This window comes from Rhea pennata, chromosome 1 (genome assembly GCF_028389875.1).
Source record: "Rhea pennata isolate bPtePen1 chromosome 1, bPtePen1.pri, whole genome shotgun sequence".
In the NCBI taxonomy this organism is placed as follows: domain Eukaryota; kingdom Metazoa; phylum Chordata; class Aves; order Rheiformes; family Rheidae; genus Rhea; species Rhea pennata.
In genome coordinates, this window is record NC_084663.1 from 69,256,887 (window position 1) to 69,545,244 (window position 288,358).

General features: G+C 40.4%; 2 protein-coding genes across 14 annotated transcripts; one reads left to right on the forward strand and one right to left on the reverse strand.

Moving 5' to 3' along the window:
* Window positions 1-470: 470 nt before the first annotated feature.
* Window positions 471-197,690, forward strand: CALD1 (caldesmon 1). Of its 13 annotated transcripts, XM_062591030.1 has the most exons (17): window positions 472-661; window positions 43,295-43,383; window positions 79,486-79,579; window positions 101,693-101,804; window positions 165,206-165,352; window positions 167,011-168,205; window positions 168,863-168,946; window positions 174,033-174,181; window positions 178,542-178,794; window positions 180,676-180,816; window positions 188,648-188,691; window positions 188,815-188,893; window positions 189,784-189,921; window positions 190,904-190,999; window positions 194,010-194,087; window positions 194,396-194,429; window positions 196,013-197,690. In XM_062591030.1, exons 4-17 carry the CDS (start codon window positions 101,734-101,736, stop codon window positions 196,042-196,044), a joined length of 2,541 nt encoding a protein of 846 aa, XP_062447014.1. In that variant the 5' UTR covers window positions 472-661; window positions 43,295-43,383; window positions 79,486-79,579; window positions 101,693-101,733; the 3' UTR covers window positions 196,045-197,690. The 13 variants fall into 13 exon arrangements, 12 of the variants coding, with proteins under 12 accessions (XP_062447014.1, XP_062447038.1, XP_062447000.1 ...); XR_009960259.1 differs by lacking the exons at window positions 43,295-43,383; window positions 196,013-197,690 and adding an exon at window positions 191,972-192,090 and having other exon boundaries at window positions 471-661; window positions 194,396-194,417; XM_062591054.1 differs by lacking the exon at window positions 79,486-79,579.
* A 1,677-nt stretch (window positions 197,691-199,367) lies between these two features.
* On the reverse strand, window positions 199,368-210,927 carry LOC134137420 (aldo-keto reductase family 1 member B1-like). The gene is made up of 10 exons (XM_062570353.1): window positions 210,799-210,927; window positions 209,795-209,962; window positions 208,587-208,703; window positions 207,791-207,868; window positions 206,715-206,837; window positions 202,583-202,689; window positions 202,297-202,378; window positions 201,179-201,262; window positions 200,157-200,239; window positions 199,368-199,799 (listed from the first exon to the last, which is right to left on the reverse strand). The coding sequence occupies exons 1-10, from the start codon at window positions 210,865-210,867 to the stop codon at window positions 199,757-199,759; spliced, it is 954 nt and encodes a 317-aa protein (XP_062426337.1). The 5' UTR covers window positions 210,868-210,927; the 3' UTR covers window positions 199,368-199,756.
* Window positions 210,928-288,358: the final 77,431 nt, after the last annotated feature.

Genomic DNA, 288,358 nt, shown 5'->3' on the forward strand with positions numbered 1-288,358 from the left:
GAGCGTTTCTGTGTTCCCTTGTACATGTGGTGCTCATTAAAAAAAAAACACAATGAAGTTTAGCTGTGGTGAAATTATTTATTTGATTTTTCCTTTTTTTTTAACTAGTGCAAAAAGTAAATATGTTTACCGTGTTCCTTTCCATTCAGTGTATTTCCTTTTTTTAAGCTCCATTTGTGTTCAACAAGACAGCCTCTTTCTCCAAGATTAACATTTCTTATGATTGTTCCTGACAGAGGATTTACTTTCAGAGGCCCTGCTAAGGATAACCAAAAAAGGGCATGTAGCAAGACAGTTTTGGCAGCTTGCATGAATTTTCGGAGCTTTTTAGGTCTTGGTTTTCTGATGAGTGGCTTCCTGAGCATGCCTAGGGAATGACAGGCATCTCTGCAGGCAGGCTGAACCCACCTTGGCTTGCGCGCACTCATTGGCTGCCTATTAGAATAAATTGAGGACAATGCATACCGCCGCCTGCCAATTGTAAACATAAGGGATATGTGTTCGCTTAGCATCGCCTTTTGGGAGGGGCCAGGGAAAGGCTGTCGTTTTATTGAATAGGGCTGTGTGCGAGGCTGCTCGTGTGCCTTTCTCGCTGCGCTCCTGCCCGGGCAGCCGGTTATTCATTTCCTTCCTACTAGTCGAGAACTCTGCAGCCGCCGAGGTAAGGGCTCGAGCTGCGTGTTCGTCTGGGCCGCCCGCGTTTGCGTTACGGCTAGCGATTAAGCAGCATGTTGAATCTAACGAGACTGGAAATAATCCCAGAGCATCGGATGCCGTTTCCCCCCTCTCCTCTCGTCCTCCCCCCCTGCCCCATGTGGATGTCCGGCATGGACCAAGGGAGATGGGCTCCTGCGCCGGAGGTGGGGGCGTGCGACTTGGGGCACAGGGCAGCACCCAGCGCCAGCCCGGGTCCCGCTCCCCCAGCGGGCTTCTTCACGGGGCTAAAACCTCTGTCCTTTCTTTAATTCTTTTTTAAAAAAGAAAAAGCGATAAAAGTGCTTTTTTTTGGTGCAGTGATGGCTGGTGAACTGCTTCTTATTTTGCAACCTGAGACCTGGGCTTTCAGGGCAGCGCAACCGTAAAGGCAGCGTAACTGAGACAGATACAGGAAAGCTCTGGCTGATGCAGCCGAGCCGATCCTTGCTGCAGCAGCTGTCTGTCATGGCAGCCTCGCGTAGAAGTCATGTTGACAATAGACCGCATCCGTTTTTGTTTGCAGCCTTCGAGCTGCACAGCAGCGTACTGCCAGAGCGCTTCTTGCGAAGTTGTCTTCCCTGTTAACAGGGAAAAACAAATGCGCTTGGGTGGAACCGGAGCTCTTAAAACTCTCAGTCTGGGCGTGCGTCAGGCTGCAGCTCCAGAAAGGAGCGAGCAGACTTATTTCGAGCTCCTTTGACATGCTCAGGCAGTTTGAAAGCGTCGTGCGAGGCTGGCTGCCGGTAGCATGATATTCTGTGTAACTGGGAACTTCTCCGAGAAAGAGCTGGGAGCATGAGGGGAGGAATGGAGTTAGCTGTAGATCAATGCCTCTGTCAAGGGAGACAGGCAGAGACTGACTAAACTAATACGAACTGACCCACCTGGCAGCTATGAGAGTGATTATTCTCACATGTCCTATTTCACATATTGTTTGGAAGAACAGGCAGGGTAACTCTTATAAAATGACTTTTATTTTATTTTATTTTTTTTGGTGGAGTATTTATTGCCAGTGTGCAGTTTTTTTTTCGGACAGTTTTGCCTATCAGAGAAACTTTCTATTGCTAAAAGGCATAAGGGAGAATAATATTTTTAAATAATGCATTCTCTCCTTGGCAGCAACTCAAAGAAAATAAGGAGGCAGAGTGTTTCTTTTGTGAAAAATGTCTTTATTATAATTTGTCTGTTTTAGATACCATACTGTGAAAGTCTGTGCTTGTATGGTTTGGCATCGAGGAGGTCTGAGATCCCGCATCCATTCTTTTTTTCTCTCATTAAATGTAGCAGTAGATTGCTGTGTGAGTCTATGCATCTGTAAACAAGTTTCATACTGGTTTCTCTTGCAATTGCGAGACAGTATGGGATCCTGCAACTACATACACCGAACCGAATCAAATGGACTTTTGTCTTGACATAAATTACAATGGCACGATCCTTCAAGAAAGTGAACAGTCCATTTGCTTAAATAAGATTGCCTTAAAGACAAAGTGGGACAGGACTATTCTCAGTATACTTGAGGAAAGTGCAGGTCTACCTTTCCTTGTGCGGCTCTCTGATGAGGTACCTTAGGTATCTTAGGCACAGGTATCTTAGTCAATCAAACCTGTGCAGGTTAATGTAACATCTAACAGTCTGGCCATCCTGACGGTGGGAGAAACACTGGGCAGGTTGGCTGTGAACAGGAGACAGAACTGTCACCGTTTGTGTTTCCTGAAAACTCCCCTTAGTTGCAGCCCGCAGTGGCAAGGGATCGGTTCCACAGCCTTCATTCACAGGATTAGTCTTGGTGAAATCAATCCCGTCATTAATGAATGACAGAGCTGGTGTAAGGAGTCAGAATACACTTCAGCGTAGTCTGAATACACTTTGACAACGAGCAACGCGAGCATATATAAAGAGATTATAAGAGAGTTTCTGCAAATGCTATGTCGTACACCCCCAGAAGTATTCTGGCACAGAGCAGCCTAAGGAAGGGACAACATCCCTTGTAACTTTATTTCTTGCCCAGCCGTGATGCAGAGTGCAGTAGCGGTAATGAAAACTAACTAACTCCTTTGAAAGGGAAAAGGGGGAGGAGAGGCTCTAAGTCCCTTTGGCTGGTGCTAGAGGGAAAATTAAAGTGCATGGAGATGAGAGGGTTTCTAATTCCTCCAAGTCTCGTTTGCTGGGCCACGCCACGTGCGGCATGGAGGCATGCTGGCCTGCAGCCATTCAGACCTGTACAAGTTTAGGGGCAGCACTACTAATTGCTTGAGATGCCCCTGTTAGTACTGGGGACCCAAAAGAGGGTGAAGCGGCAGTAATGGTGTATGGAGGCAGCCCTGCTGCTGCCGGGACCCTACTGCAAGTAGAGAGAGTAGAAAGATAGGGCAAGGCTCTTTTTGTCATCTGGGATGACAACTTTTATTGTATGAAGAGATGGACAACAGGGAGATACTGCCAAAAGCCTGGCTAGAAGCCCTTCCAGGTTTCCCATCCCTGTGAACACCTGGGGTGGCTCTGCTTCCCGGGGTGGTTGTTGCACAGCCTGGTGCAGGAGCGCAGTGGCAGGGTTGGAGGGCACCAGGCTTAGCCAGCCGGGCAAGCAGGGCTGCACACTGCTTCTGCCTGTTTGCTGGTGCTGGGAGTTGAAGGCTGCTGGGCAAACACCAGAATTTACCCCAAGTGCTGCATGTTAGAGCATCTCTAGATTGTTGTGGCTATGGTGCTGGTGGCTTTGATTGGCTTGTATGGCTGGGAGGAAGCAGTGCAACTCCTTCTGCGAACATTGGCACTGGTTCTCCTTTTCTTACCTGACTGGTGGGAATCTTTGCTCTGTCGCATGTAAAACCTCCCTGTTCTCACGGAGCCTTAAAATGCCTGTTGTCCTGGAGGGCTTCTGTTTCCCCGAGAGGATCTATGCCACTGCAGAAGAGCAAAAGCCTGCAGGACTTCCCTCCTAGAGGACAGATAGGATTTGAATGCCCTAGGTCTGTTTAAAGTACACCGCTTTGTAAATAGTTGCTTCTACAAAACCTATTCTGTTGATTGCCTGAGTTGTAATTTGTATTAAAGATCAGTGGAGTTGTGTTAACTCCTGTCTGCTAAGAGTCTGACCTGGTACATTTGATCACTGCATATGAACAAAGAGGAGCAGGAAACCATATATGCATAAGAAAGAGAAGGCCAAGCTCTGTTAGCTCTCCATCTGCAGTGCTTGTCTGGACTCTCTTGGGTGTCAGAGAAAGCACCAAAAAAGGTAACAGGGCAGAGTGTGCAATCCTGTGAATCTTTCTTTGCCTTTGAGGAGAGCTTTATGTATGTGGAGTTTGCAGGATTGGGCTCTAGGTGTATAAAGCCTGAAGGAGACAGGCCTGTGACTGCAAAGACTGAGAGTGTATCTTCAAAGCAGGTTTTCATTCTTAAAAAATTCTCTCTTCTTAGCAACTACGCCCTGGCAGCTTGTAACAAGAAAGCTGATTCTGTGCTGGAGCTCCCACCTTCAGTAATGCTTATGTGCAAAGACAGGTTTGCTGGTTTTGTTCATACCTCCTGGGTGGTTTAAAGCCTTTCCTTTTCCCCATGATGCGGTGAGAATGGATTTTAGGCATACCTGTACTGGAAACAAGTCACCTATCTATATGCTGTCACTTACTCTTTGGGTGCTAGTGGTTTGCAAGAAGCCGTAGCTGTTGCATGCCTCCAAATGGGTTGTAAAGGATTCAGCTGAAGCTGAAATTTGACTCAAAGGCATTTGAAGATCAGATTAGATTTGACCTTTCTGGATGAAACACTGAGGTCATACAAAAGTTGAACTATACGACAATTTCTTTTTGCCTTTCCTAAGGCTTTGCTATAGTTCAACCAGCCAAAGCTCACTGAGGACACTCAGTATATTATAATTTGAGATCCCCCCTGAGTTTGCTCCTACTTTTCTTGAAATAGGATTTGATTAACCAAAAAGCTTAGGGCATGTAACACTGTCAAGTAGCTGCTAGCTGTGGTATGTTGTGGTTTGCATCCTGAGTAAGGAAGTGCTGCTTTTCATGTGCTTTTTCTCTGGAACTGTGTTTAGCGCTGATAAATGGCGTGGGACTGGCAGCGTGGCTGCCAAGCAGATATCAGAATTAGCAGCACAGGCCCTACCACATCCCTCTCCCAGCACATCACTCGCTGGCTCCGAGGAATGCAGCCTTCTGGACTTCTTCACTTGCGAACCTCCCGACTTCTGCTTTTGTCTTGCAGCAAGGGCTGGGTATGCAGCTGCAGTAGTGCCCAGCTGCAAGCCCCTGCTTCTTACTGAGCTCCCCGGAGGCGAGGTGGGGAGGCTCTGAGCGGGGTATCTACCTCCTCTGCTTCTGGCCAAGCATCACCACTGCCAACAGCTGGCATCTTCCCCCCTCCCTTGAACCTGCTTTTCCCCTTCTGCCCATGAACCATAGGGAGATTTCCTGATCAGAAAATCCCGCCTATAGTTTTCATGGGACTTTGCGTTGAAGCCAGGAACTTCGGCTCCTGTGAACCGCCCTGCTGATTTGCAGTGGGGGCAGCTGCAAATAATTGAGGAAGCAGAGGGAAGAGAGAAAGGAAAAAGAAAGCCGTATCTTAAACTGCTGCAGTCATTTCTTCTTTGAATTTTCTTCCTGTGGTCATAAATACCTGGTGATTCACTTAATGTCTGAGTATCTGTTTCTGTATCTTTAAGTAAGGGATAATTTGTGCCATTTTGTATTTAGACCATGGGACTACTGAGGCTTAATTCATTAAAGCATTTGTAATCCTGAAACGTCAAGTTTAAGCATTGGCTTAATCCTTGTTTTTGATTGATATCCCAGCAAGAATATATCATTTTTTTTGCTTGTTTACAAATTTTTGTGTTCCACTAGAATTTAACTGTTTGTCTAGGTTAAAGGCATAGGAACCCAGAAGACCAGTGAATAAACTGCAAAATGGAACAGACTCAGTATTGACAATGAGTGGAAATGTTTGACTGGATTTTCTTGGGTGACTGCAGATTTACCTGCACTGATTTAAAAATGCATTGGTACACGCGGGTAAGGTTTGCACTTGCTTCATCTGAGATGATCTTCTGAAAAGTTGTCATGTATATACCAAAAATCAGGGCTCTCTGAGGAAAACGACAGTTTTTACTGGAAGTTAAAAAGTAGTGTTGTAAGTCTGGAAGAGAAGTGAGTCTGACAAGCTGACAAGCTGTTGAACCTTATCTGCTTGTCCCGTTTCGTGTTGACACAAAAGCATTTGAAATTGGAACTCCTGAGGCCAGGCCAGGTTGCATCCGGGAAAATAGGAGAGATTTCAGGCAATGGAAATGTTACATGTTTCCACACCCTCTTGTGTACAGAATACAAATAATGAGCATTTCCCTTGAGACTTGCTGTGGAGGGTGTGAAGCAAAGTGGAACCCACCCGTTTGCACATTTTCTGCTTTATATCCTTAAATGGAAAAAAAAAAAATCTTTGGAATTTAGCTCGTAGAAGGTTTATAAATAGATTTGTGGAGATAAAGTTTTGTTGTAAATGCTCTGTTCTTGGATCTATTCCGGAGAGTAACCCTGTAGGCCCACAGATAGGAAGAAGCAGAGGAGTATTGCCAAATGCAGCAAGGCAATTTCATTAAAGATAGACATGCACGTACATGCGTGTGTGTGCATGCTCGCACAGCCCTCCATCTGCACTGACCCTCGCATACGTGGTGATCTAAAGGACATGGAAATCACTGCATGCACTTTTGAAAAATTAAGTAACTTGGGGTGAAGGAGGATTAGTGTTCATGATTCATCAGATTGCTAAGGACCTATGACAGCACTTTAAATAAAGGTTCTGAGATTTGTTGGAAGCTTTTGGTACCTCCTTCTCGGAAGCAGCTGGTCCTGGCTCGGGGGAAGCTGCTGGGCTGGATGAGCCCTTGCTCTGCGTTTGAATGGCAGTGCCTACGCTCCCTTAGAAGTCAAGGTTCAGCTCTGCAGCCCCGTGCGAGGCGGATTGCAGTCAGCTTCAAAGGGGATTTTGCCCATGTGAAGGAGTGTGTGATCAGGCCCTTGTTTGTTTCTTATTTGCAAGGCTTTGATGTTCCCCTTGTCTTTCTGGGACTGCCACAGGGCATGTTACTACCCTTTTCCCACTTCATTCTTTTCTTTGACAGAGAGCGCTCTAATGGTGAAATGGTCCACCTCCCTTCCTTGACTTTTTTTTTTCTTTTTTAAAATCACTGTGTTCACCCTGGTAAAATCTCTCTTTCTCCCCAGAAGCAAAGGGAGGACCTCTGTTAATTCCTCACCATTTCAGAGGACCTAGCAGTGCTTGTTTGATTACCCAGATCATCACCTTCTAATACAAGCAACCATACCATGAATAATTTCTTTATGATCTTCTGGGATGAGCTGCAGATCTCTGCCTGCATTTTCCATTCAACAATGAACCAATGATAACCTGCTTTCTCTCAGCAATTTCAAAAACCATTGAACTTGGAGAGAATTGTGGCCTCTTCCCTAGTTAAAACTAGGTGTGGAAAAAAAATTTCTTAGGATTTGGCTGCAACACATGGAAGTGGGAGTGAGCTGGGTGAGACCTGAGGACACCTTTGGTCAGCTCTCGGAGATCTGGATATCTCAGCAGAGCTCAGCCCCTCCGTCACCTTCGGGACGCTGCATCCCAAGGTGCTGAGGATGGCAAGGAGAGAGCTGGCTGTGGCGTGTGGCTCCGGGAGCGGTTAAAGCCCATCTAGAGCACCCCGCCCCTGCTCAGAAAATTAAAGGTTTTGCGCAGATGCCTGATAGGCCCCAGCTGTCGCTTTGCCACTTCAAACAAATTTGGATTATAAAGACTGAAGTGCAGCATTTTAATTGCTGTAAATATGAATGAGAGTGTTTAGGCAATGCAGATGATACTGAGCCAAGCATTTCTGTGGCTAACATGTATTACACTAACAAAAGGAGCCCAGCTGAGCATTTCCCTGCCACTATCCCTAGTAACTTAAAATGTCAATTGTCTGCATTTTGCTGTCACTGTACTGCTGAAAATGGGGGAGTAGTTTTATCCTGGACACCAGCTAACCTGAATCTGATCTTGCTTTTTACAGCTGTATAGTGGTATACACTGTTAGTTTTTAAAAAATATATATCGTGTCTGATCTCAGTTATTTTAGTGTAAATCTGCTTGATTTCCGTAAGCTACTTGGAATTCACAGTGGGCTGTTTGGTGTCAGAAGCTGGCCCATTTTGTTTTCCTTTCAATACATCCCCTAAAGGATGAGAGCAGCAGGCAATTGTGTCAAAATACCAATAACGAGTGTTCCTTGGGAAATGATATTTCATACAAGAGAGGGCACTGCAAAACCAGAAAGCCAGTAAAATTCCATTGCTCATTTGTTCCCTGGTGATTAAAAGGCCCTGCCATATATGGGAAAGGTCTGAGCTTCATTCACTGCAACCGCGGTAGTAAATGACTTATTCACTGGACACTGTGCAAGCAAGGAGCAGTGGTTTCTGACAATGAAAAGGAAAAGCAGCAACTTCTGCTTGCAGTTCATTTGCAGATTTCTCCACTGTGTATTATTAAAAGTTTAGTGACTAGTTTTTTGTTCCTTTATTTAGATCCATGTAAACTGCAGTCGGTTTGTTTTGCTATTTAACCCCTTTCCCCCATAAACCCAGACACATCAGCCTATTTCCTTCCCCCCCCCCATACAACTCAAACAACTAAAAGAGATTTCCTCTACTAGTATAAATACACTGAAGACAGAGGAGCTACATTTCTCTCATGTGGATTTATATGAGCTAAAGGCTGGATGAAATCTTATTCTCACCCCTAGGTTTAGCAAACACTAACTTCAACACAAGCAATGATAAATGCTAGTTTTACAGAGGCAGTGATGGGACCACAGGAGTGAAAGAAGCTTCCTTTCTTAGGTTATGTATCAATAGAGATGAGTTTTGGGGCAGGAAAGGATCAATGTATTCCCCTCCCAGAGAAGCATCTGCCTCATGTTTGGAGGGGGGCTGCAGAACAGCTCCCCAGTGCCTCCAGCCCTTTGGGGATCTTCCTGCCACAATGTCAGGTTCTGCAGTGAAACCCTACACAGACACCATTAAGATGCTAAGTCGTTGGAGCATAGTCGTGTTTACATTCTTGCTTTTCAGTTTATTTTGTTTAGGGATCAGTACTCACTCAGCCATCGAGATTGTGGGGATAAAATAGTCAGACTAGTTGCATTTTTATTTCACAAGGAGAAAGACAGTTAAGTGATTCCAGCACTGCAACTATATCAAGTTCTCTCTGAGCTGCAGACTTTTCCTGAGTTTTTGTTGTTTGTGTTATATGAAATGAGTACCTCAGAGTATGTTTCTGTCATATGGGGAGATTTAAAGCTTACAGACAGGATCCTTATTCCTCTGACATTTTGATGCAAAGCTTCAGATCATTGTGGCCAGATGGGCTGATTGATCAGTCTGATCTCCCAAATCACAGGCATCATTGGGCATTGTCCAGTGACTCATCTTTTTGAGGCCAGCAGTGAAACATCTTAAGCTGGCATGGTTGAAATGGGCATCTGCCCTTCAACTGTTACAGCAGGCCACAGGACAAACAGCTGGATTTTGAAGTTTCTCCTTTGCTAGTCCAAAATGTTGCTGTGACTCCTCTGAAAGGGGCACAGCCTGTGTCAGAGGAGTGGTTCAGCTTCTCTATTTGTATGCATCCACGTCTCTCCACAATTTCTGGAAAGGGTAACTGGCAACAGGAATTTTTGTCCATATTAAGAAAGCAGAGTTTCTTATAGGTGACCAGCCACGGGATGGTAAAAGATTTACCCCTAGCAGTCTAGGCTGGCTATTGACTGGCAGCCTGCAAGTGGCTTGGCATCTCATTACCAACCTTTTGACACACAGCACTGCTACTCTTTCTAGTCTTAAGGAAAATACACCTTTGATAGTTATTTACAATAGTTAATGTTTCTGATACCCCTCTCAAATGAGAAGAGGGTTGTTTTGTCCTTTGTTTGTTTTTTAATGTGAAACTGGCTCCCTCCACTTCATCTGATGGCTCAGATGCTCTTAAGGAGAAGGAGAGTGTAAAGCAGAGCCTGCTTTGAGATGGTGTTGCTTTTCATCTCTAGATTGCAGTACTTCCAAGAAGGCACCATTTGATCATTATTGTGAAGCTATGCTTTCTAAGTCTGCTGCTTGCTGAAGCCCTACAGGAACTCTAATTCGGCCAAAAAAAGCATTGTCAGGTTGTGAAAACTGAAAACAGCCTGATAATGAGGTAGTAACACATGAATGCTTCTGTTTTCTGGCTGTTGAAAGGTTTGGAGAGCCAATTTGGAGACCAAAATAACTAGATATCTAGTCTCCTTCAAATTTCTCCATTTAGGAGCTGGATTGTGAGAAACTTTGCATTATGTCAGCTTCTTGAATGGTTTCTGGAACCTCTGGAAAAAGCCTGTGAATAACAAGCAAATTGCGTGCAGTAAGTATTAGTGTATGGTTGAATTAACAGTGTATTTCTTCCATATCTACTGTCTTCAGTCTTCCTGAGCCCAAATGTAGGATGTGAGACTGTTTTGTGTTTCTTTCCTTTTTAAAGAGGCAGCGTAAATGATGCATGATTTGGAGTGACTTTTACTCCCCCCGCCTCCACCTCTCCATCCTTCCCTCCCCCACTTAAATGACTTGTGGCTGAGTTTGGTGTTTGTACAGTCTCGTACTGGCTACCTGTAGAGAAGCTTTAGAGAAGTTCTTCTACTCTGCTGCTCTGCCCTGGTCCCTGACTGGGGGTTCTCCTTCCCTGCGTTTGTTGGTGCCTTTTAGTAAAGGCTGTCAGTCATCATTGTACAAGATGAATTTTTTGATCTGCACTGATGTTTTTTATCATAACGCCCAACCTTGTGGTGTTGCTTGCTGCCTTGAAGCTTTTGTTCATTGCCTAGTGGAGGACTTCCACGTTTAGTAAAGATGTTTATTGCTTCATCTATCAAACCAGAAAGTTAATGTGATGTTCTTGGGCCATCTGCTCTAAGCTTCTATTTACTACCATCTGTAATAGATGTGAACTCATTTCTTGGAGTCTGTATGTAGCTAACTTAGTATTAACAAGAAGAGAGGGAATAACAGTGTGTTTGTCTTCTGTATCAGGATATTTGATAAAAATCAGTTCACGTTAGTAAAAAAAAAAAAACAAAAGGAATTTGCTATATGTGTAAGAAATATGTTTCTTTATAATGAACACATTGAACTGGTGACAGACTATGAATCTGACTTATATGACAAAATACAGTTATACGCTCCTGAAAGCCTGGAGACTGGTGTGATGAACTGGAAAAAACATTATAATCTGAGTATATTATTTCTCTCTCTCTCTCTCTCTCTCTCTCCTGTGAGCCTTCAAGTCAATGGAAAGGCATTGATGGAAAGACTGTTGGCGTTAGCAGGCAGGGAGCTGGTTTCATCGATCTCGGTTCAGTGCTTACAAGTCGCTGAGGCTGAATTTAAATCTTTATGTTCAAGTTTTTCCTTGCTATAGAATTAAATACCAGAGGCTACAGGCATTAAAAAAAAAAAAAAAAAACCATCACCACACACATACAACCTGGGAAACATATTAGGTCATCTTGTCCCTTTTCTCTCAGCAGTGCAGGATGGCTCCCTAAAGTATATTCACACGTGTTTTGTCCATAAACACCTCTGTTTATTAACAAAATACAATAGCCGTAGTTTTTCAGTGAAGATTGGGATAGTTTGCTGTACTTTCTAGTTTTTAGCAGGGGGAAATAGCTATCATTCTAAAATGTATTTCTTGGCCTTTGGATATTGCTCGTGTGAATTCAAGCAAAAACCCCTAATGAATGGAAACTTGTAGAAGAGTTCACAGCAGCTGGTTTTATTATGGACCATGGCTCTGACATGATCTCACGCTAGTTTAACACAAGTGTTACCTCACTGACTTCAATGGAACTGCTTTTCATTTGCAAGAGAGTAAATGAGGCCAGAATCAGTCAGAGACCAAGTGAGACTTTCTGGGAGAGAGGTTTAGTTTGGGGAATGTACTTTTACGTACATATAAACGACATGGGCATTCTTGCATCATCACAGTAAATTTGTCAGGCCATCTGGGAAAAAGGGCAGATTCTGCTTGGAATAGCATGAGTGTAAATTCAGAATGAGACTAAGGTAATTTGCCAGGGCAGGCTGAAGAAGTAGCTCATTATTCAGAGTGCTATGCCTAGTCACCTTCATACTTGAATTCTGACATTTCCTTGATGAGATGGTTGGGAAATATGGCAGAATACGTGTGATCTTCAAGGATCTTTTGTTTTTTTGGCTTCTTAATTTCAACCATATCAAATTAAAAGAGAAGTTATGCTGACTATTATGGATCCAGCTCAGACAAAAGCAGCACATGTGCAGTCATTCTGCCTTGAAACTATCAAAGCAAACAGTGAAATAAGAACCAGTTACTTTTTTTTTTTTTTTTTTTTTTTTTGTCAAACCTCTCTTCAGAATTGTGCAATGGTACATCCTACTTAAAGTTCAGTCTTCAACTAGCTGAATCTCGCATAGTCCTAGGAAGGCTGCTGTGCTCTACTGAAAATATCCCTAAAAGGGGTAAGAAACTTTAAACTTCTTAAAGTCCAGCAGATATGTTACTTTACAAGCAGGATTTAGGGTACTATAGTAAGTCTGCAACTGTGAAATAATCTTTGCTTTCACCCTGTGTATGAGGAAGGAGCTGAAAAAGTGACACATATTGATTAAGAATGAAGACAGGCCAGGGGCAGAGGTTTTATGTTCTCAGTTAATTAGTTGTGTTATTGGCTTCTTGTGTTCTGGTTCATTGCTGTCAAACCCCCCCAAAAAGTGTCTGGCAAACATGCACATTTGGAACCAAAGTCTACAGTGTCTTCAGTGAGAGCTTTGAGAAGCTGTGTTTTGTTTTTGTTTTTCCACCAGTAAATGATGATGATGAAGCTTGATCTTCAGGTCAGAATTGAGGGGAGAAAGCAAAAAAGTACGGGAAATTCTTTGAATCATCTTATCTGCTTCTGGAAAGAGGAGCTCTTCTGGAGAGAGTTAAAGTCATCCCTGTTTGTTATAGGGTTCCCACTGTTCACTGTCTGAACCAAAGCTAATTATGTAGGCAATAGGAAATGTGCCGCAAAAGCTAGCATCCCTGTGGTTCATGCAAGTGCTAATTATTCCCAGTGGTGATGCAGAAATATGTCCTTACAGAACTGGACTGAAATTACCAACTTGTTTCACGTAGGGTGCTATTCTGTCATCCAACAGAAATGACTTCTGTAAGCGGCAGTGTTCTGCCAGATTCACACCGGTAGGCGTGAAACAAAGGTCCTGTGGCTCAGAGGATTTGTACTGAGATAACTCTGAGGAGAGTCTCATCTGAATACGGCACATACGAATAGTTTATCTGATCGCTTCTAATGCACTTCTGCCCTGACAAACGATATCCCTGCTATATTCATACTGTCTTTTGCGTAAATGAAAATTGATCTAAAAAATATTGTGCACATCATAGGTGTCCCTGTTAAGACAAAATTGGCTGAGGCTGCATGGAAAGCCAGTGAAAGAGGTGAAGCAGAAACCAGGTTTTCTCATTCCTAGAAAAAGACACCGACAGCTAAATTATGTTCACATTCTAAGACATTCTCTTAGGCCTACTCTTTATTTACCATTTTTCTCATAGCTCATAGGACTTCCATGTTGACCACAAAAGAAGAGATAAGTAAACAGCAAAGTTTTTTTCTGTGAAGAATGATTAAAATTTTGATACATTTACAGACACTAGGAAAGCCAAAAAAACTCAATGTATTGGATACAGTCATCTACTGAACATTCTTCTTGAAGATTTTTATTGGCAAAAATGTAGATAGGTATTGTCTAGTGACTTGAATGTTGTGAGAGGCAATGTGTTTTATTTGATACCTAATTCCCCCATCACTAACTAGTTAAGTCCAAAGTTAGTATGGAGTGTTATGATATTCCGTCCAAACTAGTCTGGCCACCCGTGATCAATTTAATTTTTGATCAGTAAAATTCATGGTAAGAGATGTTGAATCTGACTCCTGCTGCTGAATACTTGCTGCTGCCAAGAATACTAAGATGGTCTACATCTGTGGAATTGTGTAGTGTCTGCCTTACTGGATTGTTTTTTAAGGAATCAACTGGGATTCCATCTCAGAGCCTGTCTGAGGCACAGATGGACAAGAGCCTATATAGAAAGAGTTGCATACATAATAGTTCCTCATACAACTTTGGTGCTGCTTGCTCTGCTAGGAGCATAAACATACCTCTCTGAAATATCAGAAAGAAAAGCTTTATGTACCAGATGTGACTTTGCATTTATACAGGTGCAGCTTGTTTCAACCGAAAGGCCATTTTGAAGAGAGATGGAATGTCTCATTTATATCATTGATATAAATTACCTTTTGACGTTTACGTGAGTGGTGGAAAACAAACACACCCCACTTGTGTTGGTGCTCTTGTTGTGTGCATGAAAGAAGACCTGTCTTCCTACCCGTATGCATTTTCTACAAGGATATAATGACCCCATTCAGTATTCATACTGAATGTAGTAGGTACCCAGCTTGGCTGCTTGATGAAGACAGGCAGTTGCAGAATTACGCCCACCTGAAATTGCTGATTTTTGCAAATGAAAATTATTTATACATTTTTCTTCATTAAAAAGAAAAGTAAATAGTGATTTACAACATTTAGATGGATAGCATCAAGTGAATCTTGTTCCTATTCACTGCATGCTTTTTTAGTAAGAACTATTTACAGTGTGCATCATACAAACATTTGACTGAAATGTCCAATGTTAAGTGCAAGTTCCCAATGCAAATATGAAGTTTTGCCAAGCTGAATTAAGCTCTTTAGGTGATGTCAGGAGGGTTTCTGTTGGTTTGTTTATCTTTTTGCAAGGGTAGGGATGGATGAAACTCTAAACTGAAATAAGATACAGTTCTTTAACTCTGCAAGATTAGGCCTTGAATTACACTGTTGTATTAAGCATCTAAAGACTGAATTTAAATCACTATTCAACGTTCACCTTTTCAGTCCAGTGATGTCTAGAAACTATTTTGGGAACCAGACAAATTCTTAGCAAATTGCTTCCTAACAAGGCAAGGGTATCAAGTCAAAACTTGGGGTTTGCCAACAGTACTGAAAGTGCATCATGTCTCAGACATGCTGGCTTGTGCTAAACTGAGTCACAACATTAAAACTGCTTTTTTAAAAAATTGCCTTTTTTCTTACCCGATTGCTTTATTTTGTATGTGGTTTGCTTCACTTGAGCTTTATTGATAAGGCATTACTTCTGGTTTAATAATATCACAGCAGCATAAAGCTTCTGGACAATTTCTTTAAGTAGCTGTTGGACAATTATTCTGTAGTCTTTTACTACTTTTTACAAGCAAATGAAAAATGTCTGGCCTAGCAATTACAGACCAGGTTTACGTTGGTTGAAAAGTTTGTTCCATTTCTGACCAATTGTGGTACTGCAGAATATATCTCTGGAAGTGACACAGAAAGAACAATTGTTCCCCATCTCTCTCAAGCGATTAAAACAAGCTCATGTGTGTAGTAGAGTACTAGAATAAAAGTTTAACAGAAAAATGCCCATTCTGAAAACCTCCCTGAACAATATTCAGGGATAACACTTGCAGTTTGTGAATTACCGTACTAGAAGTGTTGCACATGAGAAGTGGTGTGTACTCTCCTCGCCTATTTATACTTTGAAGCATGACATTTCCAACAGGTTTTGAAAGCAATCATTCTGATATTGGAGTGTCTCATGACAGAAGCACAATAAAATTGCCCCAATACCGCACTTTTAGGATCTCTTAAGTGTCATGGTTTAGGTTGTTGCTTACTTGCTCTCTTAAAAGAACAGTTGGTTGCTGGCTGTTGTGGGGTTTTTTTATCAGTGTCTGTTTAATTTTGTTTCACTTTATTAATATCTGATACAGGCCCCTCAAAGAAACATGTGCCTGGTTTTGATTTTTACTCATCTGAGTGTGGTCAGTTGCTTTAATGCCAAGTTCGTGGTAGTGCTCCACATTAATGACTAAAGGGGAAGAAGGTCTGAAATTTGATTTTGAGTGCTGCTTAGCCATGAGGCTGTTTAGTCATGCTGTTTTGCTAGAAGTACCAGATTTTGTTAGGAACCTCAGGTGTTGACTCAGAATATTGTCATTCTTGTGCATAAAATGATGTAGATGGAAAAGGCTTCATTTGGAGGAGCACAGATGTATATTAAGCTAATTGCTCTCTGATTATTGTAGCCTTGGTAATGTCATGAGAACAGAGAGAAAGGAAAATGAGGTACTTCAAGCTACAAGGTAAGAAATATGGATCCTGTAGTATGCTAAGTACAGTATTACATTTGTTAAATGTGTATATGGTTAGCGGCTTTAAGCACTGGATGCTGTATTTGATTATAACAGTGCTGAACTTTATCTGCAAAATTGAAACCTCTGATTCTCTAGTACATCAGTAAGTGAAACCTAAGCACATGTAATCTGTAAAAATAAATGTAATTACTTTAGCAAATGTATTACAGCTGGCCAGGTTTAATGTTGAGATACCTGTTTCTCATAGCTGACTAGTGTCAGAAGACAGAGGTGATGGCTTGAGCTGTGTGATGCAGACAGAATGGAGGAGGAGAATTATTGCCCCACATTCTTCTGACTGTGCATTAAAGTGAATTGAACTGAGCTGCAGTTCTGGCCTTTGACACTTCTTCCCACTGTTTTCTTCTGTTTAAAGCATCTTGGTGAGGATAGCTTTTTAATTTCAAAAGCTCTGGTAAAATTGTAGTTAAATGGACTGCTTCAGAATTGAATGCTTGATTAAAATCTTCAAGAACACCTGAGGTAGATGAAAGCCTGATCTTTTCTAAGGCATAAGGAGCAGCAGATGGGACTCTGCACTTTATTTTGGTGCTGCTTTGGTTTTGCTTGGTGACCTCAGCAGATTTTTTAGCCTTGTTTTACTTACCTTTAAAACAGATCCTTTGGATTTCTGTAGTAGCACTAGGGCAAAAGACGGATAGCAGCAAAAGCACCTCAGTGTGGTTCAGCATTTGATGTGGTGATAGCTCTTGAAAGAGTGCAGAAGCTCTTCTGGGGGTAGGGACACTGACACAAATCCCAGCATAGATGGGTGTAGCACTCACTCTTCATTATTCTCCCTAGTCTCACAAACAGACTTTGGGGGCATTTCCTGTTACAGGTAGGATCTCACTTGTCTGCTACCGTAATGCACAGGGGTGTGCTTATTCCTCGATCTTTCACAAATTTCTACTAGAGATCCTATTTCTTACAGGAGCGTTCTGTTTTGAGACTTAGTGTTTATAGAGCACTTAGGGATCCTTTAATGAAAGGTGCTCTGGAAGTGTTAGGTGCATTGTCATATTGTTGACTAAAGTGATGCCCACAAGAATTAGTGACTAGATAAGGCTATCGTCAACTGCTGAGCTTTTTCTGTTCCTGCTCTTTGATCTTGCAGGTTTCTAATTCCTTCTTTTCAGCGTAGTTTTACATCTCCCTCGCTCCTTCAAAGAATGTATGTTCCTGAAGTGATGCAGGCCAACTCATTTGGGTGACTAATCCAAACAATCAGGGTAAATTATTAGGTTTACAATTTCAATCTCGATTTAGTGCGCCAAATTTTTAGAATTTAACTCTGTGAGGTATAACAATATTTAGAAATAATGCATCGAGTGGCTAGTGTAGGTTACGGGACGAGACTACTAATAAATAACTAGAAGTTAGCTCATGGATCAGTTAAAGTACTTCTCTCCCTTTTAGGAAAAAAAATGTCAGATTTAAAGCAGTCAAGGATCTTGGTATTACAGCCAGCCCAGCAGAGGTGTGACAGCTACAGGAAGAGAAGGCTCAAAGAGGCTTCCTGTGCATTTCAGACACTGCAAGGAGCAGCTGTAATCTTAGTGTTTGCAATCCTGCAGACAGATGCGTAATCATCCCTCATCATTGCCCAGAGAGGGGGAAGCATCATTCCCAGTGTGTGGTCCATACTGAGGCATAGGTGCAACGAGTTGCAGCCAGCGCATCTCGTATCCCTGCACTAATTCTGTTCTCCAAGCAGGCTTACATGGCACTCACCACAATCCTTAGGGATGCCCTAGCTTGTGCTGGGGCCACCTGGGCTGCTCTGTCTCTGATTTAGGGGTGCTTAACCTGCTGCTTCTCTGTCTTGGCTCTAGTTTTGTCTCTGGGACCAGCCTGAACCTGGCTGCTGGTACATTAGGGTAGAGGCATGTGGCGTGTCCTTCTTTGCGTCTACTCCATGGGGAGTTAGCAGAGAGAGAGTACACACTGGACCTTTTCTAGGAGTTGCCCTCTTTCTCATACTGACATGTCCTGGACTTCCCAAGAGATGTTTTCTTCCTGTGAGATGTTACTGGGAGTTCCTTGTGGAGTTGATAGTAACTCTGTAGCCTGATCTTATCCTTCTTGCCTCTCATGCTGCATCTGGAAGGAAAAACAGCAGTAGTGGCCTAAACACTGTGCTTTTTTTAAAGAAGGAAAATTGCAGCTTTGGCGTGACCTGCAGATGTTACATGGGGAAAATTCCTGCTCAGAATGGTTCTCAGGGCAGTCTGTGTTGTGTATGGCCCCTAAGCAAGCCCAAGCAACTCATAGCTGAGATTTGTTTTGTTTGCTTGCAGAAGAAAATTAATATATCATGATGGGCAATGCATGGCATATAAGTCAAACTACACAAGCAACTGAGGGTTTTTGTGTTCTTATATCTGTCCATGGATAATATTTAGAAAACAAAGTCTTTTGAAAAACTTAAGGAATTTTGGCTGCCTTTCAGAAATGGTAGAGTTAAGTCAATAAAATGCTTGGTAGAGATTGTATGTCTCCAAACATATTTTATCTTGACAGGTTATATACTATTGAGAGCTGAACCCATGATTTGAAGCCAAGTTAGGAAAAGAACACTTCTGTTACAGGGCTGTATTTGATGGGAATCAGAGGAGAGGAAGGGAGAGAATAGTGCGTGTTCTGAGAATGCCAAATGCCGAAAGCTTCCCTAAGTCAAGTTCTTGGGTTGTATAAATCATTGTAACTCGACTGTCATCAATAGGTCTTTACTGATTTACACCTTCTGGGCATCTGGTTGGTTTCGGTTTTACACAAGCCTAATTGCTCTGGATCCGTGAAGGCATGAGTTTTAATAGAGGTTATATTGATGGGCAGCAGCTTGTAGTTTAAGTAGAAAGGTTTCTGGTCTTTATAATTTTGAGGCCATTTTTGCAGGTGCCTTTAAAAAAAAATGAGCAAATGGGTAATGTCTGGCCTACTGGATCTCTGTCTGAGTAAAATCTGTATACTTTGTTCCTCTGTGCTGATGTGGAAGTTTGCTCATTCAAGAACTTGCTTTTTATGCAAAAATATGACTGGGAAGAATAGGCTGTTTGGGTAGGAAACAGGATGTTACTCGAGTTATGTGACATTTGAGCAGATATTTTATTATCCTTTGGGTCCTTCCCATCTGAGAGGAACCTGAAGAATTTATCCTAGTAGAAGGAAGGATAAAATCTGGCTCTCAGTGATACCTGTTGAATGAGTCTATGTATCCAGTCATGCTATGGCATGGTTGTAACTCTTGTGATGTATGGAGGGAGAAACCTGGGGCTGTTTAACAATAAGTTACCTAATATCTGTTACCTTATCTCCAGCCTCCAAATTAATGTGAAGGTTAGCTCTTCTTTTTCAGTAAGAGGTTTAATGTAAAGGGTATAGTTTGGCAATGGGTATTGACAGAAGATATTTTGCTAAGGTTATGCTAACCTCTTCTTTAGGAGCCTTGAATTCTCTTTGCAGATCGTACAGGAAAACTATACATAGGAAACAGAATGCATCTGGGCTGTAACAGCTTAATATCAGGGTATGGAAGAGTAGGTTTAAGGGAAGCTGCAGGTTACATTTGACTCAATTAAAAGAAAATGGGATGGGTTAGGGGTTAAAGTTGTGGAAGTTCTACGTCATCGTGTATGCACTTTGGCAAGACTTTCAGGAAAGTCTTTCTTTTTTTAAAAAGAAAATTTTAGAAGAGGATTGTGCTCCTAAAACCCTTTGGTGCTTGGGTAAATCTTTACTATTTTAGAATGTGGAAGAAGATACAGTTGACCAGTGGTGGTTGATGACTTCCATTTCCAACTCTCTCAGAAGCCTGTCTCCTAGAAAAAGCACTCTTAATGGAAGAAGGAGCTAGACTGTCAATGTTTGTTGACTTAAAAAAGGAGTATGAACATAAGTCACACAGGAGTATGTGCTCTCCCAAAGCCCTATAGAGTTATATGCAAATCGTCATATTCCAAAATGAATCAAATTATCTTTGCAAGTATAGGCTAAGTGTGTGTTCTTTGATAGACATACTTGAGAAAATGGTGTTTAGTGTTGCTACTGTTAAATTAGATATTTTTATAACCATTATTATACTTTTTGCTTTTCAAAAACTGGAGAGATGTTTATTTTTCCTCCTTAGATGTTCTGTCCTTGAGGCAAGGAACAGTAGTTTAAAGCTGATAAGGGATGTAGCTGAAAATACAGCTGCTGGCTACAGCATGGAAGCAGCTGTTCAGAATTAAAAACCTTCAAGGGTCAGTGCTTCAGCTGGCATAAGTTGGTGTTAGTTTGTGGTGACTTTGCAATGCAAGTCCAGAGCTTGCTAGATAGCCCTATATTTTAGGTTCTCTCATATTTTCATTTTTCAAAAAACCTTACAATTTATATATTTGGAGGAACTTGGTCTTTTCTGCAATCTGCTGGGGAGAAAGACCTTAAACTAGAAATGCCTTCTCTATCAGTTGTGGATTTCCCATTAAGTGACCTGAAGCACTATTCAAGTGTAAGTCTTTTTTCTTTTTTGTTTCCCTATCCACGTGGGGCTGATGGAAGGTTTTTGTCTTTCCCTAGAAGTCTTCTATCCATTCAGGATAGAACTATGACATTAACACTATTACATTATTTCTGTGTTATGCAAGAGGAAAAAACAATACACATGACTTGAAAATGTATCTGAATTAAATACAACACCTTGCATTCAGTATTTTAGGGGAGGAGCAGAGTGGAGATGGATCTGAAGCTAGTACTGAGAGTGCTTGTAGGGAGATTTTTAACAGGCTGCGTAGGTGTTACCTTCCCCCTTCCTCCCTAAACTCAGCTAGTTCTGCCTGATGTCCTGTATGCTCTCTGTAACATGATGGAAGATGTGAGAGGGTCTTATTTTCTTCCTATCAAACATGTTTACACAATGGGGGGAAAATCTGACTCTGCTGAAGCTGTTTATTTTATAAGGGCTGAAGTATTGTCTTGACATTTTAAGACCTGCTGCTAATTATACAATTGTATTGATTTCAGTGAAAGCAGGACTGATCCCTTAACTTCTAGGAAAAGCAATTATAAAGCATAGGATTTTTCAGTAAAGTGGAAGCTATTCATTTGCTTCCTTGAGAGAGTCCAAATTTGAATTAAAAGAGCTCTCACTTGCTAAAGCCTTTATTGACTCTTCACTGATTTTTTTCTGAAGGCTCTAGATCTTGAAAAATGTTTAATTGAATTGCATAATTAAAAAAATGCTAAAATACTCCAGGAGCTTTTTAACTATATGCTCCCTTTGAAGTGAGTTCCTGAGTTCTGCTTGGTGGCTCATTTTTAGAGAGGCATCTGCTGAATGAGACTACCTGGTTTGAAGATCTGGGAGACTGAATGATATAGTGCGATGTAGAATTGTAAGGTCAGATCCAGCTAATGTCAGTGTAGTTACCAAAAGTTGTTGCTGTCTGACAGCTTTGCCATGATTTAAGGCATGCAAAATGATATATTCCAGCAATAGTCAGGAAACACTTTTCAGTAGAGTATTTTTAGACATGTTCTTACCCTGTCCCCATTTTTAGTCATCCTAATCATTAGTAGGTTATAGCTCAGAATATAGTTATGTTTTTAGGGAAGTATAATGAAATCTATATTGCTTAGCCTCTGCCATAAATGTTTCTAAATAGAGGACTACACCTTCAGGTCTGTCTATTCAGCGTATTTCATCAGCACTGTATTCACTCAGTTTGTCATGCTGCAATATTCTCTGAAGTATACATGTTCAGTAAGGTTGTTTTCAGCATTGTGCTGAAAGAATGAAACCTATGGTGCTATGAAACAGTGATACAGAATCAGGCAGGTCCCAGAGAGAGAAAAGAGTTTACTGTAACACGATTGCTTATTTAGTTCAGGTTGCATAGGACATATCTGGCTGCTTTTCTTGTGAAGCAACTTCTTAATTTTTATGTTTTTACAGTGTTATTAGGAGTATTCACTCTAAATACAGAACCTTCCTTTGCTGGACTAACTTTTCCCCTCGGTTAAAACTGTCTAAGTGATATTTGAGGCTTTAATTTCTTCACATTTACTCTTTTGTTTAATCTCAGAGAAACTGTGCTATAGGGGCTGGCAAGATAAAGACAATTGAAAGCAAAAAGGCTGCAATGAATGATTGATACGTGATTGATACGGATTTTTAAACCTGAAAATTGCTATTACGAGCACCTGCAGATGCTGCTGTTGTTTCTGAAAGTACTGCTGAAATTACGACCCAGTGTAAGTGAAGTGGCGACCTGGGAGTGGCATCAGTCCTTTTCAGAAGTTGCACCTCCCAGGAAGCACACGCGCTTTTCTTGCTTTCGCTGGTAGGAATCCAGATGCATATTTTACAATTCAGTTTACTCTGGATCTGTACTCATGTAAGCGAAGGCAGAATATTGGTCCAGATGGGGATGCTTAAATCGCCAGCCCGCATCTTTGTTTCTCTTCTTTCCCTACAGTTTGTCCTCCCTTTGAAATCCTGGCCACCCAAGAAAGTTTCTGAACACTGATCTGGAATATTCTCTTAAAACAATACCTGCAAAGTTATTTCAGCTCGGTGATTCATTGCCATCCTTCCTAGGATTTTTCACTTTCCACTTCTTTCTACAATGATCCTTGATTTGGCAAGCCGGAGGCAGTAATAAAAAGACGCGGCTAGTCTTTCACTTGCTGCGTGGTTGTCCTATATCCTTTGATTTCCCTCGTGGCTGACTGTGTAAGGTACCCCATGCTCAGCACTGTCATTCGTATCATATTTCTTTAAAATATAATTTTGTTCATGCCTGCTTATGAGACGTGCTGGATGAGCTGCGTTGAAATGAAATTGAGTTTCTTTGTAGAAGATGATAGCCTAAACAGAAGCTTTTATCAGACTTCCCTCCTGCCCTGAAAGAGCCCAGCTGTTAGGAAGAAGGGCGGGCTGTATGCAGACTTCATACTCATGCAACTGTTGGCCTTCTCTGTGGAGACTGGCAGTAGAGCTGCTCATTTATAACAACTCTAGTTGTTTTCTTTGTCAGCTAAAAAACTGTCAGGGTCATGCCTAAGGAAATCACTTTCCATTGGTGCTGAACATCACCAGGTGTCACGAGGTAGGCTAGAAAAAATACATTTGCAAATCTTTCCAGCCATTTAGCCCTTGACTGTTATTGTAGAAAGACTAAAAATACTCAAAATACACATTCCTGGATTTTCTTTCCAAATCTGAAAAAACAAATAGTCCATCTAAAGCCTTTTTAATGGAAAATGATTCCCAAGGGAATAGAGAGCTTCTGGTTCTTTTCCAGTAACTAAAAAGTTAGCATTGAAACAGGAAGTGCATATAAATATCTACTCAGCAAATATGCTACACATTTAAGAGCATAGTGGTTAAGAGTGTCCAGTTGGCACTGGGAATGTTCCAAGTTCTCCAGGGTTACAGTTTCATTTTTGTATTTAAAACCTTAGGGAAAAATGTAAGTACTTATCAAATATTTGCATTTATCCACCCACTTGCAAATCATTTGCAATAATGATATTTTTAAAGATTTCCTTGGGCTGGCTGAGTGGTTGTGGAAATTCTGTACTCTGCCCTGTCCCATACCTACAATTTTTTGGTTTGCTTAGATGTTACTTTTTTAATCTCCAAAATAATGCATTAGATAAAGACAGAAAAAACATACTGGAACTAAGGGAAAGAACATTTTTCTTACCCTGTCCCCTACTGAAAAAGAATTGGAAGGTTTTCAGTGATTGGTGTGTGGGGAGAAGTAGGCCTTGGAAGCCTTGTACCTAAAATCAATGGTGGGATATATTCCAAGGTCAACAAAATATACTGTGGATCTGCTTCTGTAACCCGTAACTCCCATAAACACTCCTTTCCAATATGAAAAGTACCACAGCTCCGGTGGGATTATTCAAGTGAAATGGGTTAGCAGGAGAAGCTTGGCTCTTACTGACAGTAGTTCTGTTCTGTAATCTGAAAGTAGATGGTCCCTCTGGATTTCGGACATGATTTTGGGCAACGTGTATAATACATGCTAGTCTTTCTTGAACAGTTGTTACGATAACACACCAGAACTAGAAACCTCTGGAAAAAGTGAAATGAGGAGCAAAAGTTAAGAACTACTACTACTGGGAGATACTACAGCTGCTACTACTTATAGTTCAGATAAAACACGCAGATGATACAAAGATTGGGTCTAGGGGATAGTGAGCAGTGATGAAGATAAGGCAGCTGTACAGTGCAATATGTATCACTCAAAGTGGGTCTGTTGAGATGAACTGTTGTAATACAGCCAAATGCAAAATCATATATCCAGGAACAAGGAAAACAGAAAGAAGGATTGTATCTTCTATGTATGAACAATGTCAAAGACTCTAATAAAAATCAAATCTAGGCACCTCCTTGGGGAGAAATATTGGCTACTAACAGACTCTATGATTCTAGCAGAGAAAATCCTCTCGAATAACTGGAATCTGAAGCCAGACAAGTCAGGCACACGTTTTTACACTCAGGGTGATGAACCGCTGGATGAATAAAGTTTGGTTGATTCTTCATCTCTTGATGCTGTTAACAAAATGAGACATCCACAGTCTGTTGCATTGTCCCACTGTTCATTTAATCTTTCTTGCAGTTCAAAATTCCCTTCAAGTGTTCTATGTAAAAACTGAGTTTGGGAATTCATGTACTAGATTTGTGAATCCTGCCAGACACATTAGAATCTTTCTGATCATGTCTGAAGTGTGTGCTGTAACAAGAGTGTTAAAACTTTTTAAACTCCCGATAAGAATACTTTCTTATGATGAATTGTAACTGTGCAATAGTCTGTCTGGAGGAGTTCTCGTAGAAAAGTTATCCAGAGATATCTGGAAAGAAAAACAAAAAAGGCTATTTATGGGATATAGTAAGTTCTTACAGAAGAAATGTGAAGGCTAATATGGGCCTATCCCAAAATGTCTTGGAGGCTCTGTGCATTAGAGAGCAAGAGACTGGAAATGATCAGCGAGGTGCACTGTTAGGGGCCATTCTGAATGAGGGCTTTCATGGAAGTTTTCAGGCTGGAATTTAGCATAGATGTAACTGCTATGTTAATGATTCACTAACATAAATCAAAGCGAGATAACATCGTATAAGAGAGTTGTGTTGCTCTGCTGGGTCTGCAGAACCAGAGCAAGTTATTTTAATAACTAGTGATGTAATTCTGAATTATGACATGTCGCAATAAACAGTAGGTACCTCAGTAAAATAACAGAACAAGTAAAATATTATTTGATAATTATTTTAATCTACAACTTATTCAGAATGGAAGAAATTCACTTTGAGCTATCTGTGCATTTCATATGAATTGTGCTTTTATTGCTTTAGGAATAAAGTATTAGAGTTTTGTGCTGTATATTTATCACAAGAACCAATTAGAGACTGCTGATTAACATTGTGAGTGTGACTTAAAGAACAACAAAAGATTATTTTTAAAAGCTCATATATGTTCAAAGGCAGACACATTTTTTTCATAGCTTTTTTCATGACACCTTCAAACAGCTAGGGTGAAATACCTAACCTAACTTTAGATGTCTTTTTCTCAGCTAGTTACCTTTTGAGGCTCCTTTTATATAATCAGGTGAAAGAAATGGGCAGTTCAAAACATAGTTCTTCACATCCTAGATACTGCTTATGGTGCTTATTCATTTTTTGTCTGTAGAATCCAGACGACTAGCTCAGAGGAAGGTGCACAAACAATCAATGTCTGATCAGGGACATCTCACCTTGAATATTTAGGCTTTACTTTTGCTGAATTTCAAAGTATTTGGCACCACTCAAACAAGCAATTATGTTATAAACAAAATTCCCCAGTGGACGTTTTAAAGCTCATCTTGGTGTTACTCTCACAGTGTGGCATGGGTAATATATGGGGGTAACATATGATGGTGCAAAACCAGGTGCAGATAGACCAATTAAGGAGAAAAAAGAACAAATGACCATTTGAATGATTCTGAAGATGAGAGGAATTAAGCAAATGTTTGCTCAGGCTGCTCCAGTCTGGGCAGGCTCACAACTGTAGCTGAGGAAGGTGGGCATCAGGAAGCCCCTCTCCTTCCTGGACCCTTGGGAGAAGCTGCATGGTGGAGAATGCAACTGCAAGAGTTACCTGTCTGCTAAACTCCTAGCCACTCATTTTGAGGTCTGTGGAATTGCAACCGCTCTGGAGAAGTGAGTAGGGCTCAAGGGAATTGCTGTGTCGCTTTTTTTCCCTTCATGTTATGGACAGAGGAGAGGGGTCCTAACTGGCTGAGGGGAGATTGTATGAGGATGTTGCAAGAAGATTGAGATGGAGGACTGAAGGAGACTAAAAGGACTGAAAGAAATTAAAAAAAAAAAAAAGAGAGAGAGGAAAAGAGCTTTAATTTTGTGTCAGCAGGAGATGGAAAGCCTGTGAGAGGATTAAAGGAGTATGTGTGTGATGTGGCCAGAAAACAGAAAAAAAAGAAGACTTATTTCAGCTGTGGTATTTAATATCTGAAGTAATGGGGAAGATTGGAAAGAAAGGCAGCTATAAAGGAGAACTGGAAAAAATTTTTGTTTTGTTTATATTTCTACTGCTGAGGGGGACTATGAGAAAATAAATGTAAGAAATAGCAGCGGAATTTAGCAAGAAGCTGTTGAATTTGGGAAGAAAGGTAAAAAATTAAGATAGCATTGGATCTTGAAGTTTGGGAGACAGAATAGAGAGCAGAGCTGTCAGGAATGATAGAGGAGAGAGGCAAAACCAAGGAAAATGAGTGCAGATTTGGAAAGAATCAGTGTGAAATAATGCTGTGGCTGACAGTATATGAAGGAATGAACACAAGATGAGCAGGTGAATGGAGTGATGCAGTCATGGAGCTGAGCTCAGAAATACCAGCTCTTGGCACTACTGGAGGTGACTAATTGTGACATATTTTGAAGGCTGTTGTATTTGCATTTAGATGTGATAATCTTTAGTATGTTATAACCTACTAGGGATAATTTTGTTAATTGTGTGACTCTTCCATCTGGTGGAAAATACGTATTTCATTTTTAGCATGGATGTTTCACATATTTGATGGTCAATAGTGATGCTGAGTGAAAAAAAGAGCTTGTTTTAATGGACCAAAAGCAAGTGATATAATGTTTACTAGAGATGGAAAAAATAATGCAAGACACTTGCATGATGTTAACTGTATGTTTGTATATAAATTCCCTTTCTTTTTCAAAAGTTCTTTGAGATGATTACACACACTATCTTCCAATTCATTATTAGTCTTCTAGTAGTGTAGGCTTGTGTCCTGTACGTTTCTGTGAACTCCATTATATTGCCAGTGCGTTTACCTATGTGATTTGGCAGGATGGAGGAAATCCAAAAGTCAGGACAGTCTTTGTCCAGGGGAACGAGTTATTATTTGAATGTCAGAATTCCCTTTAGTATCAGTTACATAGGTTGAATCTTCAGTCTGACACAGTGGGCTCGCATTGCAATTACCATCTCCAATTCCTGCCTGATAGTTTGCGTGCAGGAGAAGTTGGAATAGTTTTGCTTTGCATGATAAAAGCAGGATATCATCAGTTTTGTCTATACCAGCATAAAATAGTTGATCGTGGCATTCAGTGTTACCAGTTTCTGCATGCTAGTTGTATGTAGGCAGCATGAAGACTTTTGCTATGCTTTGTAATAGGTCTAGTAGTTGCTTCGTGTTTCTCCAAACTCAGAGAAGATATGCTGATAACACTCTCTTTAGAAAATTGTAGGGCTTCTAAATATTTCTTTCCTCCAAAAGCACTAAAAAATTACAGACTAAAATGTTTAATTGATCTTTATGAATCTTTCTGTGGTCAGTGCTCAACATAGCTGATGCACTGGATGAGACATGTCGTGACAGAGTATCTGTCTTCAGCTGCTGTCGTGGCCATCTATAATTCTGGAGTGCATGTGGAGTAACAGGTGGGTCTGCCAAGTCAAGAGACTTGAGGAGGAGGCTCTCCTGAAACTGGTTATTGATTAACTTGAAAGAGAGAGATCTACACGTGGTGTAGAGGAATTTGTCATCTTGTTTGTATCTTCAGTATTTTTTTTCCTTTCTCTGCTTGATGAGCTGGAGTTGTTGATAGGACTGTGTGACATATTTTTTCATTATTGTCTTGTGACTTGAAGCTGTATTTTTAAACAAGTGCTTATGTAGGCTTTTCCATCACATCTTTCATCACCTTTTCTTGATGTCTCCCAGTAAATATCAAGCACTCCATCGGTTCTGTGGCTTTATGCACTTTCATGCAGGGCTAGTGATCAGGGACATTCCACAAGTTTGCATATGTCTTGACAACACCAGTCGTGATTTGGACTGGACCTGCTCCCAAGTAAAGCAGACGAATGGCTGGGAAGAATTTCAACAGGGCCCTTGTTCTGTGCCTAAACTTGCCTTGTTGTGTCTGCTGTTGCAGTGGCAGTGTTGTTGTCCTGGGAACAAGAACAGGGGAAATACTGGGACTCTGTGACTGTTAATTGAATAACAGGTCTCCTCATAAATTTCTGACCACTTCAAGTATGATTTGCTTTCTTGACATCTTTGCGAGGCCTTTTCTTCTGTTGAAACTTGCAACATTTTCAAGTCTTTTTGGATGTCTTTGCTTAAAATGTCTGTTTAGGAGGATCCTTATCAAGGTGATTCATCACAAAGTCATTGTCTGTTTACTCCTCTGTGTGCTTTCTGTAGGTCATCACAGAGTGATGGCAGGATGACCTGAGCAGTTAGCACTATCTGAAGGTCTACCTGATCAGCACTCCTTGGGTTTATGTGGTCACTCGCAGCACTTCTAGCAAATATCTGCTTGCTTTTTTGAATCTTAGGTAGCTTCATAAGTTTAACTAGTTGTTAAGATAGTTGCTTTACTCAGTTGTACATCAGGTTTTCTTGTTCTCTTCATGTATTGCCAGGCAAAACATACAAATTTGATGTCATCTTCCAGTTCATGTAATATGTCTGGGTCTATGTACTATGTTATATTACAGTATATATGACAGATATATAGTATTATCTAACTTCCTAGCAGAAACAATACTGTGATGTTGACTGATTGGAGGTTTGCTGGGTTGGATGCAATGAATGGAAATTGCCTGTTCAATTTGTATGAGGTGATGGTTCTTCTCCATGTATTTTCAGTCAGATTTAAGTGTCATCTCAAGTTAGGAGTGGACAAATATTTGCTGGACTAGGAGTGAGTACCTGACACTGTAGTGTCTCCCATGATTAATGAATGGCATTTTTAACTGTAAGGGGTGAAATGGAGAAAGTAGTAAGCGTAAAAGAAGTGATTCCTCCTGCTGTGGTGGTTTTCAGTTCGAGTAGAAACACTACTTGATGCTGCTTGGAGTTAAGCCTGGATTAAAATTTGGACGCTAGCTCCACTCCACATGAGTGGAAATAAAGAGAGAAATAAATTCCTTCTTGATAACTGATTTTTGCAGAAATGCCTTTTGGTTGAAGTACTACATGCGTTTTACAAAGTTCATGTACCTCTGCAGTTTATTTTAAGAGATCAGAATTTATTTGGTGTAGATTTATTTCAATTATCTAATCAGAAGCAGACACATAACTTCTTAGGCTGTCAAAGGTATTCAGGAATGTATGACAAACTTCAAAGGAATGCATAAGATCTTGCTACACATCTTGCTATACATTTTTATAGAAAAGAGTTAATTAAATTTACTCTTTCTGCCCAGAAATTATTTGTAGGCTATATTAAATATATGGGGTTATAAGGCTTTTGAGTGTTCTCTTTTTCTACTTAAGCTTAGTGACTGATTAAACAGCAAATCCTTATCTGGATCAAAGTAGTAATAAGCAAAGGGGCATCTTTAGGCCAGTTATCAGTTGAAAACAATCTTAACTGTCACATATCCAAGTTTCAAAGCACATACTTCACTGAATGGATTAAGGAATAGGAATATGTATGATACTGTTTACTTGTGATGAAGAAACTTCTAAGAAAGAAGAAGTACTGTTTCCTAGTGGTGTTTTCTTCAGGTGTGGATTTATTGGGGAACAGAAGGACTGCAGCACCGTTGTGAGCCATGCCTGATGTGGCATGCTGTTCCTGTCAGGTAAGACATGAGTCTCCCTGTTATGGTGCAGCCTTCTTTTGTGCCTCCAAACTGGGGCTGCAGCTTGTTCTTGGGTTAATTCCTATGGAGACTTAATTTATGTTCACTCACTGGGAGGGAAAAGGAAAAGACCTCTAGTTATCTGAACATATAGCATTCAAGTACATTTTGCAGGGACAATATTTCAAGTTATTAGTCTCAGCAATTTAGATAAGAACATGTACTTTCCTACAAATGACTAGGAATAGTGTCTTAACATTAATACATGACACAGAGTAACCCTATGTGATGAAGTACCTAGATAGCTCAATGAAGGGTGAATTAGGAATGTCTGGGAAGATGTGTGATGCCATTAGTAAAACATAGATTTATATGTGACATGAACATCTCTAGGGCAGCAGAGGCAGTACTGTACTACCAAAGCTGCATAAATATTTTGCTTCCCCACAGAAGCAACTGCAGAGCATTGTGAGATCTCAGAGACAATGTTATCCGATGGGTAAAATACTGCCTGTGGTTTGGCAGAGCTACTTTTCCCCTCAAGTTTTCCTGTGTATCCTTTGGCAAATGACTAGGGTCCAAAATTTTATAATCCATGGCTGATACCCATGAAGATAGTGGCTGTGTGGGTGTTACTGAATAGAGGACCTGGATTGCTCTTTCCTGACATTTAGGTCCCTCAGTTTCTGATGGGAATGCCTATATACAACATGGGAAGAGTTAAGCAGATAGGGTAGCCCCAAAAGAGCAGGATCGGCTGACAGCATGCACCAAGGACAGAGATTTGTCTGGAGTCTGCTTCTTTTTGGGAGCTTATGTGCCAGTGTCAGGAAATACAAGCATTTTCAGTCTCAGGATTCAGAACCTGAAATCTTCTCCCTCATGGGCTTACCTCCTCTTTTATCAGAAGGGTCTTTTGCCCCTTTTTTTGAAAGATTGGTGATTTTTGTAGAACAGCTTGGTGGCTGGCTCGCTGAGGAAATGGGAGCCTTGGGTTCTGTCTCTCCTTGGGTGATGTTCACCTCGTGAGGCAGCAGCCTCCCTGCGAGGCCATGGACAAGAAGCTTGGAGATCATTGCTCTGCTCCTCCCACACTGTGCAGCGAATGTGGCCACACAGAAGTAAAAAATTTGCAGAAGCAGGCAGAAGGAGTACAACATTAAGGAGGACTCAGTTATCTAAAGGGATGTTAACCAGGGAGTGCAATTAGGGGGGGAAAAAGGCATGGGAATGGAAGAGTGGGAAACTCCTCTCTGGCTGAGCCCTTTGCTGTTTTATATTGACTGCTGCTGTGAATTATTTGTGCTCTTTTTGTCATGCACGATCAGTCTCCGTTTTGCATACATACGGATTGAGGAGTGGGTCAGCAGTGATGCATGGTCAGCCATGGGGCAAGCCTGTTCTTGGAGTAAAGCTTGCCAAGAAGGAGGATTCATCGTCTTGCATAAATTAGAATTTAGAGAGCTGTATCCTGAATTATAATCCTCCTACAAGCCTGGAGTTTTAAAATCTTCCTTTCCAACTGGGAATTTTTTGTTGTGAAGAATGAATTCAGTTGAGCAACAATTTATTAAAAGCAAAACAACCCCCCCCACACACACACTTTACTGCAGTGCAGTCTAGGGTTGTATTTCCTCCTTGCTGAAGGCTAGCTCAGAAACCAGCTGTCAATCTGTTTTTGTCCTAAAAACAGAAAAGTATGAAAAACTGTCATGTTGCTTTGAATATAGAAAGTTCCAGGAATAGCTTTGTTTCCAAAAGGAGGAAGCAGCTTTCTCTGAAGCAGATCATCGATGTCTGGTAAATGAGGCAGTAATTCTCTATTGAAATTGATTTTCTTTTCCTCCTCTTTGCATCAGCTATTATATACAAATAGAAGTTCTGCTGGTTTTGAAGTGTAAGGCTGTTTTGGATAGTTACTGGGTGTTTGCCACGTGGGGAATGTAGATACTATGGTAGGGAGGCAGCATATTGAAGAGCTTTGTGAAACAGTTAGTAAATATCCCCATAAACTTGAGGATCAGAAGTTGTGGGTGACCATAACTGTCTTGCAGGCAGACTGTTAATTTGCTGAAGATTAAAAATAATAATAACAAAAAATGTAGCTGCTTTTAATAAGAATAATCTGGCATTCAAATATTGAGTCATTTTGTGTCTGGTCATTAATAATGCATTCTGTGTAAAAACACGTTTCATCTAGAACGTCTCAGAGACTGCAAAAGTGAATAGTGCAAAACTTCAAAGAAAGTATCATTCAGATTTCACAGAAGAGACTGAGACATAATGAGCCTGAGGATTTTAACCAGATTTACTTATGAAACAGAGAAGGAAACATTAAAAGCCTGATTCACAACTAATAAAGATGTGGCAGTCTTTCTTTTGCTATGACCTGAACAAAAAAACGAATGTCTGTCTCTACTGCATGCAGAAAAGGTATAGGGAAGTTGACAAATATGACAAATGCTGACTTTGCTCATTTCTGATGTATTTTGCATTTTTTTTAATGAGGAAAGTTGACCAGAAACACAGCTCCATGGAGCATAACCATTTATTAGTTAGGGGTTTGTAAGTTCCATTTGATTGTCCATGGCATAAATTTTTAATCTTGTAGTCTGAAATGGAACAAACCCTTGCTTTTATGATGTGTAGGAATATATGTTACATGTATTTTCATAACTTCCACCATAAAGAAATCCCTTGGAGGAGCTATAGTTGGATTAGTAGAGCTGGAGGCTTAGGCTGCATGGTGCGAGGAAGCCCTTGAGCTCTGTTCTGTAGAATGGACAGTTCTGACTGCCTGTCAGAAACAAAGATGCAAGGGTGCAACTTGGCAGCGCTCGTCCTCGGTAGTCACAAGATGAAGGGCCTGATGGAAGATCTTCAGTGAGTTTTGGATCAGATAGTGAAATAGTTTGTCTGTGAAACATCAAGGAATTCAGATTTAAAAATAGACTTTATTGGAGATCAGGCTTTTATATATATATATATATATATATATATATTATGTATATGTATATATAAACTTAAAATATATGATCAGGATAAGTGTTCATGGTTCCTTTAAAGTTAAGAAATAAAACTGTTCTAGTGATTTCTAAGAAAAGTGAAAGTTAGGATGTAAGAAAAAGACGTTGAATTTTTGGCCCCATTGAAGCTGATGATGAAGCTTCTCCCTTATCCATCTGTAGTCCATTCTCAAATTTGGCAGCCTTACTGATTTTTGGCTGTTTACTGTTTTTAGCAATAATTTATGGTTATAATGCACCAGGTTTCTGGATGTCTAGTACCCTGGGCTAGTAGAGATCTGTAAATCTTGTGCAAGTGCTTACTGCATACATGCAGAACACTTCCATTGCATGTACTAGTATGGCCAATGCTTTACCTGCATTCAAGTTCAACACAATGCCAAATAGTGCAGCAGAGAGTAAATCTAATATGGAAATATCTCAGACTGACTTACTTGGACTTGTCATTGTTGGCAGATTTGAGAACTCTGCTCAGAAATTGCTATGGTTTAATCAAAAGTCACCATCCTTCTAAAGTAGGGTGGACCAATGCCATGTAAAAACAATAGTCTGGCTCTTGTGATGGGTCAAAGTTCTGCTTGCTCTTTCATATTTGTTCTCACTTAATTTGGAAAATGGACACTCTTTCTTTCAAAGAAAAGAGGGCAAAACAAAGGGTAGTTTTTTTCCAAGTTATTTTTGAAATGCTTTAATTCTTGGATGTCCTCTCAGGACTGTCATTACCTTGGAAGTCAAGTCCCTGTATAGCAGCTTAGCATCGGCAGCCGAAACCATTAACAACTTTTGAAAAAATTCATCTAAACACACTCAGTTGTGGTTCAAGTGCATAAAAGAACAAGGCACTAATTAAAAACTTAACAGAGGATTGATATCTTCTCTCTTACATTTTAGCTTTAAGTGAAATTAAAAAGTTTGTCCTTTGAAGAGCTGAGGATGGGATCTACAGTGTTCTCTTTTCAGCTGTCCTCATGCACACTCTTTCATCTTTGAGTTTGGGTTCTGTGGTCATGTCCACTTTTCTGTGTACATGCAATAAACCAAGTTACAAAGAACAGTGTTCTATGCTTACTTATTATTCACACTAAACAGGCTGTGGGAGCTTGAATTGTAGCCTTTGGCCCATTGTAGCAAGCTAAGTTGCGTGCTCCCCCAACCAGCCCAGTGATGGAGAATATTCCTACTGAGTAGAAGGCCCTTATTTTGTGAAAATCTAGTTAGCACTGTCAGGACTCTAGTGCAATAAATTGCTGTGTGAGCAGCTCTGTCTGATGCCTGGACTATCACCACAGCACTGATGATTGAGTGATCATGAGGAGCATTGTTGTATCCAAAAGATGAGACTTTGAACAGCTCATTCATTCATTTTTTTTTAAATGCCTTGAACATCAGCCTGGGACTATTAATGACTTGTCACAGATCTGAAACCATAATCCCTTGCTATGTTTTAAAGCAAAAGTTGTCCTTTGTCCTCTGATTATATTACTCTGTAGGCATTTTTCTCAGTATTTCTACAATGCTTTTCTTTCTTTCTCTGCACTTGGACATAAAAATATGAAACTAAACAAATCTTTCTAATCAGAGTTACTCTTGGGGGAACTGACAAAATAACAATTTATTTAAGATATGGTCTAAAACTTTCTTTCAATCCTAAACCTAATTAGCAAGAGCATCATTACAGGGAATGTCTTTTCCTATGCACTTTTGTTACCAATATGTTATCCCACTCTGGAGTCTGATATGTAATCTTTCCCTGACTCAGGTTATCTAACTGCAGAGAATGGGCAGTTATTCTTAGTGACTTTTAGCCCTAGTAGGTGTAGGATGTTAAATATGTATTTTTTCCTCTTAAGGAATCTTTAAATCAAACTTTTCTTCTCTAATATAAGATGGTATTAAGGTCAAGCTGTTAGGCAGTGCTTTTTATGTGCTCGTGTTGTTCTCAAAGATCTTTGTGAAGGAGCTAGATACTGTTTTCTGTTTTGTCAGAAAAACTGAAGCACAAAAAAGACAAATGATTCCAGTAACAGCACCAGAGGGGAGCTGAGATCCCTGCCAAGGGCTCTGTCTGCTGTGCCATGCTGTCCTTGGAAGGATTCTAATCTGAGTTTCTAAGTAGTATCAAACATGGTACTAGAACAACTGAAATGGGATGCAAAGACAGAGATAGAGAGAGAAAAAAGGACTTTTTATAATACTCCCTTGTCCATAAGTAGAGTTGTAGCAAATGATAAATCCTTTGAAAAATCCATTAAAGGACAGGATGAAATTAACTTCTTACAAAAAGATTCAAGTAATAGCATAACTTGTATTCTGTCACATGACATTTTAACTCACACGAGTGAGCCAGACAACTATGTTGTTTTAACCCACATTCAACATTCCTATCGGTAAATCTGCACTAGGGGCCCCATATCCATATCTTATGGAGTTCTATCATTAAATCTCTTTTTTGCTACTGCCTAGAATTTCATTATGAACCATTAGTGATGTAATACTAAACCTACGGAATCTTAAACATGTCTTAAAATCTATGGAATAAAGTAGGGTCCTACCAAATCAAAAATGCAGCACCAATAGAAAATACTGCATTTTTTTCAAATGATTCATTTCATTTTTTCACCAATGTTTTAACCAGAATGTCTCAAAATAAACTTGCTTCAGTATTATTGGTTTTCCTTTTTTTTTTTTTATTTTCTTCTCTTTCCCATTCCCAAGACACTATTTATGGATTCATTTAAATACAAAAAGTCTGTTATATGCTGCCCTCTTTTGCATGATTAGTGTTTGACTTGCTTGTGTTTGCTGTAGGAGCCTCCCACTGGATTTTTTCTGGAACTGTGGGATTCTGCAAGAGGCTTTCTCACCTTTTTATTCTGAGATCTCCCAATGTTTCATTAATAGGCTATGTAAACTATAGCAGTCTGAAGCAAACAGCGAGTGGAATTTGCGCCTTTGAAAAGCTCATCAGCTCACAAACGAGGATATAGTTTGCACTGTAGTCACTGTTATGACCTAAAATAGCTCTAGACTCTAAAAACGTACCTTAAGTTGTGTGGGGAGTGATTCGGGGATGTTTTGGCTCCTCTGTGAAATGTTTAGCTGACACAGAATGGTGCTTCTAGTAGAAATACGAGCAAAAATTAAAGGGTGTGCTTTAAAAGCAGCAGATACTCAGCTGCCAAACAAGGAAAGTGCAGCCTGCTTCTGACCTTTAGTCTATAGAAAGGCATGCACAGGCCTTTTCTGGAAGCATTGCAGGAGCCCTCTGCAGCTGGAGGTGTTTGGCACTGAAGGAGGGCTGCCCATGGGGAGAGGACCAGGCACGAGCGGGAGTGCAGTGTGCACAGGGGTGCCGCGGTCCTGCTGCCTGGGGGAGAAGCTGCCCCATAGGCCTTGGTACTTGCAGCATGCAGCAGATGAGAAAGGACGGACGAGAGGCAGGAAGCACGTCCTGCATGCTCGTCTATTTGCCTGGCTGCTAGGATCGATGAGGAACCACGCTTAGGAAAAATGAGTCACTGCTGGCTCTTACCAGAGTATGTGGGAACAAGCCGAGGGCCCGAGTGGTGTTGGCCAGAGTGTAAACATCCATTAATAGTCTCTCCTCAGCATGCTCGCTGTCATCTCTGCTTGTCTAGCTGTCTTCTCCTCCTCACCTCTGAGGAGCAACTTGTAAGTCTTTGTCATCAGTTCACCACCTTATCTTGCTTGGGACATGCTCTTATCTCTAGATGCGTGGCTTCAACGCGGCTCTGGGAGAGTGCCGTGCCTCTTCACTGCTGACACAACCTCCGGTCCCATCCAGCTCTCGGCCTGTCTTGACGTATTGGCTGGGTGTCCATGTCAACACAGCATTTGTTAAAGTTGAGTATTTCATGCCTAGTGTGTTCCCCATGTGCAGAATTGTAATTGCCCTACTGATGCCAAAGGCCTTTCTTTTAAAACTGTATGTTTTTAAGAAGACAGACTGAATCTGAGCACTGCAGCAAGCTGCTAGTCCAGAGAAAATCTGGCTTCATTTATTTTATTCTTAACGTCAGCACAGATTGAAACTTTAAAGACTTAAGGAATTAAGAGATAAAGTAAAAACTATGTATGGATTACGATGTAGATTACCAGGGGTTGGTTTAAATGTGCACGGAACACTTACTAGGTGGATGAAACTTTCAGCATGGTGTGACTGGGTGCTGCAGACACTGCAGAGCAGATGGCGCTTTAATGACACTCCTCTTCTGTGAGCCTGGTGACAAACTTGTCAATAATGGCCTTGCGGATTTAAAAACAAACCAGAAACAACTCCCAACACTGTCTTTCTTCAGAACTGTCTTTTCTTCGAGCTATAAAGTCACCGCTGATACTGGCTTAGCAATTGGCAGGCTGCCCAAAACAGTTGTCCCACAAAAATGTACAGAATCTCAATCCTTCCATCTCCTACAAAGAAAAGCATGGAACAAAAATGTCAAGGAAAAATGTGTAAAATGGGACATGATCTTCTTTGGTGTAAACATATGCAAGACTCAGAGGATCCTCAGAAAAGCCATTTTTTTCCATAACGTGTTTCTGTTGATGATTGATTCCATAATTGATAGAGGCAGTAGGATAGATGAGTAGGGGAGGTCGGAGTCAACCAAATGTCTGATCAGATACTGTAAAATAAGGTTCTGTCTATAAGTGTGGCATTCAGGCATTTACTGTGTTCTTGTACTTTGACACAGAAAGAAGAGATAACGTACATCACATTTTTTTCTTCTGTTACGTAGCTGGATGTGCCATACCAAGTTGTCATCAAATTATTGTCCTATTAACACAATTGTCAGAAATTCAGGTTCCCTTTTTGGATATAAAAGGGACTAAAAGCTATACTTTGAGCTAGATTGTTACTAACTCTGTGGCTCTTCACATCAGTAGTAAAAAAATACTGGGGAAAAAAATGTAAATGCTGCTCTAGGTAACCAGAAAAACTGTTTCAGCTGTCTTTTAAATGTTGTTATAGGAAGAATTAAAGGGTCTATTTTAATAGGTAAGACTAAAATGTAAAAGATGATACCTTCCTGAGGCAGGCAGAACTATTGGTTTGTAATTTTAACTACGTCCCTTTAAATAGTCTGAATATCAAGTTTGTGAAAAATGGCATCTTGGGGGAGATCTTCAAAAGCATCTGAGAAATCTGTAAGCAGCAACCTGTTACACCTTTTTATTGTCTTTCTATCTTCAACCTGATCAGATGTAAAAGCTGGGAATTCTCATCCAAGGGTGCTTATCTGAGTGTTTCAAATGTGGCACAGGCTTGTGTATGTACGTGATTCTGCACAGTGAGTTGCTCACTGTTAGGATATCAAAGAGGAGCTACTGCTTTTGGGTTTTGTGCCGTCTCTTAAGGTAATTGTAAGTGGAAGACGGCATCGCTGATTGAACTGAATGAGTTTGCTGCCATTTGTCTCCTTTAAAAAGCCTTCAGCCCAGATCAACTTGGGTTGTGATGTGTTTTTATCTCTGGAGATGAATAAAACCAGGCCAGGTAATCCTAGGGAGCTTCTGCAGCCAGAATTGCTGGAAATCTGAGCAATTCAGCGTATATAAGGCTTTCCTCTGAATTAGTGCCATATGTGCCATACAGTTTCAATGAGGTGCTTTGCTGTTGCTCATGCCATCAGTTTTAATAGCCCTGAACTAATATTCCAGAGATGTTTAGAAATCAAGATCTGATATCTATAGGTATTTAAATGTTTGTGCCGTAGTAGGGAGGAAGTTGTCCTTAGAATTTTAGACAAGCAAGGCTTGTATCTTGAAATTCATTTCAGAGGGTATGGTATTTCATGGATATAGCAATGCAGTATAGTATTTGTTTCATGATATGTATTATGGAACAGCTGATATGTTTCATTCTAGAGTTTCTGTGTTTCAACAGTAGGTTAGATTACTTACTTTTGGAGTGTGATTTTGGGGATGTATTATTTAAAAGCACATCTGTATAGTGCTTTGACGTCCTCCAGGAAGGTGTTGCATGATGTTTTGATTTCTTTAAAAGCTCTTTCCTGGGTGTTACCTTCCTTGATTAGTTGGGTCAGGGCTTAGGGGCAGAGGCAGTATAGCTGATTGTGGTAGACTTTCTCCAGGATATTGGGAATTGGCCTGTGAGAAAAGGTATGCTTATACCCATGCTCCCTCTTGCCTGGTCTTCTAACAAATACAGAAATGATCATGGAAATGCTCTGGGACATTAAATGGTGTGCTGTGCCAAATCTATGGGGATCTAACAAAGAAGATCAGTTCCTTTCCGAAAGAAAGGAAGTGGGTAGCTAGCAGTGCCCTCATGTTTGTTTGCTAATGTAGGATCTACTATGTAAATACTCTTTGTTTAATATCACAGAATAGGCCTGGGGTTGCCCTACTGTGAAGGACTACAGTGTCTCAACCATTTCCAGTAGTCATGTAACCCGCTAACACTATTACGTAGTGATGCGGAAGGGATCAGTCTGTAGACTAAGTAAAATGGGAGCGTGTAGCCCTGCAGCTCAGACCGGTTCTCCATTGCTGTAACCCTACTAACATAAGCTGGGTTGTGCTGAGATAAAACAAGCAGCAGTGTAACCGTGAATTGGCTCTTTTTTTTTTTTTCATGTAGCTAAAAAGGCCTAATCCATTAGAGAGGGAAAGTCATTTGTGCTCTACATTGGTTTGGACAACTTACTGACACTCCAGATTTTAAGGACAGGCTCTGAGAGCTTAAATATAATTTTTTTTTAGTATGCCATTAATTTTTTTGAGGTAGGGGAGGGGTAGACAACGTATACTTGGCTGTTTTGCTTGGCATATGAAGATTCATGGTACTATACCATGTTTACACAAAACTGGCTACAGTATGCCAAAATAACCCACAGTATCCAGCTTGCATGTCATAGTGGTCAAGTTAAATTGAAGGAACGGAATTTTTCAAAAATATTAGTCTAATGCATTGCGATCTAAGCAGTAATGACTTTATTTTCTGAAAATGATCATTTCCCTCTTCCTGCAGAGAACAGAATTTCTACTTGGAAAGGAGCAATGGAAAAACAAGATTTAGCTTGCCTATAAAAATGTAAATGGTCTGTTTCTCTATTTAGAAGTAGCCATCGCTAGCTATAAAATTATGAAAGGAAGACAGTACTGGCAATTTTAAGAGGAAGTTTGTATTTTTACAACAGTTTTACAACAGTTTGGGTTTTGTACCCATACCTCCATTTCCCCAGTCTGGTAACTTCAGTTTTTTTCTCAGCTGATCAATAGGTAAGTAAGCATAATCGTCAGATGAACTATAGGAAAGGAAAAGGATTTAAAAAAGTAAAGCTTATCTGATCTATTAATTTATAATACATTTGTACCATGCTTTGGTCTCCTTTAGGAAAGAACTGAAAAATAATTAAGTCTATAAGCCTTCTAAGTGTTTTTTTGTTTTGTTTTATTTTTAAGGTGTGGCATCCTGAGATTGCCAGTAAGTCAAATAAATCAGTTTTATACAATCTTATTAGTTGTTGATCTCCAGTTACTTATTTTGCAGGCTATGTAGTATAAAGGAGGGTAAAAAAATATTGACTTGCGTCAAATGATCATCTGGCTTAGATCCTGTCAAATCACGAGTATTCCCTCATTTGTAAAGTCTTTCAGATGGATGTTTCAGTATTGTCTCCTCTTAGGAGAAAATTTTGATTTGATAGCTGCGAGGACACAAATGCAGACTTCTTGCATTGAAAATTACATGATCATTAGGAAATAAATATTGTGAAATACATCCATTAATTTTATATGACTGAGTTTCACTACGGAATTCTTGAAGACACATGGCATAATGTTTTTTTTTTCTACCGTGCTTTGAATTGCAAAATAACACCAGCCTATGAGAGAATATCATGTACTTGATCAGGAATATTATGCACGTATATATTGGCTGTGCTTCAGCAAACATGCTTAGCTTTAACTATGTGAATAATCTTGTTTAGTTGGTTAGGAACATACTGAAGTACTTCATGAATCTGGACACTTAAGAAAAATGATGTGTTGATTTTAGTGTATCACACAAAACAAGGCTAAATGAAAGCAATGGAAATGAGATGATGCTCTGATTAAGACTATTATCTACCTTTGGTGGAGCTTTATCTCTAAAATATCTCAGCAATAAGGAAGTTTCAGAAGTTAATAATGTTTAGCTCTGCTATATTGCATTTTTTTTCTCTTATTTTCCTCATCATATGTAAATGTTAGCATATGTTTGTTTTTCATGACCACTGCAAGCTAGGTAGAGTGGGTAGTGTAAGAGCCGAATTCTGCTTGAAAGAACTGTGTTACCTAGTAAAGTTGCATGACTTCTCAATGACGCTTCAGCCATTGGATTGTATTAACTGCTGGAGTGCAGGATAGATCTAGATTAGTTGGTGGACTAGAACATTCAACTGCTATTGATTTTTGTAGTAGTTTTATTGAGGCCGAAGTATTCCTGAAGCTTGGACCTCTTGTCATGTTCAGTGGGAATCTGCATTCCTGTAGCTAGCTGTCCTGGATGTGGCACACCTCTGAAAACGGGGAGCTCTTCAGCAGAGTAGAGTTCCTTTTAGGAACTGCCACCTCAGCTGGACAGAGCTATGATTTTCCTTTGAGGTAGTTCTTGGAGCAATTAAGGTGTTTTTTGTTTTTGTAAAGCAACAAGTTTCAAGTTACATTTAGCCATAATGGAGCTACTACTATATATATTGTGGAGACTGACTGTTTTACCCTCCCATCATATGCTATCCTTGGTAAGGATTCATCTGGCAGGCAGTATAGAATTAAAAACCCCAAACCACCCCCCAGAATAAACATCCTCTCTCAAAACCACTGTTTAGAGATTAAGAAAAGATGGAACAAAATTGCATAGTGTCACTTGCAAAAGCATGACATTTTCCAGAGGTTTTGCGGAGCTTTGTCATATCTCCTGCTCAAGCCAGTAAATCGAATGAATACTCTTAAACACATATGCTGATTGTGTTGATTAGAGGGTGAACAGGAGAGTACAAGTCCAGTTTACTGTGTATTTGTCTAATTAAATATAGCTTGCAAAGCCAACTGCTCTGTGTGTGATCTCTGCATTCACCTGGTTTAATAGATATAAAGGTGTTTGGGGCCTTAAGACACCAGCCTTTCATCTTCTGGGTGTGTAGACATTAGGAAGTCTTGTATTTTCCATACCACCATAAATAAAAGAGAACTGGAGCCCTAGAGCTCCTGAGTGGTTTCTCAATTGTGTCACTCCAAGTGGGATTTCTGAGCCTATTCCCTAGGCAACTCTCCAGTGATCCTGCTGAGGCATCTCTTGGAGGGAATTACCAATCTCACTGCCCGCTGCCCAAGCTGCTACCATTTATCCAGCTACTACTCAGAGGTGGTTGTTCTATCACAGTCACAAAGTGGCTTAGTACCTGTAAAGATGAACAAACAACCTACCACCAAAAGCTAGGTAAATGCATTCCAGCAGCTATGCAGAAATAGCCAAACATTTTTGCATCTTTGACTAGAGGCAGCCGGCAATTAAGGAATCATATTGGTCTACAGCCAAAAAAATATGAAATTCCTGCAGATACTTTTTGTCAAGTGAATCATGGGAGCATAATCGTATTTGGTTCCACATTAATCATTCTAGTTTGTTTTTTCTCTAAAATTCTCGGGTCTGTGGCTGATGCTTTCCAAGCTATTCTTCAGCTTCACCAGAGACATTCTCAGGATTGCATTATGTATCCCATTGGGATACAGTGATGGCAGCAGGCTCAGGTGAATGAAGCAGTTTCCTCTGGGGGCAGAAGTAGCTCTTTTCCTCAGGCAGGACCCCCGATTCCTGCAGACTCTACCAGAACTGCCCCTTCCCCGTTGGGAACTCCTCCTCCCTGCTGGAACAATCACTAGAGAAAGTAGAGCAGCTGCAAGTCAGCTTAGTCAACAGCACAGCAGTACCTAGCCAGCTGCAGAGAGGATCATGATCTGGATGTCTTCACTCAAAATCATCCTTGTTGTAAAGCTCCTCTGCCTTTGCTGCCCTCTTCGTTCCTCCATAAACACTTTTGTCTTTCCAGCACCTGTGGTAACCCTTCGGTTACTCAAAGAGTTCCTTGGGAGCTGAAGAGATAGCATCTTCCAGCCAGGCTCGGGGGCATCACAACTGGTGAGATATGTTATTAATGCTTGTGTTAGGGTTTCGTTTGTTTGTTTTTCTGAAGATATTTTCTGTTCAGTTCAGGCTGTTGTTATCATGAGCAGCACTTTGGGTTTATCTTAGTCTTGATCAGTGCTTAAGGTCTGATGTGAAAAGATACTCTTCTAGGCTGGTTAGCATCCAACTTAATTTAACATGTTGGGAAGATATTTCATGGTAGCCCTTGGCTGAACTGACTGTCAGAAATTGGTTATTTGCGAGCAGAGACTTCCACCTTGATATTTTCTTTTGTTAGTGTGTTTTTTGGAATAAGGGTTGTGAGTAAATATGTGTACAACAGTCTAGCTTTCTGGAATGCTGGAGAAACTGTTCTACATTGTGGCTCTCATGCGGTCCCTAGATACTACCAGAATGGGAAGGGAGCATTGCTTCCCTTGACAAGGCCTAACTCTCATTTATCTTTGTCATTAAAACTATGCGCTGTCATGAGAGAATCTCTGCACATACACTTTTCCCCTCCACCCCCAGCTGTACATGCAGGTACAGACTGAGATAATTATTTCAGCTCAACAGCCACACTAGCCTTTCTCCTAAGTAAAGGTTGTGATTATGGAGACTATTATATGTCATTAAGATAATAATATTGCTGAATATATAGCAATGCCAACGACTGTATATTCCCTAGGTCTTCTGGTTTTAGTTTGGTTAGGGATATGTAAAACAATTCTACTTGCCAGGTGGGAGAAAATTTGCCTGGCTTTCAAAAGATTGTTGTGTCAGCACTTGATAGGAGTCTTGCTAACCAATAATAATAATAAATGTTCCCAGGCTATGCTTGTTTTATAATTGTGCTTTAGCACAAATTGCTGCAAGTGAGGGAGCTCCATCATTGTAAGTACACAGGTGGAGGCTATAATGCCATATGTTGCAAATGGTATACCACACTGTTCTAAAAGGGTGGAACATTTATGCAAAATAATGACCAAATACAGAGTTATAAAAGTGAAGACTAGGGAAAACAATAAAAAAGGATTTAAAAAATCTGTGAGGAAGACTTTTTAATCAGGAACTAAGGAAGAGACTGGCCTTGAATCGTTACTTGCCTCACAGTGGAGCTTGCTGAGCAGCTCCCTGAAGTGACTGATGCTGGGCACTGTCAAGGCCTGTTGTCTTAGGGATATCACATATCTGATCCTTCTTGACTTTTCCTGTGACAGCAATATTTGCAAATGTCCCAGGAAGTCGCAGTGATATGCATGGCAGAACTGATGGCTGCATGTCTGCATTAGCCCTCAGCGAGTGAGCAGCAGGCAGAGCCTTGCCTTTGACCAGTGATGCCTCTCTCATGCTATTTTCTAATCAGCCTTTTATGATAACTAGAGTTCATCAGGCAGATCATTATATCCCTCACCCACTCATGCTTTGTCAGTCTTTTAGAACATTTGCAAAGCCCCAAGCATGGCAAAATCCGGAGAACATATTGAGTTTGTGTGGTCAGCCGTAACTTGCCTGTTCTGCGCGCTGGCTGTCACAGCCTTTGTCAGGAGATGAGGGCAGTGAGAGACAGAGCGAGCTGGTATGAAGCCAGGAGTAACAGAAACCTAAAAGTGATAGTCTGTTGGACAATATTGGCTTCCAAATACTTTTTTATTTGGATGTGGAAGTGTAAAGGCTCAAGTTTCAGTCCTTGGGAATAATTAATCCCTAAACAGTGGAAAGCAATACAACATGCAGTGGGTGAGCTGTGCTGATGAAGGCAAGTAAGAGCAGAATTGTGTTGGGGGCTGTTAACTATGCTGACTAACAGAGAGTTGGTTAATTCTGAAGGAGAGTGTTTTGGGCAAATTCCCAGCCTTCAAACGCCTGCAGGCAGACTTGTCCATATTTGTGGTATACTTGAGGTCTGGTGTTCCTCCTTTGGGCCATATATTTTAAGAGGAAATGTTACTGGAAGGAAACATTGTTGCAGAGTAACAGTCTTCTCTGAAGCACTTTCCAAAGAAATTTAAAGGCCAAAGGTCTTATTTTTTCAGGGCAAAAGACAAGCATCTTTGAACTTTTGCTGTTATAAATAGCAATTGGCAAGGCAAGGCAAGGCACTAAGGATGGATGCCTGTGAGATTATATCAGAAATTATTATTCCCCAAACCAAGTGAAGGCAACAGTCACCAAAAAACCCCCATGGCAAATAATTGTAATAAAACTTGTGAGTTTTTCCTTTCTCTGCTCAGGTGCTGCTAATTTCTCCTCCATCCTAAAACGAGCAAAAAATGTGTCTTATTCCTAATAATGGATGACAGTTTGACACTAGGGGAATCTCTTCTAAATACATTGTTTTTAGTCATATTAGCAGCGATGCTGATTAAATACACACTAGACGAGTGCAGATGATGGGAGAAAGTGCAGGCTGCTGGGGGGATAGCCACTTAACTGGGACTTGGGAGGTTCTGCTGTTGGATGACTAGCAAGGTTTGGGCAAAAACCTGCAATTATCCATGCCTCTCTTTCCCCAGCTATAAACAGAAGGAAGGATTGTTGCATTTCTTTGAGAGCTACTGTTTAAAAATGTTGTATTACCTTCAGCTGAGGACAAAATTTGGTCGTGATATTGGTGCTACATAAATGAGTGTTAGCTAGTCTAATAAATTAACAGATTAGTTTGCTTCGCACAGTGAAATTCAGCCTCTCACAGCACAGGCGTTACGAAGCTCAGCATGCAGTTTTTGCATCACCACAGACTTAACATGAAACTGAAGTAATGCAAAAGCCCTGCGTTGCCTCTCTAGAGAGGCTGAAGGGCAGAGTGTTAGTAATAACCTGGCATTTCCAAACAGTAACTGCATACATAAACCCAGGGGTCTGCTCAGACTTGCAGGGCACCTCTGCTGCATGCTATGGGGCATCTGTCCTGCTCATATGCATCTACAGTGTAATACCTGAATGTGAAATTAAAAAAAAAAAAAAAAAAGAACATTCACTGCATTAATTCTTAGGAGGGGGGAGGGCAGTTGCTGATTTGCTTTCTAATTTTCTGTTTCAGGCTAGTAATAAAAGTGTGTGGAAAATGTGGTAGTAATTATATTAGCTAAGACCTCAATTACTCAGGAAATCTAAAATAGTCTTTTTCAGACACTATTGATGTGCCTTTGTGTAGATGTATATTTTTCTATTAGTACTGTAGAGGAAAAAGCAAATTAACCCTCTAATGGTATTCTAAAATCTTATTTTTCCCTACCTATGCAAGATAGGCATTTAACTTTTTTCAAGGTTATGGCTAAACTCTAAGATGCTTTAAGGTCTGAGGAATCTAATAGATATCCCATTGTAAACTAGTCAAAACCACTGTGTTATTTATTAATTCCCACAATCTTTTTTTTTTGTCCTGAGCTATATTATTTTACAAATAGTTCGAATAGTTTAAGAAGTCTACATTTTTACTGAATGCTCTCCACACCTCAAAACCTGTAATTAATACTCAGCACTGAAAAAAAAAAATCCCCCCAAACCCACCCTCTGGGTATTAAATGACAAGGGAATTGCTGCCTATTTTTGGTGGTTGTTGGTACTATCATGTATGCTAAAGTCATTCCAGCCAAGGGCATGTGGCAATAATGGAATTTGATGTACAATCATTTTTAAGGAACAGCCTGTGCCTTGTTAATATAATCCATAAAAGGCTTCCAAACTTCCTGAAATCAGTCCTTTCTGTTTCCAAGTCTGCGTATGATCTCATAGGAAATGATCTGGGAGAGGCCGGCTAACCCTTTTGCATAATCAAGGTGGTATTGTTTTTGTAATGCCTAAAGTTATGTATATCCGTGATACAAGTTCAGCGATCCACTTTTCCTCTGTAGCCAAATCCCTGTTATCAGACTTTGCAGTGATTGCGGTGGCATTAGATAAAAGAGTAACTGAGAGGACTGAAGTGAGACTTAAAGACTGGCCGTGATAATGTCGTTCGTTTGCTTTGTCACCCTTTTTCCTCTTAAATGTTTAAAAAAATCCTCAGCCATGTGCTGCCAAGTGAAATCTGAAAGAGGGGAAAAAAACAAATAGCGAATACAAATGGACAAGGTTTATTTTGCGGTAGACTCAGAGATAGAGTGGCAGGTAAGCAATCTGTGCATTGCTAAGTTTTATAAGCTACAGTAATAGCAAGAAGGATGGTGAGGAAAATATCTGCCCTGTGTATGGATGTGATATTATATAACTTCTCGGGAAAATTAGCAGCAGATACAGAACGTGTGTTGTACTGGAGCCCTTTAAACAGCCCCAGAGAGATGTTTTACATAAATGCAGAATACCTCATGCAGTGCGTGTTGAAGTTTCTTTTATATCCTTGGGATGCCCAGGGTTTCCTTAATATATTTAGCCCAAGAAGGGAAACACTCCAAGGAACTTCTATCTCTGAAAGCCTTGTATGGCAGCTAGCGTTAATCTTTGTTGGCTGGGGAACAAGAACAAAAAGATCTGTGTTTTGTAACTGTGTAGAAGTACAATTATGGTCTAGCTAATGTGAATGGATAGTAATGGCACTGAACTGAAATTGCAGTGAGCCTAAGCAGAGGGCTCTGTGGCACTCTGCTTACTGCAGAGCTGTTAAGTTTGGCACTCCGCTCTGGGCTCCAGTCAAACATTTTCTTAACCATATTAGGTTATATGGAAATTGGCCAAAAAGCAATGGGCTTTTGATGTACTTACTGTTTGTGCACATATCTTATGGTGTAGGTAGCCACTGCTTTTCTTAAGAACTGGTGGGTTTAATAAAAGAAGATGAATGGAACCCTTTAAGCATGGTCACTGAAGTTTGATAGCCAAAAAAAAAAAAAAAAAAAAAAAAAAAAAAAAAAAAAAAGGCATTTTCTAGGACGAAGGAACCAAAATTTAACATTATGAAAACAAAAGTTAGTGTTTATCTACAGATTGAATCCCAATTGCCCACCTTGGAAATTAGACCCCAAAGCTTGGTAGTTGAATATTATGCTGTTAGATGAAAAACAGACTGCAGTGAACCTGAGTGGCTAAGGCAAAAGCATATGTTCCCTTTGGCAGACTCATCAAGGCCATGATAGCTTCCAGCAGAGGAATAGGGTGAGCAAGTGAATCAGTGATTCTTGAAACTGTTGCAGTTTGTTGCTTGAGGTTTCTTTTCTCTCTCTCCCCCCCCCCTTTTTTAAAGGAGGGGAGGGAAAGAAAGCAAAGATGAAGAGGAGAAGCAGATAATATTGAGTTCCCGTATCCTTTCAGATCATCCCAAAGCCAAAAAGAATGGACGCAACATTTATTTTCGGGAGCACCTTAGGAGAGTGCCCCTGAGAGACTGGAGCATCTGGTGGATGTCCCTCACAGGACATTGTGCTATGGTATGCACAGGGCTAGCCTGTGTGTGTCAAGGAGATCCTGATCAGAAACATAGCCAGGGTAGTACAAAAGCAATGAGCTTGACACATCTGTGACCCCTCAGTTACTGGATGCCTGAAGTTCCACTAACCAGGGCGCAAATATTTAATTTTGGAAATTTCAAAATGTGTTTTCACCCAAAACTTTCAAAATGGAGTGTTCTCAGGATTTAGCTGACAATTTCTATGTTCTTAAGAAGAACCAAAATTTGAGAAGTATGAATGCTGAAGCATATTATTTAGTCAGGTCTAATCTGCAGTCCAGTAGATTTTGCTATTAAAAATGACTTTCTTGACCAGTATATCTGTTTCCATTATTTTATTATTATACTACTACCTGTAGCTATAAACTCTAGCTTCTCTGAAATGATTTTGTCCTTGCTAATACTGTTCTAATAGTTGCTGAGATTTTTCTCATCCTCTTCTTAGGATTTAGTCAGTGGATGCATCCTTAGCTCTTTTAATATTTCTTTGTCAGTCCCTCTGCTTGCTTAGTGTTTTTATGGCTCACCTGTGATCTTCCTCTGGATTATCATCATCATTCAGGAAGTGAGTTCTTCAGAGTTGAATGAAGTATTCCAGGAGTGACCATCACAGAGCTGTATTAGGGATATTACCTTTCTGCCCTGTGTTGTTGCCTTTTGTAACTCATTTAATATTGCTTGGAGTCTTTCTCCTACCACATCGTGCAGTGATTTGATGCATACATCCAAAAAATTGGAATAACATGTCCAACTTTAAACCCTTTGAGCTTTCTGATTGTGAATTTTAATGGCATTTTTCAAAGATGCAAATTTGGCGGAAAACATGTCCTTGGCTTTTAGCTAAAGGCAACAAACAATGTGTTTTCAGGAAGCTGGGATCATTTGAGGAGTTCTGACCCTGGTTTTGCTGCTGAAGTGTGTGACAAGTCACTTAATGTCTCAGCCCTTTGTCTTTATGGGTTAGAAAATGATGACTACGTAGTAGCTACATTTTGTAAGGCTGCTGTCAGGGTCAGTTCAAGTTTGTACGTTAGTGGAAAAACATAAAGACCTGCAAATGTAAAGTATTTGGGCAAAAGGCTGCAGCAAAGCACATTACATGACCTGTAAGCTTATGCTGTCCAGGCTTGTGGAAATCAAGGAGGACCATCGTGTTTGTGTATAATCATTTATCACCTTGTTTGCTGAAAAGAAAAGAAGAACTAAATCAAACAAAAAAGGGTGAACTTTATATTGGGTGTAACTCCTGCAAAGTTCACCAGAGACCTGTTAAGAATATATTCTTAACAGGTTCAAATGTGCTTTGTTGTTTTGCCCAGCTGTTGATTTTTATTTTAAGAGATCTGCACAAGCAAGCATATAATCAGCTGAAAGTCTTAGAAAGGGAAGTGAACCTGTCTTTTATTTAGGTATGTTTATTATCAGCACAATATCAATGCAATATTATCAAAATAAAAAAAATACTGAACAATTGGGAGTGGGGCATGGAAAGAATAAAACAGTATTTTTACATGTACTCTGAGCATGTGTAAATGATGAGATGTCGTAAATGCTGCCTCTGGACCAGGCTGGTGATCCACTCACTGGCACAGCATCTGGATTAAAGATGTGTGTCATGCCCTGCTGCATGGAACAGGCGCACCCAGAGAGCTTGTCTAATTCTCTCTGCTCATCATCTTTATGAGATACAATGCTAGTGAGCATTTACGCAGAAATCACTGCAGAAATATCCAGTTGATGTGAATTTGTGAGGAGCCGGTGTCTATTGATGCTATATACTCGTAGAGGGGCTTTTCCAAGTCTTGCAATAGCTCTGACAGCCAGGCTGACTCCTGGGCAGAGTCTTTTTAATCAGGTCCAGTTCTGCCTCTATGACTTGGGAGTTTTGCAGCAGTGGTCCCTGAGACATTTAGATACATCCATGATTTTTAGTTTTTTAATCTACGTTTATATTTGGAAGTGAATGCTTTGAGGTGGCTGAAAATAAACCTAATAGAAGAAAGGAATTTTCTCAGAGACAGTCCATTGTAAATGGACTCGTGTTAGAGTTAGGTTATTGATAGATTACAAAACAACTTGTGTGAAAATACTGCTCAGGTGAAGGCTATTGCTCTGTGTTTCGTAGAGACCAGAACTGTAGATGAAGACTGAAAGGATGGTGGATGAAAGGCTTGAAGAATGCAAAGAGGACATTGTTCGTGACTATTTCTGTTCTTCTGCAACCTCCAGAACCAGTCAGACTGAGGCAAAATAATTTGAAATGCAACCTCAGTGCTGTATTCACTCAAAGCAAATGGGAGAGGGGTGATGAGTGAAACACACTTGTTTGTTCTCATTTTAGATCCAGGGAGGAAAGGAGCCCTGTTGCAGGGCTCTAGTTTAATTCTTGCAAAAAACATTTCTATGGAATTTAGGGCCAAGGTGGACCCTCTCAAAAAAAGCTACTGTCTAAAAGACTTGCCTGCAAAATTTTCTGAGGACAGTTTGTAAATGTCGGCCCTGTTTCATCTGAGTCCTGGTTCACCTTTAAATACAAGAGGAACGTGGTCCTGATTTGGATCTAAAAATGCTTCCTCTCTATCCTGTCCAGCTTGCACGTTAAAATGAATGAACCATGCTACACTTGCTGAAAGTGTACCCTGAGTTTCTATGGAGTCTGAGCAGCCTTTGCAGAAATACTGCCTGTCACAGTATTGCTGTTGTCAGTAGCACAGCTAACTCAGTTGTTACTGGCATCTGCATGTGGGCCTCTACTTGGCTTCATCCCAAACCATCAAAACTGGCCTAGTGGATTGAACTGTGAGAGCAGAAGCAGGAATTAAGCAAAAATTCTTGTTTTTCTATACTTAGGTTGTTTCAAATAGGAAAACTAGACATGGAAGAACCAGATTAGGCAAAATATGCTTCATCAGGAGTATCTGCATGCCAGTGATACTATAAAGCTCTGTTCAAACTATGTGGATATTCAGGGAGATAAAATTCCTGCCTGAAGTGTTTCCAACTTAAAATAGACATATGCAGAGGAGGAGGGGAGATGGGGACTGATTGGTCATAGAATTAGGGTTATAGTGTCTGTTTAGAAGAGGGCTGGATTTGGAGCCTGGTCCCCAGAAATGTCTTCCAGTAGAACATGCTATCGCCTCGCTGTTTAGCTGAACTCCCCTGATATAAGCAAAAGAGTTCTGCTTCAAGCTAAGGGTGGCTTGGAGCCTTAGACCCAATCCCTTTTAAGGTCAGATGACTTTGCTAAAGATATGCCTGTATAAAATGAATAAGCCTGTGAAAACAGAAAGGTTTGGGTGGCATGGCCAATGGAGAATGCAGATCTTTCCCAAGCTGCACACAAGTCTGGTTGGCAAAGCTGGCTACAGCCTGGCTCAAGCATCAAGTGAACTTCTAAATACAACAGTAGGAAATTTTTGGTTTCGATTTGTTTTCCTAGAGGTGAGCCAGCACTAATGAAGCTGAGATTTGGATGTGCTCTGGATCCAACCTCCTTTTATATGTGTGCATAATAGGGAGCTATTCTGAAGAAATGATTAACTCTGGCCCACCTATATTCAGAATATAATTCAGAATTTATGATACTGTTTTGGGTGGTTTGTTTCTATATGCCTCCTTCTATATGCTTCATTGCAACCTGTAACGTAGAGGGCTGAAGAATTACTGCTATGCTTTTTTGTGATCCGGAGAGAAAAGTCTTCCTATTTCTGTTTCTTTTCCCTTCTCTATCAAAATCTAAGTTAATCAAATTCTTGGCAAGATGATTAAGTAGCTCAGATGTAAAAGAAGATTTTCCTTTATAACTTTTACTAAAATGTGTAGTTGTGCCTGTGAAGAGAGCTCATGCTCCAGGGTGTAAGCTGAATGCTAAGGGATTCAGAAAAGAATTCACCTGTCTTATCATGCTTGTTATTGCACAGTTTGATAGGTGGATTGTGTCTTTGCTTCATCTTCTTCTGAATTTCTCATGCACACTCAGCAGGATACTGAGGTTGGTAGGGTAGCAGCCAGAGTGGGTATAGTTGATGTTATGATTGATCTAAACAGAAAACACAACAGAGGTCTGTAATAATAGGAGTAGGAATAATATAAGCAAAATTAAATATGTGGAGGAATGCAAGTGAAAGTAGTAGTGGTTGGGGGGAAGTTTCAAGGGCAGGAAATAGATATTCAGTAAAATTTAAGGTTAGTAACTGTCCATTGTCTCTCTTTAAAATCTCTCTTTAAATTTTCAGATTCAGTTTTTTTAAAAGGAAAAAAAACTGAATTAACAGACTTTAAAACTGTATGTTTTGCAAAAAAAAAAAAAAAAATCTGCATCTTGAGTTCATTACACTTCTATAGTTGTACGAGTCTGGCTTTAGACTGAAGTCTTGTATGTTGATTTGATTGTTATCTGTGGTTAACAATACAGTGTCTATCGGGTATCTTGGGTTCTGGTTTTGTTACATCTGTCATCAATATTTGATACCTTTTGGCTACAAGGCTATGTTGACTTGCCAGTTGAATCTTGGGAATCTTTTTCTGCAAGAGCTTCTGTGGAGGAGGTAGCACAACTGTATTCTTCCTCTGCCTTCCCATGGTCTTTTGAAGGGCTCCAGCTTACTGCTGTTCTTGTTCAAGTTATATATATATATATATACACATATACACATATACACACACATATATATACGTGTGTGTGTTTGTATATATACACACGTCCCTACATATATAAATATATATATATATATATATGTATGTATATGTATATATATACACACACACATAGGGCTTAGAGTGAAACTCTGGCTGATAGTATTACCAGTCATAGATGGTAGGCTAGAAAAATATTGGTAATTATTCTAGTCCGTCCCATTGATGCAAAGCAGAGATTATTACTTAAGTATTTTCTGAGTGATGTTTTCTGTTCTGAAAGCTTTCCCTGTAGAGCTTTGCAGTTTGCCTCAGTTGATCTGTTACTGTGCTTAATTATCCTTCTCTTTAGACAAGTTTTTCCTAGTGTTTCAATCACTTGGGAAACCTCTAGTGTCAAGGGGTGTGGGGGGGAAATCAATCTCTCTTGCTTCATGTTAAGCACCCTGTGTCTTTTCCTGTCCTCCTCAGTGGATATGAAGAATTTATCACTCTTCTCATTGGACTACCTGAGAACTGTGACCATGTTTTTAGCTCAGCAAACTCAGCTCTTCCAACCTTTCCATGGAGGCCCTGTTTCCTTGATATCTAACTTCTCTTGTCCTCTTCTGAACTCTCTCCAACTGGTCCACATTTTCCTGAGTGAATGCACCTGTGGAGAGACTCAGTACTGCAGAAGGGAACTGGACGGTTCTCAGTGTAAGGGGAATGCTGTTTTTATTTGCTTTATTTGCCACTATATGGTATTGTTCCTACAGTGGGATTCATTATCAGCCCCAAGTGTTTGGAGGATTTTTTTGTTTGGTTTTCTTTGTTTTTATTTATTTATTTTTTCAGAACTGAGAACTACTACCTAATTTATTAGTTTCCTATCTAATGCTTGTGCAGCCAGTTACCAAATCAATATCTTGATTTTTGGAGAGATGTAGCCTGCAAGTTTAGAAATCTCAAAGCTGGAAAGTGCCTGTTTTTGCATATTTTGATACTCTTAGATATTGCTTTCAGTTGTAATTCCCAGCTTTTATAGTTCTTTAAAGCTATTAATACCAAAATATAAATCAAAAAAAATCTTGATCTTTTTGATCAGCTGACTTGTGGCTGCCTAATATTATATTCAGCCACATCGTGACCCAGTGGCTTCACTGGATAGGTCAAGCTGAAAAAACAAAATAGCCTGAAAAACAAAATAGAGCAATAAGGGAAAATGGAAATGCATTCATGGAATGTTTCAACAAGATTTAGAAAGTGGTTAGGAGAACAGCAATTAAAGAAATACTGTATGAAGAGCAGGGTAGGTCTGGAGCCAAGCTTATTCAGCACCTCTGTGCACTTCATTTCTAGAATATGGATTTAGAAATCTTGAGAAGGAAGATGCAATGCTGTGATAGAAGAACAAACATGTTTTATTGAAAGTGGAGTGAGTCTTTTGGAAGATGTCATGTTGTCAATGTAGAAGCCATGCTCCCTCCATATAAAATGAACAGCTTAAGGCAAGAAGGTGCTTGCTCCTCTTACCTTCCTTGCCAACCCAGGAGTGAAAGACTTGAATCTTCAAAGCTGAATGAAGCCAACAAACTCAGAATAATAGTCTTACTAAAGGGTTAAACTTTCTTCAGTTGGTGAATGCTTAGCTACAGTTCAGTGTTGGAAATATCAACATTTACCTCTTAGAGTGATAACTGGTAAACTCTAGGATTTTACTGTGAGAGGAATAAGAAACTGCTGTTTCAAACTTTTCCATGCACTAAGTCAGTAAGGATGTATGTTTTTAAGCTCACGCTTGTCTTTATTTTTGAAAATGTGCTGAAAGTTTTCTTTCTGAACCTAGGAATGCCTTGTGCACATTACTATAGTATGCAAGTAGGCCTCAACTGAGTGCTAGATATTGTTGATAAAATTCTATTTGTGTATTATGGGCTTTTACAAAATGTTAATTGAAATCTGTTGAAAAATTAAACAGGTTTCAGGTCAGGCTCTGAATTATAGTAAGCATACTGAAAACTTTCAAAGTTGTGCAAAGGTAAATACTTGTTTTCTTCTTCACAGTGTTAAAAGATTGTAAACACATCAAGCATTTACTTAGTAATATAGTATCTGATTTGTATAGACTTAGGAAGAAAATTAAGCATTTTCCTTTTCCCTCCCCACCCTTTCCTCTAGGGCATTGTTAGTGTGTGTGCATATTTGATATGATCCAAACCCAAGGAACTGAAACAAATGTTTTCCACTGACTTGATAGATTTTGGTCATTTCCCTAGGGCTCTGGCATGGTAGTCCTGTCACTTTTCTTCCCTTAAAACTATCTTTAAGAGCTAACTGTCTCTGTTACAAAGGCTACAATGGATATTCAAGAAATGTCTAAGAAAAGCCATGCAAGTTGAAGTCCTCATCTCACTTGTAGGTCATGGTTCAGTGATAGTGTAAATTGTGCATTGGGGCTTGTAGTAAGTGATAAGAGACTTTGTAGCTGGATAGGGTAATGCAATGCTGATATAAACTCTCGGTGCTGATTCATATTAATAGCAAGTAAACTGACAGATTAACTTTGTACTGTCAGGAATTTTGGTGGATTAGGTATTGCCTTTGCTTGTAAAGCTGTCCCAAAGTTGATATCGAAGCATAGTGGTAGTGTAAACTGCCATTTCTTACCAGTTCTGAGGACTGGCTAATAGGACCGAAATGTGATCACAGATGATCAGATTTGCAGTGTTTGGTAATATGTTTGTGCACAAAGCTAATGACTGCAAAACCTCAGTCTAAGTATAACTCTGTAGCCACAGTCTTGAATTTGAACTACTTCAGTTATTTTTAGAATTATAGATAAATTAATGTACTTTCAAGTGAGAATATCTGAATGAACAGCATTACAAGACAGGAATTAACTGCTTGCAGTTACCATTTTTTATATGGGCCGATTCAATCTCTGCCCTTCATGGTACTATAAACAACCATTAAAATCATGCTGTGTGACAACAATAGGATATTTTTAGTGTTATTTTTAAGTATAACAATTGAAACATGGTTCAGATAATGACTAAAATACACATGTAGAAATGGAAAAAGAGAGAATCGCTTCAGATATCTCATGAATGTATAACAATGAGACCTCAGATTAGCGTCCCTATATTTACGGTCTTGAAGTTTCTAGGAATGTCTGTTAGATTAGGACCTCACAATGTTAACAGAAGTGATTTCTCTTGTCGTAGTGGAAGTTGTGTCTGTAGTTTCAATAATAAGATTGGTGCTGGCAAAAACAAGATGCCTTGCTTAATGATATTTAGGTAAAGTTGACATTAGGCTTGAATGTCATGGCTTCTGTAACAGTGCCTTGGCCACAGGATTGTCCTGTTTATCTAAATACAAACACAATAAAATCAACTAAAATAAATTGTCAATTACAAAGCCTCTGCAATGGAGTTCACCCTGGCAAATGGAAGACTGGATTGGATCTCTTGTACCAGGAGTACCAAAGTTATCTTGGACAAGTCATTTCCTCTCACCGTCTTAGACCTCCTCCATCTCGCAGGTGTGAGGACTTGAACAGTTTGCATTAATTCCTTGAATTTTGATCCTGTAAAGTGTTTCACTGAGGCTCAATATGCAGCAGCTTGAGGTGGATTTCAGCACTTTACTGAGCTCTTCATTTCTAGGTGGGTTGTACAGTGCAGCCTTGATTCATTCTGAAGCTTATGCCACAGTGAGGCAACCTTTTGGTTAGTATGTTGGATGCTGCATATTTCATGGTTGATTTAGCTGTGTTCATAGAGCTTTCCATAAACCATGCAATTCTAGAAAGAAATTTATGGATTTGAATGAGTAACCAGTTACATAGGGCAAATGGCACTGTCTCCAATTACCGTATGAAAGGAAGTTTGGGTTTACCACTAATTGCAGATAAAAATTAATATTTGCAAAGGAGACACGTATGATTTATTTATAAGTGTGTTCTGTTTCCATAATGAAATTTCCTTTGGGTTTAAGTATAATCATTTGGAGGAAAAAGTGGAGGTCTGTGGCTCATTAGTTTCTGGTGGTTGTCAGAAATCATTTATCAATTGCCCCTTTTACCAACATAGGTCCTAATTCAGCAAAGCATTTAAGCCCAAGCTTAACTGTAAGCATGTGTTTCAAAGCACTTTGCTAAATCAGGGCTTTAATGTGGTTCAAGCTTGCCACATTTCTTTCAAAGTCTAAGGTTACCCTGAAATGACAGGAGTAGCTATTACATCAGCTAAGGTGCCGTGTACCTTCTTCACCTGTCTTTTTAGAAAGTGGCATGCAAAGGGGAAAAAATGGGTTAATTTCCCCTTTTTCCTCACACCCTTCAGGATGTGCAATTCAAGTCAAATGGAAGCTTCTGTACTGAATAAAAAGACATATGAAATGGTAGCAAGAGAGGAGTGAGGAGAGCGAAATGAGCTGGAAGCAGTTTCTAACTGACTATTTTGAACTTTCTGATCTCTGCATGTTTTTGCTAAAACTCGCTTGACTACATGGAGGAAGGGGTAAAGTAGCAGCGCTCTGTTCTGCTATGGCCAGGTGATACTTGGTATGCAGCCTTTTAAGTCTAGGTAGGATGTACAAACATCTTAGTCTACAGAACAGCCATATTCAGAGTGAGGGGGACTTGAATTCAGTTCTCCCAAGCACTTCTACTTTTGTGAAGATTGCCGTGGGACTTCCAGCGAGGATGAGAGGGGAGGACTTGAGCATTAAGTTCTTGGTTCCAGTCTTGTCCATTTTGACTGGTGCAAAAAGGATGTAAGGCAACCACAGCTAGCCTGGTGAGAGTTTCCCTGGCAGAAAAGGCATCCCAACTGGTGTAAAGCCAGCGTAACTGGCCCATGTCCACCCTTCCCATTGTTACTTTGGTAAAAAGAGTCTGAAGATCCAAGGCAGCTGAGTTTTTTTTCCCCTTATGTTGATTCTTAGATGATTTATAATTCAGTGGAGATCACTGAGAGTTTTCAGAAATTAGAGCAGTTACGAGACTAATGTTATTTTTATGCATCAGCAGGAGGTTGGATGACTTGAGAATCAAGGCAGCCAGCCTTACAATCCCTTCAGGATTTGTTTGGCATGGGAGAAAATATGGCCTTTACATATTTTCCTCCCCCCCCCCCCTTTCTAATGAAAGCTGAATTCCCCGGCAGTGAAGGCCTCATATCATACAAAGACACCGATTCATTACAGACTCTGAGGGACGGGTGGTCCTGTTGAATCATCATCATGACTTTCAGATAGACATAGGTTTTCTTTGGATTTCTTCCTCTCAAACACTAGTGCCACTCAAACTCGTTTAGCCTGTGAATTTGACATCATTGGAGCCGGAGGTTGTATGTGGGAAGCAAAATGACTTCATTGACTCATGTTTCCATTTTCTTCCCTTTCCATATTTGAAAGTAATAAGAACATACGATGGAACATTGCACATAAACCTTTGCCATGCACATTATATGCATGGCAATGACAGCTGAGGTCTGCCTCCTGCTTTTCAGACTGGAGCAAAGCTTTCATTGCTCATAATTGGCCCCTTTCTTACCTCTGTAGCGCACAGTCAGTAGTCTAGTATGGAAAATCTTGCATGCTTCCTTTGACTTTCTATCCATATTTCTCTAGCTCTATCATGAAGAAAAGAAACTGAAACGCTTTCTATTTTCTCTACTGAGTAATATTTTTATGCCTGCCTTGGGACAGGCTCATGCCTATTTATGCTGGAGACATCCCATGGCCTAAAAGACTTGTAATCTAACTAGATAAGAATCTAAGGAGAGCGGAGGAAGAAGTACTGAGGCAATCCTCCCTACCCTCACCCCAAACCGTTTGCCCAAATTGCATTCCAGACCCTGAACAGAGGCATCTTGTCTTATGAATCTTGGATCACAGCTTTCTCTTTGGTTGATAACAGGGTGTCTTTCAATGGTTCAAACTGTTTTCTGTAGCTTGAGTGGTAATGGTGGCAGTGGCTGTCTCAGTGTGCTTTCCCTCTGGGACCCTAAATAAAATTCTTATCATGTTGACAGTGGTGGAAGATTTTTGATAAAGGCAGGTAAAAGCAGACACTCTTTCTGTGTAGTTTTTTTTTTTTTGAACATAAAAGTAATGACTGTGAAAGTTTTAAGACAGCTCTCAGTTTCCTTTCACGCATTGATCACGTTCTTGTTAGAATTCCTAGTTGCCACATATATTTTTTTTTAATGTGTACAAGAGGCTTAGGAGTCTTCATGTATAATATCTCTGCTTTGAGGGTTGCCAAACGCTGTGTGTTTGGGTACCACAAATCTAGCAGGAGCAGAAGCTGTGGACTTTGTGCAAGACTGTGTTCACAGGACAAAGAGCTCAGTGTTTCAGCCTGTTTGTATACTGCTCTGAAGCAGTCACAAGTTGCTTCCTCTGTGTGCTGCTCTAGAGGAGACAACACATCTGAGGAAAGAGATCATTGATAGAAAATTGATTACTTATTGGTCTAGATAATCCATCCAGCCTGGACAAGTTCTAAGCAACTGTAGCTGCCTGTGGAAACTGAGAGTCCCTGACCATCTAGAGAAATCACTCAGTAACAGAAATTTGGTCTTGAATTAAATAAAATGCCTGTGTCTGTTTCTAGGCCATGAAGTTTAACCAAAAAAAAAAGAAAAAAAAAAATGGGAAAGGGTGGGTGGAATACCAAAAGAAGAATGGTGGGCTACATGTGATTAATACATATTTAACTTTGCTGTCTGTGAAGACAGTATGCAGTGATGAAGGGGATGTGTTCTGTGATTTATTTTCTTCTACTTTAAAGTAGTGGAGCTCTAAAAATGACTAATGAATCTCCTTTCAAGGTTCATATCTATGACCTAATTCATATGTGTAGGAATCTTGTCTTGCCCTGAACTGCAGCAGAAAGCTGAGGATTGCTCATCCAAAGAGAGTTGAAGGCCAAAGCAGAGACCCTGGCTAAGATCCAACAAAAATAGCCACATTCCAGTGAAAACAGGAATCAGATGTACAGTGCACATGATAGTCTAATTGGCTGATGCTATTTACCATATGTTAATTGCAAGTTATATTGTAAGTCATGATGTTGATTACTGTAATGATTAAAGCAGCTTCACGCAAGATGCTGAGTTGTTAAAAGTCATTGTCCCGATAGAGACATTTTTATCTGGGTACCACTGAAGTACATTTTTTCAAACAAAACCACTTTAACCAGTTTGTTCATATCCTCAGCTGCTACATACTGAAATGAATAGGACTAGGTTCCATAGGTTGGGTATTACTTAAGGAACTGGCCTGCTCTACTTTCATCCTATTGAAGGTACCTCCTCACAATATTTATATGTTTGTACACTCTATTTTTGTGCGATATGTATTGCAAAATGCATCTGAGTTTGTGTATAGTTATTATCACAAAACTCTACTGTTATCATGGAATTATCTAATTGTGGTTGGACTAATTGTGTTTGGATCTAATTGTGGTTGGAAGGGACTTCTGGAGATCATCTGGTCCAACCCCCCTGCTCAAAGCAGTCAACTCCAGAGCAGGCTGCCTGGGACTGTGTCCAGTTGGGTTTTGAATATCTCCAAGGATGGAGACTCCACAGTCTCTCTGGGCAAGCTGTTAGTGTTCAATCATCCAGAACTTCCTATGTTTCAGTTTGTATCCATTGCCTCTTGTTCTGTCACTAGGCTCCACTAAGAAGAATCTGCCTTCCTCTTCTTTAACCTCTTACATCAGGTATTTATACACATTAATAAGACTCCCTGAGCTTTCTCTTCTCCTGGCTAAACAGTCCTGGCACTCCCACTAGTATTTTAGATGCTCCAAACCCTTAATCATGTTTATGGCCCTTCACTGGACCTGCTTTAGCATGTCCATGTCTCTGTCGTACTGGGGAGCCCAGAACCTGACCCATCACTCTGGAAGCAGCCTCACTAGTGCTTGGCAGAGGGGATGGATCATCTCCCTTGACCTGCTGGCAATGTGCCTAATACAGTCCTGGACACCGTTGGCCATCTTTACAATGAGGGCACTTTGCTGGCTCATAGTCAACTTGTCCACCAGGACCCTATTTGCTGAAGGGGATGCTAATATACAAATGGAACTCAGGTTATGTCTTCTAGACCAATTTTATCTGTAGGATGAAAATCAGTCTTTTGTCTGTGCAAAGCACATGACAAGTCTTGAGCCTTGCCCAGACGTTTTGGTTGGGTATTTCATAGTAGAGGGAAGAGCAGAGAAAATCTTTTGTAAGAAAAAGAAACAATGTGCTCATCCTGCAGACCAAGCCAGTAGGCGCAATGCTTTAGTTCCCTTTCTATTACAAAGTGGTCCCAGGATTACTCCTGCTTGAAGACCAACCGCTGTTAGACCATGATAGTAGTTTGGATTATTAAGGCTGAGCCATGCTTCAGCTATACCACATTGCTCACATTCTGTGTATGATCTTTGTGCAAGGGGCTGGGCTGGCTGCATTCACATGGGACATGCAAAGATACCCCAAAGTGAACAAAGTTAATCATCCAGTTGCGCTAATGTGCATGATGGGCAGGGAGCAGAAAGTGCACAGGCAGAAATCTCCTGTGACTTTCCTATTAACATGCAGTATTCTTCTCAAAAATGTGATGAAAAAACACTGTTGGTGCATGGTTGTGGGCACAAGAATACTTGTCGTGTGTTACCACACTTCATTTATAATGCAGTACTGAGGTTTGCCTTTGTATTTAAATTCAAATGAAGCTAACTCTATGACTATTTTCTACAGTCAGGTAATCATGCAGCACCATGTCATCGTAACAGGCTGCTTCTCCCTCTCTCTCCCTCTCTCATAGGGCAATACTTCACGCAGTGTAGTAGGTAGTGTGTGTTGCTTCGAAAGAAACTGGTTTATATCCATTTTCTCAAAATAGAAGGGACTTCAGCTAGGAGAAATTGCTATGCTGAGGAGCACTGAACATTCAAATGTGGAAGAGGCAACTGATGATTTACATCATCCTCAAAGTGCTTGGACTTCCAGTTACACTCTAAGCTTTTTAACTGAAATAACTATGTCTGCCCAGGGATTTGTACAGGCTTAGCTGCATCTGTTCAAAATTGTATCTCTCATTGAAGTACTGTGGCTTTCTCTTCCTAGAAGAGAGTGTTTGCACACCAGGCCGAGGCTGCAGATGTAACGGGAAGCTTCAGCTTGCGTAATTTGCTATGGGTTTTGTTGCATTTCTGCTTTAGTAAAGACGTTTACTTAGATAGTATGGTCTATAGTTACTTGGGTATGTACATGTTACCACAGAGGTGAGGCTTGAGGCACCAAATAGAGCAAACAACACTGTGGCTGCTGTGTATGACCAGCCAGCTTCTGTACTGGGGCAGGTGTTTGAAACTGTGACAAATTGATCCATAGGGCAATTTTTACTTGTGGGAAGAGGCCTGAGTCATTTTTATGAGTGTTTGTCCTGGCACTAGGATAGCTTAGTTTGCAGTTGCTTGGCCTGCTCATGAGTCTTAGGCTGTGGGCATCTCAGTGGAAGACATGCAAATAGTTCAAAGAATATATGAGGATTTCATCTTAAAGTGTACATACACATAAGTGGAACTTAAGGAATATCTTCCTCTTTCAAAAGAATGAAGCGAATGCTTTTAAACTTTGTCTCCTGATTAATATTTCATGTGTCCCAACGAGGTGAAAACCTTAAAGACTATGGGATATAGGTAATAAAATTTGATTTTTCCTTCTCTGTTTCCTTTTCTTTTTCCTTCTCCTGTTATTTTAGTGGTTTGGATGTAATTAATGGTTGGATAAAGAGGCCCTTTGATCTGTGTAAAGACTGTACTTTGGTTCTGGTTTGAACAAGGAACTCAATAGCAACAGAGCTGCTATTTCTTTGTGAAGATAGCAGTTTATCATCTTCTGCCATGTTGTGGACTGCCCTCTCTCCCTTTCCAGAGCATACCACTGAAGAATTTCACAGAAACTAGGTCTGTGTTTCTAGAAATTGAAGCATTCGTGTCTTTCAGAGAAAGTTGCCTCTTTTTGGTAAAGAAAACCAGATGAAAAAAAGGCTAGTCCACTGACCTTGATGCACTGGTAGAGCTCCTTGTAATGTGTTCGTTCACAGAACGTGTCTGTGACTGCACACAATGCATAGGTTATTTATTTTCCCTGTGTTAGAATCAGCCTATTGTAAAACGGGAATAGAAATTATTCCTTTCTACATACAGCTGTTTTGAGATTGAAAACTGTGAATTACTCAGCTAGAATTGCAATGGAAATCATATGAATGCCGCAAACAGAAATGAAAATTTTACTGTGGTTGAACACTGACTAAAACTGATTAGAGATTTGGTTTTCCCTGTGTATTTTCAAGGGACCATACAAACTTATCCAAGGAAAGAGATGATATATTACCTGAAGGTCTTCCTTCATGGAATTTCAGCCATGTACCTCTCATCATGCTGGGATGTAGCTCTTTTGATTTCCCACACTAATGCAGACAGTAAAGTGTGTATGGAATCCGTGATTTGCCCTCTGTCATGGAAAATACAGAGTATTAATGGGAACATTAATGGGAGTCAGGGTTGGTCAATCTGTCCCTTAGTGGACTGGCATAACTGTTGCCAGTACTGTCTATCAGTTTCGCAGATTGGTGAAAGACTGTCCTATGAGACTGCTAATCCAACATCAACATTGAAATCACTTAGAAAACCTCATAAATACTTGTTTGGTTGTCCTGCCCCAAACACACCCCTTTTCCTCTCCAAATAGAGCCTAGCAACTAGTTATCGCTCAAATACAGAAGTGGGAGCATGTTATTAGTTTTCACAGTCTTACTGCCAACTGAATGAATTTGACACATTGTCACATAGAAGCATAATTTTTGCAGCTCAGAGCTAGCATTCTAAGTATTTCACTGCAATATTGAGGACTATGGGAAAAAGTCAAGGAGCACTGTTTGGAGGAATTATGTTTGCCATTCCAAATTCCAGCTAAGGAATCCCTAGATGATAATTATTTAGAAGACTTCAGCTCTCCAGTGGGTAAAAGTCAAAATTAGAAAAATATGGAGATGATGAATAGCTCAGAGGAGAACAATGTAATTGTTCTGCTGAAAGCTGTTTTGTAGATTAAGCTCAGAACTACAGCACTAGCCATCTTACTTCTCAAACCATCTTTCTTCTCTTTCCCCCCTCTGATTCTCTCTAATGTTCTGTTTCTGCCAAGATAGGTAGAATGAGCCCTGCTTCATGAAATCCTTGTTATCATAAGCCATTTTGTGCAGTCCTTCCATCTGACAGTAAGTCAACACTGATTCCTTCCCCATTGGTGTGTGGAGCTTTTTTCTAGATGCAAAATCAAGTAGTGCCGATCAACTGTCTTTTTGGTGTTTACAGAGTGGACAAGCACCACTGAGGATGCTATAAAGATAAAAGAATAAGTCATAATGTCTTGAACACAACACATGCAGTTTCAACAAGCACCAGCCTTGAGCTGGAGGAGCTGTAAGAGTCGCTATGGGCCTCCAGATGTCATGGTCCAGCTCTAGTTCTATTGCTAAACTTCTACCTGCAAACTTGGTCTTGGGGCTCTCCTTCCCTCTGAGCCAACTGTGTTCCCCGTTTTTTACGTCTTTTTTTTTTTTTTTTTTTTTTTTTTGTTGCTTCTGCTTCCATGCTGCACTTCCTCTGTTTTTTATGTCTTCTTTTCCCATCACTTTAATTTTCCGTGTTGTGTGTTTAGATTTTTGTTTTGGTTTATGTGTGTGTCTGTGTGTGTGTGTGTGTTTTTTTTTTTTTTTTTCCCAAGCATAGGCTTCTATTCTTCTTCTTCTTCTGTCTGCTTCTTGCACACAACCACCACTTGGGAATGCTATTTCTTGTCTGAATGTAGCACATATATATGCAATACATAACAGGTAGGATTGTCTAATAGGTAAAGCACAGGGACTACAGAGACCAGAGTTCTTCCCTCTGACTTGTATTCTGTCAAAACAAATGACACAAAACTGATGCTGACTGCAGGTCCTTGTCACGATGTGACATTTATTCTGACAATACGGGCCTCTGCTACTTCAGAAAAAGTAGTTTCCCTCTGAACTAGGAGATATTGTAACTTACCATTCATTGAATGGATGATGCTAGGCATCATCACTTTATGTAAGAATGGTTTTATTTCTAGATTTCCAACAGGACCAGGAAAGGAAGATGGAGCATGTTCGAATAGGAATGTATTTTAAACTGTGATGTTTTATATTGTGTATTACAGAAAATTAGTGAATTGGGAGACTTTTGTTTATTTTTGTATATTTTATAATCTACATTGTGAGCAAGGAAATCCTGAGACTGACAAGGGGGTTTTGTTTTAAAATGAAAAATACGTAAAATTTCAGCTTTAGTCTTGAGTTCTACCTAATGAATGGAGCCTGATGTCCATATGCCACTTGGCTGTTTATTGGTCTAATGTGACCCTTATAGAAAGTTGCTTTGGACAAATGGCATCAAGTCATAAGATTAACAGACTCTCTCTACGTGTTGTTAACAATGAGAACAATAGACGACAACAACTAGTTTCCCATGAGAAACAAAGAAGTATCAAAGGGCTGTAAACAGCATTCCATTTTCTGTTTGCCAGATGAAGATGGGACACATGAATGCTTGCATTTTTAGTGGCCTAGGTACTAGTCTGAGATTTAAAAGATAAAGCAGTGCCATTATTATATGACAAGGGGAGACTGTCATTTAAAACATGGCAGGTCTATTGAATTATTCTTCACTGATATGAAGCTCTTCTGAAGAAAAGGTTGATAGCATTTCTATGTGACTTTTTAAAACAGTTTTCTTCTAGCCAGATCTCTTATCCTCATTTTGTACTTTTTAGTTTCACTTCGATACACCCATCCTCTTCAGTATCGTGTGATTGTACGCATCCCCTGCCATTATATGGAGAATAGATTGAGCCTTTTACTTTGGTTTATTATTTTTGATTGAGCTGTTGCAAATCTTGAAGAAAAAACAAAATGCTGTTGAAATGATAGTAGAATCCTCTGTAGGAGTCAGAACTGGGCAGTTCCTATTTTGATACTAAAATACTCACTATACCTGGAAAAGCAGGTGTATAACAGAGAAGTCTCTCTCTCACAGACCTCTCTTTTTTGCATAACCCTTAGACTGAAACAGCAAATCACCATCTGAAAGGCAAACTGTCCCTCTGATCATGTTTAATTCAAATAAATCCTATTCTTACATGGAAATCTGTGTAAAACCCAAGAAGACTTAGGCATAGCATGTTTATGTCCTGCCAGAGTGAACTATTCTTTTTTTCTTCCTTTATTTTCTAATGCTGAATCCAATTTTATTTCACCGCAAAAGAGAATTAATGTTTTCAGAATTAGTTTCAGCTCAGCTTCCATGCTTAATTATCCAGAAAAGTCATTTTCCATTGTATACTGTTGGTCACTAAACTGTTGAATTATTTACATTTGGTTGGGAGGAGGACTAACATTTGAGTTCCAAAAGCTTTTTAGTGTGTGTTTTATATGGTTTGGGTAACAATGACTTGAACTCTCACTTGTTGCAGCAACATTTCTTTGTAAGCCAATGTCCTTAAGACAAAACAAATATATTGCTTTGCCTAATGTGGTTTTCTTTCCTCTTCCAAAAATATGCAAAAAATAAAGAAAACTGTTTTGTAACACAGTGTCCTCTTTCTCTTGAGCTTACTGTTGCATCGCAAATAATATGCGTTATCGTGCTATTTAGTAAGCTAACCTCATGTATTCTGGTTAATCTCAAATTTTCTCTGGAATCAGGGGAAGATTCATGCACTAGGAGAATCTGAATGTGAGTCAGCAAATAGTGACCAGAGTTGGGGAAAAATGATTTCTGTGTTGATGTTTTCACAAATTCAGAATCTTTCCTGAAATGCAGTAGGAGGCATAGAAAGACCTGATGAGACAGAAGAGCAGACAGAAAAATGCTTCCAGGCTAATCCAATGGCAAGGGCTTCTCACCACACTGAAGGTTCAAATACCAATCTGTATGGCTGGGATGAAGGCTGGGTCTTTGTCTCCTTTGTGAAAGTGCACATAGACTACCCGGTAGTGTGCTATTCTTGTTCAGGCCTCTTTCTATTTAGAGCTATTCTGTGTGTAATGAAAAAGATTTATTTATTTAAATGCATAAATAAATAAAATTTCCTTTGTCAGTGAACTTTTTTTTAAATGGAACAATTCCAACTAGATACAAACCAATCCTACTCCAGAACAGCCATTAGCTTGGTGGTTTGCTATGTATGATAGTACTCGGTTGAGGTGGAAGAGATAGATTTAAGTATTTTTTATTTTCTTCTTCAGCTGAATTTTGTTTTCCCACCGGCTGAATGACTAATCATTAGGTTGATCTTTCTTTGATTCAGCCAGAAATTATATCCTTGTTCAACTGAAAATGAATAGTTTTGTAGACAATTTGGATTTAAGTGTTCTAGTTTGTGGAGTCTTCCTCCATCAGCTCTTCCACAGTATCTTTTCAGAACAACTGCCTCTAGTGATATATTTCATATGAATTACAACCTTTAACATCTTAAAATTTAAATAAGTAGTAAAACAGATGGTGAAAGAAAGTAAAAGTTGTAAACAAGGTAAGATTTTGAAATGGGGTGTGGAATTAGTGTGATGAAATAGTTAAGATGATGCTGTTTTGTGGCTAAGACCTTGGTAGGAGAAAGCTTCTTGGAGGTCAGATATAATGAAAGCACACCAAAAAGGTGTAAGCTAGGGGACTGAAAAACGTGGTGGGGAGAGACTGAGGAGGTAGTCAGCCTTTAAAAGCAGTTAATCTTTATGTCCTTGGAATGTATGAAAAGCCTGAACCCAGCCTTTGGATCCTTCAATTTTTCTCTGCTACTGGAATAACTCTTGTTGTCTTCAAAGAGCATTTGTGTAGTAAAAACTACAAGAAACAGTATAAGACCTTTAGTGGCCAATTTTCTTCTGCTTTTAGATAGAATTAAATTGTACTGATAATAAAATGCATCTCCTATCCAGGTGTGAATAACCTCAGCCTCAGAGTTTGATCCAAGGCTGAGCTTGGAAGGATTAATGTGAATCTGCTGAAACCTTCCTTAACGTGTCTGTCCAATGAGGGCCTCTATCAGTTACATACAAACTATTGCAGTCTCAGTACAGTCATGCATGCTTGCATAGCTAGCAAGAAGGACAGCAGAGAGGATGAAATAATTAACCAAGAAGTAAAAATGATAGTCTCTGGCTTTTTTTTAATCAAGGAAGCATTCATGTGAGAGAATGAGAATGCCTTAAAAATAAGTAGCTCTGGTGGTGCTGCATACTGACTTGAATTTTATGACCATTTTTTTTCTGCAAAATCTATAAATACTTCTTTGGGAGGGAAAGGGGGGAAGAAGAGGGGAGAGAGGTGAGAAGGAGAATGAGAATGAAGTAAAATAAAATTCCTTTTTTTTTTTTTCTTTTTAAATGGAATGCTAACCAATCCCTTGGCAACAAAGCCCATGTTTATTTTTAATTAAAAAATAACATAGCTGGGTTGACTTCAGTTTTCCCAGCTGCTATTCTTCCATCACAACAGCTTTCTGGCCTGTTTTCCCTAGCTGATTTCTTTCATTATTTGCACTTAGCTTGTATGTGTTACATGGATTTTACGTAATATTTCCTACCATTGAAAGTAAGGCTAACAGTCTAAACAAGTAGCCGGGGCTCAGTCATCTCCCAGATTCTCATCTACAATACCTGAACTTGCCTTTCCCTTTGGAAAAGTAGTAGGTGTGACAAGAATAACTTTTTATGTGCACATTCCATGCTGTTTATATGACTGCCAAGCAAGAAAAGATTTAAACTGCATACAGAATTTATGAGTTATAGTTCATTAAAATAAATGGACTGGGTTTGGCAAAGTCCAGGTATCACTGGGTGCTCAGGTAGTGTTTGAAGGCTGAAAGGCAGCCTTGGTTAGTTTTTTTTGAGATGATCTATTGCTAACTGCCAGTTTTTGTGTTTGCACATTAGGTAAAAGCGTGGCAAGTAGGTCTGTTTGCCATGCCTTGTCCAAGAACTTTGTCTTCCCCTTCCATGGGGCAGAACTGGAAGTGTTCAGGGTAATGGACACTTTTCTCACCATCTAATGAAAAAGCTGATGACTTGCCTAGTGGAGAAGATGGTGTCTATCCTTAAAAATCAACCTGGTTTCTCAAATGGACTGAAATTTAAATTTTTGTGTGGACATTTAAGGTCCTTGAGTATTTGGAAGTATCTACCACTTTCTGTAGGGGTTCTTAAGCTAATGAAAGTTGAGATATTAATGCTGTGGCCTAGAAGGTATGTGTACATGTGTCAGTCAGTCATAGCAAACAATGCCATCAGCAGTGGGACCTGACAGCATCAAAGCTACAACTATTCCTGGATAGAGATCTACTAGCTGGAGTATAAGCAGTGGTTTCCTGGAACCAGTCCATGGAAGAAGACAGAACTGTATGTGTTAATGACCAATAACATTACTGCTGGGACTCTGTCCCTGTGCTGCATGATTTGCAGGCTTTACGTGTATAATGTAGTCATTTAGAAAGCCAACTATTTCCATCACTTGTCCTTGAATAAGTGGCAGCATTCTGGTGCACAGTGATATTTTACCTTTGTGGAAGTTTATCTGCGCTCATCTTGCCTCAGTTAGAAGCCAGGATAAGGGCCAGAATGAATGAATATGAAAGATTATAATCTGAAGAAATAATGTTATGCAAACATTTTTTTAAGCCCAAGAGAGATTTGAGAGATTGGAGATTTCTGGAGAAAGTTCTATGCTGACTTTTATTTTATCAGGATCAGTTTTTCCCTGCCTTACTGTAGTCTTCCTGAATTAAACTGACATGCATTAACAGGTAAAAGAAGATAAAATGGCATATGTCAGTCCATGTTAAAGTGGACCTGCCATAATACATGGAACTGTTGACATCTGTTAATGATGTTACTCTGACATTTGACACTAATGTCTCATGAGATTTTTTCTTCGAGTTCTTAAGAAATGATTTAATATTTCTCATTAATTTCTGATTTCTGCCTCATAGTATTTGCAGATTATTTCTCTGATCCAAAATGATGACTATGGTGGGACTGAATGTATGTGTTACTTGGAGAATGGTGTTTGCCATGTTAATCTTTGGCAGGTGACTGAGTTTGCTGTCATGGTGAACACTTGGGATCAGGACAGGAAACGGAGAGGGAACAGATATCAGGAGGTAACAGGGAGGAGTAGGAGGCAGTGCAGTAGGATACAGGGCAAGAGATAGGTTAAGGCTGATGTAGGAGAATGTGAGCAGGAGCATGAGACAAAAGAGTTGAGAACAGTCTGGTGGAGAGGGCATGGTGGACATGATAGGTAAGAGCCTGAAGGAAAAGAGAGGGAAATAAGGGGCAAGAAAGTGAAGATAAGATGTAAATGAGGTGTCTGAAAATTGCAGAGAGGAAATCACTGCTTGTGAATTACTTCATTAACCTTTCTGAGCAAGGTGATTGAAAGGGATGGAATAACAGGAAAGAATCACTTTTAAGAGTTTAGAGCAGTGAAATCATGTGATTTGGGCTGTGTCTTACTAACAGAATACCAGAAGAATGTCTTATTAGGAGAGTAGTGTGAATTGGAAAACTGAAAGGAAATGGTATTCAGAAAAAATCTGAAATAAATCTGTAAGTATAGAAAGTGGAACTAAATGTTCCCCCCAAGTTTGGGAACATTAATTCCTAGAGTTTCATTTTGACTCATTATAGGAATGTTCCCCAGGGACCAACCTAGAAAACTGGAATCAGAACTTTTGTACCCAAGGGAGGGTGTTCTTCTCCAGGGATTTTCTGCTATCCCATCTCCAGTGAAAAATCCATGTGAAGGGAAGGCACAGAAGATGTTCACATGAACCTTCCCTGCTGAGGGAATGTCTTCATTTGCACAAAGCTCTTTTCTGAACTGCTTTATTTTGATGGGAGCTGTGAGCTGCAGGATCCACAAACAGTAACTTTTAGCACAAACACTAATCCAGTGAATCAGAATTCTTTTCAGAAATTTCATCAATTAAAATGCCCTGAAAGGATGTAACTTGCAAAATGTGCACTACAGTTTTGTCTTTCCTAATACTCATCCCAGACATGTGTTCATGTTCAATAACTAAATAAGACATAGGAAAACAGCTTTCTCCAGAGACTTTTTTTTTTTTTAACTATAGCCATATATTAGCTGTGCTTTTCTGCCTGTTTTGAGCAAATTCTTTCATTTGTCATGTTGATTGATGCCATCAGCTGTTAAAAGATGCTTTATATCTGTCCACTTGCTGTCTGTTGCAAGTGACTATTTTCTGAATCATTATGCATTAATTCTTTATGGATTATTAACATTTGAATCAGAGCTCTGAGCATTCTGAAACCTTTTCCCAAAAGGGACAATGAACCCCCCAATGAACATCTTGCAGTTGTTACAGCAGTTGGTAGCAGATACTTTGAAAGTTTTGCTGTAGCCAGTTGACTTAATATCTCAGGAGATGTAGATTTGCAAGGAATTTGGGACTTATTATCAGTAAATGATGTCGCTTGGTAGCATGTTCTATAGCAGACACACTTGTATACATGGTCAGTGATGAAGGAGAGCTTATGTTCAATTTGGAGATCCTCAGAAAGGAACATGGCAATTTTTGACTTTCAAATGTAAAAGCGTTTGTCCTTCCAACTCTTCCTGAGTTGGCTATTCGTTGGTGCACATGTTGCTGCTCTGCTGGGGAGACAGGCTTACATGAAAACAAATGTTTATTCTGAAACAAACTTGACTTGTTCTTGTTGTTACTGATATCCATGGGATCTTGAGTGCTGTCTGTCTATTCCTGCAACCCTCTGTCTATTCCTGTGGGCAGTAAGTGCTGAAAAAAACAGGAGGAGACGAGGAAGCTGATTTTCTGCTAATGTGAATGTCAGTGCTCTGTGGTTACCAAATGGCTTCTGCTTAGTAGCATGAACATGGCCAAAGAAGGAAGCAAGTACTATATTTGTGTGGTTGAGGATGACATTCCAGCCACATCTGCTCAGATATACACATACCTCATTTATTTGTTAGCTTGTTCTTTCAAGAATAACCACGCAACCATTGCAATGTCGGTATCATAAGCTGCATCTAGTCTTGGTTTTTGGTTGTGTTTAACCTCATGAAGCAGTTCTCTTGCCTTTCCTGTCTCATGCCAGGACATGTTAAATAAAAGCCTGTATCTAGGCAATTGTTATATCAGCCATTGCTCACTTCTGTTGAGGTAGAGTTGCTGAAGGGGGATGATTGTTCTTGAAACGCTTATGGTGCTCCACTGCCGAGATTATAGAATCATAGAATCAGTAAGGTTGAAAGGGACCTCTGGAGATCATCTAGTCCAACCTCCCTGCTCAGCAGGGTCACCTAGAGCATGGTAGACAGGGTTGCATCCAGGTAGGCCTTGAAGATCTCCAGAGAAGGAGACTCCACAACCTCTCTGGGCAACCTGTTCCAGTGCTCTGTCACTCTCACAGGGAAGAAATTCCCCCTCACGGTCAGGCAGAACTTCCTGTGCTTCAATTTCTGCCCATTGCCTCTTGTCCTGCCACACAGGACAACTGAAAAGAGTTTGTCCCAATCCCCTTGACACCCTCCCTTCAGGTACTTGTACACATTGATAAGATCCCCCCTCAGTCTTCTCTTCCCCAGGCTGAAGAGGCCCAGCTCTCGCAGCCGTTCCTCGTAGGGCAGGTGCTCCAGCCCTCTGATCATCTTTGCAGCCCTATGCTGGACTCTCTCCAGTAGCTCCATGTCTCTCTTGTACTGGGAGGCCCAGAACTGGACACAGTACTTGAGATGAGGCCTCCCCAGGGCTGAGTAGAGGGGCAGGATCACCTCCCTCGACCTGCTGGCGACAGTCTTCCCAACCTAAGGCATTTCTAAATCAACCTAAGATCAAACTAAGGCATTTCTAAAGAACTGAGAAGCAGCATGCTATCTCCTAAAACTTTGTAGGTCAGATGAGTTGTTATTTACTAAAGTATTAGCAGTTTCATCACAGGGAAGAGACAGATTTTCCTCCTTCACACTCTCCCTAATGTATATTAACCTGCCTTGCATTATTTTAAAGACCCATAGACAGTGATTCAAATTTGTAGTTAAGAACATTCATTGAGCGTCTTAACATACAGAATCGGGTACCCTGGAGTTTGGCTCTGGAGAACTATGTGTTCTGCTATGCCCATGGGGTTGGGAGTGGATTAAACCTGAGGTCCAGAGAGCCTGCAACAAGCTGAATGCCAAAGGGTGGATGTTGGAGAAGGATTTCTTTCCTCCCTGCCCCTCATGTCCAATATAGTCTGCAGCTGGGCTGGAAGAGGCACTGCTGACATCATGCTTTCCCTCTTCTCTGACTCTTTACCTCTAGACCCTGAGCACATCTGGACTATTGAGACCATCAGCCCTGTACATTATGCAGCCTGTGTGGTTCATGAACAAAAAGTAGGATGAGGTGGGGAACCTTTTCCTCCATCTCACTTTTATCCCTCCATCTCACTTTTCCCCTATGCATCTATACTTATTGATACTTTCCTGTGTCACTGAAATCTTCCTCAGATGAGACCATGAAATGATGAAACTGTAATAGGCTAAGTGCTTTATATCATTTGAAAACTAACAGTGGTATATGCACATAGCTACATATTTGAAAGATTAAAGATTTCATAGAAGACCTGTGGGCTTTGTCCTCATGGTCACAGGACCACAGTAAAGCTATCATTTTTCAGCTGAGGTTGAGATGGCACTGGAACTCCCTAATCCTTTTTTAAATAACATAAATCCTTTTTGAAATAATGTATTAACATATATAACATAATAGTATATTAAATTAATTGAGAAGAACTATTAGATCACAGATTTCTACTGTGTCGATTGACCCCTTTTGTACTTGGTTTAGGAGGTCTTCGGGAGTAAGAACTACCTTTTTGTCTTGCTGTTTGTATAGCACCCAGAATGCTGGGGCTTTTCAATACTACTGCAGTCCCAATTGTAACATTAACAAAAAAAATTGCTAACTAAGGAATCACTGCAGCCATCTGGGAAATAGAGCTTAGACAGAGCAAACCATCCATGTTCAACAGAGCATGTAAGTGTGCGCTCAATCTGAAGTCAATGGGCTTTAACTATAGTTTTTAAAATTAAACTTCCTTGTGTATTGTTGCAGGGGAATTAATAGGTGTTTTTATTTACTTTAAATTCTGATGTTGTGTACTGACAAGCTGCGTAAGTGGTTAGGTGAGCAGTTCACAGGAGATGAGGAGACAGACCACCACCCTTTTTTAGGTCATGCTGGAAAATAAATTCCTTGGGCACCTGCCTGATGTTAATGGATGAGTACAAGGCTTCCTGTGCCCCTCTTCTGTTGTTATGGTGGTTCTGCCAAACACCATAATAAAAGCCTCCTTTGTTAAAAATGATTGAATATCTGAGGAAAAGTTGGAAAGGTTTTTAAGTGCTCCCTTGAGGTAAAGTTGGAAAGTCTTTTTTTAAAAAAAAATTAAATACTCCGTCTGTAATGTCTTCCTATATAAATAAACTGCATGGCAATCTTGACATAAGAATTGAAGGGAAAAATAGAAATCTGGAAGAAATGAATAAACAAAGAAATACTTCACCTATACTGTTTTCTTAAAAGATGGTTTTCTTCTCCCATTTTCATAACTTGTGAAAAAATTAATTTGCCCAAGAGCCAATACTGAAATCTATTGGCAAAAATCCCTAGCTTTAACCTAACAGAATGAGATCCCAGGTTAACCTGTGGCTGTAGGGCAGTAAAGATGGTGGAGCCAGATTCTTCTCAGTGGTGCCTAGTGAAAGTACAAGAGGAAATGGACACAAATTGAAATACAGGAAATTTCATTTAATCATAAGAAATTTTTTTTTTACTCTAAGGGTGATCAAACACTGGAACAGGTCCCAGAGAGGTTTTGGAGTCTCTGTCCTTGGAGGTATTAAAAACCTGACTGGAGATGGTCCTGGGCAGTGTGCAGGCCCTGGTCGAACAGGGGGTTTGGACTAGATGACATCCAGAGGTGCCTTCGACCTCAAACAGTTTGTGAGTGTGAAATGCAATACTACATTTAAAGGATGAAGGAGGAATCCTTCTTATTATATAATATGTCACTAACAGAATGCAGGAGATGGATTCTCTCTTTTGCCCAAAGTGCACTGAAATTGTCCTTTATGGTGCTTTTACTCTCCTACTGATATTATTTCACTTTTCTAAATGATTAAGTAAGTGCTTATGACTGAAATCTAGATGTCCTATTTCCAGAAGAGCTTCTTGACCACCTTGCTGTTGGGCAGTTTGGGATTGTTCCATAATGGGTGCTGGAATGAAAAACATTTTCTATTTGCACACCACCTAACTATGCATTAGGTGACTTAGCTGAGAAGTGGCATAACTGAATTCCAGCATTAGTACAAAGGTTTAATTACTTCTCTGAGTGAACTGTTTCTTCCCATAGCACTTCAGTGAGCTGTGGATGTCTCTGCTATGGGATTTTACTGAATGTTTGCAGGTAATGGAAATACTAGTGAAAGAAAGCTGCCATGGAGAACAGTAAATATGCATGTTCCGCCTTTCAGGCGTTCTGGAAGTCCCAAACTGTGACTGGGAGGCTGAGAGTGTTCATGGGAAACAACATTGTATGCTTTTCCTGTTCTTATACTCTACCCTAAACATCTGATATCAGCTATTGTCAGAGACAGGATATTAAGCTGGTTGGGCACTTATGCTGCTGTGATCTAGTCCCTCTTTTACTCTTAGATAGGAAGGAATGTAGAATATCCTAGAGTTAGGGCACCCCTTGGGAAGATGTAGGCTGAAATCCCTTCCGGAAGAGACGAGATCTGAACCCTGTCGAGGTCCTAACCACTGAACTAGTGGATAAAATGGGCCAGCTAGAGCATGTAACTTTGTTAATTAGACTCTCTAAACTTTATTTCTGTTCAAAACTACCTGGTGAAATGGACTCAAATTCACTAACAGAGTAAGAAGGAACCATACTTTTTGTGTGTGTGTGTGTGCGTATGCATATATCATTCATCTGAAAGACCTGATTAAGTGTCAGAGGTCACCTTCTGAAGGCCTTGGATGTGCTTTGGTTTCCCTAGCTACACAGACAAGGTAGTAAAAATTCCCTCACTTCTTAGGCCACAAAGAACTTTTGATTAAGCCATTTATGTTTTTAAAATTGTAATTAATGGATACTGGCATCCTAGTTCCACTGTGTGCTTGAATGTGCAGTGCTGGGTGTGTGTCTAGGTTTGCAATGCTATTAATGCCATTGCTTGAATGATAGCAGAATATGAACCTAATGTTTATGATTGGGGGAATTCTAAGGACAGAAGAATCACTAAAACTTGGGCCAATTTTTACAATTGAAGATTACAAGCCATAATGTGTCCAAACTCTAGTGATGTTTCTTGGATTGGAGGGTTTAGATTTATGAAGTCTGGATTTCGACCCGGACCTGAACTTCCTTCATGCTCAAGTTGTGTGGAAATTTCCTGTTTGGTTCTTAGCCCTTTATAGTCATTTCACAATGGAATTGTGATGTGATGGAAGTTCTTTTGGATAGCAAGTAGTGAGAGAACATATTACAGTCATTTTATTGAGATTATAAATTATGTTGAGCTCAATTCAGAAAAACGTTACTTTAGGACAGAACGAATACAAGGGAAACAGAAGAGGACTGCGCAACTTGAATATTAGCAACAATGTAGGAGAGAAAAGGAGACTCTTTCACAGAGCTGTCTCCAGTTTTAAAAAATCTTGAAGATGTTCAGGGGAGCAAACAGTCTGAAGCAGAAAAAGCCTTCTAGACTTAGAAACCCGTGTAGTGCATGATCAGAATGTCATCAAGCTATTCCTGCTGAGAGTCAAGTAGTAAGCACTAAGCAAATAGAAAAAAGCAAAGTCAACTTTTCAGAGCAGTGCAAAAGTCTGCATGAACTCAGTAACCTGGAAGGGCTTTCAAGCGGTACATGAGTCAGAGCTCTGTGGACTGATAGAGCCCAGTCTGCTCTGTCTATAAGCAGGAGTAACCAGTGAAAGGAAGATGTTGAGAAGCTCCTGGTTGTGCTTTTCAGACCTTGATTATTAGAGATGTCCTCTCACACTGCTCTGCAGTGTGATATATAATGCTTACTAAGCATTAAAATGGGATTCTGATCTCTTTTGAATCTGATGTTAAAACTTATAATGGAATGAATAAAAATGTTGGCTTTGACCACCCCAAAGCTTTCAATAATGTAAACCACAAGCAGGTGTCTATAAAACCTAGTGACCAGACTGTGGAAACCATTTTTGAAGTTGCTGAATAGTCATTTACATCAAGAGTCCCCAAAAGTCAGTGAGAGTGCCCTCTGAATAACCAGATATTAATACAAATACACTCTCATATGCTGATCCTAAATTACTTATAATAAACTTCAGTAACTTAAATAATCTATTTCACCTGCATACCACATTGTCAACAGGATGTGTTATATGGAGATGCTTAGGCACGAAGAGGATGGACCATGCAGGCTCTCTGAAGAAAGCTTGCATTTATTTTTAGTATGGTGAGTCTCTATACTGCCAAGTGGTAGCTGAATGCAGAGTGAATCGTCAAAGAAAAATGAAGCTGCTTTTCACTCTATTCCTAGGTGTCCATTACGAGTTTCCACTACATTGCCCACAAATTATTGTACTATCTTTGTATCAGGGTGGCAGCTCTTCTGTTCTGCTTTAAATTGACATTTATAGAGATGTTGTCATATTGTGTCAGAAAAAAAAAAGCTCTAGGCTAATACCCTATATCTGACCATGATGCTGAGACAACTGCTTATAGTAAAGCAGAAGAGGCAAGGTAAGTTTAGAGTGGCTCCTATTATATGCTCTTGCAGAGGCTTGACCATCTTTCCTTTGAGACTTTCTAATCTAGAGATCACATCCAGATTATCATCTCTCACACCTGATAAAACTGTCCTTCATTTTTTGCTTGTAATTCCTTCTTGAACTCTGATTTTTGCATGACAGGAAACAACATTTAGTGTTTCAAAACCGTTCAGGATTTTAGAGGTCCTTCTCATATCCTGCTTCAATTACCTCTCTCTTCCAAATGAAGAGTCACATTCTACATAGCCTCCTAGCTAGGAACTGTGTCGAAGCTCTGATTGTTATTGGTGTCCTTCCTGGGGTGACTTCTTGAGATAGGGTAACCAGAACTTCACACAAAAATGAGAAAATAGGTATGCCATGTATTTATGTGTGTGACCTAGATAAAACAAAAATTGTGCTCCCCCCTTCCCAATTCTTAACATGCCTTTTGATAATTGCTGACTGATCAGCTGGTATTTTCAGAGAGCAGTTTCTTAGACTCCAAGATCTTTGCTGAGTGATATTGGCTCACTTAGAGTTGATCACTGTGTACGTACAGATTTATCTGGTTATTTTTCACCCCTGTACTTCTGCTTGCAAGCACTCACTAAATGCAGTCTGCCCCAGAAATTCGTTGTGAACAATTTCCCTGGCTCATTGCATTGACTTTAGATTTTATTATAATGAATAATCTTGTATCATATGCAGACTTTGTTCTTCTTACTGTTGCTTTTGCAGAACACTTTTGAACATATTGAACACCACAAGTCCCAGTATAGATCCTTAGGGAGTTGCACTGGAAACTTTGCTCTGTTATGGAAACTCACTAGCTAGTTTGATTCTTTGCTTCATATCTTACTAATCACAAGAGGACGTTGTGCTCAGCCCATATCAGCTTTACTTCTTAAAGAGGTTTTAGTGAGAGACTCTGTTGAGAGCTTTTGGGAATTTCAAGTCTGTTTTGTCAAATGCTAGCTTATAGAGCTTTTAATAGTGTTTTTTTCACTATTTTCACAAAATTTTGCTATGTTGTATTTCATTCTCTAAAAATATCGGGGCTTTGCTAAGGAGGACTTTACCAAAGGCATATGAACAGTGCTTTCCCCCCCAATGTTTGCAATAACTACGCTATTGCTAACCAGTGCTCACTCTTTGATTTCTCCATAGCAATCACCTCTTGTTTCTGGAGTCGTCATTTTGAATTCATCAGCAGCTGGTTTGTTACTGAAACGATCAGATTATTTCCTCTGATTTCCTTCCTGTGAGTATGACTAAAATGCTTGCTTGCTTGCTAAATTCCTTGCTAATGGAATTCAGAGGTGTTTTATATTGCTTTTTTAAATATAGGGGTTGGTTTCTCTCTGTGTGCTTTCTTGTTTCTTTGGGGGCTAATCCAAATCCCTCTGAAAGTCAATGGACAGCTCTGCCTTCAGTGAACAGCGGTTAGACCTCTCACTGATACTCCTTTGGAGTCATTGTCACCACAGATTACTTTCTTCAGAACTGATAGCAAATTTTAAAGATTTTATCTTGAATTTTATTTTCAAGTCAAAATCTTGGAATTTTACAATACTTATTTTGTGGGTGCCTTTTTTCTTTTCCACAGCTGTATCTATTTTTCTATTGGATTTCAGCAAGTTTTCTGCTTGCAGTGTGCACCTGAAATGATACTTACTTCCGTTAAGCTCAAGCGTAGGTGGTGTTTCTGTCCTATTGTATTTTCTGCTGTTTTCAGAGCAAGCAGGCTCTGAGGGGTCTGCATGAGTATGGGAGGTCCAAGTAACCGTGCTTACTATTTAAAACATGTAAGACTTAAGAGACATTTTTTACAAACATTTTTCTCCCACTTCACTTCTAGAACAACAGAACAAGTGAGTGCCCCGAAAGGGCTCACAAACAAGTTAGAAGAAATGTTTCTAATGTCTGTAAACTACAGCCCCTCAGTACAGAAATTCCAGACTGGAGACAAACTGAGGACTCGCTTTAAGTTATAGCAGTGCTTATGACAGCAGTCTGATGGGGTCAGAAATGTTGCACTGAGGTCAAGGCAACTCCCTTCGATACCAGCATCCTCAGTCAACTCAGGGTACAGTGAGCTTCTTATTCCTACCAACAGGTGACCACGCTCTCTGTGTGCCTGAACCTCTTTTGTACCTCTGCCCTGTTACCTTCTTTCTGGCTAGAGCGGTGTGGAGGAAGACAGCGAGTGGGCTGGAGGCTGAGAGCTGGTTGCATTTCTTTCATCTCAAGCAGTCTCCTCCCCCTGGTCAGGAATGCTAGTTCTGGGCCCATTTTTAGCTGTTTTTGTTGTCATCCTTGAGGAAACAAATTTAACTTTGCCTACACTTCTGAGAAGGTCTGTGTAAGTGCTGGATGGACTGATAATTGTTGCAGGCTGTTTTCTGCCTGGGTTGCTCTGAATTCTGTATTACTTTTGAGCTCTTAGGGAGTATTTGAGACTGGAGCCAGATACAGTGTGGGATTTCCAGTTTGTGGAAATTTTGGTATTCCAAAATTATGATTTCTTTCTGATTCAGAACAAGATAAAATTTTCCATAAAACACTTCTTCCAGTGAGATCACTGAATTTACGCTCCTATATGCTTCCTTGGGTACGTTCATGATGTACCTAAATACCTTAAAAATCTGAGCCAAGAAGATTAAGGCCATGGTTTCCAAAAGAGAGTGGGATCAGACATGCAAGTACTCTACCCTGTGCTTAGGATGAGACATTCAGAGATCAGTGACTGCCCTCCAGAGTTCCTCTGACAGCTCGGCAACTGGAGCAGTAGACCTGTCTGAGTGTGCAAACTGTGGCGATTCAGCAAGACTCTTCAGCTGTTCATAGCTGACATCTGCACTTAAGTGTACTTCTGAGCTGGTGCCTTACTTTGATGCATAAAGTGCCTCTGAAAATCTATCCCTCAGTGACTCATTCATCTACTTCTAGTGGAGAGTACAAGGAGAGCTTAATCTGCCTCATGCCAAAGTCCCATTGTGTTTGCATAGCACTCGTCAAAATGGAAGAATAATTCTGTCACAAAGAAAAAAAGGCAAAATATGATAATACATTCCACAGTTCACCTTCTCTTCCCATTGTAAATCTGGCCAGATGGGAAGATGATCTTTAAAGGACATGAAGGAAAATACTACAGGAAGAAAAAAGCCAGTAGTTGTCTTTAGAAAATTATTGAAACAAACTATGTAGGCCAATATACTCATTTTGAAAGGAATAAAAATCAACAAAATATCTGTGAAGAACTAGAAATAAAGCACATGTCTTTACCTTAGTATAAAGTGCATTAATTTAACTTGGTATTGATGTGACAGTCCTGTAAGTCTTCTGTTAGTTAATTCTTGGATACAGCCAAGTCAGAGTTTTGAAGAGAAACTGAGACATGCTCATATAAATTCCTGTCAGCTTATACAGTTAAGGTTCAAAAAGACTAGTTAACAACGGTGGCTTAATCTTCCTTGGAAATGTGTGTTTTGTTAAAAGTCAAGATACTCACTGTTAAGCATTCTGTATGAAAGGGTTTGGTCAGCTCTTCTCTTAAATATTCAGGACTGAAAGTATTTCTGTATAGCCTCTGATGGCTAGTTTTCTGTTATTTTTTTGGTGATGAGTTATACCGAGATGTGTGTAGGGTCTTGCTTCTCTGATCTGTCTTCTCTGCTGCTCAGAAGAGGAGATATAACATCAAATCTTGCCTCAGTTCCATCAGTCAGGATGGGCTGAAACTGGGTATAATTTAGCAGCCTGAGTTTCCCAGTAGGTTCTGGGATTTCAGGTGACCTCTGTTCATGGCCAGGGCATTTTTTGATAAAGGGTCTCTTGTGAGAGATGAGAACCGATTGGTTTTTGTGTAGCGTAACATTCCTGAAGAGGTGTTAAGGCCAACTGTTTGGGGTTTTGTTTAGTTTAATATCAGGAGAGCAAGCTCAAGAAGTAATAGCGTTGTTCTTCCTGCGCAATTCACAGTCCCATGAAAATGTGATGGCTGCCTTTTACTGCTTGCTGAGCCCTGACTGGTGGGTGTCATCTGCTAGAAAAGTCTGCCTGAAAGAAATATGCAGCTAATAGGCAGTTGAAACCAAAAAAAGCAGAGCATCCTTTAGATATAGAAAGTTCTGCTTCATTTAAGGGAGAACCAAAACAAGTAAACCTGCTGTGACTCATCCAAAATTTTGGATGAAGAACATTTTTTATTTTCCAGGAATTACACCACCTAGGAATTGTAAAACTGACACATTGAGTAGCTGAAGAGCAATCTGCTTCTAATAAACCCAGCCCTGCCAGACACAGGTTTAAGAACAAAAAAAAAAAAAAAAAATAAATAAAATAAAAAAAAAAGGAAAAAAAAAATAAGGATAATGTGTAGAGGCAGACTCATTGTTGTGCTTGGAGTGAAGGGAGTGGAGTTGATTATCTGCATTTTCTCAGTAGGTAGAGAGCAGATATAGCTCACTGGAGAGGATATGGCAGGAGCATGCTGTGCTTTGGCTCCGTTAGTTGGCAAGCAGTCCTTCAGAGAGCAGTGCCAAGCACAGCTTAGGCACAGCAGAAGCTGTATCTTATTGTCTTCTGTGCGATATTAACCTTCTCAGGCAGGGAACGTGTGCGCTGAGGGAGAAAGAGGCTGGGCGCCGTGATTCTTCGGTCTTTGACGGCTACTCTTTCTCAGCTCAGTTGGGTTAACCTCTCCCATCACTTTAAAGCTGAAATGCTGATGCTTTGAACTTCCCAGAGATGATGTTCACTTGTAGGAGACACAGTTTATGGAGCAGTCTGAGCTGTTCCAGAGAGATGGGGCCAATTGTTCAGAACCCTGATAAACACTATATTGTGCAGCATTAAAAAGGGGCAATATTTCCCTAATTTCCAGGATGTTGGGAGACTTACCTTTCATACATTACTATGATGTTTTCTGATCCCAGGATTAAAGAGACTTGGTCAAAAACTTTTAGATGATCTGGAAGCAGGAGCTAGCTGGAATCTCAAAAGGACATCTTGTCTCAAACTAATGCTGTAGACTCAGGTGCTGTGGAGGGTAGTCTTAGAAGTGCACCAGCCCAGTTAGATGTTTATTTGAACTGAGTTTGAACTCCCAATTTCTGGAAATTCCCCTATGTCTGTTTTCCAAGAAGAGACTGATCCTTGCAGTTTTTTGCACATGAGTGCTGTGGGTTTGGAGTTGTTAAGTCTTTGGCCTGACTCTCACTTTCACTACAGTCCCTTTACACAGCACATGCATTCTGCTTCGGGGATCTTAAAATAAGAGTAGATGACATTTAGTAGCATAAATGAGAAACAGGTCCCTTAAAAAAGAAAAAAAAAAAGAAGAAAAAATTGAAATTGGCCTTCCCTGACTTGCTTGAGTGCTGACCTTGAAAAAGCCCTTAAAGTCTCTGCAGGCAGACTGACATTTTTTAGGAGAACAGATACCCCAGACTGCAAGAGATTACCTGAGGCAAGTGATTTTTTTCTTCCTTTTTAAGAGAAATTCTTTTCCGCTACACTTGGTACCCACATGTCTGTTTTACAGCTCTATTTTCTTGTCACACAACTTCAGAACTTCTGGTGTAATTTCTTATCCTCCTTCTTTAGAATTTTTTTCTTCAACTTATTAGTTGTTATAAATTTTCTTATATTTTTGTTATATGAAACAAATTAAAGCAATCCACTTGTATTTTGAATATGGGGAGGTTTATGTGGGGGCAATGTTTAAATATATTTTGAGAAGGGAGGTAAGAAAAGCTGTCATCCATCAACTGGTATTAGTCCAACTTTGAAAGTTTGATAGAAACTGAATCTGACTGTTAACGCAGACATGATACAAATTAGCTGTGACTTTATGATACCAGCTGTTTCTCTGACAGGGTAAAAGGGCGCATAGCTAGAATAGCATCTTTTGTTGAAAGTAGTGTTTCCCTTTGTTAAATATGGGAGCCTCAGGGGAAAAATTGTAGTCCTTAGTTATGTGACGTGCAGTCTGCAACATGTTCATGGAGCTTGAGGGCTTTTTGCTGATCTTTTTCAAAGACAGGGTTATCATAAGTATTCCATTTTTGCTAGTTTTATCATTGTAGGACAAATCTCACTGTCATACTTTTGCCTTGTGTTACAACTGGGGACTATTTTCTTTAGAAATACAAAGAAAACATTGAATGGCAAAACCTGAGAAAAGTCTGTGAAAAAGACACCACAGATCTCAAGATAAAATTTAAGTCCATTAATTATTGTTATTCATTGAGTCACACCAGTTATTTTTTTGCTTATTAGAATTTGCTGGAATTTTTATTCCATGCATTTGTCTAATAACCAACAGCTGATTATTTGATAGCATTAACAGAGTGCAGTGTATTGAGGCATTGGATGAATCACAGCGCAGATGCAGGGATGCCAGAGCCAGCTTAGTGCAGCGACATCTTGGGCTGTAACTCTTTCGTGGTGCTATGTGGCTGTTGACAGCTTCCCTGCCAAATCCAGTCTGGTGCTGTGCCCGAGCCAGCCTGGTGCTGGGGAGCCCAGAGCACGGGAAATGCACGACTGATGCACCTGAAGAGCTCTGTGCAGCAGGGGGCTCGCCTCGGTGCCAGAACTAAGAACAGCTACTAGTACACTAAGATGGCTCTAAGCAAAAAAAGCCATTTGGTGACTTTACGTCCCTATATATTTGTGTCCTCGCTGTGTTTCTATGGCCATAACATTACCTCTGACTACCTCAGACTGCACAAACTAGGCTGCAGAATGCAACTAAACTGAAACAATGTGATTTATTGAGCAATTGAATTAATCTTTCTTTTGCTGCTTGACTAAGAGCCGGTAAATCACTAGTTTTAAAAATTTATTACTACGTGTAACAGACATATTCCAATTGAATCATTCAGGGAAGAAGCAATATTAAGAGTGAGAATATGTTATTAGTACACTGGTGTCTAACTACGAATATTAAGAGGCCCTAAGTTTATGCTAGAAGTACTAAGAGAGGCAATATTTAGGCTGAATATCTTACAGACTTTTCAGACTAGCAGTTATCACTGCTAATGCTAAACTGAGAAAGAAAGCATCTAAAAAGAGACCAGCCTTCAGAGCTGTTTTTTTAAGGTGCCATGCACTGACTTTTGAACATGAAGCAAGATGAAGGGCATTGTTCCTTCCCAGTTGTAAGTGGTGCTCCTCAAAGGAAAGAGGACATCACTAGCATGACGGTGGGAAACATGCTGCAGTGCATAATTTCAGACAGGTGTAAGTCAGAATGACTTGAAATGGTATTTTGGCCACAGCAAAAATTATCGTACAAACCCTGCATATCTCTCTACAAGGAGTAGAGAAGCTTCTGTATAAGCTGCTGTGGGAGATGGTATAGTGGAAAAACCCAAATCCTATTGAAGATTCAGAAAAGATAGGCTATATGGACACAGAACATCAGGCACATGAGTGAAACAGTGGAGTTGAGGGTGTTGCAAAATACTAATTTCTAATCGTAAATGTCTTAGAGTAACATATGCTTAAAAATAAATACATTTCTAGATGAAAGTTAGGGTCTGATAGCTGTTGTTTTCTTCATCCATTGCTGGTACTGCAGTGGAGCACAAAATAGAAAATTCCAAGTGCTAGTAAGTAGGTTTTGGCCATTTCTGTTGCAAACGTGCAATTTTACTGTCTAACATCTGTTTCTGAAATTATGTGAAGCATTTATTTAAAAGCTGCTTTACCACGAAAGTCTAAGGGCCTAGACAACATCTTGTTTTCATGAGTGTGTAGTGGTATGTCAACAAACAGAGGACCATAGATGACATTTAAAGAACAAAACCTGACTACAAGAAGTTCTATATTCTGAGTTGATTTTTTGATAACGTAAAAATCCCTCAGACAGCTTTCTGATTTTGGCTGTATCCCTGAAAACCTGGAGTGTCTCCAAAGAGAGTAGACTGTATGAGTATGAAGGCACAGGACTGGTAATAGACACAATCAAAATAAAAATGCACAGGAGATGCTGGAGAATGTGTTTATTGCTAATGTGCGGTAACTATCAACAGGAAAAAGATCACATGGAAAATTTTAACCACTAGCACTGTGGCAAGGAAATGATGTGCTATCACACATAATAGCCACCGAAGTTCTCATCACAGAGAGAGGAATTGTACAGGTGTGATGTCATAACCATAAATTACATCATAGCCTACTACAATGTCATATGCATGAGATCTCATAATAACTTTAATAAGAGATGCTAGCCCTTCAATCTCAGTTTAAGTTTACTTTTTTATTCTCTGTAATTACATTACTTGTAATGGAAATAACATTTCCCCTTATTTTGTATTCTGAACTGTTGAGTTCTATTGTTCTGAACTTTATTAAAGTTGCCATGTTCCACTTCACGATGGCTACATTCAGTGGTGAAATGATGTTGGCTCCTTTGGGCATTTGGGAGAGAGCAGGCCATATATTGTCCTCAGCTTGGCCAGCTGCCTTATGTCCTCTGAGGGAAGAGGAATTTGTGCAGTGACTGAATTACAGTCAAACACTTGGATGTAACTTCAAGAACTCATGGAGGAATGGGAGTGCTGGAGAGCATTCTTCATCCATGTGACAGATAGGAGGGTGAGTTTTCCTCTTGTCAAGTTGCTCAGAGATTTATGGTTTATGATAAGGAAAGTCCCTTTTCTTTAAGTGCCTGCTGTTTTTAGATGCTGATTATGCAAAATGGCTCACAGTCCTTTTCATGCCGTTACCCCTCTGGGTGGCTCATAGCTGCCATCATATTCCTTCTTTGTGTTTCATCTGGCTTAATTCATGAAGGTCAGGAACTGCTTACTTTCTATGGTCATTTAATACCATACTGTGTGAACTCTCTTTGAAGTCTCTGAGGACAAACCCACTATTCAATGTGAGTAGAAAAGGCAAAACTTGGTCTCGAAAGTGAGTAAACATTTAGAACTTCCTTCTGCCAGATGCTGGAACATTGAATGCTAGGTTAGTTCTTAATTAGTTGCGTTGATAGTAGGGGTGAGGTGTTAGTAAGATCTGCTGAAATCCATCTCAAAGCAAAGATTTTCCTACTCTTAAAAAAACAAAAACAAAACAAAACAAAACACCCCCCCCCCCCGCAGATGACCACATTCCCACAAAGACAGGGAAACTAGGATTCATCCCTCACATTGATGGAGGAAAGTCTGTAAGTAATGGTTGTCTTCAGATCTAAGCAGGCTCGAGAACCAACCATATCTAGCCGTGCTTAAGTTTTAAAACTTTGCTTGAGGGGACCAGAATCCCTTTACTTAAATGATTTAATTTTCAAACAATATGAATCATGCAGCAACTGCACAAACTCTGGCTAGAATACCTTATACATATGTTTGTTCTTTAGGCAGTAAGAAGAGAATACAGAACTGGAGGTCATTTGAGTTACAACTACTTTGGGGGATTTTTTTTTTTTTTTAACATTCCTTCTAACAAATGCAGTTTAAATGAGTTTGTTTATATGGTGTGGAATTGGAAAGGCCCAAACTAACCAGGCTTTACACAATGTGGCCTTCTTCCAAATTAATCTAAAATATTTTAATCCCTCTGGAGTTCCTTTATCCTCTGCATCTGTGCTATAGTGGAGACACATTTTTAACATTTCTTTGAGGAAAATTACCTTTCTTTCCCTCCAACTGTACTCAGCAAGGTCAATGGAGCACTGTTATACGCTATTTAAACATCTGAGATTCATCATATATCTGCACACCAGAAAGAATCATCATAAAAGGTCTAATGAATCCCGACTGTTAGCCAAGCAAGGGAGTCCCCTTACGGATATGGTGTATTAGAAACAAAGAACACATGCAAAATACAGTTTTTACACTTTAGCTTTATACAATTAAGAATTAAGCTGCCCCTAAAGAAGAGGGTGAGGAAGGCTTGTAACCCCAAAACCACTTTGGTAAATCAAACTCTGAGCCAAATTCTGAGGTCGTTGTTTGGACTAAGGTTGTTGCTGGATCTGTGAAGGAATGAGGGACCTTCTTGCCTTGTGAGTCCAGACAGGGCCTAAGCAGGAGCCTGGAGGGGCTTATTGCTCCTGGGGAAGGATACGCTCTGAGTCACATTCAAGCTCCAAAACTATTTCAGCCTCTGGCTGTGTGCCTATACTTGTTTTTAAGGCCTTTTTGTTTTCTAGTTCAGTAGCAGTTTATGAGACTGAACTCATTTTACTACCTAGGAATTGTAATACTCAGAGAGGACTAGGTGTTTTTTTTTTTCCTATTTCAAGTTTTATATAATTATTTCCAAGACATTTAACAAGCCAGCACTCCTCCTGCAGCTGCCTGTAGTTCCAGTCAATCTGCAATGCCCACACAGAGCAGATACGGCCCTGAGCTTTTGAAGGTTTCATCTGAAACTCCATTTCAGGTTACTCTGCGAGTGGTTGAACACCACAATTTATTCTACATTCATTCTTCCTTGGATACTGCTAGGTCATGGTGTTCAGATAGTTTTAACAAAATTCAAACAAGCATTTGAACCTCTGAAAGGTAAAGGTTATGCTGAAAGTTGCAGTTCTATGAATTCACAGGATTTTGCCCCAGATTTCAGCACGTCACTGGAGAAGTACCTTGGAGAATGCTGAGCGACTGGAGCTTCTCTGCCCACATATTCCAGGCTGGTGTTGACTTTGTCCTTAATCCCAGTGTTCTCTACTTTTCCCAAATAAAACATGCAAATAATACTACTCGTTTCCTGCACAAGAGGCTGCAGGACATGTGTTATGTGGTAGCATGCAGTGATAATTGTAGTCTAAACTAAATTATCCATTAAGATCAATCCCCTAGATTGCCTCTGCTTGTGAATGAAGCATCCCACCTACCCCAAGCACCCTCTTCCCATCTCTTCATACAGTCAAAGGTTTTTTGGGACCATTGCAAGCCTTATAGTAATGGAATAAATTCCAAGTGCAGCAGGAGACCACATTGGAGGAAAAACTCATTAAGTGCCAAGGGCATTTCTTTTACTTTTCTTACTGGGACTGGAAAATACTCCCTAAATAATACATCTGGATGTAGAGGAATAGCAAGGGAAAAGATGAAAAACAATCCTTTAAATTCAGTAGGAGCCTACTTTAATGGCTTATTTAATCTGCCAGCTGGCACAGTGTTGACTTCTTGCTACACATACTTTAAGGAGATCTATGTAGTTCTTGGAACTGAGTTCATATTAAGTTGTAGAAACTTAAATATTAATAAATTGGCAGGACTGCTTTTTGGTACTTAATCGAAACCAAGAAACTGCTTAGTCATCTCCAAAGATATTTCTAATTTGTTTTATGTACAATGCCAGAAAAATACAGGCTTGCAGGAATAATATAGATGGTATAAAATCAGATCTGCTCCTAGTATGTGCCCTGTCTGATGTATGTGCTTATCTTTCAGGCTGTGTACTCATAGTTGTTCCCTGTGAAATACTTTGCTTTGGATAGACCATTTTGTTTGTAATCACTGCTTGCAAGAAGTATGTTGTTTGTGCTGGTGAAGCTTCTGCAGAACTCCTTTGCCAGGAGAAAAACTGGCACAATCTTTGTGTGGATCTTTGGGGTGTCTTGACAAGGGGTATCATTTAATAGGTGCTTTAGGACATATTGCATATATATTTTATGTGACTTTAAGTGTTCATGTGTTTCTTTTCACCTGGCTTTGTATGAGGGTATACGGATGAGACTGATACGGAGTGCAGACTTCAAGTGTAGTGTCAGCTGCCTATTATTTGCACTGTTCCTTCCTAAAAAGTTAGGGTACATCAGGAAGTATGTCTGGTGTTTTCAATTGCTCTCAGCACTGGAAAAGCAAAAGAGAAAAGCTTTAACTGTTGACTAGGTTATCCTTTCAGAGACTCTGTCTTTTGTTGTACTCTAACTCTTTCTGTCGATTTGAAGGTTAGCCAGCCCCCACTGGGGTTTTGGATCCCTAGGGCAGAGATCTCAGGGAAAGGTAGCAGATAATGCACGATACAGAGCTTTTTTTTCATTTATTTTTTGAAGGAAATTTAAACATTTTCCTTTCTGGACCACACAGACATTGTCTGAGGCACTGTTCCTAAAAAAATTAAACAACGGTAAAATTTATTGGCTTGATACAATGCTTAAATGTAACTTTCCCTTGTCACATTCATACAAAGTAGGTGCGTATGCCTGTGTGCTCTCGGTATTAAGCACACGGGATACTGTTAGGGTCACCTGTCTTATTTAATTGACTCTGAGCCAGGCTCAATTGAAGGTTTTTAGTGATTCTGTTCCCCGGCTGTGCTAAACAATACGCAGTCCCATACAATGCTACTGATAGGCGATGTATTGCTCTTACCATATTTGCTGGCAACAAGTATTTGTGCATGAATGTCTCAACTGTAGTCAGATTATTGTCAAGATTATTTAACAACAGCTCTGCACGAGTCTCACGAGGAGAACTGGAAATACTGTAATTTTGCCGTGTCAGACGTTACGCTGGCTCATGCCCAGGGTGCAAGTGCGTTATGTTGCCAGTCTTGTTTTCTGGTGTAACAAAGCCTCACGGATACTGGGCTTGGTGACACTTGCTCGGGCCAAATTTAGCGTACAGAGGAGTCTGAGATGCAAACTTCAAATAGGCAAATGATTTTATGTGCTTTTGTGGTGCCCAGTTTTGAGTTGCCCTATCGAAAGGGCAGGAGTTTTTGTTGCCCTACTTAACCTGTTTAAAGCTGGCACTGACCTTATGGCTCAGCTCTCAGTGAAAATGACAAAGAGCTGCTGCTCAGTAGAGATTAATTGATCCAGGTACTTGGCTAGAACAAGCTGGCTTTCATTTGCTAAAGCAATTTAGAAAGTGTGAACTGGAAAAGCCCAGCACAAATTTATGTTGCTGGCTTCATTCCTGGTGTAATTCCACAGATTTCCACAATGTTCTTCCAACTTGACTTTCAGCTGCACTGTATCTAGCACGGTAAGGTAAGATGCATTCTGTCTGTGCAAATGGAGAGTACAGGTACTGGGAGGGAAGATTAATGAATTAAAGTTCAAGATCATTAGGACATTCAGAATTTATCATTCATTTCTTCTCAGAATTTATCATTCATATCTTCTTGAGGAACAGGTTGGTTCAAAATGCTTAATATGTCTTTAGGCACAGCTAGTAAGATTAGCAAACTGAAAAACTTTAAGAGTGTTTTTTTTTTTTAATATTCCTTTTTTCATTAAAGAATGTGGGGATGACAACTAAAAATTGGTATCGTTACTTATTGCTGATTCAGCAGAGCAAGCAATGGAGAGCATGCAACTCTCATGTGAATTTATAAAGCATAGTACTATGCAGAGCTGGATCCTAGGACTGCACGTTTTAACAGGAAAAGAAAAAAAGATTGAAAATAAAAAAATGAAGCCACAGTAAGCTGGCTACACTGTATCTTCCTATTATTTTCTATTACTTTTTTATGGCTGACTATATAGCTTAATATATCATAAATTCGTATTTTAAAATGTGTTCCAGAAAACACATGGAGTTTGCAGTCTAGCTGAGTGAATGCTGCTGTTGGAACTTTACCTTAGACTTGTTTGGACATTTTATTATTTTTAATGGTATTACCTTAGCTTTTTAATTCAGAATCAGAGATATGCAGAGTAAGTGTGTGAACAGAGTGGTAAAATGGTAGTAGCCAATTAGGTTTTACGAGTAAGTTTATACAATGTATTGTTGAAATATTGCTTGTGGGTATGCCGGTCAGCAGGGCTGGTCCAAGAGTAGGATGACACGGGAGCACCAAATGAGAGGGACAGGACCATGTAACAGTGGAGATGAGAAGTCAGGGAGGCAGAGAGGTAGCTCTGATATTTCAACTCGTTATGGGTTGCTGGCCCTGATCAGCTCCTCGCCTGGGAAGGGGACACCTTTCTCTTGGTGGAGAGGTGAGGATGGAGAGCTGTGTTGCTGCTGCTGCTGGCTTTCTAACCACTCCTGGAGTGGGAAAAATGCTCCTGTGCTTGGATGGAGCAGCACCTTCCTGGGGTGATGCCTGCCCAGCTCTTAGCCAGGACCCTCTGCCAATTGCCAGGGCTGTGGCTGCTGCTCCCTGCTGGAAACAGGGCTAGGTGTGATGCACACCAGTCCACCCTGCCGGGACTTTCTGCTGCCCATGTCACTGGGCAGCTACCTTGGCATGAGGTGAGCTCCTGCGGGTGTTTCTGTCCCTGGCTGCAGCTCCACTACACCTAGTTCCGGTTTGGGGCTCCCAGATGGACACTTGTGTCACTGAACATCTGTGTCCTGCTGCATGGAGATGCCATCCCTCCTTGGCCCCCCAGGAAGCCTCCCCTTCTTCTCTTGGAGAGGTGGCATCTGTAGCATCTCCTGGCCAAACTCCATCTTGAGGGGACATGAGGTCAGATTAGAAACTAGTGACAAGAATAAGAAAGTTTTTCTTCTTCAGATGAATCTAAAGGCACAAGTTGAGTGGGTGTAATATCACAGTTTTATTTGTGTAGGCCAGAAACCCAAGAACGACTTTGGCTTACTTGTGGCTACTTATGTTGCTTGTATGATATTCTCTCTAATGCTCTGATCTTTCCTTTACTAGAAATCGATGGGAGAATTGGTGTTGCCTTTTATAAGGCAAGAGAAACTACATTTTCCATCTTTAATGTGGCCTTGGTCATGTGAGCTGGAGCTAATCTGTTTTTTGGTGACCCTTGTCTGTCGTTTTTCGTTAGGAAGAAATAAACAGCTGCTAGCTGGAAAGTGCTGGCACAGGCATTAGTTTTCAGTTCTCAGTGATTTCAGTGGGAGATGAAGCTGGCCAACAGCCAGGGTATTGCCAAAAGTTTCAACAGTCAGGCTGCAGATTGGTGACAAAGCCTTCGGGAGGAGTAAATGTATGATGTGGGTATGCTTGTGAGTAGATTAACATGATGAAGCTGAATGTCTTAGTTCGTAAAAGTAGTTAAAAAACCAAGGGTAACTAGTGAATGAATCATAGGTATCCATGCATCTGAATGCAGAGAAAAAGCGAATGTAAGGCAGAGCTTATTTTAGGTCTAAGCACTTCTATAAACTGTTTTGTGGCCCTAAAATCCATTTGATTTCTGAGTATTTTGTCCTTACCAAGTGAGGTCTTATTTTCATTATGTGGAATATTTTTACTCATGATTAAAAAATAGTAAAGGGCATTGCAATTTTCAGCTGCCCTTTATATCTGCAGCAAAGGCTAAATATTTCCTCAGCAATGACAACAAGGAAAGATAATTTGGGGTTTTTGCAAACAAGTCTGCTTTTACGTGTGTGTGTGTGTGTGTGTGTGCATACATGCCCATACAACAAGCAGAGGTCTTGCACAAATATATGAGAAGACAAAATAGCCTATACTGGCCTAATCTGAGAGGAAACCAGATTCTGATATGCAGGGGAGGTTCACTGATACTTTGTAGCATGTATTACAGATGAATTTGGCCTGCTAGGGTGGAATACAGTCCTGATTGACATCTCTGGGAAGTCTGCCAGGGTTTCCAATAGGACCAGGATTTCAACCCTCGTCTGTATACGAATAATATTTCAGTATCTTCTGATCTTTAGGGACAACATATTTGGAATATTTCAAAGGACGCTTGAAGGGGAGAGTCAAAGGTCAATCCTTCTGACATGAGAACCAGTGGCTACGCCAGCAACTTCCAGCTATGTGTAGTTTCTTCCTTTGCCTGCTAATGGGAAACGATAGACAAATGTCACCGAGATCAGGGGTGGGAATACTATATGCAAATCCAGATGTCAAGAGAAAACTCTGCCTGGCCCATATGTCAATGTGCAGTAGGAGAAAGATGAGGAGGGAAGTGGAAGGAGTGGAAATGGCATACCCGCACTCAGCCTGCCCGAGGGAATAAAGACAAACGGGGACTCTCCATTGCAGCTGACTGCCTTGGAGGTGATAAGTCTGCTGCTGCATACTTGGAAGTGTATTGTAGCATTAGCTGCAGCAAGCTATAAACTTGCTGTCACTTCAGAGTTGATGCAGCTCTGTAATGCTTCTTCCCCAGGGCTGACTGAGCCCAAGGGTAAATTAGACTACGCATATGAGAGATAGACCCAAGCTTCTAGCTTCTGGATGTGTTAAAGGCTACCAAAGCAGATTTATTTAAAGATATGAGTCTTTTAGTTGCAGTGACAAGGAGTAAACTCTTTGGCAGTGAAAATGTCCTACAGAAGCTCCAGGTCGACACTTTCTTGTGGTTCACCCTGCAGCAGCAGGAGCTGCTTGCCTAACACCTGCAAGGAGATGTGTGACACTCACTCTGGTAACATACGCTGCCCCCAGAGTGGATGCAACCTGTCAGCATCCATTTGAATGAAAAGCTCGGACCATGACATGGTCATGTGGGCTGCCAGTTGTCTGTGGAGTACCATCTGGGATTCCCTCTTCTATGTAATAACTACATGGATGCCTCAGAGATGTTTACTAACATGTTATTAGGCTTAAAAGTGTCTCAGCAGTGTACATAAACTTTGTTGAAATTTGTGTTTTACTCTAGGGCAAACTGAGATGGAAAGAAGTGACTTAGCTTTTGCCATAGGCAGAGGGAGACTTTAGCAGTCTTGGAGCCTGGAGTTTTTGATTCCCTTTTCTAACTTCTAGGTTGTTCTCTGGCTTCTTCTCATTGAGTGAGCGGTTTGGTCATGTAAATGGAAGTGAAATGTTCTGCGAACAGAAATTTGGACTTTGAACAACCGTCAAAGTTTGATTTTATGGAGCTAAGTATTAACTACATTTATTTGGTTGGTTTGCTGGTGATGAATTTTCCTTGGAAGTTCCAAGCAGCATGGTCAGGGAACAAGGCACAGGCTGGATCAGAAAAAAACTGTATGTTCACATGACCTAATATGTTTATTTTTCCTTGAGTCCCAAATGAGCTATTCTGTTTGGGAAGAAATAAAGCTGCCTGATATGTGTGTGTGTGTGTACAGGAGTTCATTATCTGCAGTGAACACAAATACTCAACCAAGCTTACAGTAACAATTGCAGATGTGGTTACATGAAAGGAACATTAAAAATGAATTTATAGCGCAAAGAAGAGCCTCTTTAAATGTAAGCTTTACTATTGGTAATATATGATTGCCAGCCGTATCCAATATCTCAGATTAAAGAAAGAGCATGCATGGGGTGTGACAAAAGACAAATCAATCAGTTGAATTCCACTTCTCGACTGCCATTGAAGTTGTGCCTGTTCATGAAAGATCTGAAGTGGCCCTGAATGCTTCTAATGCAAAATTGAAAAAGGGAATGAGGAAAATCATTTCCAAACATCTTCTGACAGATTTTAATAGAAAACAGATTTATTTGCTTTGACTGAAGATAGATTAAGGGACTCTAATTCTCCCAGATATTACACTAGAATGCTTGTCCTACCTGCATTTCATGGGTGCTAGATTAAACAAGTTGCAGTTAGGCATAGCCTGCTTCTTGCTAAGTTGGTCTTAACTACAGAAGGGGAAATGAACAGGTACTGTATTCACTTTGGGGGTAAGGGGAGGTAGAAGAAAAGGGCAGTGGTAGTCCTAGTGATATAGTGGATGCCATGGCCTGTAGTCAGCTGAAGCAAAATACTCCATACTAGTCACTAGGCCAGTCCTTTACTGACATTTGCCCTCAAGCCAGGGTCTTGGAATAACTGAAATGGTGACAAATGGGAAAATGTCCTAACGGAGTGCAACTCACAGAGCTACCTGCAGGCTCAGTTTATGCTGAGCTTTACGGAGATGCTTGATGCTTCTTGCAGGAACATTGAAAAGGAAGAGGGCAATGACAGAATAATTGCATTCGGTGTTACTACCTGCCCTTGCAGTGAGTACAGGTTAGAAGTCAGAGGACCCACTGCATGCATGTAGAAGCCCTCTGTGTAGTCAAACTGGATACCTGCCCTTTATTATTCATCTGTAGAAAAGTTTAGAAAAAAATTCCCTTTATCATCTTCATTCAGCTGTTCCCTCCTACAGACATCTCTAGCAGTAGGATCTGGCTCTTTTTAGTGCTGATGTTACAGTTACATCTGGTGGCCATGACTGAAACCAGGGCCTAGTTGTGCTTTAGCGTCTTGCAAACGTGCAGTGAGAATAATTTTCAATTGCTGGAGGTGATAGAAGGAGTAACAGACACAAAAATGGCTAAGGCTCAATCTCTAAGGTCATAAAGTAAATCAGTGGCAGACCTGAACAGCAGCATCCACTGTTGCTGTTGTCCAGCCCAGGACACATGGCAGAGGGCCATATTATCCTGTTAGACTCCCCTTTCTTTGTGTTACTTGAGTTCTCCTGAAAATCTCCAGGCCATCTCTCTTTGCACCATTCCTACCTCTGTGTGCTCAGGACACAAGAGAGAAAGAGGCTAGGAATTGCTCATGATGTCTTTTATGAAGTCCTTGTTTTTACTACTATAGCCCTGCTCTGTGCTTCCTTTGGGTCCTAAAATTTCTACCAGTCACCTGCATGAGAGGCAGGTTGGGTGACGAAAGGAGGAGATGCAGCTGGTGCACAGTGCACACAGATGTCTTTAGCTAGATGAGGAAGGAAACAGCCAAAAATCCCTCCTGTTGCAGAGGAACTTGAGGCCAAGTCCCCTCCCGTCCCTGCAGGCTGGCGAGGGTGTTTTCTGCCCTGATTTCCAGAAGCAGAACGGGCCAAACTGCTGAGAGGGGAGCCTGGCAGAAGAGGTCTCTGAGCTGCGCTCGCTTGCAGGGGCGGGAAGCGCAGCTTGCCGTCTGCCTACCAGCTGTCTGAGTGAAGGCTGCTCCGGGCATTCGTATCGCCGGCGCAGCGAGTGATGCCGGCTGAAGGAAATGGGCCTGGCTCGCCGGCTGTTTGTGTCTGGAGGTCACCGAGAGGAAACCTGCAATTGTTTCATTGTGCTGGGAGGGGAAGCGAAGCGGCCTGCGTTCGCAGGACGCCGTCAGCAGACGCGGCGGGCTGCGAGCCCGCTGCAATACGCAGCCACGCTATATTAGGGAATGTGCTCCGGCTCGACGTTTCTTGGCTCCCCAACGCTGGCGCGGAGGCTCAGCATTCGCGCCGCAGCCTGAGAGCTCAGTCGGTGTGTGGAAAGGTGACCGGCAGGTCTGGAAAGAAGGGCTTCTCCCTTCGTTGAAGACCTGAGCGGCGGTTTGCTTTCCCACCTGCTTGTTACCAATCCTGTTCCCCCACTGTTAAGGCCCGCTGGGTGCTGAGCTGAATCGGAAATCAGTGCTGGAGAGGAGGTGAGGACATCATTAAATCAAAGCCGGAGCAGGACATAATTTTTCTCTCCGTACTGGAGTTACACAGGTGTGTGTTTGTGTGTATATTTCCACTTAGCTGTATTTTTGTGTTTACCTTCCAAGAATGTGTTATTCTAGTGAATATAGAAATATTTTGTTACATATTTTATGATCACTGTGCATTCCTGTGATTCCCACCTTGCTGAAAGCTGTTTATAAGAAGATAAAATTTTGAACTCTTTCAGGAGATGAGAGATAAAGGGAAGTGAGATTTGTGTAAGTGGGATAAAGGAAGCACAGTTTAGGAAGACAGTGAAAAATCAACAAATTTTAACAATAAATCATAGTCGACTGAAGATCAAAGGCACCATGTGAAGTGGAGGGATGAAAAGGAGGGAGACTGTGGTACCACTTTTGAGATGAAGAGGGATTTTGTGGGGATATGGTGTTATTTGTAGGACACACACTTTGCTATGATTCTGATTCAAAGACTGTCTTTGCTGTGGCAATGCTGGCAAATGTAGGAAAGCTGCTTTGCTCATCTGTAATCTGTAATTCACTGTATGTTGCCTTCTCTTTTTTTCCTTTCTTTTTTTTTAAAATTTTTTTTTAGTCTTCTTAGCAGTAATCAGGTCTTTTCAATAAGACCAGAGGGTTAGGTCCTGTGATCTAAAGGCCCATTCTCAGAATCAAAACAGATATAAGGACCTTGAGAAGACCCCATGTGGGCAGCTGTGGAAAAGCTGAGCTCCTAAGCAAGAGGTACCATCAAAAGTTTGATAGGTATTGCAAAAAAAAAAAAAAAAAAAAAAAAAAAAAAAAAAAAAAGGCGAGATCAGACGTAAGTCCCACTTCTGAGTCTGGTGGTGGAAAAACTCATAAGAGTTCACTTCAGATTCTTTCAGTCTGAGCAGTTGTATAAAGGTCAAATAGTGCTGACGGTCTTGTTTTTTTTTAGGTAGAAGCAACAAAATTATCATTCTTGTGATGCATTATTTTACAGTATGAGAATAACTGTATTCCAGCAATTTGCATATGTGTGTAGGCATCAGGAAAGTGGAACTGGTCAAAGGATTTCAGATATCTACTTTCATTTGCAAAAAAAAAAAAGTCTGCTTTGTTAGAAGTTATATATGACTTTTCAGTTTGGTGAACAATATATCTGGAAAGAAATTGGAGAAAGAACTGAGAAGTCGAAACTTTTTCTAACATTTTTAAAAACCAAATGTTCATATTTAAGTAAAAATGAGGTATATCTTTTATTTTCTGAGGCTGAATGGGTTGCTTTTGATCTGAAACAGTTTTCTTAGGGGCAGTTTTCCTGTTGTGAGAAAAATGAAACTTTTTTGGTCTGACACCAAACTATTAAAAATGTCTAACAAAAAAAATGCATGTAATCAATAATTTCTTTACACAGCTTTAACCAGGAAACCTGTTTTTCTCTTTCCTACCCCTCTGTTTTGTGCTGATTTACTCTCAACACTTGGGAAGGTCACGCAGAGAGACATTTTCATGTTTGGCTCTGAGGGCATGCTCTAGAACTGTTTGAAAGATTATGTTTTTGCCCTGGATGTTTTCACTCGCAATCAATTTTCATTAAAAAAAAAATCATCAAAATACACATGCTTCCAAAAACAGGGGGACACAGTGGCTGCAGTCAGATGGAGAAGGACGGAGGGCAGCCTGGTAAGGAGAGGTGGAGAGAGGGATGTACCTGGCTGGGTGAGAAGTGGTGATGGGGCAATTAAATGGGATATCAAAGAATGTCTGTTTTGGGGAGGGAGAAGGCAAAACACTGTGGGAATGGCTGTCGTAGCATGCGAGGCACGAGTCTGACAGCGAGCGGGGAAGTCCCCGGAGAAACCCCAGCCCAGCATCGAGGGATGAAGCTGCTGTGATGCCTGCGCAGGACCCAAGGTCCCTGGTCTTTGCCAAACCGCCCGGGTCTCATCGCACCTGGTGACGTTACGGCCCCAAGCAAAGGCATCACGGCCACATTTAGAGCTGCACACTGCTAACGGGCATGTTTTGCTGGTTTGGTAGAGTTGCCTCGCGGCTCTTTATAACTTCAAGCTGCAACGGGGGGCTCTGCTCCAAGGGGTAAATGCGACTACCCCGTGCAGTCTTAGTTCCCTGTGGGTGCCAACATTTGCCCTCCGTGCATGGAAACCCAGGAAGCTGCTTCGAACTCGCTCTCTGTGGCATTTATCCCTCTTTTGATCCTTGTTTCCAGAGCCTGGTGCAACTGCATCAGTCCTGCAATGCAAGGGCCCTCTAGCAAAGGAATTGAGGCAGGATTTAGCTGCGTATGTAGGTTGAGATGAAAACGCTTCTTGGGAGCAAAATGCAGATCTGGTGTTTAGTGTTTTTCAAGGGGTATGTGGTGGTAAGAGCAAACAAGGGCAAGACTGCAAAAAAAAGTCTTGTTACGACTTGCCTTTTCTATATATTAAGTGTGTGTGTGTGTATTTAAAAAAAATAAAAGGAGCAGCAATTGTAAAGTCACTATCAGATTTGCAGAATTAACATTGCCTCTGAACCTCCAGAAAACAAACCCCAGCCAGTCAAACATGTAGAAAGTCGCAACAACAACAACAAAATTTTTAATCCCCCAATCTAGGAACAAATCAGAAACAAAACCACCCTCAGGGAAAGTAAACTAATAAAATAACCTTTTGCAAAGCCCCTGCCCTCAGCAGTGTTTTAATGCAAAAAAGAGGGCAGGAAAAGCCACAGATTCTCTTAAGTTGTGAGAGGCTTTGCTATTGCTAGTGATTTTATGGGGAGGGTGCTTGGCCGCTGCACTGGCGGGCAGGAATATAAAGCCGCGAGACAGATCCATATCTGCGAACAGAGTGCTTCAAATAATTTACAAATGCACCTTGGCTTTGTCTCCCTTAAATTGCAAGCGGTCAGTGAGACACCTTTTAATTTTCGCCTGCATCTGCACGCTTGCTTTCTTTGCTGGCTAAACGGCCAGTCTTGTAGGAACGGGCTGGAAAATGTTTAGGGGACGGGACGGGACGGCAGCGGGGTGTGTGTGTGTGTGTGTGTGTGTGGAAATCGTCCGAGCGCCGGCGTCTAGGCTGGGACTGCAGAGGAAGCTGAGGCCTCCAGCCCTGCACAGGAAGCAATCTTAGAGCAGGCCTTAAATGCCAGATTCCAGGCAGAGTTTAACTAACCACTGACAGCTCTGTAAACAAAGCAGGGACAAAAAGAGAACAGCTTTCCCTTTTCTGGTAGTCATTTTTGGTTTGGGGGCTGCAGGGGAATTCTGTAATACTCGGCTTGATGGGATATAAACCGAGGCTGAAAAGGCTTTGTATATGAAGAACTATAAAGGGGAAAATATTTCATGGACTAAATCATAAAGGAGAAGGTAGGGCACGGGGAAAATGCGTGGATTAAGCTACAAAAAACTATTGCTACTTTTAGTTCTTTGGGCAGGATTTATGCGTAGCTTGGCTCCTCCTGGGTGGTATTTAAAAGCTCCAGCTTCTTCTTTTTCTTCTTCTTTTTTTCCTTTCCCCCCTTTTTTATTTTTCTTTCTTTTCCTCTTTTTTCTCTTTTTCTTTCTTCCTTTTTCCTTTCTTTTTCATGTCTTTTTTTCTTTTCTTTTCCCTTTCTTTTTTCCTTTCTTTTTTCTTTCTTCTTTTTTTCTCTTTCTTTTTCACTTTTTCTTTTTGAAGGGGGGTGGGGACAGACGGATGGGGACTAGCTTTTGCAGAATGTTTATCTGTGCAACTGGAGAAAACAAGAAAACTCTTGAGCAGCATTTTTACTGCGTCCAGTAAAAACTGGAAGCTTGAAGTTAAAATCCTGCTAAATTCTTGCTATTGTTTGTAGGAAAAGACCTGTGATGTTACAAATAGCTAGTCTGCAGCTAGCAGATGTATACAGTCCTTACTTAAAGCATGTTGATTTAATTTTGACTAGGAAACTAAACTCAGGCATGAGCTATGTTTATCCTACCAGGCATTTCATTAATCTTGTTTATCTCAACAATACTGAGGAAGTTAAATTTCTTGATAGAAAATAGTTGCAGCGAAGATAACTAAGCTAAATGCACTCAGTAGGTTAAACGTATCCATTGTGTTTTCTCTCTCGTCTAAATGGTCATCTCCCTTTCAGATTTGGATCTTTTCAGAGCTCTGAACGCTTGAACACCCACCATGGATGACTTTGAACGCCGCAGAGAACTCAGGAGGCAAAAGCGTGAGGAAATGCGCCTGGAAGCAGAGAGGTGAGGTGTTACGTACGGAAAGTGGGTGCCAGTGGTTTGATTTTTATTAGCAGTGGCTTGGAGGATTTCTGCCTCAGTGTCCAGAGTACATGACAGCTGACCGAAGAGTCCTTGCTAATGATACGTGTTGTAAAGTGCCTCTAGTGAACATTGTGGGAGAGGCTGGAAGGCAGGGCTGTCTGGTGCCTGATTCCCTTAGGCGGTGGTACGTGCCCTGGCTTCTAGTTATTCTGGTACATGGTTGACTGTAAACACTGAAGGTGGACTGTGGCAAGATGAAATTATTCATAGGAAGACTCGTGCTCAGATGCAATGTGAGTGACTGTTCAGTGTACAGAAGGGACTGTGTTTATCTTTTCAGACGTAGTGCTAAAATTATAGGATATCGATTGAAAGCTGAGATGCAACAAACCCCTTGGTTTACATAGCACAGTGTATCTGTGAATTGTGTGCCGTGACTGTGCAATTACTATAGCGTTACTAGTGCCTGTCATATTTATCCATTTATAGCCACTTCATGTGGGCAACACAGGCAGCATTTGCTCTCAGTTGCTGCAGATTTACTTTGGTGCAAATGAGAACAGAACTGGGTATGATGATGTCAATTCATGAAAGAAACAATGTGAAAATATTGGGAGTGACATTTTATAACTTACCCCATTTTACACTGCTGCAGTTCCACTCATTTTAATGGAAGTTCTCATGATTTACACTGAAATAAGTAGGGAGAAAGTCAGGCTCCATATATATTTTTGTAAATCCTTCCTTGATAGAAGGATTTGATGTAGTATATTAAAACTGTAATGATTTTTAAAAATGGAACTTATGTATCACTGTTTGAGCACATTTTGGTTTCATTTTTGCATTTAGTTTTAAATGTGGACTTAATTTTTGTTTCTAGTTTTTTGTGTGCAGTTTCCCGTTGCTGTGGGGTTGAGTTGTGAGTGCTGTTGGAGAAAGCATATTTTTTAAAAACAGCTTTAAATGGAAGTCAGCAGAATGCAGTATCTAATATGTTTTGTTTGCCTATTTTGAGGTTTTTAGTAAAACCTTACTTACATAGCAGGGTTCTCTAATGGACGTTGATGGTATTTGGGGGGAGTCTCAGGTAGGTGAGATGCAGTAGCTGCCTTTCCTTTGAAACAAAGCGTTGCCCCGCTGAACTGAGTACGTGAGCTCTCGTCTGGCTGTAAGACGAATCTGCGAGCTCTGGAAAGCGGCAGAGTTGCCTGCAGATAAACAAACTCGCATGAAGTGCAGTGGCCAAAGGGAAATGAGGCAGGAGCCTTCCTTTGCAAAACTGACCTGGCCGACAACCTCCCCCAAGAGGCAGAGAAGCAAATATGCCATGGCACTAAGTTACCTTCTTCTCCCAGAAGGTTTCCCTCCAGGCCTGGGGCGGTATGTTTTGGTTGGAGCGCACTGGAGGAGTTTCGGGGCCCGTGCCAGCTTACCCTGCTCAGCTGGGTAAGCAGAGAGCTGCTGCACCAGCAGTATCTGGCTGGCACTTCTTATCGCGGCCCTCTTTTAGGCAGAAATGAAATGAGATGAAGTGAGGTGTGTGTGGTAGCTGTAAATGCTGGGCACATGCACCAATTGGAAAGAGGTCTGCTGTTTATCTGAGGAGTCAGAAATGTTCAGATTTATCGCATGCCAGAGGTTTGGACTGAGGCCCATTACACTGAATGTACATTCATTCCATATGCATCCATTTTAGCAGATTTTTAACAGCATGGTATAATGAGAGCACATGCTATTTATATAATTTTAGTCTACTTCTACTTTAGATTTCTTTCTTTTTTTAAGACTGAGACTTTAAGGTTTGTTACTAATACATATGCTTAGGTGCTTGTGGAGGATTCTGGGGGGTGTAGTCTAGGAAGTATTTTGTACTCTGGAAAAATGTCCCTTGAACATTCCCATAAAGTAATTCAAACTCTTTTACGTGTGTGTGGAGCCTGTGGAGCGATCTGGACATAAGTGATGTGGTGTAACCAGCTTGAGGATCCAATGACAGCTGCAGTGGGTTTGGAGCAGCAGAGTCTGCTGTAGAAATCCAGTATTTCCAGTGTACTGGTGAGTTATGGCATAGCCCTGCCACCCAGTGTGACTGATACATGTACCCTCCTGGGGCATCAGGAAGCGAAGTGGGTAGGCAAGACAGTGACAGCCTCTGCCATTGGAAACAACCCCCTTCCCACCCACACACCCATCCTTTTGGAAAATGTTGCAATGTCTTGGGCAAAATCCCTGTGGCAGATCTGCTGGGATTTTTGCTGGTAACCTTTGTGAAGGAGGTGAGATTCGTGGGAGCCCAGCTGGAGGAGCAGGGCTCAGGCTTGTTTCCCTGAATTCTGCTGAATTGCTGCAGGAGCACTCTGTGCCCTTTCCCACACATTTGAAGACTTATAGCAATAAATTGCTGTATGCCAAATCTTGCTGCACTCCCTCTGCTGCTGCCAGCTTCAAGCATTCAAGTATCATGAGTCAGACCCCTTAAAAGTCACAAGACTGCTTGAAAAATCTTGGGATCTTAAAAATAATTTAGTTTTGCCTTTTTATTTTTATTTTGCCTTAACAATAATAGAGCCTGATTCTCAAACGCTAATGTGACTCTTGGAGCTGGGGCTTCAGGAAACCTACCCTGACGGAGTGGAGTATCAGGACTGTTGGAGACGTATGTCTCTGTTGCTTAATACCAGTCAAATCAGAGCTGAGAGCAGCAGGCTTTAGGCAATTATTAGCAAATGAAAATGTCACAAGGAGTTCTTGTTGGTGAATTCATGTTTTTTGGGGCATTATCCTCACCTTTACAATTATGATGGCAAGGTGTCTGTGCACATGTCTTTTTCTCCTGTTGTAAGCCACAGCAGTATGCTTGTCTGGATGCTTTCAGGTGCTTTATAAAGTGAATTGTGTGTTCCTAAAGAATGGCATGGAGGCTGGAAATGTTCCTTTGTGCTGAGTGTTGGTACCTGCTGCAGTTTCAGGATGTTTCCCTGCACCATCCCATCAATGGGCTGTAGCCTTGCTATGAAGAAAGTGTCACTGATGGGAAGCATTTTTGCTGTGAGATGCAGAGCCAGATGATGATGTGTAGGTGGTAACATACTTGCTAAGTCTTCCAGGCACTATTTAGGCTTGTTTGATTCAAACAGTAAACCCAGAAAAAAGCCATAGCCAACAGCAGAATTTGTAATTCAGCTGGCTGCAGTGACACATTTTGCCATTTCTTGGGATAAAGCCCATCTTCTCAGCCTGCTGCCTGCGCTCAAGAGAGATTGAGGGGTGAGGATGTCTTCCAATGTGGACTGGGGCACCACATGCCTAAGAGGCAGTGTCTTGGCCTTGCTGGATCTTGCCCAGGAGGGAGAGACAGTGTGAGGACTGGTGAGGGTACAGGTGTCATCTGCTTCCCTAGTGTCTGTCAGGCTTGAGCTGCTGCAGATTGTTTTGTAAACTGATGGCAGTGACTCTCTTATATCTGATGCCCAGATAACCTTATGGCAAGTCCGATTCTTGAGGGCCGATGCTTAGGTATTGGGTTGTTTTTCCATTAGAAAGCAGTTGAAAATGTTGCTTTGTTGTGGTATGTGGCACTGGCCTTCTGGAGTGATGTGCCTAAGAGTGATCCCAAGGAAAGTGTTTTTCCCTATAAAGAGCAACAGTGTGATGCGCATTTGGCATGAGCTTTAGGTAGGCATTCATGCCGTGGCAAATGGAATATAATTTACTGCAGACTTGGAAATCTGCTGTTTCACAGGCATATTACACTGTTACCATTTCCAAGGTAAGCCACATGGCTTGGATCCCCTACTCAGGGCTACTTTGCCCAGGTGGAATATTTTTGGTTTTCATATTTTTGGGGTCTGTCTGGATGCTGAGCAGCCTGTTTGAAGCAGTAGCACAGACGCGTGTGCAGGGCACGTGCCAGGCAGCAGGCACGCAGCTTTGACCAGCTTTACTCCATGGTGTCAGATTTACTGTGTGTGGTCACTAACTCCAATACCTACTGGAAGAATGAGGCTTGCTGGGCCTAAGCTAGGAAACCCAAGACCAAAGTATGGCAGCTATAACTGTTGCAGTCTGCAAGCACTTTAGGTGTGGGTTGTAATGCGCAGCTGCAAGGTCACAGGAAACCAGACCCTACTGGCTCTACGGGTGATGTGAGGTGCTACATCTATGCAACTGATGTGCAACAGAGCAGAGGCTTTATCCAGCTTTTTAGTAGCAGGAGAAGCACCACACAGGGGCTGGTGATTATATAGGGCCCTGTGGGGCCCAGAGCTAACTGAAGTCAGGGGACGCTTCCTACTGATTTCAGTGGGCTTTGGATTAAGCCTTACCTGAGTGCTCCAGCTGGGAGATTTATGAGACAGTCTCATTGGCAGCCTTGACGAAGCTGGATGAACACCATGCCTGTCCAGCCACAGGGTACATGCTGTACTAGGGTGCTGGGGCCATCAGGGAAATGGGCTTACACTCACTTGACTGGAAAAAGCTCGTGAGTAACCAGAGCGCAGGGGACTGAGTGCTTTTCAGCGAGGGAAAACCAAATGCCATCTACTGCTTTGTGCCTCATTCTGGACAGTAAGAGATATTCTCTGGCCATCGAGTTTTGTCATTTTGATGTTAACATAACCAACACTTGAAGATTTCAGTCTAGGGCTGGGCAGCGTGTGTGCACAAGCATGAGCCTGTATGGGTGAGCCCAGAGGGGTGGTGTTTCTTCACAAATTTCTTGCTGATGCATCTTAGTCTTGCACATCTGTGTGCAGCTGCAGTATTGAGGCGAAATACTTCGTGAAGTGGCAGTGGAATGATTTCTGGATTTCAGGGTAATTGAGAGGAAAAATTGGCCCCTTGAACTCTTTAAAGAATAGCTCTCAGTCAGGTTAGTCTGTTTAGTACTTAAAGGTGTCGTTTTATTATTGGCTTACTCACCATTGCCTCTGCAGTGTATTTTCATCTCTTCCTGGTTTCAGCTATAGCTGAAAGTCGATCAGATAGCTAGCAAGTTGATCCAATTTGCCTCATTGCCATACAATCACTAAGGCAGACATCAGAAAGATCTTAGCGTCAGTGTCTTCGTTTAGCTGAAGCTTAACTTTGATTCTGAACCACAGTTTGCTCTGTGTAATGCTCTCCTGCAAGGATCTGCAGGACATTTCACAGAAAAGGACATGTATTGATCCTCCTGCTGTAGAAATACAGCAGAGAGAAGTGGCTCTTGAAAGTGGGTATTCATTGGAAAGACTCTAAAACCACTGTCTTTGTGGACTGTGTAGGATCTCCTGACTGGGGCAATGCCAATCATGACTACAGGACTAATCTCCTTGCAGATGTTTAGTAAGACATTATTAAATACACTGTAAAAGGGAGAGACTTGAACATCATTCACATTTACAACGTAAAAAGTTACAAAGGGAAGAACTTCTCACGTCATTTATTACATATACATTATTCCGTATTGTATTTGAATTAGTGTTACATGGACTGTAACAGGAAGCTCTTTAACACTCTTGTGGATAGGGTGTTCAGGAAAATACTACCATTAAACTCTGTGGTTCATCCTAACATTAGTTACTAAAGGCAGTTAGGTAAGTTTTTTTTCTTTCCCCTAACCACTCAATTACAAACTCTTTCCAGTCGGTCATTTAAACTGTTTTATAAGGCAATGAATGTGGTTCACTTTCATAGACATATGTTAAGGAATGCTCATAGAAACAACTCAGTTTGCAGAGTGGGGATAGAAGCAGTCTCCAATAGGCTGAAAGTCTCCTGCAGTGGTAGCTCGTTCAAAGTTAAAAGAGTTAATCCCAGATGGTTAATCCCCAAATTTATATTGGCACAACTGAGAAGCCAAGCCTAGAGAATTTCAGTCCAAACACGCAAAAGCAAATGCAGAAACGGAATTTAACATGGCTTGTATTTTGAGAGTGCTCCCACGGAGGCCAGTGTAACTGAGATAAACATACTAAGGACTAATTCACCAAGCTGAGAAGGTAAAACCAGCAGGATCAGACAGGTATGTCTTTGTAGGTCTTAATGAGAAATGCACTGGTTATCTTCTGGACCGGTAAGACAGAAGAGTTTTGTTGCTGGAGTGTCTTAATACTTCTGGAGAGCAATAGAAGTTATCCCTATCAGCCACAGAGAGTGGACAATTTGCATTCTGCTGTCCAGGACAGTTTAGGTGAAGATTAGTAAGCATTAACATTAGATCAACATTGAGTGACCATAGATAGCTTTTCAAATCACTTCTTGTTCCTGAAATGGAGTCATCTCTTGTACAAAGTGTACATCAGAGACAAATGTAGTGGTATCAAGGAGCTGATTGGGAAACATAACCAATTCTTTCCTGTCAGCCATTAAAAACTCAAACTCTCAGAAGGCAGAGATTGTGTGGTTGGTCCTAATAATTCAGAAATCTTAAATGGGTCTTCATTCCTTTCTTTAAAAAAAGACTGTGAGAGTTTAAAGTGAACTTACTTGATTCCCTTTTATTTATCCCCTGCTTTTTAAAACATAGGACTTGCCCAGGTCTTGTTTCAAAATACCTATCTAAATTTTTAAGATGAGTTTTGAGAGACCATGTTTAGATTCAGGCTTGTGTAAGTGAATGAACAATATGGTATTAATGTAAATTTTCAGGGAGTGCATGTTTAAACATAAGAGAAGCTGACTGTACATGCCTAATAGATAATTTTCTAGTGTTCACAATCTGTTTATTTCATAACACTACTTCCAAAAATGTTCAGCCTCTGTCCTCTTGAGGACTGTGCCTTTTTCTGGTCCAAGCCTCTCCTGCTACTTGAAAGAAGAGCTGTAATGCTTTTATCTCTCCATGCTGTCTTCATCTATCCTGAAGTTCTGAATTTTTTAAGGGCTTCTGCTCATTTTTCCATAAAATACTCACCTTTTGGAAGAGCTGAGACATGACATCTTCTGCCTAGGAGTTAAACATTTTTAAAAAATGAATAAATAAGATTAGAAGTCCATGAGGGTTGAGAACAAATTGAGGCAAAGTTGCTCCAGCTGTTAATCTGTCTTCACAGCTACCTTGAATTCCAGGACCGACAGGAAATATTTGGATTGTCAAAGTGAGTTTGGCCCTGCATTTTGCCATGAACATGGTTTCTGGAGTTCTTGGAGCTCATTCTTAACCCAGACAGAAAAGCATGATCCAGTGGCTCATTTAAGGCATTCCCTACTGCTGTCATTCTCAAACAGGGTGGATACTAGACAAATCTTTGCCATTGTAGCATTTCAGATGCCCTGGAGGAAATAACCAAACATACGCAAACCTGAGCAAAGCCTCACAGCTTAGTTTTACAGCCATTGTGTGTTTTGCAGATTATATTTTATTTAAATGTCTTGATGGAGGAATGTTTTATAAAAGAAGCTTTGTTCTTCCAAATAGCTAGACATGCAGAATGTAAACTTAACTGAGCTAACCCCACTGTAATTCCTATGCAGACAACAAAATAAGCTCCTTAGTATTTCAGATATTAATCCCACATGTATGTTAAGATCATTCTTTAATCTTTGTACTACATCTACCATACCAGCCAAGCTTTTAGGAGGAGAGCCCAAATCCAGTACCCAGACAGTTGGCAAAATGCCATGTCTTTCACCTTTTTCAGCAGAGTGGCAGGTTTTCTTTGGAAGCACCAAGGAGTGCTGGAAATTCTTGGGTGAAAAGTGCGCCCTCCAGCCTATAATCAGCTCGCCCACCTACTACCGTAGAGAAGTCTACTTTTGTGTTTCCTACTGTATTTTTATTAACTTTAACTAGACTGAAGTCTTTGATGAACTGGAACTTATTTAAATGCCTAATAGATATGGACATTGAGGCACAGCCTTTGGTGTTTGTTATTTCGAATTTTAGTGTGCTTATTTAAAAGGACATCATTTGAGAAGCAGTACAACATAATATTTTATCATGATTTGAAGAATTGGACTGAGACATAGGCACTGCACAAAGAAAAACATGAGGGTGAAGGAATGTACCTGGTATAGCAAGTATGTGTTAATGGCTGTCCTGCCATATCTATATGAAAAATGACAGCTCTTTAATATCTTATGTGCAAATTGACGGTATACACTCAATTAAGTTAAGGGTAGCCTGAAGCTGCCTTGCAGCTCTGCACATCTGTCATTGTACCTTCAAACAGTATAAATCATATCTATCATCAGAATTCTCTCATACAAAAAACTTCAGAAACATGAAATGTGAAAAGGTATGTTAATTGGTGTAAACTTTGTGAAGGCACAGAGCCTTTGAACTTTGCATAGCAGCCATGGCTGAGCTGTTTGGCATCTCTGACGATAGGTATGTAGTCCCTTGGAGGCAGGTGCAACACCTCAGCTTCCTCTGCAGCATTTTCTGTCCCTTGATGAGGAATACATGAGCCCTACATGCAGGTTACCTTCTGAAAAAGCTCAGTTAACTCAGTATGTCAGAGATAAAAGTAATTGTCCTAAAATAACCCAGAATAAAGGAGAGTCATTTCTTTGTAGCTAGGACTAAGATTTTTTGTTAGATTCTTTCTTAGGTCTCCCCCATTGTCATCTGTCTTGACAGCCAGTGTAAATTGTCAGATAGACTCTCATAAAGCATTGGTGTAGCTTACTAGATTCCTATCCCAGTCTCTCTTTGAAAATGGAAGCAGTTGATCTGTTTTTCTTCCTAGTAAGCATATGATTGACCTCTCAGCTGCTTAGACCCTGCCTGTGTACCTGATGTCCTTGATGCCTTTTCAAATGGAGGGTCAGCAAGTGCTGCTCGTTCCTATTCCTATGGCCTGTTCCTTCTAGCAGCCACTGCCACCACAGGTTGGTTTGCTAGCACAGCCATCCCTGCTGTTGACAAAGAAGGAAGGTGGGAGCAAAGTAAGCAGATTTGCTCCAGACTACCTCCCTGCTGCAGCAGCTGGTTAGCCCCATAGGATGAACAGCTACTTGTGGATAGTGGGATCATGGCTTGGACTTGGATTGGGGCTCCCGAATGCAGATTTGAACTGCCCTGCCTACATGGTAACACGCTGCCCATGTAGTAACACAATATTGCCACTGGAAGAGGTGTTGAGTAGAGGTTGCTGTGGAAGGAGAGCATCAGTGTTTTTTAATTTGTTCTTTTGCCTTAAGAAGTATGGAGTAAATGAAAATGAATCTCTAAAACTTTAAAAATCCAGGCTTGGTTGCATGTGATGTCTCAGCTATAGCATTATAATGCCTTCCTTTTAGTGAGTAAGAACATTATTGAACTTCTTGTTCAGGTGTGTCTGTTCTTCAGGGCATTGTAGGCTTAGAGAGGTAACAGTTATTAGATGGAAGCTCCAATTTTTACCCAACTTTGGGACTCTTGAGAGAGTGATATGAAAATTAGTTAAGCCAGTGAGTTTCTAGGAGCATCTGCTTCTCAGTGTGAGTGTGCATTTTATTAACGTCTTTATGATCTAATATCTGAAATTAATAAAGATAATCAGAAGATTAGATTTTCCTTTAAAAAACTGAGGCCTATTTGTTTGCAGGGATGATAGATTAAATGAAGTCAAATGCTAAAAAGTTTTACAGACGAATAAGCATAGTATGTAAACTTGGCAGCTTGGGCAAAGTTACCCTTTCATAGTTCAGTTGAAAGAGCTGTAGAGGAAAAATGTGATTTGCAAATGAAACTCCAAACGGATTTCAACTTGTACAAGCATCTCATTTGGTCAATTAACTCCTGCAATTTTGGCTTTGTGCCTTTAAACAAACCTGTAATTACTGAACATAACTGTCTATAAGTAGCTTTATTTCTCTCTTCATAACCTGCTTATTAGCTCATGGTAAATAAAGAAAATCCCTCTTGCCGGCAGATTGTCCTTGTGTGTGATCAAGGTCTTTCACAGAGTGAATTGAGATGTCAGATGGATATGATTCTTGGGCAACTTAATTTGTCAATACACAGATCGAAAAATTTTCCTGCCCAGAAATAAGGTCAATGGACAATTGCTTCCTTAGAAAAGAAATCTGGTGACAACACGATCCCCAAGGATAGTGGCATGGAGTGTCACCAGACGGTGAGGTTAACAAAGCCAGACAGCTACAGGTTAGAAAGCACGAGAGTTGTGTCAGCCGTGCGGCTGGGCCTTTCTCTTCCCAGGGAGCAGGGAGGGTGATGGCAAGTAGAAAAGGAAGCGGGATGCTTCTCTTTTGGTTTATTGGAAAGCATTAAATACACCACACACTAATGTATGGTGTATTTAATAGTTAAAGATCAGCTTCATCTCGACTGACATTATGGATGTTGTTTTTCTCCCTTTTATGTCCAAGGCTGTTGGTTTGACTAAACAAACTTGTGTCTTATTAGTCTTAGTTGGACAGAAATTTAGAAGTCTGTTGAAGGAAAGCCAGCAAGTTTGTCATGCTGACATAGAAAATCAAGGGAAGGCCATAATTCAACAGCTATTTGTGACTGTCTTCATTTAAAGAAAAGACTATACACACACACAACAAAACCAAACTTATTCTGTCTAGATCTTTCCACTTTGAAAACTGCTTAAAACATGCCTCAATTTGATTTAAGGTAACTAGTGAACCATTTTACAGAGGGGACAAAAATTAAACCAACAGTGATCACTGCTTTAGTAAGAGGTTATCTTCCAGGCAGACTATATTTTTTCTTGTGATGAAGCCGTAAGCGACTTGCTGGAAACTGGTACTCAAAAATGGGGCTTCTGCAGTGGTTTCATTAAGTTCCTTCTAGTTCTCTTTTCCACTAGCATGAGACCGCATCTTGTCTACCATTGTTTAGACTGATTCACTTGAACAAGTGCTCACTTCTTTGTGAGCCCTCTTCTTATGAATTAAACCTGATATGTATCATGGTAAATTTTTATATGCCAATTAAGTGCACACAGCGGAAAGTAACCAAATTACCGTGACTCAGGTTACTGCTTGTCAGCTGAGCCTTTTGCAAACAGGAGTATCGTATTGTAAAACAGCATGGGAGGGTAAGCCTATTGACATTTAGACTATGAGGTTTACATAGATTAAACTCAGTTAATTTCAAACCACATGTGAGGTAAACTTCTGCAACTTCTGTGTGCAGACAAGGCCTGTGCGACTGTGTTGAGGAGCGCTGGTGTTGGGCCCGAGGTCTGCCTGCTAAGGTGTCAGTGTAGATCTTCACTGTAGCATTTTTCATGCAAATCCTGCCTCTGCCTGCTTACAGCTGCTTGCTGCTTCTGTGAACAAGGCTCTGCAGAGAGATTGGAGGCACAGACACAGACCTACTTGCAATCCTTTCATGCTACTGTATTGTTTGAGGTTAAGTGTAGATTAGGGGAGGCTGATACTAAGTGGGTGGATCAGTTATTTTGCCTGTCCACTAACCATTGCTGCCCACATGGCAAGAGATGGAGAGTTCAAAGACTGCCTGCAAGCCTCTGTGGAATTAGCAGATGGCTACAGATATTCATTGTCATGGCAGTAGGATTCCCGCAAACTCCAGGATTGTCAGCTTGGACTATTGCAACTAGCCATTTCAAAGGAGTATCCTGCAAAGATAAATGGAGAGATAAACTAGAAAGAAAAATCTGAGCAATGTGACTTCTAAAATTTGCAAATGAGCAAAGCACTACAGGAGTGGCTTGAGAACGTATGCACCTAGCTGCTTGCTCACAGGACATACAGCTTCTTACGGCAAAAGGATTTTTCTAACCTGAATCTAATAGCTTAATTCTCAAAAACATGCCTTTTTCTTTTACCTAAGTTAAGCAAAATTGTGCCTTGTACAAGCAAACAGTGCTTACAGGAGAAAGCCAGTTTCATTTATAAAATCACCAGCCCTCCAGTGAAACAGGGAAGATGAAATGCTCTATGTATCAATCCTGAGTATTTCTGAAAAGAGTTGTTATAATACAGTGGTGATAAGCAGTGAAGATGGTCCTAGTGTAGAATGCTAGCATGTCCTCTAATTAAAAGCATCTGTATTTTTGGGCAGAGAAAAGGAAGGAGGAAGGTATTAATGACTTCTAGCACAATAGACTTTTTGGTGACAAAACCACACCTTAGAAAATTTTTCAGTGGCTATCATCTAAGTTCAAAATCTCAGCAAATACTAGTTACCAGATTTTCACAAAAATGCTCACAGTAGAAAGCCAACAACCAAAAAAATCGTCTTTACTCCACCCATTTATAGCTTACAAGCTCACAAAAAGACCAGATCACAGTGGAGACTTGAGTGGCGAGCCCTTTTCCTGATACTCTGTACATAATGATTTCTGTCCTTATGCCCCCTAATGAGATGATTATGCCATTGCATTCAGATGGCAGATCATGCCATTCCTTAAGATGAAGTTCCCAACATCCAGTTGAATACCCTTTTCCCCACGCTGACAACTTCTGTGTCTGGGCTGAAAGGAAAAATCCATGTTGTGCATTTTTTACGGATAAAGTGGTTGAACAGGTATTTTCACAAGTCCATGCTGTCCCTGGCAATAACAGTATTCTAGTTTCTTTAACACTGATTTTATTAGCCTGCACCTGCTAAGCTGAACAATCCCCGCAGCTTCACGAGCTCATTTTCAGTCTGAGCAAAATGACAGCTTTTTCTGGGTCCTCTTATGCAGAACATTCCCGAGATTCTCCAGCCGGCTGTTACTGCAGTGTCTTAATAAGGCAGCGCAATAGCCCTGACAGACAAGTAGGTGGCTTTTTTAAACACTCGCCACACATAGATTCCTTTTATGGTCCAGCTTGCACAGTGGGGTATTCCACTGAAGGGCAGCCATACGGATAGCAAAGTGCAACCCGCTGCAGCACGCGTTTTGAGCACAGGCATCATGTGTCTGGTGTCACAAGTACATGCTGCTCTGAAAAGGAGTTGAAAAACAGCCAGGAAGGGAAATGCAGAAAGAGGGAGACTGCAAAGTGCAGCATTTTCTATGGATGCCATTGCTATTGCTGCGCTCACGCCAGCTGCACAATGTAGTTGCAAATGTTATGTGCAGGATACATGTGCATGTGCTGGATTGGTATTTTGTAAAAAATGCCTCTAGACAGCTCCTCAGCAGGGTTTCCTGGTTCAGGTCACCTCATAGCAATTCCAAGGGCAAATTTTCATGTCATGCCCGTGAATTTGACTTTTCATTCTTGCAACAAATGGGATAAAACGCTAATGACCTTTTCAAATCAGTGAGTTACGATGACCTGAGGGGTTGTCTCTACTGGAATGCCACGAGATGAATTTGTTTAAGCAACAGAGGGTTTTTTTCCCCCTTACTCCCATACAAGTGAGTCTTTTCCCTCATTAATGCATAATTGTCATCTTGCACTGGAGGGTTGCCTAAGTTCCTCAGGGCCTATTGTCTTATTTCTCACCAAAGTGTTTTGTGCAATGAATGAGTCATTTTAATATCCTAAATAGAAGGAATGTATTAGTGATTAATATGAGAAAAACCTCTACTAAACAATGAAAATCTCATCATGTTTTGTCAGAGCTGAATGTATATACAGGATATACCTAAACTGAATGAAGAAAATAAATCTTCAAGGCAAACCAGAAATGTTTAGGCCTATTCAGTTGGTCTGTAATCTAATTTTTCTTTTACTGATTACTGTCAGATGGACTAATACAATACCTAATAAACCATGAAACAATGGCAGACTTTAATTGTGTCATCAGCTCTGACACTGTTTGAGAAGAGAAGCACCTTAAGGTGTTGTTTTGGTGACTCACATCTTAAAAGTCTAACTTTCTTCATCTGTTTCTCTGTTGTTTAGCTGGCTCCATCCTGATTTCACCTATCATGCTCACATCATAGTTATAATGAGATCCTGATGTAGTGACTTTGATATTGTTATAGGTCTTGCATGTTTGTGGTTATGCTGACTTAGGGGAAATGTGACTTTCTCAGTCTGTTGGCTGTATGGTTTTGCTGGATGTAATGTCTTGCTTTGAGAAGATAATGGCATAAATGCACAGAAGTGGAGCAAAGATCACAACACATGCAGTCTGCTTGATGAAAGCTTTTAAATTCTTGTCAATGCTTGCTGATAACAGAGGAATTCTAAAACAGAAACATTTTTTAAATAATACAGTTTAGAGCAAGAAAGGCTTAAGGAAAGTTTTAGCCCTCTAGCTAAACTCAGAGAATCTATTTAACAGGCTGTCATACTGTCATACTGCTTGCATGTTATGCTATGTACAGTGTATTACAACTCATTTCAGCCTGAATCATTTTCTTCATTGGTTGTGTGTGTTTAGCAATTACTCTGTATTTAAGGGATTGGTATAGCTGAGAGCAGAAATCATCTGTCCTGTCCTCATTATAGTACTGGAATAAAATATTGGTAAGATGTCTTGGTGACTAGGAATGACTTTTCTGTCACCAACCCGTCTTCCTTTATTTATTGGTTGTTCTTCCCTCAACTTGCGCTGTACCCTGTCATCAGTTTTTAAGCCAAATTCTTTATGAAAGTCAATAGGGAGTCCTGCGCAAAGGGAAATGACATAATGTTGCCCTTTCGTCCTACCTACAGAGAAGCAGACTTGGGAAAAATGCACATTTTCCTAATTACTAAGCCCTGAATTTACAGCATGTGTTCATTTTCTATCGACATCCGGCAGCTACCCTACATATTGTAAATCGGGCCATTTGTACTCAAGACAATTGTTTTTAATAAAAATATTCTGAATGTTGTCCTTATTTGGATTGCATATGGTAAATGTTGAGGTCTTCACTGCTCTGAGATAAAGAATTTGCCATTTTTATGAGACACATTGAATGTTCGTAGCTAAAATGTCTCCTTGTCCCACTTGACTGCACAATGAATTTGTAGGCTGCCATGTTTTGCTCAAGCAGTAACTGCATTTTATTAGAGATGTATTTCTCCAGAGTTTGTAATGCGCATTTGGTATGAAAGATACTTTTGTACATGTAAGCTATTATTATCTGAACTATCAGCTTCTACAGGAGATGGGTTGCAGGTATTGTACTAAATGGCTCACTTTCGTAGTGTCTTCAAGCTGCTTTTCTGCAGGGCAGGATATACAGAGCTGTGGAAAGAGTTTAAAATGAAAACCTTTTTAATAAGATAATCTCTCTGCTAGTTAGAATTAGGATTCAGACTTTTTAAACCTTAAGTATATAAGTAAATGAATTAAGTATGTAAGTGTAAGGACGTAAACATGAAGAATCATACAATCATAGAATCAGTAAGGTCGGAAGGGACCTCTGGAGATCATCTAGTCCAGCCTTCCTGCTCAGCACGGTCACCTAGAGCATGTTAGGCAGGGTTGCATCCAGGTGGGCCTTGAAGATCTCCAGAGAAGGAGACTCCACAACCTCTCTGGGCAACCTGGTCCAGTGCTCCGTCACTCTCACAGGGAAGAAATTCCCCCTCACGTTCAGGCAGAACTTCCTGTGCTTCAGTTTCTGCCCATTGCCTCTTGTCCTGTCACATGGGACAACTGAAAAGAGTTTGTCCCCGGCCCCTTGACACCCTCCCTTCAGGTACTTGTACACATTGATAAGATCCCCCCTCAGTCTTCTCTTCCCCAGGCTGAAGAGGCCCAGCTATTGCAGCCGTTCCTCATAGGGCAGATGCTCCAGCCCTCTGATCATCTTCGCAGCCCTACACTGGACTCTCTCCAGTAGCTCCATGTCTCTCTTGTACTGGGGAGCCCAGAACTGGACACAGTACTCGAGATGAGGCCTCCCCAGGGCTGAGTAGAGGGGCAGGATCACCTCCCTCCACTTGCTGGCAACACTCTTCCTAATGCATCCCAGGATACCATTGGCCTTCTTGGCCACAAGGGCACATTGCTGGCTCATGGTCAGTCTGTCACCCACCAGCACTCCCAGGTCCCTCTCTGCAGAGCTGCTCTCCAGCAGGTCAGCCCCCAGCCTGTACTGGTGCCTAGGGTTATTTTTCCCTAGGTGCAGGACTCTGCACTTGTCCTTGTTGAACCTCATGATGTTCCTCTCCGCCCAGCTCTCCAGCCTGTCCAGGTCTCTCTGAATGGCAGCACAGCCCTCAGGTGTGTCAGCCACTCCTCCCAGCCTGGTAGCATCAGCAAACTTGCTGAGGAGGCACTCCGTCCCCTCATCCAGGTCATTGATGAACAGGATGGGACCCAGTACTGAGCTCTGGCGGAAAACTTGGCCAGAGGAGACTACTTCAAAAGGAACCACAAGTGATCCCTTTCCTGGGAAGAATAAGGCCATTTTAACTCTTTTTGCTCCTTCCTTTTAACACTACTATGCCTGTCTTTTGATATAAACTGCTTGCATAGCCTCATAACCATAGCCTCTGAGGTCTCATCAATTATTTACTTTGTGTATATATCCCCGCATCATCCAGGTAATGTGGTAGTGCTGTTCCCTTTGCTTTCCTGGTAGGGAACTGAGAGAGACTCCATATCATAGCTAAAACCTAGCAGAGGGAATGGATGAATCCTTTTGCTTTGCTCTTTGTTTATTAAATTATTCTCCAAGCTACAGAATTTGGAGAATGATGTTGAAATCACCAACACCCAGAAGTTTCCAGGGCCATCCACTTGGTTCAGGGCTTTTTTAGGAAGAAAAACCATGGAAAAAGAGATTTGGGGGTAGGCAGTAAGAATCCATCTCCACAAGTTTTAAGGTCTTTTGATTGGAAGTTGGCTCACCTCTGCTAATTACATTTAATAACAACTCTACGTACATTTTATTGCATGGAAATTTGGATTCGGAGCCATTGTTTATCTTTGCCACTTACTGACTGTTGACTCTTGGATGTTGATGTAGAGATGTCATGGAAAAGGCTTTAAGTGTGTTGACTGGTGATTTCCTCTGGCAAGGGATGAAGACTAGATTGATAACCTGATAATACTGGAGCTATTAGCTGTTCTATGGTCGGCTCTGAGATGGCATGAGCTGATTTGCACAGCCTAAAAAGTGCTTGTGAGGCAACTCTATTCTTATTTCCACAAACACTTCCAGCAGTTGGAGGAGGGTAACAGCACTTCTTGTAGCTCCTTTTCACAGTTGTGTGTGGCATTTCATCTGCTATACCTTTTGTTTAAGGACAGGTTACAGTATCTGCTACATGTTGATTCAAACTTTTAGTCACGACTTGAATGGTCAGTGGATAGGGCACTTTAATGCAATGCAGTGTGTCTGTGTGAGAGAAGGATGTGGAAGACATCTGGAGACTTGTTCTGGCCAAAACTAACAAACATGATGTTGATTTTTTTTTTCTTTGGAGGGGGAAAGAAATCAGAAAATAGGGCAAGAGTAATACCAGACCCTTTGACTGAAGATACATTTCTGCCATTTGTGAACTGGATTCACCATCTGGGATAGCATCTAAGGCAATTATCAGATTGTTACTTCTACTCTGTTTCTTCTTTTTTTTTCTATTTTTTTTAAGCCAGAACCATGTTCCTGTTTCTTGTAAATGTGCCTTTGTCATCACAGGTTTAGGTTGTCATAACACATTTTACCTCAAGCTCCATCTTTAATCACTTAGTGGCAGACCTGGGAATAGAACCCACGTTGCAGATGCTGGACCACATTGTCTAAGTATAGCAGGGAACAGCTGTGAGCTTTCTTGCAGAGTAGCCTGGTTGCCTGCAAGCTGCATTTTGGGCATCTCATAACCAAGGGCAAATGCAACTTCACCTTTTAATAAAAAGCAGTGTGAATTTCAAAAGACAGAACTGCTTGCAACTTTGTGCAGAACAGAACATGGCAGTTCAGACTGTACTTAGTGAATGTTGTGAGCAGGTAATAAATTAAGACTTTCAGGAAAAAAAATAAGCCACCTATATAACTTGACTCCATTTGCTAGACTTCCTCCTCCCAATCTCCACTCCCCATTATTTATCGATTAAATATGCTGAGTAGTGAGCTGCTGACCACAGAATTGGGGAGGGGGTGGGATAGCAGTTATTATCCTGTTCCAGCAACCATAATACTAGATACCAGAAAGAATGCGAGTCAGATGTAGATGATGCTGTTGAGTTGCTATTGGTGGAACAGAACATACTGTACTATCCAGCTATGGTCTTTGCTTTGTCTAAAACCATATACTACGACTGAAATGTGGATGTCAGTCTGTAGCATTTGTGTGGTTTATAGGCTCCACATTACGTCGCTGAACTGCTTGCAATAGATTAAACTACCCTTAAAATTCCATGTCTCAAGACAGTTTATTTTGCTGTGCTAACTTTCCTCTGCTTCCACATAGAGTTACATACAAGCAAAGAGAGTCTTATTATTCAGGCAGATGAAGATTCCTATTTGTTGTTCCTTTTGTGAGAAAAGTTGTATTGTCTTCATCCTTACAAAAAATGGATGAAAATGTGTTTGTTTTTCAAGAAAGCCTATGCTGGTAGGAGATTTCAGTGAGTGTCTGGGAGCTAGGAAGGAATGTTGAAGACTAGAGAAGTTATCCTGTATCATTTTTTACCAATAAAAATGGGGAGGAGGGAAAGTTCTACATTTCCTGCAAGATGACGATGAGCAGCTCTAGTTTTCTCCGGATGAAGAAAATTCTCTGAAGTGGGAAAATTGTTCCATTAAGAAATAAAGTTAGTGGCCTTGCTTACTAGTACTGAGCTCTGAACAGCAAATTCTGAGGGCAAATAACGAACAGGGCAAATGTTTTTGGAGGGGAAGGGGTAGATGTTATCAGTGTGAAACGTTCACTGCTGCAGTTTGAATCACTTGGCTGTTCACATTCTTTCCTTTGCAGAAGCTAAAGCATCCTTAGCAGCCTCTCTTTTTTTGATTAGGTACACTTAACTTCAAATCAGTGGTGTTTCAAGTCTATCTGGAGTTACAAATTAGAGAATAGCAACAAAAATTTGAACTGACTCTGAACTCAAAATGAGTTTAAACTGTTCTTTTCTTGGACGGAAACAATCAAAATCATTACTTTAAAGTCTCTAATTCAAATCTTAACTTTATTTGAAGTAGCCAAACACAAGCCACATGCAAGCTGAGCTAAAAAATATGTATTACTTGAATCTGATGATCAGAACTTGCATTTTGTGATCAGAGCTGTACTGTAAAGGTGAGGGACTTAGGCACTAAAGAGAAGGGTCTTTACTCCTAAATTCTTGCAGTTTAATGAATTAGCACTGGGTGAATACGGCTAATAGAAAGACAATACATACAGTAAAAGTCAGGTAATTACAACTAGCATAATCAAACTATGCAATTAACTGTGTAGTCATTAGAAAATGGGATCCAAGCATTATACTGAAAGAAGGGCTTTATAGGGAGATCTGAAAAGAGATCTTTCTCAAATACTTGTGCACTCCAAGATGCACATACTGAGACCTGAAGCCAAAAAAGAAAGGATATATTTCTTGAGTGGGATTAAAGTGGATTCTCCCATTCCTATCACAGGTGTACCCTGCCCTAAAACCTTGTCTGCAGTACCTGCAGTCCAGTACTATGCAGTATCTCAGTGAAGTCTTGCATAGATTTAAACAATATTATTTTCAAATGATTCTTTAAAATTCGTTTTGCCTTGTTTAAAGCCGAAGGCAACAAAGACACAGAAATAGTAAGAATATAAACTGACAGCCACTGGAGTTTATCAGACCCTCTTTCTTTCAAGGCCTACAGGTGATCCCTGTCTTTTTCCTCTTTGTTCACGTTTTCTTTTGAATGTCAAGTGCCTCAAGACTGACAAAGTTTTCTATGTGATGCAGCGATTGCTTCTTGAAATCTTACTTTGAAACCTCCACCAGGTCTAATGGCCTTCGAAGAAGCTGATTTGTGTCTTCTTTTGAAAAAGTCACCCAAGGTTCCTATTACTGCCAGTGGCTGCAGGGTATCCTTACTTACACTATGTTTTTCCTTCCCCCAAAGACCAGCACTAGCAAAAAGATTTCAAAGTAGAATGAGCTAGGAAAAAACGTAGAGCCTCCTCTCCAATGAGTTCTGGGCAAACTGTTCCTTGTGACTTCTGCTGGAGCTTGGGCAAGCCCCAGTTGGTTTCCCAGCGTTGTGTGGCATGCGTGGGGCCCCAGCACGTTCTTCCCCTGCTTCCCTTAGCTGCTCCCAGCTTGGGGCGCTTGGCTGCACAGGAGCCCCAGGGCTGCCGTAGAGGTGCTGAGCACCTCTGCGTTCTGTGTTTCAGCTCAGCACCTCGCCTTCCAGACATTCAGATGTCGGCCTTTATGACAATGGGTCATTTGGCTTGTGATAAACACCAAGAGGGGTGTCCCGCCCCCCTTCAGCATTTAATGCTTAATTGTCAGCATCCAGGAAAGCAATGTTTAGACTGTGCTGGAAACAGATACCGATATAGCTAGCTGACGCAAGAGTGGTTTATTTTCCATTTTAATAGTTCTTTAAACAGGTCCTGCATTCATATACAGCTCCTTTGTTGGAATAAAAATCTTTGTCATAGGCTACCAGACAGCTATAAATAGTCATGGAGAGTATTAATGCTGAAGATAATCTCAGGAGAAGGTATTTTTAACTTTGCACATTGTTTAGAATAGGAAATTCTTTTAATGCCCACATTTTCCATTCCTGGTGCCATTAGGTTTTCCCCACCCCCTCTTATGATGTGTGCTTTGCTCTTTCTTTCTCTTCTCATTTCCTTGAGGGTTCAAGGTTACAGCCAGTCTGCTCTAGAGGCAGACTTGAGTTTATTTATTTATTTTTTTTAAGAAAATGCTAACTTTGGCCTTTTGTGACTGTGTGGGAATTCAGTTCATTTCATAGGGCTATCAGAATGTAAACGAGATATCTCACTAGGCTGTCACCACAAATTGGGTAATGAATGAGCACTTTATTTCTCTAGCACATGGAATTAATGCGCTTGTTAGAATAACAGTGGCCAATCTATTTTATACTCCCACAGAAAGTATTCCACTTTTTTGGCAAGTTTGTGTGAATTGCTACTTGTACCAGTACTCATGTTAATGCTGGGCAAAAAGAAAAAAAGCATGCTGAAATGTACCTGCAACTTAAAAATATGGCCTCCAGCAAACCACATTCCCACACAAATCAATAAATAATTGTACTCCATGTTTATAGTCAAGTATTGTGTTAGCCTGAGAGAGAGTGTTGCGTAGACCGCAGGCTAAAATCACAGCAGGTATAAGCTGCCACAATTTAATGTACAGCCTTTGAGAGAAGTTAAGAGAAGTTGTGCTTTACAGTTACCTGTAAACAGCTGTGTGGTCTAGTTGGGCTGTTTTATTTATTTTTTAACAGCATGATAACTTAATAGCCTTGATTTTATTATCAAAAGAGACTGAGACATGCAGACAGTTAGGGTTAATGGGAATTAGGTACCTTTTGTAGGATGAAAAATCTTCTTTCCTCTCTGTTGACTGAAGAAGAAGCCTAGATGATTGCTATGAGGTTTTAGCTAATTAATTGAATTAGGCGAGGTGTATCCTATCCAAAGAACTGGATTTTAAAAGGTAATGCCTCAATTCTCAGTGCCGTGGAGAAACGAACAAGCATTTTGTGAGATTGTGTTTGAAATCTCTATCGATCTCCAGTTTGGCTTTGAAGAAACTCATCTGCATCCACTTTTGAAAATATTTCCCCAGGTTCCTATTACTGCCAGCAGCTGCAGAATGTCCTTTTAGCCCCTATGAGAGAAAGTAGCGCTTTTGGAAGTGAAGGACAAATGTTTTAAACCTCATTTCCTCTGAATAGGTGATAGAACAGGATTTGTGATGGGTAGCTCACCTGCCCGGTTTGTTAAACAGTGCTATCGACTTAATGTTTTTGGTAACTTACGTTACTGTTAAACTTAGCTATTACATTTGCCACATTTGTATGCATGCAGATGTATACGCATACCCTGCAGTTTTCAAACACTGCCCTGTTTGAGGCAGGGGGTGGCAGCCACATAGCTCACTCCATGTACGAATTGTGAATAGAGAGAAGGCATTTGAAGGACAGGAAAACTGAAGCAAACCCTTTTCAGTGTGGACTGCACCTTTATTTGAAAGACCTACAGAGTGAACGATGTAACAAAGATCAGGGTTTAATCTCCTATTCATAATGTTATTTGCCTTAAGATCAAAGAATATTAAACAACTGCTAAATAGAAAATAAGACCTTCAGGGTTACGTAAACATTAGTGAAACATGCTTATTACTTGATGACTGGTTGTTGGGTGCTCAGCTAGGTCCCATTTGGGAAATTCTTTGTGGTATACCTCAAGGATGGTACTAGGAAATTCTGTGCAAAGGCTGCTGACAATCTACCCTATGCAGACTATGGTAGTCTTGGAAGCTCTTCACAGAAAATCGTCAATGATCCATCTGGCAAAGAGCATGGGGGGAGTACAGCTAATGACTGTGCTTTAAGTTCAGCTACCTTGGGAGACCTCCTGCCCTGGGCTGCAAAGGTGAGCAACAAACAGTTAGACACAGGACTCATTTTATTCCTTATCCTAGGGTCAGTAGCAGTCATATTATTCCAGTGGGGAGAACAGAAATTGTTTGAGGTCAGTACTGAGAAAGGTGATGGATTGTAGCCACGTAGACTTCTCTATTCCCAAGTCAAAGACAAAGATGTCATAAATGGAAGTTTTCTGCATGTGCTATAGCCCTGACTGAGAGACAGCTTTGCTGAGTTAGCTTGCAAGGGTGCCAGACGTAGTGCGTCCACTAAAACCTGGCTGGAGATTGCTAAGTTTCTCACATTCTCGGTTTATGGGATTTAGTTGAATGATTTCTTTCACGGTTACCTTGTCTTTCTTATCTGAGGAAGCTGTGGCTATATTCAATTTTAGTGTTTTGCTTAATTCTCTCTGTTGTCTAGAATGTGACTATATCAAATTTCCCCTTCTGTCATGAACATTAGTAACTTAATTTTTTTTTTACATGAAGTTTTTTTCAACAATAAAATCTCTCCCAGACTGCAGTTACAAAAGATTTAAGGTCACAGAAATCATAACAGAACCCGTCTCCTGTAGTAGGATTGCAGTCATGGAAATGAAAATGCCCCAGCAGGATTTTTTGCAGGATTTTGCTACTGTACACACAATTTGTGAGACTTTTGATCCACGAAACGTGACACCATTTTTAAGCCCAGTGTACTGAGCTGTTTGTATCTTAAATTTTTTGTTTGTGAGGTATAAGTAGAAGACATGAGGGTCATTCTCTCAAAGCATACAGCAAGGGACAATGTTTTAACTGCAGAATTTCATTGATACTGCTGTTTTGCACATATTCTTAAGGGTTTTGAATCCAAGGTGGCCTGAAATTAAAAAGTAGCATATCTACAGGGATACGAGGTCTTCTCAGAGGTGTTCTGTGCTTTCATCCCTTATGTTCCCTCTACTTCCTTCTCGCTGTTTTCTCAGCACCACAGAGTCCCGCATCTTTAGTTTGCAATCATCTTCACAGGAATTATTCATGTCGGAGGAGACCTTTAATTTTCCTTTAACTGTGGGTAGAGGAATGGCAATCTTGTCTGACCAGCTATAGAACTCATGACATTTCATTTTATTCATTTATATTCTTCTGTGTCTGCTATTCTTTGCCCTCTGTCCAGAGAAGTTGGGAGTGTACTTTATCTTTGAAAATTATAAACCTGTAAGTGACTTTCCTCAGATAACAGGACAACAAATTTAGTGTAGTTTCACTAAAAGGAGATGTTGCTAAAGGGACCTCCTGTTCAAATGAGACATGGTATTCTGGACAAGAAAATACAATAGAGTCCTCCATTGTGAAAAGTATCATAAACTCCCCTGCTGCTTGTGGGCTCCCGTCTATGAAGTGAATGGAGGGCATGATTGCATGGGAACACTGCCATTAGAGAAGCTGCATAATGATTTAATTCAGCTTGATCTTCATGAGGGACGTGCTCATGTAACTGCTTATTAACGCAGACAGATGGAAGCTCCCCAAATACAGCCACTGCTTGATCAGACCTTCTGTTTTTTTCAGGAGCAATTAGAGCTGCTAATGGTTGATATAACTCATGTAGGTATTCCTTTGTATTATGTGTATTCTTCTATGCCCAATGTATAGGGGAAAGAAGAAGTCTTTTACTTGGAGAATGTTATCGCTTTAGGAGGAGCTGTAATAGCTTGCATTGTTGTCACTACGGTCCTTTGTATCACCACTACCAAGATGGCAGTAGTCCCTTCAGCACAGTCTGGAAGTCTTTACTCTGGTAAAACAAACAAACAAACAAAACCCACAGTTCTTCAAAAGCAGGAGTAGGCCTAGGCAAAATGCGTGCGCCTTTGGACTGCAGCGTATTGTGAAATGGCAGATTGTCATCATCATGTTTTCCCTGGGTAAGGATGTCTCCAGTACCTCTGTGAGGGCTTCTAACCCATGCATGTAGGTTACACTGTTTTCACATGTACACTCTCTTTACTTTCAGCCAGATTTAAGCAGATTTTGAAGAGCTATGTTGTTTGGGGGCCTAAGTGTTTTTGAAGTGTTTCCTTTGCAGTTCTGCAGAAAATCTGCAGAAGACAAGAGTTACGGTTTAGGCTGTTTACATCAAAAGAGGCGCTACTTAATCTCACTGGAAAAAGTGTAGGGGCAGGTGATTTCTGACACTTCTGGCTGTGCCAGCAAAGATGGAAAACATGGGAGTCATCTTCTATATCATATAGCAAGAAGATGGCAGGCTGCACTATGAATGCAAATTGCTAGAGAGGAGAAACATGGCCAGGACAAAAGAGACTCTGCTGAATGATCTCTGTTGAAGGGATGTCTGGCTATGTCACCTTATTGTGTTGGTGAGAGTTTGCACATATCTTCAAGTCCTAGGTAAAATCCTGGAAACAATCTTTGTGACTACATTTGTTTGTTTATTGTCTGTGTAATTGGATGGTTATTTAAAATTATTAAAAATGTGTTTGAGATAAGTAAAAATACTTGCGTTTATTCTACTCATGGGTAGCAGGATCTTGTAAATATGGACAAAGGTAAAGGCACAGTAGAGTATCACAGTAACAGACTCAAGACTGTGCCAGCAGCGGTTAATTTCTAAGGAAGCATTAATTTCCTCTTCCTGTTTTTCAAGAATTTTTATGTGTAGGAGAAATGCTTCTGCTGTATAAACATTTTTAAAATAATGGCTTTAAAGGGCATGATTGAGAATCTGAATCCAAAAGTTTTGCTAGTACTTAAAGAATCTTTGTTTAACTCTTGCTTCCTCTTTTTTCATGTTATAATCCAGCTGAAGCCAAGATCAGTATAGGGTAGATGTATGTGTGGGGGAAGGTGAAATTAATAATATCTGCCTGTCCATCATAACCTGCTCTGTTTGTTTGGCTAAAACTTCAGCCAAGAAGAGCTAGAACAGCAAGGGGAAAGCAGACTGGTCTCTGCCCAGCTTTGTGTGTTGTCAACAAACTTGTGGTTGTCATGGATGATTTTCTGGTGCTAATACAAGAAGGGAATAACTCAACCAGCAATTTGAGATCCTTGGTTTGGGTGCACTTCTCAAAGTATTTGTTCTGGATACATTTGTCATCCAGCTTCATAGAGGGAGTAGTGTCCCTAGGTGATGTTTGTCTCTGAGAATACCATTTGGAGGCAGCAATCACAAGTGCTGGAGGTGGGAACTGCATTTGGTTGCATGGATAAATAGCTAGAAGGGCATAGTTGGTCTAAACTGGGGTGAAAATAGGCCCATGCACAAAGAACTGGGGCACCTGATTAATGCAAGGATAATTTGGCACCACTGGAATATAAACCAAGTCTGAATTATTTTCTTCACTGTTGCTCTTCACATTTAATAACACCTGTTTAAACAGACAGAGTTAAATTGCTGCATTTGAATAATGAGACGTTAAAGAGAGTAAAATCTTGTCTGCACTGCTTTAGGCAGGTTATTGAAGTGATGATGTGTCACCCAAACCAGAAGAACTCCAGTCTACCTGGGACTGCCCTCAACAGTACCATTGCTGGCAACATTCGAGTTGATGTGCATATTTGTGAGGATGAGGCCGTTTCTCTACTGCTTCTGCTGCAGTTGGCAGATTTGCTCTTCCTGTCGCAGATGCAAGGAGCTGGAAGAAAGCAGTTGCTGTTCTCAGATCTTAGACTGAGTCTGCAGGGTGGGCAGATGTCTTACTTCTGGCTTCTAAATGTGAATTTGGGGTCTAATGTGGACAAACTGTGTGTGTGTGTATGTATGTAGAAGGGTATTCTTTTTTAGTGTCATGAATTTCTTTGGCTGGTAAATTGTCTAAAAGAAAATGTATGTTGCTAAGAGGTTGTGAGATACATTAGTTATTTTTTTATCCACACATCTTTCTATCCATGCTAGGTATGTTGTTCTTGAAGAGGCTGCCATCAGAAAAAAGCGTACTCATGTAGAAATAGGTCGTGACATCCAAATGGCAGGGCTACTCTCACTTTGTGAAGAGGGGGTTCAGAAATATCATCATCCAACCTAGTTTTTAGAGAAAGGCCACACTGTGTAGAAGGAGATAGCTGATAATTTGCTTTGATTAAAGTGGTCTGCCTTTTCCAGCTTGTATTTGAGAGTAAACTGTTCACGAAGGAAGAAGGGTAAAGCAACCATAAAGGATTTTAAATGCACCTTGTATTACACCACTGAAATGTGTCATCTTAGTTGAAATAAGGGACCATGTCTGAATGTATGAGACATACCTCAATTTCTTATGAGGATGCAGAGGGTGTGGCTTTTAACTTGTGGCAACAAAGATATGTGGTTATTCTTATTGTTCAGATCTTGGTCCTTTCTCTTTTGCTCTTGATTCAGTAGTGCTGTTCCCACAGCTGAGGAGAAGCTAGGCTTAAGTGACTTCTTCATCGCAGACGGTTCCCTTTAGAGTCCTCTGCTTGACAGTGACCATATGCAGTCATGGTCTTTGGCATCTGGATACATTCAAAAGATGGGACCAAATGAGAGTTTTTCTTCTATGTGGTTGCTACTTTCCATTGAAGAAGTTTTATTTCATTGTTAGGGACTCTGATTGACTTTCCACATTTGGAATGAAAACCTGTCTGCTACTGTTTAGAGTACGTTATTTTGTAAATGTTGTCTTAAAAATCTACTGGAAAAAAGAAAGCGCTTGCTATATCTCTAGCCAGCTACAGTGTAGAATTATTTTTGATCTTTCTGACAGTTGCATATGCAAATTGTACATGAGCTTAGTGCGCTTCACCTCTGGGGGAAATACACTATCCTTCTTTATTCATTACTAGCAGGCTCCAAATTGCATGTCTGTTCTTGTTTTGTTTTGGGATTGTTGTTTGTTTGCGCAGGAACTGATTATTTTTCATAGCTTTAAGGATTCTTGTCTGTAGAAATTCTTGGACAGAGAAACATTTTATAAGGTTCTAATTTCTACTTCTGAAACTTCTAAGTGAGTAAGTGTTTTTGGAGAAATTCGCATAAGTAATTATGAAATAATATATTAAAAACAATGGAAAGAAAGCTGGAAGTAACTTGCTGGAAGTGGTGTAGGTAGTCCATGCTGTAGGTTGGAAGAAAACCACAATGTGGTCTCTAGGCCCTTCAGCTGCTGTTTAACTTTTAAAATAATGTTTGCTGTTTCTTTCACTGTGATGTTTGCATCATGCATCCATCATGCAGATGGAGGGACCGCAATTAATTCAGCTGGCCTAGCTTATAAACTGAAGCTTTTATAAGGTGATGGGGTAGAAGAAGTAGTCCTTTGGCCCTCTCTTCACTTCCTGAGAAAACAGGAATAGACCATTGCTTGTTTGATTCAGAGCAAATGGCTGGGATGTGACATGGGCTTTACACAGACCATGCAAGATTGGGCAAGGCTCTGTACACCCACTCCTTTAACTGTGCTTTAAGGAAGGATCGTGAAGCATCTGGCCCTCAGCTAGAAAGTTAGAACTCAGGAAATGCCTTTGCTTGTAACATTTGCCAACTGTGGTTTCTGGTATGTTGGTGGGTGGGTTCTTCTGAATGTGGCCATCTTGATAAGAAAATGCCTAAAGCCAGACCCTGTTCATCAAAGGATCATTTTCTTTATCTCTCATTTCAATTAAATGTAGAGTTTCTAAAAACAAAAATGCACCGTACTCTTCTCAGAACTACATTTAACCTCTTAAGCCTTGTCATGTGCATCAGGAGTAGCCAGTTCACGGTTAAGGATAATATTTATCTTCCCAGTTGAATCAATTTCCCATGAGGTTTTCCAGCAAATTTTGTATGTCACATCTCATCATAGATTTTTTTTTTCTAGGAAGATTTTAGAGGGAAAAATAACAGAAAAGGTTATAGAGTTTCAGCAATTGTCCCTATTTTGATTTTGTAAATGATAAAAATGTAAATATGAAAAGATTCTCAAGCCTGGGAGTTATGATTCGTATTTTTCCTCCTAAGAAAGAATGGTGAAAGAAAACATCACATAATTTGATTAGGTTGTTTGAGAGGTATATTGTCTAGGTTTTGATTTTGAGAATTACACTTTTATAAATGTATTTGGGATTCAAATAGAAGGGTGTGGACAAAGTTGGGTTTTGGAAAGGGATTATGATCAGGAGCAATTGTCTGTTTAAATAACACTCATAGGAATAAAATATTGGCACACTATCACACTATACTTCTTTTCTATGCAGTTTCTTGTACTCTTTCCCCAAATGTTTGCTGTTCACTGTTCTTTGGGTTAAGATGTGGCCCAGGCTAACTGTTTGGTATAAAACCACTAGTGTTAGGGATGTTCATTAAAATCCCATGATGTGTAATGCAGAGGGAGTCTTTCTTTGCCCAGGGCAGTGTTTCTGAGAGGAAGGACCTGCTATTGGTCCCTTCTGTGGCCAAGGGGAAGCAATGCCACCAGAGCATGCTGGGGTCCCACAAAGCCAGGAACATGCATTCTCCATCTGCCGTGGATGCTTAAATGCCATTACTCCATGGCTAGCTGCTTGACTGGGTCCAGAGCCACACAGGAAGAGAGAGGAGCTTGCTCTGCTGATGTGAACCCCTTGCTGTTGCCACACTGGGCACAAGCCTGTTAAGCACCCACCCAAGAGCTGTTTGTCTTTGATTATGCAGTGTACTTTGTGCAAGTATCGTTGTCTTCAGAGGTTTTAGTGAGCATATGAGAACTATGTATCTTGGCTTCCCTTCCCCTTTCTGAACACATTGAGAGAGCCCAAAGGCTCTTGATAGGTTTCAGAGCTCCTTGGAGGCTTTCAAAGCCCTTGCTGAGATAGCATCTGGCTTATCAGAGCCTGTAACATTCTTTTCAAGAGCTTCAACATTAAAAAAGAGCTAAGTTTTATCACAGAACATCTTATCAATAGTTGGTTAGCTAGCTTGTTGGCAGACTACGACGAATTCAGTTTAATACTTCCATTCTGCTTTTAGGTCCTACTTTGGCATTTGAGGCTGATTGGATTTTCTGCTTTTATAAGGCCAAAACCTAAAGTCTTTGCTTATTTGTAAACTCAGAATTTCACTGCAATTTCAATGTAGACAAATGAATGTATGCTGAAGAAAAAGCTTCAAGCCTTTTTTGTGAAAAACAATTGTTCTCAAATATTAGAAGTTTGAAATGCTGCCAAGTTTGTGAAATACTTCCAATTTTTCTCTCCCATAGTCTTTTGAAATGTTTATTAGAAACAATATTTTAATAGTTTTCATGAGTTTTAGTGAATTTGAATACCTATTGGCCATTTTAGTGAAATGGTGATTATTTCTTTGAAACTTTAGAAGTGTGAACGAGAAGCACAGTTCAGGTTTTCTGGATAAAAACACAAAGTTTGTAATTCTGCAAAATTTTTTTAATTTAAAATATTTTTTGATTAATGTGTTTCTTGCTTGGAACATTGTCACCAACTCTGATGCATTTAAACATGGCATTTTTGTCCCTTTGTAAATGCAAAAATGCTTTAAGAATGAGTTTGTATGCACTTGCCTGCACTTTCGAATGACAGAACATGTTCACTTTCAGAATATAAGTTGTTTAGACTGGAAGGGTAAGCTCCTGTTATAATGACTTATTTTAGGAAGAAGATTGTAATACTGCGTGTGTATTAATCTCTACCGACCTTCTAAATCATGTAAGAGCCCGTGGAAAAGGAGTTCCTGGAATCTTTCCAGTACTTGAAGTTTATTCATAAAATGCAATGTTTTGAAGCCTTCTCTCAGTGCACAAAATGTTGTTATGAAACTGTAATCACAGCTTTAGAACTAAGGTTGCAGCTTTTCACAAATCAGGAGGAAAGTTTGCCATTTAAAAATTAATATGATTTTTCTTTCTAGCCAGTGGCCAATATTAATCTACAGAAGCTGAACTGCTATTAGGTATTTTGATAGCTACATTATTTAAATCTTCCTGAGGACAAATTTGTGAGCTATTTTGGGGAAAAGGTTAAATTTCTGTTAAGCAAGTTATTGATAGTTCCATCTTAAAATGAGAAACTGAATGGAAAAGAGAGACTGTTGTCGTCTTTGGTTGGTGGCTTATTGCAGAGAATGCTAAACTGTCCAATCTAGGGAGACCTGACAGGGCTCCTTTCATGTTCAGTAATGGCAAAGGGGATATTTTTCACATTACCTAGGGAGCAGTTGAATTTCTGGCCTTTTCTTTACCACCTTGTAGTAGGCCAAACTTTTCTAGTTAATATAAATATGGGAAAGATATCTCCTCATACTCAAACCAAGTTGCAAAGGACACTTTGTAGTGCAATGGGGAGAGTTATCGTTTGGAGATCCAAGAGAATTTTACAGGGATACTGGTCCTTGTGAGAGTGGTCCAGTAGTTGGGTTTTAAAGACTGTGGGAATGGAAGACTTTGGTATTGCCAGCTTCCCTGAAAAATCTCCCTGTAATACAGCCATATTATGGCAATAAATAAAAGAATATATTTACAGAATTCAATCTCAAGCTACAAAGGTTTATAAACACAGACTGACAAATATATTTGCTTTTCCTAATATAAGATCTGCAGGGCTTTTCTTGCTTAGTTATCCAGCTGGCTGACAAACTGCTTAGATACTTACCTAGGCACATGGTTAAAGTCCTTGTGCAAACTTCTTTGTTTCCTTCACGGAAGAGAAGTGAGGAGTGCATGCCACCCCATCCCTGTTTGGGTGTCTTTGAGGTTATTCTTATGATATGAGTGAAACCATCTCTTCAAGCAGTGGTAAGAAATCTTCTATGTATTCTGAAGATGGACAGATTTTTTAGGGGCGGAACCTTCCTATGGCAGAGCAAAATGCACAGGTTCAAGCTCTGTAGCTTGAGGACCTGATCAGTCACCCACACAGCATCGCATCAGCCTTCATAGTCACTGGCCTGATGGGCTGGATGAAATCATTTTCTAAATCGTTGAAGAATTCGGACAAACTCTATCTTCAAAGACTGAAGGCTGCACAGACATTTGTTTACAAATGCATTTCTTCATGGATACCTTAGCATATAAGTTGTTTAAAAATGAAAACCAAAACAGATCTAGAAAAATAACAAAACAAGCATGTACAGTGAGAGGGATTGCAGCTGCTTCTCTTCTTCCTTCCCATGGGCCTGCCTACTTGAGAGGCTCATGATTTTGTGCTGTCAGTGGGAAGCCAAGGCTATGTACACATGATGAGGAGCTTCAGTACACTCGTGTATGCTTAGCAGAAGTTCAGGTCTGAGAAGCTTTTCTCACACTCTGTTATCCAGCTGGTGAACTGTATAGATGCAAAATGATTTTGACCTGTGATCCAGGGCTTCCTATCCATAAAGCCAGCTACAGGCTGGCACTGAGATGCTGATTGTGCTTAGGAGGAGATAAGCCTGGGCTGTCGTTTGTCACGGGCTTGCATTTGTCTCCACAAAGGCCACCTGGGTAACATGGACAAGATCAAGAGCCCGTGCTAAAGCCGTGAGTGTATTTGGACTGTCCTTTTGCAGGCAGCTCTGAAGCACAGACTGAGCCTGCTCCTTAGCAGATGGGAAGAAATCACGGCCTTGGGAGTTTCTGAGACCTTGCCTGTCCTGGTGGTGTTAGGTGTGACCCTGCAGCCATTTTTCGGGAGAAGCCAGGAATTAGATGAACTGTGCCTTGAAGAGTTACTCCCATGCAGTTGTCACTGAATTATGGTAGATTTCAGGTACCGCGGTGCAGTTCCTATTAGCAATTGGGCAAGTAGAGAAATAACAGAGGAAAAATATACTTGGTCTCTTACTGTGCTGGACTAATTTAAGCCTCCCGTTCATTAACAGCTGATGCGTGTACTGTGATGCAAATACTGAATATTTGCTATGATTTCATTTTAACTCTTGATGTCCTTTTGTGTGTAATACCCTACAATAAATTACTTCTTTTAAAGACATTACAGTGCACGCCCTAATGCCTTTAACTGGCAGAGCTCCAGCTGACTGCCTGCAGGGGGCAGAGAGGAATTTTGCCTTGTAAGTGGAGCTTTGCTCAATGGACCAGGTGCAGCGAAGTTTGCCATTTTTTTCTTTTCCCATTGCTTTCCTCTAAGCCATTAGGCATGAGCCATGGCTGGAGGCAGGAATCCAGCCAGAGTGCTGACCTGATCTGATCTGACAGGCTTTGTGGAAGTGTTCAGCCTTGACCCTTTGTTGCTTTCAAGAGGGAAATCCCGTTAGATAACAACTCCTTTGTCGATGAGACTGGAAGCTTTTGTATTTAGATTTCCTAAAACCTGAAGAAAGAAACCTTCATTGTTGTTGTTGTTTTTTTTTAAAGTCTCCTTCAAAAAGTGAGAAATGTTGTAAAAAATAGAAGTTGGGTGCATCCTGTTTCTTGAATAGTCCAGAAAGTGTAATACTTTTAACATTATTTAATTTTCTATTTAGTTCCTCCCCAGAAGAAATTGGAAGGGTTTCCTGCATTGAGAGAATATGTTTTATGGGTTGCTAAGGTCATCTTGGAAAGCATAATGGTTTGGGAAGGGAGGGCTGATGAGATTTATCAGAGAGCAGGAGCTGTGAATGAGCCTAAAAGCTAGAGCAGAGATTAGTGTGCTGAAGGAACTGTGCTTGTGCACCACAGAAGCGAAGGGATAACAGAGACAGTTTGGATCCACTCCTTGCCAGTTGGCTAAAACTGGCAGACTTAAATGAAACTGAATGTATAACTAGCCCCTAATTTCCAAAGCTTTTTTCTGTGGGTTTAGCAATCTGATTCCTGTCAAACCCAATGGCTGTCATACTGACGCAAAGACCAGCCAATATTGAGAAAATTTGAGAAAGGTATTTTGCCAAACAAAAAAGAGAAAAACAGCAACACCCCCCTCCCCCCCATTTTAATATGCATTCCTATAGGAATCTGAAGGACAGAAGAAGGGGAAAAAACACACTGACGCACTGACCATTCTAACAAAAGTCATACTGTACTGGTCTTTTTTGGGAATGTTTTTTGAAGTTTTCCACTGACTGGAAGCTTTTGAAGGGAAGAAAAGAAAAGAATCATCTTCTGTCTTCAATTAACTTTGTTAATGATTAACAGAGCAGTGCAGTATGTGTGGTGTGCTTTAATTAAATCAGAGGAGACATGATTTGGACAAGATTTTAGTTTCACTTTGAAACTTATTAAATAAACTGACACTGTTTGCTCTCTGAAAGTTCTTGGGAGCATCCGGTTTGATTGTAATCCCTGCGCAGCTAGTGAAGTAAAGCCCATTCCAAAATACCTACGGGCCATTTCCAGATATTAAAAATGAGCAGTCTAGTCAGCCAGAGATCTAACTGATCATCAACCTGCATGGGAAGGAGGCCTGTTCTGCAGCTCCAACCTATTTTTAAGCTAAGCTCAGGAGTAGGAAAAGCTCAGTATCTCTAGCTTAGGTTTGAGTTTTGAATACCTTCGAGCTGTTTAAGTGGCATAAACTGTTGAACAGTCACTGGCTTCAGTGGAATTCTGATGGTTTTGCTAGCTGAGTTTATTGGGTTGTTCGTGAAGTTGAGATCCTAATTTGGGCTTGGATCTTGCTCACCACTAAAATTCAGGGAATAAGAAGACAAGCTTAGTTTGAAGTGAATAAGAATGTTTGGACCATACCTGTTAATATATTAATAATCATAGAATTATAGAATTGATAAGGTTGGAAGGGACCTTTGGAAATCATCTAATCCAACCCTTAAACAAGTGGCCCATATGGGGATTGAACCCATGACCTTGGCATTATTAGCACCGTGCTCTAACCAACTGAGCAATGTTAATAGTTTTATATAAAACCTATTGGCAAAAGTGTTGCAGAAATTCAGTATTGCCTAAAACAGTTGAGGTGCAGGGAACTTGCATCTATATTATTGGCAGCTTATATGGCTTTCAGTTTTGTGAACTCTGCAAATATTATACTACATGAATGAAAGCAGAAGGGCCTACAAGCGCAGTCATAATCTTCTGGGCTTGGAGTGCTACTCTTGTTACGGCTAAGGCTGAAATACATAATAACAGTTACTGCTCCAAGCAAGTAAGAGTTCAGGTATCAATGAGAGACAGCAAATTTTAAAATTTTCTAGCCAAAATAATAGATTGCTTTTTATTGCTGTAAGAATTGGCATCTCTCCCTGAAAATGTATAAAGCTCAACAGTATGAGCACTCATGAGTAACACAGGAAGCGCGTGGGGAAGCGATGATCCTTCCCTGTGGAAGTATGCTGGAGTATGGAGAGATGCGGGTCCCCGTGAGGGCAACTCAGTGCGGGAGGTCACCAGAGCCTGTGTCATGCAGGTGGCTGTGCCAGGGCTTTCGGAGAGGATGTAAAGGTAGCTTTTGTGAATGCTTCCCTCATATGATTTCCTCCAGTTGTTCAAATGACCAGAAGGTAGCCGTGTCCTGGCTGTAATATGGAGACTATTGTTCTGATCTGATTGTTTATTTGAAAGCAGTGAAAAATGACATAAAAGAAAAGCTACGCTTTAGTGGAAATAGTCTATCACACCGTGAAATGCTGTGCTGCTTTATTTCTGGATTGTGCCTTGCCCCGTAAGTAACTGGTAGAGAATGGAAACACCAGCAAATATATTTTTCTAATCGAGTTCAATTTACAGTGGAAGTTCCTGGAATATCACTCTAACACTTGTGTTGGAGTTTGTTTTGTTTACCGTCACAGCCATACATGCAGTCAGTAATTTTTCCATGTGAGACACAGGATAATATTAATAACTCAAGAAGTGAGGACAGAGAAGACAAACTTCTCTCTGCAGAGAACCGAACTCCTGTCTGTGCTGCTCAGGACCATCCTGATCTGCAAAAGCAGATATCAGATAAGGCTAAATGCTACAGGGGTCTATATGGGTTGTCAATACCTGTAAGTACTTTACTGTGAGTGGTTAAAATTTCAAAGACTTCAGGCTCTCATGTTTTAAGGTACAAGTTTATGTTCCCAATCCTGCAGAACTCATCTGTGCAAATAGTTCTGTCTTTTGATAAGTCATTAGCTACATGATGATGTGCCCATGTGAGCATGTAAACTCCATTAACATTGCTGCCTGTGATTTACACAAGTGTATGTACAAAACCAAAACTACACATTCCATTGTGTGTGTGTGTGTGTGTGTGTGTGTGTATTATATATATACATATATAAAATCTTCACTTGCATGGCTGAGTAATTATTTTTTGTGGGTATCACTGAACACATTAAAATATCTGGCTTTGTTGCTGTTCACAGACATCCAGGTTGACATAACTAAGAGCTACAGTTAAGAACAAGGGGAGGAACAGATGTCGTAGCTGTTGGATGATTTCTTAATACTGAACTCTTTAAGACTACAAAAGGCTTACCACTGGGAAATGGCAGAATCTCCGATACTTCAGATATTTAAAACTGAATTGGGCAGGGGGAAGAGTAAGAGACTGCAGCATTTGATGATGAAGTAGATAGCCTTATTTTTATGAGTACTCAGAGATTTTATCCAAGACATTTTGTATGGGTTGCCAGACTTTACCTACTGCATATGATTTAACATGCCAAGTGTTCATCTGTGAAATGAAGTCCTTGCCCACACACCAGTTTCCTGCATTGAGAGGGGTGAATGTAGATCCTTTTTGCCTTATGAGATGCATACATTGTTGTGAACTGTGGGGGCATTGCAGAGCAGACTTGAAAAAAACCCCGGAGTTCGTCTACTCCGTGAGAGCATGAAAGACATTGTGGCATCTTTCATTTTCCCAGGGAGGGAACAGTTAAAAATATCCTTCAAACAAGGAGCAGATGTTAATGTCATCAGAGTGGATTTTCTTAAAAAACACAGAGTTCTGTTTCTCTTGCAAAATGCCAGTAGCTTTGCAAAGTTCTCTACAAGTCTGTCCACTGATTTCAGGATAGCGGCACTCAGGAGAGGAGGTGGTGTGGTGAGGTATTTACTGTCTCTGAAGCAAATCAGGTATATTTCTGTAAATTATTTGCCTTCCCATTTCAAAATTGCCTTGGCTTGGAAAGGGACTACACAAAGAGCTAAAGGAACGTGGAGGTATTTGAGTAACAGGACAAGAACAGTGGGCATCCAAGTGACAGACAGAACCCGTTACTGACAAGAGTGTACAGAAAGGGCTAAACTATGTATGGGAAGGCATGGTTTGGACTACTTCTGTGCTTCTGTCAAGTTCTAAATTCAATACAAGCTGTAAAGGAGAAATGATTCAAGGGTTATTATGATTGACTCACCAAAAACTCTGCCTTACATGCAGGAATGGTTAAAGTAAAAATAACAAACAAAATGTTAAGTGGCTCTCTGGACGACCTCTGGACATTCCTATTGTTAGTATGAGTAGTCATTGGAACCTCCCAGTAATAATTTCCTTTTGGAAAGCTCTCATGTCTCCTTCCTCCTCCTCATTTTGCTGCTTTTAATGATGAGAAGCTATGAAAGGCCCTGTAGTTCCTTTCATTGTTGTAATAGATGAGCCTTGACTCTTAAAGTCATTTAACTTGAATTTGTTGGAGTGAATGACTCCTTTCAAGTGCAATAGTTTAGTTAGTGTTTGTTTACCTAGTTTTCTCTCCCTCTTGTGTCCTGCTTAGTGATCTTAGTGTCCTGGAACAAGTCATCATCTCTGAAGCATCAGAACATACAAGGAAAACAAGCTGTAAGACATGCATCTCCTGTCATCATCATTTTTCATGCTGCAGATGCCCCTGTGAATTTTTGAAGTGATCCAGAAGAAGGTTGTTTGCCTCTTGTTGTTCCATATGCAACATCTTCACCTCAGGGTGAAAAAGGAGATTACAAATCCCTTTCAGTTAAATTATTCAATAAAGTAAACAACAACAAACTTGTTTGTGAAATAAAAGGGGTTATTAAGTACAGGGCTCTATAAATGACTTGGCTTCTCCTCCCCCTTTTCAAAGAGGATTGCACACATGACACAATTTTGGCTTAGTGTCAGCCTCTTTCACTGGAACCAGTTCTGTATGGCTGTACACTATGGAGCTGCTGGGTGCGAATGCTTAGCATTGCATGTGTTGGCCACCATGAAGCCCTCCTTTGAGAAGAGAGACAGTGTTTCCAGTAGTGCAAACTGAGTCGTGAAAATGTCCCTGTAGTTCTTGTTAAAACAGAGATGTTCCTCAGCTGAACAGACCTTGCTATTTCAGTGACGTGCCGAGCTCTTGAGGATACAGCGGATGATGAAGCTTCATGGGCATTCATCAGTGCCACAACACCACTAACACAAGCTAGTCTAGGTCCACTGGGCAGTGTGCTTATTGCCTGTATGCAGTGGATCAACATTACTGTGTCCAGAATCACATGTGGTCTTGCAGCTTTGCGAGTGTGATGAATCATCTTTATAGCACTTTCTGGTTGGGAAAAAAAATTAACAACTGGTATTGTCAAATTAAAAAAAACAATATGCTGTCTCCTACCTGCAGGGCATTTCAAGCAGTTGTTACCAACGATGCTCACTGAAGATGAGCTGCAGCCAGTTTGGCAGAGAGACTGCTACTCTTTGGGAGTGGGGCTTTGCTTACTGCATATATCCTCAGTTCTTCATTTGTAGGCAAAAATGCAAACTAGCACATCAGCCGAGGATAGATTTACATGGCCAGTATTAATCATGGCTCAAGAATTCATTAGACAAAAGATATCTATTCTCAGTAGCGTTTTATAGGCAAGAAGATGCAGTTCAGTGTAAGAAATTTTTGCTCCAGATTAAAAATAGGCATGTAAAGCAGTTGTGTTTCATCTAGGCAGGAAGTGCTCCTCCAGATTTTTCTAATTCAAAACGTTAGTTGGAAAAGCAGAGAAAAAAACCCTGTGTTTCTCCTGAGTGCCCTGATCTAACGGATACATTTTAAAACAGTTCCAGGATATACTACAAGTGCAGGAGATTCCTCTTTCTCCTACTGACTCAACAAATAGCTCAGATCTGCCACTGAGAGCCAGGGTCTGTCTGCATCATAATAGAAGCAATGGGATTTTTTGAAAAAAAAATCTTTAAAGAAGAAAAGTGTAAAGTTTTAGAAGACACTCAAGTTGCTTGTATGTGATCCTACATGGGAATAGTTTTGTTTGTGAGCACTGCAATAACCTGAGCATTCCAGGATACATTGAAAAAGGCTTGGAACTCACTCAACTGGAAAAAGATCCATTTCTGTGACATAGTAGTAAATACTGATCTGTACTAGAAATCTGTGGGACTGCGTTTGGAGCCCAGATTATAGTTTCATAATCATCAATTCTTAGATCTGGCATCTGATTAAAAAGTATTTTACCAGAACAGTGATACAATCTTTGTTTAACTGACTCTCTTCCAAGAGAGAAAAATCTGCCTCTGTAATTTCCCAATCATGGAAATTTCTTTTCTGGGAGGAACAAAGATGACTGCCTTGTCATCAGCATTTTCTAAGGACTCTTCACGTTCACACTGCCCTACATGTCCTCTTTCAGTTGAGGACAGTGTAAAAGAAGTGGAGATGGCCTCCCTGTTGGACCCTGATCTCATTTGCAGATCGTTTGTAATCCCAGAATCCACAGTATTCTCCATTTGCAGTCAGCAGTGTTGCCATTTCCCTGCGCCAGCCCAAAATTCTAGTACATTTTGTACTTGAAAAGATGGATAAATCAGGTAGGTAAAGAAATAACAATCTGGGGGGGAGGAAGGAGGATATGGCAGACCTGTTCTGCAAAAAGTCTAAGCCTGTGCATTCCTGCATGAGAATCATGCAGCATGCTAGAAAGCACAGAAGTGTAACTTATCCTCAGAAGCTATCCTTGAAATGGTACAGCGAGTTTTATAGAGGCAAAAAATCAATTATCTGCTTTGGCATTTGAGCAGAACACAAATTGGTGAATATTTCTTAAAATCACTGAGAAGGAAACTGTTAGGCTCATGCCTCTGTTGAGAGCCAACATTATTGACTCAGTGCTTACTCCAGGGTAAGAGTGCCACCTACTGAACTCCTTCCCACAGAAGTGTGAGCTTCTAGGAGGGATCTCCCCTCAAAGTACTAATCCATCCAGATCCACCCCTGTAATTTATGAGGTTAAGCAGGATCACAACCTGGGGTGGAATTGGCTGCAGGACTGTGCAGTGAGCTGTTTCAGTTTTCTCACATAGGCCAGCTTAAAGGGGTATGAGAGCCAAGCATGTGAAATCATGGTAACTGATGGTGCCTCCATTTAAATTATCTTGTTTGCATTTCTATTTCCTGCTTCATTCAGATTCAGGAGATTATATGGAAGAATGTTGAGAAGAGCCTGTTAGACTGGATTTTGCTGCAGCCATGTTTTTAATCCCATTGCTTAATATACAGTGGTCTTATCCTGACTCTGTTGGGCTTTGCAGCTGCTTGCTAGCTCCCTGGATTTGTTTCCATTTGGAAATCACTCTAGTCTTTTGAGCTTTCACTTCCAGCTTGACCTTTCACAAGTTTGACTCGATGCATGTGCTTGCAATATATTTAAGCAATGATTTATGATCAAAAGGGAGGACTGTTTCCTGGACTATTGTTTTACATTTGGTCCTCTCCCCTTGTCGTCTCTGGGCAGGCTGGAACGTGACTTTCCTACAAGCAAATGCTTGTGAAGGCATCTTTGTACAGTGTATGTGGTTCGCACTGCTTGGTGCCTGGGCAAACTTGCTGAAGCAGAAGCACTTCTTGTGGAAACTGAATGGGAAGTGAGCATTTGTCTGTCAAACTGAGCAGCTGAGAAATCTGCAGGAATTTCTGCAATCTGAGGTCCAGACATAACAAAGAGGCTCTATTAGAGAGAATACAGTAAAAAAAAATAATAATCATATGATCGCAGAGCGGAGGGACCAGAGGGAGGCGAAGGGAGGGGGAGGATACAAGATAGATAATGAGCTTGACAAGAGGCGAACAGTGTGTCATTTCGGAGCTACAGGACCGACCAAATGGTTAACCTGTGGGGTGGAAAGAGCATCCAATGAGTCTTGCATGCCTGAAAGGATAATGGCATTTTTATTATCTCATTCCACGCCCTGATCATCCGTCCATTTGCTCCCTGGAGCTGGCAGCAGTTTGCACTGATTCATACGCTGCAGACATGATCAGCAGATCGTACTGCAGGCAGAACTTGTCAAGTCTTTCCAAGTGAGTTCCCGATTTATTGTGATATCTGTATGGCTTTAGCCTTTCTGTTTTATGTGGGAAGTGCTGGATGGTGGTGATGGGAAAGGGGCACAAAACAGTATGTGATGAGTTTGGAAGTTGGGTGAACTGGGGAATAAGCATTGGATTCAGGCTGTGTTCTTTTGCTCTTCTTTTTGTTATATTGTATTCTCTTGTCTAAAAGAAAAATCAATGCATTTATGCGTCTTTTTGAGCCAAACTTCAGAATTTAAGTTGCTTTGTTCCGAGGCAGAAGTAGGTAGAAGAGTATGTTGGAAGGACTGGTTGCTAATCAGAGTGCTGTTAATGAGAAGTTTGCAGAAGTTTCATAGTTTGTTTGAAAGCTTTCTCATAACTCGGATTGCTTAGTCCACTAAGTAAATAAAGTTCTCATGACGCATTTATCTCTGAATATGGGAGGGAAGCAAATGAAGAAAATCAATTGGCGTGTGTAATACTGCTAAAGAAATTATCTGATTTATTTGGGTCTTGTGTTATCGCTTTGTTCGTCTGCTTTGTATGTTGAGGGGAGGAAAACAGGGCACTGCTTAGTCTCTAAAATACTGCGAAGTGATTTGTCTCAGGGTTTTGTTTAAAATCTGGGAGAGACTTTCAAAAGTGACTGAGATTTTGGGGTTCTTGTTTTTGGAGTTTCAAGCATGAAATCCTGTGCTCTTGGGAGGATCGTGCTCAGAGATTTCTGAAACTCGGATGTTCCAACAAGCCCCTTCCAGGAGCATAAAACCCTTAATCATGATTTCAGATAGTGGGGAATAAATAGTAATTAAACTAAGTACACGTCAAATGATTTTGTTTTGTGCTGGGTCCTTGGTTGAAATGGCCACAGATTGTGGCAGCCAGCCCTCAAGGGACTGCTGTATGGGAACAGGGAGTTGCGGGGCAGAGAACTAGTTTCACTGCAACTGGTGCAAGAGGAAAGAGAGGGAGAGAAGAAAGGAAGACGAGAAGTGAGTGAGATTTGGACCCTGGTGCTGTTACATAACTAGAGCAAACTGTGACTCTTAAGCCTGCTGCGGGGAGCTGACCCTGGGTATAGTGACCCTGGCTTGAAGGCTCTGGACCGACCTTCAGACCCTTTTCACTGGCCTGCACTGGGGCCAGTTTAGCTAGATGTCAGTGTCTGGCTGTTCTGCTTAAAAAGCTAGAAATCTTTGGATATCCTTGCTGAGGGAGATGCTGCTCCACTCCCCAACTGGGTGAGAGAAAGCATCATTAATGTGCTAACTTTATCACTTGTATATGTCTGAGGTGTTCGGTGAGTGCTGCAAGGAATGCCCCAGCTTGTGTCCGCTTTAGTACCCACAGTTATGTACATGAGTTGGTGGAATTTTATCTGAGTGAAAATAATTCAATCTCTGTCTTTTGAAACATGGTTAGCTGCTCTCCTGTGGTTTCCTACACCTTCTGAGATTCATATCCAGTAGTTCTACATGAGAGCAGACACACCTTGACAACAAGACAGGGGTTTTGTTTTGCCACGTCTAACAGCAGTATTTTTGGGGAGGACGTTTAAGAGAAATCAAATTGGTGGCCAAAAGCTGCAAACTGATTTATTCCCTTTTAACAAACATCTCTGTGACCTTGGGCTAAAAGTGCAGAAGACACCTTCAACATTATCCACAAAGGCTTCTTCAAAGCATTACTCAGTGAAATACATGATGAAATACGGCCCTTCCCAGACTGAGACGTAACTTAATCATTCTAAGTCCTTGTGCCTTCTCAAGAGATTGCAATGGAATAGAAAAGGAGTATTAAAGTCTTTATAAGTTAATTCTTTGGAGATTCTCCAGGGAAAAGGAGGAGGCAGTGATTGCGCTGTTTTGAATGAGGTACAATGTGATTTTTAACTTCTTGCAAATGTCCTCTAATGGCCCTTTATATGGTGGTTTCAGCTGCATTGTTTAAGATACTGTCTGTGCCCTCAGTATACCTGTAGTATTTGTAGAAAATGTTGTAATTGCTAAGTAGCTGAATGTAATCCTGTTAGCATTCGATACATTGGAAACTAAAAGCAGAAGCTGTTGTCATAGCCAAGGACTTATTTGAATTGGCCTGAAAATGTTGAAACTGCTTAGTAAATGTACAGGGATTAAGTTGACTAACTTCACTGGAGGCTAAAATTGGTGTTTACCATGCAAATTTCTATGGAAAGCAGAAGTGTTCTTTGCCAACGGGTAATCTTCCTGAAAAATACTGCTTTTGCTCAAAATCTACATCTTATTTGTAGGCAGTTTTGTTATTGGAAATTCATTCTTTCACTGCATACACTTTTTGTGTATGTGCCTTGTATTGTAGGCTATCTTTTCCATTCCTTGACTGGATGTTTAAGCCAGAGAATTGGCTTGTTTTATTAGGATAAGGGAGAGGGACTTGAAGGAGATGCTTTACTCTTCTCTGCAGGCAGCAACAGTGTTAGTAGGACTGTGCTGTTTGATTAATTCTGCTTGGAAAATTGATGCTGTTCATTTTCACTTGAAGCTATCTCTTTCCTTCTTTTTAGTCTTTTGCCATGCTTTTCATTCCTGTTCCCACAGAGGATCTGAATCCTTAATTTTTCAAAACTCTTTTACATTACTCAGATAAAATAAGGTAGGCATAATGTAACTAACAACCAGATGCACAAAGATGTTAGCCCGTAGCAAGTCCATATGTCCCAATTTTAAAAGCTAAAACCACTAGATAACCTCTGAAAGTAGCTCTTCCTCAACAGTGACAAATTTACCATGTGCCAAGAAATAGGCCATTTATTTATTTTACTTTTTAAATGTCAGCCCTTTCATACTCAATCTGTCCATCTGTGCACTGTGGACAGTTTATACGCAGCTTGCACATCAGTGTGTTTGGGAGTGAAGTCCAAAGCATTTGAGAAAGTGGTAGATGAGTACTTTAGATGCAAATACAGTTATCTATGGGAGCATCATACTTACTTTAAACCTTGTGGTAACTACACACCATGTACATAGAGGATTCTTGATATATTAGTTGCCACCACCTGAATGAAATGCAGTGGCTTTGGGATTTGGTTTACACATCGGCAGGAACAGTGGCTGTTGCAGACTGAATGTCCAATTCAAGATTTTGTAGCTGGATTTAGGGACCAGAAGAAATTTACTGGAAGAGCTGAAATTTTTTTGAGTGAGGCTATCCTTCTTGATGGAAGAAACAGTATGGCAGAGGAAGATCAGGTCTGTAAGGAAACACTTTGATTTTTGCAGCCTTTATTGAGGGATGGATGCTTCTCTTCCTCCAGCACAAGCAGAGCAATGGGGTGCCCAGGGCACTGTGCGCAACTAAACTGTGTGTGGGGTTTGGGGCGGCCACCTGAATCTGATGTCATCATTTTGCGAGGACCCAGTTTCTAAGGTTTTCTCAGACAACAAGTGACTCTGGAGAGTTTCATGAAAACCTTGAGCTACATTTTCCTTCCTATCCAAATCTTGGTTCAAGCCAGAACAGTGGTGAAAAATTTCAGACTTGCTCTGGTACTGCTCTCTGGAGTCTGCATGCCTGAGAAGAGCTGTGGGTTGTTTCTGGTGAGTGGTAAATTTGGCAAAAATAAGGCAAATGGGGAGAACTGGCTGGGAATTCATGTCAGGTTCTGCAAGTAGCTTCACTGAAATGAAAACAACAGGAATTACATTTTTTTTTAAATGAAAACAATTTCCTTTGATACTTTCTAAATAAGAAGAGAAATTACTGAGCTGCTGCTTTGCAGTATTTTTTTGAAATACTTTTGATTCAAAATTGACCTAAATTAAAATAAAAATGTTTTAAAAAGGGATTAGATAAAGATTAGCCTTCTTGTTTCAGGCTAAATTAAAATGAAATAACCCTGAACGTTTTCCATATTGCTTTACCCTGACAAGGGTCTTTTTTTTTCTGCTTCAGCAAAACTAGAAAATTCATTGTTAGTGCAGATTTTAAATCCAGATAACTCCTCCATAGCCACACTGTTGGCCTAGGTGTTCTCAAATTATATTCAACCAGCATGGGAAGGGGGTGGCAAAACTTCATCCTGCTATTTTGTACCCCTGCCCTTCACTTCTCCACCAGATCTGCAGTCCGAAGCCTCCCCAATTCAGAGTAAAAAAAGAAGGCTCAGAAGTATGGGGGAAATTCTCTGGTTATTATTTCAGGACTGTCTGTGTTCTTCTACGCAATTTGAATATCACGGTGCAGATGTAGTAAACTAGATAATCCAAAACTGTATATTTAAAAAGCCAACCAAGCAAAATAGTTCCATCAATAGCTTGAATAATTGAAATAGATCTAACTGTCTTTGTAACTTTTTACCCCTCTCTGCCTTTTGTGGTGTTAAAGAAAATGCAACAAAAATATTTTCTTTCTTTGCAGTATTTTCATGTACTGACATTTATGTTTTGAAACTTGTAAGCGCTAATGGATATTAAAAAAATCCCTTTGACTTCAGTAAGGCTGCTTACATATCTAAGTAACTGCAGGGCCAAGATTATAATTATATATGTGTATAATGTTAGGCTTCATACATTTATCCATTCCAATTTTAATTCTTCATTTTAGAAAATCTATGATCAAATCTTGGAACCCAAACTAAGCTGATGTCGTCCCTTTTAATTTAGGACTCAGCCCTTTTATTCTCCTCCTGTGTTTTATTTTTATTAGTTGCTTTCTTTTTGTGCTGATGTGCAGCACATAATGTTAAAGCTGCTTATTAAAGCTAGAATTTTACAGCATGGAGACTGTCCTAATAAGGGAAAAAAGCTAGCCCTTTATTGGTGAGGTAAGAGGAATCAGGCAGCGGATAATTTTTTTGCTGATTGAGAAGGATAAGGTGCGGTTTGGCAGGTATCACATTGGTTTGGCATTTGCTGACATGGTTCCTCTTTTCTACAGTTCAAATCCTTTGCAGAGTAGACAGTCAGGGAGAGCGCTTCTCCCCCCTCTTTCCCTCCCCTCGTCCTCTTTCTCACAAGTATTCAGCAGTGCCATAAAATCTCACTGCGACACACAGACTGGATGTGGTAAGGAGAAGTTTCGGCAAGTCTAACAGTGCCATATTGTAGTCACCTTTAAAGGAACACTAGGCACGCTGAAACATACTTTTCCACGTGAGCTGCCTGCATCTAAAGCATTTAGATGCCTATGAAGCTGTCAAAAAAATCACACTTCAGTCCAAACTATTACGGTCCAATTTCTCTCTTCCATCCATCAGTGAAGGAAAGCACAAACTACAATTTTTAGTTGATGCTTTAAATTGTTTGTCTGCTTTTCTTTCAGATTGCTTTGAAAGTTCATATTGAATTCTAGAAAGGAGTAACACAACCCAATTTTGAATAAAGGATTCAGTACAGACTTCAGGTTTAAAGAGAGTTCCTTGGGTTTTAAGCTGAGTTACGATGAGTGAAGTTTCAAGTGAGGGCAGAGGCTAGTATCTAAATTCTTTCTTTCACAGTTTCTGTTTGTCTCTTGGTAACTGAAATAGTTAGCCAAGTATTGACTCTGCTTAAATTCACTCTGTGTTGCATCAGAAGACCAAAAGTAATGTGAAGGGCCTGCTCCCCTCCCACCTATGCTCCCTGCCCTTTATGTGGTTCTTTGCCTGTAGGAGGAATAATGGTTAACTGGGGACTAAATGCCCATTTTTTTCTGTCACTTGGTTATTTATTTTCTTCTGATTGATACACATTTGATTTTATGCCTTGTGAAGCGCTTTTTCTTCATTTTTTTAAACATAATAATTCTAGTGTACATATCCTGTTATTGTTGAGGTCAGCTTACTGAGGGCAAAGGATGTGAAAGATAAACTTGGATGATAATAAAGCAGAAAAGAAAAATAAACAGTACCAGTAGTAGGGACTGGATGAACCAGTTCACATCAAACAAAGCATACAGATGCAGTGTTAGAGGTGGGCTATTCCCAACATCTTGCTGTGCAACCACTTCCCTTCCGTTTCTGTGGATGGTAAATTGAATTACAGTCCCCTCTAATTACAGCGGAAACTTCTTCCTTGTGACCTGCTGTGCTACTGTTGCCCCTTGTGTGCAGCTCAGCAGATGGAAGCAAGAGCTGAAGTATCATGCCTGTCTGGTCATCTTGACAGCCTAGAGCTGATAGTTGATCCTGAGACGTCATTAACTATGTCAATATTGAGTACTTTATGTGGCACATGCATTGCCCTTGCAGATGCTTCTTTTTTTCTTTTTCTCTGATACTTATTCCTGTTCAGACCCTCCTTCCTCAAAATCAAAAATCTTTCTTGAAGATCAGAAGCTTGGCTATCGTTGTTTTCTTCTTCTTCTTCTTCATTTGTTTTAATTTCCACACACCACTTTTTTATATACCTTGACTAAGCAGCAATGAAAAGTATTCAGATTCTCATGAGAAAGCGTGATTCCAGCAGAATTTGGCATGCCAACCTGCAGAGATTAACTCTGTGTAAGTAGTTTTGATTCTGACCTCTGAATCATTTTCATATCCCTTTCAAGTAAGAGATCATCTTTTAACTTGTCTGCTGTGCATTTAAAAAAATTAGAGAAAGTAGTCCCTGCAGAAGCAATCTGTGTATGCTTGTTTTCCTTCCTCAGTAGTCTAAGAAATGCGAAGTCCTGTCCTAGAGGTGTGTCCTTGGGTCCAACAGACTTGTGACTACTGGGTGTGAGATCTTGGCTTCTGCTCAGTGTGTCATAGCCAAATTGCCTGCAGATTTTTTAACGATAAAAATATAATGCAAGTTTCTGAAAAGGAGAGAGTATTTTGGCATGCCACATTCCACCTGCAGTACTTTTCGGCACTGGAGTTGCTTCAGTGTAATAACAGAAGTACCATCTGGCATTACAAATGTTAGCATTCTGGCAGCTTTTTTTTTTTTTTTTTTTTTTTTTTTTTTTTCTGGGGGGAATTTGTAACTTGTCAGTGCTCTTATGGGATGGATGAACCTCACAAGGTTCAATACTGTAGTTTAACCATCCCAATCTGATGTGGACCATCCCATGCTGAAATGGCTATGGTGGAACCCTTATAATCCCTTTCTTCATTTTGAGGTTGTCACTGACCTTGAACTTCTGTCGACAAGAGCGGCCTCTCCTTTACCACATGCTTCATTTCCTTTTTCCTTTTGTTTTTCTAAGTACTGCTGTTACTGTGTTACATGATACTTTGCAGAACATAAATGAAGTGTGTCCTAACCATACCATGTTCTCTTGCATATTCATTTCTTCAAAAGTATTCTTATGTTTTCTAAACCAGTGTCAAATAATAGCCGTATGAGTTTTGCATAACACTGTTCTGTGAAGCAGGACACTTTTAGGACTGTGCTTTCCCAGCAGAAGGGAGAGCACTGGCATGGATTCTAGGTGTTTAAGATGGTGCTATGCATCTCAGTCTTAGTCTTCTGCCTCCTGCTGGAAGAAGAGTGGGCAGATGCATTGTGTCAGCAGTTTCCTTTATCAGGATCCAAAGAAGTCCCAAAGCAGAGGTCAAGTTTGCTTCCAAAGCTAACTAAACGTTCACTTTTACTGGAAAGATTAAGGCAGAGAACTAACTTTATTCTTGCTTATGAAGCTCCTCTGCTACCTTTACTATAAAGCCTACAGAAAGGCAGTTTTTAAAATCCTCTGCAAAGGCAATGCAGTTTTCCTTGAGACTTGTCAGCATGCTAAAAAATTCTTGTATCACTGTAGCAATGCTATCTTGGAATTCCCGCCAGTCCTTATCTGCATGGCCATGAAGCTCCCCACTGATAGCGTGTGCATTAGCGGTAATTTGCAGCCCATCCAGTTGAGGATAAAAATTCCTGTGTTGCGGATATCTGAGAGCTGCATTTGATCCTTTGTCATTTTGGGATAGCCACGGGGTGAATTCCTTATTGAGTTCCTGAATTCTTCTCTCTTTTTCAAACTCACCCAAACCCCTATGGAGTGATCAGGTGAGAGACAAAAGTTCAGCTTCGTACCTATCATACAGTTCCCATGCTTATAGCTCCTGAGGTAGAAAAATAAATGCTCTGGGTCTGTGAAGTGGTATTTGTTTCTGTTAAATTTTGTGTGTGTGCTAATTGTTTCCTGTGCTATTCTCCCCTGGCATTCATACCTGGCATTCATTCTCTCCCCCCAAAAGGATATATATAAATACAGTTTTTACAAGATTGTAGTAGGCAGAGATTTTGCTGTTTAGTGCCTGTCTTTTGACCCCTTCTAGCCCTTCTCAGCATGCAAGACATAAATTTAGTGAGAGTCTAAGTCCTAGAGAGGCAGATAGTGTTGCAAGGCTTAGGTAGTAGGGGTTCAGGCTTGGGAGAATTTAAGGCAGGGCTCACAGGTGTGGAGAAGTGACATAGAGACATTCATTACCATGCAATAAGGTGAGGAGTGACAGAGTCTATTTGGAACATGAGAAGAAAAGGGGAAGAAACTGGAAAAGCTTCTGGAGAGGTGAAATGGAGGAGAAAATCATTTGAGAGTTCTCTGTGTAACATGGGAAAGTAGGTAGTGGGTCCTTCCCTAGAGCTTCATGAATCCTTGGTAGTTTTGTGGGAGTATTTTGAGCAAAGTTTGGGCAAAGATTCAGAAAATGTGTTTATATACACGCATAGCTATGCACTAAGACTGACATACGACTCCGTATCATACTTAGGTTAAGCCGACAGAAGAACCCGTAAGTACATCCAAGAACTCCTTGCTGGTAGAGAATTGCCAATGTTTGTGAACAGAGACATAAAACTTAACTCATTAGACCTATTGGTCTAATACTTTATTGCTGTACGTAGTGCCTCTGAATGCCATGCTAGCTTCTGAATCCCCTAAATGGTCATTTTTTCACTGAGCATTCCTGTGTGTTATTAGTCCGAAGAGAACTGAAGCGCAGGGGAGTTTAAGCATTTCGTGCAGGAACTTGTAGCAGAGATAGGGGCCAAATGAAGCTTTCTAATTCTCATATTAAGCATCCTAATTACCAGCATTTTAGCCTGACTAAAAGCAGACTTATTTTTCCAGTTTGGGAGATTTTTGATCGCCAGACCCTTTTGCTACCTTCAATAGCAAGTTGCTATTGAAGTTGATCCTTCTTAAGGGTTCATCAGGATGATTGCAGTACTCTTATTCAATAATCTTAGTAAAATGTGCTGTGGGTAACAAGTTGGACTACACTCTTTGTAAGCAGGAATTCAATTTCTCTAATGTTTGTCCTATTTATTTATCATGCCAAATATTCTTCTATTTACACTGCTGCATCCTCGCTTCCCAAATGTTGTATTTTTATAAGAGAGTATTAAACATAGATTTTTCCATCTAGTACCCGTTTTTTGGCCCCACTCTGTGTCTTTCAGGATGCATGACTTAAATTCAGTGAGAACTTTCATAATGGGGTAAATTGAATGGTCTTCCAGTTGCACTGGGCTTTATGAGCTTATGTGAATAATTACTATGGTTTGCTGGAAAGAGGATACTTCAAAAAACCATAGCACACTTACCCGGACCAAATGTAAGGTCTGTTCTCTGTGTCACTACTAAGGATCCATCTATTGTGTGAATACTGTCCTGGTATTCAAGAGTTCTAATTGCTTCCTCAAACACTCTTCTGTCTTGCAGTGCAAGTGAGACAGGAAATGTTTTATCTTTGAGTAATGAGGTAGCCCCTTGTGAGCTGAGGTGGGAGTGCTTGACTGATGTTCAGGTTAGTCCAGTCTACACTTTAAAAGTGAAGAGGGTTGAGAGACCATGGTGCACAAGAGCCTACCTATGTGATATTTTCTGGAGTTTCTGTATGACTAAAATCTCTATGGCATGGGATGATGTTTTCTCACTGAATCACCCTTTGGGAATCCTGCCTCATCAAGCTGGCTTTTTGCACCTGTTGAAGCATGAGAAGAAGAAAGGTTTGGCAGCAAGCTAACTTCTCATTTCCCAGTGGTAGGGTGAGGACTCTGAACCCCATTTTCCATACTTTCAGGCACTTAAGTGTATCTCAGTTCACAACTCAGCACTTCAAAAAGGTGCCAGGCTGTGTTGAGGCATGCTGACCCAAGTGCAGCCTGAAGCGCTTTCACAGTGACATGGCCACAATATCCCTCAAGGTGAACTAGCTTTTCAACTTTTCTTCCCTATTTCCCAGCACACACAAGTCTTCTTTAAAATGTAAACTACTTATTTGGAAGTACCTAGCAACAGAAGAAATTAAACAGAGGAGAGGCAGGCCATCACTTGCTCAGAGAGAGCTAGGGGATCTCAGAAGAGGATGCCTCTTTGTTGAGTATGCCAGCAAAAAGCATCTCAGGATAATCAGTTCTGCCAGTGGCTTTCGCACACTTTTGGGCTCACTAATGGGAGCCAGTGCTGTGCAGCTGCTGGAGACAGCCTGGGAAGAAGGAGTCAATGTAGCTGAAACAACACCTTTAGGAAGCTGCTGGAAAAGCTCCTGGTAGCTTCAAGAGGTTTTGGACTGAGTGAGAATATTATCTGCTGTGTGGTTTAGGCTAAAATGAATACATTCATCTATGACTCCATTTTTCCATTTCATAAACTATCATTAGAATGATAACACCCTCCGTGTGGAAATCGGAAGGGGTTATAAGGATTAATTAACATTTGTAAAACACTGAGATCTTCTGATGAAAAGAAGTTAGTGAGTGCCATGTATTAATATAACAACGAGGGAAAAATAACCATCAGCCTGAGTTCACTTTAGGAACATAATGAATTATACCAGAAGCCTTAGCTTAAACATTTTTTTGTGTGTAACAATGAATTTTCAATTTCTGTTTCTTTAAAATAGTCAGTTGTGGGTCTGGTCCAGGTTAGTGCTTCTGGGCCTCTCTCACAATCCAGATGCTGAAGGAGGAAGAGGTCTGTGAACATAGTTTGCCTCTTTGAGAGGCTGCAGCTGCAACAAGAAAGAACAGTATCTGAAAGCTCGGGACTGTTTTTTTTTAAATCTGATGAACATGAAGCACAGAGGAGGCTGGGGAGAGGCTGACCCGTTACAGGAAGGATGACTGTTTTGGCAGTTGAAGAGTTACCAAATAACAAAGAGGATCTGATCAATAACTTGACATGAATGTACAACTGGTAAATACCATGCAGCTCCCCTCATTCATAAGGAGCTCATCTGCATGGAGAAATTTATTGAGAGAACTGTGTCAGTGTGAAGTGTTCTGCTATAAATATTACAGCTCTAACTCTGTGTGCAACTGCTGTTCCAGAATGAAAACAAAATGTGCACCATAATTGCTGCATGCCTGAGATGAGCATGGAACGTGCTATACATCGCAGAAGTCTCCTATTCTGGCACAGAGTCTCTGCGCAGCAGTTTCTCTGGGTTAGATGCATCCTGAGGAGCTTGTATCCTACTGGTGGTCCCCAGAACATGGCCATGTGGGCACTTCCAGGGCAAGCAAATGGTCATTAGTTTTTATCTTCGTATGTTCTTTGAATAACTCATGACTTGTAGGTAACTTGTTAGTGAGTATTTGAAATGAAAGAGGTTTTTGTTGGAATTGGGAGTTCCATGAAAAGTTTCTGTGCCTTCTTTGAAGAACTGTAGTTTTTAGGTTCATATTTCCAGTGTGATTGGTCATCTATTGTAATTTCAGAGTTGGTTTTCAACTGACTTCCTCCAATATTTTACTTTGTGTAAGCTGTTTGGTAGTTTCTTACCAGTAACTTCTGCTGGAATAAGGATTCCAGTGGAGTAATGTAAGGGAAAGCTAATTAAAAGGCTAAAGTTCAAATATTTTCTGTTTATGCGGGTGTAGTTGCAATGGCTGCATTTCAAATTTCCAGCTGTTTAAATTGCACAATGTTATTATACGATGTCTGCAAATCATTGTAACGTTAGTGGGCTGTTCAAAATGCTGTATGAGATCTTGCATATCTGTACAGGTCTGTTTTATGGAAGGAGTTTTTACCTTTCGTGAAGGTGAAAGATGCATCAGGATTAGCTTCAGAGAGATGCATGGAATGTATCTACCCCTAATCCTGATGGCAAATGACAGGATCTGCAATCATAATTCCTCACCATCTCACTGAAGACTTCTCCAAATCGCCTTGGCTGTTGACAGTATGTTTCTCAAACACCTGAGAAAGAGACAGCTGCTTGTCTATGTTAAAAGTGAACAGTCATGAATTGCCCTTGAAACCAAATCCCCACCTACACAGTATCCCCACATTGTGTGTATGGAAAATAGGTACGAGAAGACTTTAAGACATCTGATTTTCATTATTTTTTTGCCACTCGCCATATGTTGTAGCACTGAACGTATTTGTAATGCCATATCCCCCCAAAGTGGTTTATTTCAGCTAGCATAAGACTTCACAGTCTATTCTGTTTTGGTGCATGTTCTCTTATTACATTTCAATTGCTTTCCTGTTTGTAGCATTTATTTCAATATTTAGTCTGCTGTGGTATGTTAAGGCTGTGTCCTCCTCTTGCGTATGTGGTGTTGGGAAGAGTGGATGAAAAAAAAGATTATTCTATGATTATCTGAATGACTCTCTGGTAAAATTATTTTTCCAGGCTCCTTGTGTGCAGATACATACATACCTTGTACTTTGTGCACGCAGCACAAGACTTTGCTGTATTTCTGAAAGCTACAGCAGACATGGTCAGAGACCTGGCTGGCTCTGAGCAATAGTAATGTAGTTACAACCTCAATCCTCTGGGAAATATAGAACGGTTCAGATACTTCACAGCATCCAGACTCTTGCTAACACCCATACTTTTGATAAATCAAGCTGTAAAAGTAGAGAGCTCTGGCCATTTAAAGTTGTTTCAGCTCACGTGACATCTCAGGCAAGGCCAAAGGAGTTACTGAACAACGTATGGTCTAAGTAATCATGGTCCCCTACCTTGCAGTTTCCATTCTGTCAGTCGTGGTGGAATTTCAGTTCTTTAGGCTATGATACTGCTGAGGTTGGACAGCCCTATGAAGCCAGTCCCATGCTGGATATCCTGTGTTATCTCAACTTCCACCTTCCTCCTCCCCATCCCACCGTTTCTCTGGTCCAGTTTTGTTCAAATCCATATCCAATTTCAGTATCAGTCTTGGATCAGAGACCAATGTTGCGGTTATGGAGCTAGAGCCATAAATGTGCATGCTGTTCCACCCTAGGTGCGTTTCGATGATGGATGAAATAATTTCTTTTGAGATAGGTCTAGCTCTATTGGCAGGTGGTGTCCCTGATGCCAATCGAGGTCATGCTGTGGACGTCGTTCCCTTCAGGATTCACCCACTGTAGTTTCCTGGACCCTGGTTCCTCATTATTCTCTGCAACACCTAGCAGGCAAATGAAGGAAAAGCATGAACGCAAAAAGGAATTCTCCACATTGAGATTTGTCCTTTTAGAAAACCAAAGCCATGTTTCATGTCAAATTTCACGTCTCGTGTTAGCAGCATGGATGGTGATTGGGTATATGCTGGAAGCTGACTGTGAGTACATCAAGCGTTGTGATGAATGGATTATTGAGTGTGTGACTGAGATTGGTTTACACACTGACGAATCCAGTGATTTTCTGAGTTAATATCTTTTAGTGTTTGTCCTTACTCAACAGAGCAAATATGAGTTGAAACTAAAGATTTCTGTGTGAGAGACCTATACTCATTATCCCACCCCTCCTTTTAAAATATAGTGTTCTTAAAATACAGCAATCCTATTAATTTTTGTGGGGGCAATGAAATGTTAAGAGGCTCTTTATTTCCTAGTGTACTGCAATAAACAGATCTTCAAAGTAGGAAATCAGGGTAAAAAATAGAGGAGCAGGTGAAACTGAAGGCCAGAGACTGGGTTTCTGGGGCAGGAACACATAACTTATAATCGCTTGGTTTGTGCTTTCCTGAAACTATAGCTTCTTTCCTGTTTGCTGATTTGGGAGGATGCAGCGTGCTGTTTTGATATTTAAAAATAACACGAGAAATAGTCTCTCTCTCTCTTTTTTTTTTTTTTTTTTTTAAAAAAACTTTTTACTTCAGAAAACAGTATCTGCTACAGGTACAAGACTAACCTTGGCATAGAACAGAGAACAGTGGAAGCTAATTTCCCTTTATACTCCTTCCATCAGACCTCCTTGGCTCTGTCTCAGAGGAAGGCCGTGCTGAAATCTCCCTATGTTGCCGTTGCCACTGTAGCTTCTGCGGGGAGTTGGCAGGGTGTGCTCTGAGCACCGTGTTCTGTGCACACCTGGCTGAGGTGGTGCTCACAAGAGCGAGGCTTGTCTGCAAGGCCCTCAGAATTGAACCATGAGCAATCCTGGGCTGCTGTAAAAAGCTGACTTTTCTATTACATCCTAATCCCAAGTGTAAGAAACCATAAAGCACAATTACAATTCAACTGGAAGCTGCTTAAATCCATCTAACAAATAGGCTCAATCTATTGCATTTTTCCTCCTTTCTATTCTTTCATTTACTCCTGTCAAGACACCTCCTCTAAGTACAGGACCAAGTAGGACCCTCTTCTGCTCTGTCTGCAAGTTTGATAGAATTGCATTTTTAGGAGGTAAAGCTGCAGGAGATAGGGTTTCATTCTACAGTAACACTCTTGCATTTAAAGAGGGGTGGTGACATCAGAAGATTTGCACTGCTGTAGGTATAGGAAAACTGAACAACAGTAACTGGGAATTCTCTTGAAATGCTTTATAACTGTTGTGCTTGAATAAAAGATAAAGCTCTGCTTCCTAATAACAGCAGTTTCTACTCCAGCCTGTGGAGGGAAAACTATCCTGCATGTGATGTGAGTCCTTTTAGTTTTTAAATGCAAAGATGAACTGTTTCTGAGCTCCATTGCTGAGAATTTGCACACATGCTTACATATACATACACATGCATACACACACAAATACATACACACACACTCACACATATAAATATTTTTATATAAAAAATTGCTATTGGCCATGAAAAATGTCCTTGCATGCTCAGTGTCCTGTTCAGGTTCTGCTCCACACGGCTGCAGAGCTCCCAGTGTGCTTGGCTGTAGATCCCCCCTAGCCTGCCTACAGCTGCCTGACTGTCCTCGCTTAACAGCGCTTTTTTTTTTTTTTTTTTTTTTTTTTTTTTTTTTTTTTTTTTTTAAGATCTCTGGCAGTTCTACACATTTGAGAGGCCAGTTTGACTACTAAAGGTATCTATAAGAAAATGTAGATTTTGCTCCTCAAGTCTTTTACATATATGCTTGAAAGACCAAAATTTTCAATACCTCTGAGATCTTTTTTACGTTTTAAATCCTAGCGGCCTTCATCCTTGTTAAGTAGGTCTCTAAGTTGCTTCAGGTGGAGTTTTGTTTGCGATTAAATAAACAAGAAGAGAAGTTAGGTCTTAATTCTATATACATTCAGTAAGCTAGCAATTTGAGGTATAAAAGTGCTGTGAAAGCCTTATTGAATACAAGGGCCTGAAACCACAAGAAAATTTACGATTTGGCTTTGTAGCAATTGTGGATTGTGTGTGCTGGGGCGAATCCTGTAAGTTCTTGCTTGTGCCTCAGCCAGGGAAAATGCCCATTACTCTCAACAGTCATACGCCTGAAATATTACTGGGTAAGGATGTGGCATAAATGAATTTGGATTTTATTTGCAATAAAGCAGTAGAAACTAGAGTGGTGGCAGCAAGTAGAAGGCAGTTTACTACAGAGTCACGAAATACCACATCAGCCACAGTGGTATGCACAGCAGTTGGTTTTTGCTCCCACTTTTAAGTTTGAAAGAGTAAACTTATTTTGTACACTTTTTTGCCTGTTTGTCATCTACCAGAGAAACAGATTTCTGGGTGAATTCCACTAAGCTTCAAGGAAAGCAGTAAAAAAGTAATAGCTGTCAGCTAGAAAGTGCTTGGCCATTTATTGTTTTCTGCCCCGTTACTTTTTTTTTTTTCTTTCATGTGACGCGTCTAAATTAAAATGAGTTAAATATACTACATTGCTCCCTGACTGGTCAATGTCAAATCTATTGTGGATGAAGTAAAACTGCAAGGCATTACAGACTTCACATATTGAGAGAATTACATGCTTTTCCCTGGGACATTTCCAGCAAACGCTTTTATCTAAATATAATATATGTCAGAGGCAAATTTGACATTGTTTCAGTAGCTGAAGGTTTTTACCCTTCATGTTAGTGGCCCTGCTTGCGATTTATGTTGAGGTGCTCTGAGGTATTGCTGAGGCAATTTACCAGAGTTATTTGAATGTGGTTGGAGAATCTGCTTGCATTTCATATTATGAAACAGATCATCAGTTTTCAGCCATGAAGAAAAAAATATATAGGCACTTGCATGAGTCATTCTGCCGTTGTACAGAGCGATGCAGTGATAATACATCCTGGCTGTAACTACAAGACTTAGATTTTAGGGCTTGAATCTAAAACCAAAACAACAGAAGGCTGCAAGAAAGTAGACAAGGCATTGGAAACCCTGTGCCACTACTGAACTGATGCGGGTATTTTGAATAGACCCCGCTAATTTTGGAAGCCAGGATCTACCCTAGAGGCATGAGTGCAATCTTCTGCAAGGAAATAAAATCCTTGGCTACTTTTGGCCTGAATTACTTGGTAGTCACCACGTAGTATTAATATCAACATGGAGTCATTTTCCTTTGTGGTTATTGGCCTGTACATCACTTTTTGTGCTTTATTGTACTGTGTATACTGCTCACAACTTCTCCAATCTGATTGTTAAAGCAAGGGCGCCTACTGTTTCCTTACCTGTGAACAAAGCTTTAACTGTCAAAGCCATCAAAGAAAAAGAAACATCAAAGAAGAATATATGCAAGCTGGACCTTATGGAAGACCTTTTCTTTCCCATACTTATTTCTTCTGTCATGCAAAAAAACCAACAGGCATTTTTTCATGGCCAGATCCTTAACTAATGCAAATCATCCGTGGATTTTGTTTAGATGAAACTGAATTGTAGTTGTTAAAATACATGTTATTTAATGTTTTCAACATTTTCAATCAAGACTTAAAATCAGGGCAAAGCAGGCTTCTAAAGGTACTGGAGGAAATTAAAAGTGCCAAAACTGACAGAAAGAATGTTTTCTGCTAACTCATTGAATAAATACTTTCTCATTAGAAAAAAAATCCCTTTAACTGTTTGGAGCTATGAAAAATGAGTAAGGATACAAGAAATCCGTACTATAAAATTATATAAATGAGAACAGAATGCATTGAAAGCTGTCAATCTTTTCATTTTCGCAGATAACTGTGTAGATACGTTCTGTGGATGATTTGCCCACTGAGAAAATATAGTTTGTGTAGTTCCAGAGAATATATTATTGAGAAGATTAAAAAAAAAATGTGTGAGAGGGAAGCTGTAAGCAGAATAAGAAGGTATGCACCCTCTGTCAATGGAAGAAGTTTAAGTCTAGAAGGTGCCACTGTATCATCTAATCTTAAAGAAATAATAGAAATTCACAAGTTGTGTCTATAATCTCAGAAGGGCATTAGTCTTAATGTGGAGACGCAAGAGATGACTCTTCCATCATTTCTGGTATATTTAATCACCCTCACTGTGAAAAAATATGCTTTGTTTCCAGTTTTAATTTGTCTGGGACTAATTTCCAACCATCAGTTAATTTTATCCAATTTTCTCTCCTACATTCAATGTGAAAAAAAGAGTGCGTATCAAATTGAGAAATATGTGAAAAATATGGGTGTTAATAACAACATTTATGCGCAACATTGGACCGAGAACTGTGGTGGCATGTCTGCATGTCTCCAGCATAATCCACTGTTTTCATTCACTGCATCTTTTTGAAACATGAACATTTTGGACTGAAATTCTGCTTATTCCCTCATAAAAAAGAATCTTCTTGAGCAGGTCTGAGCAGAATCCTGGCAGCTGTTGCTGAAACATGCAGGAACGATTAGAAGAACTAGTTTTCCCCACAACTGCCCCCACTACCCCGTCCCCACCATTCACCACAGTTTTAGATATGACTTGAGTGAAATACAGCTGACATTTGACACACAAAGCTTGACAGGGACGTAATCATTCGAAGTGGGCACAAAACATAACATTTGTTATGCTTTGGAGGTGAAGATTGATCCAGTTGTTTGTATTCACATTTTGAAGTCTGTATGCCTATCATAACACACATTGCATGAACAGTAAAAAGATTAAAAACATATGTAATCATAAATAAAATTTGACTGAAAAGCAACAGTGATGCAAAGAGCACTCCCCTCCACCACTGCGTATTGTAACTGAGTCCGTCCTCACCCCACCCATCCCTTCAGGAAGAGCCTGAGTAAACAGATAGGCTTTCTAAGAGCGCAGAAGGCCAACAAATGGAGCTACTATAGTCTGAGTCTGCCAGTGAAATTTGTCATCCAGAGCGTTTTATTGACATCTTCCCTCTGCCATGAATTTAGAGATGTGCAGGTCAACAAATGTCACTTCAACTGGTGTGGTGTTAGGTAATGAAGAGTGAAGATCTTAGAAATATGTTGGGCTACAAGTAGAGATGCTGTGGTTTGATAACAGGGTGAGTGATCTCATTTCTTGGGCTGGACCACAGAGAAAATCAATGTCATATATGTAGCATGCAGATCATAAAGGCTTTGTAATAACAAAGGTGTGCTGGAAAGTGCTTCCTTATAGGTACAATTCCATTTAATTGAAATATGTGTTGGAGGACAGTTCTATGTATGCTTTGTTGCATTTTGGGCTACACAATAGTTGATCTATTTATTTACATTGTGAAAATAGAAAAAGAATTTAGAAACATCTGAAAAAAGAAGAAGAATTTAGAAACATCGGGTTTAGCATACAGCTGGTGGAAGGCAGGTACTTCTGCAGATTATTAAATTTCTGTTTAATTAGAATATGTATTGTTTAAAACTGACCAGACTTTTCCATATGTTTATAAAATGCCTACTGTAACAGGCCTGTGTATTTGATCAGGAAATTTCAGTGCTGTCATAACAATAATAGTAATGTAATATTACTAGGCAAGGAACTCTAAAACTAAAGTGCCTCAGATAATGTTTGAGCTGATTTGTGGTTTCAGGTAGAAACCAGTTGAAACTGGATTGTATGAAATGGTTTCATTCCCATCATTATTCTAGCTGTTACCAAGTTTCTTGCTGCGTTATAACTTTATCTAAATTTAATGCTCAGCATAAAATTTGTAGGGTGCAGAATCTCTCAGAACAAATTCTGTGATAGCCTTGTTGCTTGTATTCCCAGTCCAACAGAGTTACCTACAGTTCTGGTCTGTAGAGTTTCCATATTCAGCCTGAGGGTAACGTTTTCAGCTTATTGAAATAATCAGGAGATTTGTTATTGACTTCAGCAGGTTTGGGATTTCACTCCTGGAGATGTAAAATTATCCTGCCCACTCAACTGGCTAAAATAACTATTTCAACTTGTTTTTCCTACCCAGCATGATGTGAAACGTCCTGCTGCATACATGCAGTGCTTGGTCGCCTGTATTTAAGTTGTGCTGCGTGCGAAATATGATAGACTGGGCACAAACACTTTACCAGAAGGACTTATCAGTAACACACGCAGGTTATACTGCCTTTTCCGATGTCAGAAACATGAAGGGGTAACAGGAGAAGTAGCCAACAATCTGCTTTTTTCTTTTTTTCTCATTTTCTCTCTTCTCTTCTCTTCTCTTCTCTTCTCTTCTCTTCTCTTCTCTTCTCTTCTCTTCTCTTCTCTTCTCTTTTTTCTTTTTTGTTAGATCAAGAGCATGTTATCTTTGGTAGCAAGGTGGAGGATGGTTTCCAGCTCGTCTTCTTTTCATCTGAATAGTTAATAAGAAGTATCACATATCAGAAGGCTTGGCATACCTCTTTGACCTCATGCTGTTCTCTCATTGCTTGAGATAGCTGGAACAGCTAACTGTAGTGAGACACTTGACTGTAAAGACTTTGAACAGTTATGTGGAAGATGACAAATGGATATAAGGTTAGTTTAATTTAGTGGTGGGGTGTGTATTGCATGCTGGGCAGCAAGGCTCTTCTCCAAGGGTGGAGAAACACCACTGGCCAGCATGGATCATTAGAGTTCCATCTGTCTGATAAATAGAGCTGAAGTTTTGGCCTCATGCTTTATTATTTGTTTATTATTTATCTAGGTATAATGAGTGTTTGAAGACATAGGTGAGTAGCAGAAGTGCTCAGAAGAGTTTCCAAACTGATTTTGCTTGTGACATATAGTTAGGAAAGCTATAACAGTGGGAAAGCACGTGAGTGGGAGTGAGTCTTGAGATGCAAAATGAATGAATGTACAGTAGAAGGATTGTGAACTTGTGCACTTGCCTGTATTTTATTTTCTAGGTGAAATTAGTTTGCTTCCCTAAGCAACACAGGAGGAAGAGGCTTCTAAAATAACTTAGGAACATCACAGTCACACAAATGTATTTTTCAGGGGTAGGGATGGCAATATCTAGCTCGCACTGTCTTTCCTATGACTGAATTTCTCATGGAAAGTCAATGGCAGTGAAGATAGCTATGCTGAACATCTTCGTAAGTGATCCTGCTGTCAGTTTGCTCTCAGCATGCTCCTTAGCCTGTTAATTAACATTTGTCAACCTGACTCAGTATTTTCAAATTATCTTACTGTTTGTATCCCTGTTAGGGTATGAGGACTACTCAGATCTGTTCCAGGAAAGCTTGCATTTCTTAGGCAAGTAAAGCAGCCCTTAGAAATACAATCTGGGAAGTGGTTTAACGTAATTTTAGAGAAAATATGATACAGAAATATAAAACTAATATTAGTTATTGATATTGCTATTTTCATCAGATATTGTAGATGTGTCACACATCTATACTGATGAACAAAATTGAATACTTAATATGATAATTTTGGGTATTTCCCATATCTGGTGTGCTTGCTTGCTGTGGGAAACCACTGTAATGTCCAGTGAGGCAGTGAATATGCTTAAAGAGACTTTGAGAAAGACTGACAGCTTTCTTAACAGAGGATTTATGTGATAAGTGTCCCAGGACAGGAAATATATATCCTTTTTATTCAACTTATTTAATGAGTATCATTTGATGGGAGTTTTCTGCTTATGTTTTTTTTGTCCCCCTTTTTTAGTTTTCTGAACAGCTGGTAGTTTTAAAAAGGCTTTTAAAAATGGTTATTCTCTGTGCTGTCGAGGAACGTTCTGTGTGGATGCAGACAGTAGGATACACTACTTCAGCCTCCTTTGGTCTCACCGCAGAGACAACCCTTGAGCCATAGGTGGTGGGAACTGACTCACTTGTGGCCATTATCCAGCTGCCACAGGCTAAAAGCAAAGGTCTTGTGCCCTCACATTTGGAGTTACGAACTAAAAAGAACATAGGCTTCTTGCAGCCAGAATGTCTTACTAATGAGTGGGCCTTCTATGGTCAGTTTGCTAATGCATTTTTATTCCAGAGTCTGTTTTTTCTTTCTGCAGATTAGAGACCACATCAGTTTATTATTGTATTCATATGCTTTCTGTTCTAGTCCTGAATGAATTGTTGATCCCTGTTTAAATTATTTCCAAATGACAGAAAGTACTTTTCCTTGCCTTCTCTGGCTCACCTGTAGTGCTTTTAATTTTAAATCTGCCTTTCCCCTTCCCCTAGCATGATTATTCTGCTCATGGAGTACCTCCTCTTTGAGGGGGTACTGTTTTGTAGAAGGAAAAAGTAACAAACTCTTGAAGTGGAACGTGAAAATAGCAAATCAAAGTGTCGGAGCATTAATGCTAAGAAAAGTAGCACAGGATGAAAATGCTGTTCAAGCTCTGGCTGTGGCTCAGCTTTACCCTCATCCATGTTGGATTTTTAACTTCTATTTTTAATCTTAAAAGAAAAATTGGGATTATTGCATCTCTGCTGAATCTATACTTTCACTCTTTTTTCAGCAAAGGAATCTAGTACCTATGTAAAAGTACCAGAAGAAGCAATGGGAGAGGTTTGGACTCAGACAGTCTGATTTATGACTAAATCATTTTTTTTTTTTTTTTTTTTTTTTTTTACTTTTAATGTTAAAATATTCTTTGAAACAGAAGCTTTAATAGTGCTTGCTTTGACTACATGGAGAGCTCTTTTCTATGTGCATTGCTCTACAGCTAGCTTAAATGGGTGACTATATAAGGAAGGGTGACTTCTTAACCATCGTATATCAGATCACCGCTGGAAGCAAAATAAATGAATGCCCTGATTGGATTTGGCACATGTTAGCTTCCTATTTCTCTTTCCCTGCACAAAAAAATAACAGGAATGCAGGCGCTTCCCTTTATCTCATACGGTAATAATGAACCTCAGCAAAGATTTGAATGGGCCGCAGGATTATTAGGATTGTAATATCTTGCTTTCTTTTTCAAGTAGGATGAAACTAATTGTAATCATCTGCTGAGTTAGATGAACACAATAGGTTCTCAGCTGTAGGCTTTCATCACAGTGGAGATCTTGTATGATTTGGCCTGGCAGGGCTTCAGGCTTACAAAACTTTTGTAGATGTCAGATGTTTGGCACTCGAAACTGAGCACTGAGAGAAGCATTGTCATACTTATATGTCCCTGCTTTTCTGGTCTTTTGTTTTTAGTATAATGTTGTCATGCTAAGGGTGTTAAATTTGGTAGAGGCTGATGAAAGGCTGCTTAGCTGTGACCAATTTGAGTTACATGGCTTGAGTGAGAGTCTGCTCAAACAGTGTTGAGTTCACTCTGCAGAATCATGATGAAGTCTAGCAGGATGTTTGCCTAGCTGTAGAGCTGGGGTTTTATACTCCTGATATCTTCCAAGAGCAAACTGACAGTGCAGTGAGGCTGCTGCCTTCACTGTGACTATTTTGTCAGGTTCCTTTTCGAAACAGAAAACAAAACTGAGCTCCAAAACATGGAGCAAACACACTACCCGAGCCTGGGCCAAATCCTTTTTGTAGTTTTACAGTGTCACTGCCCTACATGCTGCAGCCCCTTTATTTGTCTCTCCCTAATGCTCTGTTGCAGGCTGTCCTACCAGAGAAACGATGATGATGAGGAAGAAGCCGCCAGAGAACGTCGCCGACGGGCTCGACAGGAGAGGCTGCGGCAAAAGGAAGAGAGTGATCTATCAGGAGAAGTAACAGAGAAATCAGAAGTTAATGCCCAAAATAGGTAAAGCATTAATGTTATTTGATGATGAGTCAATGTACTTTTTGTTCAGAGGAGAGATGTGTTTCGAAGACTCTGTTCTGCTGCTTAAATCTTGAATTCCAGGTTTGGCCAGCTTCTCTCTGACAAGGACCAAACACTGTGAGGAGTACCAAGCCACAATTTAATGAGAATATCACTGAGACTGGGCATGACCCGTTCCGTTATTTACTTACTAAGTGTGCTCAGGGCTGTGTGTGATGGGATGACTCAGTTAGCATTCATGAGGGCAAGCATGTGTCTGCTCTGTGGATAGGCTGTAGTACTCTGTATCTGGCTCACAAACCTCCACGTAGTCCATCTTTTGTTATGCCTATAAATGGACAGAGGAGAAAGTTCAGCAATCTGGCTTACAGGGGCTGTGACACCATTTCCTGCAAGGGCACATAGAAATGGTAGGCCCTAGGACTCAAGTTGCAGAGGAAATATGAATGGGAGGTGCTGGATGTGAGAGCTAGGCATCAAGTCACATCTGGCATTGTGAGGCTTATACAGCTGTAAACAACAGAAAAGCTTACGGAGTGAGGGGGTATTTGTTGCAAACTGGGAGGGCAGAACCAGCTTTTTAGTCTGTGTGTCATTTATTCTGTTCCACATATCCACAAATAATATACCCAAATGTCCAGTAGACATAACGTTGATAGAAGAGATCAGAAATACGCCTTGTGACACCAAGTTAGTAAATCAGATATAAGCTGAAGTAGCATTCTATTAAATACAAGCAGAATGGATATAGATAAAAAAGCAGCAACACTTGATTGTAGATCATAATCTTTTTACAGTGAAGTTAAAAAGAAAGAGGGAAGAAACCTGAACATAGGATAATTAACTGAATTTTGAAGAAGTCAAAAAAAAAAAAAAAAAAAAAAAAAAATCCAGAGACTGAGAGTGAGACCCAGTTCTGCACCTACAGGTGCTAGGTAGCATGTCTCAAAATTAGGTGCTGGATGCACACCATTTTCTAAAGGGATACATTTCCTTCTGCAAACAATCACAACTGTACCTCACTGTAAATTAACTGGTTATCCCATGATGGACTGTCTGTGGATGTTTTTGCTAAATAGGAGTGGCCACCTTCTCATTGCTAGAGAAGGTCAGTGAAGTCAGAGGGTGCCTTGCTTGAGTAGCATCTTCAAAAATTTTGCCTGGTAGGAAGATCTTTGTGAGCAAGACAAAGAAATTTTAGGCATCAGGCCAAGCTGAAGGAAGAGGTCCTTAAAGCAAGCTGAAGTCTTCTAAGTATTCTGCTGCCAGGTGCATAGTGGGAGGATGAATTTTTCAGGGCTGTTTATATTTCATCTGTTCCAAGCATCAGGGACCAATCAGGTGCCCACTGAAGTCAGTAAGACTCCCCGGGACTTCAGTGGCTGCTGGAGCATGGCTGGAAGGGAACCTTTTCAGTTTCTGATGTTGTGAAATCTCACATTTCCTCACATAAGTGTAGAAATGCCAAAATTAATCTCCAGAACCAGTTTGCTAAATTTTGAAGTATGTAATCTGTTCTGTTTTCACACTACAGAGTGAAGTTACAGATGAATGATGTAAGCTTTTTTCTAGAAACAGCTAAGTGCGTACCTTATTAGAAAGGGTTTTTTTAATGCGAAGTTGTCACTTTTATGTAGTGTGGCGGAAGAGGAAACCAAACGTACTACAACCACAGGTGGAACAGATGATGATGCTGCATTCTTGGAGAGACTGGCAAGAAGAGAGGAGAGACGCCAAAAACGTCTCCAGGAAGCCCTAGAACGTCAAAAGGAATTTGACCCAACGATCACAGATGGGAACTTGTCACTACCAAGCAGGAAAGAAGTAAACAACATGGAAGAAAATGAGACCACAGAGAAAGAGGAAAAGGATGAAACACGTCGAGGACGCTATGAGATTGAGGAAACAGAAACGATTACCAAGTCACACCAAAGGAACAACTGGAGGCAAGATGGAGAAGAGGAGGAAAAAAAAGAAGAAAAAGACAAAGAGGAGGTACAGGAGGAGAAACCAAAGGAGGTACCCGTAGAGGAAAATCAGGTAGATGTGACAACAGAAAAACCCATAGATAAAGAAGAGGCAGTAGAAGCAAAAACTCTAGCTGTAAATGCAGAGGAACACAAAACAGAGAATGATACCAACGCTGTGCTGGAAGGGAAGCAGAAGGGAGGGGAAGAGGCTGTGGATGTAACTGATGCTGTAGGTAAAGATAAGGTTAGAGAGGAAGAAAAGGAAAAGGCTGAGGAAGAAAGCAAGAAAGCAGAAGAAAGGGAGAAATTTGAGGCAGAAGAAAGGGAAAGATTAAAAGCAGAGGAGGAAAAGAGGGCAGCTGAAGAAAAACAGAAAGCAGAGGAGGAAAAGAGGGCAGCTGAGGAGAGAGAGAGGGCAAAAGCTGAAGAGGAGAAGAGGGCAGCTGAGGAAAGAGAGAGGGCAAAGGCTGAAGAGGAGAAGAGGGCAGCTGAGGAAAGAGAGAGGGCTAAGGCTGAAGAGGAGAAGAGGGCAGCTGAGGAAAGAGCAAGGGCTAAGGCTGAAGAGGAGAAGAGGGCAGCTGAGGAAAGAGAGAGGGCAAAGGCCGAAGAGGAGAAGAGGGCAGCTGAGGAAAAAGCAAGGGCTAAGGCAGAAGAGGAGAAGAGGGCAGCTGAGGAAAGAGCGAAGGCTAAGGCAGAAGAGAAGAGGGCAGCTGAAGAAAAGGCTAAGTTAGAAGCAGAGAAATTAAAGGGGAAAAAAAAGATAGAAGAGAAAAAAATAGAAGAAAAGAAAATAGAAGATAAACAGGTAAAAGAGAAGAAAGTACAAGAAGAAAAACCTAAAGCGGCTTTCCTAAGAAAACAGGTACAGTAAACATTTTGCACCAAAACAAAGACACCTGTGGTTTGTGAGAAATGTAATGCAAGGAAAAAAAAAAAAAAAGATTGGACTGGAATTTCCTCACAGTTCTTCTACTGCATTTAAATGACTAATACTCAAGCTCTCTCTTGCTCCCTCTTTTTTAAACTAAAGTGCCTTATTTCTGCTTATCAATAATGCAGTACACAACACATCTATCCTAACTCCACTCTACAGAGAAAACCTTGCATGTTCAGACCTCTGCATGTTTTTTTTGCTGCCTTCTTTCTCAGTTGCTGTAAGCTGGCCTAATGCAGTACACATGAGGTTGGGGCAGGCACAAATTGACGCAAGATATATGAGCACCTGGTAAGCTCAGTGTGAGGAATGTTAAGTGCAATCATAAGTGAGGGCACTTTCTGCTGGGACATGTGAGCATGATGCCGCATGAGGGAGGAAGGCCAAAGCGGGGGAATGGGAGCTCTTGGAGAAGAGGGAAAGAGCACGGCTGCACACGGGGATGTGGCACAGCAGCTTATGGAGGTGATGTGGATGTGCACTGGGCTGGTACGTGAGCACGGTGTGACAGAACACAGGGGCAGAGGGATGCTCATAGAATGATGTATTCATCTTTAAAAATCATTAAAAACCCCAAAAACAAAGGGGGAAGAAAAAGAGGTTAAAGTGGAAGTTCAAAAGGAAAAGGTACCAGATGAGAAGCTTCGACTTACCTCCAAAAAAGATCAGGTAACATTTCAACCATTGATTTAGACGTTGTAAGGAAACTTGAGACAAGAAAATAAGAGCCCTGTAACTGAAAGTTGCTTGTTCAGCAAAGTACTTAAGCATGTGCCTTACTTTAAGAACATGGTTAATCCTGCTGAAATAATTAGAGATGAAGCTACTTATGTGCTTAACATTATATGTTAAAGTGTTTTGTTCCTTTTGGGCCTCAGAACCAAGTCTGTTTGTTATAATTAGAACAAATACTTCAGTGAAACTTGGTTCAGTCAGTAACATAAAGATAGTTTGGACTCTAGGGATAGATTTTTCAGGACTGTGTCAACTAATCATCTTCCCTAGTTTCCTCCCACTTTACTGTGAACTTTTTCCTTGTGACTGAGACCTCCTCTCATAATAATAATAATCATCTAGGTCCCTTTGGCCACCTGACTGCCCTAACTAATGATTTTCCCCAAATTGCAATGTCCCATAATATAAACTGTGCATACCCAAGATTTTTCTTTTGTTTTGAAGAGAAATTCTCCAAAATTTACTGCATTGCATTTCCACTGTAAACACAGGAGCTGGTGCCATGGTGTTTTACTGTATGGTAAGTAAATAGGATTTGGGAACCATTTACTCTTCAGATTGCAGCTGGCAAGCAGGGAGCCACCTTTAATGTTCTGTAGCAACTGTGCTATCGATTCGATGCAGCAGATATCAAAATACCCACTGACTGTAGTTGGACAGGGATATTGGGCAAGACCTTGCACGTTTGGACTCACTTGGGTTCATCTGGGTCTGAGCAGTTTAAAAAGAGCCACAGCACTGAGATTTGGTGAGGGTCAGCTCGCTGCATGCACAGCCCCAAGGGCTGGAGGCTCTGCTGCTATGTGGGAAAAGCACCAGGAGCTCCAGTCCTGTGTCCTCTGTAAAACAGCTTGATTAATTCACAGCAGGCTATAAATGCTTAGCTCATCCTCAGGGAGAGGTGAGGGCAGATCATGTCACGATCATTGTCTGATTTGATTGTCCAACATGTTCCTTTGAGTAAGGTACAGGTGAGAGATTGAAATGGCAAATGAAGTGAAGATGATGATTAGAAAACAGGTACCTAACAAATAGAGAGAGATATTGGCAAAACTAGAACAATTTACTCTGGAAGGGGAAAAAATTAAATGAGACCTGATGGTGATGCTTAAGAACACTGCTTTAGAAGAACTTAACAGTTACTGTACTCTATACTCCCTTGATTATGAAACTAGAAGAAGGAGCTGTGCAAAAATTTAGAGATGAGTTGCGTGAGAAGCTTTGTACAACAGAATCAGCCTGCAATATGCATTGTTACACAAAATCTTTGAATATCGTACAACAGAATTGGCCTGTAATATTCGCTATTACAGAAAATCTTTGATTATTACAAGCAACTTTAAAAAGGGGGGCACTAATGTAACCACAAACGTTGATGGGGAGGTGGAAGGGGACACTTGAGATGCAGTTGCCCTGCTTGTGTTTATGTGGAGCTTGCTCAAATCTCTCTGGAGCTCCTGTCATCCTTCTAAACCATCTCCACAAGGCTGGATTCTTACAGGAAATTGGTAAGACTTTAAAAGTGACTCGTGATTTTGATACTTCTATTCTTGGATGCTCAAGCTGAGAGAATTTAAGAGTCTCCTATTTCTGGTACAATGCTAAATACCTGTCTGCTGAAAGATAGATCCCTTGCATGTGTATCAAAATAAGCATTCAGAATGATTCCTCATTTTTGAAAACCTCTGTTGTTGCTTCCTGCCTTGGGATGAAAAAATGGCAATCTCAAACTGCAAAATTGAGATGATTGGGCTCCCATCTTTCCCCCCCTTGAAGTATATACAAATTCAGAAAGGCCTTTTTTTCAACTATGCAGTTAAGAGGATAGCAGTGTATAATGAACAAGATCCTGAAGGAGTACCATGTCTCTACATAACCAGATTTGTGCTTCTGTAATTATGCATCGCAAGAGTATATCCTTTCTTATTGTGACCAGTATCTGGCCCTCAAGGTCTAAGTTTTAATCAAATTAGCGTACAAAATTTGTCTCCTTTTCTGAACTGCCCCACAATTTTGGGTTCTCAAAACTAGCCTGGAAAACTCATAACAGCAAACTTTCTCATGATGTGAGACTCCTGGTATTTCCTGCTTCCAGTTTGGCTAGACGTGCTGCAACAGTTGCTTTTCTCATGGTATTTGGGTATAGTAGTTGGCTCTAAATGGAAGCCCTAGCTAGACCCAAATGTGCACGGCTTTTAAGACACGAAGAAACTGCACCCAAATACTGGATCAAATTTGTCAAATGGCCCCAACCTTAGTAATTGATTCACTGCAGTTTGAAGGTATTCAAACTCTAGATTTGGAAACTTGACTCTCAAGTATTAAAAAAATCCTAAAGACGAAAGAAACAATACGAGAAAGATTAACATACACATAGATGAAATTGCAAATTAGTTAAGCATCAAAAAAACTTTTGGTTGTGTTCTATTTTGACTTGAGGGTCAAGATGTGAGGGAGGATTTAGACAGTCTTTTATTCAGGTAATAGCATCCATCCACTCCAGCTGGAGGCAGTGTGGTCCTTTTCATTAAATTCAGCAGAAGCTGAATTAGCCTCTAATTCAGCGAAACACTGAGACGGGGAAAATACTTTTTTTGATGACCTTCCTTTGGAATGGCAAAAAATGGTTCCTGCTTCTGTGCAAATCAATCACTGTTTTGGCATTAAAATTAGTAGGAGCAGGATTGGGCCGTAAAGCTGTGAAATGTTTCTGTAATAACTTGTTTTATCATCCTTTTGAATGAATAAGCCAATTTATATCATGATTTTCTCAAATGCACACATAAATCTTGCTGGCTTCTGAAATGTTATTTCCTAACCTATTAATTTTTAAACTGTATTGTTTTAATATTGGTTTTCTCAGCAATTTCAGTTAAGATGTGAGAGATATGACCTTCCTCAGTGGACTTCAGTACATCCGGGCAGTTCAAGTACTAGTGTTATAATGAGACTTAGAAAGATCCTGATGAAAATCTCAGCCAAGGAAATCCTATGCTGTCAAAATCCCAACACAGACATCCTGGCATTTGAAACGTTGCAACAATCAACATCCCCAGTCTCAGTGTCACACTGTTTGGCATTGAAGGTTGAGGAGATTGCTAACGGGCAGCAGAGCTTTACACCATGAACATGTCAGCAGTTAGGATGTGGCCCAGATTTGGGAGTGTCCAAAAGACTTTGCTGTCCGATGGCATTCATTAGACTCGATGAATAGAGTTGGTTGTCTCAGCCCAGCTCCTAGAGAACAGAAAACTGTTGCTGAGACTGCTCGCAATACCAGCCTTGTTTGCTAGCCGTCGCAGCATCATGGCCAAAGAATGCACGGTCACGGAAATTGAATTCCCCTCCTGTCCGCCAGAGTGATTCTGCCAGGTCATAACTAATGGCCCTTGGCAGGATGGCGCGGGGAAGGTTTGCATGGCTGCTGCCTGTTCACAGGACAAGGCAAATTTTTCGGTGGGTTGTGTCCAACCACTGACAAATTTGCTCAGATTGCATAACCCTCCACCCCCCCCATTACTGGCCTGCAGCATGTGCCACCTTGATGTTGTCTATCATATAAATTTCTGTGAATAAACAAACTGGGCCTAGGTAAAGTCAGAGCCAATACTAGGGCTTCATTCAGCAGCTTAAAACAATTTCTCATGAAGATCTTGGCTTGAAAACTCTGAAATCGACCCTTATTGGTGTAGATTTTGCATCCCTAGAAGTTCCTCTTTATTGAGGAAAGATAGAAGTGTGACTTACAGTGTGTGTGTGTATGTGTGTTGGGGGGGATGTTGGTTTTATATTATTAGGAGCAGAAGGGAGCTCCATAAAAACAGTTGTGCTCTAGACAGGACTGTTACCAAAGTTCTTTCTGTAAGTAGAAAATGGGATGGCTATAGGCTTCCAAGACACAAAACTATCTTTTTATAGAAGTCTTCAAATGATTTTTTCACAGAAAATATTTATTTCTTGTCCACTAGGATCTTCTTCCAACATGGTAGAGCATTAAAAAAAAAGGAGGCATTTTTGGAATGTTTGTTTCGTGTGCTGCTGTTGAAAGTTTATTTAGGCTGATAGTGCAGCTAACTTGCTTAGTAGGAATAATTCTGCCTGCAGGACAAAGAACTCAAATCAGTTTATATCCTCCACTTCTTGTCAGCATCTGGCCATGATTCAGTGCACTGGAATCAGGCTATCTCTGGCCCTGATAAATAGTTAAAGCCCATAACTCTGTGGGTATACTGGAGTGTGAATCCATACACTAAGTATGCTTCATTGCTATCAAAAATGTATGGCAAAGCTTTTGAAGGGAAAAGAGAATTCTTGCTTGGAATATTTTCTTCTTCCTAGGATTAAATATTCATGCCTGATAACACCATCCATGGTGTTATGGCTCCTGGCAGGACTGTGCTTTTGATCAGATCGACTTTTACGCTGATATAAAGATCATTTTGTCTCCTGGTCACTATACTTGTAATATCAAAATACCTACTTGTTGTGACACTGGAAATGCTAGGTCCATTTTGGTAGCAGTCCTGTGCTGTGCTGCTGAATTGAAGTGGCATTCACTAACTTTGTCCAGCCATCTTGGCAATCGTTGAAGGTTATGCGTTATTTTTATTGCTCAGTGCCGTAAGCCTTCTACACAGACTGTAACAACAAGCCTAATCCCAAGGAATTTGCAGCCGAGGATGTTAATAGACAACAGGTCAGTAGTGCTCCAGTGGGAGAGAGGAGCATCAGGGTGCCTTGGGAAGGTGCAGTTGCAGAATGAAGTGGTGTGGCATGATAGTCCCATGGCCAAAAAAACTTTCACAGAACACAGAGGGTTTAAGATGCTTTCATTTTTAATTCACACCTGGAAGGCAGGGTGCTGGCTGATCACGTTTTAGAGCTTTACAGAGTACCTCTGTCATGAAGTACATAAGCATTCTGAGCTTGGTTAAACATTAACACTAAGAAATTCCTCGGCTATTATTTAGAAAGCCTCACTGTGATTTTTTTTCTATGACTTACAATATCTCCTGAGCAGATAAAAGATGTCAAGGATAAAGACAAAGCACCTAAGGAGGAACTTAAAAGTATCTGGGATCGTAAGAAGGGATTTCCTGAACCAAAGGCACAGAATGGAGAACGTGAACTCCCTGCCCACAAGCTTAAATCTACTGAGAATGTTTTTAGGTAAGTTCCAAATGAACGCTGGGTTTATGTTATAGCAGAGCAGGTGGCCTTCTCTGCATCTCTCTTAATGTCCTTTTAGCTGCTTAGTACAAGACTTAGGTTGCAACTGCAGCAGAAGCTCTAATATTCATTGTTAGGCATGAATTAAGGGTCTTGGGCTGTTTTCTAAAGAACTGACTATTCAGTTAGGTGAAAACCTCTGCCAGCCATAATGTTCTATTTTTTTTATCCTTTGATAAGCACCATCTAAGTTTGATTTGTTCAAGGAAATATTGGTCTTACAGCTATAGTGGGGTATCCAATGAAGGTAACAAATTGGTAGTGAAAGGTTATTAAGAAGGGTTTCTGCGTGCTGATGGGGAATACATGAAGCAGATTAGAAGTTCTGCCTTTTAGTAGAGGTATCAGGATGAACAGGTTAGAATTTTTTTTTCCCTTTTGCACCTCTCTCCCTTTTTTAAATTGATACAGGAAAAGGACAAGCTAAGCTCTGCAGGCACTTTTAAAAATCTATGTATGGCAGATGAGTTTGGCTGTTGTATCTCAACATTCCTCTTGTGATTCTTCCGGGAAAAGCAAACTTTCTCAAAACAAAACGCAGTTCAAAAGTCCCTGGAGACCTAAGGCCAAAAGACCAACAATGTCAGACAGCACGGAGATGGAAGAGCAGGAAATCAGTCTTGCTCGGAACTATCCTGTATCTTGACTTGGGGAACATCATCAATAACAGGAGAATAGTTTTCTAAAAATATTTTTGTTGTGTTTTAATTTATTTTGCTTCCTGTGGGAGACAGACTTTAGTGGCAACATGCAGATTTCAGTTTCTGTTCTTTTTTTTTCTTTTTTTTTCTGTTTTTCTTCCACTATTTCCCAAATGTTTGAAGATGGGTGTCTAACCCAAGGCTTTTTTTGGAACCATCTTTTTCTTGTTTTTACATGAACGTATTAGATGAGAAAGCCTTGGCTAGTTCTAAAAGATGAAGATGAGAATAAAATCTGGTAGTGGAGTCTAAAGAAAAATCTTCTGAGTCTCATTTGTGAGACTCAGAAATTCACAAATTTGTAAGACTCAGTTTTTTTTTGTGTGTATTTTATTGCTTATCTTTCCCATCTCCTTTCCCGCCTGCCTTCCTCCTCATTTTTGTACAGGGCTGAAGAGTCCTATGATGTAACACGTTTTTCACATTGTTCTGACATTTTTGGCTCCCACGAAACACTTTTCTTTTTCCTCTGTGTCTGAAAGCTGGCAACCAACCTCATTTCTTAGCATCAAAGAGGCACTTAAGAAACTCTTCCTCCACAGAGTATCTCAATACTAACTTCTCAATGTCAAAAACAGAGAGAAGTGATTCCCAGAAGCTGTTAAAGGAGTTTGGGAGGTGGTGGAGAATAAAGGGAATTACTGCTAGTAATTGTTTCCTACTTCAGGTTATGCAGAACCAGTAGGATTATGCTGGGCCAGAAGTCCAGCATGCTGCATGAGAATAAGATAAACTAGGAGTAAATATATGTGGATAGAACTCAAAATATTCTTGTAAGGAGGACAAAGTAGTCACCTGAGCTCTCCAGACAGAAATGTTAAGACTAGATTCTACCTTTGGCTTATATCAGTGGAAAGCTGAGAATAACTCTGTTGATTTCATTGAAGTTGTCTACACTGAAGTCACTGAGGTTTAATCCTTCTTCTGTACTGATACAGAGTGGCAATTTGTTAAGAGGATCTTGGCTAATGTCATACTGTTAGTGCTCTTGATTTTTGAGGGCTGAGTGTTTGCTCTTGCCAGCAATATCATTGTGTCTGTCAGAAATGACCTGTTACATCTTGTTTGGGCTCCAGTCTTGCAGGTGTGGGTGGGCTGGCAACACAAACTTCAGAGAGCAAGAGCAAAAGTCAGTGAGGTTGCGGGGGTTGTTTGTTGCAGAGGCTACAACTCTGCAGCAAAGCAGGAGGAAAGTCTGAAAACTGCGAGGGATTTCTCATGCCCTGGGCAAGACAGAGGAATGGGATCCTTACATACTTAGGATACTTAGGCTCATGGAGCATTTGGGTTCTTGACATCTCAGCAAACTGGATTTGAGGTATTTGATGCTGTACACTCCAGATCATACATCATACTTCAAGTATGGGCCCTCATTTTGTTTTCAGGTGAATTGACTGGAATTTGAGATAGTTTCCAATGTTTTCAAGCAATGCTTTAATTACTTGTGTATACCTTGTGTTTTAAAAAGGCATGCGAGTTCTCTTCTTTAATCAGACATTGCTACGTGAAGAAAGCCCTGTTAGTGACAGCGCACATTAACATGATGCTTATGGTAGAAGGTAACCCTATGGGTCTACTTTGCTGGTTTAACTATATTGCAAAAATATTCAGGAATAGGGCCTAGAACAGAAAAGGATTGTGAAAAGGTGGTATTAGGGAGATACAAACTGTGTACCTGTAACTACATTAGAAATCAGATATGAGAATGTACTAGGGATACATAAATCACAGAGGTCCAGGGTATTTAGCTTTGCTTTGTTACACTCTTACACAGAAAAGACTTTCTAAAATGAGGTGTCAGATCATTGCCAAACTTACTTAGCTGAAGAACAAAAGCTGAGATTCCCACAGTAATAATAATTTACTTGTGCTGTTTTGCCACGTAGTTTTTAATAATACAATTCCCAAATCAGGCATTCTGCCCTGCTAGTCAGAGTTTCATTCAAGTCAGTAACAAACTGTGGGGCCAGAAGAATAAGTATTAGTAGATCCTAATGTGATTTTGAAACTACAGGTAATTCAGCTTTGATCCTACAACCTGTTTTAGATGGTTAACCCCAGTGGAGCTAGTGATTTTCCATGTAGGTGAGGGATCTATCTGAACAATGTGCAGAGCTGGGTATGATTCACTGTATTGCAGATTTATGATACTTGATTTTAATGTTATTTGTTACATCTAGTATGATGAGCTGAGTGATGAGTTCTACTAGTTATTATTGGAAATCCTGATTTGCACAATCTTGCTATATTAAATTCTGTAATACTCTAGTTATATGACACAGTTCAACTAGTTATATGATGCTCTAAATATCTCAGCCTACTTAACTGCTGATAAAAATGCTTTGTTGTAGGAAGTGGGAAGGAGTAAAAGATCTTACAAGGGCACTATCTTTGTGTGCCAGATTGCTGTGTTGTTGGCCAGTGGGTGAATCTAGCTCTGTTATTGAAGTCATTAGTATCCAGCTTCTCTGAAAGCCAACAGAGCAGAAAGTTTTTTTAAAAATCCATGCATATTCCTTTTCTGTCTCTTTTGAATACCACACTGATACCTCTTAGGTGCCTATCTCTTTGCCAGCTGTAATAATAAACACACTCAGAGAGCAGATACTTATCAAAACACTGGTGTGGTAACTATATTACCAGGCAATACTATTTGATGCTCTTAAAAAATACACACTTCATGTGAGCAATTTCTAATTTTTTACATTTTGTTGTATTCTTTCTTTTCATCTCATATATAGTAGAGCTGGTTGGAAAGCTTCTCATTTTCTCCTGTGGAAAGTTACCATTAAAAAATATTTTCCAATTTCTTAAGAGAAGATTGTATTTTCCCTGGAAAATGTCAACAAAAGAGCCAATGAACCTCTCTATTTGTACAAGCTAGAACTAAGTCCAAGTGATAGGTGCTTTAGATGAGATAGGAATATTGTATTGGTGAAGAAATAAGATTCTCTCTCTCTCCTGTCTCCTTCTGTCTTCCCCAAGTCACGTATCCTGTTGTCTCCCCAAAGATACTTGTCTTGATAGAAAAAGATATTTACCTTAAAAAGCAAAGGATTAGTGCATCTTTTAGTGTACCAAACACGGTATGATATTTTTGCTATGGGGTTTTAATACATAAATATGTCTTACTTAAAACTGTCAGAGAGAAATTAATTATTGCTTTCCATTGTTGTGTTTTCTATGTAGTGTAACATGTTTTTGGAAGTGTAGCCTCTATACGCAAACTGTAGAGCAGAAGTGTGAAACTGTGCCAATTTATATATCATGGAGATGGTGTTGAAGAGACCTCTTACAGAAGTTACATGTGATATTAAATACTTCAAGTTCAGTTGTTGAACTGTGCCAAAACTGGAGGTGGTTTGAGTTCTAAGACAATGTGGTGCTACTCCTGTACTCATAAGTATATGAGGCTCTAAATATCTCAGCCTACTTAACTGCTGATAAAAATGCTTTGTTGTAGGATGTGGGAAGGAGTAAAAGCTCTTACAAGGGCACTATCCTTGTGTGCCAGATTGCTGTGTTGCTGGCCAGTGGGTGATTCTAGCCAGGAAGGGACAACTTGTGGTACCTGAGCTTTCCTTTCCTTCCTTTCCCAGCCGCTCCAATTTGAAAGGGGCTGAGGAGGCAAAGCGGGGATCTCAGCCCGAAGCTGGAAAGCGGTTAGAAGAGCTGCGCCGTCGCCGAGGTGAGAATGAGAGCGAGGAATTTGAGAAACTGAAGGAGAAGCAGCAAGAGGCGGCCGTGGAGCTGGAGGAACTGAAGAAAAAGCGGGAGGAGCGCCGGAAAGTCCTTGAGGAAGAGGAGCAGAAGAAGAAGCGGGAGGAGGCTGAGAGAAAAGCCAGAGAGGAGGTGAGTATAAAACAAGAAGTATTGGAGTCTGGTTTTAATCACCTGTTGTTTCTACTTTTCTTCCACTGGTCTTAAATTAGATGATAGCTCTCTACAGCCGTGCCTGTACCTTTCGGCAAAGAAGTCAGTGAGACTGGACACAGAGCGAGTCCATATTTAACAAAAGGGCAGAATTAGGCACTGGGAGACTTGCTTATAGATGAAGAAGCACCGGGTGACAAGAAGGACGAGACCAAACCAGAGCACACAGGCCAAAATGTGCTTCTCATTCTTGGATCTGATACTGTGCAGGGTTACGTGGGGAACTCGTCCTGGGACTTTGCTCCAGGTTGCATTCTTTATCTGGGGCCTCTCTTTGGTTGTGCCTTCTTGCAAGCAGGGCTGTTTCTTACTGTATGTCAGGAGGCGGTGTGTCACAGCGGACCCTGATTTCAAATATACTGCCTAGCATTAAAATTGCCCCATTTTTTCTGACCTTCAGATTTAACTGCAGGCATATTTGATAACAAATGACCACATCATATGAATACTCTAATGAGGACCTGAGGTAAAACATTCATCTACCAGGGTAGAAAGAAAAATTCAAAAATGCAGTTCTAGCCTGAGGGGGAGAAAGGCTCTAATAAGGTCCTCATGAGGCAGGGTTCCATCTGCGGGAGCAAGGAATTTCTTATTTTTGATGCGTGCAAAATTTTTGGTGCAATTTTGTAGCCACATAGCTCTTAATTTTTTTGAGATGTCTTTTTGACTTGTGCAGCCTCAGTTACAAAGAGCATGACAGAAATTTGTCCTTTACAGATGAACTGGAAAGCTAATATTTTATACAGTAATGATGGGCTAGATCTCATTAGGAAGTTATTCATGTTTGTTTAAATATTGAGTACTGAAGCACATGTGTTTGCATGTGCTTCTTCTGCAAGGGGACTGTATAAATAGGATTTTCAAATCTCTGGTGCATCATTTAGGAATCTAAGTTGTTTGGAAAACAAATGTAATTTTGGTGAATGAATAATAATAGCATTTAGCGGCTAAATGCCAGTTGCTTTAATGTAGCAAGCTCCTTACAGGATAACTCAGTAGAAGCTGAGGTTATACAATACCTTGCTATACAAGAAGAGATTGAGTTTACCAGCACTAACAGTGGTTGTCTTTTGAGGATTTCCAGTTTGACTGGTAACTAAGGAAGTGAAAACTCCTGTTATCTCTTTGGAGGGAAAACTGTAAGCGTTTCATCTTTACTGCTTTGGGCATCTGCTGATTTTTCCATATACATGTTATTGGCACAGCAATCCCCAGAGCAGGGGGAGAGAAGAACAGTACAAAAATGGTACATTAGGGTACAAAAAAAGCGATTTTGAAAAGCAAAATGAGACCATTGGCGTTTCTGATTTGTTGTATACCTGTTTGAACAAATGGGAATTTGTGCAAAATGATTGGTTCTCTTGTAAACCTGCTTCCATCAATATGTAGACTTCCATCAATATGTGGAGGATGTTTAAAAGTATTCTTTAATAATATTTTTAAACTGCATATAACACTGAAAACGTAACATGTAGTTTCTGAAATCCAGTCCTTAATGAAACTACATGTTTATAGACGTGCTTTGTTCTCTCTTTAGGTGGCACTACATGCAGTTAATCTAGTGACCTTACTGTGAGGAGAAATTAAGGTAGCATAGAGTAGCTGTCTTCCCCACTTTCTTATTTAATACTGTGATGGAGCAGCATTGATACATTACCAGATTTAAGTTAGATCCCTGAAACATCTGGCCAGTATAAAAAAACATTCTTGGAAAATTTGGTGAAAGTCTGCAGAACTGTAGAGCCTTGTAGTGGTTGCAGTTTCTGAAAGGAGAAATGACCATTCACACTTTTTTTTTAGGAGGAGAAGAGGAGGCTGAAGGAAGAAATTGAGAGGAGACGGGCTGAAGCTGCTGAAAAACGTCAAAAGATGCCAGAAGATGGCGTTGCTGATGATAAGAAGCCATTTAAGTGTTTCAGTCCTAAAGGTTCATCTCTTAAGGTAATCTCTCTACTAATGTCTACATAGTGCCTACAAAATAGTGAGGGTTGTAGTCCAACTACTAAACACCCAAACAGTGAGGAAATACTTGAAATCAGGCCCAGGACATTGCTCTGAAACAGGCCTTAGCCTAAACCTTCAGCTGAAAGACTTCATACTCAGGGATGATTGAAAATCAGCAGTTCTTTCTAAAAATACTGTCTAGGCTGAGAGTTACTTGTTGTTCTTGATCAAAAATGTCCAAAAGGGGATCTTCACTTGCAAGAGAAAATTATTCTGGAAACTTAAAGCAATATTACTTTACTGATTTGCAATGTTAGTTATTATAGGAGTGTTTGGTGGACTGGAGTAGGGAAGAATCACAAGTATTCTCTCTCTTCTTGGACATGCACAATTACTTTTTTCCTTGCTAGATTATTTCAACCTGCCCCATATGGGAGATCTAGTTTATGTCTAATCCTCCTAAAAATCACATCTAGAACTGCTAGGCTCGACTGCATTTTCTTAAAAAACAAAAAGAACCACCTACCTTTGCTGCAGGAATTTCTAAGTGGTCTTCTGTAGCCTGTATTACATTGAAGGTCAGATAACTCATTAACTACTAACTCATTTTAGTAGTATGTAAGAAAAATCCTGACCCTGCTGAAATTACTGGGAATTTTGTTTTGGTATTCATTCCAGTCACTTTCTCAGTTCAAAGTCAAACTACAGACTTCTATTCATCATTTTCAACTATGTTTTGCTTTTCTCACTTTGAATCATTAGTCAGCTAGGAATCCAATATATCTGTCAAGAAAGGCACCTTAGTGGACACTAGAAAGGTAAAAGAACCAGACAGGAGGTTATCAGGTAGTAGATGGAGTTGGGTCGTGAAGTAGACCTCCTGGGTGTTACAAAGGGCGCTGCATAAGTTACCAAGTGCCTTTGGTCAGATGATGTTTATACTTGCAGACCTTTATTTTGAACTGATGTGCAGCTTCAGCCCTTGAGTATTTTGGATCATATTCCAGCAAATGCGGTGGCTAAATACTTCTGACTTAACTTGACTTTGACTTCTCAGACTATTTGAGTTACAAATTTGAGGACGGAATAAATACAGCTGTAAATGAAGGTTGCCAAGGTGCATGATTCTCTCTGTTAGATAAACCTGGTCTTGCCATTTTGGTTGCAAAAGACCTTATTGATAACTGATGCTAATTGTACAGTTTCTTCCCAGACCTCTTGAGACTGCTTCTTTTTCTTTTCTCTGTTTATTAAGATGCCTTTTATGATATACATCTGGAGCTTTAGTTCACAGATGACTCAGAAGAAAGGAAATTATAATTGAAAGTACTTAAGATGCAGATCATAATTTGGGGGAGAGTGGGACAAAACAGTGAATCTGGCAGGAGGTTAATATCTTTCAGAGAACTTTTGGACTGATGCTACACCTTTGTGTGTTTTTTTTTTCTTTTGTATTATTTCCAGGAGAGCTGGAATTTTCCAAACTTTGTTTAGCATCAAAGGTCCTGCTTTTTCTGATGACAACTGCTGCTGTTTTTTATGGCATGTTAAGCAGAAGTTGTTTGTTACCAAAGTCCATATATATAACTTCTTACACTTTTTTTCTTTCTTTCTATTTCTCTCTGAAAAAACAGTGATACTCTAAATATTTCAGTCCTTATGTCTGTGGGTGGCCAGAGTAGATATGTAATGCTTCTGAACTTGACACCCTGAACTGTTTCTTGGCCTTCTGTGGTCCATAACTAAGCCAAAAATAATCTTATTTTAATAACTTGATGTCAAACTTGATGTAAAACTCCAGTTTTTAGAAGACAGTATCTATTCTTACCTTTCATTTGGACAGTGCTCAGGTCAGCCTAACCTGATTGATGTATAGTTGAGGTCTCAAGAGGCTATTATACAGTGCCCAAGTTATCTCTTGACTTGTAAAGCATTTGGCACATATTTTCTCCCTCAATGGATATATCATCTGGTTAGATGTGTCACGAATCATATGAAAAGCCATAAATGCACAATTGTGGGTGGGCAGTGGAATTAATAATGAGAAAGGGGAGGTAGAGTATTAAAAGGCTGTTTGAAACATGTGCACGTTCTGTATTCACCAGTCTGTCAAGGAATTTTTTCTCCTTCCATGTTCTTTCTGATTATGATAAACTTTCTGAGAAGAAAAATAAGCTATGGGGAGTGATTTAGATGAGGTGAGTAGGGCATATGGTGTGCTAGGTGGGCCACAGGAGCAAAGGAACGAAAAGAGGTAAGCTGAAAAGGCATAGGGCATATTGCCATCTTACAGATACTGCGCTTATCCACCAGACAGGGAGTGGACTAGCATAACATGCAAACTGAGAATTTAGACACTAAGTTATGCAGCTCTGCTTCATGTATTACAGCATGTTTATAAATACATGTGTATAACACAGACATAATATACATGCATTTTGTATTTAGCAATAACCACCACAGTCACCTAGCTTGACTTCTGATAGATCACAGGCTATCCAGTGTTGAACAACTCCTGTTGATTTAATTATTAAATAAAGGTATTTCCCTAAAACCTGAGACACTCTGCTTCAGAAGCACATCAGAGGGCACCGTGATTGCTGTCACAGGCAAAACTGGGTTCTGGAATGTAGGAACAGAGCTCCACTTGGCCCTGGAAGCAAGGAAACTGAATTTGAAATGAATCAAATAGGAAAGAAGAGACAGTGTTGACTGGCATGGTGCATTCAGGAATTTTTGCAGGTTAATTTGAAGAGAGTTATGAGTGGCAGTGTGGAGCTTGCAGTCCATGTAGCATGGAGTCCTTCCAGTGAGAATGCAGGGGTTGGGTTGTTCTTTGACGACGTGAGGAGGGGGAAAGCAAAATGAATATGGGCCAGATACATCACTAGCCTGGGGCAGAAGCAGCTGCAATTTCTTAGGGCTAATGGAGTCCCTGTGGGCCGTGGCAGCAGTACCAAACAGCTCCTTGCTTTGCCCTCTGTGTGTGTGTGTGTGTGAGTGTGTGCGTGCATGTAAGTACAAAGGCAAGAGTCTCTGGAACAAACTCTGCTGGTCCTCCATGCTTCTCTCACACCCTCCCTCTCTTAGTTCACATAGATGGTGCTGCAATACAAGAATGCAGATTCCTGAATGGTCTTTATTCATCTTCCTGTCTAGGCAAGTTCATTTCTGATGCTTTCTTTGGGAAGCAGCTGTACAACTGTTCTCCAGGTTTATCAGGAGAGAACATGGTATCTTCAACACTAAGTCTCTTTTGGGGATGAGACCACTACACTTGAGCAGAAATGCAAAAGCAGTTAGGCATCGAGGGAGGAAGTCCTCCAAGACTGAGTGTGGGGAGTAGCAACAGTGAGAACCCAGAGGCTGGAATATCTTCTGCCCTTGCTGTAGACTTCTCCTGGGTGATGTGGGATTATGGGGCAGCCAGCTTCTCTTCATGAGGTCATGCTGAGTACTGAACCAGGAGACAGGACCTTTCAGAGCTTGAGTTTTTTTTTTTTTTCTTAAAGACCTGTTTGTACCTATGTCATTGTTGCTCAGTAACTGGGAACTGGACCACTGAGTGGAAAGAATTAAATTCCATCCCATTTTTGGGAGATGAGCTATTCTTATGACTGACGGAAGATAAAATTGGCAAGAACAGGATTTGTGACATTTGTTTTTTTCCGCTCATCATTTATGCTCATGACAACACTCTAGTCTGCCAAGTGAGTTAATCCACAGGAGTAAATTGGGCCCACTGTGCATGGATGCTGCTAACAGCAGGAAAAAGCCTAACTGCTTATGGAGCAAAACCGCATTTAAGGCACTCAGACTAATGAGAAGCACTTTCCTCCCAGGAACTACCACTCAAAATGGATGTCTACCAGGTTATTCCACCTATGTCATATACAAGGCAAAATTATAATGAAGGGATTTCTTTTTTCTGCATGTATTTCCTCTTTCCTCTCCTCCTTGACCCATTTTTCTGAAAACAATTTTCTATATAGCAGTTTAAATACTTTTTTGTTTCATAACATCTAATACACAGTTTAAAGATCCTAAGAATCACTTAATAAATATGTATAAAACAGGTGTTACCAGTATTTAGATGGTGCTTGTTTCGTAAATCATTGGATAAAATTATGTGTTAACTCACTCCTTCTCCGTTATGTTCCTGTTTTTGGGTATAGATGCAAAAAAAAATGCAGTTTGACTCCCATGCTTTAACTGTATCTTTAGCCTTTATTAATAGGTGAAACAACTTCTTGCATGAATCAGTGAACCAAACATCCTTGTATAATATTGAATGTGGATAAATGTAAAAATATATCTTCGTATAACCTCTAGCTTAATTTATTACATTCCACCTGTATGTGCTGGCCTTGCTTAGTAAGTCTTTGATCAAATGTGAGGCTCTGCATGTTTTTGATTTATGTCAGTCAGTGGCTACTCCAGTGAATCAGGCAGAGCACTCCTAAGCGTTGGACAGGACTGAGGCTCTGGTGTGTGTTATCTTGTAGGTATGTTGGATGCTATTGATGACTTGACACACAGCTGTCAACCTGTGTCAGCCTTAGTTTCTGTAGGCAGGAATTAGCTTCTTTGAAGCAGAGAGATTTAATTTCATCTGACTTTATTAGCAAAAAGGTAAGGTGTCCATCTAAGCATCTAGATGTCTAAGCTAAGCTTCTTTGGTAGTCAATGGAGAGAAAGAGAAGGCACCATTAGTGGGCAGGGGATCTTACCTTTCCTGGAGTGAGGTGAGCAGCCCTGTGTCTCTGCTGACTCTAGAGGAAATCAAAATGTGTAGTTTACATTAAATGCCTAATTTTTAAGCAACAGATGTTAAGTGCGACAGATGCTGCCTTGAGATCCTGTGTTCATTCTCTCTGTTCACAGTTTAGCTAGAGACTGGCACTTGAACTTTTTGGAGTATCTATGTATTTCTGTGTCATAGGCACTGGGAAGTATTCCATGTTGACAAAACATAGTTCCAATAGCTCCATATTTAGGAAGATACTGTTAAAGAGAATGCAGTAAAAAGATTATTTTAGTGCATGGTCTCAAACTGAAGAAATACCTTGCACTGTGTGCTAACCACCTTGCTTTCCCTATTTCTCTTACAGATCTATTTTGTAATTTTGTTTACTGTATGTGCCAACTGTTTTGAATTCTTTGCATGGAGTTTGTTTGATGTGCAGTGGATAAATAGCCTTTGGCTGTTGCTGTGCAGTCTGAATGTGTTTGGCCTATATGTTGACTACACATGTGGAAACAGATGTGTTTGCTCTGAATGTATTCAACATATTTTTCTGTTCCCTGCATGCAGTGCTTTGAGGCAGATGCTCTCCCTGAGCAGAGTTCTGGAACAGATACTAATAAATGTGCAGAAAATGCATTGCCCATTCATGTAAGGTATCTGCCTCCTCAAGGAGGAAGAGGACCATGTTCTGCTTTAAGGGTTGCCTCCTAACTCTGCTCTCCTGTTTAACCTATTTCATAGTTTGCTTCCCTGCCTTCCTGTGCTAAGCAATGTATGATTTAGTCCTGATACTACAGCAAGTGCTCAGAGAACCCATATTTCCCACAGATAAAATGTCTTTCCATGTCTTTTTACAACTGCAAGAATACAAGTCCTTCTTTCCCCCATGTACCCCCCTCTTATCCCACTGCTTATGCTAGCCAGATTTTCCAGCTGTGTAGAAATATTCAGGCTGTAAGGGCAGCTGTTCCCTTTCCTGAACATGGGAAAACTCTGGAAGGAGTAGAGTCTTTAGCACTTTCTAATATCATTCTTTTTTCTAAGAATTCGAGTGCAATCTGAGTTCCTCTGAACTAGAAGATGCTGTAGACAAACTATTAATGTCATTGCATTGAGCCATGGTTTTTCTGTGCCACCAGCTGGGATCCCACTGCTGCTGCCCACTGAATTACATGTTCATGCAGAGCTCAAAGAGCTCGAGAGAAATTCCTGACTTATGTTGGTAGGGTGCATCTTCATGAGCGTTGCTGGCTATGACCCAGAAATCAGTGTTGTGGGATACACCAGTCTCCATTCAGTATTTGTCCAGAACAGATTTGACTGTAAAAAACATTCAGTTTTTTCAACTTAAACTTAAAACATTCAGTTGTTAAAACATTTACCTGAGCACTTTTTCACTGGAAAAAAGTGTGCATGGGGCCTTCTCCAGCAGTTGAGGAGAGGTGGGCTTTTCTAAGTTAACATCACAGATCTGTTTAGTCAATTTTAACCAAATAATTTACTTGCTTGTTTTATGGTAATGCTTTTTGTACTTCCTTTGGGTTGAAACTGAATTTCAAAGTGTTAAAGATGGGAGAGGAAGAGCAATATATCTGTATCCCCGTGTGCGTGCATGCAAGGGTGTATTGTTCTTCAGCTTCTGTCTGATATATTGCTGCCATCTTGTGACAGTATATTGAAACAATTAGTGTGTATCAGAGCAAAGGCCATCTTTCAATTTAGGACTATTTTGGGGTCATATATTGGCAACTAAAACCGTTAACATGAATTACTCTCTAAATTGTATATTTTTTAGAGCTTCAGTGGTGCCTTTGACCTGGATGTGATGCTAACTGGAGTTTCTCCAATTAGCTTATTTGGCAAATTCTGCACTGAAATGAGCTCCACGAGATTTTGCTAGTATGGACTTGAAAAATAAAACATCCATGCCCTTTGATGGGCTTGATGTGGGATTTGGTATTAGATAGCCTTGATGCTAATAGGCACAGAGGAGAACCATTTAAAGGAATGGCTGTCATTCACTTATTTTGAAGATGTGAGTGCTGTAGCAGTCACTGTTAAAGTTGCTTGAAAATGAACAGCCCGTATTGAGACTGGGGAATCCCCACAAACCCAACCAGATTGATTAGTTGTCATTTCTGTCTCCTGGAGCTCCTTGTGTATTTTTTGCTGTTAAGCAAAACTGTAGACCTGGGACACGATATGGAACAATATAATGGAGAAAACACATTAAGTTGATTGTTTCAAGTATTTCTGACCCACAATACAATTAGACCCTCCTCCCCCCATCATGACACGTTTTGAGACTTTGTTCAAGGATGTAGCCCCTTTTTGTCTTCAAATTATCCAAGAATTTGGGGGAAGTCTCATGAGTGCCTCATTTCTTCCCCCCCCCCCCCTCAACTGGAAACATTACATTATTTTCCTATACAGAGAGTAGATAATAATGCTAAGACAATGATAAAAATAATAAGATATCAGTTTGTATAATAACAGCTGGTAGATATGCAATGACCCTACTGAACATGTGCAAAATACAATTTAATTGCTTTTTTGGAGTTCAGGTTAAATTGTCAATGTCCTGCAAAAATGTGCATGAGACAGGGTATATGGCTGAACTCCAGACCTGGCCTAGTCTGTTGTCTTATCTCAGAAAAGCTTTATTAAATTTGCCTGTCTGCCTCAAGAGATGTATACTTGCTCTTGTTTGGGATGTATAGGTAAATTTGGCATGGTAGATTTTGTGAATATTAACTTCTTGGGTAAGATAAATATCTTCTCTTTTCTCTCCCTCCTGTACTGAGAATTTATTCTCTTGCTACAAATGAAACACTGAAGAATATCCAGGATGCAAACATATTAATGTAAAGAATAGCTTCACCTTGTGAATCTGCTTAATAACCAGATTCTAACTACGAAACCTGTGTGTGATTGCAGTGATTTCTGTTAGAATGCTTCCTTTCAGATTGACCTTGAGATTTGACTTTAACCTTGAGATTTGAAAAGGTGTTTTAGTCTGGCCTTGCATTACTTATTACCTGAAAATTTACAGTCCTTGTTTTTCCTCTTTATTATTTCTAGATAGAGGAACGAGCAGAATTTTTGAACAAATCCGCTCAGAAAAGGTAAAAAAACCCAAAAAAACAAAAAAACAAAAAAACAGAGAAAACCAGATAGTTGCTCTGATTGAATCTACAAAGTGTGGAGAGAGTAATAATTTTGTTCTCTGTCTTTTCCATTCCCTACAGTGGTATGAAGCCCACCCACACGACAGCAGTTGTCTCAAAGATTGACAGTAGACTTGAGCAATACACTAGTGCGGTTGTGGTAAGTTAATTCCAGGTCACATTGACTCAAGTTACTAATGACTTCTGAGACTTCTCTGATTGACCCACGTTTTACTATTCAAGAATTTCAGGGATTTTTTTTGCAATTATTTTTAATGAGACTTCAAGAACAAAATGCAGAGGAAAGCCTCAAACCAACATCCAGATGCATATCTAAACAAAATCTCAGATTCTTTAACTTCGTCAACTCATACAGGTTCCTCTTTCCCTTCAAGGTGGAAGGGTGGAAAACATACTAGAGTTTCGAAAAGAAAGAACAGAGTTTGGCCCAGGGTTTTTGGAAAAGACGCATTGGTACCCCTTCTCCTGCTCCACCCTTCCCCCAAAAACCCGTTCTGTTAAAAGCATCATTACAAATTGGCTGTAGCTGCTGAAATACAGCCCTAAAATCTGGAGCCATGAGGTTAACTTGTCTGGAACGGACAGAACAGCCTGATGCTGAGTGACAGATCAGCCTTTTTCTCCTACCTTCACATAAGGATTTTCTTCCTTCTTTATTTGTGTCCCTAGAAGAGACATATTTACAGGCAAGATGGACGTGATTTGGAAGAGGACAAATCAAAGCCTTGAAGAAGTTGAGTGCACAGCTGTGGTTACCACGAGATTTAGAAATGTAAACAATGCAAAAATCTGCGTGACTGCAGTTCTCATAGACTGGCCTGTTGAGCATGCAGGAGCAACTGCAAATCGAAAAGGGGAAGATTCTTAGTGGCACTTCTCGAGCTAGGTTGTCTTCTCCATTCCTGCATGATCATCGCTGGAAGTAGCTCCAAGTGCCTCCAGTGTATTCCCCAGCCCAGCCTCAGTTCCAAGCATTCTGCATATCCAGCTTTTACCACCAAACACCAACTAGCCTCAATTCTTTTGCAGGGCACAAAGACTACAAAGCCAAATAAGCCAGCAGCCTCTGACCTTCCTGTGCCAGCCGAGGGTGTCCGTAACATCAAGAGCATGTGGGAGAAAGGGAATGTATTTTCATCACCCTCTGGGCCAGGGACACCAAATAAGGTATGTATTTAATTTTACATGCTGATTATAAAGGATTATGTTTCGGACCTGACCCTTCAGTTCTTGTTCGCATGAGTAAGCCTGGCTGCTCCTCTCTATGTCAGTGGCAAAGAATATCCCAAAGGATCCTGAGGTCCTCAGAAACCCACCTAATGATGCGGCTGCAATATTGAGTACATACAGGGCTTAGTTATGAGGCAAGTACTGAGAGTCACATCAGATATCTTAGACAAATATAGCTGGCTAGTTCAAGCTGAATACAAAGAAATACTTTGTGCTAGGAAAGATCCTTTTTGGGGTAGAGGGAGATGAAACTGTAACAGATGAGCTACCAATGTCTTGTAAATCACAGACAAGCATTTGTGAGATTCTCTCTTTTCTACTTAAATTCTTAAGTCAACATTTCCTTTCTACAAGTTGATGTGTGTTCATCATAGCTGAAAAACTGAGCCATAGATTGAAGGAGCTTATTTACAGATACAAAAGAAGTTGCAGCAATTTGTTTCAATCTTTATAGGATTTATTTTAATAATTTAAGTCTTATGCCAGTTAACTCCTCTATTAAATTCCTTTTTGCAAAATTTTAGTTTAACAAAACAAAAATATAGATAAAAAAATAACTATCTTTTCTTCTTTTAGGCTAAGGATCTTTTCTTCTTTGAGTTTGGGATTATGACAGAAACAGCAGCTGAGGTTCAGGAGTCATCAAAGACTGTTCAAGGTTTATTCCTAGGTTAGCACTATAGCAAATGTGATTTTATTTGCCAGCCCACATTTGTCATCATTGAAAACTAGAGGTAGCAACACTAGGTAGTTTGTAGGGAAAAATCTTCGGCCTAGACAGGATGACTCTTAGTCAGCCATAGCCTCAGTGAAGATGTCTGTATTAAACTCAGGTTTGTTTTGTTTTTAAATCCAAGCTATGGAAAACATAGCAATGAATATTTTAAAAGTCTTCTGATAAGATTTTATGATTTTGCAGGAAACTGCTGGACTGAAAGTTGGTGTCTCCAGTCGTATCAATGAATGGTTAACCAAGAGCCCAGACACCAATAAATCACCTGCCTCAAAGCCTTCTGTAAGTAAACCTTCAATAGTTGTCTCTTTGGTAGGGTGAGGGGTCTCTCCTGAGGCAGTGGTGCTAATGGTGCTTCCACTGCAAATTCATGTTTTTTTGGAGAAAACCAGTTGCATGTCCTTTCTTGGAAGTTCAGTTCCTGTAACTGCTAATCTCTGGGTAACTGAAAGAGAAGGAGGCAGGACAGAACAGTTCTCACCTTAAGGCTGAAGGGAGCTTCAGAAAGACCGTGGTCACCCAGCAGAGAGAGACAGTCTCTTACCACCTCTGAAATCATACCATTAATGTAGAAATTATGAATTATAAATTCCATAAACTTTGAATGAAACACTTGTGCTTTGGCCCTTGCCCCATTAAAAAATCTTCCTTAAAAAAAATGCACAAATGAAATTCTTAAAACCTTTAGGGGCCTAAATATCACTTCTAATGAAGACTCTTTAGTCTTTTCCTTTTGTTGAGTGGAATCAGACCAGAAAACTATACGGATGTAATAAACTGGGAATATGGGAAGGAGCAGAAACATTGTGGAGCAAGGAAAGTATGAGGAACTGAAGCCGAAGGTGTCTGTATTGGGGAATGGCAAGGCATCACTCATGGTGTTAATGGAGCTTTACTGAAGGACTAGTTTCCTCTCATATCCTTGTGTGGTATGCTTGCTACCAGTACCCTTGCCCTTTATCAAAGGTGCAGCCTGCCATATGTTTTCTAATTCACACTCCTATTTGTCCCAATGAGGAGCTTGAAATTTGAAATGATTATCTGTGCAGTCAGTATTTACTAGTGGCTACAAGGAGCTTGATGTAATCAGAGTCCAAATGGAAATGTATATGAAAGCAAAAGCAGTTACTGTGGTAACTCTATTTAATCACAACCACTGAAAACTAGAACGTGATTTGCCTCCAGATTTTTCTCTCCTCCTTCTAAGCTGCATCTTCTCGATTATGTAAAACTAATCTCTGCTTTTTCCTTCAGCCAACTGCTTCTATGTCTACATTTCCCTCCTTTTCAATAGATTGTTCTTTCTTCTTTCAATATTTATGCTTGAAGGAAACTGCTCTTCTCCTATGCTGCTTCTTTGCTAAGTTGGTCAGGTAAACCTGTTTATTATTGACTATGAATGGTGTGCATCTATAATGTGTGCATGTGTGTGTGGGGGGGGGGGTTTACCAGAATAAACCAAGTGGAAATCTAGAATTTTTTGGTTCCCAAATAAAGCCCTACTCCCAGGGCCTTCCTCCAAAATAAAAAATGGTTTAAAGTTTTTAACTGTCAAGTCTCCTTTTTTGAACAACATTCAGTAAGAACTGGTGGGAACAAAGATCTCAATTAGATTTATAGTGAACCTAAATTACATATTCCAAATGATTTCAGAATTCATGGAAAAGATTATATAATGATGATGTCTGTGGTGGCGCAGGATTGTTGTGTCCTTGGTAGCCTTGTGCTGTAGTGAACAGTAGGCATGCGGACAGCACACTGGAATTTTGCTCTGTTTTTCCTTTGGCTGTTATTGCTGAAGGGGCTTTTCGGAGTACAGAATGGGCTCAAAGTCCTAATCACCAGCGGCTCTCCTTGGATGTCAGTTAGGGTCTGGTCTCGAGCATTGCTGTTGTCATACAAAAATAAATTATATTGTGCATAAATTGCAGAAGTAAGACTTTTCTTCATCACTGGGCAGTTTTCCATTCTGAGTTAAAAATTCTGGTGTGCAGAAAATGACCTACCTATGGATGGCAAGAACAAGAATCTGGAAACCATGCAGGATTTGAATACTTTCAGAAAAGGGGTGTGGGTACATCCTAAGTTGTTTCAAGAATCTTTTCTTTGCCATCTGCACAGATAGATACCAATCCATCTATGTTAAAGAGATGTATTGCTACTAGCCTAGCATATGTTTTCCTGATTCATGCTCCTGTTTTTCCCAGAGAGAATCTTGGATTTGAATTGGGTTGTGCTTCAAGTCCCTGTATACACTCTTTTTCAGAGAGTAAACTCAATACAAAATCAAAGTCACTCTACCTCATTTGTTTTTTCTGTCAGAGTAGCAATTATTGCATGTTATGGATTTAAAAGATGCAATAGTCCTTCATATTCATTTGAATTTCTACAGTGTTAAATCTTGAAAGCCTTATTTAAGATGCAGAGGAAACAATGCAGAACAAAATCTTCTTTCATGTTGTATAGGAAATGCCTACTCTGTTTTTATATTTTTTTTAATTAAATATGTTATTGAATTAAATGTTTTTGATCTAAGGTACCTGAGTCAAGCTTCTTTCGGTTTCCTCCATAATAGAAACTGCTAGTTCTGAAAAATCTTTTTTTTTTTTTTTTTTTTTTTCCCCACAAAAATAAAAATTTTCTTGTTGAAACCCTGACGATGTGGTAGACCTCCACTGTACTCCCTAGGATGAATGACGAAAGGCATGGCCAATCTGTGCAGAACTAAATCGATGCAGCAGGGCTGAATTTCGTATTAAAGCATGGATATGTGCAGAGTGGTTCTGTGAAGTGCCATCCTGAATAACATTCTAACTGATAGAAAACGTATTGTTGTCCACTGGTGATGGTCCTAGTACTTGTGAACTAAAGAGAAAAAGAGAGAGAGGTTTGAGAGGGCCATCTACACTTCTGAGATTTGGAAATCGAATGGTAACTGCAGCCTCCGCTACCACATTATTGTTATATGACTTGCCTATGGCCTAGAAGTGAATCCTCTGCGTCCCCTTTTAGCACTTCACTTATGTTCTGCCACCTTAGATGTTACTCAGTATAGAAGTAAACAGTTCCTATGCCCAAGGAGTACAAACAGTTTACTGGGAAGGCTCTTTAGGGCAAATGCTATCTTCAGGTGTTGCAAGACTGTAAAAAATCTCTCTCTTGACTGGGGTTTTCACAGCACAATATGGATATTTCTCATGAGTAAGTCATATTACAACTTTTTCTCTGCTGAAAAAAAATGAGTCTGAACTAAACCTAGTTTCTGTTCTCTTATACTGATTTTAAAATACAGGATTTAAGACCAGGAGATGTATCTGGAAAACGTAATCTCTGGGAGAAGCAATCAGTTGAAAAAGCAACAACTTCTAAGGTAATACTTCAGTCCATTGTAAAAAGGGAAGTAGTTCTGTGAGAGGCTTTCCAGGGGGAAGACTCTGTTCTCCTTCTTCTACTCAGTCAGTTGGAATTGGGCCGCTACTGGCCCTGTGCTTCTAACTTCCCTTTTTATCTATAGTAGAGAGTACAACAAGGTATCAAAGGGCTTGGACCGCATTTAACTTTCACATTCCTGTTTGGTAGAAATGAGCTGTGTGTAGAACCTCCTCTTTCTTCCTAGTATGAATAGCTACATTTTCCTATATTCGGCTAGAATAATGGGTTATTATTTTTTCAATACAGGTAACATCTGTGGGGAAAAAAACAGAGACTAATGGTAAGTAATTCTAATAATGCACCTGCATATAAAATAGAGACATTGGCACTTTCTCATACAGACACAGCTGGGTTTTTAAATTCTATTGCTGCTAATGGTGATGCAAAAAAACCACTTTCTTCATTTGCCTTTCAAAAGCCCTGTTAGTGTATCATCAAAATCTACTGCTGTTTTGAGTAATAAGCCACAATCATTTTTTTAGGAGGACTGAGGACAAGACGTTCTCCAGCTATGTTTGCAAAGCATTATTCGAGTGACATAGGTAGCATGTTTGCTATAGTCAGAAAGTGTCATTAATCTGCGTGAGGATTCTGAGGAATGGGATGGTTGTTTAACTAATTACAGCAAATGTCAGGTACCCAGGAAAGGCTTTTTTAAAGGCTGTAGTGGGAGTGGATATGCTTTTTGTGAGTGAGGAGGAGGGAACCCAAAGCAAGGCTGGTGCCACAGGGTTCCGGTGCAGAAATGGAGACTTCAGCACTGCTGAGAACAAACCCCTCATCTGATTTTAAACACTACCACGGCGTAATGGTGCAGTCTGGTGACTAGTCAACATAGTGGATTTTTAAAACTTCATCTGGCTGGTTCTGAGTCCCATGTGCTCTTGCTGGCCCAGACTGGGCTGGACTGGAGCTCAGACGCACACAGCAGCAACATTGCTTCTGCTGGAGCTGTGGGTTGGTGTCCTCTCAAGGCAGAAGCAGTCTTGCTACTGCCATTTTGAAATCATTAGTTTGGGAAATACCACCTAGTTGTACTGAAAGAAAGCAGCAAAAATACCCTCCTAGCTTATGTGTTACATTTTTTTTAAACCTGAAACACTTCAACTAGAATCAATTAGAGGAAATAGGTATCTAAGGACCTGTGGGGTAGAATGGAAATTCACCGATCAGTTTATAGATTTAAGATGCCCTGTAGTATCCCTGGATTTTTCAGTAGGAATAAGATGATCAAATGTAGAAAAAACATACTGAGGTGAAACCAGAGCTACAGTGTGTTTTGTGGACTTCTCATATGAGTTCAGAGTCCCACAAAACTTGATTCTTTTTTTCTTCTTCTTTTGTAAACAAAAGGGTTAAGAAAGGGACTTTCTGGCTTGCTCAGTGTTAGCTGTGCCCTGCTCCCTGGGAGCCTTCTCTCTGTGGCTGTAGTGGGACGAGGAGGGACCGCCAGCAGTGGTTTGCGAGACAGGGCTCGGGTCAGCTTTTGGTTTACTGTGGATTTGCAGGGTGCCTGCACAGCGCCCTCGTACAGCCTTCCTCAGCGTGGTAGCCCTCCCTGAGGGGTTTGGGAGGCAGCCAAGAAGGACGTGCGGGGTAGAGCTTCCTTGGCGTTTTGGAGCAGAAGGCTCCTGGGGCTTCCCTTTCCACTGTCAGGGCCATCGGACACGAGCAAGATGCTGTAGTGAAATCCTGCTTATCCTCTTGGAGATCGCATCCGAGTGGCTCAGCATGAGGGCACACTAAGGTCATTTGTGGATCCTGCTTTTTTACATGCTGCGTGTTCATCTAGAGCTAAGTCTGCTGTGGTTGAGAGGTGCGTTCAAGTCATTTTGAGCCATCTTTAATCTTTCTCTCTCTCAGCAGGTTTGAGACAATTTGAGAAAGAACCGTAGGAGGCTACTAAAGACGCCGGACCAATCAGTTGGGGGAAAAAAAAGTGCTAAATTGTTCTTTTTATATTTATGTTTATTTACCAAAATGTCTTTTTGCATTATCCCAGTTAAAACCATGTATATTAGCACTGTATTTAATAATCAGTCTAGACATTCATCATAATAGTACTGCCTTTGCACAAGAGCCTTTATTCCTAAAGAAACCCATGCTGTGAAATATATAGACTCTCCTACTGATAGTCATAACTATGTATCTGAACAGTGATTTAGTGATTTCAACTGGCATAAGAGGTCAACCCAAAATGCAAAACCCAAATGTAAAGTGAAGTTGCTTAAGAAAGGTGTGCAGTAAACCTATAAAAACGATGGTTACTTTTGGAATACAGAAGTCTTTCTTTCTGCACTTTAGACTAAGGCATGGAAGAAATATCTTTAGTTGACAATGTAATATTTTCTGTAAGTTGCCCATGTCATGAGAAATACTGCATCAATAACTTGTTAATTTTTTTTGTTTTATACTTTTTTAAGTATCAATTTCTCCATTCTAGTTTAAGTTAATACCTAAATTTGGATGATTATGTTAGCTGACAGCGGTACTGATACTTCTTTTTGTTGTTAGTGACTAGTAATTGATTGCAATTTAGAATATATACACACATAGCTTTACAAAGTTTAGCCTAAAGGCACTACTAATGGTAGAATGCTTAAATACATGCTAGAGTATTATATTTAGTAATAAACATACATAATTAGCCAATATCACAGCTTAAAAAATAAAGACAAAATCACACACTTTTCTATAGTAAGATTTCATAATTGCCATTAGAGGTATGGCAAGATAAGTATTAAAAAAATTTTAAATGTCAGTTGCCCAGTACTGGGTAATTAAAAAGAAAATTATAGTTTTTAAAAGAGGAAAAGGTAAGGGTATAGAGGGTCAAAAATAGGACACTTGTATAAAACGTTGTAGTTTAATTTATATAAAACTACCATAATTAAAAAAGTAAAACTAAACACAGAGAGCTTGTTTCAAATGACTGTACACTAAATCTTGCCATTCATCAGTGCCGTACACTAGATCCACCTGAAATGAAGTAAACCTCTATCTTTATAGTGCTTCTTTTTAACTCTCTCTCCTGAGTATCTTATTTACAGATGTTTTGATTTGTATATAGTAAACACATGGCTATAAGATGTCAGCTTGGTTTGAATTTACATGCCATATGGTTTAGCATTTACATCCTACAGTGTATGGGTGGAATAAACTGAGCAACTGAAGTAGCCCCAGAATGCGTTGTTAACAGCTTTGTTGTGCATCAAAACTACCGGGATCTCCCTTTTCACCACTTCATCTTTTATAGCATCTGACTTGTTCCTAACGAAGAAGAATGTTGTATTGCAACCCAAAGATGAGCTCCCCTGCTTGGCTGAAACATCTTGTTTACATGTAGAGATGCACTCAGTTGTCTGTAGGGGGTGAAACTGTGCCTGGCATTGTCTATGAGTTGTCATGTTTTTTTGTTTTGGGGTTTTGTAAACACTCCTTTGAGTCTTTCAAATACATTTGATAGCTGCAATAAAAATGATTTGTTCAAACAGTGTATTCTGAAACTGCATCCACAATAAATGGAGTATTTCCGTCAGCAGCCCCTGTTTGTTAATGACTAGGAATGAGCCGGTTGTTGGAACGGGAATAGTATTCATGCTAAGGCAGCGTAAAACAAGACATCACAAAATGAAGCTCAAAGGATGTCTCCTGATGTACAACAGACAGCAAAGTCCTACAATCAGCAGCTTTAATCTGCATGTTTTTAAGGGGAAAAAAAGAAAAATCCTAATTGTCACCTACATCCATACAAGACAGGAACCATGCATCATCCAGAAGTCAGCACGCTCAGCAAGTAAGTTCTGTTTTGATGGTGCAGCCAGCTGCTTTGAAAAGTTTGCTGTGTGGTAAGACCTGTAGCATTTCTTCCATTTCTGTTGGTAAGAGGGAAGCATTTCTGCGCAGATGGGACCCTGCTGGGTGAGCCACTGGCTTTCCCATTTGCCTCTACGCCTCCTTGTTTTTGCTTTAATAGCAGCCCAGCAGGTTCACCTGGCTCTACCCCAGGCACCGTCAGCTCTGGCCAGCTGCTGCAGGCAGCATGTGGAAGCGTGCAACAGGCATGCTTTTCTGGACGACTAGGGGAAATAGTGTTCAAACCTAGAGCATCTTTGCTCTGCCTATTTTAACCTGAAAACAAGTTTATGCGCTTGAAAGTGGGCCTCTTTTCTTCTTCTGTACTGACTTATGTTACTGCATCTCTCTACAAGCTTTGCATAAATGACACTTTTCTGTGTTGGTAAACATGTTTTTGCTCCTGGTTATTATCTGCTTTGAGAGCGGAAGTGCACTGCATGCATTCAACCTAAAAATTAATTTTACTTTTAGGCATGTTTAGCAAGGAAGTTACTATGTTGTGGTTTGTTCCCACTAATTGGCACCACTTTGTGATAGATTTTTGCCAAAGACAACCCACTGTGATGGATTCAGCAGTCGTATGTTTTTTGGGGCATTTAGTGCCATTACAAGGTGATCGTTTTCAGACAATACAGAAGTGTCACTGTACTTTCTGATCATGCTTTACTCCTGCTCACTCGATGTCCTAGCCAAACTTTCTGTTATTAGTGTGTTATCACTAGTTATTAGTGATTCCCACAAAGCAGCGTTTTAAACTCTGCCTTTACTTGGCCTCGTGTTACCTATCTGAGTTTAAAGCAATTGTGAGTCGACCTCCGTGTTTGCTTTGGTATTTCTAAGGAAATGTTTTTCTGCATTTTCCTTAGATAAATCCAAACCTTGTTTGGATGTATTGTTCTGGATGATGCCAGCAGGGTTGCAAAAAAATCTAATTTTGTGTTTGACACTTGCAGAACAAGTTAGTCTCTAGTGACCCCTATGTTCTACCGAATGTACTTTGCTGTGGGTTATCAATGCGTATGATGCTCTACTCACCTTCTCACCTCTCATATTGCAAGAACTCGATTTCCAGATGCCCAGAGGGAGGGCTACACAGAATTACAAGTGCAACTTTGTTCTTTATGTTCCAGCTAGAACATTATCCTGTTTGATCCATAAACCAGCAAGTAGCATCTATATATTGTCATTGCACAGGAACTGCAAGAAATCACTCCTATCTATATTAAAATTCAAAAAGCAGAGTTCAGGTGTGTTTTATAAGTAATCACACAAAATAATTCAAGCACTACATCTATTTAAGTTTTGTGGTTTCTCAAACTTTATTCATATAAAATTTCAGAGGATTAAGAAATTCACTCTATAAAAATCACAACTACAGAAAAAGCAGAGTAATTAAAGACTGCATTCCTTGCCAGCTGCTGATGGGTCTTACCACACTGAAAACTGTGTAAAAATATCTTGTAAGTAAATAGATTTTTTGTTAAACATGTCTTTAATTAAGGAAGACAAAGAAAGAGGAAATGAAGAGACATTGTCTTTTTACCATTAATTAGGAACAGATTTCTGCTTGCCATCTCAGCCTAAGACCAGTCCCCATTGATGCATTATTTCATCAACTAGCTGTCTCTTCCAAAAGAGGAGGACAAGCAACTCTTTTTAATGAATGTCAGTACAAAAGAACAAATCGAAACTAAGCTACAGGGTGCATCTGATCTGTTGCATATGGAGGTCTCAAAGAAACCATGGGCATTAATAGTCTGCTTTGAATGGGTAGTCCTTGTGATTGACAGCCCTAAGAAGAAAAAGAATTATTTGGTTATTTAAGTATTGTATACAGTATTTTCAACAGTGTTTCCCTAGTGCAGTCCCCCTCCCCTGCTGCCAACATACTCAACTTTTGCTGCTGAGAGCAGTTACTAATTTGCACACACAGGCTTTTGAACAAATACATGCAACACCGAGATGCAGTCTTGCTAAAGAGACTACCCTGAATGAATCCTCCCTTTTGATGTCAGTCCTAAGACACATCTCATTACCTGAGGTCCAGGGTTTAAGATAAAAGCTCTCCCTAGTTTAGTCATACCCATTTCAAGATGAAAAAAAGCAGGGATAGCTGGCAGGCTAGTGAATATGAGAGTAAGAAACGTACGGGAGCACTGGAACTGCCCTCCAGTTTCTATTAAAGCTGAGGATGACATCCATCTCCTTTTTAGACAGTTCAAAATCAAACACCTAGGAGAAGGAAATAAAATCAACAACTCTGTTCACTTAGGTTTGTAAGCAGGTAGATACTAAATGCACTGCATGTATTTATAACTTGAGGCAGGAACATCCTGCATCAGAGTAAGTATATTTAAGAAGTCCTCTCATTTCTCAGTCAGGAAGTAATTTATCCTTGAAGTAATTAAGATGTTTGTTCTTTGAGGTGAATTCAAAGCAATGTATAATGGTTTTACATAGCTGACCGCAAACACCACTGCAGACTGAGTTGCAATGCAGACAGACAACTTTGGGGCTATGGACAGATTACTCAATCTGTCACAAATACTGGAACTAGCAGTAAATGCTTCTGCTACAACAGACATCTACTGGGTACCAACAGATCAGATATCTCACAACAATCAGTTATCTAAGAATTTTTGCTGGTGGTTAATAGTCCAAAATGCAGAAGCATGATCTATAATACAGAGATACCATCTAAAAAGGCCAGGCCTTTAAGCAAACATGCAGCTGACTCTCTCTCCTCGGAGAAACCACAGCCTCAAAATGAGCTATTAACTTTTTAAGGGGCCTGGTGTTCTCTATCCTCATTTGAGTTTATAATGTGATGGCTGAAGCAGCTGAGGCTCAAGGGTCCAGCACTGTTTAGAATTTGTTTGTGCCTTTGCAGCCTGGAGGAGGGCTCACTCAGCATCCCCAAAGGGCGAGCCCAGAACTGGGGTTTGCTTCCATCATTGCCATGCCTGGACCACCCTGGTGCAAGTCGTTTCTCTCTTGGCTGTAAAAGAAATGTGTCTTCCCACAGGAGGAGTGTGGCTGGTTGTGCAGTGCTGAACATAGGTCACCACAGCTCCGCACACCCCTTCCAATGCCTCTGAGGTGGAAACATGGAAAAGCTGTGGGTGCCTAGCTCATATACAGAGGTAGCAGCGATCCCAGTGGAAACTTTACCTTCATATTTTCCTCAACACGCTGTGGTTTGTCAGACTTGGGAATGACAATCACGTTCCTTTGGATAAGAAACCGGATCAGAACCTAAGAAAGGACAAGTACGGTTATGGACAATTGAGAGATCTGCTCAGATGCATTTTCTCCTTCTCTTCACTCTGTTTCACCTTTCCACAGCCATGTTCACTCAGAAGATATTACCAGATTACTCTCAGGAGGTTGATGTGATAGCATATACTTGCAGTCTCCTGAAAAACTACTAGTTGTTTCTGACGTATCTTGTTTCTATATCCTGGCTTCTCAAGAATTTGTTTTGGTTTCATTTGGTGTAGGAGAGTGAGAAAAATATTGATGCTTCAGGCTTGTGTTTGATGGGTGCTCAGAGCAGATGAGCATAGTGATACTGTGGATTGTTTTTGGCTCATAACTAAGCAAAGAAACCAAAAAAAAAAAAAAAAAAAAAAAAAAAGTATAGAGTTTCTCCCCTCAAAAGAGGACTGTTGTGGACAATTTTTTTGTCCTGCTCTGCCTGTCTAAAAGTATGACTACTGCAGGCTGCCTGTGACATGCTGATTTGTTTGAAGTGCATTATTGTGTTTTCCTATGAAGTGTGAATTCTTGTACATCCTGGACAAGACCTTATTTGTGTCAATAGCTTATGGAGAAACGTTTTCAGCTTGAATAATCAAACAATTTTCAATGATTCTCTGTGAGCAGCAGCAAACAGTGAACAATCAAATATGTGTGCAGAGGACAGGGGTTCTCTGAAGAATAACTTAGCTGGAAAAAAGGAGTAACAGGTTGGCTGGATGATTTGTAAGTCCATCTGAAAGGAAAGGGATTCTCGAGGAGCAAGCAATTCTCTCTCTGCGAGCTTGAAAAATGTCCCTAGGAAGGGGATTCCCAGCACAAGCACATAGCACTGATCAGTCTCCAAAAGCTCAGCGCTCATGACATTCAAAAAATTCTTGTTTGTTCATACGAATGCTGGAAAGGATAAGGGTTGTATGAAAAGTCAAATGCAGTTCAGCCACTGTAGATCTTTCTCTTTAGAGAAAATGATGTCTGCTACTGACTAGCCATCAACACCTGTGTGGGAAGAAATGTGTGTCTTGACTTACCTGGGCAGGGGTTTTATTATGTCTAGCTGCAATCTCTTTAATCTTAGGATCATCCAGCAGCATAGGTTCCCCTGGCTTGGCCCTAATAAAATAAAAGCCAGGATATTAACTGTAGAAAAGATATTAGCATGCCTGCAGGAAGCATTTAAAACATTTTGTCTGAACTGATCTGCAATAAATCAGCAGCAGTTTCCTCATTGTACCTGCATGATTTACATAATTTGCCTCAATGACTCCAGCCACACATGCACATTTTTGCAGAGAGGAAGGCTGCAGTGCTTCTTACCATGGACGGTTAGGAGAGCCGAGGGGGCTGTATGCAGTCACAGCAATCCCTTTAGATTGGCAATATTTGATCAACTTTTCCTGGGTAAGGTATGGATGGCATTCGATCTGCGAGCACAGAAGCACAATGGTTGGCATAAAGACAAGCTGCCCTGGGCTCCAGAGCATAAAATTCTAATTTTGCTTGGGCTGCATACAGTAAAAAAATGATTCCTAGTATCATGATTAAAATCTATCATTTTTAGAAAGTTATTCAGGTTTAGCAATATCTAGAGGCCTAGAACAGAGAGGGCTCCCTTGTTCCAGGCATTACACAAAGAAATAGATTGGAAGAGTCAGCAAATTGCTAACTTTGGCAGGAATTAGGGGAAATTAATCTTCCTAGACTACAGCCAAGAGAGGAGAGCCTCCTCGGAGGGGCAGTTCAGGATACTTAAAGTTTAGTTCACACTCCGAGTCAGCCAGCCTCTCCCCTCGCCAGGAGTCTCCCTGATTCCTGGATATGCCTGGGGAAGATAAGCTTCCCTAGGTCAGCCTTGGTGGATATCCTCACCATCTCTTCCCTGCAGAGATGATGTACTGATCAGACAAAGTTCATCTGAAGTTATGAAGCCTGAATCCTGCTCACTGCTCTGCAGCAGGCTCTGTTTGACCTTAAGAAAGTTGCTTCATGCTGTCCTTTGGCTGCTGAAGTTTCTACTCAAATGCATAGCTAGAATGTTCTTCCTTCTACCAGGAGAAGTTTGATATAAAGTTTAGCCATATTTCACTTGTGCATAAATAACATTTCTATTTCCCCAGGTTTGAAGCCAGTCTTTAAAAATGATGTGTTCGTACAGTGCTGCAGTCTAACTTCTTTTTGTAGAAGAAAGAAAGACCTTTAAATTTCATGAACCTGTGTGCCTGACTTGTTAAAAGAGTTATTTAACACAGCAGGAAGACATTCAGGTGAATGCAGTATATAAAGAAGCATGCCCTTCTTTCAAAAGCTTTGCATTTGTTGTAGACTTGGGACATAAAGACAGCTGGGAAACATCGATGATGGTTTAGTTATACTAAATATCAGATTGTAAAATCAATATGGCAGTGACCTTGTTATGGTCTTGTCCTCGGCCTTGTTTAAAGTTAGCTACCGGATCTGGTGTATAAAAACTCCCAGAGCTTGACTGGATGTTACAGCTACATAATAACTAATTTGTAAAGGGCATTTCTATTATATGAATGTTCCAGGCAGAAGGGCTGTGAAAAATGAAAACAGTTGTGTTGGCAAATGAAGACTCAAAGGAAAGAGTCAGTCTGTTTTCCAAAATGACCTGAGCCAGACTGAACAAGGCTTTTACATACAAACACACACGCAAACGGAAGAAAGATGCTGATAGTTACAGCACTGCCTTAGTTACGGAACAGTTACAATACTGTCCTAAGAAGGTGTAAGGCTGCCAAGTTTCAGCAGTGCTGAGAGCATGCTACAGCCAGGTGCTCAGCAAGGCAAGGCGGTGATCACAGGACACCAGCAGCCTACCAGGGGATGCCACTCTACTGTATGGCCACGGCATGACCATCGTGTTGTGTCTGCACTGCATAATGCAACACTAAACACATACGCTGCTGTCTCTAAATACTACAGCTTTGCTAGTGGATGTGGTTACATGAAATCTATGGATTGTAGTTTATTTAGCCCTGACCTAGATTTGGTAACTACTGTAATGGCAGTGTGTGGCGTATGCACACCCATCTGGAGCCAAAGCTGGAAGGGCTCTGGAGTGTTGAATTTGGTGAAGCTCTTAACTTGCAGAAAATTGGAGCCATCCCCACCCAAACCTTATAACCTTTAATAAAATCTGAGTCCTATTCCCCCTCGTGCGAAGCATGACCGGAGTATGCACTAGCCCCTAGCCTGGCACCACAGAGCACCAGCACAGGAGCACCATGCTTGCACTGGCCCTGCAGTGGGGATTTCCCCAAGTTGGCCAACAGAGACGTGTGGCAACTCCAGCCCAGTCCAAAAAATAACAACACAGGAGGAAGAAAGTCAGAAGCAGCCATTGCCCCAGCTATCTTGTGTTTTTGTTCATGAGGTGAGTGGTGAGAGTTTGTTGTCTAATTGTGTGCTTTAACCCTCCTTTTTACAATGAAGTTCATTGAAATGGATTCTTTTGTGTTGGGGGAAGAAAAACAGTGAATCCGTTAATGCACTCCCACGCCTGGAGCAGGAGCTCTCAGTGAGGATTTGGCTGATTATACAAGAGCTGGCAGAAATGGTTGTATGGCAACCTGGGCTATGAAGTCCAAGTCTCTGTGGCACTTGAGAATGTGAAAGTGGGTGTGTAGGAGAAAGCTGCAAAGTCCTATGCAAGGTAATGACTATTTTTTTCTGTTTTCCATTTAGAAAAATAGAATATTCTCATCTGGTTAGTATTACGGCAACTATAGGCCAGTCAGCCTCACCTCCATCCCTGGAAAGGTGATGGAACAGTTCATTCTGGATGTCATCTCCAGACATATGGAGGAAAAGAAGGTGATCAGGAGTAGTCAGATGGATTCACCAAGGGGAAATCCTGCTTAACCAATCTGATAACCTTCTATGATGGAATGACTGGCTGGGTAGATGAGGGCAGAGCAGTGGACGTTGTGTACCTTGACTTCAGCAAGGCTTTTGACACTGTCTCCCATGACATCCCCCTAGATCAGCTCAGGAAGTGTGGGTTAGATGAGTGGACAGTGAGGTGGCTTGAGAACTGGCTGAAAGGCAGAGATCAGAGGGTCGTCACCAGTGGCGTGGAGTCTAGTTGGAGGCCTGTGGCTAGTGGTGTCCCCCAGGGCTCAGTACTGGGTCCCACCCTGTTCAGCTTCTTCATCAGTGACCTGGATGAGGGGACAGAGTGCCTCCTCAGCAAGTTTGCTGATGATATCAAGCTGGGAGGAGTGGCTGATAAACCTGAGGGCTGTGCTGCCATTCAGAGAGACCTGGAGAGGCCGGAGAGTTGGGCAGAGAGGAACCTCATGAGGTTCAACAAGGACAAGTGCAGAGTCCTGCACCTAGGGAAAAATAACCCTAGGCACCAGTACAAGCTGGGGGCTGACCTGCTGGAGAGCAGCTCTGCAGAGAAAGACCTGGGAGTGCTGGTGGATGACAGATTGACCATGAGCCAACAATGTGCCCTTGTGGCCAAGAAGGCCAATGGTCTCCTGGGCTGCATTAGGAAGAGTGTTGCCAGCAGGTGGAGGGAGGTGATCCTGCCCCTCTACTCAGCCCTGGGGAGGCCTCATCTCAAGTACTGTGTCCAGTTCTGGGCTCCCCAGTACAAGAGAGACATGGAGCTACTGGAGAGAGTCCAGCGTAGGGCTATAAAGATGATGAGAGGGCTGGAGCATCTGCCCTACGAGGAATGGCTGCGAGAGCTGGGCCTCTTCAGCCTGGGGAAGAGAAGACTGAGGGGGGATCTTACCAATGTGTACAAGTACCCGAAGGGAGGGTGTCAAGGGGACGGGGACAAACTCTTTTCTGTTGTTCTATGTGACAGGACAAGAGGCAATGGGCAGAAATTGAAGCACAGGAAGTTCTGCCTGAACGTGAGGGGGAATTTCTTCCCTGTGAGAGTGACAGAGCACTGGACCAGGTTGCCCGGAGAGGTTGTGGAGTCTCCTTCTCTGGAGATCTTCAAGGCCCGCCTGGATGCAACCCTGTCTAACATGCTCTAGGTGACCCTGCTTGAGTAGGAGGTTGGACTAGATGATCTCCAGAAGTCCCTTCCAACCTTACTGATTCTGTGATTCTGTATGATTACTGTACTATGAATAATTCATACTGTTTATGTTTTGAATGATACTGCTCTCTTAAATCACCACTGCATTAAACACACACACATGCATCTACAACAAAATTTTCTGTTGAGATCCTCACCAGCTAAAAGTCATTAATGCTGACACTGTATTGAAGCCTAGTATTCTGCAGAGAGCACAGACTTGGTAGGGCTTTCAGACAGCCTGAGATTTCTGGTGAGTGAGATCTTTCCAGGGTACCCTAAATATTTAAAGGTTATGGCAGAAGTAAGTTTTAAGAGCTAAAGTGTAGATCAAGTAGCTTTAGGAATATAGGAGTTAGCTGGTACCAAGGGAAATAAAGACCTTACCTGGTTATTTACAGGCTTGTATTTCAATCCTGGCTTGTTCAAGATTCTCTCAACCTGCTCATGGTTAAAGTTGGAGATACCAATGGCTTTTACCAGACCAGCATCCACCAGCTCTTCCATGGCCTAAGGGGTCAGGACAACCAACAGGTATTTGTGAGGTGGTATTACTGCCAACTACACTATCTACCTTACTACTACCACCACTACTACTACAACTACACCATCTTCTTTCGCTAAAGAAAGTGACAAACTAGTAAATAACCCAAACTAGATTAAATAATGGTCTCTCCAAAAAGAAAAGATTAAGTCTTTGCACCTTTTATTGTCTGTATGCTTCAATGATATCCCACTGCATATAGGAAAGCAATAGAGGAAGAACGGCTTGGCCAATTGTTTTGTAATATGGGACACGTCTTTTTAGTTTAGGTTTCTCTGAGGGTCATTTTATCAGAGCTGAAAAAGCAGGAGACCTCCCAGTCCCCAGGACCCCCATGGTGCTATCTCTGAGTTGGCAGAGTACAGTAAGGAGGATGTTAGCCTAAACTCGGTTACTTCAGCACACTCCCTAGGGACTGCAATCAACTATTGTGGAGAAAAAGTTAATTCCCAGAGCCACAGCATCACACAGGTGCAGGCAGCAGGAGCAGATCCTGACCTCCTGCAGCCCATGAGGAAAAGAGGACCGTTCTGAGCAAAGGACGGTTGGCAGTGCTGATGCCCATTGCTGAAAAGCCTGTACAAATTCTCTATCTTTATCCAACTCCCACTAAATTAATTACCACACCTGGGTTAATCTAAACAGCAGTTACACTATTGTGTAAGAGTGTGTGTTCAAATATTATTTTACTGACAGCGCTTACAGTGCTGGTAGTTTCCTCCCCTTTAGTCTTAGTAAAGAGGTCCCCCTCTTGCTCCTCAAAACAACAAGAAGAAAGAGCAGCTCTGTTCTTCCTGATCACAAAATACAGTTTTGTTTAACTACCCTCCCCTACCCAAACCTTAATTTCACTTTGCCTGCAGATCCCTGCCCCGTGGCTAGTGCTAACATAGGCACAAAAGAGCAAACATTAACTTACCTCCCATGTGTTCAGAAAATCAGTATCACTGGGGATAATCATTCCCTTGTCATCTACAGGACTCAGTTCTTCACCAGCCTGTTTTTTCAAGGCAGAAAACACAAAAACTTGTTTTCAGAATTATATTTCTTGCTGTATATTAGCGTTTGACTGGAGTGACAGGCAGAAAATCAACAGGTTATTTGAACATATTGCATAGCTCAAAATTATGCTTGTGCATACTCTGTTGGATGAGAGCCATAGTTCTGCAAATCAAGTCACTGCATACAAAGAGATGGGGATTAGTAGTAGTTATTTGAGTAACTTAGGTAACTTCTAGAGAGAAGGGAACAGACACTCCCCTCTGTTCATTGTACAGTTTTTATTTTACACTGGAGTAGACTGGAAGAAGAACAGAAAAATGGGCAAGTTCTTTCATGTAGTGTTTCATTTTCTGCTGTTGGTTACTCCAGATCAAGCCAGCATCTCCAAAATTTGAGATGTTCACACTGTTCCGATCCACCACATGGCCATGATCCCTAACTGCATCATCCTGCATTGGTTGTTTCCCTGGAAGTCCCAAGGGGCTATGCTCATACTCACAACTATCTCACTTCAACTAGAAGAGCAGACACAGAAAGCCAGGACCACTCACGAAAAACATACCCCTGCTTCATTAGTCACTGCAAATGCTTGATGGTACCAAACTCAGGGAAGAGCAAACTAGCTGCATAAGAGTGTAGCCCCACTATATGAGTCACAGCAGTTCACCTGGTTTCTACCAAGGTAAGAAGAGAGGAATAAAGAGTAGGCCTACCTTGTATCCCATAGGAAAATGTATCAGGTAGAGGTCGAGGTAGTCCAGTTTCAGTGCAGTGAGGCTCTTCTTGCATGCTTCCTTTACCAGAGATCTCTCATGAAATGTGTTCCACAGCTATGGGGAGAAACCAAGCCTGACTGTGACTCAGCAGCTTCCACGATCAAAATCAGGGGACAGAAACTTCCCCTTGGTGGTTTGGCAGGACAATTCCTTGTCCACCTACCCAGTTCGCACTGAAGACAAGCATGCTAATGTTTTAGTGGTTGAGTAAGCCAAGCATACCATAACTGAAAAAGCCAGTATTGGAGCTGGACAATCAGTACTCATGCTTATGAGAAGAGAATGCCAGACCTGAGTGTAACTTTCTGCCATGTGTATTTAGTAACTGGCACAGCAAAGTTGTTAGTATTACAGTTTTTTTTTTTTTTTTTTTTCCTTTTTATAGCCTGAATTTTAAGTCTTGAGCCCCTAATGGCTGCCTCCTTCTACCACTTTTATCTGGTACTACTGTAGTATGGTGGTATAGTGTGGACTATTGTGAACTTTACCATTTTTGGAATGCAACATCAAACTATGTATAGAAAAATTGACAAATATTATTCTGATTAGGAACAGCTCTTTAACAAAAATCAAGAATATGTGGAAAAGCTTAGTTACACTCAGTGTTTCCTGCTTCTGCTGGTAAAAACCTCAAGTCATTAATTTTTTTAGTTTTTTAGAATACTTTTTTTCATTTTTTGGTAAAGCATTCCTGAGATGAGTGGATGAGATGACGGAAAGGAGTAAGTATAGGGAAATACTTCACACTAAAGTGTTCTATTTTAATTTCTATTCCTTTTCAGACTTTCATTTTCTCCATTGCACCGTTTTGTAATCTCTTTCACACCAGTAAGTACCTTTTTAAGGTATGTGTGGGGGAAATGTCAATATAAATATGTAACTTAACAGATGTAACAACATTTGTAGATCAGCAAGAGCCTTGCTGTCTTTTCAAAGTGGTCAGGTACTCCTAATATAACTCTGTCTAAACTGCAAATAAAGGATGGAATTCATAGCCTGGAACAAGATGATCATGAAGACTATCAGAGGAGGGGATATTTCCTTAATTCATTATAAAGATGGTTCAAGGGTTGCTTGCTATATTATATATGTTATAGCTCTCTCCAAGAAAAGCTAAATGCAGCAAGAATCCTGCATCTTTGTACCTTAGTAACAACGAAGAGGTCCTCCCGCTTCACAGCCCCCTCCTTGATCTTCTGCTGGATTGCATTCCCTATTTCATTTTCATTCTGGTACAGATAGGCACAGTCAAAGAGGCGGTAACCTGCATCAATAGCAAACTTCACCACCTCTTCCACCTTCCCTGGAGGAGCCTGAAAACAAACATGACCAAATGAGAGCCGTGAGCTGTTGGAGCCCTGCTTCCAACACTTGACGGTGGAACTGGCCCTGTCCCAGGCTGGCGCTGCACTTGCTCCCCAAAGCTACCCGTTCCAGTGAGCCGCTGCTGCTTTTACAGCATTTACTCTGAGTTTTATCTACTCAAGCATTTTGGTATGGAAAAGTCTGCAGAGCAGGAATGGATCAGAGAGGGGGTTTGTTACTCTGAGACATTTTGGCTCTGCCATTTCCAGCAGGGTAAGGCCCAGTACCACTTACCCGTATTTGCTCATGGTGTTACCCAAGTGTTTTTGCCAGTTTGTCTTTCCCAACCCCTTCCTCATGCAAGCGTTTTGGAGGGAAATGGCCCTTTCACCAGCCAGCCCTGACATTCTGGGGGGGGGGGGGGCCTTCCTATGGGAGGTGAGCAGCAAGCATGGGGAGACTTTGGCAAGCTAAAAAATTTTTTTTATTGTCCCCCTCCTCCTTTTTTGCCATTTTTTTTCCTAGTGCCTTTCTTTTTTCCGGGTTTTTGCTCCTTTCTCTTGCCCCCACCCCCTCTGCAGCAGCCGCCTGGCCGCCCGCCCTGTGAGTTACACAAGCGACCGCAATGCAATCCGGGCTGCGCTGCGGGTGCAGCCCCTCTGCTCCACGCAGGGAAATCGCCTGCGCGACAACCTGCGTGGAGCCAACCTGCTTTTCCCCCCCTTCTTCTTCTTCTTTGACTTTTTTTTTCTTTTTCTCTCAATTTTTGCACCACCTGCAGGAGCAAAGAGCTCTCTCTCCTCCTCCCCTCCCGCCCCCGCACTCCCCCCAGCTGCACCGGTACCTGCCAAGTGCCCAGTCCCAGGATGGGCATCTTCATCTTGTTGCTCAGCTCCAAGCACGGGCTCGCCATGGTGTCTGCCAGTCTGTGCGTCCGTCTGTCCGTCCTGCCGCTGCCTGGAGTGGCTTTAAGGCTTGCGGCCACCTCCCTGGGAGCCTCCCAGGGCCCTCCTCCTCCTTCTGCTCTGCGCTCCCTTCTCCTCCTCCTCCTCCCCTGCAGCGGTGTTTCCTTTCATTGAGAGGATGCTGGGCAGTGCTGGGTGAGGTCCCGGAGCAAGTTAGAAGAATATATGATATTTAGTGGTTTAAATCAGAACTTTGCACGTGTTCTGAAGGCAGAGCTGGGAGGGTGGCAGCAGGGTAAGCATGGAAGTTAGTGTGTTTCCAGGCCTCTGAAGGGTTTTCCCAGTTACTTTCAAGTAGTGATAATGGACTGAAATTACCATCCTTTACTGCAGGAGATAACTCGGTTTAACTTCTATTTATAGAGGAATTCATTAAAAAGGACCATGGTCTCACCTCTACCTGGGTTATGCAGTCCCTGGCTTTGCAGAGGGGTGGGCACCCTCAGCACTCCTGGGACCCTGGTGTCACTCGTTTGAAGGCATGGGTTTGCTGTGCTCGATTAAAATGTCAGCAAGTGGCAGCAAGACGTGTCAAGAGGCTGTAAAAGGCTTTTGTAATCACAGCTTGTCTACAGATAGTGCTTTTTCCAGAATAAAAAGACCTGCTGTGTACGTAGGATCGAAATGTATTCAGAGTGTTGACGCGTAAAGACTGTGGGAAACTTTATATGAGCAGAGCGCCTCAGGAATCACGAGGCAGGGGTCCGTGAAGGCTGGAGCTATATAGTGGATAGCTGACTCCAGCCAAAAATTGTTTCATGTTAGGAAGCTGAGGTGAAAGCCAGGCCATCAAATCCAGTGGGAAGTTTGCTACAGGAATAAATAGCAGGAGGGGTTTGCCCTGACCTTCACTTTTAGGATGCTGGCTAGTTATGATTTGCAGTATTGTGCTCATCACCATGGTATCTGAGTACTTTTCAACAGGCACAGAGAGTGCTAAGCTCCTCATAGAGTGATGTCATTTATTTATGCACATTAATAGGGGTTTTGGAGGCCTGATATCAAGCATCAAAGCTGTGGTCCAAATTTGCAGTGTGTTTTATCTCCCAATGCTTACAGGCGGCTTCCTGCCTCTTGCACTCTAGGGGCTTTCAGCGCCTAATTTAACAGCAAATTTCTCTCTTTTCTCAAACCAGATTTTCCAATCACCTTTAAAATTGCATGCATTTTTACTGTGCTTTCTACACAGTTCCAGCCATAGTTCTACATTATAGATTGAATTCTTCCCACTTTCCCACATGTTTCTGTTCAACATATGTTGGCACAATTACAGAGACCAATATTTCCTTAGTTTATTTGAACTTTTTTTCTTTTCCTTTCTTTCTTTTCTTTTTTTTTTTTTTTTTTTTTTTTTTTGATACTACCAGTTCAAGCAAGGACAAAGGCAGGCCTGGATGCTGACACCAGGGGCAAACAGATGCAAGGAAGCCTCTTGGACAATTAAAAAGGCAGCTCAAGCCTCAGACAGGGAGCAGGAGACTTGTGCAGTTGATGCTGCCTGATTGCGTGGGGCATCGCTACTCACCTGTGCTCGTTGGCTGCTTGCTTGCTCTGTAACACCGCAGGCGTGGTGGGTGTCAGCGGTGCTCTGCGTCACTCCACGGCCTGGGCAGTACGTGCCTGCCCATGAGTTTGGGGGGACTGTGGCAATGAGATTCCTTCGCCTCAGCAACCCTCTTCCCTCCTGACCCCTTCTAGACCCTCACTGTCTTCTGGTTTTGAAAACTTTATTAATCTGTCTGCTTCAAAGGGCTGATCTTACTGCCCTGTGCCTTTTGGTAATATTTTTTTTATTGCTGATTTTTACGTGAAGCATGTGGATCTCAATGGAAAGCTCTAAAAATATATGATATATAGATATAGATCTAACATATGATATAATTTCAACACCCTACCTTAGGCATCTCACACCTTGCTCCATGTGTTTATGAAAGAGGTCCTCTGCTCCTTAAGTCTTCCTTTTTCTTCTGCTTACCTTGCTATAAACTTCTTTTTGCTGCTTGTTGACCCACGAGTAACCAGCCTTGAACCTCATCAGTTTCTTACCCTCATTTTTATTTTCTGGCTGCACCCTTTGAATATATTAAGGGCCTGCTGCTCCTCATCTTCACACTCAGTTTACATGTAGTGTAACCCCATAAGTTGTCTCCCCATAAGTTGTTTAGTGTATGTGAAGGAGTATCGAATATTTTATACTTGGACTGATAACATTTACTTATTAAAATATGGAAGCACTTGTGATTTATTGTTCTACTAATATACTGTAACCATGCTATTTGATGTCATTTGTTACAGTATTGTGCACTTTTACATTGTTTAAATTGCTTTATATATGCATAACTACATATATGTAAATACAAAACAGTATTTTTAGTTGGTTTGCAGATTCATGTTTTGTCTTTATATTTGAACAAAATCTGTTTTTTGCTCCCCCTGGCTACTCTGTGACCTCTAGTTTGCAAAGCTATTGGCTTAGCTGGCTTAGCCAAGCTACATATTGTTTTATTTCTGATGCCTTGGATGTCATCACATTTTACAGAATGAAAAGGATACTAAATTGATATGAAACATAGAGAGAAGCAAAATGTAGACAGGGGAAACAAAAATGTTGAAACTAATGCTTGAAAACTCAAGTACTTTGAAACTAGAGAAATATGAGGAGGTCCTTTCTATTGAAAATAAATATGCAAAAAAAAAAAAAAAAAAAAAGAAAAGAAAAGAAAAAAGACCAAAGCTGCTGCTGCAAGAGCTGTGAGGAATGTGAATGTGACAGAAAAGAGAGAGCAAGAGCTACAAAAAAAAAAAAAAAAAAAAAAAAAAAAAAAAAAAAAAGAAAAAAAAGAAAAGAAAAAGACAGAAACCTATCTGTTGAGAATTTATAGAATCAATAATAGTACATCGATTTTTAAGGCCAGGAAAGACCACTTTATTCTTCTGCTCAGACCTCTGATTAGGTTATTCAACTCTTAAATCAAACATACAACAGATACCTGTGTTTCAATGTATCATTAAAGACGCTTTGGTGCTACAGTGATAGGAGCTGACTAAAATATAAAGGACAGATTAGAAAATGTTGAGATTGGGCTATAACTTAACTTTTAATTAGATCAAATTCTTTTAAAGGTATAAGAATGAGTCATAATTGGCTCTTTCTTTCTTTTTTTACCAGGTATCCAGCCAGATTCTTTAACACTTTTTCTCTCTCTAGGACTAGCTTCTGGGACCAGCGATTTCCAGATTGAAACCTTTTTTTTATGATTTTCTTTTGTAAAATCAGACATTAGTCTCAGCTGAGGGAAGCTAAATGGTTTTGATCAATTCTATCTTAATTATAATTTTGATACTTCACTACAGACTCAGGCCAGTCTCTTTTGTGAAAACATGCTCCAATGTTGTTGACTTCCATATTATATACCAACATCTGCTGTGCATGAGAGAGTGCATTTTCTGATGGAGACTTGTTGCCTGGCTGAATATTACAATGTCAGGCTGGCCATCTTCTAAAGGGCCTGGTCTGTCTGTTCCCTATCACTAGGTCAACCACAGCAATAGTCAGCTCTGCTCAGAAAAGATGGATTAGAAAGGGAAGCTTTGCTAAAGAGTCGCATTCTCAAAAGCATCACAGACAGTTTATGGTGGAGAGACTTCAAATTGTTGAATAATAAAAAAACATATTGGAGAAGAGGAGTGGAAGGGACCATATGACCTAAGGGTGCTGATGAAGTTCAGAATTTCAAGGGAGTGAAAAAGACTGATATCTTTCAAGGCACTCTGACTCCCTAGTATTATTTATAAATGAAGCCCTGAAAGGTGGTTTCATAATGTGATGTGAGACATGATAAGTGGTAGTGATCACTTGTGTCCTCCTGATCTGAATGCCAGTGCTCATGAGGGGTGCTAGCAGAGGGTCCAATGGAAAGAATGTGCCAAAGCAACCCGAGGGGTGCTGAAGTTGGAAGCAAGAATTAAGAGCTGTCTGCATCCCAGGCCTTTAAAAACAGGAAGGATATGACAGATGCATCTACCTGCAATGGACTTGTGTTCATTGAGAGGGGCTGAGCGGGTGACGTTGCCTCAACTTCTTATTGCTGTGAGCCTCCTTTCACCCCGTAGGACACCCACAGCTACTGGGATGAAGTGTAGCCTTACTGTTGTCTTAGTACTAACACATTTCATCATACTTGTCCATGCACTTCCCTACTAAGATAAGTGTGTGCCCACAGAATATTATAAGTATATGAGTAATTCTCTTGATCTTCTTCCTAACGGCTTAACATTTCTGCTGTTTGTGTCCTGGCTTGTACTGCTTACTGTAATAAAACGAGATCTTATGAGAGTCTAAAAATTTTCCGAGCTTCTCTGCTGAGCTCAATATGGATGAAGATCAAGCCACATCCGTCCCAGCATTTTAGCTGAGTCATGATTACTTTCATTCCCTGGAAAGCTTGGCAGCCCTCCCGGAGCACCCTGCCACACTCTGTTATGAGTCAGCATGTGCAGATGCCGGAGCCCATCAGCCCGTGAGCTTGCTAAACGTGGCCTTAGTGTCCAGGCACAGCTGTCCCCTCGTTGCATGTTCCCCAGCAACTGTCCTGGAACTACATTTCCTACACAGCAACTCTGCCAGTGAGAGCTGGCATTCCTTTTTGGTGAGCCTTTGCTAAACAACTGAAAAGCAAAAAGCAAATCTCTCTTCCTTTGCTGTTCCTGGGTTATTGGTAAAGTTTTTGTCCCCATTACACTACTTAGAAAGTGACAACATCAGGCAGCCTTGCAGTGAGTATTCCTTTGGGAAGCAAGGAGCATTTTTTTTCTTCGTCTAGCACTAGGAAGCTTGGGACAAGGCTCTTCCCCTGCAAAACTGACAAGTGAGTAGCCATACAGGATTAGTCCAGGGCACGAGAAATGTGATTGAGATGCAGATGTTCTCTTTTTTTCTTTGGGAGAAAGGTGTGGAGAGTACACTGCAATGTATTGTAGCAATCGTAAAGTGGTGAGTACTGAATGACTAGTAGGAAGGTAGCAATCATAATTTATATTTTAATACAGCTGTTTTTTATGGGAGCTTATGAAGCTTCTGGGCCTTTTTGCAGCACTTGATATGGGTGATGATGGAGGCATAGTCAGCTCAATGCTACAGCTGAGTCACAGCGCTGTCCCACGCCCCCAGGACCTGGCAGCCCTCCCAGGGCACCCTGCCATGCTGATGCGTGAGCTGTAGCGTGTGGGTGCAGGCAGTGACTTGCCCATGGGATGGGGAGGAAGGCAGTGGTGTTCAGAGTGTACCTTTGAACCCCCCCCCCCCGGGCTCGGTGTTCACCAGCAAGTGCTGCTGAGCCTGTTGTCTTGCAGAGCGGCTCCTGTAGTATTGGCTTGGGCTCCTGGTGATTCAGCTGTGAATCGGCAGCCATCCTCTGTGTGTCCTTTTAGAAATAAGGAATGTGTTTTGCTAAACCAACTCCAAGAAGGCTGCTGTAGTGCCTTCTCATGCAGAGCAGAGTGTGTGGCCACACAGGCTTGGAGTTGGAGGGCTAATGAAAGTGTGGATGTCATGGATGATGTTGTTTTGAGGGCAGAGAAGGGTGTGGGGAGGCAGTAAGTTGTGGCTTTTTGCTCTCTGCGACATTGTGCTGGCAGAGGAGTGCAAAGGAGTGTGTTGTTCCAGTTGGGGACTGTGGGTTGCTGGTCTTTGCCCCGAGCAACAGAGAAGTGGGAGGAATCCCCTCCCCCTTTCCTCCTCTCCGCCCTACTGTGTTCATGGCAGAAGGTTTTCTCAGGTATGGTTCCTTGGAGCCCATATGGGAGGGTGTTGGTCAGCAGAGCTCATATGGTCAAGGCCTGCTCCTTCTGCATGCACAGTGTTGTTGTGTTTAGGGGTGTTGTAATGAGACACGTGACTGCCAGGAAGCAAGGGCAGCAGTGGATTTTGCTTCTCTTGAAATGTTGTTCCACAGCATCTTGGTGTCCAAATTGAAACCTTACTATCTGGATGGATAGAACAGGGATGAGTGAGAAACTGGCTGGAGTGCCCCACCTAATGTGTGGTGGTTAGTACTCTGCCTGGAGGCTGGCTAGGCCAGCTACAGATGGACTTCCTCAAGGTTTTCTCTTGGGAGCAGTCTTCCTTCATGGCTCTAGGAGTGACCTGAAGGAGGAGAGGGAGGGCACCTTCCTCACATTTGTGGATGACACCAAACTGGGGGTGAGGGCAACATACTTGGTGGCAGAGCTGGTGTTCAGAGGGATCCCGACAGGCTGGAGGAATGGTCTGACTGCATTTCATGAAAATCAGCAAGGACAAATGCAAGTGCTACCCCTGGGCTGGACTACCTCCTGCCACAGTGCAGGCTGGGGAACAGCCCTGCAGGGAAGGATGTGTGGGTACTGCCCTGGCAGACAGTGAGCTGAACATGAACCAGCAGTGTGCCTTGGCAGTGATGAAGGCCAACAGCATCCTGAGTGATCCAAAAGACTGTAGGCAGTAGATCAAGCAGAGTGGTTATCCATCACTTCTCAGTGGGCATTAGACCACATCTGGAATGCTGAGTCCTGTTTTGAGATCCCCAGCACAAGGCAGCAATAAACTGGAGCAAGTTCAGGGGAACGCCACCAAGGCCATCCGTGGCCTCTCCTGTGTGGAGGGGCTGAAGGAACTGGGCTGGTTTAGCCTGGAGGAGAGATGGCTTTGGGGGCCCCAAGAGCAGCCTGCCTATCCCTAAGGAAGGGCTAGAGACAGAACAGCCTGGCCCTGTACTGATGTGCACAGTAGGAGACTGGCAGATGACAGCTGTAAGTTGAAGAGTTTCAGATGAGCTATAGGAACACATTTCAGTATGGAGACATTCAGCCAGTAGAGCAGACTGCCCAGCGAAGCAGTGCAGTCTCCATCCAGGGTGCAATTTCAAGAACCATCTGGGTAAAACCCTGAGCCAGCTGGCTGGATCTGACAGAAAATCCTGCTTTGGGCAGGAGGTCGGATTAGAGATCTCCTGAGCTGGGTGGCAAGGTAATGGTCTGTGTGTCTATGATTAGGAGCTGCCTGGATGCCAGGCGCTGGAAACAGGAATTTGCTTGCAAGTTGTGATAGACTTCCTGATGCCTTGAGCCTCCTGTCACCCCACAGGACACCCACAGCCAGTGGGGCAAAGTTCAACCTTGCCATTGTCTTTAACTAATGCATTTCATCGCACTTATCTGTGTACTTTCTTCTTAAGATAAGCATGTGCCCACAGGTGTGGGTATTATAAGGTAAGTATATGAGTAATTCTCCCTATCTTTCTCCCAGCTGTTTAACATTTCAGGCAGTTGTTTCCTCACTGGCCTCACTAGCACTAGCACTGTGGTGCTGGGGACGAGCAGCCGCGAACATCGGGGGAACGTTCCCTTCTGTTGCACCCCAGCCATGCTTTCCACTCAGGAGATGTAACGAGCTTCCCCTGGGCTCATTAGGGGTTTCCCCTGGAGCAACTCCAGGGTGTGACCTGGGAGGTGCTCAGGGGCGTCAGGAGGCCCTCTGGAAAGCAGTAACTCATGAGTGGTTCTTTATGGTGTTCAGAGAGAGCATAGCCAACCCTTGACCGTGGTGGAAATGGGAATGTGTTTCTTTGTGTGGTCTATGATATCTGTTGCAATGCTTTACAACGAGTACATTGTATGGAGGCAGGTGGAGCTGATCTGTCCCTGATGGTGGTTTGGTGCCTGATCAGCAGGGGCAACTTAAAAAGTCTGTGAGGAGGTGTTGGGTATTGAGGATACTGCAGCAGTGTAGTGGCTCCTAGGTGAACCAGTCTGGTTGACAGCTGATCAGGCTGTATGGAGTGGTAGAAAGCATTTCCTGGGAATGAAGGAAAAGTGGGCAATGTTTAATGTAGCTCAGAAAACTAGTGAGTTGGCTGGGAGCAGAATGCATTCCTATGAAGTACTTATCCTTCTATTTCACCTAATTGCCTTATTGCTATGGAAAAAAGATAAATATTGTTTTAAGTACCTTAACAATACCTACTTTTGTGGGAGTTTAGAAGCCTTCCTGGGTCTCTTCTCAAAAATTGGTAAGGGAAGTAATTAAGGCACAAACACTTCAGTGCTTTAGCTGAATCATGGTGCTGTCCCACTGTGGGGACCTGGCAGCTCTCTTGGGTTACCCTGCTGCACAGATGCAGGGTGTGGGTGCAGGTGATGACTTGCCCACGGGAGTGGTAAGCGCAGCAGTGCTTCCTAAAGCATAGCTGTCTGCTCACTGGGTGCTCACCAGCAACTGATTTCTAGGTGGCTTTCCTGTAGGATGACTGTTCCAGTCAATGAAATAGAATTATTGCTCTTTCATGATGCAGTCTGACTCTCTCAGCCTTTGGGGTGGTTTTCTTGAATTGTTATATTCTTTCACTCATTCTTTTAAAGCAAAAGTGAACAATACTAAATAACTTATAGAAGGAAATGCATACTGTTACTGAGATAGAGGTAACATCTGTCATGTTTGCACTGTCACGTTTATGAATTTGGCAGTAGCAGTACAAAGCAGTTCATCAGCACTGATGAAAGTTGGGTGTGTGAGACAGCTGTATCTAAAATGTTTTGACTGATAATTACTTCCTTGAGTGCAGTGGACAGAAAATAAATTTAGCAGTGTGTCATGGATTTTCAAGACTTAAAAACGTCATCTCCCTGAAGGTGTTGGCTATGCAGAGGCTGCAAGACACTGATATTTTCAATACTGAGATGACACTTTTCACTAAAACTCTAAGACCGGGTTAGAAATTTATTGGACCTAAGTCACCAGAGCTCCACTGAATCCAAAGTAAAGTAAATATGTCATGTTTCTCCAGAAACGAGTATTTTTGACCACAAAGAGAAAGTGAGAGCCTGGAGTTAAATTCTGTGAAGGCTTTATTTCATTTCTGCAGTTTGATTGCTATTAATTCCTTGCTTTCAGGGCATTTTCTTTCTTCCTTTCCCTCTCTAAATTTTGGTGCTCTTGCATTACAGTTCACAGAAAGAAAGCTGGGACAGCACCTTTGATCCAGATAAAAATCCTGAAAATTCTGACTGCACAAGCTAATCAGAGTAAAGGGAACTGCAGTAGCTGATTGTGATGGAGAGATCTGGAGACTTGCTATTTATTAGGAAATGCAGTTGTATAGCAGTAGTCCAGATCTTTGCACGGGGAAGCATTAGTAATGATTGTCAATTACATTATGTCAGCTAAAGTAATTATTTCGCTAAATATGCAGTCAGATGTTGCCAGTTGACATCCAAAAAGTGGTCTGAGAAGGGACTTGCATTTAGTAATTGGAAATCATTTATTTTTTTAAATGGCTTAGATGATGCCTTATGACTGTCGTTTAATATAATCTAGAAAGAAAATTGGCAGCCTTTTATTTAAAGGTATTATAATGGATAGAATTGTGTCAAGAAGGAGATGTGTTTGAAATGGTGAGTTAACCATGTATATGTAAACAGAGTCAATGGGTTTTTATTACATTGTTACACTCTTAACCAAGAAAACAACAATCAATTTAAATTATCTACAGACTTCTTTTTAGATTAGAGTTTTCAAGAGTCTTACATATGATTGCTGTTTCTGGTTAAAGAGGAAGGGTCCTGTGACTCTCTGCAGATCTGCTTTCAACTGCAATTGTACAACCTATTTTGGCAAGAGAAGATAACCATATGCTTGAAGCTGTTCAAGGATAGGTGTTATGACAAGCTTTGTTTTCTTTCATTAAAGAATAGAATGATCAATAAAGCTGGCCTATCCTAACAATCTCAGTATGCAGAATCTACCTTTGGAAAGAGATTTGGGAAGAAGAGTCAATTCCACCATGTTTTACCTAAAGAGGAAAAATTGGGAGGCTTTTTTGTTTTTGTTTTGTTTTGTTTTTTTTAATCTAAGGAAATTGTTTTATTTGGCCACTTTGGGTGGATTTATATTTCTTTTCTATGTCGGAAGAACTAGAAAGCTTGAAAACCTCTCTGGTATTATGGAAGAATGAAAATCACAGGCCTTACATTCCTCTAGATTGTTGGTAAGTGATTCTACCATTTTCTTATTTTTAGACTTGTTTTATTCTTGATCCTAAAGCTATTTCTGTAGCTGGGGATGTGTTTGAATCTTCCTGATGTATTCATGTGGTTTCTATACCATATTAGGAGTGCATGAGTGCTAAGCCTTGACTTCACAAAAAAGAGTCTTTCACAAATGAAAGATGTAAAAATATAATACTAATGTTTATACCTGGGCTATAACATCTAAGTTTTCTGCTAACTGAGAGACATGAATGATGACTTCTTCTCTAGATAATCTATAAAGGCCAATCATTCTTTAAAAGAATGACTTTATAACTGATCTTTAGTAAACTGTGAAGAAAGTGGAAATGTAACTGATGGGGAAACCAAGGGAATACTTAGGAATAGCTTCAGTGTAGGAGGTGCAGAGGATAGCAGAGAATAGACATGCCAAATGAGAGGTAGAGAGCAAAAGCAGAGAGATAAGGTGGTCATGGTCTTAAATCTAAGTGTATTTTCCATCTGAGTCATGTTGAAAGCAACAAAGTACTTTAAAAATAAATAATGAAAAGCACAGTTGCTTTTAAAACTCATCATATTTTACCATAGTTCTTTTACTGACATTGTTTTCTTGATGTTAATGGAAGTTTCAAAATCAACTGAAAGCAGTTGTCTGTTTTAAATCCACATTGAAGTCATCAGTAAAAGTGGTATACAGTCTTTCCCTTTAATACAGTTGATACTAGTCCAACATTGTCCTTTCATAAAAAAATTTTATTGTCAATCACTGACTTTGTTTATATTTGCTATAGTGTAAAATGTAGTCGTGCAGATGTATCAGATAAGGATGCACTGTAATACATAACCGGTTTACCAGACCTATTGAACTTACTTTAGCCTTAAATGTAATACCATTTATTTAGGCTCTTTGTCAGCCACTGGCAAGATTTTTCTCTTTTAATATTTTACAAGGTAATTCTCATTGATTTGATTTCTTACGTCTATTTATATTGATGTTTGTGTTAGTGTTGTAGGCTGAAGGCCTTTTGTGTTGAAAGTTTGAAAAAGACTTTGGAAAAGGGTGAAATCATTTCAGCTGAAATCATCTGTCTGAGAAATTGGATGATTATAGCTGTTTTTTTTTCCTAGTCCTACCTGTATGGATGAAAGTGTCTCATGTAGAAAAGTACTAAGAATAAGAACTAGTATCTGAAGATGATGATTACTGTCTAGCTTAATTTATAGTGAATTACCAGGTGATTACATTTAGGTGAGGCTAAATATGCCTGTTGGTTTTGATTATTTAGAGACTTCCTGTTCTAGTATTTCCAAGTAATGAATATAAGAACTTTGTCTGAAGAAGGCTTGTGGTCACTGCCATGTATTTCAGAAAATGCAAGTGCCCTGAACCCAGCTAATGGGACAGTGCTCTGTGCTCAGCTGAAGAGTAACAGGATCCTCAGCTTTTCCTCCTAGAACAAATATCGTATATAGCTTGACTCCTGAGGGAGAGTGCTCAGGAAGGTCTAAAAAGGTGAAAACAGCCATAAATACAGCTCTATGATCTTAAGCCCTCCCTCCCTCCTGCCTCTACCCCGAAGTCTGCTTTTGTCAGAACTGAAAATTATGCAAATAGCTATTGCGATTTGCTATAGGATGAGTGTATTTGTGATGCCTTTAATATCCCTGGACCTGCAAAAGGTGCAAAATCTCTATGTAGTGTGAGTGACTTATGGCGTTCTCCTTGTATGTTTTGCTTGTGAGGTAACTTGTAAAAATACTTCACCAGGAGCAAGATCCTTACTGGAAACATATTGGTAGAATAGTTGGAGAAAAGTGTTTACTGTTGTAAGCAAGGCTGTTATTATGTTATTTACAGGAGTCTGTTATTCTTTGATGTCTTCAAAGACCAAAACCAGATGAGCTTTGGCTAACATGCGCTCTCTGTAGCTTTCGAGCATCGTGGTGTGTGTGCTTTGTTGTGCGGGGCACTACGTCAGGGCTACTGCCTTACTCCTGTATGGCCACTGGAACTGTGCTTGCAGAATTGAGGTGAGGGTCTTTATGAAGAACTTTTTATCTCTTTGAGTAGGATTTTGGTCTTACCTGTACCAGATTGTTTTTTGTATGTGTGTGGAAATCTAATTGTACTAAAAACATATGCCTAGGAGAGATTGATGCTAATGATGCTAAAGATAAGCATGCCTCTAAAGCCCAGTTTTGTGTTGTTTTTTAAGCACATACCTAGCTTTGGTGCTGTGAAGAGTATACTGTGCTTAAAGAAGAATGTATGCTGGCATATTAGGTCAAACTAATAGGAGTGATCTTACTTGGTTAAGTGTCTAAGCATCATTTTACATGCTATGCTAAATCCAAGCCACAACTATTGTTTCATGCAAAGGATTATGTAGTCATCTGAGACCAAATAATAGCAAACCAGTAGGAAAATATCTTCCTGCCTCTGATGCTAGACCAGTATGAGTCATTTTGGTCAGATGTTCCAAAAACAGTTGCTTGGCACAGTAAAATTTCTAACTGAACCTTTTTTTTTAAAATAGGTTAAAATAGTTAGTGTGTATATGCTGGTTTTTAAGAGGAAAATAATTAGATGTAGATAGGATGCTAAATTTAAAGATATTATTAGGATAACATCATAATAGCTGGGATAATATCATAATAACAATCTTGCTGAGTTATTTGTTTCTAGGTAGCACAAGATCTCGATCAGCTGAAAAGAACACAGCCTCAGTGATTTAAATCACTAAGGAAGAAGTACTGTTTTTTACAAGGGGAGAATTAAGGGTGTGGGGCCTGTTAAGTATTCATCTGCATCTCTCTCATAAACCAGTGTTATGTTTATTTTAATAATTTAAATAAGATCTATGAATAGCTGCCTGTTCTCTAGGTGGTATGATGGTTTCCTAGGATCAAAAGGCCAAGCTGTAACAATGTGAAATTATTCAAAGCGGTACGTAATGCAATGCCACAGAGAAAACAATAATGGTTTATCAAATTGCAACCTGTGCTATATTAGATAACAGAGCCCTTAGTCAGGATGAGGGAATTAATTTGCAAACTTCCTTGTTCATTATACAAAGACATGGTAGAGACATGAGAGAAACCTCATTTACAATCCAGGCAAAAATGATGAAGATGGAATAAAATAATACCTTTAGATTCATTTATGTGCCAGGCTGAGTTTGCAGCAGAACTGTCTCCATCTGCAGCAATCCGTTGCTTCTGGTTAGTGTCCCGTAGGTGGCAGGAATGGCCCATCCAACAGGACTGATGCAGTACTGGATGGGTATGGAAGGTGAGATGCTGATACTTGAGATGTATAAAATCCTAGAAAATTATTTTAAATAAGTTCTGGCCTGAGCGGAGAAGTTTAATGTGTTATTCTTTCAACAGTGTATTTTGTATTTTCAGAGTGATAAAAAGGCAGCCATATGGATTATGTTCTCCCTGGGGGAAATCTCCTCTGTATTGAGGAGAATTTATTGTTTCTGAATATTACTATAATTTCCTCTTATTTTTAACTTATTTTTAGAAACCTAGCTGCAGTGCTAATTTTATTTTCCTGTGTATCCTCGAGCATGAGGACTGATGCACAGTATTGCCAGGAAAAAAATCACAGTAGTTTTCGTCCTTTTTCTACTGATGTCCTTAACTACTACTTCCCCCCCTCCCCGTATTAAAACATGTCTGTTTAATAAAATGATAGAACTTCATACAAATTTGACAACCTAACACCCAACAAACTGAGAAGAAATAAGAATGCAAAGCAGATATATGAGGGAGTGCTGAAGAAAGGTGGAAGAAAATAAAGATCTTAATTTGTGATCCAGTCCAAGTATGCTGCCTCCAAGGGACTAAATTATGTAAGCAACAAAACAAAACTCTTAAGTGAAATGGTTTATAAGAACAGTAAGATTTCTGACACTTCCGCAATGAATTTACCTTTTGAAAAGAATAGCTTTTGTTTCTTATTACTTGTACTTCTGAAGGAGAATAGACAGAGGGGAGAAAGGTCCCTGCAAAGGTGACCCTATGATAAGACAGGCGCTGAAGAATGTCAGAACATTATAGACATTTATTTTGCAGGTGAGCAGAAAGCCCACAGTGCATGAGGGGGGCTCCGTGACTCTCAAGTTGTTCTTCTTGCACAGAAAATATTTTCTCATGTGTCCTGTCTCCTGTCCAGATAAAAGCTCCTGCTCTTCTGGAGCTGCGTCTGGATCTCTGTATTATTAATGGTAGCTGTAAGCACAGGTTTGTAGCAGTATGGATTTTTAAACTCATTTTAAAAAATTTCATTGACTACAACTGGAGTGTGGCAGGGCCCCTTAGGTATAACATTTCTAACAGATTTCTTGCCTGTATAGTTTATAAAGGTGCAGAGAAGTCCAGGAGCTATGAAGTTCATTTCCAGAACTGGATTTGGGCACAAACTGTTTCAGACCTGTGGAAGGTAGTACCTCTGGGATTCTGTCTGGTAGGCATAAAGCAAAAGATACGGTCAGGGTTTTAAGCATTTAGTCTCTCTGACAGCTGGCGTTGTTAAGAGCACTTTAGCCATTGTGTTTTCCCTCCTCACTAAGTTACTCAGCACTGCATAAGGATTCTTTCGTTTATGAAAATAATGTCACTTCTTACGAGGCACTAGAATCCAGTGAAAAGTAATCTCCTTCCCATATGCAACTGCTCTCTGCAAACTGATGGCTTTTTAAGGAGAAGACGGTTTCATTCTAAGGAATAACTACTTTAGAAAGAAAGATTGTCCCTGTTTATGGCAAGAAGAGCCTACACAGTTCACCAGCCATTGGCTAAATGAAAAAACTTAATTGGTAGAAAGAATACATTTTTAAAATGACATTTTGCTGAATAAGGAGTGAAAGAAGCGGTAATACTTTAAAAAAGCAGGCAGGCAAAACCAGGCTGGATTCCAGCCAAGACCCTGCATTCTGCAAAGTTGGTATATGGTCAGAGATAAGAACGATTCGTCTTTTAAATGCTGTTAGATTCTCATTAGATTTCTAGCAAACTGTCAGTGCCTTCAAGAGCAGGAGGCAAATACTCTGCTCTTTGACAACTGTCTTCCGTATGATCGTTACTTTTGGCTAACTTTTCTTTTCTTGTAACCAATCATCATCTATTAGGGCAAGAGATAATAATAACAGTTTGCGCTTTTATCAAAGAGGTTGTGATACGTTTTGAAGATTTGTTGGTGCATGTACAGTTTCTACAATTAGAGAGCAAAATGGGGAAACGTTGTCTCCGGGCTTTGATGCACATGCTGTGGAAAGCAGGTGGACACGTGCGTCTTTGTCCCGTGAAGCATAACAATCAAGGGAGAGTTAATAGAAATAGATCAGCTTCTCCCAATCTGTAGCTCGGAGTTTTGATGCACCCCAAGCGTTACAGAAGAGGGAGTGCGGGGGTGTGTTTAGATCTCTCCAGTTTCCTGCTGTGGGTCTGGAACTGGCTGACTTCTTTCTTTGTCTGTTCTTTAACAGTTTTGCTTTGCCAATTTGCTGTCTCTTCATGGTTTCACAAAGAAAAGGAAGATCACTGATATTATTTTGGAAACCAAGGACTCCAACTCAAAGCAAGATTGCTACCACCCTTTGGTTTAGCTAGTGATAAGTCACAAGGTTTCTAGGAGCCTACAGTCTCCTAATCCTACTCTTTTGATATTTTAGTAACAGATCTGCTCCACTCTTTTTTTTTCTTTTTATTTTTTTAGTAAGTGGCTTTTACAGTTTGGGAAAGAAATGATACTGAAAGCTCTAGAAACTTGAGATCCTTTCATCAACTTCAAACTTGGTTCATCAAACCGTCCTCAATGTGAGCTTCCAGTTCATTCCTGTACAAGATTCCTAAAATGAACTAAGCAGGGCAAGAGGTATAACCCAGACCTGTTTTGTTTGGGAACTGAACACACATGGCATAGAAATAAAAGAATTTTTTTGCCTCCCCCTTATGCTGTTTTTGAGGTAATGACTCTAAGTCTTTGTCTTTTTGAAGTTTTTTGCAAACACAGACGAGAGCTTTAGTCAAATTCGCATTTGAGAACGTATCATCTTAAATTGAGAGATATTTGTTCTTTCTGCAGAAAAGATTGGAAATGACTATAGAGAAGGACCAAACTCCTCATTGATCTCCAGCAATAGACAGGAAAGCAAATAATAGAATAGTTTCTCTTCTCTAGATGCTGAATGCGTGTCTGGCTATGCTTTTAAGTGAAAGAGTAAGTCCTTACAAAGAAAAATTGAAATCTTTTTTGGGTTTCTCTTGTGCACAAGCCTCTGAATTTTAATAATATCAGGATATACAAATCTTCACCAAATAAAAAAAGTCTTAAGTGGAGTTTCTTATCGGAGCTACAATAACATTGTTCAAAACTTTTTTCTCTAACTTTAGAATCCAGATGTTTTCTGAAATACGTTGTGAAAAACAGATTTGCAGGTATCTAAAATTGAAATTCAACAGCTCCTAAACACCTGCATTGTATTTATTATAAGACTTATCTGAGATTGCATTATAGTTCTCACTGGGCCTGATTGAAGCAATCCTTATGGAAAAAGGAGTAAATATTTCCATGTAGTGGTGAATGCCTTGGATCAGCCCCAGTGATCTAATTTACTAGCAGACTGCAGTGAGAAAGACATATATTGCATGGCTCAAACCAGCCCAGTCCTGTGGTGATCTGGCCTGTAAATGTGGTCTCTCCACTTGTGTTCCTTTATGCTGAGGTCCATCATGGTCCTGATATTGCTGCTGCCTGTTATGGGCCAAAAACCCCTGGTGCAAACTGGACTTTTCCTAGCAAAATTTTGGGGTGAATCCTCTCAAGACGCTGCATTTGGATTCAGCATCTTTTCTGTAAGTGAACAAGTGCTTCAAACAAAAAATTTAAGCTTTGCCATCTCAAGTATCTGCTAACTTGGAGATATTTTACTGTCCTTCTGTTATATGGTCTATGCTCACTGAGACCATTTGACTCAGAGCAAGTAAAAGATATGATGTTTTAGGTGAGGTACTTTCATCAAAGATTATGGGAGTATTAATGCCACAATAGAAAGCACAGCATGTCCTCATCTGACCTACAACACACAAATTTAGTGACCCGTGTTCAGAAAGTTAAATTCCACTTGCAGTCAAGTTGGAACAGGTATGGGGAAGGAGTGCCTGTATTGCTAGAGGTGAATAAAAGACTTTTTTTTTTTTTAGAACAAGCCAATTGAGGGTACATGGCAGGGATGGAGAAAGCTATTTCCTCAAAGCTGAGCTGAGGACGGTGTTGGAACAAAGTAACTTTTTTGGTCTTGGATCTTTTTTAAAACAGCTAATTCAAAAAGGGAATAACCCAAAAGCAAGTAGGTCTCAGTCCAGTTGCAATGATCAGCTGGACTAAAAGATACGCACAAAGGTGCTAACCATTAGCTGTTTGACACACTTGGAAGAGAGGAAATAAACTGATCTAGAGCAGAGAGCAAGGGGGGAAAAAAAAGTGCTTTGACAATGGGTTTGCTAAGTTAAACAACTTCAAAATGACTGGGTGATAGAATCCGAAGGCAGATCAGATAGTAGTTTTCACTCCAGACAGGGGGTCAATATAAACTCTCACTTGCTTTATAGGTTTATTCCTAACTGATAACTCATGCAAAACAACATATTTTTACTAGACTTTTACACTACATTAGCTAACTAGAATTAAGATTATTTTATGTCTTCATGAAGGTAAACTCTTTGTAGTGCCTTCAGATAATCACAAGAGAGTGGGTATGTTTGTATCCATCACATTGCCCCCTTTTTTACAGCTGAAATACCTACTAGTATCAACTGAGAAATTTCTAAAAATCAGTGAGAAAACTTAAGTTGTTTAAACAAACCTCCCATTATCTGTGCCTGTACTTCTTTTTCTCCGGGAATAACAGAAGTCCATGGCTATCAAGTCTTGTACATTGTACAGGAATCAAATTCACTACATTTTAAAATACATTTCTGTTATGTAAAGGATATTTATCTTTCTACCTTTCTCTCTAGGAATTCCAAAGGAAGAGATTGCTGTGTATTTTGTGTGCAAATTAAGACTTTTTTTGGTCACTCTTTTTGCATCACCTGGTTAAAAAAAAAGAAAAAAAAAAGAAAAAAAAAAAAAAAAAACCAACTGTGGGCAATAACATAGCATATTTATTGCAAATACTTTGAATGTTTATTTAGCCAGAATGTCTTCTTGAGCCAACTGATGTTCAGTAGACCCAGCAGAATGTGAGGTCTCTAAGTCTGTTGTATGTTTGGGAACTGGCAGTGCTGAGAGTACCTAGTCACTACTGAGCTGGTGCCATGGGGTGGCACTACAGAGCACTGTGACTACTTTCCAAATGAGACCTTGCCTTAGTCATGGAGAAAAAGCTGCAGCATTAGATTTCTGCTTTGCTGTTAACATCTTATACTCTTCTTCCCCCCCCCCCACCAAACAAAACAAAACAAACAAAATGAAAAACAAACAAACAACAAAAAAACCACTTCCAAGCTTCCTTACTATCAACTCTTTGCTTGACTTTGAAAAATGTTGCTGCTTTACACTATAGTAAGCTGAAGGAAGATTATGCTGTTCTTTGCTTTTAATCTGAGCATTACAAATGCTACTTTTGTTGACCTCCTGCAAAGATGCCTATCTAACTTTTCCATAAATAATTAGGTTCCCCAAATACTGGATGTAGTTTCATTAAACCTTTATTAAACTGTCTCTTATTTCACACTAGTTGAAATTATATGTGGAATTTATTTCTTGTATGCTGCTGATTTGTGGATAGCACGGATTGTTAATTTGACAAGTATAAGCAGATTGGAAACTGAGCTGACATAAAGTACCTGACTGCTTCCAAGTGTTTTGATGTACAGGCTACAAAACATACATGCAGCAAGATGTGTTAATCGGAGGCTTGTGCGTTACTTGGAAATGCAGACCCTTTAATGAGATTTTAAGATATTGACTATATCAGAGTAATACTGCTCATTATTCCACTGCTGTAACTTGTAGGACACTTTATATTTTTCACTTCACTGAATTTCATAGACTGAGTAGCTGTTGATTCCTGATAGTCATGTGAAAATACATACAACAGGAATGAGTTGGATTTTCAGTTTATGGATACTTTTGAAGCCTTCATTTTTCCTCTCTTCCTTTCCTATCATTCTGGTCATCTCACTGTTTTTGTTTTTAAATCCTGGCTTGTCATTATAAATCATAGAATGTCCCCCATGCATGGCTGATCTATATATTCTTTGATCCGATGGCATGTAGTATAGTTTTGTAATATTTGTATGGCCTGGCTTAAAATGGTCAGCTTCATAATGATGCCTTTAATGCTAATGTCTCTCCCCTGAAAATAGTGCCAGGTTTCTTCAGAACTCTTAATATGTGCCATCATGTGATTATTACCTTTTATTTTATTTTATTTTTTTCCCCCTCAGATCTTTTCAGGTCATGGTCAGAATCAGACAGCAGAAAAGAAAAAAATCTGGTCATTTTAATTTCTGATGACAGCAGTGTAGATTGTGTTGTCCATCATGACTGCCAGCTCTTTGCAGAGGTCATTATTACCAGTGCGGTAGATGGCTGAGGAATATGAGGGCAAAAATGATTTTTAGCTCTCTGAAGGTGGGGATAGTCTTGATCTCCAGACCTGTGATACTACAGCTATGGTTGTAACCACTTCCATTCAAAGCATTTTCCTCTTACACAGTGGAAACCCCAAACCTATCTAAACCCTCAAAGGAGGGTTTGACTCTAAATTATTTTTGTGATCACATCCTTTCTTGATGTCCTGCTAGTAATCCAAATGTTTTTTTCTTGCTACTCAAAATAGACTCTTTTAATCCTATTTATCAGCATTGTTTTTTCCTGTTGATTTGTTCTTCTGCTTAATGCTCATAATTACTGACTGCTGTGAGGAATATGCAGTGAAGTAACAGAATGATCTGTTATCTGCACTTTCTATTAAGTAGCAGAAATCTGTGGGAGATACAGACTGTAATTATTATGAGGGAATTGTATCAAGCACTGAATTAGTCTAGTTTGTTAATGATTTGGTGCAGAATGTCTCTCTGTTTTGTTGTCTTCATTATTTCGTATAAATAACAGACTGAAGCCTGAAGACCCTTGTGTAGCTTGTTACCTCTGGGCAACAGCCCAGCCTCACAGCTGTATGTGGCTCTTCCTTTTATTTTATCTGCCATGAGATCTTTGGTGCTGAGAGAATCCTTTTTGAAAGCCGCTGCAGCTGCAACTAAAAATGAAGGTGTTTCAGCCAAAGGACCTTTCCAGGTACAGGATTTCACAAGGAGGCATCAGAACCAGCTGTGAAGAGCCTGTCAGTCTGCTGAATTAATGTCATAACTCGCCTTTGGAATGATACTTTGTTTTTTTGCCTTTAGTTGCAGACTAGTCCCATTAGCTGTATCCCTTCCTTACCACTGCAGCCCTTGGCTATTCTCATGCCCCCTTACTGCTCACTTTTTCTCTCCTCAGTTCCCTTCTGCTGTCAGTCTCACTTTTCCTCTTCTACAGTCCTATCCACTTTCCTCCTTCACCTTTGCTGCCCCTGATTCCCTTGCCATTTCTTTTGGCGATAGAGTGGAACACCATTGAAAGAAAGTGTATGTGGTACAGCATCAAACTGATGCTTTGATCATGGAGTCAGTCTTCTGTTCCTACCTACAAAGGAAATCTGTCTGTATCCTAAGCTGTTCCACTGATCTAATTAAAAACAGAAGTGGCAAAACTGGAAACTCTACTTTTGGGGGCTTTTTCCCCCCCCTTTTTTTGCCTGTTTTGCTGCTATTGTTTTCTCCTTTCTAGTTATAGGCTCTTAAAGGCTGAGACTCTAGCATACCTAAGTTGGAAAACCAATGGCAGGAGTTGGCCATACTCTGAGCCTGCCCGTGACACGGCTGGCTCACTCTTGGAGGAGCCAAAGCATGTGGGGAACTTGCCCTCTCTTTCTTTCAAAGTAGCCAGCAACTTGCCCCTTTTCTGGTACATTCTCGCTTTTCTTCTGTCCCTGTGGTCCTACAAACACTTGAAAAATTAGTCACTTTCTAGAGTAAATTTACTTGAGATGCTGAATGTTTTCTAAAGATTAATTGCTGGCCTGGGTCTCCAGTGGGCATCATTTTCCTTTCATTTTGCTCTGACTGTGACAATCCAAATTGCCTTAACATATGTGTCATTTGCAATCCCCATTGCTGTGAGTCACCAGAGCTGAAAAAAAAATGACTTAGCTTGCATCGTGGGTGTTCTTTCATGCACACACACACAATAATTAAAAAAAAAATCCAGTATGTTTTTTCCAAAAGTGACACTCGAACTCCTACATCTGAGAAACAGAGGGACTCCTTTGCTGTACTACAGAGTGAATTTTGTACCCTGAACATACCAGGAGACTGTTAGTCGTCCCTTTGCAGCTATCTTGGGACAGGCCAAGTGGCAGAGTGACTGCTGCTTTGACACATTGGTGTCAGGGCCCTGAGGACATTGCTAGACCCTAAAGGCCCCCAAGCAGCCCCACCTGTGGCCTCCCCCAGCCCATTTAAGTAGGGGGCTCCTGGGCTGTGTGAAGGGCTGGGGGAGGCCCAAGCAACCTCTAAGTGAGGTTGCTTGGGATCAATAGGGTCTAGCAGTACCCTTGGGACCCTGACAACTCAGTTAAGAAACTTCCCCCCTCCCCTCCTACGTCTGTGACAGTTGCTAAAATAGCTGTTCCTTTGCCATACTGTATGCTTAGTTACAACCTGAAATGAATGCTCCTATGCATAGCATGGGGTACTGTGGACATCCTAGATGCTGAGCGTTTAGAACTGATGCTGTAAAAAGCTTTTATCAGAAAGTATGTGAGCCTTTTAATTGGCACACGGCTTAGAGAAGGTTGACTAGGTAACTACCTTTCCTTCCATTTCAATACTTTCTTTTTATCTCCATTCCTAAAGCTTACAGTTAAATGTGTCTGTGTTTTTTTATGTACAATCTGCCAGAATAAAAAGGTTAATATTGAGAGAACGTTTGAGACCTATCAGCAGCAAATGTAACACCCTTCAATTTCTCCACATCCAACCTCAATTTTGGAAAGATCAGTATAGTGTGAAGCCTACAAATAGCTTTTTCTTTACCTTTCAGGGGCTGTGATTAGTCTGGTGGCAAGCTATCTTCTATCCACAGCTTTTAACAATTTTAACAATTTTCATTTTCTTATCTGTAATTTTATCTGGACAGCCAGATAAGAACTATTCTGTGCTCTTGATGTTGTTCTGGCTGTTTTGGTTGTCTGATAGTAACAGATACGGCCATTCCTTGAAGGAGTTGCACAGTAGTAGTTGTTGTCCAGGCTGGTTTGGTAATAAAAGCCATTTTCATCATTGTTTCAGTCTCATGTGCTGCCAGCTCTGTTTCTGTGGTGGTTCATGTGGCTTGAGAAAATGCCAGTAATAAAACTATCTTGTCAGAGGCTGTTGGAAAGAAGAATAAGACTTCTCTTTATTTCATTTTTGTTTCCCTTCCATTTCCTGTCAGTTGCTTTTCTGCCCCATACCTCCTGCCTGCTTTCTTGGTTGTTTAAGTATGCATGTGGTGTTATTTATAGGAGAATTGCATCTGAGTTAGCCTTAAAACAGAATCAGTCCTTCTTCTGGTAAATAGCTGTTCTTGGTCTATTCTGTACTTGGATGCATCCTACAGCATCCCTGACTTAAACAAACAAAAAGATCTGAATGTCTCTGCAATTAAATTCAACGTGCTAATCTCCACAAACTTGGAACTACTTACAGATTTTATTATGAATACTTGCTGGAGAGAACTATTTCCACTATTATTGGAAGTGGCTAGGAGATGAAGTAGTTGTCACAGAGAAAGAGAAAGACAGAGAAAATGGTCTGTTATTTCTTTTCTTACTGTTGTTGGTTTCATTGAAGTAATTTGTTCTCTCTGGAATATTTAAGTAGTTGTAATACTTGCAAAAGGATAGTATTTCATTCTGGTATCTCTTTATTATAGTATAAATGAGTTCTGAGCACATTATTGTTTGGTTACAAACATAAATAAAAATCAACATAAATAGAATCTTAGGTCTCTGAGCGGAGAGTTCAAGGGACTGAATAAAAAGGGGACTGAATTTTATTCCCAAATTTGTCTCTGGCCTGGAGTACAGGGCTTGTTTGTATTAGATTTTCAGTGGAAAGTGACTGGCTAATAGTTTTAGGTGGCTCTGATATCTGATCCTTAAACTGTTTTCCCTCTGTTACCTGAGGATGGACAAGTCCATTGCAGACCCTGAAACCACATCTGCTTACTTGGAGCAAACCATGAGAAATTTATCTCCTATGAGAGCCTTAATCTTTGTGCTTTTTGGCAGGTCCTGAAAGTATATAAACTTGTTTTCGCTCAATCCAAGATAAAGACAGTAAGAGTTAAATATGTTTGGATCTAGATGTAGTTAGTTGCTGTTTCTTGTAGAGTTGACTATCATACATACAAATGTTCAGCTCTCTGATGGGGCCTTCTGGTCTCATGTGCACTAACAGAATGCTTATTGTCCCAGGTGGCAGAAAGAATGACAACATCTATGATGAGAAAACAGGATTACTAATTAAGTTATTTGTCTTCTTATATGACATCCTGTCTAGAGCTTTAAAAATTAAAATGTCAGATCGCATCAATATTCTCATGCTGTGCTTCCAGGTAATACAAACAGAGATGAAGCAAGAAGTGTTCCTAGTGCTGGGATACCTGTGCCCAGTCTTCTTGGGCTGGTTGTTAGACAGTAACAAGGTTTGAGAATACACCTTGAGATATTGGACTGGTAAGGCAAGACTGGGGAATGAGGATGGTAACTCTGCTGGATAAGCTCAGTAGATTCGTGTTCTTGCTCTACAGGCATCATGTTATATGAGGTCTATTATAAACTTGCTGTTCAAGCATTGCAGACTTGCAAAAGTTGCAAGCAAGCATTCAGGGCCCCAGTTTTCTCTGTCTAGTTGGCTAGTCTAATTTTATTAACTGGTTCTCCCAATCTATCAAATCTCCCCCTTTGAAACAGAAATCGTTTTTTACCAGTAATCTATCTTTACCAGTTATCTATCTATATTTATTGCCTAATTATTTAAAATTTTGAATAACTGAGTCTAAAGTTACTTATGTGATGATCCTCCTAAAATACTCTTCTTACCTATTGCAAGTAAAGTGTCAAACACTGTCACCTCCTGCAGGGAGAGTGAATTTTTTGAAAAACCTTACCAGTTGTCATGATGTGGAATGTCTGGGTCCTCGCACTATAAGCAATAGTGGGACCTGTCTTGGTCATGATCTTGTCTGCCATAGTCCTATGATGGAGCTAACAACTCAAGTGCTGTTGCTGTGCTCTGGTTCTGTGCAGCTCTGGGGCCCATGGCACAGCAAGGCAGTTGGGGAGTGCGTATGCTTTTTTTTCCCTGGAGGATTTGATGTGCATGGATGTGAGGGAGAGCACACCACTTTTTTTTTGCATCAGAAGAGAAAATAGCAGGCATCTGAGTACTTGTTCTCCTGTGTTTGTACGTATTCTCCAACTGATATAATTAAAAACCTAATCACAGAGGTTCAAGATGGAAAGACATATTAGATAATATTGTTCATGGCCTTGGGCCAGCATAAGATTGTTTCCTCTAAAATAGCTCACTGAATTTGGGAAAAGTTGAGGTCTATAAGCAACATGCAGGCTCAGGCTTTTATTGAAGAGCTGCGAGGCTTGTATATACATCTTTATTAAAACTTTTATTAAAAAAAAAAAAAAAGTATTTCCATGCTCACTTGCTCTTGCAGATTTCACCAGTGTTACCTTATTTCTCTGTGATGAACACATTTATTAGTTTTGTGTGCTGAAAGCAAAATAGATAAAAAAAAAAAAAAAAAAAAAAAAGAATAAAAAAGAAATCTGGAAGTAAGTGCGTGTTTGGCCTTATTAAGTCAGTGGAAACCTCTGGGTGGCTTGAGATTTCACCCAAAGCCTGATCCTATTTTCAACTTGTTTCATGAGATGATGATAGATGTAAAAGGAAATTACACTGTCCATTGTATTTATAATCTTCATGATGTGGCATATACTCCATAAATACCTTGAAATTTTTCAGGATAAATAGATCTTTCCAGTCAGAACCAACATGGAATCCCAAGCTGTTTTAAGCAGCTTTAACATTGGCAAGGAAGCAGAGAGACTGACTGCTCTCTGAAAACCCTTCAGCATTGAAGATCACCAAATGCTTTTTTTTTTCTCTGATTCTTAACTTAGAAATCTTCAGGAAATACAATTTTGCTCCCTTTCTGTCAACCATAATATGAACTGTGATCCTTTGTTGTGCTGTCTTTACAGTAAATATTGCCATGCAGCCTATCCTAGATCTTGCTGATGTGGAGTTGTGCTGAGGCTATGATACTGCGTCATGCCAGACTAACAAATTCATTCAAATCCCTATTTAGTCTTGGCAGTCCCAGGTTCTCTTTCCATATCTTGCCATCTATAGTAGTGTTTTTACTACCTTAGTATATAGCATCAAAAAGGTGCTAAGATTTTTGTACTGTCATAGTCTCCAATTAATCTAAACCTGACCTAAAATAGTGAGTTACTTTTCATTTCATCAAATGGAAAAAAGATTATTCTTCTGATCTCACAAGATGCAGGTAACCACCCACTGCGGCCTCCAAGTCATATACTGAAGAACTTTCTCACATAATCATCAAAGTCTGATAGGTACTGAAGTTAAAAAAGGATAAAAAACAGTAAAACACCTCTGCTGTGACCAACACTAAGCACCTTGTGAGAAAGATTGGACTAAGCAGGTATAACCACAGAACCCTTTGGGCAGCCTGGTAGCTGAAGTCCCCAGCTCAGCACTACTGCTCAGTGCCTCCCCAACAGCAGTGCCGTACAGGGCCATGTGGCTGCAAATGGGCAAGAAGCCTGAGGATGACTTGATGAGGAAGCAGATGCAAGAAAGTCATAAGTGTGTGTGAAAACAAGGAAAATTTCTAGCATTTTACCATATACAAAATGGAAAAGTCAGTAAAAAAAACACCTGAAGCCTATACGCTTGATAACCTATCTCCTGAAGGAGCTGAAAAAATTAGTGGACCTGCAGTATCTGGAGTAAAGCAGGAGAATAAGATGCTTAAAACTTCGTGTACTCAGCCTCACTGAAGCTTGAGAATGACAACTGATTTGCAGCAAATTACTTCCATCTCCTTACTCGAAGAAGCTCACAAAATGAAAAAGGTTTCCCTCTCCAAGAGTATTATTGTGGCTGAGATCCTAAGGGCAAGGCCAGAGAGGTTTCAAGTTAAGTAAGAGTGAATGTGGTCAGATGCTGCCCCTAGCTGCTTGCAGTGACTGTCTTTGAAACTAGTAGTGGACAAATCCAATATTTCTCCCCTCTCTGGCTGCATATGATGCAATTTGGCACATGGGCTCTCTGAAGCTCCGTAGTAAAGTGTGAACAAAGAAGAGCTAGTAGTGCAGCTCAGTTTTGATTTCTCTTTGCAGTGAGGTAGATGGCTTGAGTACCAATGGAGAGAGTTCTTCAGCTGGATCTTCAGCTTGTAATTCATATACTGAAAAGCTTCCTCCTATAATCATCAAGGTCTGATTATTATAGAAGTTAAAATAACCATCTCTGCTGTAAGCAACAGCGAAGCACCACACCACAATGGCTTGATACTTGCTAACAATCACCTGCCACATGTCAAAGTGGGGTTAAGGCTTAGAAATCAAGCCTTTTAACTGAGCATGCTTATCTTATTCACTTGATCAGTTCCTGCAACCTGAGGGACCAAAATAATTACAACAAAGCAAGGATTCATGACTTCTATAATTTGTCATGACTGCATGAAATTAAAACCCTTCATCTAAGTACAGGAATGACTAAGAGTTTTGTTCTCTAGTCTTGTTAATATCTTAAATCGCTCAACTAATTAGCTTTGAACTAATTAAAACATGTTTTCTGGTTGTATACAAAAGTAGAAATTCAAATTTTTGCTATTTAATGTAACTTTGGCCTCTGTAAGTCTGATAGTTGTGGCAGTCAAAATCCTAATGGTGAAGTGGCCGTATTACAAAGTCACTGGCACTATTTTCAAAAAGTTATGAGAGGATCCGTTGGAATCTTTCAGCTTGCTTTGGTAGTCTTGGTTAAAATGTAGCCTGAAAGAGTTACTGTTGTATTTTCAACTGGAAACTACTAGAATAGTTAATATTTGTGAATTTATGTATTTGAGACCGGCTTAGAACAAACATTAACTAATGCTGTAAGGAAATCTAGTACATTAGAAAGTCAGATTCTTTAAAGTTTGCTTTTTTTTGTTAGGCTTTATGAAGAGGATAGCACAGGAATAATATTGGACAAAAAAAGGAATGAAAATACATGACTGCAGGTTCTGAGGAGCAAGACGTTCTAAAGGTGGAATCCATAGTGAGTGTCTGGAATTAAACAAATATTTAAGAGTGAAATCTTCAGGGCTCTTTTGGCCTTTTGTGAATCTTTTCTTCTCTATAAAAAAAAAAAAAAAAAAACAACGATAGTGTTGCAAGGAACCTAAAGATAATGGCTCTATACTACTATGTCACCCGAGGAAAAGTTAGATTGGGTCTGCTGTAATTGTGGAAACCACAAAGCTGTCATCTGATGATACGCTAGGAAGACCTCAAGGCTTCAGCCCTTTTAGTGCAATTCAGCCTCAACTTAGTGCTTTTGTTAGTTGCTCATGTTGCACTTCTGTCAAGTGATAATTTTCAACTGTAAACTCTGTTCATGCCAGCTGGAGCATTACGTTATATGTCCCAAAGTGGGTATGAGTTTAGGCTTAAACTGTATTCCAAGTTTTAACATGAAAGCAGTAGGACCAAAAATACTCATTTCAGGCTGTTTTGTTTCTAAAGCGCTGAATCCTTTGAATTGCTCCGATAATTATATTTTCTGTGTTTGCCTCTATTTCCTTTTCCCATCTTTGTGAGAGACTCCTGGGCCTGTTTTGGAGTTAATAGGACATTTCTACTAGAATGCAACTGCACTGAAGTAGTTACAGTCCCAGGAGAAATGGGGAGAAAAGGAGAAGAGAGAGAGAGAGGCTGTGAACTTGCCTAGCTGCATCATATAGAACTGAGCTGGATGCTGTACCATGCTGAGATTGCCGTTTGTTTTAGTCTGAGAACTTGTGTTGTGAAATATGGACACATGGTCTCTGCAGTACACGAATGAAGTTAATTTGATATATTGTGTAGGTACCCAGCATAATTCACAGTGAGCCCTGTGTGTGTGTGTTGGCCATACAGATACAGTATGTGAAGGAGGAAATATGCAGTGTCTCCTCTTCCTTACATCTGCCCTGTGTAGAAGAACAGTACGTGTGTCTGGGTGTTTTATGGTTGTCTAACAAGCTATCAAAGTGAGCACTCGGAGTGGTCCAACACTGAATTAGAAAGAGGGCATGGACCCACCAAGGTGCTGTCTATCCTACTCTTGAGCTTCCTGCTAAATCTACACCTGCTGCATTGTTCTAGCCCTTGGTAAAGGACTTACTATCTTTTTTCTTTCTTTCTTTTTTTTTTTTTTTTAAGGTAAAAAGAAGTATAAAGAAATATTGTTTTATAAGATGCAAGCAAGCTTAAATGATAAAGAAATTACACTTGAAAGAAATCAGACAAGAGGCACTTGGAAAATGGCCTTAAAAATAACTTGTGAACCCTGCGGTAGCATGTGTCTTCTGGGCCCTATAAACTGCCAGAATCCTGCCAACGCAATGCCACATGTTTGTCCCTTGCATGGTGCCCACAGTCAGTTCCTAGGGCAATCTGGGGCCTTGTGAGCCCATGTGGCTCAATTAGATTAAATGTGTCATATCAAGAGCTGAGAGATACCTTTGAAACTAATCGTAGTTTTTTTAGTTTCAGCTAAACATAACATTTCTGTCTGATGAACACAATACCTAAGAAAAAGGGCGTGAGCCTCTAAGTGCTACTATAATGCAATAAATGTAATAAAGCAAAGAAATAATGAGTATGTAAGAGCAAGGAGTTAAAATGAAAATCACTATGCAAGCCAAACTACAACAGACATTGCCAGATATGCGCTATAATTTACATTCTCCAGGTTTTGTTTACATATTCAGCAGCTTGTATTGACACTTAGATATGCACATGCATGCATATGCACACACATGCGCGTGCACACACACACACACACACACACACACACACTGATGTTTCGATATCCATCTCAACCAGGAGGATTTTCGTTATGTCAAATAGCCAAGATGATAGAATTTGATTGCCTGCACGTGACTGAAACCCTGAGTACTGCAACACTATATAGAAATATGAGTTCTATAAGAATCCCAAGGATCTGGGACCCTCTAAGTTAGCTGTATATGAAGAAACCCATAGACACAGTGAGACTAGTTTGTACAGGATCTCGGATTTTCAGTTTTGGGCTTTGCTGCTGCTGTTCTGAATCTGAATGAAAAGTCAGAAGTCCAGGATTTGTCCAAGGAAACTAAAAACTAAAATAAATTATAGAAAAGACAAAGTGATTTTCTGCTGCAATTGCATGTTTTCAGAGGAACAGTGAGCTTGTTGAGTGCCTAGCTTGCTGGCTAATCATTTTGTGTGTGTGTGTGTGTGTGTTTGTTTTGGCTGGTGTATTACTGTGAAGATGTGCTGGAGAAGAGACCTGAGGACGCTGAGGACGTGGAAAGCTCACAACCAGGCAGAGATGTGCAGCCAGGAAGCCAAAGATTCTCCAAGTAAAGTTATGTTTTTGCCTTAAGCTATAAGCTGGTATATGTTATGCAGCTCTGGCAGGGTTAAGATACTGCTTCAATATTTTCATTCCTCTGTGCTCTCTGAAAATGAAGAAATAATTGGATGGAAATAGATTTGAATCTACTACCCTTCAAAGAGTACCAGGATTTGTGCATGTGTTTGTTTTACAGTGAGCTCATACCGCTAGTCAGCTTTCTTCCTCACCATAAATTCTTTTTAGAAGAATGTATATTGCAGGATTTATTTTGGGCCTCAGGATGCTGGCTGTGAACAGACCATAACAGTTCAGGCCTGGCGCTGAGGCATGCTGTTGCTGCCACCTTCTATTTTTGGATCTTCAGATTTTATATAATATCAATGGTACATGTTTTATTGCACAGTACTCCTGTGAAATATCATTATCAGTTCTTCCAAAAGGAGAAAATACATCATGCTGTGCATTACTTTAGTCTAAAACTCTAAGAAATCTGTGGCTTTATGAAGAAAAATAAGTATCGATTTCTCAATGGATTTGGTAAGCCATTTTTATTTTTACATTTTTGAAGGTTGAATACATGGGCTTTTGAACTTTGACAGCTCTTGAAATGCTCAGGGGAGAAAAAGTTCATAAAGCATAGGCCTTAGCCTCCCAGGCAATGGACAACAAAATGATCTGAGGACAGCTAAGCTCCTGAAAATGAGTATTTGAGCCCACTGAAATGCCAGGTGTTAGCATTTATACCAGTTACTGATCAATATATGAATCCAACTGGTCAAGACAGCCATGGCATTAATACTGATGAGGTTCATCAGTATCTTCCATTGAGGGCTTGGATGTCATTGTTAGTAGTTTGTATTGCAGTTGTTGGCTGGGGTGGGGGGAACTGCATAAATACGTATACAGGCCAGGACACACAAATCTTGATTTATAAATTTTCTTTCTCTTATCACAGATTTTGAACAAACAGAATTCATATGCAGATTATATGGATCTTGATTTCCATGGTACTTAGACATGACCTGTTTGCACCAGAAATGGTCTGTCTACAGGAGCATGGAGCATGGTATGAAGTATTTTCACGCTGTGAGAAAACAGGATAAAGACTCCAAGAGAGCTTTGTAATTACTATTGTCACAAGTGTCTGGACCTCAAAGACCTCTGGAAATTTATGCTGCTTACTATTGGCCTCTTACTAGTAGTCTTGGCAGGTACAATTTAAAGATATATTGAGGCAAATATCCCATATAACTATTTTAATTAGCCTCGCAGCAAAATTGGCTGAGAGAAAGCAGATAATAACAAGGTCATATTTGTGATCAAGTTTCTGTGCTACCGACATGAAATGTAAAGAAAAATGATTATGAAGAACTTCTCTTTGTCAAAGGGTGGCCAAAGATTAGCTTTCCAGCTCGCATAATTTGGTCTAAAGTTACAGACATAGAAATAATAGGCAGCTGGTTTCATTTGGGAGTCACATGATACAGTTCTTCTGCAGCCTGTTCTCTGCCACAAATTTAGGCAAGCTTTGCATTAAACAAAAATAATGCTTGCACTATGCTTTTGAAGAGATGGTGGGCTGAGCCAAGAAAGTGGTAGTGGTGTAGGAGAGCCAAAGGATAGCACAAAGCAATAATAAAAGCAACATGTGATATCATCTGACCAGAGAAAGATGAGAACGATGGTGGGATTTAATAGTTCATTTTGAAATACCCCTTGCAAGGAAAGGAATGTGTTCAAGGATTAGGAGAGGGTCCTCAGAGTTAGAAATATTGGGTTTTATTTCTGACCTTGTCATATCCTATCTGTGTGATCTTTGCCTATCTATGCCTCAGTTTCTCAGCCCGTGTAAGAGCTTGCTTCAAAGCTGTTCTGTGGGTTCCTCCATTAAAGGCTTATAGCCTCTTTTGGAAACCCAGCTGAAAAGTCATATGAAAGGATGTTATCATTTTAATTGACTCTTAGTTGTTTTGTATTTAAAGTAAAATCAGAAGCTAAAACGAGTGAAAGTTCTGAATAAGCCACTGAAGAAAGCAGAAAAAAGCTTATCCCATTTCAATTAGATTCACCTTTCATTGAGCCATTTTTAAACGTTTTTAGATCAAACATCCCTGATAAGCACTCTGTAAAGCTCAGCTGCTGCTTGCAAGCCTGTTGGGAATGGATTCTCAGATCCACTAAACACAGATAAAGTGACTTCTAAAGTGAATATTACCATTACTGCTAAATCTTCATGTCAGTGCTTTGCCAGTTTTAGATTGTCTCACAGGACTGAGGGCAGTTCTTCATGTTTGAAGCAGAGAGGAAGAGAAGAGGAGGAAGAAGAAGCAAAGGGAAACCATGATTTCTGCAGTGGTGTAAGTGGGTCCTTTTTCGTATGATGAAGGCTTTTTATGATAGTGATTTCAAAGTAGGTAAGAAAGAAATGATGAATGGCATCCAGTAAAGAAACTATTCAGGCCTGGAGCGTATGCAAAAGTTTTTCCTTACATGTGGAGAAAAATGACTCTAGTTCCATCATCAAAGGATACTGCCATGTTTTCTGAAGTGAACTTGAGGAGTATTCAGAAGATAAAGAATGAAGCTCAAAAACATTTCCTCTATGAGAAAATCAAACTCTAAAAGCATCCTTCTGGCTGTTCTGTATTGCAGTATGTGTTGCAAGAGTATTGAAAGTTAATGTTTTTTCCTCCATTAGGAAAGACTAATTTCTAGATTTTTTTTTCCCTCCCTACTAGGCTGAGACTGAAGATCAGCACGTCTTAAAAACTATAGATTCTGAAGACTTTGAGAGAAGCTTTAGGAAAGAAGAATGATTATTGGTCACCAGCATGAAACATTAAGAAATATCAGGTAAGGACTTAATTTAGCTTGTTACAAAGGCTTGAAGAGCCCGTAAAGGTGTTTCTTCAGCTTTAAAGAGTTTGTATTTGTCATTCCAAAGTCTCAACTACACAAAAGCACTGCTGGATAGTTTGATCCCACCTTTGCTGTATGAGGGCATGGGTGCTACAACCTACAACATGATTTTTCTGTTCAGAGCCACTACTTACTTTGTCCTACAGGCATGAGATGTAAATGTCCCATTCACACAGGCACCACTAGAGGCCACCACAAACCTCATTAAAGAACTGAAAGTCTCCAAATTTCTAGTACAGTGAGAATTTACAAAGAAAACCAGAAGGAAGGTCATAACCTGTGTCCCATATGAGCATATGTTTTATGTTTTCTGTAACGAAAGAAAATGTTGCTGAACCTACATCAAACTGGTGTATCCAGCCGGTTTTTTAAATCTTTTTCTAAAGGAAGATTATTTTTCATCTTCACAGCGATCTTTGTGAGGGTAATGCACGTTATCTCTGTTTAATGGAAGGCAAATAGTAGGTCCAGAGAAGTTAAGAAACAGATTATTAGCTATTATTATTAACTTTTGTTGTAAAAGCATAACTGCCCTGGACCGTGGATTCATCACAGCATTTTTGTTTACTGGGCTCAGATATCACATATGTAAACTGACCACACTCTCTTAAAATTCAGTGTTTATTTAATATAGGGAACAGCCTTCCGCTGAAGTGCTGTTTCTTCCAGAGCCAACTACTGACACTGCTGTAAAGCACTTCATTTCCCAGTACCCCCTGATCTTCTTGCTAACCACAACCACCTGCCAAGCTGCAGCTGTAACATAAGAAAGGTGAGTATAGTACTAATCCGTGGCTGAACACAGGAATTTGGCTCAGCTAGAATAAAGAGCATAGTGAAATAAGATCTGAACTACAAATACAACTTAAGGAGAGGTCCATTCCACCTTCCACACCATTTAAGAATGTGCCCAATGACACACATTTTGCTGTGTCCTAGATAAGAGGAAATGTAACATTTTCAATTTTGTGACAAATTATTTCATACAAAGTTGGCTTTTCTTGATAGAAAGCTTTCTACCTCTTTCTCTACTCACTTATACCAATAAAAAATTGGCAGTGGTTTCTCGCTGTAGATTTGCAGTGTATCCTTGGATATATGACCCAGCAGAGCTCCAGATTTGTACTGCATGCAGGAAACACATGTGCCTGATTCTTTCAACAGATCAACACCTTATTTGATGGGCGTAGCTCAGGACTCATAGTCCTGATCTGATTAGGTGATACATGTATTGGGATGCTACCAGTCATTTTTTTTTCTCTCTCATTCTCCATAGTGTTTGACACTTCTGATGGGTGACAAACTGTTGTGATTTTCAATGATCAAATCTGTAGCCCTTAACTAAGATGAGGAAACCAAGTAGATGGGTAGATGTAGCGCATACTTGTGCATTCAGAGGCTGTGTTTAGGTAGGAAGTACCAAAAACAGCCAATGGCAAGGGTATCAATGGTAAAATAATCATATCTAGCAGTAAAGTGGTTAACTAGAGGACAGTGAAGGAAATTGATGGTTTCCAGTGGATTGGGACTATACTGGCCATCCTCATGTCACTGCTAGATTTGTTGAATCTTCCACCTATTTAGAGACAGAAAGACCCTTCTCCAAGCAGGATAATGTCCTCTTACTATCAGAAAGAGGAGCAGCTGCAACTTTGCCGTGTCACTAACTGTATGAAAATCCACCATGTGAATTGTATAGCGTAGGGAAGGCCTGTGGCTTGCATTGAGTAATATCATGTGCAAGAGGATTGTGCTAATGCAAAATCTTCTGTTCTGTCAGCCATGTCAGAGGTGAAGAGCACAGCATTTGGAGCATGAGTATTTTCAGTTAAGGAGCAGATTATGTTGGGATATATTGGAAATTCAGATCAATGGGGTAATATTTTATGCAAGTTAGCAGTGAGAAATGAGCTGGGGTCAGCGTTGCAGGTACTTTCTTCTTTTTATGGTGGAAGCAGTGGGAAGTTTGGAGCTGGATGTTCCTTACTGATTTTGTCTACCTATATTTTGCATGTTCTTGTATTATGCCTCTCATTATTGCAAAACTTTATATAAAAATCAGCTGCTGTGTCTTAGGTCTGAACAGTCTGTCCCAGGAGAGAGAAATGAATTGTAGCTCTTCCTATAGCATACAGCAATGGAGACCTGGCTAGCTTCATTACGATATGTTTCTTTTTTTCCTTCTCTCTGGTTATGTATGGGAGATTATAAGTGACAGGCACTTTGATTTGGTCCTCTGGTCTGAGCTGGTCTGGTAAATCCTTTACTCTCTTTGGATTTTTGTGTGCTAAATACAACCAATCAATTTCCCTTGGGTTTATTCTGTTTTTCTCCTTTTAACCTCTGTTTACTTATTTATTTTTTTCCCAAAGGTTTTGCTGGGACTGTGACTGTTTTGTTGTGCCAAAACAAGGATATATTTGCCTTGCCAAAAACTCCACAAACCCCTATCAAACATGCTGTTAGATAGGACATAAGTGCTTGATATTAGAGAGACACACTTTGCATTTTGCTACTGGCTTGTGCCCCTCTGTTTCCCTGCTGAAGAGAATCCTGTCAGCTGTGGCAGCTACTTAGGGCAGCAGCTCATAGTTGCTTGATCTTCATAACTCAAGTCAATCACATAAAGCCAGCAGGATTCTCCAGGGGTCTCAGAAGATGGTGGAAATTCCAGCAAGGTAACTCAACTTTCTCTCTTCCTTGACTGTATCTCTTCTAATAATTTTTTTAGCTGTTCTCCTTAGATATTCAGTCACTATGTTGTGGTACATAGCCAGTCGAAACACATGAAAAACAGAGGTGGTGTTTTTAAATGTACCTTTGGAGAAAGTCTTTTAAAGGTGGCAATTCAGCAACTCCAAATGAATTCAGTGGGAATCATGTACCTACAAACCTAAAAGACTTTTTCAAGAATGACCTGGCCACATAAGCACCTTAGGCCCACTGATTCACTATAAATGCTAGACTCTATAGGACTACATTCATTCTATCTAATTTTAGGTATATAGTTGTTGCAGTTTAGTTGGGAACATAATTCTACTAAGTCTTCCCTGTTTCAATAGAGAGAAATAAGCTGTTCACACCACTAACATCTCAATTGTCATCTGTCTCTTGTTAGGTGCCTAAAATTCGTTAATAGGGAGCTGGGACTACTTGTGTATATAACACATCTGAGATTGCAACATAGATGTTTTTGAAAGGTAATTTTGTTAACTTGAAAAAAATGCTTTCTCATGGAGGTTAGAGTGATTTTTAAGCTAAGGAGAACATAGCTGAGATTCTTCTTACAGCAGATACTCAGCCTCTCTATACAAAACTAATACAGCAAAAAAAGATGGTTTTGGTGGTAGGTTCTCACTGATGACAGATTATGGCCATGGGACTTTGGAAAAGTCATGCTCCATGCTGAGGAGCTGTAGTGCTGCAAGGTGTTCTGTTTCCATGGTTTTTCGTGTTGTCTTTCTTTGCTTGCCTGCTAGATGCTATATCCCTGCAAAAAGAACGCTGCTGCTAATAATTAAATATTTTAATTATATATTTCCAGTAAATCATTCCAAGAAGCCACAGAATCTGTGCTACAGAAGAGGTGGTCTCTGAACAAGTCAGTGAAACATCAGGCCAACAGTGTTCCCAGGCTGACTGCTGAATGGACTTGCGTATTATTTGGAAAAATATATTGGTTGTGTTCTTCCATAAACTGCATGAGAATAATTTTCTACTGAATCCAAAGGTTATATTACAAGATGGTCTTCTGAGTCAGAGTTTCTTGTTATTTCCTTTGTGATTCGCAGAGTGCACCACCCCTTTGCAGACACAGAGACCCATTGGGAGTCACTGCTAGATTAAAAGGTTTATCTCAAGAAGCAATTTGGCTGATGCTAAAGAATGGATGGTAGATGGTAGAAATAAAAACAGCCAGATATGAATAATGTAGTTTCTTTCTTGATTTTTTTTTCTCTGAATGTGTTCTGGTTTTACACCAAGTCATTAGTATTAGAGACTCAAGAAGTGAATGTACAATAATTTACTTAATAAATTCTGGCACTTGGTCTGTGTTTCTGACAAACATTTGTTCTAGTGGGCTGTGCCTCATTAGGCATAGCTCTTTCTCACCTACTGCTGTTACAGATTTTAAATACTGCACTTAGACTGGAACTATTCTGGCTCTGAGTTAATGGTACGGAAATGTAGACATCTGAAATGTCTTTACAAAGCCTCAAAGGTGTGTTTGCAATTAATAAGAACTGCGTGAACAAATTAATCACGATCACGAGGAACTGTAAACCCAAAAGGTAAGGCCACTTACATTAACATGGGCATCATGTTAGCCTACTGTGAGAAGAACATGAGCTCTGAAATCCTTCCTACCAGAGCCTTTGTACTGCCGCAAATGAGACTTCTCCTAGAGCCCCTCAGCTCTGCCACTTCTATAGTAAGCCAGATCAAAGCCAAACACATTTATTCCTACTCCTTTCAGTCGGGGGGAGGCGGGGTGGATCAATGCGGTAGCGGCAGATTCGTGCCTGGGATGATTCCAGTAACATCTGCAGAGTTGCAATGAACCAAAGGTGTCCTCTAGAGAGAAAGTAGAAAAGAAGCAACATAAAATTTTCTTCCATCGGCTAGGGACCTTAGTGGACTATTAAAATTCTTACTTAAGTTAACACATGGCTTGAAGCTCAGAGAGATTGCCTTAGATAGGACCCAGTTGTGCAGTAGGTTCAACTGTACTTATATGAAATTCTGTTACATTACGTGGAACAATGTGTGGGCACAGGCATTTATCTGTAAAGAACTTCCTGCAGCTCGGGCTTTTAATAATGGACTTTATATTATTGTATATTATTATTCACTTCCTTATCATATTAAAAAAATGCTGCTGTGAGACAGGGTAGGCTGAATACCTCATCTATGTAGCATTTCTAGAAGCCAGAGGAGTTATTCCAGGGTAAACCTCCAGAAGAAAAAACCCAGCTCTCCCACACAGTAAGACTTACATTATTAGTTTTGCAAACAGCATGCACTTACAAATATTGATGGACAAAATCCTCTGCAGGATCAATTTAGCTTTGTGCAGATCAGGATTAGAATTGGATATGCTGTATGTTGCTGATGACAAGAGGGTGATGAGCTAATTAAAGGTTAAGTTCTGAGGTCCTTAATCAGTATTTAATCAATGCATTAAAGTATGTAAAGTGTTGCTTGACAACAGCTAGACCCGTGGTGGGGGGGGGAACGTCCCTCTCTTCCTCTCCAGCCTGGAGGCTCTGGAGCTGAGCAGGACAAAAGGGAGCTTTGGTGTTCTCTGTCTGCGGTCCTTATCTAATATTTTTCTTCTTAAACTCAAGATTATTTTCACCATACTTGTCTTTTTTAACTTTTGCATTTTATTTTGTGTGTGTGTGTGTCTGGGGGGGGGGGTGTTAAGTGTTAAAAAAGAAAAGAAAAAAGGTAATTGCCTGATTCCAGAATTTGTCACCCTTTCCCTCAGATGAGATAAGGGTGCTTGCATTTCAGGTGGGTCTGAAACAACTCCTTGAGGATACAGATAGAGCAGAATTTAGTATATCCTACGTTACGTGGCTCTTCGACTCTTTGGCATCTCCTCATTTGAGGGCTGAGACTTGTTTTGGTGGTCTCAGTTTGCCAGTTCAGGGTTGGGTTCCTCTGGGTAAAGTTTGCCAACTTCTGTCAGGATTTATAAAATAGGTATTGGTTAGGATTGTGTCCTTGCTGTCCTTCACATTTTCCCTTTCCCCTTTAGCTGCTTTCAGTGCTTGACTCATGTACTGTCCTAGGAGCTAATAGTGTTCTGGACTATGTTTACTAATATCAGTGGGACCCAGTCTTCTGGTTTTATGCCCAACTTTTACAAGACATCCCTTTCATTTATAATGATTTCATCAAAATACTTGAAACAGCAGTACATACAAAATGTGAATTTCTGTGCTACCTAAAATAAACATAAAAAGCTAGATAAACTAAAAAGTCACGATGATTTGCTTCAGACCTTTAAGTTGATTTTTTTTGATGTTTTGTTTTTTCCCCTCAAAAAGAGGTAGAGGAAAAGCTTCTTTAAAAATTTTGAGAGTTGCCAACGTTTTCAGATTCTCAAAACTTTTATCAGCCAAGCTAGTGGAAATATTACAATGTCATGCAAATGTGAATTAGTTGGCAGAACATCTTGTTGCAGACAAGAGAAAAAAAATCCTGCGTATTGAATGACATATTTAAACTTTTTCGGGGCTTATTTACTGGTTAAATGGAACACATGTAGCTGTGCTTTGTAAGATAATGAAGTCAAGATTAAAAAATAACTAGGCTTCTCCAGTTTTCAAATAATTTTTAAAATCAACAAATTGGAAAGATTTTTTGGGATTCTCTTGTGGCTTTATGCTCAGAAGATTAAATCATTCAAAGAACAGGGCATAAAGGTACCATCTGATACGTGAGTCAATATAATGTGCTCTATGCTAAGAAAATAAGACCAGTACAATAACAAGCTTGAATAAGATTTAACATTCATTGTTTCTTATAAAATAGATTGACAATTCTTTTCTAACTGTGTAATTTTTGAAAGAGCTACAGGAATTGTTCATCGAGCCTCATTTATAATTTGAAATACAGCTTTTCTGTGTTTTTATTCATCATGGCAAGCATAGAAAAAATACCAGCACTTATCTGATCCTGACTTTACATAATTCAGCACTAGTCAACAAAGTTTTACCTGCATTCCTCCTGTAGGTTACTGGGTCAAATACTGAAAGTCATTACAATTTCATGGCTGTTTGGTATCTTATTTTAAAAGAAGCTGGAGAACGCAGCTTAGTTTTTGACAGGCCAGCAGAGCTGTACCAGAGATGTGTAGGCTGTTTTGGACAAAATAAGAACAAACTCAAAAAACTGAGCTAAACCCCAGCTTTAGGCTACAGTCCAGCAATGAGTTCCATTGATGTTTCCATGGAGCTCATGGCAGGATAAGCCACAGTTTTTTTTTTTTTTTTTTTTTTCCTTTTTTAAATATTCTCGTGAGGCCACAGTGTTTCCTGTCTTACTGGGAGCATGACAAGAACAGTAATTTTGGCACATCTTCTATGCCTTTCAGTAGAACACAGAATGGAGGCAGAAGCAAAAGGTAGAAATATTGAAACATATTGACTTTTTCTTTTTTTTTCTTTTCTTTTCTTTTTTTTTTTTTTAAGCAGCAAGTAAGTTCAGACTTCTCATAAGTTATGGAGAAAGGATGGAAGAAATGGGTTTAAAGGTTGCTTGGGAGAGGTTGCTTTTCATTTATTTATTTATTTTTATGTAATTTTTTTTTTTTGTTCTGGATTAAGGATATTCCCAAACAGAACTTTGGATCAGAATATCCCTTGGTTGTGGGTGCTGCTGCATGAACCTAGTTCCCAATTTTGAAGGCATAGTTTAGCTCTACACCTGCCAGTCAACTTCTTGGAGCTGAACAGATCCAGCTGTTGGAGTTATAATTTGCTTTTCAGATGATACAATTATCATAGCAGAAAGAAGGGAGAGAGATCTTGACAGATGAGCTTTTTCTTATGCTTACCCTCAGCCTGAAGCATATAGCTAAAGGTTATCAGAACTCTGCTGATATTTCTCTCCAACAGGCTTGGCGAAGCAAGTAAAGGAAGTAAATCATGTCTCAGAAACTCATACAAATAGCATTTGCTCTTTTCACAAAGCTAGTGAACAGATTTTAAGTAGGGAGCGATGCTGCACTAGCTCCTGAGAGGAGAGATATTATTTCATGCCAGTTAAAACTCTGGGTTTTCACAACTGACAGCTATGCTCATTGGCTGGCATGGGAGCTGGCTCCTGGTCCTGAAAAGAAAAACAAAGCTCCTATATACACTGGCTTCTAAAACTATTGGATCCCACTGAATTACTCTGCAGATTAATGAGAAACAGGGGTGCAACTCCTCCTCCTTACCTGTGGAGGCATACACTACACACCTTGCCCACCACAGTCAAAGGACCAACAAGTACTTGCCAGTAGTAAGTCACCTCACCTCGATGTTGATGGCTGAACTCTGTCTTGCAGATGAAACCTTCTGTGAGCTTGTCCCTCCTTGTGACCTCTAACTGATGGGCTCTAAGTAGCTCATATGTACCCTATTGAAACTTGATGAGGTGAATTCTCATCTTGCGTCTGTGTGCTCACTTTGCAGAGCAGTCAGTTCAGCAGAGTTTAGTGGGTTGTTGCATTTTTAAGGAAGTTACCTGACGTTAACTATTTTGAAACACATTTTTTTTTTTGTTTTTTTGTTTTTTTTTGTTTAAATGATTTCTCAGCTTTCCAGGAACCTATTTTCCTGTTTCTCCATGGTCTGACTGTGGTATCGGTTGTCTGTGCAGCTCTTTACTATATCTCTTCTCTCCCATGTCCCTAATGTTGTGCAGTATTTTAGGCATTTGTAACTCAGACTTGCACTCAGTTGTGATCCTAGTGTTTTAGACTGAATGCTAAAATAAAGATTTAAGTTAAGGAGAGAAAGGAAGCAATATCCTCCTGTTTTCTGTTTTTCATAAAAATCCTATTTCCCATCTTACTTTCCCTACAAAAGATTTAGACGTAATCCATGCCTGAACAACCTTGATTTACGCCTGCAATTTGAAATCTGAATCTAGAGCTGCTTTCATATTCCAAGGGCACTAAGCAGAAAAAAAAAAAAGCTGCTTAAGGTTAGTAGTCAGTTAGTACCATGTTTGCACACAGAAGCATCTCTATCTGTTTCCTTCTGTGTTTTGATCTGCACTGCGCAGCCTCTCGCACAGAGTTACCAGTGTTCCTAGATCCTTCTCTGAGTTCTAGAGAAATGTGTACCAATGAAGAAATGAGTACTAGTTGAAAGTAAAAATGCAGATCTTGCCTGAAGCATCAAGATTCCTGTGCTTCAGGTTTAAGAAAACAGCAAAAAGCATAGCAAGAGAAGCTTTCATATGTCTAACTGTCCTGTGCAAACAACAGTTTTGCTCAAAGACAGCGATTTTTAGTATTGGCTCAAACTATTTGTATTGGAAATAAACCCATTGAATCAGTTAAAAAGAAATTTTAAGGCAACAGCTGCTGATGATATTTTTGCAGCATATTTTATATTTGCCATTTTGAGATATGTTCAGATGTTTCTGTGAAATGAATTATTTATCGCACTATGTTCACTAATTAGATTGAACATGTAAGAAAATTTAACCTTTCTTTCTTTTTAGCTGTACAAATGTCCTGTGGGACTCTAAAAGGGCAATGAAAGTACCTTTGTCTTTTTATAATGTATTTATATTGATTTCTTTTGTTAGCGAGTGATTTAAAAGCAGAAATGAATGTAAATATTTTTTCCCTCCTTTCAAATTCAGAGGACAGCCAGTGTTTGCTCCCATCTTGCCCATCTTGAAATTATCTTTATTTGTCATTTTTTCATCAAAGTCTAGGTCTTTGTGCTTCAGTCAGGGAAGGGTTAAGAGTACAGTAAAAAAGAAGTAGTGATCCTAATACCAGAGGTAGGAAGGATGGAGCAGGTTGTGTGATGACCTGGTGGGTTTTTGTTGTTTGTATTTTAACTGGGGAATGCAATTTTATGAGAGCTTCTCTTGAGACAGGAGTATTGAGCAGCAGATGGTTAGATATGTATTGGAGACCTCGGGCAGCCGAGGCACCTCTGGATCAACTCTGCTCAGCTAGTAGAAGCTGAGGGAGAGGTATCTTTAGCTCCAGCAGTCTTTAGCCTGTCCGTGTTTACTCAGCACGTCTGTGGCATTTGGCACTGTAATAAGCACAAGAGCCTATCTTTCTCTTTTCTGACATGTCTGACATACTAGAAAATAAATTCTGGTTACTGCTAAGCTTCACTGCTATTCCAGCTGTAAGCCTTCTGGCGTGGGTTATGTACCTTCTTCCCAGAAGAAGCTCCTCTACGTCTCTGAGCAGTTCAAAACACACAGAGGCCACCACTTGTGTTAACGTTGCTCTTCCTTTCTTCTATAGCTGAGACCCAGGCACAAGCTCTTCATTTTACTTTTGGCATTGGTAAAACATCACTAATAAAACAGTATTATGGCAGCCAGAGAAGAACAGAATAGGACAGGCAATTCTTGTTGCTTTTTTTCAGTCTTGTGATATTTGATGGTTTTCTTCAGTTTATAGTTTCTAGGTATAAATAATTAAATTAAAGAGAGCAAAATCCTCGGTAATGCAGCCTGAGAACATGACAAAAGTTAACACTAAGTCTGAACACCTAAATGACAAGCTAAAAATTCCAGTATATGCTGTTCTTTCTATTTCTATGATTTCAAGTCTCTCTGCCTTGTTTTTGAGCATCACTTAAGGTATACTATTGTTGATATCAGCCAGACAGATAATTCCTCTCTTTATTTGTGACCAAGTCTTCCCAAGCTACCTTTGGTAGGTGTCATGATTTTCAAAATGCCCACGACATTTTGCCTGTGCTGGGGCTGGCAAGAGTCAGAACTAGTCTCAGGGTGAAAAGGAAAGTGGAAAGCATAGATCAGTGTTTTATAGTGCTGTTTACTGTATATTAAGAAAGCAAGCAGATGAGTCATAGAATAAGCATCTTAGAATAAAAGTTTTCAGATGGTTAAAAGTGTAGAAGACCGTCTTACAACATTTTAAGCTTTCTCCACTGTTAGCAATTACCGTTCTATGCCATAGTTCCTGCAGTGATACAAAAGCCACAGGTTCCTTAACTGACTGTTAGGATGGTTTCCTCTTTTTTGAAAGTATTTGTTCCCCCACTAATTCCAAATATAGTTACTGATAATGTATTTGGTTTTTTTAACAAGCTTAAAATAACAAAAATGTGAACAAAAATGTAATTACTGAGAATATTCTAAATTCAGATGATTTGGCTTCTGGAACAAAATCAGCTTGTTTCAAACCATATTTAGAAGCATGCAAAGAAACATTTGCCTGAGATACTCCTATCCCTTGCAGTTGCAGGACTCTGGAAACAACTCCATAGTGAGGTGACGTCCTGTTGGAAAACTTTGGTGCATTTGGAACAAATCCCTAGAGTTCAGGCCACTTGGCAAAAGCACTGTAGTCTCCACCGAAGTAGTGCAGGCTGTGGGAAAAGACAACTTCTGTTTGGTCAGAACAAATCTCTTGTTGTATCCAAAGGGCAGGAGATGAAAAGCAGAAATGGAGGATCACAGATGGGAATAACATCTAAGCCTCTACGTCATTTGAATCACCTTGACTTATGTTCTGCAATGGGACATGTTATTCTTGATGATGCTCCAGATCAGTTAAAATGAAGATATTGCAGCAGCTTCAGCTAAGCTTAAAATCAGAGCATTTTATTTAGCTAATATAAAAATGTACTGTATGATTCACATCATTATTTTTCTTTTGTATTATGCTATTTATTTTATGTTGTTCCCACATTTACTGGTATTTAAAATACTTTAGAGTAACTGCCAGCACATAATGACATAGTTGCGCTTGTAAAGAAATGTAGTTGTGAGTTTGGCATTTAGGAATTTGGAAGCTGGGATGTTAACAGAGAAATATTTAATACTGCAAAAATGCTGAATAATAAAAAATGAATATTAATCTATAAATAATCTCAATGGGCTTCAGAATTAAACAATGCTGAACTAAATAAGGCAACTGACTACTATGATTTGGATATGCTTTGTATTTAGAAAATTGTTCTAGTAGTTATAAATGCTAGAAACTTAACTTTTCAATGTAATTTTAGGTTCTGAAGCAACTTTGATGCAATAGGAATACCCCATGCTGTTTAATTCTGACAGTAGACATTGTCAATTAAAAGAGATCAGATGTCTTCATTTGGCAGTGCTGTGATTTGCACAAACTTGTGTTGGTTGCCATAGCTCTGTGGCTGACCCTGCTTATGGATGTTCACATCAGATTCTTCTCAAAGTCAGATCTTCAAGGTGCATTTCCTTTGAGCTTTGAAAGTGATGTCCTTCTGCTCAAATGAGATTTTGTTTGGTTTTGCCTGGTTTGAACAAACTGCTTGCAAGACTCCAGAATGAAATTTAACTGGGGGTTTACTATTTCCTCGGTGAAATGTAGTGGGCTTCTGTGACACAGTGTCTCAGCTTTCTTCCCCCGTCATGCCCATGGTTAAAGAGGAAAGCAGTTGTGACAGTACCAGAATGAATGGATCCGTGTCACTTTTTGCCAGTTAAGAGTAATAGAAGCCAGCGCTGTACTGAATGGAGCTCCATGTGTATCTCGCACCATTATGTCTCTGGGAACAACTGTTTTTACATAGCAGCAGTTACAGGAAGCATATGTAGTGTGCATACCTTTGCAGTACTAAAAAAGTCCCTTGATAATGTTTTTTTTTTTAAAAAAAAGTCATTCGGATAGGCCAGGGTTGGGGGAACTAAGGGAATAACAAATGAACTAATACTAATGGCATCTGGAAACTATATTGGTGAATCAAAGATATGCTTACCAGAATTAAAGCAGTAGCCTCAGTGTGTAGTTTTATGATACCTGCAACTGGTGTAACTCACTTTTGGTACAAACTCCGCTTAATCACCATATGGTACCAGGGTACTGTCTTCTAAAAGTATTGCTGAAAATGTACAGCATTTCACAAGCTCAATCTGCCATACAAGGAGGGTCAGTGTGCTCAGCACATCCTGCTGAAGGCTGAACAGCTGGGTATGTGGCTCAGGATAGACCTAGCGGTTGAAGCCACAGCAGGGCATATATGAATAAGTTTCTGCTGAATGTAAAATTGGTGCTTAGCACCCTCAGCGTGCTCAGGATGACATGCAAAATCACCCTCCACCTTTATAAGCATCAACTATCAACTCTCTTAATCATATCACTCCTGAGCCTGTGTGGCTCCTCATCTGATGACTGAGAAAAATGAAAAAGAAAAGTAGAAACGAGGTAGCCAAACTAGCAGCAGACTAGGTCTTGGGAGTTGCTGTCTCCAAGGCAGTGCTTGGTACCAGACCCATTCCCCTATGTCATGTCACAGGAAAGTGCCTGCTGTGCTCTCTAATGATGTGGTTTCTTTGGGGAATATATTCCTAACCCCAAGAAAGGCAGCTGGACTTCTTTGACTCTTCTAACCAAAAGGATGAATTATATCCTTTTATGTACAGCCAAAAATAAAATATGAATTTGCTGGTGATCAAGTGGCAAAGCTGTTTTGTCTCGTATGATGGATATTCTTAACACCAAAACTTTGTCCTTCCATAATTAGAGCCTATGATTGCTAATGATTTCCGTGGGAAAGACACAAATGAGACAGTATACCCGCAGTGGGGTACTGAGAGAAGACTTTTGCTTGAGATAATCTGGTTTATGTGAATACCACTCCTAGGAAAGGAGATAAGAATGGGTATTTCTGGAAGGCTCCCAGAAAGTGAATACAGATTTCTCATACGCTTTTTGGGGGAGTGCTTATTTCTAATAGATTTTGATGGTTATGTTTCAGATAAATGATGAACTCCACAAGCAAATCTCCCTGACTAACTATAGCCAGGTTCATAAAAGCATTCTGAGATACTCAAGCCCTAGAGAGGATGCAGACAAAAATGCTTTCACAGGGATGTATATTAAAGGAGAAAAGATAATACCAGAACAGTTACAATTTTATTTATTTACTCCCCTTGGAAAAAGAAGTAGACAAGTGAGATGAGATTTTAATTTGACCTTTAAAAAATACCTTTATCTGGTATTCTCAGGAATCCTTATTACTTTCAGCTAAGCTCTTCTGTATATGCACCTGTTGATCACGTAAATGTCATTATATCTCCTTCCCACAACACACTGCATTACCTCCTTGCTCTTACCATCACGTCATTTTTAGGCACATGGCCTCTGAAATCCTGAAATTAACACCAGAGAGCTTCCCAACTGTGAAGAGTTTTCTTGGAATCAACCAGTTCGAGTTGGATGGTTCTTATAATCCAAATTCCCAGATGCCTGTGGCTGATTAAAGAAGTTGTTTCAAACTATTTCACAGTTCACTTCCTTATTTTTCATGAGGATTATATGTATGGTAAAGTAGTTATTTAAGTGCCTGATGTTTATATGAGCCAGAATAAAACAGAGTGATGGGTCAACATCAAACCTCCAAATTTAATTCTCTTAGGTTCTGGGCAAGTCTTCACTTGGACGTGCACTGAGCAGTTTGACACATCTCTAAATAAATATTATCACATTGCCTTTCATTCTAGCCTGGGCACTTCTTGAAAAGGCATTGCTGCACTGAAAGACATTTGCAGATGTTTTTACCTTTCCTCATTTTATGATCGGTAACCTGTATTAGCAGCTCTTTTATGACTTGTTTAAAGAGAATGCCCATTTATTATTGCATTTTGTGGGAAAGGCATCATACTGCTCAAAAGTGTCTCAGTTTGCCACTGTTTAAGACATTTTGCCATTAGTACCCAAGGGATGTGGGAGTAGGGGAGGGCAAGTATTGGTTCAAGGGAAGCATAACGCAATCCCTTCCTAGTAGTCTTGTCTATGAAGCAATTAAACATTTTTTCTTTCTCACAGGAAGATTACATCAGCTTTATTTTCTTAAAACTATTAATCCCAGTTCCTTGTATCTTTATCTGAACTTCCCTTTGGCTACTGTCCATTAAAATTTTTTTTCTTTTCTTTTTTTAAACTCCTGACAGCTCCTTTCCCTCTTGCTCTCACTTGGTAGAACCAGTGCTGCTGTCCAGTGGCTTTTTTGCTGTGACCATAGGGAACAATTTTACTTTCTAAATTCAGAGGGAATCTGAGAGGTTCAGAGAAGTTACGCAGAGAAGACCTTACTTTTCATCCAGTCTTTGGCACTGTGCTTGAAAGATTATTCTTCATCCACCCTAATTTTGAGGATCTAGATTTGGCTGTTAGCCCTCATTCCAGGGCCACATTGTTATTCATCACATCCCCCCCCCCCCTTTTTTAATTTCAACTTTTTTTTCCACTTTGAACCTCTCTTTACTTTTCAGTTCTTGTTGTACATATGTGTATTTTGCCAGATCTGCCTTGAACTACTTTGTTATTCTATCAGGAGAGATCCTTACCTAGCATGGATTCTCTCAGCTCTCTTGCCACCGTGAAGATGTGGCAATGTAGGTCTCCAACAATCTGTTGCCAGATTTTACTCACTCCCCTCCCTCCCCCCCATTACACACTTCCCATGCAGATATATCATTATTGTTGCTTTCTTTGAACTCCCTTCAGCTGGCCTACTTCAGTCTGGGAACTGAGGTTCTCTGAGCTGAAGACTTTGCACCAACAGTGCGTATAACAAAGTTGTGTCTCAAAGGCTCTGTCTCATGATAAGGTCCACGTGGGTGGACCTTGGCACGTGCATATAGTCCTACTGATTCAGTATGATTCCCCACAAATGGTGCAGCCTGTTTGGCAGGAGCTCACTAGAGAATGAGAGCCTAGGTGAGAAATGATCCCGGCGGCCACCTCACACGGTACCTTGCTGCCTCAGGGCCAAACTCTCTGCCATTGCAATGAGGTTTTTGCTGTTTCACACTGCAAGTTTATTTAATATATATAGTAATTTCCATGTTTCATGATCTTTTTGAATGTTAGTTTTAAACTTTTTCAGACTGATCATTATCTTAATTTCGAATCTTTTTCTCTGAAATCCTCTTGCATTCTGGAGATGTCTGAGTTCTATTTGTTTTTGATCCTTCTGACTCCTGAAAGGGGTGATGCTTTCCTGTCAGCAGAAATGGAAATACTCTTTAACAAGGTAGGGTCTAGCATGTGGGTTGAAGAGTCCTGAAAGCAGGAACTCTTGGAGGAACTAGCTGCAGGAAGCTTTCATCTATCTTAAAAATTTGTCTTGCTATGTCCCTTTGCCTAGACCAGCTCTTCAGAAGCTGAGGATAGAAGAGGTGGTGAGTAATAGTCATTCTGTAAAGATGCAGCATGTTTCCTATGCTCACCTATCCTGCTGTTTCAGAAAAGTACTCAAGCATGTTTACTTTAGGAAACATTTTACTTATTTTTATAGCTTCCCTTCATATCTTGCTAAAGCACTGAAAAAGTTGCCAGTGATATCTCCTTGAAGACATGCTCTTTGAGTCATGGGATTGATTGGAAGGCCACTGGAGTGAAGGAAAATCTTTTAGTCACGTCAGCCAACTGTGGTTCATTCTCCAAATTAATAATCTGGCTGTGCTGCAGATTTATAGTCTGATGCAGTACCACACGGCAGAACAGGTTTATAGCTGCAACTGGAACTGAAGGAAAAACTACCAGTAATTAATTTTACATGTAAGTTTTCATACTGTCATTTATTTGAAATTCACCTACCAAAGGGAGACTAAGCACAGCTGACAGACTATTTGTTAAGGAATCTGATATGGCAAATTGATTAAATATTTGGGATGTATGAACAAAAGTATGTATTACCAATAACAAAGATTTCATAAAATTTTGAATAACACTGATCTTGAGAAAATATGTTGCTTTGTTGGTGCAGAGAAGTGTGTGTCATATAGTGGAAATATTATTACAGCAGCATGTTAGAGACTGAATGTGTGTATTTTGCTATATAGAGTTTTGAATTATTATTTTTAGGTGTATGTTACAGTTAAATCCTCATCCTATTCCTATTAACTCCCTCCTGCTTAGAAATGGAGCAGATTTTAGGGAATTACAAAAATTCTTGCTTTTTTTTTTCTTTAAACATCTACATTAGTTAAAATAGAAATAAAATATCATAATACTTGAAAGTCGTAGTAATTCTCTTGGAATGTGGCATTATGCTTTGGTGAGATCACTTTGTATAAACCACTCAAAGTAGTCATGGCTGAAATTCTCCAACAGACAAAATTTTCAAGGTTTATTTTTTAATTTTAGACGTAACATCAAAATACTTCAGAAGACAAGAGTCTACAAGAACTTCAGGTAAATTGCTAACATTGAGATGTTTCCTTTTATCTTTTCCATGTTTTTATATAAATACGTTTCAATATGAAAAAATCACATTCATGCTAATGAAACCAAAACATTTGCTTCAGAAAACATTCAAAACCACAACATTTGCTTCCCTTTAAAGATCTGAAAAAAATCTCTGCACTCCTGAGGAAAATATAATGTGGAAATGTATTTTTGTGAAATGCTTCACTCTGAACAAATATGTGTTTCAGAGGGGAAAATTCTGACCAGCATCTGTTTGTTTACAGCTAACATTCTCCTAGAAAAAAAAGAAGAAAAAAGCATAAGCTTGACGCATTTATTCTCATACTCATTGGGATGTTTGGTTCACAGTATCATCAGTATTCTGCCAACTGTTTAACCCTTCTTCATCCATAGGTAGGTTAACCCTTCTTCATCTATAGACAGGTTTAGTAACCTAAAACCTGTCTACTATGTAGAATAGCATACTTAGTACAAAAAAAGTGGAGACAATATATTCTTCTGAGCGTTTGCATATAACACATAGTATTTTGATTGGTTTTCTTCCTTACCTAATTGTTCATTGCTGCTACTGAATTCCTTGGGGACTATCATGTTTTGTTCTCCCTCACCCCTGCAATCTACTTCTTTTTAAAATACACTGTAGATGACTCACAGAGCCCACTATGCCAAACTGCAGGGGCAAGATCGAACCCCCAGACGTGAGGATGCCCTGGATGGATTATGCTGCTGTGGACATGGGTACCATTTAGCTTACGGAATGTGCCTGCTGCACTGAGATGCAAACCGGGAAAGAGGACTTCGCTTCAGGGCTGTGCTTCCACACGGTCCTAACATACTTATTAAAATTGCTTTATAAATACAACAGTAGAGCTTTTGACATTTAAAGGCTTCAAGACATGCTATACGCCTTGCTGCAGGGCATTTATGTGAGTCATCTGCTGACCTTGCTGTTCCTTTTCAAGGTATAAACTTTTACAAAAGAAAATAAAAAGCGCACGGTAATGAGTGGTAATTAGACCCAATGACAGGTAATGAATGCTGTTGTTTCCTCCTGGCTCACATGCCATAGCAATACACCTCCTTAGCATGATACCATGACACCGTTTCATCTGTACAAAGGGCTGAAATTGAATCTTTTCTGAAACATGAATGAGAACTGGCACTTGTCCCACAAAGCGACTGATTGGTAGCCTAACCACTGTTGCTGTCTACAGGAGAAAGAGCAGTCAATAGTTTCAAAAAGAGGAATCTCTGCTCTCCATCTTCACCTTCTGCACTACAGCAACAGCACTCTGTCTGTACACTGGACAAAAAAAAAAAAAAAAAAAAAAAAGAAAAAAAGAAAAAGAAAAAAAGAAAAAGGTAAAACCACAGGACAATAAAAAGGAGACAAGATAGAAATCAATTCCCTTTAAAGCGTTTAGTGTGTCTGATTGTTTTTATCTCCCATCTATTGTGAATCAGAGCTGTTTATTTTTATTCCCTCCTAGTGGGATGCTGCAGCCATTAGCATCCCATCTCTCTGTTGACTCTCGCTTCCACTACTTTAATGGCACCTGACTGCTTTTGCAGTTGGCTCCAGCCCTTATGGGTTAGCTGTATTTCCAGAGTTAATGTCATCTGCAAAACTGATTACACTTGACATCATACCAAGAAAATGCATGCTGTTGCTTACTGCTGACTGAGGCTCAGAACTTGGTTAATTAAGAGAAGTCCCTGGAAACACTGGAAGAGACTCACAAGGAGCTACAAATAACAGGAAGCAAAACAGCTTGAATACTGACCAGGACTGTTTGGAAGGACTATTTTCCTAAACACAGTGGATGAAGACTGTCAGAGGAGGAAACAGCTTTTTGTAAATTGCCATATTAAAAAGCAACAGAGCAGACGGTGTGACAGAAGCTCTACTTTTGGTTTACCCCTTAAAAAGCTAAAAATTAAAGGAAACACTAGTCCATCTCTAAGGGTTAGTTCTATCACGTATGTTTCAAATAATGCAGTGACAAATAATCTCATTAACATTTATTTGAGATCTGATGATAAATGTTGTCCCTTTTTATATTTGCAGCTGGATATTTCAACCTTGCAACAGCTGTGTCATCTTACCCTTTGTCTAATCACATAATAATCACAATATACTTATTGCTGGTATGTATTAAAATCTGGGTTAAAAGGGCTAGCTTTTTAATATGTCTGTCACAAATATCTTGACTGAATAATTTATCAGCATCAATTTCAGAAGGTTGGAAAACTCAAACATTTCCAAACACTACAGCAAGAATTTCTTTTGTACAATATGTGCCAATTTTGTGGTAGGATCCTGTAGGAGCAAAAATATTTATAATTTAAAAACACTTCAAAAAAAAAAAAAAAAAAAAAAAAAAAAAAAAAAAAAGGAAAAGGCAAAAAATCCAAAAGACCAGAAGAACCAAAGCCGATAACTTAATGGATTGGTGATATGCCTTTTGGTAAAAGCCTTTTTTCAGAAAGCAATTTCTTCCTGAAACATATGAAAAACTAATTATTCTGCCATCTCTATCAAATCATTTAAAACTGTCAGTTTCTAATTCATTATTTATGTGTTCTCATGATAACACAGACCTTAGGGGTCCAAGGTAAATGCTAGGTTTGGGTGGGAGTGGGTCAGAACTGCAACTCTTGGGTCCAAGTCCAAATTTTCCCCAAACTTCAGAAGATTCAGATCCAAGGTTTTATTTCCGTGGAGGTAAGCTCAAAAAAACTTTTTACATTTTTATTTTTTGCTTCTGATCTGTAGCTGACTGAATCCTCTGCTCCTGATAAAACAGGGAAAAAGCAGCAATACGATTTTCGAGCGGTTGCAAGTTCACTACTTTGCTGAAATTTTGAACCAAACCCTGCTCTTTTCTTTATATGAGCGTGAAAATTTAGGTCTATAGGTTGTCCTGACTTTCCTTTCTCCTCTTCTACTTATCTGCTCTTCTCACACATTTTTCAGGAAGCTTTTTAAAGCAATGGGGACAGCGCTGCCCCAGATGAGTCCTGGCTCGGGGTGGGGGGTGGGGAGGGGGTAAAGGACTTAATCTCTCTGTTTCATAGGCTATTAGAAGCACTGTGGTTTTACAGCCGTCAGCACTGAGTGATGGAAATTGCATGAGACGTGCTGGATGTGCAGCAGGAAATCAGCTACCAGACCCAGGGAAACGCAGTGGTAGTCTCCTCTATTGCAGTAATCGTGTTGCAGCAGTAGGAACAGGCTTCAGTCTCATGGTGGGAGACATTGTAGCTGGTCCCCTAAAGAGAACATTCCTTCCCCAACATATTATATGCTAAAGAAAACACTCGCTTTCTTTTTTCTTTTTAAATACACAGAGAACTAGAAAGCCTGTGATGCTGGAATCCGCTGTTAATCCCATGGAACGAGGCTCCGGCCTCAGTGAACAATAGGGCTTTTTTCACTTCCTTGCCATTTCTCATATTCTCACTTCCTTTAAGGAAAAAATACTGCCATCACTGAAATCACTGAAATGTTTAAGAGTCAGTGCCAATAGTCTCACGTCTTCACATATTTCCATCATTCTCCTCTGCTATTAGGTTTGATGTTTCTAACCCAAACCAGTTCTTGCATTAAAGGCAGATAAAACAGTGTGTAATGTCTCCCTTACCCCTCTGCCCCAAGCAAATTGGAAAGATATCACAGAGATTGTTGCCACAGATTCTAATCACTAAAAATAATCTAGGAAATATTAAGTAATATTGAGTAAGAGGAGGAGGAAATGGGGGGGGGGGAGGTTGGAATCCTCTCATTTTCTCATTCAGGGACCTTCCTTCTAGCTGAAATCCTGCCCTGAGACCCAAATTCCTCTTAGACAGCTGTTGCATCTTCCTGAGTCTCTTACTAGAAGGGTCCTAGTCAATATGTCTTCAGAGGGGTTCTAGCTGAGGGTACCTGGCCCTGCTTCCCAGAAAACAACTAGCCAGGCTAGCTCGCTGCTGTGAGCATAGCTAATGGGAGACAGGCTGTAGCGCGGCTTGTCCGCGCATTAAGGCGAGAATATCTGAGAATGAAAACAACAGCTATCTGGAAATCCATTAATTTATGTTTCCCCTGCACCTGCTTTGCTCTGCCTTTGGGGTAGGGTCAGGGAGAATATAGGATCGCCCGACAGCTGCAAGAAGCCCCAGCAGTAACAAGGGAGCTTTTAGGCTGGCGAGGACAACCGTGAGCACGAGAACGCAAGCAACTAGACATAGGGTTATGGAAGGCCGAACCAGCTTTTGGAGATGAGGGAAGGCTTGCTGGAAGTGGCCTGCCACGGGGCCTGAGTCATTTGCTGAAAGCAGGTACGGGAGCCCTTGAACTAGGAGTGAATGAGCCCTGTGGCTCTCAGGAGTTTTGCTGCTACTGCTGTATTGTGCTGCTGTTCTTTGAGGTACGTCAAAAAGCTGTTTCAAAGGACTTTTATTTAGCCGCTTTACATGAGCTTTTTCTCAGGCTATGTTTTAATGCTTGACAGCTGAGGTTTTACAAGTTTTCAGAGCCATTAATCAGAGCAGTGTTTTGGGAAGATTTTGCAATGTATATTTGAGAATTTGTATGGCACTGGTTTAAATTAAAAGTTTAAGGCTACTTTTGAGGCCTTGTTTGGCCTCTTAAAGCATGAAGCTGTGTATTATTGTTCTAAGAACCCATAATTAGTAGCAAATGTTTGTAAAATGCTGAAGGTTGTTGCTAGGGTGCTCCTTCAGGCTGAGATGTGAGGGATGGTTAGATCTAATTTAGATCTATTTCAAAAACTGTTTTCTTAAGCTGCAAATATAGATCATTTTTATGCAGTGCAGTACATTCTGACTTTTCAAATGGGCAAGAGGAATAAAGACATTCCTGTAGGAATAGGTATTAGTGTGAGTAGAAATTAAGCTCCTATTCTCCAAAATAATTTTTTAGTGAATCAGACATGAGATAAGAAACAGGACTTCAGAGTTCTGAGGCTGTTTCTTCTCTTTTTTTTCATAGATGCATTGGGTCACTTGCCCAGAACCACTCAAGTTCCAAGGGGTTTTATTAATCTCCAATTCAAACAAGCATCAGAGGCGTATTTGTTTTGAAGATAAATCATAATTTTTCTGATCTTTTGTTAGAAAGTGATTAAGAAACACCAAAATACTGAAAAAAGTAGTATTATATACCTCTTGAATGTATATGTTAAGTGTTTTGGCTCTTCTGAAATGTTGGGACAACAGTTTTCCATAAACCCTATTAATTACAGGAAGGAGGAGAAGAGCAGAAGAAATTAAGGGCTTGGTTTAGTGGAGGAGAGGAAGAAATATTAATTTAGTAGTGAGTGGAGGAGAGTAATTTTCCATATATAGTTGGAAAGAAGCTACCAGTCCCTGACTCCCATAATGCAGTATTTGCATTTGGGATTTGGTTAGGTGATGGTACCTCTTTCATGATACTTACTGGTGAAGGTTAGCAAAGAACGACAATTTGTCACATCACTTTCCTTAATCTAGGATAGAGCTGAATTTTCTTGTCTGTAACAATATAATTACTTCTTGTATGTTTAATGCTAAGTTTTGAAAAAACCATATAAAAGCTCCATTTATGCCAAAATATCTCTGAGGATATTTGCTATACAATACAGCAAAAGTTAATATACAGAGGCTCTAAAGGTGAAAACAAGCAATATAATACTTTTACCAGCTGCAAATCTTTCACACAGAGGGAGAGGGAAAGCTGTTACAGCCCTTTCAGGTATCCACTCTTTACCTACTTCCTATGGGAGAGAGGACATTATAGTCTGGCTATTGGATTGCCCTTCCCCATCCTGGCCTTCTCCAAGACCTCCTCTTGGCTCTGTGCTCTCACCCCCAAAACAGCCTCAGCAACCGGGTGGTCTGATAGCACCTCCCCTCTGCCCCCAGATCTGTCAGGCTGGAGGGGAAGGGGCCACAGCCAACGCCCAGCCTTGCTGCCCTGACTGTCCAGCCCCTGGGTCATGTCTTTGTCTCCAGCCTGGTCTCTGGCACCGTCTCCTGACTGAACCTCTTGGGGGGGACCATGGCCCTGGCTCATTGCTTGCAGCCCCTAGGCTGTCCATGGACCCTGCTGCAAGCCCCTGGCTCCGTGTTGTGCTCAGACACCGCAGGATGGCGCCCCGACAGTGAAGGTCCGCCTGCACTGGGGCGGTCCCGGCTTCTGGCTCATCCCCACGTGGTGAAGCAGCCCTATGGGTGCTGCCCCCTGGCAGTCTGTCCATATATCCTTCCCTCTGCTCACCCACTGACCAGCTTCAGCTGAGTCTGGAAGTGGGACAGAGTGGGGCAGAGTTGGCTTCACTCCTGCAAACCTCACCAGTGGTGAGTCTAGGAAGGGAGACCAGACCAAAGCATTCCCCTCACCAGTGCAGAGGTATGTTTAATTCAGGCCCTTTACATGTGGTGCTGTCACAGCTGGCAGGCCCAAAGACAGAAGTGGATGTCCGGTCAATCTGTGTCCTGGTTGCTTTAGATGAACTGTGGCCTGAACATTGGTGGTGGCATCACAGGACCCCTGGTAGTGATATGGGATTACTCAGTAGTAGGGAATAGAGACAGGAAAGGGGATGCACCATGCTGTGGGAGCTGCTTGGCACAAAGCACTTGGAAGCAGGAGATGTCTCTATGGTGTGTGTGTGTGTGTTGCTGGCCATGGGGATCCAGAGGGGGCATTTCACCTGCTCTTATTGCTGAGTGAACCTCTGCTGACTGGGAGTGATCAGCTGGGGATCAGTCCCCAGGAGGAAAGTTTCTGTATCCAGTGCAAGTCGCAGTCTGGACACCTTGCCTTAGTGCATACAGCTGCTGAGTCCAAGTTGAAAAATTGCCATGGATGATGATCCTTTTTGTAAATAGGGGTAGATGTGGGTTGCCGATGGCAGCAACTGAGCATTTGTTTTGGCTTTGGAGATGCAAGTGTCTGTGTTCCAACTCAAATAGCATCAGAGCAGAGATGGATGGAGGTGCATGTTAAAATTTTCATGGCTCTGTTGTCTTTTTCATTACAGAGATGCAGGACAGTATAGGAAATAGCAGTGTCTTAGAGGCCAGGAACATAAGAGTGACCTTCAGCATGCAAATGAATTATTTACTTAAATATTCCACTCTTTGTGTCTTTCACTTCCACCTTAGTGGGAGTAAGTTGGTGGCTACGCAGCAGTAACACATTACAGCAGATCACTTTCCGTGGTATTCCCTTTACATTACTCATCCTTTAGCTTCTGTTTACATGCACAGCGCTCACCATCTGCATTGGACTGCATCCAGCTCTTAGTGTGCCCTTGCAGGATGGAAGTCTCTAGATTTTGAAACTGCATTTTTAAGGAGTTGATAGACTTTTCTGCGGTCGTTTAGTTATACTTTCATCCTGAACAGCCAGATAAAGACGTAAATCATAGAATCAGTAAGGTTGGAAGGGACTTCTGGAGATCATCTAGTCCAACCTCCTACTCAAGCAGGGTCACCTAGAGCATGTTAGACAGGGTTGCATCCAGGTGGGCCTTGGAGATCTCCAGAGAAGGAGACTCCACAACCTCTCTGGGCAACCTGGTCCAGTGCTCTGTCACTCTCACAGGGAAGAAATTCCCCCTCACGTTCAGGCGGAACTTCCTGTGCTTCAATTTCTGCCCGTTGCCTCTTGTCCTGTCACATGGGACAACAGAAAAGAGTTTGTCCCCATCCCCTTGACACCCTCCCTTCAGGTACTTGTACACATTGGTAAGATCCCCCCTCAGTCTTCTCTTCCCCAGGCTGAAGAGGCCCAGCTCTCACAGCCGTTCCTTGTAGGGCAGATGCTCCAGCCCTCTGATCACTCTCGTAGCCCTACTCTCTCCAGTAGCTCCATGTTTCTCTTGTCCTGGGGAGCCCAGAACTGGACACAGTACTCAAGATGAGGCCTCCCCAGGGCTGAGTAGAGGGGCAGGATCACCTCCCTCCACCTGCTGGCAACAGTCTTCCTAATGCATCTCAGATACCATTGGCCTTTTTGGCCACAAGGGCACATTGCTGGCTCACGGTCAATCTGTCACCCAGCAGCACTCCCAGGTCCCTCTCTGCAGAGCTGCTCTCCAGCAGGTCAGCCCCCAGCCTGTTTTCCTTAGGTGCAGGACCCTGCACTTGTCCTTGTTGAACCTCATGAGGTTCCTCTCTACCTGACTCTCCAGCCTCTCCAGGTCTCTCTGAATGGCAGCACAGCCCTCTGGTGTGTCAGCCACTCCTCCCAGCTTGGTATCATCAGCAAACTTGCTGAGGAGGCACTCTGTCCCCTCATCCAGGTCACTGATGAAGAAGTTGAACAGGGTGGGACCCAGTACTGAGCCGTGGGGGATGCCACTAGCCACAGGCCTCCAACTAGACTCCATGCCACTGATGACGACCCTCTGAGCTCTGCCTTTCAGCCACTTCTCAATCCACCTCACTGTCCACTCATCTAACCCACACTTCCTGAAATTATCTAGAAAGATCTTATGGGAGACAGTGTCAAATGCCTTTCATACTATGTGAGCATTTCATTGTTAACAAAGAATGTGTTAAAGCTTTACTGACAGTGAAGAGCAAAGACCTTATGAACTTAACATCTCAACAATAATGGGCAGAATTTTTTTTATTTAGCTCCCCAAGAAGAGTGAGATCTATAACAAGCTGCATGTCCTTTGAATGACAAAAAAGGGTATATATATATATATATTTACATGAGGAAAAAGAACATTTATTTGCTTTCCTCAAGTTGTCTGTGCATAGCTTTCTTCTAACTACACTTAGAGAAGAATTGAACTGACGAAAAAGTCCGCAGGATCCACTTACTGTAGAAGTATTAAAGTTTAGAAAAATATTCATGTTTCTAGTTCTGTGATGCTGTCACACACTACATTTAACCAGGAGTTTATTTCTCCATGACTATATGTGCAGGTTCTGCTAACTCATGCCGCCTTTGCTGAGTAAACAGTGATTGTCTCCTTCATTTTTGCAAAGGCTTAGCAGTTCTCCCAGGATGCACACATACTCTAAATTTGTGTTGAGAATGATAATTTGAACAATGATGCGAGTCTTCACAGTAGGGAATCAGGACGAAATAGCATTGTAGAGGGTCCACAGTGGTAGCGAACATCACTCAAATTCAAATTCAAAGTTTTATGTGTTCCTTCCTCTTTTATTAAAAGGATGTAACTTGCAGAACACTAAGAACTTATTAGTATTTCTTCTAAAAACTGAGAAAGCTGATGTCTATGCCCTGCGGGTAGGTGGGCCATCCTGCTTTTCAGGAGACTTTACTGGGGTGATACAATGGAATTATTTCAAAATGATTCTCCAGCTACCTGGACTGTTGAATCAAAAAAACCTGAAGGTCCATTCTGGAACCGTGCTTTCCTCAGCACATAATGTGATTTGAATTGACATGGGCAATGGAAGGATGTCACACTTGTTCTTTGTAAAAGGTGAAGTTTGCTCTCATTTTCAGAGGTGGGACCTCTCCCTTGCCTATTCCTTTCCTGTTCATCTCTGCCACTTCATTTCTAAATGACCAATTGTTCTCTCACTGTCAGGGGGAGAGAGAAATTTCCTGGCATTTTAAATTACTCCAATTTTGCTGTCAAAAGTAAGATGAGGATCTGGATCCATAAAAGCCACTCTATGCTGTAATTCAGTGTTAGATGCACATTCTGTGTTTTACCTAACCTCTTTAAAGTCTAATGTAACTTGACTGTATCTTTCCTCCCTCACTTTAAATTATGAATAACTGCACCCTGCTTTCTAAGAAGCTTATAAGGGACAGAAGAATAAAGTGGGTCCATACAACAGAGGATGCCGCTCAGCTGGCAGCACTCTGGGTTGTGCTGGCAAGTCCTAACTAACATGCAAGTCAGAGGCAGGTGATTTGAAATACTGCATCTGAAATGAGCCCCAAGCTGAAGAAAGGTGACTACTTAATTTTACTTCCCACTTGGGGAGATAGCAAACTAAGGCATCAGCTCATATAAACTAGCTCACTTACCTGCTGCAGACCTGACAGTTCACACTGGCAGACAACCTGTCCAGTCTTGTTTGATATCTAGTAAGGTCAAGAGAAGCAACTTTCTGTCCTCCCAGTCTTTTCTAATGACCCTTGTCAAGCACATGATGGACATGGAGATACTTGTGTCTGGCCATTGCTCTAGAGAAGTCACTATGTCTTCTATAGGTCTAATATAATGTCAGTCAGTGCCACCCTTTCCCTTTCCCAGGTGTAACAATCTAATGTGACTTTCTTTTGTTTTGCATAGCTGAAAAGCTTGAGGAGAGTGAATGGTCTGCCCTTCATCAGCTCTGTCTGTCACTTTGTTTCCTCTAAATATATTGCTAGCAAAAAGAAATGCTCATACATCAAATCTGTATTTATTTGTGTAAAGAAAGGAGCAAAGACTGTAACTGATGTGACAGTAGTGCTCAGCCAGTTCTGACAGCAAATGAGTTTGTGTGAGAAGGCTGGGATAAAGTCTCTCATTTATGGGAAAGTGCTGGGCAACTCAAATTACGATTTTCCCCTTCAGGTACTAAGGAGGTTTTGGACTTTCACTAGAGATTATACATTTCAGAAAAAGTTATAAGAGATTTCCATCACAGAGTATTATTTTATTGATTCAAGAATTGTAGACAATATAGTGATTAAATATAGCTAATCTTTGCTGAGGTTGAAGAAAATCACCTTGAACAGCAGAGTAACCCATGTCAACAGACCAGGCCACTTTTAAACACTTCCAAATTTGCAGTAGTATTTGTAGGAAGGAACATGGCTTTTTTCTCACTTCATAGGGTAGCCAGCCCTCAGGCAGCTGGGGACGGGCTGGCAGTCCTCTGTGTCCTGGGTTGCAATACACCTTGCTTCCACCAAGGGATACCTGCTGTGCCATGAATTGCTGCAGGCTGCTAGGTAAGGGGCAGATGTCACTATTGCAGTTACATATGACACATAGGTTTTTTCCACTTTTATTTTTTCTAAATTTATTTTTAAATTCAGTCTACCATTGAGGTCACTGTATGTGTGGAATTCAGACATGTTCACTGCAAGTCGGTCATAATCTGTCTCTGCTCACTGGTGGTTTTGCATCACTATGAAGGGAATCAAGTCCGAGGAGATTATCTGTGCAGTCTACTATACATAGGCCTGTTGTTGGCCAATTGAGATTCCAGAGTTTAATTTTTGTTTTTCACCACCTTGCCTCTAATGATCTTGACGCCAAATAAAAGCCTTAGTGCTTTGTCTTAAAGTCTATCACCAGAGCTTCAGAACTTGTCTGTATTTAGAAGTAGATTTATCTTTCCTCCAAGCTCATGAGTCAAGGCAGTGCTATTGTACCTGTTTTATTAGTGGGACACAGAGAAAAAAAGTGGCAGAATTTCCCCAGGGCATATAAATCTGTGATATGATCAGCTTGCAAGTACGAAGGACAGATTTGTCACTGAATAACTTCTTTTTCTTGGAAAAAAATCAATTAGAATTAAAATTTGTTCCAGAGTTTTTAACCTTTTTTTTTTTTTTTAATGTCTTCCCTGGCCTCTTTTAACTCTACCACCTTTTACCTAAAAGAAGACTAACCCACTAAGATGCCCTTGTTACACAAGTGTTAACTAGCCAAATGTGGGTTTTAAGTGACTTCACCTGAATTACATGCTGCTGCTAATCAAAGAATCTGAAGTACTAATTAGAATGAGACATGGTGAAAGGTTTATCCTTAAACCATTAAGTCCTTAGAGTCATCAATTACTTTCTCTTATTGCTTAAGGCAGAAGATGCCTTACTTCTGTTTCCTTTCTGAACACTCAAGCAAATGCTAGTTGTCAGCAAGTTTAAGTATATGTTGAGTCAGTGTTTAGAAACAAAGGAAAAACAGTAGACCCATGTATGAAGGGGCTTGCAGTTACTTTTGTTTATGTTGTAGGAGTAGTTTGTATTTTTAAATTATGGTTCTGTAAAGTCTTATTTCAGACATCTGTAGAGTAGTATTTAGGTATGTGCTTATATTGTGTAGTTGTGAAGCTGAAAAGCTACAGCGAGAAAAAAAAGCTGGGTAGTCTTTAGAAGCTGGTCTTTTCTAAGCTGGGGTCCCTTTGGTTGGGGAAAGACCCGTAGGTGATGTGTTTTTCAAAAAATATTATCTTCTATATGTGACTTAGCTTCTTCTTTATCTTCAACATGTGAAAAGACATCCTAATGGCAAGGAAAAGCCTACTATGTTCAGTATGTACTGTACTGGAAGTTAAGGAGGAATGAAAGGTAGCTTATGAGTGCACTGCTTGGAGAAGAGTATTGAAGGCTAAAAATGCTGAAGTTGATTCTATGCCCTTAAAAATAAGCTGTAAATGTGCATAAGATGAAAACAGGTTGCACTGCTACACCCTAACTGGCCTTTATAGGCAAGGCTGCTGGGTTTAATTTCAGCCTCTCTTCTTGCCTTTTTTTTTTCCTCTATACCATATGATGAAATCTACTGGAACAGAGAGGGATGTGGCTTCTTTGAGAACAGGGGACAAAAGCAACAGGTGAGTGCTGTTGTTTGCATATCACTTATTATGTGTATGGACTAGCCAGAACTCAAGTACTGCTCTAAACATGAAAACATTGCTAAATTTTACTCGCTATATATAGCTATATTAATATCTTGAAATTGTCTTATAATAATTCTGGAAGGAGCTGTTGAATCTCCCTCCCATCTCACCAGCCTTGCAGCCATGGAGCATGTAAAATATCCCAGAATACAACTACCCCATAAAACAGTTTGTGCAAATGTTTTGATTCTTGGTTGTCCTTACCTTTTCATTTTTAGACTGGCTAGAGTGTAAAATATTTTGCCCTCCATTAAAAATGCTTATGATAAGGCTGCTACTACCTATGCTTCCTGAGAAAGTCCTTCTGTGAAGTAGCAAAGAAAGAAGTGCAACCAAAATTTGATTTTGCCCCCTTTGCAACCAGGTCTAGATAGATTTCCTTTGTGAGGCGAGTATATTGTGCTGGGAATCTTCTAAAGGCACGTGCAGTTCCTGTTTGCTGGCTTCAGCATTTATTCCAGAATGTCCATAAAAATAACTGCGGGGGGTGGGGGGAGAAATGCTGCTTTCTGTAATGGTTTAGGGGCCTGTTAGCAATGCCCTCTGGTGAACTGCTAAGGGATATCTGCATCTTAATGGATACTATGTGTTGTTTGATTAGCCCTAGCCAGATGATAGGGATTAACGTGCTACTGCTTTCAGGTAAGGAGCAATATGACCTGAAAGGTGTGATACACCAGAAAGCAGTTTAGGATGGCATTAGGAGTCTTTCAGTGAAGAATATAAATTCATTTACAACCTCTGCTATCTGATGATAAAAGGCTTGCCTGCTACTAACAGCATCAGCTAGAAAATTTTCCAAGAAAATAGCAGGCTGGCACTGTTAGAAAAGGTGTTCGGAAAATTTCTTGTCAATCTTCAGGTACCAACATTATAGGAAATCTGATGGGAATCTTCTCTGATTTGCAGAGTGTCAGAGTGTGGGAAGAAGGCAGCAACTTATCTCGGTTAAGAAAACTAACTCAGCAGACATGGCTGATACTTACGGTAAGTGGTGTAGCTGGCAGAGAGTGGCTTCTTAACCTGGCTTGGGTTTAAACTGGGTAGCCTATTTAGAAGCCTGGTAAAAATGTTCAGCTGAAATGTGGAAATGTAATCTAATGTTTTGTGGACACTCTCCTTAACAGATGATAAGCTCTAAGAGGAAAGATGGACTGTTGAGAGAATTGTGAGACTTTTTTTTGTGAAAAAAAAAAAAAAGTGTATTGCGCAAGGATATAGATTTATAGCTGTTTTTGCCCAGCTGTTACTTGGTCAGCATTAAAATGCATCTATGATGGAGATACAAACTGAACCTGATTCATGTGGTAGTAGATTTTCTATCCCTTTCTGAGCATACTTGATTGCTGTTGTTACTATGGAGATTGAGTACAGTTTAGCTTTCATTAAGCAAACAGGAGAATCTGCCAGTTCTTCAGCAAAGGCCTGATAAGGTAATATCCTTCATCTTTTGTTGACAGTAATGATGCAAGTCAAATACTGTAAATGGAAAAGTTGTCTCTTAAAACTGCGCTTTCTGGTAGTGACCATGATTCAGCTTGTACACTAGCCTGGCTTTTACTATTTGTGGTCTGATGTCTTAGCACAGAAATGCCACGCATCTAGGGGAAATAGTTTCCTCCATATTGCAAGGCGAGGTGCTATTTAAAATCTACAGGCTAACTGCAATTAATTTCTTAACTGTTGCTCTAAGATACTGTATTAAACCTCACTGCTAATTGCTTTCTCCATGCCATTTCCAAAATGATGGATGCTGGGAGTTGACATTATGTACAAGAGAAAAGGTTATGCAGATTAGTTTAAAGTTCACCAAATTAGTCACTGGCAGCATGAATGTGATTGTAAAATCAAGAATGGGACAACTAGCCTTAAGCGGAATGGGAGCAGTACTAGATAATATGAAGAGCTAGTGGACTGCTAACTTCCAGTAAGAAATGGAGAACTATATGAAGAGCGTATAACATGATGGATTTTTGGCTTTCTTGTCAACGATGATAGATAAGGTTGATGCTCATCAAGGTCAAACTCTTCATTGTTTTGGCTTCCATCAATTTTATAGGCTTTTACAAGGTGAGCTGGTCCTGCAGAATTTTCAGTTTGACAGGGAATGTCCTGATGGAGTAATGTATAATATGATTCTCCCTGTTGTAATGGTAGGTAATACAGAGGGGTGATTATATGTGATTACAAGTAGTCACATCTGTATAAATGAGTGGGTGAGAGAGAAACTGGCTTGACTGCTAAGGGAAAATCCTGTTATAAGGCTGAAGTAAAGTGATATTAGAGGTATGCTATAAATCTGGTTTCAGTAAAATATTTTGGTAAAAACAGGTGAATATACTGTCCAAACCACTTTTTTCTTTCTTTTTTTTTTTTTTTTTCATTTGACCTCTCTCCATGAACAGAAGAGTGTTAGCTTTCATTCCCTTTTCCACAGTTCAGCTTGTGCTTGAGTGCAAAATGCTTCATCCCCTTCCACAAATTGCACAACAGTAGAGGAATTAGTCTGTGCACCTTGGTTCTTTTTCAGTCAGACTCATCAGTGTGCTTACCAGTATATTTTAGTCCAAGTGAGATAGGCCAGTACATTCAAGAGTGTGTCTCATTCACTAGATATGCTAGTTGGAGCATGAAACCTCCCTTCTCATGGTATTTTATCTTGGTTCTGAATTCCTAGTTTACACTATACTGTAGGAGTCTGATAGCCAGAATAAAAAGTGAGCTTGCATCTTCTAATGAAGATTTTAATGAACACTATGCCCTCTCCTACAACTCATCTTTCAGGAAGAAAATTGTTGCTGTAGCTCTCCTATGCAGTGTGATAGGACCTTGATGAAAATTATAGGGCCTATTGAGTTGCTAGCTATGTTAAAATTTTGGGGGGTCCCAGAAATTGGAAGAAGTAGAAAGCAGCTTACTAATGGAATTAAGTGATAGAGGCTAATTTAACTCTTGCATGTTGACACCTTGCATCTCAGCGTCAAAGTAGCAACCAGAAATCTGAAGATTTGCAAGACAATTTTAATCAGTGCTGGCAGAAACGTTGCAAAAGTCTCCCAAGGGGGTAACAAATGTACCCCACCATTGCAGAGTGAAAGCTTAGTGTTTTCCTAATGCTTAGGGAAGCTGGGGGAAAAACTATGCAAGAAGTGTTGTGGAGCCTGCTCTGCTATTCAAAGGGTAAAAGTAGAATGACAAACGTAGCCACTGTGTTTAGTTTTGGATCAAATATACACTCGCCCTGACAATTTTACTGTCTAGTTCTGTTAGCTAGATGCTAACATCTTGGATCATACTGATACAAGTTTTCTGTGCATTTGCAAGAGAGAGACTGTATTCAGATTACTGAATTAAAGCTACTGTCATTCTTACCTACTTCATCTTCACTTGCGCCATCTTCAAAAAAAAAAAAAAAAAAAGAAAAAAAACCCACAAGCAAAAAGCCCGTACCCCACATTGTAGTAACTGCCTGGGTCCCCACTGGCCCAACACTATGCTAATTTTTCCATCTTCTTCCACTTGGAAGAAGACTTCTTAAAAAAAAAAAAAAAAAAGTGTATGTAGTGTAGTGTCTAACATCATATGAAGATAGTGTTATTGTAGTAATACACACTGGTGAGTCCTTACTAGTGAGGCTGTGGCAGAAAGTTGATCGTATTCCTAAATCACTTTCCTTGATATACTAGACCATATAAAAAATACAGGTAACTACCTGTATAATAGACTGAGAGCTAATGCAGACACTGCTATTAAGTTGAAAACCTATAGTAAGATGTATACATGCTCTTGAGAGAACTGCTCGAATATTATAAGGAACTGCTTCAGTACAAAGGAAACACTCCTGCTCGTGTATCTCTGGTTGTCGTATCATCCACACCATTCTGCACTGAGACTTGTGCAAAGAAATTTTTAAGCATTCACAGCCACTGCAGAGGGCTGTATTTTGAAAGAAATCTTCCCAGAGCTATCTGTGCTGGACTTCTCTTGGCTCCCCAGTCTTATTAAACTCAGCAGAAACAAAGCTCTGTGGGTCCCATAACAAACTAGCAAGTTTTGCATGTTTTCCTCAAGCATGTTTTCCTCAAGCATGTTTTCCTCAAGCATGTTTTCCTCAAGCATGTTTTCCTCAAGCATGTTTTCCTCAAGCATGTTTTCCTCAAGCATGTTTTCCTCAAGCATGTTTTCCTCAAGCATGTTTTCCTCAAGCATGTTTTCCTCAAGCATGTTTTCCTCAAGCATGTTTTCCTCAAGCATGTTTTCCTCAAGCATGTTTTCCTCAAGCATGTTTTCCTCAAGCATGTTTTCCTCAAGCATGTTTTCCTCAAGCATGTTTTCCTCAAGCATGTTTTCCTCAAGCATGTTTTCCTCAAGCATGTTTTCCTCAAGCATGTTTTCCTCAAGCATGTTTTCCTCAAGCATGTTTTCCTCAAGCATGTTTTCCTCAAGCATGTTTTCCTCAAGCATGTTTTCCTCAAGCATGTTTTCCTCAAGCATGTTTTCCTCAAGCATGTTTTCCTCAAGCATGTTTTCCTCAAGCATGTTTTCCTCAAGCATGTTTTCCTCAAGCATGTTTTCCTCAAGCAATCTCTCCAATTCTACCACAGGAAATGCAGCCTACAAAAAAAAAAAAAAAAAAAAAAAAAAAAAACCCAACACAACCCATTGCTGTCCCCAAATCCTGTATCTGCATTTCCAGGAGTGTAACCAAGTGTTGAAGTTAGGCAATTATGCTGCAACAGAATGAACTCTCACTGGCAATCTAAAAAAGGTAAAATTACCTACTGACAGTGAGTAAAAGTTTTGCACAAAGCAATCATTCTCTCTAGTCTTAGTCCTCAGACCTGTAGGTTCCTTAAGGAAAACCTACAAAAATATCCAAATGTGTGCCCGGAGGCTGAAACTCATATTGCTATTAGCTGCCAGAACTATGAGTTCAGTAGTGGTTTATGGTTCATTACAATCTACATGTCCACAGGGGATATGTTACTTGTCTTTACTATCAGTTTCTTTAGATTTCAAGCACCTTAGAGTTTCTCTCTTCCTCAGCCTCTTCACCTTATTTTGTTTCACAGAGATGCTAAGTAGCTTTACTCTCAAAAAATGATCTTTCTTATCCTTCTAGCTAAACACTAAGCAAAGGTTCTAAGCTTGTATTTAGCTTTGAAAGCTGCTGCTTCTATTTTAGATTAGAAGTAGGGCTTGCACACTTGAAAACCTGTCTAGTTTTTCCCAAATATATGGTTTGTTATTACTTTGGCCTACAAATATTGTCATGTCTGTGGTCCTGACCAAAGCTGTTGCTTAAACTCTGCCTTTTTTCCTGGATAACCCAAGCAAATATCCAGCTAGTGTTGCAGTTATAGGTTTGAGCCCAAACAAAATAACTTAAAAATTTGAATAGTTTTTCTTTGCATGATGTGAAGCTTCATAATTTCTTCAGATGTCCTCAAATGTCCTCAGGAAACTTTATAGATAATTTTATTTCCGTTAACATAGGAAAAAACTTTTACCCATGATTAACACAAGAACACCTGAGGAGCCACTGGACAAAATATACCCACTGTTTGGAGCCATCGGTGGTAGTGAGGAAATGGAAGGTCAAAAGCAGGTATATTGTGTGCAGCTAGTTTTAAGGATCATGCTACACACCATATTCCTGCCCTACTACAACTAATTTATATGTTCAAACTTATTATTCAAAGGAGCCTGAATTGTGACAGATTACTGTTACCTATAAATCATGCAAAGCCATTTATCTGGGAAATTATTTAACAGCAATCCTTCAGTGTCTCCTCTTTGTGAGTAATCAGGATAAACTTCAAATTAGCAAGTGTTACTCTGTGTATAGCCCATACAGTGGACTTCAGGAGAATCCAGATGAATTTTATCAGTTTACCAGGTGAACAAGTGAAATGTCATATGAGGAGTTAGTAGTTTTTTCTTCCTCCAGTCTCTAGGTTTTCTGCCTTCTGATCCACCCACTGTCCTTTCCTCTTGATGGTATGCTGCATTTTCCATACTTACGTTTTTTTCTTTTTTTTTTCTAATCCTCATTTCCTTGCATTTTTTACATTCCTGGTAGATTACTTAGAAACAACTCTCTCCCTATTTCATATAAGTGGCCTTTTTAAATAAAATAGTGAGACTTTCTCATTGTTGTCTCAATTGTTTACAGTGCATTTCAACTCATCTAGTCACAGATGCTTTCAACTTTTTAAATTTATAATTAAAGGGGTTATATCTGGCTTTCGTAATAAGAACTACTTGAACAGTTTCCTTATTTAGTGTACTTGTATTTGATAATGTGTAGGGGGAGGTTTGTCTTTTCTTGAAAAATGCCTAGAAAATGCGCTTCTCTTTTGAAAGGGTGTGAAATATTTATCCCCCTAATCTCTGAAGCTGCAAAGAAAGCTCTAAATTTATAGAGAAAAAGTGGTTACTATGCTCAGTGTGTGTGGGGGGTGCACGTGAGAAAAATTTACACTGCTAAGTAAGTTACTTTCTGGGTCACTTTGCTCTGTAATGCTCCCCATATATCAGGCACCATACGTGTTATAGAGACTAAAGCACTGCTTAATCTCTGAATAAAGATTGGCATTTGTTCCTTGTTTTATCCAAATCATCACCCAAATCATTTGTATTTCACTTCTGCTATATCCTAATGTAAAAACTTTCTGGTAGCCTGATTTAGACCTGGTTGGGATTTGTTTTCTGCAGATGCTCTGAGGAAAATCACAGGATTCTGCTTCAGTATTCTTATGCTGCTGTTCAGTTTGTAAGGTGTAGGATACTGTTGTTTACTCTGCTGTTTGACCTTCAGCTTCTTAATCTTGTTTTTCAGCTGTATCTTGCAAGCCTCTGTCTTTGCAGCAGAATATAAAATTGAAACAGGTTGTTAACTTCAGATGGGGGCTGAGGCTTCAGTGAGAGAGAGAACAATCTGCGCTTTTGGGTATCAGCCAGCAACTGCGCTGCTGCAGTCCGCATTAACACTTTAGTAAAAGTCTTCCCAGTTACCTGCTATTTGTTGGTACTGTCAAGGCCTCAGGACTGACCACTTAGGGACTGGATGTTCTGCAGGAGCTGGAAAATATTTAACGTGTTTCTTGCTTTGCAGTAGAACCAAACCAAACATGCAATGTGGTTGTACACAATCGAATGGCATTGAAATATCCAGTAGAAGAGCTTGTATGATGGTTGTGTGACATAAGAGGTTTTGACTTTGGAAACCTCCCACTGGAAAGTTTGCTGAAATAGATTTCTCCATAAAATGCTTGGTTTTGAGAGAACATTCAAAAATAAGTGGCACTTTGACACCAAAGCACAGAACAACTATTGAGAGGCAGATGCTTGTCAATGTGAATGAGGCACAAAGATTGAGTGCTAATAAAATGTGACACACGCATTCAAATTTAAGCAAAAATAGTGGTGATAAATCTAGATAGCACAGTGCAAAGTCACTTGGAAGCTGCAGTTAACCCAGCTTCTAACCTGAATGTGTCAGTCCAGATGAATGCTGTGGCAAGCTTTGGCATCCTGACCTACCACTACTTTGCAATCTGTAGACAGATACACTTTTTGTTGAAGCACTGTTTCTAGGAGTCTAGTGATCTAGTCTTATGCAAGCGATATTCTGGCATCCATGTAGAGTATCCTAATTTCCTCCCTCTCTTCCTCCAACAACTTTGCCTGTTTTGTAATACAAAAATAATTAGGCTTTATGATCCTTTCAAAAAAAATGAAGTGGACTTTAAATCCTTGCTTGTTCTTGATTTAGATTTGGACTATAAGCTGAGGAATTGAGAATGAAACAGAATTGCTAGTGAAGCCTAGTGCTGGGGTAAGAGGGAGGAATCATCAAAACAAACACATTTATTTTTTAAAACTGCTCTCTGTGTCCAGGAAATACCTGGGTCTTTATCCTGAATCCTCTGTCTTCTCAGTAGATTTCCCAGTATAACAAACATGATTCTGGTATTTCTAATACTTTAAAAACAAATAATCTTATCTATTTCTTTTTCGCTTTATGCCCTCCCACAGGTCTCTGAAGATCCTTTACATCTTTGAAAACATAATAGAGCTTTGCCAAGAATGCAGACAGAAAATGAGTCATGAAAGCTATTTCACTGTTTGCTTGCTGTTAACACCCTTGTGTCTGCCCAGACCAGGATTTCTATCATCTTTGTTTACAGTGCATCAATCACTTAAAACACCCTCAGAGCGCTCTCCTTCATCCCTGCACTTTCTCATTGCCCTGAGGTGAGCTGCCTTGAGTACAAGTAAACCAGCTTCACTTGTGCTTGAACCTCAGGTGTGGGAACCAGAGGAGAGGGCTGGATTCAGAGCCAACTTTAAAATAAATAATGGAAGTGTGCTGCTTTCCATGTGGAAAATCTGACTGCTGGGTGACAGCAGGAGAGTCACTGCATTTCTCTGCCTTGATTTTTCCCTACTGTTGTAAAGTAGGAATAAATGACAGCATAGTTCCATTCCTAGTGGCATCCTCAAAATACCATCTAAAAAATGGAGGTGATGAGACTGTTTTCTTGTGAAAGAGTGCCTTTAAAGTCATAATTCTGAAACATGGAGATTGAGAGAGTTTAAAGACATTAAAGAGCTGACTGCCAGTTTCCCAACTGATAATTTACTGTGCTTCTAAGCACAAAAAACATGGTTTTATTCAAAATTTTATATAGAATCATTCTTTTATTTTTAATTTTTGGAGGGAAATTATAAGCCAAGTCTGTTCATGTCAATCCCTATATAGTTAAGTTCCACTGTGAATCTCATTTTAGCTAGCTAGCTTAAAGAGCTTTAAAATCAGCCCATTATACTTAAACAAACCCAGAATTTATATGTAGATCTTACATTTCCTAAAATCCCAGACACAATCACTCTGGGCTTGTAATGATGTTAAAATTCTTTACCGGAAACCTATATTTCCGTTCAGAACTTCTCTTTGTACTTCCAGTTGGATGCTGTGGGTCCCATACAGTCTGTTGAATGCTGTGGTCTGATGCCATGGTCTGATCAAAGCCATGGCACATTCAGCGAGAGATGAGAGCTGGAAGAGGTGTGCTGGGATGAGGGAGAGGCTAGGGAGAGAAATCTGGCCCCTCACATACAGGTGGAAAGTTACCTAGGGCTCTGGAGGTTGTTCTTGCACAAAAATAGAAAACTTTCAGCACAAAAAATACTGAGTTTCAGGCATGACATGGCTGCGTTTGGCTCAGTTTAACACAGAATAAAGTAAAGCAGGAGGTTCTTCTGCCTGTGCGTTACAGCCAGCACTGTTGTGGTGTCACCATCATCAAATGATGGAATGGGCATGATGGATGTTAATGGAGACCGAGAGGCATTGACCCCAAAGTCACGGCCGTGTTATGAGGCAGTACACGCAAGGTATGAGGAGAGGCAATCATGTGAAACAAGACCTCATGGTGGTTTTATATTTGTTTCTGTGTTCTGCCTTTTTTCTGACACAAGGTAATATGGTGTTCTTGTTAGTCACCACTTCTCAGTGCTGAGCATTTAAGGGATGGCTGCTCCAGTACGGTAAGGGGCAAAATGCTGGAGAGTTGGACCTGCTGCCCTTTTGCCAGCATAGGGATGGTGCAGGTAGTAGGTGCTGTTGGGTAAAGACCCTTTGAACAGCTCTGGACCTACATGCTCTGGACCCTCCATCAGTGGCAATCAGAGCCAAGTTGCTTTCAGCAACAGACGAAGCAGTCAGCAGAGCCATGTCCATTTTGCTGCCTTGAGCAGATTATTACCCTTTGCAGTGCTTACCTTGCATATGCCTGCAGCTGATCCTGGTTATACCATTAGATCTTGCTGTTTACATAGGAGAAAAAGGAAGAAATTCATTTGCTTTTAAAATTTGTTTGGTCAGAGGCCAATCTTCAATAATCAAAATAAGCAGATTCAAATTCAAAACACTGAGGATAAGGAAGTCTTTTATGAAATGAAAATCATGACCTGAATTATTGAAACGTATCTTGTAATATCTAGTTTGCTAGTGCAGCATTCCCATGTGCTCACCTCTTGCATTTATATGAGTTCTCCTAAACAAAAACCACTTTATAGGTAATGCATCGTATAGGCACTAACTAGAAAAGGAATTTACAGAAAGGATGAAATAGGAAGAAATCAACAAACATTACTCCTGTCTTTTTGTTTGTTTATTTTGGAAGCTCCTTTGGATTAACTAGCATGAGTATCAATACTAATACATGGTTACCCTCTACAGGGCAAAATGCTAGGAAGGAACATTAAGTTGTGTTCTTAGCATTACAACAAGGTTTGTTGCTGTACATTGTCTATAAATTCTCCTATAAATTCTCTTTAAATGGATTGCTAGAGTGCATTAAAATCTGTATTTTCTCTGCTCAAGTTTACTTCCTCTGAGTGCATCCTAGTTTCCCTGCTGTGTGCTTGTAAGAGAGTCTGGCCATCACCTGGTCTTGAAGCATGTGGGAACTGGCTCCCTACAGCTGATTGTGAGCAGAGACACTGACAAGCCTCAGCTGCACAGCCTGCTCTGTGTCAGCATGTCCCCTCAATCTCCTCTCAGCATGGTGGGTGGTAGCAAACCCTGTGGTGGGTTACCCTCAGCATGGATGGGCTTTATGAAGAGTGAAGGCAAATACATCAGCATAATTTTTACCAATGAAATTAGTCCATGTGAGGATGAGAATGAGTCCGTGAGGTGGAACAGGGATAGCTGAGGGACTGCTTATGGCCTATGCAGCACTGCTGGGCATTACACAGTGTCCTATCAATTGGCATAATATGCACGCCTGTATCTTAGCTCGGCATGCGGCTGGCTGGGCAGTAGAGGCTAGCAGTTAGCCAAGGGAGATCTTACCTCTGCCCCTGCTGCACACTGACAAGGTGGCTTCCCTGGCTTATCCATGCTTCCATGGCCTTGGGAGCATCTTGTGAGGAAATGGCTGAGGAAGTAGGCTAGCTGCCTATGGGATTGGGGTGAGGAGTCCAACCATTCCTCAGTCACAGCGGGGAAAAAAACGGGGGAAGTTTGTTGCCACCCAAGATGATAATTAAATGAGGCTGCTGCTGTGTGTGGTTGTGTAAGGAAACTGGGGCATGGGGGGAGGTGGGAAAGCAGAAGAGTGTTGAAAATGCAGCAGAAGATTGGAAAGTGAGTAACATGGGGAGAAACATCTGGGGAGCTGTGATGATACAGATATCAGTCTGAGTAGTACAGCTTCTCAAGGCTGCATCTGGAAGGAGAGGTGCTGAAGTGCACTCAGGGGTATAATGCATAGGCGGTCAGCTACAATGAAGGAGCCAGTTTTCTCTGGTTCAGGCATTCACTCTTTCCAAATAAACTTGAAGGAGATGGAATTACTGAAGATGTCCCCAACGTCTTGCTATTTAATACTTCTTTCTCCCTCATTCTCTAGCGCTAACATATTCCAGATCTGAGTAAACAGACTTATTTCACTACTTGTTTAGCATCTAGTTCAAACAATTTAAGTGTGATGGAACTTCTAATGAGTTGAGACTAGAGAATGACTTGCTACTCTAGCCGAGTAGAGTGGTGGTAGGAGTACAAAGGAGGAAGAGGATGTATGGGGAACTATCAAAAAGTTTTTTTGTTCCAGAATAAGCAGGCTAAGAACAAATCATTACTATTTTTCATGGGGAACATTAACCAAAGATCTTGAGTTGGATCTTCCTTTTTCTGAATTGGCCAAGAAGTGTCTTAATTTTGATTCATTTAGGATAACTTGAAAGAGGTGAGAGTCCCTACTTCTGACAGAAATAATTCATTTTGTCATCAAATGTGGAGTGGATTTATCTGGAGTTCATTAGATCTTTAATCTGAGTAACTGAGTCTCTCTGGAATCAAGGCTTTTGTCCAGTGCTTATGCTTTTTTTTTTCCTTAACTATTTAAGAATTTCCAAATGTTTAATTAAGGATTTGCAAAACAGAGAATCCATGAAATGTATTTTGTATGCCCTAAAAGACTACTAATAATTTTCATTTTGCATAACGTTAGTTATATGGATACAGTAGGAGGATATGTTAATTTTAATAGTTGGATTCTCAATGCATATGCTGTGGGCCCAGCCTTAGGGCATGCTTAATTTTATTTTTATCATCATCTTTCTTGTGGGACAGCATGTCAAATCGCATCCTAAAGGCACAGAAGGCCAAAGAAGACATAGAATAACCACGGCTTCCTGACAGGGGGGTTGCTTCTGTGCAGCTGGGAACTGAGAGGGAAATGTCAAATTAAGTGAATGACATGGATAGGCATTGGGATTTGTTGTGGTTTAATCATCGTGTCATTTGCTGCAAAAAGCCTTGATATGCAGTCATGTCTCCCAACATCCCAGTTGTGTTCTGGGGATGCAACGTGTTTGGGTCCTTTAGCAGTGAAGGCCCAGAGAGCATCTTGAACACAAGTGCTCTCTGAGTCTGGATGGAAAGGCTTGTCTGTTTCTTTACAGAGGTATTGCAGCATGCATAACCTGGAGGTGTTGGAAACATCTGTGTCCACCTGAATAGTTGGTATAGTCGTATCTTTACTGTATATTCTGCTGAAGTGGAATGTATTTTGGTGGCCCCAAGAGGATTTAATCTAGGTATATGGTCTGATCTTGTTTTCAGTCTTCCTTCCTGACCTAATATTGCAGGGGATATGTAGCATGCCCTACAATGCAAGTGGGCACCGTAACAATACAAATGAAGTTGTCTATATGCCAAAAAAAAATGTTAAGCTTAGTGATCAAAAAATTCAGTGGTACTGGGGTAAAGCAGTTGTAGCTAAGACTGCCAGAAAGTCATTGTCATCTTCAGATTAAAAAAAAGTCCAAGGGGACTAGGGTCATTCATCTTCTGAGAGGGACAGCTACCACTGCTGCAAGGTTAGACCCCACCATTTTACCTCCATTTCTTTGTGATGCCTTTTTTTTTTTGGCAAGGGGCGTGGAGTCTGACAGAGGTTTGGGCTGCAGGCAATGAGGTGTCCCTTCTAAATGAGTTAGGGCAGAGCGGAAAAGAAATAAAATAGGAATACAAGCAAGAACAGAAATAAGGTCTGCATATGTACGTGAGGCCTTAGGCAATGGTGATGGGTCTGAGCGGCATGCTACATTCTCTGTATGAGACAGGCAAAAAGACAATGTGGCACTTCCTAGGATGACCTCTGAAGAGCCTTATGGAAAGAAAATGTTTATGGTATAATTATCCTCTCAACCACATGTGCAACACAGTTCAGGACCACACTGCAGTTGCTCTGAATTAAAGCTTTAGAAATGTGTACATGTATAGCCCTTGGCACTGGCAACTTTGATCTACTAATCCACTCCCAGTAAACCACATTACTTCCTAATGTAAATGTAGTCTAAGATCATGTTGCGTAACTCAGCTACGGTCACCACCAAACTTGTAGCGTTTTCTGAAGTTCACTGTGGTGAAAACACATGAATATGTTGGATTTAACACTGCAGATTCTGTTAACAAGTAAACAACATTGGAAATAAACATCTCTGTGGCAACTTTCCAGTGGTAGACCTCCAGACATCTGATTATGCTTACTTGAGGGTAAAGATGAAGGTCAAAGGAAACCCAAATTAAAGCATTTTATATAAACGGTGACTTTTCCACTTAGTTATCTCCACACTTTTTAAGTTGCTCTACTGTATTCTCTTGGTCATAGAAACAGCCAAAAGTTGCTGAATCATTTTCAAAAGATGACATGAGAAAACTCTTTGATTTATGGGTCTGTTCTGTAATGGGACACAGCACTACTTGAATCTATCAGGTACTGGATTTATATAAGGGGAAAAGCTCTGCCTGGGAATGTGAGCAAGCAAAATACCTCAATATTGGTACCTATTAGTTACAAGTCTCTCTCTCTCTCTCTCTCTCTCTCTCTCTGTCTCTGTCTCTGTCTTTTTTTTTTTTTTTTTTCCCCCGATCTGTGGATGCAATTTCCTGTTTGAGATAATGCTGCTTCAACAAAATAATGATTATATTTCCTGACAACATTTTGTGGAAAAATACTAATGTAGTTACACCCCCACAGATATTTAATCAGATTGCTTCAGCGCTTGTCTGAGGACTTTTCACAATTCAAAATCCATAGTGTTTCACTAGAGGCATTTAAGCTTTCATTTATGTAGATGCTTTTGTCCAAAAGGGTCCTAGAATATTTCTCAAAATGCTAGCCAAATCCAAAGTTTATTAGTATCGATGGAAACTAACTAGTATCAGTCCCACTGACTTCAGTAAGATTTGGATAAGCTCATTAAATTGTAACAGTAATGGTAAAAAGTTATAGTTATTAAATGTATATTTTCAGCTCAATTAAAAATTAACTTTAATGCTAATTTCTTCAAAATGTTTTGACCTCAGCTAGCTAGCTAGCTCCCCCTACTTTTATAGCTTCTACCCAACTGTCATTGAATTATTATTTTTTTTTTTCAAAATTCTCCATGAAAATATTTCATCTATACAGGCCAGCAACTTCAAGCACCACCTGCATGCCTGGTTGTCTGCAATTCCAGGCATGTTCCAGGTATGATGCCAGGCAGCCCATTACTGGTGTGATGTGATTTGCATAGTGTTACAGAGCTGTTTTGTAGTCTATCAATTGCTAGTGGGTAATGCTCCAGTTCAGGTCTATACAGGAAACACATTACGCTTTGAAAGAAGTTTGAGGTAGTGAGATTTACACCTTGAAATCCTAATTCAGGCCAAATTATAGACTATGACTCAAGTCTATGTTAGGATCAAAACTTTCCCAGTTTCTAGTTAGCTTGATTCTGATTTATCCTGAACCTGAACTACGTTGAACCTATGGTGATCTAACATGGTTTATTTTATCTTTTATCAGTTGAAATAAAGCTTTCTTCTAAGCTACAGAACAAGTGTTTTAATATAACACTGAACCAATGAAAAACTGTCTATCAAAGTATACACGGAGGAAGTGTGTTTAATTATCTGTAAGTGTTCACCCTGTGTCATTCCAGAAGGACAACATATCTGGCATCTTTATACTCATCAATAAAATCAAGATAGGAGGTAGCTTTTGGAGTCTGGTAAAATTTGTAGTCAGAGACTGACTTCCTATCTAAATCAATTTTATGTCTGGAAAAAGCAGATTTAGACTTTTAGGTCTATCAAAGTATTGTTA

Bases quoted from the DNA above. Each gene is read 5' to 3' on its own strand.
- LOC134137420 (XM_062570353.1), bottom strand. From the start codon at position 210,867: ATGGCGAGCCCGTGCTTGGAGCTGAGCAACAAGATGAAGATGCCCATC. The intron at 202,379-202,582 runs GTAAGAAGCACT...TTATTTTATTAG, and splicing joins GGCTCTCCTAACCGTCCATG to GGCCAAGCCAGGGGAACCTA. The intron at 201,263-202,296 runs GTAAGTCAAGAC...GTCCTTTCTTAG, and splicing joins ATAATAAAACCCCTGCCCAG to GTTCTGATCCGGTTTCTTAT.
- CALD1 (XM_062591030.1), top strand. From the start codon at position 101,734: ATGGATGACTTTGAACGCCGCAGAGAACTCAGGAGGCAAAAGCGTGAG. The intron at 165,353-167,010 runs GTAAAGCATTAA...ACTTTTATGTAG, and splicing joins GAAGTTAATGCCCAAAATAG to TGTGGCGGAAGAGGAAACCA. The intron at 168,947-174,032 runs GTAACATTTCAA...TCTCCTGAGCAG, and splicing joins TTACCTCCAAAAAAGATCAG to ATAAAAGATGTCAAGGATAA.